The sequence below is a fragment of the Cygnus olor genome, chromosome 7 (assembly GCF_009769625.2).
Source record: "Cygnus olor isolate bCygOlo1 chromosome 7, bCygOlo1.pri.v2, whole genome shotgun sequence".
NCBI lineage: Eukaryota > Metazoa > Chordata > Aves > Anseriformes > Anatidae > Cygnus > Cygnus olor.
The window spans coordinates 33,422,104-33,653,142 of record NC_049175.1 but is presented as its reverse complement, the minus strand read 5'-3'; the positions used below and the strand labels follow the sequence as shown (position 1 = coordinate 33,653,142).

At 42.1% G+C, this 231,039-nt stretch overlaps 9 protein-coding genes across 15 annotated transcripts; 2 read left to right on the top strand and 7 right to left on the bottom strand.

Moving 5' to 3' along the window:
- Positions 1–11,140: 11,140 nt before the first annotated feature.
- On the bottom strand, positions 11,141–29,467 carry ACADSB (acyl-CoA dehydrogenase short/branched chain). Of its 3 annotated transcripts, XM_040563133.1 has the most exons (11): positions 29,373–29,467; positions 25,605–25,767; positions 24,633–24,733; positions 23,613–23,819; positions 22,978–23,148; positions 20,860–20,985; positions 20,381–20,473; positions 17,695–17,784; positions 16,020–16,157; positions 15,275–15,374; positions 11,141–14,598 (listed from the first exon to the last, which is right to left on the bottom strand). In XM_040563133.1, the coding sequence occupies exons 1-11, from the start codon at positions 29,412–29,414 to the stop codon at positions 14,528–14,530; spliced, it is 1,302 nt and encodes a 433-aa protein (XP_040419067.1). In that variant the 5' UTR covers positions 29,415–29,467; the 3' UTR covers positions 11,141–14,527. The 3 variants fall into 3 exon arrangements, with proteins under 3 accessions (XP_040419067.1, XP_040419068.1, XP_040419069.1); XM_040563134.1 differs by lacking the exons at positions 25,605–25,767; positions 29,373–29,467 and having other exon boundaries at positions 24,122–24,733; XM_040563135.1 differs by lacking the exons at positions 24,633–24,733; positions 25,605–25,767; positions 29,373–29,467 and adding an exon at positions 24,539–24,557.
- Positions 29,386–38,665, top strand: IKZF5 (IKAROS family zinc finger 5). Of its 3 annotated transcripts, none has more exons than XM_040563130.1 (7): positions 29,386–29,567; positions 30,751–30,816; positions 31,497–31,592; positions 31,888–32,051; positions 32,342–32,524; positions 35,431–35,532; positions 36,567–38,665. In XM_040563130.1, exons 4-7 carry the CDS (start codon positions 31,919–31,921, stop codon positions 37,508–37,510), a joined length of 1,362 nt encoding a protein of 453 aa, XP_040419064.1. In that variant the 5' UTR covers positions 29,386–29,567; positions 30,751–30,816; positions 31,497–31,592; positions 31,888–31,918; the 3' UTR covers positions 37,511–38,665. The 3 variants fall into 3 exon arrangements, with proteins under 3 accessions (XP_040419064.1, XP_040419066.1, XP_040419065.1); XM_040563131.1 differs by lacking the exon at positions 29,386–29,567 and adding an exon at positions 29,749–30,286; XM_040563132.1 differs by lacking the exon at positions 35,431–35,532 and having other exon boundaries at positions 29,392–29,567.
- A 4,233-nt stretch (positions 38,666–42,898) lies between these two features.
- PSTK (phosphoseryl-tRNA kinase) lies at positions 42,899–45,308 on the bottom strand. Its single transcript, XM_040563136.1, has 5 exons — positions 44,810–45,308; positions 44,397–44,625; positions 43,929–44,004; positions 43,374–43,467; positions 42,899–43,162 (listed from the first exon to the last, which is right to left on the bottom strand). Exons 1-5 carry the CDS (start codon positions 45,171–45,173, stop codon positions 42,957–42,959), a joined length of 969 nt encoding a protein of 322 aa, XP_040419070.1. The 5' UTR covers positions 45,174–45,308; the 3' UTR covers positions 42,899–42,956.
- A 1,464-nt stretch (positions 45,309–46,772) lies between these two features.
- Positions 46,773–63,580, bottom strand: LOC121073277 (disintegrin and metalloproteinase domain-containing protein 9-like). Its single transcript, XM_040564059.1, has 21 exons — positions 63,123–63,580; positions 60,643–60,762; positions 59,359–59,435; positions 58,756–58,834; positions 57,722–57,798; positions 56,651–56,873; positions 56,075–56,140; positions 55,917–55,988; positions 55,443–55,615; positions 54,935–55,019; positions 53,820–53,941; positions 52,770–52,941; positions 51,380–51,469; positions 50,640–50,835; positions 50,410–50,515; positions 49,995–50,169; positions 49,503–49,583; positions 48,761–48,866; positions 47,888–48,020; positions 47,437–47,497; positions 46,773–46,964 (listed from the first exon to the last, which is right to left on the bottom strand). The coding sequence occupies exons 1-21, from the start codon at positions 63,201–63,203 to the stop codon at positions 46,773–46,775; spliced, it is 2,487 nt and encodes an 828-aa protein (XP_040419993.1). The 5' UTR covers positions 63,204–63,580.
- Positions 63,581–64,797: 1,217 nt separating this feature from the next.
- On the top strand, positions 64,798–72,013 carry C7H10orf88 (chromosome 7 C10orf88 homolog). Its single transcript, XM_040563738.1, has 5 exons — positions 64,798–65,183; positions 65,934–66,006; positions 66,570–66,776; positions 67,094–67,557; positions 68,598–72,013. The coding sequence occupies exons 1-5, from the start codon at positions 64,813–64,815 to the stop codon at positions 68,824–68,826; spliced, it is 1,344 nt and encodes a 447-aa protein (XP_040419672.1). The 5' UTR covers positions 64,798–64,812; the 3' UTR covers positions 68,827–72,013.
- LOC121073276 (deleted in malignant brain tumors 1 protein-like) lies at positions 71,645–162,356 on the bottom strand. The gene is given in 59 exon segments (XM_040564058.1): positions 71,645–71,927; positions 72,243–72,628; positions 73,238–73,410; positions 74,220–74,440; positions 75,205–75,349; positions 76,119–76,333; positions 76,608–76,800; positions 82,145–82,338; positions 83,046–83,431; positions 83,643–83,775; positions 89,117–89,357; positions 90,395–90,730; positions 94,475–94,585; positions 95,305–95,382; positions 97,252–97,323; positions 97,481–97,494; positions 100,426–100,494; positions 103,513–103,586; positions 111,846–112,213; positions 112,912–112,935; positions 113,695–114,006; positions 114,984–115,007; positions 116,971–116,994; positions 118,970–119,281; positions 119,645–119,668; positions 120,282–120,683; positions 127,479–127,750; positions 128,349–128,737; positions 129,251–129,423; positions 129,667–129,871; positions 130,171–130,352; positions 131,434–131,745; positions 132,682–132,993; positions 134,965–135,002; positions 140,338–140,506; positions 141,185–141,462; positions 143,350–143,738; positions 144,320–144,492; positions 145,121–145,329; positions 145,536–145,689; positions 146,482–146,556; positions 146,817–147,167; positions 148,649–148,690; positions 148,820–149,185; positions 150,649–150,690; positions 150,820–151,131; positions 151,983–152,225; positions 152,649–152,690; positions 152,820–153,131; positions 154,215–154,529; positions 156,020–156,388; positions 156,941–156,982; positions 157,249–157,560; positions 158,488–158,535; positions 159,136–159,447; positions 160,055–160,096; positions 160,358–160,669; positions 161,597–161,644; positions 162,318–162,356. Coding segments are annotated over 59 exon segments (11,685 nt in total). The 5' UTR covers positions 162,349–162,356.
- Positions 83,653–86,990, bottom strand: LOC121073111 (hydroxysteroid dehydrogenase-like protein 2). Of its 2 annotated transcripts, none has more exons than XM_040563743.1 (8): positions 86,815–86,990; positions 86,231–86,263; positions 86,007–86,039; positions 85,827–85,859; positions 85,603–85,635; positions 85,423–85,455; positions 84,348–84,383; positions 83,653–83,818 (listed from the first exon to the last, which is right to left on the bottom strand). In XM_040563743.1, exons 1-7 carry the CDS (start codon positions 86,857–86,859, stop codon positions 84,354–84,356), a joined length of 240 nt encoding a protein of 79 aa, XP_040419677.1. In that variant the 5' UTR covers positions 86,860–86,990; the 3' UTR covers positions 83,653–83,818; positions 84,348–84,353. The 2 variants fall into 2 exon arrangements, with proteins under 2 accessions (XP_040419677.1, XP_040419676.1); XM_040563742.1 differs by lacking the exon at positions 86,815–86,990 and adding an exon at positions 86,411–86,586.
- Positions 162,357–172,940: 10,584 nt separating the features above from the next.
- On the bottom strand, positions 172,941–186,070 carry LOC121073110 (deleted in malignant brain tumors 1 protein-like). Of its 2 annotated transcripts, XM_040563740.1 has the most exons (13): positions 185,804–186,070; positions 184,164–184,237; positions 182,605–182,625; positions 180,243–180,278; positions 179,473–179,484; positions 178,734–179,039; positions 178,251–178,274; positions 177,420–177,461; positions 176,773–176,784; positions 176,034–176,339; positions 175,552–175,581; positions 175,118–175,161; positions 172,941–173,762 (listed from the first exon to the last, which is right to left on the bottom strand). In XM_040563740.1, the coding sequence occupies exons 2-11, from the start codon at positions 184,225–184,227 to the stop codon at positions 175,574–175,576; spliced, it is 831 nt and encodes a 276-aa protein (XP_040419674.1). In that variant the 5' UTR covers positions 184,228–184,237; positions 185,804–186,070; the 3' UTR covers positions 172,941–173,762; positions 175,118–175,161; positions 175,552–175,573. The 2 variants fall into 2 exon arrangements, with proteins under 2 accessions (XP_040419674.1, XP_040419675.1); XM_040563741.1 differs by lacking the exon at positions 180,243–180,278.
- A 10,050-nt stretch (positions 186,071–196,120) lies between these two features.
- Positions 196,121–227,218, bottom strand: HTRA1 (HtrA serine peptidase 1). Its single transcript, XM_040563985.1, has 9 exons — positions 226,673–227,218; positions 212,194–212,293; positions 211,660–211,864; positions 201,351–201,545; positions 200,618–200,650; positions 199,193–199,307; positions 199,011–199,068; positions 198,297–198,392; positions 196,121–196,839 (listed from the first exon to the last, which is right to left on the bottom strand). Exons 1-9 carry the CDS (start codon positions 227,145–227,147, stop codon positions 196,671–196,673), a joined length of 1,446 nt encoding a protein of 481 aa, XP_040419919.1. The 5' UTR covers positions 227,148–227,218; the 3' UTR covers positions 196,121–196,670.
- Between the last annotated feature and the right edge of the window lie 3,821 nt (positions 227,219–231,039).

The following is a 231,039-nucleotide window of genomic DNA, read 5'->3' as shown; positions in this document are numbered from 1 at the left end:
CGCTAACCGAGGATAAAATTTATAATTTAACTTGCATGATAGCAAGTCCTTACATGATTTCCCAGGAAATTTTTGATCAAGTGGACTTGTGTTTTATAAAGCATAAAGACCTGCCAGTATTCCTCAAATGATGGAGCTGAAATGTTATTGGGCTTTTGGGGTTTATTTTTCTGAGTGATATTCAGATTTTGGAAATGAAGAATATTCACTTCCTGGTAGCCTGAATTCCACTAGAGATACAACCCCCTGTCTCTTTGAGAATGATAAAAGAAGTCAGCCAAGGTATTGTATACCATCGTGCATTAAGAAAAACTCAGAGGTTTAAGGCCATCTGTATTTAAATCCAAGGACAGATGAGACATTTAAATTTTAGTAGCACTCAGTTATATACCTGACATAGAGAAATGGCTGCAATCCTTTTTATCAGGCTGGAGAATAGGCATTAAATGACAAAATATTAGTCAGGCCATAGATCCACGAAACCTATAAGTTCTGAAGCAGCTTCATTAAATCTGTTTTTTATCCGAGGGGAGAGAAGGGTCTGGTATAATGTTGCTGGTATTTGAGGCATTGGGCTTTTAAAGGATCACTGCCAGATACTTCATCCATCTGTCTATTTTCATATTTATTGTTTTACCAATCACTTTATTCATCCATCTGTTCATCTGTGTAAACCCATTTTTTTAAATTTTAATTTTTATTTATAGACTGACCTTAATAAACTCTCCTCAAGTACCGCGTGTTTATCACTGTCATGGATGAAAACGTTATTAATGACAGGAGGGCTGAACGGGGAAGACGACTGCCCTTTAAATTCCTTTTCAGCTGACTGGGCCGCAGCAACTCAGCTGGGTGGAGGTGGCTCGATCGATAAGGTCGGAGTTCAGTCACTGTTCCCATCTCCTCTATCATCCCCATCATTGCCAGCTAACGATGCCTGCAGGTGGAGCGGGGCCGTTTTCCACGTTTATGAATTGCCTCGCTCCATAGCGAAGGCTCTTCGGCCCCGTAGGAAAATCTGTGGGTAGCTCTGGATATTTATTTTGAAATGTATACAAGGAAGACACGGAAGTCAATAAAAGAAAAGAAGCCTGGGTGTGTTTATAGTAAATATTGTTGGCTGGTAGCGCGGCGCTGGCATAATCTGGGACCAAACCTGGCTCCCATGCGCTTCAGCTGTTCCAGTGGATCTCTCATTAAACATAAATAAGGGATGCTCCAGCCGCTAAACGCTTTTTTCATAACACAAAGGAATGAGAGGCAAGTTAGTTTGCAGCACATAATCACTTGCATTGTACTTTTGGTCCAATTACTTAAAGTAAGCTGCGGTAGCTGCCAGGAGCCCCGGGGCTGATAAGCGCAGTGCTGCATATCCCTGGGTACTTGCCTAAAACAGCCAGGGCTTTCATACCCACACCTGTTTCAGACAACAGTACAGTTTTTTTCTTTCTGTAGGTGCATAACCCATAATTCAGTTGACAAACTGGCATTTATTACTGCTAATAATGTACTTATTTAATTGCTAACAGCAACACGGGTGATTGCTACATTGAAAATATAAGGCAGTAAGGGTATCTTGAAGTACCTTAAAATTATACACTTATGGATTAAGACTGTTCCAAATTTATGATACATAATAGTCACGAGGTGGCTATAAATGCTTTATGAGTTCACTTAGTTGACATAAGCTCTAACCTTGCCTCAAAAATACATTTTTATTCTGCTGACTTAAAGCAGGCTTGACAAATACTCTCCAGGATAACTCAACCCTCGCTTTTTATCCTTGGCTGGCCTAGGTGCTGTTTGTGACAGAGGTTTGTCGTTAAAGATGTAGCTGTGAGGATGGGGACGTTCCTCTCACGGCTTCATTTCACCTCCAGCATCATTTGAAACCTTGGATTCCTGCCTTGGATTTTATTTTGACATCAGAGGTGTAAATCAAGTCATAAACATATTTAAACTAATGTTGTTGAAAATCTGTAATTCTGACAGCGAAATGAGCAACAAAAGTGCATATAATATTTTGTGACATGTAATTTTAACTTCATCTGGTATCTTTGCTTTTGAGACATTGTTACCTGCAGGATAAGGCAATAAAATAAGGATGTACAAGAATGTGTCAAATGTAGGGCTTCCCTAAATTACACTCTGAGGCACAGATTAATACATTTAATACATTCCAGTCATGAGTGAAGTACTTATAGCAGAACAACTGCTCCTTCAGTGATATCATTCACTGGAATGAACTACAGCTAACAGTGACAAGCTGGAAAAATGCCCCCACTTTTCAAACTGTACAAATGGCATTTGGACACAGTAACTCAAAACTGGACACTTCATTTCAAGTTTAAAGCTAGTGGTCCAGTCAAAAGCTATTACTCCATCTTCTTTATTTGTAGTCCATGCTTTTGTGCTCTTTAAGAATCAAATAAATACTGGTGTAATGGTTAGCAACTGCCAGTTCAACGAAAAATACTGCTAAATTCACCAATAAGTCTTTTTTCTACACACACAAATTTATGACATAAGAACTGAACCCATTCCTGTTACAGTGTCTGGATAGTTTTTTAATGTAGAGGGAGACTCACTTTAGTGATAAGAGTTTAAACCTGAACTACTTTTTCCTTCTTTCTGTGTCATACATCTAGGTGGAGAGGAGCGTGAAACAAACGGGCCGTGCGTGCGAGCAGAGGTGCGCTGAGCAGGCCCGGTCTCAGCCTCAGGAGGCCGGCAGAGGCACGGGCTCACTGGAGCTCTGCAGCCCCTTGCACTAGCTAATTTTTTTCATTTTCCACTTGCACTGAATGGATAGTGATCATTTAAAGCAAATGTAAGGTCTGCCCCCTCCTCCGCATTATGTTGAGACCTCAAGCGAGAGGGGAAGGGGACTGGGCCTGGCACCAGCTCACGAGACATCACCTCCCTGTCCCTTCTGCATGGAAAGGTCGCCTCCTGATCCTCTTCTGTCCACTGCCCTCATGCCCCTCTCCCTCAAAGGGGCATCCCAAACCTCCCCGTGCCCCACCACAAGCTACATAACACTTAAATCCCAGTTTGTGGTCACCACGGACAGCCTGCTGTCACGGGGACCCATGCAAAGGGAGGGCGCAGTGCCACCATTTGCCTGAGGAGGACTTTGTACAGAAACGCGAGATTGCCCCGGGGAATTGGGCTGTTTGCTCTTCATTCATCGTGGCACCACGGGCAGACTTCGGGCCTGGAGCTTGCGCATTCGTGCTTTGATCTGCCTATACAAAATAACCAATGCTGACAAATACAAGGCTGGAGCTCCTCCGCAGCCATCACCACACGCATTGTGCTCTGAGGGAAATGCCTCCCGAACCTCCACAATGCTACTGCAGCGGGGCTGTGAGGGAGGCCATATGTGAATTAATGCGTATTCCAGCCAATAGCTATGCAAAAAATATGCATTATTAGGCGCCACATCAAATTACCTGGAAGAACACTTATGTATCTGGGGGTTACCCCGGTAATTGTGTTAAAATTCTGAAGTTGGATGATGTGAGACAAAGGGAGATGATGTGATGAAGGGATAAATATTTATGCTGCCAAAGTACCACGTCTGTTCTCCAGGCAGCCTTTTTACTGCGTGCTGTCTTAAATGCTACAGTAAAACAAGAAACTAACACCCACTGCAGGGAACAACAATTAGTTTTGGAAAGGAAAAAAAGCTCACAGCCTCACACTTCTTCAGGAAAGTACACAAATACATTTCCCCAAATTCATGAGGTTACTTTCAACTTGACATTTGTTTCAGGGAGGACAAGGAACTAAACCACAAGTAATTCTGGATTTTCTAAATATATTGGTTTTGTTCTCCAGCTTCCCCAGCCAGTGACTATAATCATGTTCCTCTTTTTGCCATGGATATTTGCAGTTAGAAGACTAAAAAATGCAAGGCTGTTCTTAGGTTTCTTTTTCACCAGTGCAAGCTCTGCAGTGGTCCCATCATCAGAAAACCCAGGGTATCTGAAACACTCAAAAAAAGTGCATCTGGAAACAGAAATGATTTTCATTTCCACAGAAAGGATTTAATTTTTCTTTTATTCAGTTTCTTAAAGATGAGAGATGAACAAGATTTTTATGATGTTCTAAGTAATTTCATTTGGTGTCATAATTACATCTTGATTAATTCTATCCTCATGGAAAATTATGATTTTTTTTTTTTGTCTGCAGGGTGCATTTTAAAGATTTTGTATTAAGTGCAGATTTTAAAGATTTTGTATTATCAGCTTAGTGATATGGTTTAGTAGAGGACTTGTTAGTGTTAGGTTAGAGGTTGGACTAGGTGATCTTGGAGGTCTCTTCCAACCTAGATGATTCTGTGATTCTGCAAGTAATGCAAACTGGGAAGAACTGTGATAGTGACTGAGAAGGGATAAATGACAGGTATACCAGGGGTAGGATTGTCTCCCTGATGTCTGCATTGGCAAAAATGCCAAGACCCTGAAAGCTGCTATGCAGAAAGGTGTTGTGGGCTGCTAATACATACCAGACCTCTGCCATCTTACATCTTCCCCTTCTGGCACTCTATGCAACACATCCCCTTGGAGAGAAGCTCCTTACGGTTTGCTGCATGTTGGAGGAGACACCAGAGCTCAGCAGCCTCAGTCCTGCAATACTCAGTGGGACGCATGGCCCCACGTGGCACAACTCAACTTTTGAAACAGGCTGTAAGACTTGGGCACTTGTAGGTTTGGTAAAGTCATTTTACCCTGGCCAGTAACACCCCTATCTATCCTTAAAAAAAATAGTGTTCAATTCCTAAGCATGGCCACGTGTAAGTAGTTCTCCTGAGTCCTGCCATAGCCCCAAAGAGAAGTGTGAGAAGCCATGCAGGCTGCAGGAGGCAGCTTCTGCTTGCCCATGCAAATTGGCTGTAATGCAGCTCCAGCGGTGTTGAATTCCCCAGCACTGGCAAAGTCCGCCCGTACTGAGGGCACTCACAAACTTGTTCCTTGAAATTTCCACATGGTTTTCAACCCCTACTGATTTGAATGAGAGGCTGCAGGACCTTGCAGGATGAGTCCCAAGGAAGAAGAAGGGACTTGGATACTCATTCATTTGGATACTTGGAAAAATCCTCACAATTAATATTCATTTGAAAAATATAATTGGTATCACTTTTCCTTCCCCCCATCATTATCTCTTGCGAAATAGCTTCAGAGCGAGGAACCTATTATTGGCCACTGCACATCATTAATTTCAGAGTCATTTCTCTTGTGCTGCATCTCACGGTCCTGTGTTCCCCTGCATAATACAGTCATCCCAGCACAGGGAGCATCACCTATTTCAAGCAGACCAGAGTTACCCACTCTAAGAGAGCTCTAAAGCAGACGTTTCAGAACAGTGCAGGGGGTGGAGCTGCACACATCGGCCGTGCATGAAAATACACCACAGGTGAAGAGAAGATGCTTTATGGAACAGGACTGGAAGTGCAGGCAACAGCTGCAAAGCCTGGAGATTTCTCAGCAGTGTCTTAGAAATCTCTAAATTTCAAGCTCATAAACCAATCCTATTAAGATATAGCTCACTATGTTTTAAAACTACACAGAAGCTTCAACACCTCATATCTTTGATAGGCTTATGACAGAGAAAATGTTTAGTATTACCTGTTTCAGCACTGAGTGAGTGGATGAATGGACATCACTGTTCACTGACTGCACTGTCGACTTTGGCCACTGGAAGACTTCACATATGTTACTGTGTATGGCAGAGCTGACAGGGACAGAAAGGACACTGTTAAACCACCTTCCTCCGAAAACCTCAAACCCAGGCTAACTGAACCACTGCTTGTAGTGTGCATCACACAGAAGGGGGGCTTTGGATCCTGCCTGGCAGAGAAATGCACTGAACAGGCACCACCACCCATTACAGGCTGCAGGACCAATTCCTACACAACTAATCTGACTTTACTCACAGGAACAAAGCATTTTCACTACAGCAAGCAAGAGAATGCTTTTTTTTTTTTTTTTTTTTTTTTTACCACTACAGCGTTTCTGCTTACCAATTTTTCTTAAAAATATTTATCTAGACAAGGGTTTACATGAGTCCATACCTGATCCTAACCCATAGTGCTTTTAAGCAGAACTTCTTCTTTTATCCACATAACTGGGTTTTATATGCATCATGTACAATGGGAAACAGCTAAGAATCCAAGATCAATACAAATAAAAATGAAAAACAATACGATGTTCTAAATTACTATGACTGATTCCTTGTATTAGTAACACACACACAAAAAACAATTCAATCCATACTTGCAGGATTGTATCAGTGGCCAATTACTAATTCAAAATTTTACTGCTGTCTTGCTGGCTGTTCCATGGAATAATAGCAAATGTATTTCCAACTCTGATTTTGTCTCATTAAATACTGTTGTTTAGAGAATTCAATGAAATCATTCTCAGAAGAACTCAAGGTGCACACACATACAGGGAGGAAGCAGCCCTCAAATATGTCATTCTTGGAAAAACCAACACAGCCTTTAGGAGAGATGATGCTCCCACTGCAGCGCCTGTGCGGAATACATAGCACAGGGTAAACTGACAAAATAATTGGATTATGCACACACAATTCGGACTTTCAGTTACTGGGTGCTTTCTGGCTCCTGGTTTCCACAGAAAAGTCAGGTTTTTGTTCCTTATTCCTTAAGTCCTTGTACCGCTTATTTACATATGAAAAGGTAAGTTTATAAAAGAGCTTTCCTATTTTACTACATCTAATAGTTAATAATTTAAATCTGCAGCCATTATCATCATATAGATTGACACAAATGGCATATGGATCATTCTGGAGATGAGGGTTAGTTTCTTTTAAGAGAGAATTGTTTTAGTTTTTGCAGGAAATTAATCAGGGGAATGGGCTTTGTGGAGCATGGAGCAAATCTAATCTGTTCTTTGTTCAAATTTGCCTTGCTCCAATTCCTAGCAATTGTAGACAACATGCTCTTTTGTTCAGGAGCCACTTGTTACATGCATAATTAGAGACTGCAGTAGCTGTGTTTAAAGAAAAACTGTTTTCCAATGTAATGTGTGATCTTGATAATAGTATTTTCATCAAAGGTAGCAATTACATTCATTAAGCTGGGACTGGCAAGGCAGCAAGGAAATTAAGTGGAAGGTGAATAAAAAGCTCCCCATTTCTTTTTAAAATCTCTGTCTCTTTATAAGTTGAAATGCACCATGTTGAGCTGCAACTGGAAAATACATACTGAATATAAAAAAAAGAAAGAAAGAAAAAAATAAAGTCCTCCTTAACCTTTCTGAAGAATGATCCAGAAGATATCCTAGGGACACCTACTATAGATGCACTTTTCAAATTAAAGGGCTTTATTCTACATTAATTTCTTATGCAAGTTTTAAACGAGCTCAACATATGATTCAGGTCTTTAAAGGCTCCAGGGCTCTCTAGGATTAATTCACTGTTCTTTTCACACATAAATTAATTGTTTTGTGTTCTCAAAAACAGCAAACAGCACATAAATCAACCAGTTTAGGAGAGACACGAGGCTGGTACCTTTTGCAAATCACTGAAGTTCACTATTTACACTTCATTATTATAACGTAACTTTAAAATTAATACCATATGTCCTACTTTTACAGCTTTCCCTTTAAACAGATTGCTTGAATACATAACTCATTTTAGCAATTTGACTCCCTAAATGGCAGAAGTTGTGGCACTATTCTTCCAACTCTATCTTTTCCAGTTAATAATTCAATTACACATCACTAACGTATTTGCACACATTCCCACATAAAAATAGATACTTCCCCCCACCCCACCAGGCGTTTTGCCTTAATCCTTGTAAAAGTGAGATTTGCAGATGGAAAGAAGGGAAAAAGGTTTGCAGATGGAAAGAAGGGAAAATCTAAATCTGCAAGCCTCAAAGCCACAGCAGGGCTGTGCCCAGTCCACAGGCTCCCCCCAGACACTCTTGCTGAGCACTCACAGAGGAGTCTCATTTTTTTTTTTGGACTCCAAAACGTAATCCTGCTTTCTTCCAGGCTAAGCAGCAGGGTTAAGCAGGTACTTCCCCTCCTACCTTTGCCCTGTGCCAGCTCTACACTGCCCTACTCACCAGGCAGAGAAGTCACTGCTTCAGGTTAGGTCTGAGCCCTCCTCATGCATCCTGACAAAATACCCCCGATCAGGGATCTGGGCAAGCGCCCCAGCAAATGACATTTTCAGCAAGGGGGGAAGCGTAACTTACAAGCACTCGCAGCAGGACACGGTTAGAAGTAGACCACGGCAGGTACCGCGCTCCTGCCTGAACACGGGTGTCCCAGCACGCGCTCATCTCGAGGCAAGAGAGAAAAATTAGAGCCAGAACCTCGCTCCAAAAATAACTGCTTCTCCCTCTGCCCTTCCCAGAAATAGAATATGAAACCGCAGCATCTTGGCCAAATTGGAATTTGCATAGTTCTGCGAAGCATTTCCTTCAGTTAGGAATGATTTAATTATTCTTCACTTCCTCTTCTAGAAATCATTCCTGGATAATGATGTTAGCATACAGCAGATATGTTTCAGTCAAGAAATAGATGTAATTCAGTGCCAGAAGGCTTTTATAGCTAAAAAAAAAAAAAAAAAAAAAAAGGAATTTTGGACACTTCTAAATAGAAGTAAAAGTATAGAAAAGGTTAGCTATTTAATTGCAAGTCTGAGACACCGGAGCGTTGGGCGTTTTAACCCGGTGCTGTGTCAGCCCCTGAAGAATTAGGGGACAACCACAACACTCACGTGGCCTAGAGTCTTACATTTTAAATAATTATTAAATAATGACAAGCTATATTACCTCCAGAGAATTGTTTATCTCTGCAAATTGAATCACTGAAGCCAAAGCACGGTAGAGCTAAAATACTTCTGGTATAGAATGGAAGAGCTGTTACTGCACCTTACCTTGGACCTTAGAAATTGTGAATCCTCTATGATAGCTAAATACAGCTTACAACGAGCTGAATCTAGCTTTTATTATTCAAGCAACAAGCAAAATAACCTGCCATAGCAATGAATTGTACACCTTGCCTTCATTAAGTGGAGAAAATTATTTTCTTTTTAAAGCTTGATTGGACAGGTGCTGAAAAGACAAAAGAAATTTGGAATTTACGAAGGGAGCACAACAGTTTGTGTTTGAGAAAAATCATAGAACAGAACATAAGGAGTTTTTCTCTGAACATGGGGAAAACAAGACTATGAACGTAAGTACAGCCTTCATATCATATACCAATCTTCTAGTACATAATAGGGAGTCATAAAACATTTTCAAAGTTCAAAAAGTACCTGAGCTGAAAAAGTGCTTTGCCTCAATTCTTGTGGGAACAATTGGAGCAAATGCTGCATTTGGTGCGTAAACATCTTCCATCTCAGGAACAGAATGTCTAACATTTTCTTTCCTAAAACAAACAGCATTGGCTTTTGCACTAAAACACATTTGCTGCATACCAACTATATTTTCAGCAGCTCAACTAACAGAGCAAGTTCTACGGAGCTTTTCAGTATTTAACTGAACTTCCAGAATCTTAACTTTAATTTCTGAATTATTCCCGGATTCTTTTTTCTTCACTCAGTTTAACAGTCAGAACACAAAGCTATTCCGTATGAGACAAAATGCAAAAAAAACCCAGACCTTTGTGCCTGCACCTTTCTATCATTTCAAAGTTGGCTTTTTCTCTTTAGCTGGTGTTGGGTGCATGATGAGGTGACTCCATAAACAAAGTTGTATCAACCAATTTTTTTAATTTTAATTTTATTTTAGCAATGTGGATGTTGAGTTCATCGCTGTGTTTCAGGTTTTCCTGTTTCTATTATTTTTTTCCTTCAAAGCATGAGGTGTCCCTGCCTATGGCAGGGGGGTTGGAACTAGATGATCTTTAAGGTCCCTACCAACCCCGCATCACGTTTGATGAACTTATTTTTCTATGTGTTCAGAAGTCCTCATTGTATATATTAAATAAACTGAGTTCTGAAAGCACTGTGGTTTTGGCCATCAAGATACAGTTTTCCATCTGCGGAGTGCTTTTTCTTTAGGATCTTTAGTGAAGTCACCTTGAGGCTTTTTTTTTTTTTTAATATATAGTTCTCCAGTATTAGTCACTCTACACAAATGAGAAAGATGAGAAAAGTTTCAGAAGGATGTAAATCTAAATGATCTTGAAGGACAGAAGAATATACAAAAATGCTATTGCTGTCTGTTGAGATTGCACATCATCTTTATATTTAAATATAAATAAGAAAAAAGTTACAAAGTCAGAAAAAAATTACATTATACATTGCATGTTCTTTTGAACATTAATATACCGATATGAATCAACGTTTGAACACTGATCTATGAAACAAGCTATTACGAAACACAGCGGTTATTTCTAGTCACCCAACATGTTAGTGGTATTGCACACAAACAGAATATTTTTAGAGGATAATAAACCCAGATTTCAAAGCAGTTTAATCATGTGTCTAGTATCAGCTAATGAGAAATTCCCTCAATGCCACTAAGCTGGACTTTGTTAATTATAGTGACTGATCTGACAATCGCCATGTTTAACTGAAATATTTATTGTCATTCCTATTTGTCAGCCTAGAACTCTGGATGAGCTGTGCACTGATGTCTGAATGTCTTTGGCATGGACCCAGTGAACACTCAGAAGCGAACCGAGAAGACATTTGCTCTCTCTCACCTGTGTGCACAGCCAGGCATGCTACGTAGCTCTAGGCAGCCAAATCCAGATGAGTGAGACTTGCAGCTGTTCCCCTTCACCTAGACTGAGACTGTGGAGTTACACTTCAGAGAAGACAACTCTTAGCAAAATGCTCTGCAACTACTGTATTTCAATGTAACGAATTAAAAATCGTGAAAACTCTTCGGGAATTGTACAACGCATATTCATCTGCCCCGTCAGCTCATGCTTGATTTGTGCCTCCTCCAACAGTTTGCACAGTGATAACGTAACAGGTAAATATTTGTGAAATATTTGTGGCAGCTGTTAACCACTTTTACATAATTCTCGTACATCTATCACATTGGTACAGTGAATACGTTTTGGGGCTGAGAAAAAATGTTTCTTCAGTTTTCATGTATTCAATAAGCAAGCTCTAAAAAGACAGCTGCTTTTGAACCAGACTGTGTTTCAAAACTAGTTTATCGTGGCATGAAGAACTTGAAATGCGTCTCTCACCAAAAGATTTCCAAACAGAAAGGTAATAACACGTTAATTAGAAAATTCTTTACATAGCAAAAGGCTCCCGCTGAACAATTACTTTATATTTCACGTAATCCTTTTCTCACACAATCTTTACATGGGGAAAAGAAAATGTGAAAGAAAGAACAACAGCACAGAAAACATCATATAAAATGTTATATTTGAGTATTTTCCACGTAACAATTAAATCTTTCTGTGGAGAACTGCCTCAGATCTTTATCACAAGCCAGGATAATACTAAAAAAAACTGACAGAAGATACATTCAGTCTGTCCCAGTGAAAAAAATTCCAAATTAAAAGGACAGATTATTAGAGAACCATCAGCTGACACACAAGATTAGCATCGTATCTAGTCAAACATCAAATTCAGGCACTTTTTTATACATTCCTAACACTTTTTTTTTTCTTCCATTCAGGGAAGCCCAGATATCACATCTGCTTACTGAAGGTGTTGTTCCAAGGCAACAGACTAGACTGGCTGAGTTGACTAAGGGCACGTAAAGGGAAAACTCAAGATATACATACATATTGTGTATAAAGCAGCTTCAAGTCCTACACTCCCAACGTTCACAGTGCCAGCTCTGCAGCCCTACACCTACTAGTGTAGCCAACCACCATGAACAGTCCCATGCCCAACGGTGCCAAATGCAGAATTGCAGTTTATGACAATCCATAAATGCTTGTCCCAAACTCAACACTGGCTGGGGGACGTAGGCAGCATTTAGTAGCTCCTGGACAACGGAGCACATTCTATTACTAAACCAGAGCCTGTGCTAGTGCAGGAATGGAATTGGACTTGAAGCCATCAAACAAGTTAACCCTTCCCAGAGTCAGTCAATGGCCAGAGCACCCAATGCTTGATGCAGAGGTGTGCCCTTGCGTGCCCTTTTGAAGCAAGAGTGGAGTCTGGAAAGAAACTCGGCAGTTACAATTCATTTGTGCGCATATTCCTCCACAGAATTTTGTAAACAAAAATTAAATAAAATGCATACATTTCTTCCAAAAGGTATTGTGAATTGACAGATTGCAGCATATGGAACTGAGAGACGTGAAATATTCACAGCTGTAACATTAGTTAAAGCATTGACCTAAAAGCTGATGAGTAGCTGATGAAGCAGTCCCAGTTGTTTCCTGGAGTATGGCACCCAAGTTCAGACTGCTGGAAATCACATTATTTTGATTTTTTCAAGATTTTTTTCTCAAAAACCTGACACACTTCTACACAAACAGTCACTCCTTTTACATAACGCTGAATATCCAGCCCTTAGCAGTCCTTCAGAGAGCTCTGCAGTTTCCTCCATGAACGGTTTGCTTTTAGCACTATATTAAGTCAGTTAAGTATCGTCACCCACTTTGTAGCCTCACACAAAACTACAAAATCCAAGCCAAGATAGTGTTTCAAACTAGAAGACCTATTAAACAGTATGAATCAAAACCTGATCTCTGCTGATACTCATGTTAGCAAAGCAGGCTGAACTGCAGCAGCTAAGAACAGCCTCCCACTCCAGCACATCACATTGTATTAATCAATGTAACTCAAGCATTCGTAGTATGATTATGATCACTGTCAACTCACAGACTACAGTGAACAGAGTAACTGTAGTTAGACAATGTGGCATCTGTACTCTTAATTCTAGTCTAACAGTTGAAAGAAAGCCTGCAAACAACCTGAAATGTATTTTTGAAAATTATATAGCTAGAAGAATCTTTCAGAAATCAACTAGTCTACCCTCCTACTTGTGCATCTTTGAAAATCTCAAAATTGTTGATCAAACTCATATGGAAGATACTTTTTTTTATCTGGTATAATTACATTAATTCTTCACCTACCAACAGGCAAAGTATGTATGTGAGGGAAATCATTCACAAAAAAAGTAAACTTCCCTTTGAGGCTGACAGCCAATCCAAAAACTTTTTTAATGATGCTCTTTGTCCTTGCTTGTTTCTTTGTATAAGGCACTGCAGTCTGTCTTATCAAATCAGACTTATTAAGGGTCATCTTCACTAGTTTTGCCATAAAGTTCTCTAGGAGTTTGTGACTGTAACATTCCAAGCTCCAAAGCGACTCATCAGTGACTAACAAGATTTAAAAGTGAGATTCTTCTAAGTTGGACAAAACAGAGAAACAATCCTTTCCTCCCCAAACCACTTGAAACAAATTGCCAGTTACAGCAATTATAATTTTTGATACACTAAGCTTTCAGTCTCTTGATTCTTAGTTAATTAGTTCTCCAACACTGAAGAGGCTTCAGCAGTAAATAAAACATCTAATTTTAAAGTAAACAGAGAGGGACAAAAAAGCAAATACATCTCAAGAAAATTACTTCCCACTCTCTCAAAAGAAAAACATCTCTCTGCACGTAGAGAACCACTCATTTCCATGAGTGAATTTTCTTCACTGCAAATTAACAACACCCCCCACCCCAACCCTAAGGAAGGCTCTGAGGTTTAAAGTTTGTAACATACATTGAACACGGAAAGGTCCCTGTGAAGTAGTATCACAGTTTTCCTATTACCTAGCTTATATCTCCGCCTTTTTGCAGAACTACCAGAGCTTTTTTAGCCCCATTTCACAAAGATTTCAACTCAATCTTTTACAAAAGGATAACTATAAATAGTCTCTTTGATTAAAACCCTTAAGAGCTGAGAATGCTGGAAAGGGAGGTAGATATTATCCACTTTTCAGTGCTACAAACTGGGGGCTGGAAGGGCTTAATTACCAAGATATACTTAAGAACACACTAAGGGCTGCTATAAAAATTACTCAAGTTACAGCAGCACCATAGGCGTCACTCCACCAGAGAAAGAGAAAACCATCGCATTTACCTATTTTCAAACACCACTCCTGTAACCTATAAGGCATCAAGAACAAACAGAAGCTTCACACTACGCAACAGTTGTGCTGCACATGAAGAAACCTTTCTCTCAGGTGGCTTAACAGAACCTTTTACATCAGCCAAGCCAAGGATTTCTTTTGTTCTCACTTTGAAATCTCAAAGTTGAGACACGCTGTTTGTATAATCTAAAGCAACAAAATAATGTCAGCCAATGTATTAGCTTAGAAGTGTATCGGGAAGAAAGAAATACTTTTACCCATGATTTGGATTTGAACATGAAATTCATGATTTAGCATGATTTACACATTCAATATCCTAAAATGGGAATTCATGGTTTTCCTTATACTTTTGTCTGTGATGATATATTCTCATTTATGATACCATATTGATTTTTACAATTACAAATAAACCTGTAATTCACGATTAACGTTCAGTGAAATAATGTCTGTTAACAGTCAAGAAGTCCTTAAGTTTTCAGTACTCCTGGGCCAAGTTTTTTGCAATGGTGCTCAACTGGATATTTGAAGTTCCTTCATAGATCGTACCTGAAATCAGAAGAGAATAAATTAGAAGACTATAAAACTTTGGTGAATATCTGAAAAGAGATCAAGATATTATTCTAACAGACCAACTATGACATTTATAATTATGAAGTGAAGCTTTATTGAGCAAGTTCTAGAAGCAGAATTAATATTTGCATAAATGTTCATATCCTATTATCTGCAGTAATCAAAATACTTTTATTTTGGTACAACACAACAAGAAGAAAATTTCCTGAAAAGCAATTCCCAGATAACCACCAAAAAGTTAACTATTAACAAATGATATCAGCAATAAAGTCAAAGGGTCACATTGCTAGAAATGTCAAAGTGTTAGGTTCAGAAATTATACTGGTAAACACATCTTGAAAATAAAATTCTACATAAATTCAGATCATTAATTTAAAGATACTACCTTGATTTTTTTTCAAACTGGAATTTTCCTAATGAAACAAGACACAATGTGCTTCTGTATATTATTAATATCTAATTAAACACTGTAACTAGCCGTACAAGCACGGCTATTTATACCTAAAGTTTTACCTTGTCATATCTGAGCCTTTAGACCAGTGTTGGTTACAGTTCTCAAGGAAAAAAGTATCTTTAAAAAATAGCCAGTCATGCATGCCCAAGCTTTAATAATACTAATGCTACAAGAAATGCCTGTTAAGAAGCAACTCACCAATCTTGCAATCACGGTAGTATTTTTCTATTGGATAATTTTTTGTGTATCCAACACCACCCATCCATTCAATGCATTTACTAGTTGTCAGTGTTGCAACCTATGAAAATAGTTTCACTGTAACTTCTTGAAGGTGGTAGTAAATTTTATTCTCCGTAGCCATTTAAAGCAAACAAAATAGAAAATAAAACAGTAAACTAGAACAAGTGAGAAAATGACACTGATATATTTGTATTCATCATCATACAAATAACATCATTCTAAATCAGAAGACATCAAGAATTCACTAGCCATTATTGCAACAGTTCATATGCTACACTATAAGACAAGCAGAAACTAATGCAAAACAGTAATTACAGAGAGGCAGAAACAATCCAGTTCTGAATCTTGCTAAGTCTCACAATTGTGACCAGCAGAATTGAAACGGTCACAAATAAAGTCTCACCATGCCATTTCCATGGACACAAAAAGAGAATTCTGAGAGAATGAAATCTCTCAAGATGAGTAAAAATACTAATTCACTTTCTCTTTTAATGGTGCTCCTCATTTATTTTTTTTTATTTTGGCCACTGAAGAGAAAACTGCTCAAGTCCCTACTTTACTTTCTCTGAGAACAAGAAACAAGATAAAAGTACACCCACAGATTTCATAGCAAAATGTGAATTAAAAGTTGCACATTCAGTAACAGAAGAAACTTTCAAACAGCAGTGAAATAAGTTTATTGAATACAGAAACTGTAAATTACCTCTGCAGCATAATATTTGGCCATGCTTGCCTCCTTTATGAATGGCTTTCCTGTTTCTGCAAGACGGGCTGCATTGTAGGTCAACAGCCTTGCAGCCTCCAGCTGTGTGGCCACCTGAGCTATCTGATGTTGCATTCCCTGCAATAAGCATGCCACAAGTCAGACAGAACTAGCATCCAACTGGAATTTCTAGCAAGAATCACTTTTTCTACCACAAAGGAATATACGTACGCTCTAAAATTAAAAAAAAAAAAGTTTCAGATGGACTGGTAATTCCACGTGCCTCTGCATTTGTGACATCCATGTTGGGAAAACTCTGAGCCATCTTTTAGGAGTCCTTTTAGGAACTTCTCCTTCCCTCTTCTTGGATTCAGGAGTACTGGCTAACTTCTGCCCTGACTGGCTAGCCAGGAGGGTTCAACACGAACCTACTCGAACCCATGAGCACCAAGGAAAACTTCACCCAAACCTCAACATTCTCCTTGGCAACGCAGGGACAGGGGTCGGTCAAACCCATATATTTATTTTGCAGCTATCTAATGAGAACATTCATACATTAACATGTCTACTTCCCTGATGAAGCATAAATGAGACAGACTTGAAAAAGTACCTCTTAAATAAAGTGGAGAACGACAAAGGTGACAACTACTACTTCCCATGCCCTGTACCCATGAAACAAAAGTTAGGAACAGCAAAGAAAGAAGTATAGAGGACATGTCTGATGAGTAGATTCAAGGGGAAAGTAAAAGGTGATGGAACTCACCTCTAAATGGCAGGTATTACAGAAGAACAGGATTACTTAAAGTGACCCAAACATTACAATGATTGAAAATGGACATTTAGTAGTCTAACTTGCTCCTAAACATAATGAAATCTTTCATCGTATTAGAACATTAACACTGCTCCCTAAAAATTGCAAAAATATATAGGCAGGTCAAAATAACAAAATGATTTGGCAATTACAAATTCCATTTTCCATTCAAAAGACGCAGTTCCAATCATTTCCTAGACATCTGCGGGTACTTCCTAAAATTTGTATAAATTATGAGTAGTACTAATGTTCCTTCCCTTCAGCTGAAATGTAGGTTTCTTTTAACAAGAAAATTACTATAGTAATTACAATTATACATCTTCCTTATTAAACTATACATCATTTTTGCAACAAAGAATCTTTTTCATTTTAAGATACAGATATTATCACGGAAACTAAATGTCTTTGTATAACACAGGAAATATAATAATTCAATCAGTTTTCCTCATCTTTTTATACTTTCTAGTGTCTCCAGAAAAGGCCTTCTCCTACACCTCATGAAAGCGTATAAAAAGTGGAACACATTCTACACACTGTGAGATTAAAATCCGAAGAGAAACGAATTCCATGTGTATTATTTTCCAAAGCAATGAATTATTATAAAAAGAGTTACATTAATACTGTTTTGAAGTTTTTAATGATTTATACTCTACTTGCAAAAACACATAGCACTGAATTTATAGATTTTACATGGCAGATGAATGCTCATCTGAAATTCTTCTTCTGAAAAATTCTTCTCAAATATGAAGCAGAGAAATGACAGGTTGACCACAAATCAGGCAAATCAGATAACTCATTTTACCAACTACCATGATCACTACTACCCTCTTAGAGAAAACTTTCCATGAGTTCATTATCAAGTACCTGGAAATCGAATATGCTTTTCCCAAACTGGACTCTCTCCTTTGTGTAGGGAATTGTATGGTCAAAACACCCCTGTGCCAATCCTAACATCTGTAAAAAATAAGGCATATATTCAGTAAAAATTAGTTGACTGAATGCACCTTACGGAGATGAGAGTAGTTGTGCTTCTTCCAGTCAGGCAGTTCAGATCACCCGTGTAAAAACCCTAGTGTGCAGATGAAAAGTTTTCTTCCTTTCTTATTGAGGTGAGTCACCACAATAAGCCTATTCCATACTACTTCATTCTTGAATTAAACTTTCTTATTAAAGACAAAATATTTGTGAAAACACTACATTTTGAGCAAAAGTGTGGGGTCAAAAGTGGTTTTGCAAATAGTAAATGTTTTCAGAATAATTTCCCATTTTATAGAAAGTTCTAGATTGTGAGAATTAGCAGTTTATTTCAGAAGTAAAAAAAAAATAGTGCAATGGAGGGAAAAATACAGTTTTTTCCAGCATAGTCTAGGAAAAACAACTCAACAGAACAATTTTAGAAGACCCACTGTCTTTTCACATGCTCTGTTCACTCAGCAGCAAAGACATGAAAACACACTTGTTACCTTGGAGGATCATACCTGAGAAAACTACATAGTAAAATTTAAGAAGAACTAACTTCCATCTACCCTAGTTTTTGACTTGTTAGCCTAAAGAAACATCATGAAATCTGGAAAGTAAGCTCATTTAAAACTTTTTAAACAGACATTTTTGAAATTTTATTCCATTCCAAACAAGGCAGTAAAGAAAGGACCCTGCCTTTCACGTATCCTGGAATATGTAACTTTTAGTAAGTAATATCACTTTGTTTCATTGTATAACTAATATCTATCTGAATGCATTCTTTCTATCTAGTTTCTGTTCTAAGAAAAACAAAAAATAGGGAATTAGCTTAAGGGAAACATCAAACAAGGAAAAAAAAGGTAAATTAGTAGCATGAACAAATATTAAAAGAGCAAAGTAACAGAATATGGTAAAATTGGAATCTCACAAAGCTTAAAGTCAAGATGGGATACTTAAATATGGCAGTTAGCTCTCACATCAAGCGGCTCATGTCAAATTACTTTTAATGATGTCCAGTAGTGTATGGGTATTTTTGGACAGGTCCACATATGAAGCTGAAAGCCAATAGCCCCAAGAAGGTGAAAATGTGATCGTGACTGCCTTAAGACATTTAATCCTTTCTCAATTAAGGTTCTAGAAAAAAAAACACAATATATACGAAAAGGTGCACGTGGGAAAAGAACATCAGAAAATAACGCAGTATGCTGCTAATTAGCTGTACTGGCATACTTGTTGCCTTCTTATATAAACTTGTGTAGATGAACTAATTATATCAACTTCAGCACCTGTGACAATACATACAGCTATCTTGCACTAAAACTATCTGAAACCGTTTGCACAGCCATAATTACATTTTTATAAAATGCTCATTATTTTTTAAACCTATCACTACTGCAAAACTAATACTACAGGGCTTTAGGACTGCTGTTCTTGTCCATTCAAGTACATTTCTCATAATTAGAAGGTGCCAAAAAAGTAGTAACTAAGATATAACAACTACCCGACCTTAACTTTTAATTAGGTTATAAGTCTAACTTGGAGTAATTAAGAGAAAAAGACAGACCATGTATTTTACTGCCAGAACATCCATATTATTTATATCTCTGGGAACACGGAGGCCCACAGCTCTAGTTTTTAAATGCCATATCTAACAAAGCTTAATCACAGATAATTTTCAGAAATGATGAAAGAGCCAACCCATTCAGCAGTATAGTATACTATATATATATATATATACACACACACACACACACACTTGGAAGGTCTAAATTTCACAAGGACTGTCTGCAAGATAGAGCAAAAGGTAAGGGAGATTGGTAGTACAGATGCATCACAGCCTACACAGCATAACTACATCCACAGCAAAATACAAAGAAAAGACTACCTGTAAAAGTAAATTCAAAATATAAAAGCTTGTCATAGGCTATTTTAGTATAACGCTGAATCTGATTTCCACTGAAATCAGCATCACTCTGAGATCTAAACTGATTTTACAACAAAATGCAACATTTGGAAGTAACTCCAAAATCAGCAAATATTTTCTCTAAGATGCCATAAGGTATAATTTTCAAACACAACAATGAACTAGGACACTTCTGCTACAAAAGTTAATACTTATTTTAAAAATAAGTTGACTTTTAAAAGTAAGTTGTTGAGAAAACATCAGTTAGCATAAGGTCACATTTGGCAATCCCCTCCAATTACAGTTGGAAGCTTTAATTTTGTACATTTCACTATGTTAAATTTTCCAAAGAGCTAGCCTTCTTCAAAAAATAAATGTGTATAATGGGAGATAAAAATATTGATATATTTCAGTAGCAGTAAGTTAACCATCAAAGACAAACTAATTGCCATTTAATGTTTTCTAAATCTATTGCTTGTATCACCAACGGAGAATTTTATTATTTGCACTTGTTTCTGTATGTTACTGTAACTTAGACACAGGGACAGTGACATCTAGTGGCAATATAGTTTTTAATAAAGTATTTCCTAAACAGTTTATTCTTACTAACTATAAATACTTTGTAAGTTTCCATCCAAATTCAAAGTTATACACTGGCTGTATCCAGTATTAAGCAATGTTACCCACCTGTGCAGCAATACCTATTCTGCCGCCATTTAGCATTCCGATTGCATACTTATAGCCTTGTCCCACCTGTCCAAGGATGTTGGTCTCAGGAACCTAAAGAATAAAACCACTCAGTTATTCCTGTTCTATTCATCTTTGCAACTGCTAGAGGTGTTCACAGGTGAATTAGTGTACATTTTGTTTAATGTTCCCCATAAATGAAGGCATAAAACAAAGCAGACATTTGATTCCTAGAATATCTGATTAGAACATTCCCTGACACACGATTATAAACTGACAATTGAGAAAAACTATCACAATTTAGAACTGAATCCTCCTCAAGACTTTTGAGAAATAGGGAGCAAAAAGCCAAAGAAAGCCAAATGATGAAAGGGAGAAAAGGAAAAGAATTGGGAATTCATTTAACAGTCTTTCTGTACTTGTGATCAAGTTCAAGTCATATACAAATTATGCTTCAATAGCTAAACAGCTTACAATACCTTAACGTTTTCAAATGTTACTGGGCAAGTAGAAGATGCTCTGATTCCGAGCTTATCCTCCTTCTTCCCTACATGTAGTCCTTCTGTGTTGCGATCTACTATGAAGCATGTAATTCCCCTGTATCCCTAGGATGAATTAAAAATAATCAAAAACCGTTTTTTCTACTAGTACTAACAAGTATATATAAATACCAAATTCCAACACTGAAATTTTATACCTGCTTAATAATACATTAGTAAATAAAACACTGTCACCATCACCTGCTCCCTCTATATGTCTACTAATTGTGGTTTAATAAAGGCCAAAGTAAACCCTTCTATTCCACTTGGAAAACAGAATAGTCTTAGAAGTTCTCTTGAGAAGACACGAGACTAGTACGATGTCAGTGAAACAGGAAACTGTAGTGCCTGGCTGTTCTGGAAAACACTGGCAGAGCAAGATAGCGCTGTGCTGGAACATGTCACCAACAGTAGGCTGCAAGAACACAGAGGGTGTCTTTAGGCTCAAGTGGTCAAATGAATAATGGCTCCAAGCCCACCCGTCAGATTATTCTGTGGGATGCAAGACTTGACTTAAGTCCAATTACTTCAGCCATGCTTCCCATGAAAGACTACAAATATATGCTTCCTTTAAGGTTGTTCAAAGAGCACTCACTGATGAGACTGGTGTCACGAGGAACTGGGTCTGAATATTCAAAGTGCAGTATAATTGGAAGTACTGTGCAAGACCTGACCAGACACCCAGGATTGGTGGGTTCATTCACCTTACGATTCCAGTCTGCAGGACATGAATACCACTACCTTTTATTTTACAGAAGCAGTGGGACTATATTTTATAAAGTATTCTGAAATCATTATGATGGTCATAAAAAAACCCAGAAACTTAGAGTTAATAATTTGGTATTCAGATGATGATTTGGACAGGACACTAAATCATGCGTGTGACAATACACAGATCGTACAGCCAGTCTAAATTCTGGCATCTCTATGTACAGCATTTCCCCCTGTTGGAACCACAGGGCTCTCCCTTATGCAACATTCTACAAGGCCTAAAACAGAAGTGTGAGGTGCTCTGGGCCATGTTCTCATCTCTTCCTGTCCCTAACATCCACAGCATCTCCCCTTATAAGAAGGGGAACACAGTGAGGCAGGAAACAGCCTGCAGTTCTTATGGAAGAGTTGCATCTCATTAAAGTGGAGACTGCTCTTCAAATCTCCCCTTAATGACAGCCCATCTCACCAAAAAGGACCTGCTAGTGCAGAGTGTACGTGCCGGTACACAAATCTATGGTGGTCTGGTCTCTCATTTATACTGATGTCAACTGTTACTTAATCTTTGAACATCAATGATTTTTAATTTCCTTCTTGAATATTTAAATGTAAAAACAAACTTCTAACTTTAAGAAGAAAATGTATTATATATTCTTTAATTTTTTATTAGAGTTTTAAATTTTAATTTAAAAGATAAGTATCTTCAAATAATTATTTTAAGAAGGAGATACTGGAAGAAGGTCAAAAAATAAAGAAAAGTCCTAAAAATTTAGTTTTGTACGTGATTCTCTCTCTACTCTAGCGGTACAGCATATTTTAAAGTCTTCAGCTGATTTTTCTGAGTCTTTACTACCTATATCCAAATGGTTAAGTGACAAAACTTGAAACATGCATATTCAGGTATGTTTTTTTCTTTTTCCGTGCTTGTCTTGCTTTTTAACCTGATCATACTTTCCTACAATTGTATACTTGTCAATTACCAAGTGCATGTAGCCTAAGCTCTGCTTTGCCTTTTATGAACAGCAACTTGTCTGTTAGGTCAGAAGTGTCACAAACAATCTAAAACAATCTATCTGTTCTTCCATCACTCAGAATAATACCAATGCATGCTGTGCTCTTCATCTAAGCAATTATGATTCTGACATTTTTATTTTCCCTGGTGGGAGGAATTTATTAAATTGCTCAGCAAGTTCTTTATTTTTGTTGAGAAATATTTCAAAGGTTTGTTCTCAGCTAGGAAAAGGTACAAATAATATTAACCTTTAGCACCAAATTATTAATATAAAATCCATTGTATCATATATCATCAGCTGTCATTGAAAATGCAATTATTCTTTAGCAACTTACTGAGGCGGGATCTGTATTTGCCATCACAAAGAAAACTCCGGCATGTTCTGCTAAGCTAATCCACATCTTTGAGCCATTGATAATATAGTAGTCTCCCTTCTTTTCAGCACGAGTCTTCAAAGAAAAGGCATCACTGCCAGAACCAGCCTCCGACAGACAGAAACTGCCTATCTGTCAATTAAAGGGAAAAAATCATTTTACTCATTTTTGAATATGTAGGCACAACTTAGAAGGAGTTATGCAACAAAAATAGTTACCAGCAAGCACAAGCCTCTTAAATTCAAACATTTTAACCTACTGCCTCAAAGTAGATAAGTTTCAGATATGGAACTTAACAATACAAACACTGTGTAATTACATGCCTCATACTCAAGTGCTTTAAAGTTCTTTTCCACAGTAAATTAACTTCTAAGGAAACTAATAAGACCCTTTCCACTTTTACCTCTCAGCTCCTGATGACAGGATATATCTGTATCACCCCAGATCGCAGCTCTAACAAGCATCTCAAAGTTCACACACAAATATTATTTTCCAATGCTGCAGTCACCCCCTTTAGTTACTGAAAAAAAAACCACTAACACTATATAACTATTGAAAACAATATTATATTTTAGTAAAGCGTGACTTTGACTCACTGTATCTTTAGACACTCTGGGCAAGTAAGTTCTCTTTTGTTCTTCTGTTCCATATGTGGTAAACAATCTATTTGTTAGTGTATTTTGGAGTTCACATAGAAGAGCTACAGCTGGATCAACTTTGGCCAATTCTTCTACCACCAATATGACTGAAAAAAAGGAAGCTCCAGTTCCTCCATATTCTTCCCCAAGCTCAATACTCATCAGCTGAAAGGTAAAAGATGCAAACACGTCAGTCTTTCTCATTAGTTCTCACCAACAACTGGTTAGTCTAAGCTGACACTTAAGAGATTAAAATAAAAACCGCAGAATGTAAATATTTACAGATCCTTCCCCAAAGACCCAGATTCCTTCGATACCCTTAAAAAACTAACAGTTTATCACAGAAGTTGATAAACGACTTATGCAAGAAATAACAAACAAGTGCAGTACACAGGTCTATATACAGGTCTACATATACATCGCTGACTAATTTGATTGCATTCTGCAAAACAATGGCAATCTCTAACCTCATGTTGAATATTTAGAGTTGTCATTGTATAAAACGATGTTCTCATCACAGACAAGCTTTAGGTTTGATAGCAGGAAAGGCTACAAGGAATGATAAACAGGTTATCTGCAACACAAGCCCTTGAGGTTGCCCAAAATGGACACAGAGGACTCCTGATACCCTTTTCCAGCAACACTTATCAAAGTCATGCTGATTCTAGGATTCTACGCAATTTTGTTTATCCAAGGGGAAAAAAAAAAAAAAGAGGTGGGATAGAAAAGGAACTCAAGATGAAGAATGTGGTATGGGAGTGGTAAGATGGAAAGAATATCACAGTAAAAGATGGAGAGAGAGAATGTGGTAAAACAGAAGAAAAAGTTGCCCTGGTGTTGATAAATTCAAATTTTTCAACAATTCATCAGTTAATTTGACTTACATCTCTCAATCTAAAAATCTGAAAAGCGGACAGCTAGAAATCCCTATCAGCAGTGTCACTTTTTGATTAAAAGATTAAGTAAAAGTGTGCAGACCCCTTGTTCAAACAATCCCTTTATTACAGAGTCTTCCATTTTCGAATTCTCATCCATTTTTTGCACCAAAGGTGCAACTCGTTCCTGAGCAAATTTTTTCACTGTAATGAAAAGAAAGAAACTGTGTAAGTATTCTAACACTCAAGGATCAATATAACAGTCATATGGTATTTCTGAGAGGTTATGCATATATTCTCTGACTCTCCCAGCCAATTTAATAAAAGGACGAGAAGTTGCCCAAGTGAAACGAAGTAATGTGCCACAACGCTCAATTATCATTGCTTTCTGAACTCAGCCACAAGTATGTGAACTGAAACAAATACTTCCTATAGACTCAGAAACTTCAAAAACACCTCAGCAACACTAACATGACAGTAACTGACAGAAAAAAAAAAAAAGAAAAAACATTTCAAATACACCACTCATTTTGTTAGCTGTATCCTGTTCTTTATAAATTTAATCTGCAGTTTGGGAAGATGGTCTCAGGCTTTAAAACATATGGAGTGTACAAAATCCTGTAAATAAAACTGTTCCTGTTCAGCCTGAGCCTTTTATAAGCTCTCTCCCAGACGTGCAGGTTCTCGGTCTTTCACCTTTGCTCTGAGGACACCTCTTCTTCATGCAGGCCTGCCTACATTGCAGACACGCAGATCACATCTGTCACCATTCTGGGTATACCTGAAATCTCTGAAAACCAGCTGGAGCAGTTACCTGCAGCTGAACTAAGCGCTTGAGAAAGGACACGAGTCAATGTCAGGCAACTTCACTACTGTGATAGCAACAGCTTCAAACAGTTAATATTTATTTATGCAGAGTAAACTGCACTATGGTATGTGGAACTGTGCCATGGAAGCACGGAAAAAGAACTGAAAGAACGTTACATTCTTCTCTTGTGAACGAGAGCAGTTTTAAAATTAAGCAAAATCAGACAAACTTTCCCTTCTGAACTTTAACCCCACAGAAAATAGGTACCCATGTTTTTCAGCATTGTTTCCTCTTCAGTGAATGTCTGAAGTGGAGCATAGACAACTCCATCACTGGCTAGATTTGGCGCAAGTTCTGATTTGGAGGATCTAAAGACACACGGAGAAGCCCTCCAAGAAGCTGCCAAGTACGCTGGTATGTTTCTTTTCAGCTGTTGAAAACAAATACAGAACATCAGAACAGTTAATAGAATTTGTATCTGTATCTGTAGACTACTTTAATACTTTATATTTTAATACCAAAAATACTGTTTTACCCAGTGCATTTATTAAGTAACAGAATAGGAAATATAACTTACACTCAATTTACCTGGTATCTATTAATACAAAACAATTGTCTTTCTTGAAGTTTAACACGTTATTCTACAAAATATTCAAAACGTTAATCTTAGTCAATTTTAATTTTTGCAGCAAATAATCCTCACTGATAGTACTTATTTTTAAAGATGATAAAGTCTGCTGCAATATTCATAGTAATAAGCGTATATTTTGACAGAATTAATCTCTTCGTTTACATATATGATAAGAGTAAATGTAAAATAAGAATGTCTTTACAAAAGACCAGTCAACTTTAATAACAGATTTAATAAACTTTTTAAATAAACTTATTTATGTGATTTCTGATTAACCTCTCCCCTCTCAGGAACTTCTTTCCATTCACCCATGACATAGCAATCTCAAATGGCATCAAGAAGCAGTGGTTATCCACCCAAGAGAGCAGAGGCACTACACAGTGTTCTAGTGTATGGCGAATTGTATTAAGCACACATGGTAAAATCTTAGAAGCAATGAACAGAACAGATAGTGGCTTTAGGGAGCAAGCTACACATAGCAATTAAGTGGGTGGACACAGATAACGTGACAGAATTAGTTTTGCATTTTGGAGAGCTATAAATTACTTACTATTCAAATAATTACTCAAGTAGGTAACAGCATGCTTTAGAAAGGAGCCCATTATTTGGTTTGAAAGTTAATATACTTTCTAACAGTAAATTAAGTTCTTAGGATTTTTAAAAAGTTAATATAACAAATATGAGCCGGCTCAAAAAGTAACGGGCTAACAGTAACTACTCTGCCGCAAAACTTGTTTTGCAGTATTGAAAAAGAACAGCTCGACTGCCTGACCTCAAAAGAGGCAAGACAGAAAAAAGGCTTTGCTTTCATAGCTCCCCAAACCCAACTAACTCTGTTGCTAATGTCTTAAGATCAGATCTTGGCTTGAGATTTCTTTCACTATTGCTATGTCACTCTGAAGTGCAGGCATTCATTTCTTATCAAGACAACTGCTGACAGAAACCCCTAGCAGAGACACAGCTGTGCCATAAAAATAACATATATCTGAACATTCTCCTGCCAACATACATTTTTGCTGGCTTGCACTCTTAACCCCACAGCGAGCAGACTGACAGGCTGTGCTGTAAACAGGCTGCTACTTCGCTCACAGAACGCAGGACAAGTCTGCAATGCACATCGTGACAGTAGCATTCCTCAAAAAACAGCAGAAACTCTGCGGTCAGGAACTAAAACTTCTTTTGATCCTTCCAATAATTACTCTATTCCATGTTAGCTTTCAATACCTGTCACCTCGCTGGCTGAAGAACTGATGTAAAACAGATCTGTGGACTCCTTTTGTCTCAGAGACAAGATACCAGGTCTATTACAAGTAAGGAACTCAAACATTAGCACAACCAGTCATGTATGACAAAAAAAAAAAGTAAGAAGTTGTAATGGAGAAGACAGATATTGTTGTGAACATTCAATGTTCATTCGTATTTGACACCCCTAGTCAGATAAAACAAATACTGACTAGCGGCACTGATCCACAAATACCAAGTTTAAATGATCAGAAGTGTTAGATAGCTCTAACACTTTCAATTGAGGACTAAGTTACTGGAGTCACCATAAGTCTTCGGAGAAAACCAAAATAAGAGATGGTTAAACAGGGAAAAAATCCAAGCCAACCACGCTCTTGAAGCTGTCGGTGAGGAACTGGTTACACACAGAACATTCACCTATGGTAGGAACGCTCAAAACCTAGATGTGCAAGACTATTAAACATTCACCTGCCTAAGTCAGTGTTCTTGGTGAGGTCTACGAGGGAAAAAACATAAATATATACATATATATACACAGGCATTTAACACAATGAGCTTCCTGAATAGTTATAGGACTACAAATCACATATACTCCCTGCTTATAGAATGCTTCTTCCACTACTTTATTTCCAAGTACAAAGAAAAGAGCATTTTTCTTTCATGGTGGCATAACCAGTGACAAACCACTGAGAACGTTTCACCAATAGTGACAATGAGCTGCCAGGAAAAATGCACAGTGCCCTTTTAAGAATACAAAACTTTTTGAAAAGCTGCAAGTAGGTACGCTCATTATGCAATAAGCCAGTACTGTTGAAACAACTGGTAATGCTCTGGGCATCATGTGTACTTTCCTTTACTGCACTTGAAGCTGGGACGCAAAATTACCAACCACACAGGTGAACACATCACTGAACGCACGCAGAGCACTCTGCCCCATGGGAAGCACAGATTTCGTCATCCAGAGAAAAACTAACAGATTTTTCTCATATGCTTTCAGGAAAATGAGCAGCAGCTCAGCAAGGACAAGCATGAGTGTGCACAGCTATACTGGCTGAGGTGACCTGCCACACGCCTGGCTGGCACGTGGAAGCTTTGCAGGGTAAATAGCTCAGCGTTTGTTACAGGTTACAGCCTGTACTATGGCAGGGCTCCTCTTGGCAACAATGACAACGGTTTTGCAAAAGGTAGTGCATAAGGTAGACATTCCTTGAATTCACTTCCCCTGCCTGCCGCTTAGCAGAGAGACCATCTCCAGGCTTTCCCCCTCCTCATAAGCTTTCACTTTTGGCTCTTCCTCTCCAACTAACTCACTTGTCACACTGCAGACACAGTTTGATGAACATTTGTTGATGCCTCATAGAGACAGCACTAGACAATAAAAGGAATTACTCATAACAGGGTTACCTCAAAAAGTCTTAAAACCAGCAGGATGACCCTGAAATGAAACCTACACTGGCAACCCACCCATATTCCTGTGGGTCGCCACTCTGTGTATTTCACTCCTGAGTATCAGCACAGCGCAGAAGCAATTGGTTTCGATTTCAGTATTTAGATTTAAAAAAAATCAAACATCATTGTTTACAATTTTATTCTTAGAAATCATGCAGTCATATAGTATTACAAGTTCAGAGAGTTAATGTGCACATATGCTACTCAACTGCTTTGATACTGCTTCACTGCTTTTTCCTCCTTTTTTTTTTTCTGCAGGTAAGGCAATGATTTGTTCTCCTAGAAGATTCAGGCTGCCTTCCCTACTAAAAGCATATATTTGAAATGTGGTTCCTGGGCTGCTGATAAACCAAAAAAAAAAATCAATGTTATCTCAACTCCTACCTTCACCTCAGCTCTTTAAAAAATTAGCTTATCTGTTTCCCTTCAGTTTTACAATCTGAAACGAGATTTTAATGGCGGTGGACGTGGCAGCACCATTAAGACATAAATAAATGGAAGACCACACAGCAGTATATTTTTTCCTGAGCTCCCGTTCCCCTCCTCGATGACTCTTCCCCGCAGCAGGACCCCAGCCAGCCCCTTCCAGCAGGGCAGCCCCACCACGGGCACCGTGCCGCCGGTTTGTTTCCTCTCTTTCCACGGTCTCATCGCGCCCCCAGACGCTCTCCAGGAGGCCCCGGCCCGCCTCAGCCCCTCGCTGTGGGCTTCACCTTTGCGCCGCTCCTCAGCCACCAGCCCGCGGCCGCCGCCATCTTGTGGCACCGCCTCCCGCTGCCGACGCCGTCTCGCGAGGCTGCGGTGGGCAGCGGTGGGCAGGGCCGGGCCGGGCCGGGCCGGGCCGCGGGAGGCACAACAAAGATGGCGGCGGCCGGGGGCGCCGGAGGAGCGGGGCGGCGGTGGCAGTGGTGAGCGGCGCTGCGGGGCAGCCCCGGGGCCTCGCCCGCCCGCCCCTGACGGGCAGCGCCCGCCTCGGGCAGCTGGGGGTTATACCGGGGGGGAGCGGCACCCGTGGGCGGGCGGGTGGTGAGGGGATCGTTGGTGTGGCCGTGTCGCCTTCGCCGTCCCGAGGAGGTGTCCCCGTCCCCTCGGCGGCAGCTGGTCCCGGCGCTGCACCTGCGGGCGGCCAGCCCCGCTCCCCCTCCTGCTCCCTGAGAGGGTAGCGACGGGACGAGAGTCCTTCGGGTCCTTCGTCTGCGGTGCTCTACGTTTTAACGCGTTTTTACTGGAAAAGATGAGATTATGTCAGAGATACACCCCCCTCTATACCCCCCTTTCCATTACTTCCCCCCCGATTTCCTTAAAGCGGGATGCACAAGCATCCTCATAATCGCCCTACTTTATTCTCCAACAACCATAATTTCACAAGTAAGATCGAGGTTTCCCTGAATGCATCGCTGCTCATGGCTTTCCAGTATCCAAGTTGCTTTCTCCAGCTGAATTCTTTAGGCAAAATACTCACAAGAACGCCTTTCGTCGAAGCACGTCCTACAGCGCTTCTCCCACCACAAACCCAGCCCGCACCCGTGGTGCGTGGAGCAGCTGCACCTGTGCAGCCCGTCAATAGCCAGCGTTGTGTGCACCCCTTCAGCCTGGAGCAGGCAGAGCTGTGTGGAAAATGATCTTTGTAAGGAGAACCGAAAGAATGTCTGACGTTATCGGCCCCCATTCAAGGGCACGAAACGTGAGCTGTTCTGCTCAGGTTCTGATAATTAAAATTGCATTTACTAGCTTGCGGTAGTGACATAGCGAGTGGCTGACCTATTATTCTTCGCTGAAAAGGGGAATTGTAAGTTGTCTGCTTTAAAAAAAAAAAGTATCACAGAAGGTTCTTAAGTGCATGCAGATGTAGAGGTTTGTTGTCAAATTGTGGTAAATTGCCTACACTAAAATAGAAAGATGGATGTCTGCAAATTACGTTGGTGAGATAAAGGAGGATCCCCCAAAATGCTATTTGTTCTCAAACTGATTTCTTAACGTTATAACTTGCTAGAAGATGGCTTGGTCAGGACTCTACATTATAATACATTGTCCTGTAGTCCTCTTCCATAATTTTAATTCATGCCCTGATATCTTTTTGTTTTGTTGCAGGAGACACCAACAAATGGAACACAAATTGACTTAAGCCTACGTAAGGCTGGTGACACGGAAAAAAGGGTAGGCAAAATTCACCTGTAACAATGTGTTCAAAACTAGTGCAACAGTATTAATAACAATGATAGTTGAGGGTACTTGGGTATGATGTGAAAGAACACATTCATCTGGACACAAGAAGTGAACTAATGCTTGTAAATGACTTTGAAAGCACAGGAGAATGTGATTAAACATGATCTTGAACTCAGAACTCAGCTTTTATATGTCACCTTTGTTCTGAGTAGTAAGTATGAGAAGACAAAGTTATTCTTATTGGAAAAGTAGCACTGTAAGTGATTCTGATTATAATCTGCAGGAATAATAATAAAGCCTTTCTACAAGGCTTTTTTCTGGCTTTGCTAATCATGCAGTCACTTCCCAACATGAGACTGCATTACAGTTGCTATGACTGAATTCCCTGGCTCTGGGTTTTCTGGAGCCAGTTGTTCACCAGAGAAAACATTCAGACTATCAGTGAGATAAATGTGTCTTTCTGTGAGATAGATAGAGTGGATGGAGTCTTTGACATATTTTTACGGGAAACGTAGATGTTCTAATAAAATTTATAGCGGTAGAATGTTAGAACTTGTCTTCCAAAATATGTACATACATATGTATATATAGTCAAGTTTCGTTCTTAAAACCTGTGGCGGTTGGGAAGAATAATGAACTTATTTCCTTTATTTATTTTTTCTTCCTTTCAGGGAAATTGGGGAAGCTGTGCTCTGTGCTTTCTGTCTGACGTAACGGGAGTACATATTTGAGCATGCTTGCTACTTAGTAGGAGAACTAAAGTTCAGGTACAATCCATTTTAAAATACGAAAAAACAAGTCGAGCAATGTCTTGTTGACATTATGTCATTTTATCAAAATTTATATAGTCCTTATGTTACTGTTGCTGCAAATTATTTCCACACTAATACTTTTTAATGATCTTTAATGAGTTAAGAATTCTGAAAATCGTATTCTTGTGGTTGTCGATTTATACAATTAGGCACAATACATGATAAAAGTAATCCCTCACTTTAAAAGTTGGTTTTATGATTGCATTCAAATTAAATGAAACTCATGATTTGAAAATATTTTTCCTTCTAGGCACAAGAGGTTGTAAACTTAAAGAGTGAATATGGGTGAAAAGAAGCCAGAACCTTTGGACTTTGTAAAAGACTTTCAGGAATATCTTACACAGCAGACTCACCATGTAAATATGATTTCTGGATCAGTTAGTGGAGACAAGGAAGCAGAGACTCTTCAGGGAGGTAAGCTAATTTCAGTGCAATGATTTATTTATTTTTTTGAGAATGACTGCACTGTTTACATTCCAGATAATTATGCACACTACTGCAATTGTATGGAAGCACCTCTAGGAGTAGTTTTCACATCACAAAAGTTGTGTATGTACTTTTATCTTAATCAGGGCTTGCTCTCATAGTTCTGTATATCTGATGAGCAAGGGCATACAGAAGCAGCGATGTTTGGCATATTCTCACAGCACAATAGCTAGTATCCCAGTGATTCTCTATTGAAATCTCTGTTGCGTTATTCACAGCTGGGACCGAAGGTGATCAGAATGGTCTGGATCATCCTTCTGTTGAAGTTTCACTGGATGAAAACTCAGGAATGTTAGTGGATGGGTTTGAAAGGACATTTGATGGAAAATTAAAGTGTCGATACTGCAACTATGCCAGCAAAGGAACAGCACGGCTCATAGAGCATATCAGAATTCATACAGGTATGCAATATTCTACGGTACTTTGCTGTGAGACATGGTGGTATTAGCTCAATGTTATGATTTGCATTGTGAGCAGCTGGCATCATCAAGCAGCTTGACAGTTCTTAAAGTTATCCCAGAATTAGACCTACTTCTTTTTTTAATGCCCGCTTAGCTATATTGTTGCAGACTGCTGAATTTGAAGTAAGTATATTTGGGAGTAAAGTTCAGCATGAAAGCATCGATGCTTTTGAAGGGCCGTAATGGTAACTTCTAGTTTTTCCATGGTAATTAGAAGAGTTAGAAATGTATATGCTGCCACATGGGGACTGTTCTTTCTCCGTTGTTTAATTAGGAAAATATTCCTGTTTTGCACAATATTGTGGATGTGAGAGTACTAAATGTAGTAATATGAGTGAACTACTCAAGTGCGAGGTCATATCAAATAAGTCATTAAAGAGAGTAATAAAAAGGAGAAAACTACTTATGTGGCTCACTTAAGAGCATTTGCCACTGCTGAGTTTCTAAAACTGAAAAGCAAAGCTCACAATAAAGGTAAGAATACCCTAAAGTGTTTGTGAAGTTAGCTCTAACCTCTTGGCAATTGAGAGAAAATAAATGAAAGGGCTTTTTAAAGTCTGTCTTTGGTGCCTACATAGTATGTTGCACTGATATGAAAGACTTTATAGCTACTAATTACAGTAATAAGGGGCTGGGGATGAAGTCACATTCTGCAAAGAGTGGGAGTTTTCGGTCTGGTGTGTATATGGACAGTCCAGAACTTCCAACTCTCACTTCAACTGTCTTGTGTAGGAGACATCCTGGGAAACGCTTTGAAGGAAGCGTATTGTAGTATCTTGGATATAATCCTAAATCCTTTTAGGTACAGTTGTTGTTAGTCAGATGCTTGCTTTACTGTGAACCATTGTTTTTACACAGTAACTCCCAGGATGTACTTTTGGGAAGTCAGTGCTACTTGCATGGTCCTCAAAGTGTTGACCTGTTTTTACAGGGCGTAATGGGATAGAAGATGGCAAGCAACTAGAAATCAAGAGTTCTGAGGTTCAGACTCTGAAAATCTTTTAAGTTATTCTCTTGTGAATTTTTATTTCCAAATTCCCAGTGGAAATTTTGTGTCCTTCCAGTAGGGGATAAAATACTGTGGTTTGTTTACCTATATTTGACACAGTGTTAACGCAGGGCTTGCCACCCACCTGCAAAGCAGCAAGGTGTTTTGGAACTTTTTTTGGCAACAGTTTTTGATAAATCAGTTACAGCTTCACCTACCATTTGCCTCAGATGGTATGCGGACAATGAGAGATTTTTCTTTCAATGGCTTTACTCTGTGCAGTGCTATTTCTGGGCTTGTGCAACAAGGATCATGTAGTAGGAGCAACTGTAGCAGTTTAGGATGACAAATGGTATTTAAAGATGCAGAGGTAACATCAACTTTAAAATTTCATGTCTTTTCAGTAGCGTATAGCTATTGCCATCTAAAAGCTTGCATCTCTAAGTCCCTGGTCAGTTGTCAACATGAGCAGATGGACTGCTAGAGCTGTGATGGGAAACATAAATTGCTGCTAGAAGATGTTGGTATTGTATCGTGTGTTTGCTGATTCTGGAGGTGTCTTTAATGGCTTGATATGCATGGGGTTCCTCAAACGATGACTGAAATAACATGTTGTTACTTCACGTTAAATGTCATACGTCTTTGCTGTACCAAACAGCAAAAATGATGTTTTATTTTGTTAGGTATTAGAATATGGATAAAGCTACAGTGCCCGCATTCCTTCGTATACTCTAGGAAGTTGCCTACCTTTCTTATACTCTCAGATCTTGGGTGAACAGTTAATTTCTGTTCTCAAAATGCCTTCTTATCCTGCTGCTATTTTAGGGAGCAGAGGTCACTTAGTGGCTTGAGCTAGCAGAACAGTACCTGCTACGGATCGTGATCATGTCCGTACAGTTGTGGTATACAAAAGCAAGAAAGATTCCAATTAAAAATTGTGATGCTGAGAAACGTCCTCAGAAATTTTTGGCCCAGCGGTAATTATGCAGAAGCAAGCCTTCCTTTTATCAGGAAAGTCCTTTTTAGTGCGAAGCATAGTGTTTTGGGTTTGTGTCTTGGCTAACATCTCAAGCTGTAGTATATGATATTTGTTAGCATTATCATTATCAGCCAAACCTGAACTTTTGGATAGTAAGGACAAACAGCCTGTAAAACTAGCACTGCTTTGTAGGTTGTTTTTTGTTTCAAATAAAATGGTGGCTCTGAATCCAAGGTTTGGGAAACAGTGGAAGAGTGGAGCTTATGTGGGATGTCTGTTGTCTCAGTGCTCCTGCAAGCGTTGTCAGTATTGGAGAGCATATGTTTGACTCGTTTGATCAGCAAACCTTCACAAAGGCCCTAGGAAAAGACAGTTGACTTGAAGATACGCATTGCTCTCCTACAAAGTGATGGAGTATGAATGTATTTCAGTTTCAGAAAGCTAACTGGCAGTGAGAGAGGGATACAGGGGATATCAGCCTACTGTACATCAAAGAGCTTCTGCAATTTGGATGTATCTTTGTACGGTGAATGCTTTATGAACAGAACACTGGTACAAACATTTCCAGTACCTACTGAAATACCAGTGGCTTCCTGGTGCACTTCCCTCTGCCAGTCTGCTCAGTTTTATAATACAGACAAGAATCTCAGGTTGCCAGAGAGAACTTTTTCTGCATTCTTTATCCTTTGCCTTTTTAACAATATATGTGATATCCTTAATTTTAATACTGCACTGCATGGTGTCCTGATGGCAAGGCTGTTCTGCCGTTACTTTTAATGGCTCTTTCAGAAAGCCCCACTTTGTTTTGTTGTACACAGCCAGGGGACTCCAGAAAAAGGAAGGTTGTTCTTTGTTTTGTTTTGTTTGTTTCCACTTAAGGACAAGGAGATCCAAGACCTGAGTGTGGTTTTGCTCAGAAGCATGGTGAGGAAGCATGGCAAAGGGCTAAGACATGGATTGCATGGACTATGAAAGCTCAGAGTGAGTGAATCAGCATTATAATAGGGAAGTGGTAGCTGACCAGTAGCCTCAGAGCGATGTAAGTAAACAGATGATGCATCCTGGATAACATGCAAGTGCAGTGAGCTGTCTGCTAAAGCAATTATGGTGCAGGCACGATCACACAACCATTATTAAGTGTAACTTAGAGCAGAATTAAATTCACGCAGAGTCTTAACAGCAGTACGATTAGTAGTTCACCAGCTGTGTTGTATTAAGGGCTTGTGACATGGGATGCAAATCTTTTTCTGTGGAGTGAAGTAAGAACTTGTCCGTGTGAATGGGCTTTCTGAATAAAGGGGATTTCTTTTCATTACATCCTTGTCTGTACCAATCTTTACATGTGTATCTGAGTACATGTATATGCTTCTCAGAAAATCGTAGTTTCAGTTGGTACAGAGTAGCACAGAAATTGCTTTCTTGCCTCTTGAAGAGCCAATGATATACAAAAAAATAATCCTTTACTCACTACCCCTAGTTGTGATAACTCTTCAGCCACAGGATTCTTTTTGAAAATTCAGTTCTTGAGTGTATGCCTGTGTACATGGGTTATTTAGATAATAATTCCAGGATGTTTAAAAGTAGAAATGTTTGAAAGATAACAAAAGAATATCCTCCCTCATTGTTTAAACACAGTTACCAGTAAGAAAATCACAATACAGACATTACTGTAGCCTACTGCTTGTGTGCTTTAAAGGTGAGGTGGAGTTTAGATCTAGTGAGTGCACCACACAGACATCACTGCATTCAGTGCTCAGCATTGTTGCTGCAATTCCTCCTCAGGTTACCTGTTATGCTAGTTTTGCTCACAGTTTTTTGATGCTCTCTCACTTGGGAGAGGCAGACATGTCTAACTTCACTCCACTATTCCACCAAATACCCAGCTAAAGTCAAGACTAGCTGCAATTCTGAAGCTGCATTTGAACTATTTGATTAGCAGCTCCCAGTTAGCTACTTTCTGTTCCATGAAAAGCCTTTTTCAGTGAGATGCTGTAGTATCTATTTTAATTTTCCAGGTGAGAAGCCACACAGATGCCATTTGTGTCCCTTTGCATCAGCTTATGAACGCCATCTGGAAGCACACATGCGATCACATACCGGTGAAAAACCGTACAAGTGTGAGTTGTGTTCCTTCCGCTGCAGTGACAGAAGCAACTTATCTCACCACCGGAGGCGCAAACATAAAATGGTGCCTATCAAGGGTACAAGGTCTTCCCTAAGCAGCAAGAAAATGTGGGGGGTTTTGCAGAAGAAGACCAGCAACTTGGGGTACAGCAGAAGAGCATTAATTAATTTGAGCCCACCTTCCATGGTGGTTCAGAAACCGGACTACCTTAATGATTTTACTCATGAAATCCCAAATATCCAGACTGAAGCATATGAGAGCATGACAAAACCATCCCAGAGCAGCGGGTTGCCAAGAGATCCACAAGACCTTATGGTAGATAATCCTTTAAACCAGCTATCTACGCTAGCCGGACAGTTATCTAGTTTGCCACCTGAAAACCAAAATCCAGCCTCTCCTGATGTTGTTTCGTGTCAAGATGAAAAGCCTTTCATGATACAGCAGCCTACTGCACCTGCGGTCGTTTCGGCTGTGTCGGCAAGTATTCCTCAAAGTTCATCTCCAACCAGCCCAGACCCCCGGCCCGCACACAATCAGAGGAACTACAGCCCGGTGGCAGGGCCGAGCAGCGATCGCAGTGCCCACACCAGTACTCCCAGCATAAGCAACAGCCAACCAAGTACTCCAGCTCCCACCCTGCCGGTTCAGGACCCTCAGCTTCTGCATCACTGCCAGCACTGTGACATGTACTTTGCGGACAATATCCTTTATACTATTCACATGGGATGTCATGGATTTGAAAATCCTTTTCAGTGCAACATATGCGGGTGCAAGTGTAAAAATAAGTATGACTTTGCTTGCCATTTTGCAAGAGGACAACATAATCAACATTGAGAACATGCTTTCATTTATTTTTTTTTAACATATGACAATATATTTTTCATACTTGCTGAAGGAAAGCTTGCACGTTCCCCATAAGGAATCTTCACGTTAAACAATTGGAAAAAGGAGGCAAACTTATTTCTTTGTTGTCATAAAACTTGCCAGAGGAGTTTTGTATAACGTGGTTGTTATTTTATATGTAGCCTTTAAAAAAAAAAAGGAAAAAGCAAGTGAAGGTGTTATAAGAATTTGAATGCATTAAGATGTTTTGGTTGCTAAATTTAAGTTGCTTGCACTTAAAATCCCAATAAACATTCTACAGATGTAGAAGCAGAGCACATGTCCTGAAACATAGGATGCAATTACGAGATTATTTACTAGGCAAGATAAAATGTTAACCATTAACTATGAAGGGTGAATGCAATGACACATGTGGTTACTTTGGAGACATACTTATCCTCAAAAACTTAGCTACTATCAAGCTAAAATCACAAACAGAAGCAACTTTCACGTACAAATTCAATTGGATTTAAAAGTTAACTTTAATCTGATTAAGGTTAGTATGTTTTTACTTAGTATAGCCCAAGCTCTTCATGCTAGGGCTCAAACACTATTATTTTTAAGACACCTCACAAAACTAGAATATAAAGGTTATTGTGAATTAAACTCTGGTAGGAAGAAAAGTTAAGAGCCTGGCATTCACTAGTTGACTAAAGAAAAATTAAACATGACAACTTGTTTTAAACTACACTTACCAAAATTTTGTGTCCTTCTTTTTAAAAGGAGGTAATTCTTCACAGACAGTCATAATAGAGAGCTTGTAGAACTAATACAGATTCAGTGAGACTTTAACTGCCTTAAACTAATTTGTACACATATTTAAAATTTGCACAATTAGTCTTCTGTCTTGCTGATAGGAGTTCTAACAGAAACAAACAAGAGGTTTACAAATTAAAAGTAGTTTGTTCGGTTTTATCTTGGGCTAAGCTACAACTGGTAGGTTGCATATATGTTTGAAAGTTGTGGAATCTAGGTTGTTGTGAACTTCAGCTAACTTGGAAATCAGTTTGTCTTGTCCCCTCCCTAAATTTGTTACCCTTTTGGTGTGCTAGAAATCAGGGGAAGAGGTTGTGCATTGTTGTTTTTCTTTTCCTTTTTTTTTTTTTTTAAAACAGGTCATGTAGTAGGCAGGCAAAGGAATACTGGCTGGCTACGTTTGAAGTCATCGTGATTAATATTGTAGGTGGCAAATGGTCACTAAAGATGTACACAAAGTCCATTGCACATTTATTTTTTTTAATTCTGTACATCTTACTTTAGAAGCACCTAGGCTAATGGACAGGCACTTTAATATAAACCTAATAAAACATCCTACTAAAATTAATGAAAGCTTTTGATATGCTACGTAGGAATTTGTAATGTTTCAGAAAAGGGAAGAACTGTTACTTTTCCCATATTTAGACATGCACTTTTACCTTAGTTTGTCTTAGCTGACTCAAATTAAAGCTTCCCTGATATTCTCCTTTTACTATCAGCAAAATATGTCAGAAAATATAATTTGTTAAAAGTAGGAAGAAGATTTGATTAATGTTCTGGAAGTCAGAGGCTGCAATCTGAATAGCAAATGTTTGGCTTATTCAGATTTGTATTGTCATGGGAGCTAAAGCTCCAATGGAAGAACTTACAATGACTTCAGTGTAAGATCAATATGCAGGAAAAAAATGCTTCTGAAAATGTTGGCATGGGAAGTAATTTTCAGTTGAATGAATTAGAAATTCGGGAACTGAATACACTTCTCTACATCTTATTTATGTGCTGTTGAATTTTCCATCCTGAAATAACTAGTTGAAGGAACTGGATTCTTGTCCACACCTAGTTAAGGGGATTAGAAATACTCCGTTTCGGTGTTTCCAAGGCAGTGAAGGTTAAGGATAACACGCTGTCACTCCTAAAAATGTTTTGTTTTCTGGTTTGTGTAACTGAGAATATAATTTCCATTTTACATAATGACATTCTTTATAATCCCCTAATATCCCTTTGTTGCTTTGTACTTTTAAAATTTATTTTCAGAAGGAAAACAGCAATTCTGTACGCAGAAACTGATATGCAGAGGACCTGGAGTCATCTACTTGCATGTCTTTTTGCATTTTAAAGACTACAGTAAAGTTGGCTAAACTGAAATTTAGTTGGAATTTATTGCTCCCGTACAGATTTTGTAACAAGACCGTTCCAGTCAAAGAACAATATAGAAATGAGAGATCTTTTGATCATGTTTACACAATCGACAATCTAAATTTGGCTAAAATACAGCATTAGTACCCCAAACGTTGAAGAATGTTACAGTTAGTAATTTATAGAGGCCATTTTCCTTGCCTTTTGACAGATGGTGTAAACTTTTTTTCCTAGGTTTTAGCAGCTACAAGGAAGCTTCTCAAATTGTGTTGCTACAAGGAGTAACTTCCAATTCTGAATAACGCAGATTGCAACAGCTAAGTTGTCTTTGGTTCGTGGCTCCAGTCCTTGTCCCTCTCGATACCGGTAGGGAGATAAACTCCAATGTGCACAAACGTTGAGATTTCGTTCTTCTGTTCTTTATACCACTTCTGATCTATTAGGATTTTCATTGGCAGTGCCCCTAAATGTTACAGACTTTTCTTTTGGTGTAGGCTAATGACTTGGTGATTTAGAAAAAAATGATTTGTGAACCATAATTCCCCTGAAAGAAATTTTAGGTAGGAGAACAGTTAGGTCACTAATAGAAGGAGCTGCTAGCAAGAGGAAGCCTGCATGACATTATTGAAAAGGGGATCTCTGTTGAGGGGGAACATTTTCTTAATAATAGAACTCATTAGGGGAAAAAAAAAAAGGACCCCAAACCTTGCGAACTATTATGTAGCAGTATTTTAATACTGCTGACTTAATATCAGTTTCTACTTTGAATTTCCCTAGGAAAAGAGAACTATCTTGAACATCTAAAAACTGAACAATTACAAAAACATTTTTCCTCCTTTCGCTGTGCAAGCTCCCATTTGCGAGGGAGCGGCTCTTAGGCAGCAGCAGGCTTTAGTGTTCACTGCTTGATCCTCAACCAGATCTGTGGGGTGGATCCCCGTTACCTGCTTAGTCCTTCACAGAGAGTCAGCTTCTGGACTAGGATTCCTAGTTTTTCAACCTAATACTGTGTGTTCAGTTGTGCCAAACTACACCTATTTCCTTCCAACTACCGAGTAGGTTTGGAAGGTGTATTTTCATATTAGTTTTTCGTAATGCTGTACATACTATTTACTGTAATTTAAAGAGCAGAATTCGTACTGGAAATTTGTTTTAGGGTATTATGATCCTGACAATTCCCATGCACAGGTAGGCCTTATTCATTCAGAGTCAATGTCAGGATCTGTAGGATCAGGTCCTCAGCAGGACTTCCCACATCGAGTTCTCTGTGCTACACTGCATTAACTTAAAAAAATAAAAATAAAAAAATCCTTATAAGGTGGTGATTAACATCTTTACTTGTATTAACAGGGAAGTTTGGGAATGAGCTAAATTTTTTTCTGTAGTTTCACTCTTAAATTCTGTAGTTGCAAAACATTAACTTTGTGAGTTTTTTGTTTTTATTGTAATAGACTGTTTTATAGATTTGTTGACATTTTTAACATGCACTATTTATAGCACTCTTAATACAGATTTAGTATTTTGAGAAGGAATATTCCAATGAACACGCAAATATTAGATTGAATATCTTGGTAGATTATCTCAGTTAATACTCTTAAACCTCAGTTAATACTTCTACCAACTGTGAAGCAGCTAATAGGGAACAGTAATAGTTGTTTTTTCACAGATACAATGTTTAGATAAAGTTAATTTTGACATAAATTGTAGATCGGCATTTTTATATAAAATTTAAAGACGTGTTCCAACATTGTTTCCTAGCAAAATTATCTGTTGCTATTTGTTCTGTTACAGAATGTTTTGGGGTTTTGCTTGTTTGCTTTTTGTTTCTTTTTGACGAAGGGAATGTAATTTAGAAGTCTTCACTGGCAAGTTTTCTATTAATTTTAAGCTTCTTTGAAAATCTACAGCAAATGGATGTTCTGCTGCAGGAAAATCTATCCCCTGCTGAAGCATTTTTCATTGAGCAATCTTTGTGTATGTGCTTCTGAGTACCTGCTTTGTTAATATGTATTTCAATGTAAAGAGCATATTTTGTATGCAAAACTGAAACCTGTTAGAGTTGTATTTTACAATTTTATTGTGTAGTGAATGTTTTCAGAAGACAAGCTTAATTCTGAAATAACTTGACTATATCTAGTGCAGTTCATGTTGTGGAGCTTTGCTTTTGTAAGATAAGAATAAAATAACACTTTCTAATTAAGTTAGTGATTATGGTATAGTAATTCTTCTCAACAGCTGGAACTGGTGAACTGCTTGTGTGTGACTTAGGTCATCTAAGGTGTGGCAGTAAGCTTTTGAGTAAGCAAGGAACAGTACATTTATGTTTGTCTGCTTAACTGAAGATACTTGATTTTAGAACTGAACCAGGGCACTCTTGTTACTCTTCCCCTGTTCATCTTTCACATTTGTTCATCTTCCAAATACTTTGTTTCCTCATATTCTGATTTCCTTATTAGCAACAGTGCTTGCATGTCTGAAAGCACAATTTTCATCATGGTAAGGTAGTTGTCACTGTGCATGGAATTTATATGTATGTTATTCTTTGCGACTTTGAAGGCAGCACCAAATTTTAAGTTCCTTTGGACATCCAAGTTATTCCCACGTGCATGCATATGTGCACACAGTTCTCAGAATCTCAATTTAATGCATCTCAAATCTCTTGTTCTTTGTAGAGTTGCTGTCAGGGAAACAAGTAGAGAGCCCATGAGCCTGATCTAAAAATTGGACTTAAGAAACTGAAGCTTCATTGGAGCTTAGATGTCTACAAGCTGACATTGGAACTACAGTTCATTGTCAACCCACCTAATGCTTAAAATGCTGAACTTCATCTCACTTCTTGCTTTTATACCTTTCCAGGCACAAAAGAGCTGTGGAAATGCTCAGCTACCTGTTTTGAGAGCTGAGCAGGTTTCCATCCAAGCTGCTCTTCAAAACCACAGCCGGATGATGTTCTGAGAAAGCTGATCCAGCTTGAAGTTGGTCCTCTTTGAGGGAAGCTGGACTTGATGACTTCTTGGTGTTCCTCCCAGGCTAAACTTTTTGTGATTCTGTCAAATTTAAAACCTAAGGATGGCTTCTTGTTGGCTTGCCCTCTTAAGTCAAACACAGTGTGCTAGCTTGTTTCTGTTCTATAACATGGGGGTGGGAGTCATAGACGGCTTCCTTCTCTGGAGGCTTGAGCTCTCAGACATTTTCAGCAGTACTACTAAAGTAGTATTATGTTTTTAATGCTTTTTATTCTTAAAAGCAATCCAACACTGTCATTATTTTAAAATATACTCTGTCATTATTTTAAAATATATTTATTAACTACACTGGTTGCCTCACATTGGAATGAAGAAAATACACTTGTAGCAGGGTCAAAAGAGTGATTTTGTTGGCCAGTTTGATTATTCAGATGAGTTTCTTGCCGCAAATCTTCCAAAAATGCTGCTTTGAGTTTGTTGAGTTCTTCTGCCAGGCTCTTCATCTCACTTGGAAGCATGTTTTTATCTTAAAGAAAATGAAAGCCAACATCTTTATGTTAATTTTTAAAAATAAAATTTACAGACTTTGGCTCACATTCTACAAGTAACTTTGACAAGACTTCTGACGGATACTGCCTCAGTCACACCTGCAGGGCTGGAATTCCAGTTTACTCTGAGGGAATTCCACAGGTTTAGTCCTACATTGCCAGCTAGCACCTACAATGTACTTCACATACCTTTTGCCTCCTTCATTGTTTGAGAGATGACTCGTCGGCATGTCTGATCAGCTTGATGGACAGTACTAGCTGCACAGGCCACTCGATCAGCTTCCTAGCCAAAATGGCCAAGAAAGTGAGAACACATGCAAGCACATTAAGTTCATCTAGATTGTTACCAGCTTTTGAAATAGTCCCTCTTCAAAAGCAAGTAACGTGAACACTAACTCAGTGTCCTGCGCGGTGAGCATCTGCTCCTTTCAATTCTGAGGCAGAGTGCGACTGTCAGGCACATAAGTGACATTAAGAAGTGAACTTTATTTTCCTAAGTGTGACGTGTCAGCTCCAAAAGGCATTTTTGTTACTGCTGTAGAATATATAACACTACGCTTAAAAGTAGTTCAAACTTGATCTTAGAGGTCTTTTCCAACCTAAATGATCCTATGATTTCAAGTAGGATCAACTGCTATTGATCAATCTCAATTTTTGTCACCGTGGTGATCTGAGTACAAATCACGAATAAATTCATTCACTATCATCTGAAAGAGCTGTGACTTTTAAGACAAGTACTTCTACCTTCTGCTCAGTATTTTCCTCATTTTGCTTCACTGGATTTTCCAAAGCAGTGGCCAGCAAATTAATTATCTGTGCACTGAGAAAAAAAAATAGAGAAAAACATTGATCAAACAGTTTTGCTGAATATTTTTCTTTCGCTTTGTAATGATACCTCATGGCAGAAAAAATGCAAATTTTCAGTTAAATGTATGAGACAGTGAGATAATCTTAGATAGCAAGTTAGATGAAAAACATTTACAAGTAAAACCACAACCACAACCTCCAGTCTTAATGTTTCAGACAATGTACATGAATTCTCAACAACAGTTAGGAAACTGACTTTTGTGTTGATTCTACAATGAAGGATGGCTGCGAGTTCCCAACAACTGACTTGTGTCGTGTGTAACTTCCAAAGATTGCCACGTGGAGTGTTTTTAAAATATTGTTTAGATTCAGTAAAAAAAAACTGTTTGTGGAAAGAGAACTTACTAAAAACCCTTCATCAATGCCGCATCAGACTCTTCCTCTGAGGGGCATTCAGAACTTTTCAGAACCAGGCTGTTCTGCTCCCAGGCATATTTCTTGGGGTCCGGCAGTTCTATTCTTGTTGCCATCAGCCGTATCGTCTCGTCGGGGACTGGGTGGCTCCTCAGGCGATTCCTCTGCAAGCACTGTTCAAGCGGGCACTCCAGAAATAACTGGCAGAAGCTCAGGGAATCTATGAGAAGATAAAGGGAGAATTTTACCTTCACGGCTGTGCAAGAAGTAATTTCTGAGAGAAGAGCTCTGTGAGCGCCAGCGGTCTCATAACCCAACGACACAACCTTAGGACGCCGCAGCAAGCGAGGGCCGCTACAGCAGCCTGCCTTTTGCCCCAAAAGCCGACAACGAAGCGCGATTACACTTGCGAGCCAGCTGGTACACCTCGTATCGCATGCTCCGGTAGTAGAAGTTGTCATCCAGGACGATGCAGAGCGGCCCGGCGGCGGCCCCCGGCTCCAGCAGCCCCCGCTCGGCGCAGGCCGCCGGGGCCCTCAGGAGGCGCTCCAGGTGCCTCAGCACCTCCCGCCGCCGCCGCTTCCAGCCGGGCTCCGCCGGGCCGGGGGCCTCCTGCGGGATCAGCTCGTCGTAGACCAGCACGGCGCAGTCCCAGCCCTGGCGGGGCGGCAAGAGGCGGCGCAGGGCCCGGCTCAGCGTGGACTTGCCGGCGGCCGGCAGCCCGCACAGCAGGCACAGCACCACACGCCCGCCGCCCGACCGCTCCATCGGGCCCCGTACCCGCAGCCGGGAGCAGGAGCAGGGTTGGGTGTCCCCGGCCCTACCGGCGTCCTCTGGCGGCTCGGAGGACCGGGGAAGGAAATGGGAGGAGAAATGACGGTTTTAGGAGCGCCAGGGCATGGCAGGTGCCGCCGCTGCCGGCGAGGGGACAGCGGTGATTTTTTTCTTTTCGCGGTCGTAAATTCATCGTATTAACCACGCGGACACTGGTGATTTATGTTAAATTCTGTTGATGTAGCACCTAAACGATAGGGATGTTTTACACGGGATTCTGAGGAATTACAGAATCGCTGAAGGTTGAGGTTGGAAGGGACCTCCAGGGATCATCTTGGCCCACACCCCTGCTCAAGCAAGGTCACCCAGAGCATGTTACACAGGATGGCATCCAGGCGGGTTTTGAATATCTCCAAAGAACGAGACTCCACAACCTCTCTCTCTCTTAAGAAAATCTCCCTTCCCTGGAAGATGTGCCTTGCCAATGCAGATTTTTTGCCTGTAGTGGATTTGGGGTCCTTTTGACCATCTCCCCTGCGAAATGACCGACTAAAGGACTAGAAACACCTGTGCAAGATGATTCTGTAATTTATTCACCCATTGCTTGTTCATACTCCTAGAGTCTACATGCAAACATAGCACGTGATTTACCCTCCCATCATAAAGATGACTGGTCTGTATCCATAGCTTTGTTATTCCCAGTGACGTTTTCTCCTCCTTGTAGCAGCTTCTTTTCCAGGAGAGGTGGCTGTGGATCCCAGCGTGGATACAGCGACAGTGCAGGAAGGGCTCAGAGCAAGGTACAGAGTTGGCCCCAGGCCCTGCACGTGGGGCGCTCAGCAGGCACAGCATACGGCCTGGAGGATGGCCGGGAGGTAGACAAGCTGTAGGCTTCCCCAGAGGACAGCCTATGCTCTGACTTTCACGTCAGCATGTAACTAAAGGTGAATAAATTATGTCTGTTAAACGAATGAATCCACTTCTCTCTGGCCTGCAGGTAAGGCAACACTTCAGAGGAGTCCTGCTCTCCAACACTGTTATAGATTTAAACTAATAAGACTTGAACATTAGGCTTTTGATTTGGAAGAAAAAAAAAAAAAAAGGTGAGGTAGAAGAGGTACAAATATAGCCAGCAGCTCGTAGCAAAATAATGGAGGGTTAGAAAATCTGCGTTCAGGGTCTCTTTTTCTGTGTTCAGTGTCTCTTTTCTTTTTCATAAGGTGCAAGGTGAGGACTGGGGGATTCCAACCTTTAATTTGTTTCAGATCAGTTTCTGGTCAGAATTGGTGAGGATTCCCAAGAAACTTCTCAGACAGCTGATCTAGGCAGGACCACAGGTCGCTGAGGTCCTGAAGGCACTGCAGGAATCCGTGTTTGTACTGGCTGCCTGAAGTGTGGAAAACACATTTAGTGAAATATTTCATGACTTGAGACACCTGGTATTTGTAAACTGGTACTTCACCATTTTTAATCGTTTTGTAGCATTTATACATGTATTTCGCACACAGATACACACAAAATACTCTGGTAGCATTTACATGTCCCATTATGCTGGTTTCTATGGAAGCGGTAAAGCTGCACTTCTTCAAGCATTTAATCTATTTCATCTGATATGATGCTACATGAGAAATGCCCCAAAGCAGGACATGAGGCGTTAGGCATTTCACTTACATCGGTACAGGAGTGCATACATAGCAAACAAGAAATAAAGAAGAGTTTAAATTCTACAAACCTTGGACCGGGAAAATGTGATATGGTAAAAAAATCAGGATTTGATGTGGCAGACTAGAAAAGATATTGCAGAAAATCGGGTTAACAGGGAACACGTTTCAAAGTGTGGCTCATTAGTCAGTATAAAGCTAATCGTATTTCAGAGGTTATTTTCATTTCCTGTGACATTTCATACTCTCTCGCATATTGTGTTTCGATCATTTTCATTTTCTTTTACCAGAACAAGATCCACAGCCTGGCTAAGCAGCTTCTCTGGTACTTGGCTGCAGAATTCAGAGTTCAGTCTTGGCTGCTCTGCTGAGCAGCAGCCTGTTCCATCCCACACTACTCACAGCCTGTGTTGACAGGGCAGGCAATAAGGTCCATACCTACCCAAACAGAACTCTTGTCCAATTTAAATACTTGGAAATTCTGACGGGTTTAGTGTATCAAAACCCACAAAGCCATCAGTAACTACATTAGAGAATAGGCACTGTATAATTTGGATTACTCAGCATGAAGTAATACAAGTACGCGTCTCTCTTACCTGATTATTTCCTGTGCTATGAGCTGGTCCGTTATTTTGCTTTGGTTGCTGCACATTATCCCTGAAATGAAAACCACGTTGTCAGGAAAAACCCCATTTGACTTGACAACATTAAGTTGAGTGCTTATCAAGGGACAGGGCTCAAAGGTCTTGATTCTGGTTTTGACTCCACCCCTTCCTGGCCTTGGCAAATAATTTCAATATTCTGTGCCACTGTGCCCATGCGACACAATTATAAGTACCAATTAGGAAAGTGCAGTGAATATTGTGAAGAAATGCTTAAGAACTGACAACCTGAGCATCTGGATTAAACTACCCACATTTACTGTTAGCAGGGTAGTCTTTTTCTTTTGGGGGGGTTCTGATTCTTTGTATAAGGTCTCTAGCCTGCTAAATTTATTTGAAGCATGCTCCCAAGTATTGAAATATACATTTGTAATAAGTGCAATACCTGTGTTGTCTTCTACTTTTCCTGCAAAACTTTTTTTTTATTGCATCGCGCTTAATTACTGCTATTACAATCACAATCAATATGGGCAGCACAAGGAAGAAAAATATAAGCAGGCCATCCCGAAGTGATGTATCTAGAGAAAAACAATTGCAATCATGTAAGATACTCATCTTGCTTAACCTCATATTAAAGCATTTTCCCATTAAAAATCCCTTTCTGTTGTAAAAACTACAATCTTCAAATTATTATAAATCAAATTTAATAATTAGGATTTGGACATATGTAAGCACAAGTACTTCTTCCTGCTTTACCCACCCCACGTTGTATGATATACAGCCTTTTTCCTTTTAGTCAACAAATAGAAGTAAAACATTTTGCATGGTCTCTCAGTGTAAAGGCCAGAAAAATCTACTCCATTTTCCCTTTGCAGAATTTCGTGGCTCTTAGGTGAGCGAACTGCTAGTTGCTGCATGCACCTCCTTAATCCTTCTCATTACAGCGAGACCTTTTCCATACATAAAGGCTGCTAGTTTCATTCTCAAGCTGTAGTCCTTCTATATTACACCCTTTTTATCTGGTGTTCAGCACCTAACTAAATAATATCCAACTATTTAAAAATGTAGTAGCAATTCTACACAGTTAATGTTTTTTATCTCAGACAAAAAAAGAGATCAACTTCTCCCTTGGACCGACTTTTTTTATGTCTGCAGACTACACATCAGATGATAATGTTCATTCTCAAGTCATTCCATGATTAAGCAGCCCATGCAGTAGCAAAAAAGCTTTTGAAAAGAGACCGAAAAACACTCTGTATTAGTAGATTATTTTAATCAGACACTGGAGGCAGAATGAAAGACAGTTTCAGTGTCCTACCTATGTGAGCTGGCCCACTGTCAACACTGCCACCATAGCCTGGCTGGTTACAGAAGGGGGGCGCCCACCCTGAATGGCAATGGCAGTTCCCGTTGTTGTTACACACCTATAGTCCATATGAAACGGATTAGTCAAAGGAACTTCTTTTTGAAAGTGGCCGCTTTCGACCTCCAATATATATTTGGAGTTACACATTAAGAATTGCATGTGGAAACAAGAAATATTCCATAGTATTCCATAGAAATGTATTAAGTATAACCTCTCTCCCTCCAACCCCCAAACACGGAGTAATACTGATACCAATAGTTGATTCTCTGTAGAATTAATCTCTTCTTGTGATGTTGTTGTTATTTGCCTACACTAGGGTACCGTCCAAAGAAGAACTTCTTAGTTTTAAAACCTCTGGGCTCCTTTTTGATTTTTCACAGAGAAATATGTAAATCATGGATCCCTAGCCTGTCCTCAGAGGAATACTTTCCTTTTAAAGTTTGACAGTTCAGTAATATTCGAAGGTTCCCTAGGGAAATTTAGAAGAAATGTCTTTCAGTGTTAGTGCTAAGATGTTTACAGTATACTGGCAAAATGAATTGCAGATTAAAAAAAAGAAGAAAAAAAAGTGGATTTAACTTTTAATACATATCAGAATAAATCAAAGCCATCTGTCAAGTTATTGCTTTTATGGAGGGATTTTGCACCTATCTCTGTCTTCAAGAAATAGGGCATGAAAACACAATCTACTCACCCCATTATTGTTACACTTCTGCTTTACATCACAGCTGTAGCCCAGAAAACTTGCATCAACACACTCAAAATCCAAACAGGCCTGGAAAAAGTATTTAGTGTCTTTTACACACAAGACTTCCAAAAATCCCATCCATTTTACAAATATACTATACAAAAATATATGTTTACAAGTCTACTGTTCCTACTTAAATTTCGGGAAAAGGGTTGATAGAATTCTCAGTACTTCACAATTTTATAGCTCTATTTGTCTCAAAGTTTTCTAAATCTATGGATGCAGTTTGATGGAAATAATTTGAGTAACTCATAATGTAGCTCACTGATCTGTAGCATCACAGATTTTTAAAGAGCTAATTAATTGTGTGTGTATATCTGAAAAAGCAGATTTTTAATTATATTATGGCATATAAATAAGAGAATGTAATGCTTTTGAAAGTTAAGAACTTTCCACTTGGTGGAATATACTGTGTAATGCTGCTGTGATTCATCTTACCTTCTTTTCTCCGCAGGCTGTTCCATCATGAACTTGAGCAGGATCAGGGACATCTGATCCTAAGTCAAAATCAGAAGACCAGCATAAAACTCCAGACGCATTATTGACAACACTCCAAGCAGGAAGATTTTGAAGACTAACAGAAGTGCACTGGACCTTGCCACACAGACTATGCCTGTAGTGAACAAATGATACTCAGAGACAAGGTAAACAGGAAAAAAAAAAAACACACCACAATGTTAGTGCAAATACACCAACCAGTCAAACTTAGCTTGCCTTTCAAGCAAATATTGTTCTCTTAAACCTCATGTTTTACAAGTTCATAGCAGATACATTCTGTTGTAGAACATGACATCTAAGAGAAGAATTTTACATTTGATGTTTTAGGGGAGGCTTTTACTTGCTATTGACTTACTGAACAGGACACTTCTTGTACACTCCACCTTTCATTCCACAGTTTCCAAACCTGTCCCCTTTAATATTGGCTTTTTCAAAGCATAGATCAGGTGCTTTTCGTGCCCCTGTATGAAAAATAGTGCATCTTAGTAAGCCACCACACTGTCTTAAAAATATGAGAAAGAAAACAAAAACTATTAAATGTCTTGTAGAAGACTAAAGTCTTTTTACGTCAAATTACAAATGTACCTTTTCCATATATAGCTTCACATTGTGAATCAAAACTCTGGCATACTCCATAGTAGCAATATGCTTTCATGTCGTTGCATGGGTAACCATTCATGATATAAATGTCATCTGGACAGTAGGCATAGCTTCCATTGCAGTATTCAGGTAGATCACAGAAGTCCATCTTCGATCTGCATTCTGTTCCTGCCACTTTAAACTAGAACCAGAGAAGAATGCCACCTCACAATTTTGCAACAGCTGAAATTCAATCATGAACCAATGACAGATGGGAATCTTCTTTGATTTTAAAGAAGACAGAATATTTATTTTTTCATATCAGTATCTAATGAATATCTACAATTCTTGGTTTCATATGGTGTAGCTGCAAAGTTTTTGAGCTTAGCTTGCAGAGGACTAGGTTAGATCACACAAATACATGTACAAGCGCAAATTAAAATGTAGCCAATGATCATAGACACTGGAGAAGTTTGGTGTTGCATAATGGAGATCACTAAATCCCCTGATTAATCCTGCCTCCTGTGGACAACACGGGGATGATATTCTATTTCTAAGCTACCGTCCAAAAGTCATTAGTCACATATTCTCTACTTACGTGCTCTCTGCTGGTGAATGTAGTTTGATAATGTGGAAATAAGTCAAGAGATTTTATGATACCTTTTCGACACCACCACCCCCACCCCCGGCCCCCAAAATCCAACCTAATAATTAGCATCAATTTAGCCTAATAAAATATAGCCTACCTTGCAATTTTTGCAGCACAGTCCTTGAGCACATTGCGATCCAGATGTAAGTTTGCAGGTTGCAGCATCACAGCAAGGGTTAGTACATTCCTGAAGAACAGACATGAACAAGGGGACACAATGTTTTTACTTTGCTGTATAGCTAGGAAAGTACATGGTCAAACCAAGTGCATGGATGAACCAAATATTAAACACTTTCATACTCTCTTTCATATTCTGAGATTGACAGCCTTCTACTCCAACATAAACTAGCATACATTTTAGCTGCATTTTTTTAAAACAAGTCATCAGAAAAACATCTATTTTGATAGGTTGTGGACAGGAATACATGATATGCTTACACTCTAAATGGATACTAAAAGAAGCAGAACAGGACCAGATGATCTTGAAGGTCTTTTCCAACCTTAATGATTCTATGATTACAGGTTTTAAATAACGCTTCATACGTATCCCACCTCCACATGTTATTTTTCCACTATGTTAGCAGTCTGATGGAGAGAAATGTTGGTATCTTTTCATGACTTAGAAGAAGACCTGTACAATGGAGCCTGGGTTTCCTGACAGCCTTTTGATTTATTGCTGTCTTTTTTGAATCATAGAATCACAGAATCATTCAGACTGGAAAAGACCTCTAAGATCATCTAGTCTGGCCCTTAATCTAGCACTGTCAAATCCACCATCAAACCATGTCACTAAACTCTACTTCTACGTGTTTTTTGAAGACCTCCCGGATGGTGACTCGGCTACTTCCCTGGGCCTGTTCCAATACTTCTCAACCCTTTCAGTGAAGAATTTTTTCCTAATATCCAACCTAAACCTCCCCTGGCACAACTTGAGGCCATTTCCTTTTGTCCTATCACTTGTTGCTTGGGAGAAGAGACCGATCCCCACCTCACTGTAGCCTCCTTTAAGCTAACCGTACTGCGAGACACCTTTATTTTCCAAAGAAGGAGTCAATATATCCCATTCTTTGAGGGACATTGGCACAATGTAAATATGGCCAACAAAAGTGATGTTGTTGTGGTCTAAGTTTAAGAGTTACAGTTAGGAAACCTGTAAGTGCTATACAGACTAATAGCCTCATTTACATAACAGAAGTATCTATGTTGCTAATGTCAGCACGAAAAATGATGGCATTGCCACACGTTGTGCACTGAAATTTCTTTCTTAGGCATTGACTCAAAGTTCTGTGAAGTCCAGTAACCCTTAACTGAGTTCATAACTAAATAAAAATATGATTTTAGGCTTTTTCTAGAATTTTTACAGCTTGCAAAAATGTAAACTTATATGAAAAACTCCTCAGATACTAATGCAAATCAGGTGTAACAAAAGGACAGTATAATACAACAAATATAATATAATATACAAGTATCCAGCTGAATTTCTTTACCTGTGGTTTACCACAGTCACATTCTTCGTTGCTATCAACCACATTATTACCACAGACAGGTTCTTTGTAAACATTGCTTGTTTGGGGGGGATTTCTAAGGCAGTTTCCTCCTCCATTTAGAATAAAGTTCTCAAAATCATCAGCACTGCAGGTGCTGAAATTCCTGGATCCCCTGGAAAGCATAATATTATTTTTTATTATAAGCATTTTGCTTGCAAAAAGGCAATTCAGTTCAAACCATTAAAATATTGTTGATCAATAATAAATACCACATTTCATAACGTTAGGAGATCTTGAGATATTTCCTCTTTATTTTGTATTACAGTACTTCTGGAAATAAAAATATACGATATAAAACATAACTGCAAATACTTTAAGAAGCAAAAGAGACCATCAGATTAGACATTGTGATGTTCTATACAAAACAGGCCTTCGAAATTCCGTTGCTGTACTGAGTCCAAAAATGTCTGATTAAAATACACTTTCCAGAAGGACATTCACCTTAACTGGGATTCCCAAAAAACTCAGGAATGCATCTTCTCATACTAGTTTGGTCCAGTGTTCAGTTATGCTGATTTATTAATATAAATGCGGATAGATAAAATAATTTTATTATTATTATTAGATAAAGGGGAGCCAAAGAACAAATAAACTGAAACAAATGTAGGATGAGACATTTTGTTTAAACTAACATTTAAGAGAATCTATGCAAAGGGGGCATGTCTGCACAAACATGGTGAATATATGTAGAGGACTCTCAGCAGGGTAAAAAACCCAGCAGCAATACACTATCATTAAAATGAGCAATTAACAAAATCCTAGTAAGTTTTAATGAATGCTACAAAGAATGACTAGGTCACAAAACAGGTAACGCTTTAAATAATTTGAAATTATAAAAATCCTAAGTCAAAGAATTCAGCTCTGTCATTAAACTTTTAACTTTCCATTCACAAAAGTTCTTTAGGATTCATGGAAGTTTCTCAGCTTATCTATCCACTGCAGATTTAAAAAAAAAAAAAAAAGGTTTATTAAGATAAATGGAAATCTTACTTATCTGTGCTGTACATAATGTAGGATGCAGGACACCTTTCATCATCATGTTTCATTCCAAGGTTATGACCCAATTCATGTGCAACTACTGTAGCATGACGTAACAAATTGCTATGATCCAACTAATGAAGAGAATCTGTGTTAAAAATTATGAAACTAAAGAAATTACTATGTTTCTATCTACTGAGTTATCCAGGCCACAAGTTTCTTAGAGGCCATGCAGACAATATCAAATTGTATTGCAAAGCAAAAGCAGCAAGAACAGATAAGTTGTTTGTTTTCAGGTAGGGCCAAGTTCTGCCAGTCTTTCTAGGATCATACTCTGAATAGTAGCACAGTTAATCAGTCATGATATTGATTTTAGTGGAGTCTTCAAAGACAAACATACTATTAGAGAACAGAATCTGCTTCTAAGATTGTCCATTATGTTATGGCATCCCTATGGTAAAGAAAGGAACCTCAGGAAATACTGGATCTGTCCCCAAGGGTAAAGGAAACACTGGTTTCTGGCTAGTTTTGCCAAATTTACTTTATTTTTTTCTCCATTTACAGTTTCGTGGAGAATTCTGGACACTTGAAAATATGGTGCATTATGTTCAGCGTCTATCCATGTAAAGAGTGAAACAATGCACACATGTTGTAGTTGCATTCCCATCCTCAAAATACTGTGCTTATGAACCTTAACGTTATGAGGATGGACTTTTCTTATACAACCTTAAACTAGGTAAATTACATAAATGCGATTAAAAAGTGATTTCAGGACTAAATCAGACAAGTGGATTGTAACACGAAGAAGACCAAAATTGGGATATACATTTGTTTGTATGTAAGCATAAAAATACACACAAATCTTTACATAAGAAACCCTGTGGATGAAACCATTCCACTCCAAGCCTAGTCTCTAATACCTGAGTGGGTTCACAAAGTGCACATTATCTGTTAGGATGTTCTGAAGGTGTGCCTCTGTGGAATCAATGTCTAGCAATAGATACAACTCTGGGTTGCGTAAATGCACAGGGGAAAGCCTTCAATTGTCTCACTAGCAGCTCATCTATGATAGCAGCTCCTAATTTCTGTGCTAATTTCTTCTACTAACCACAACATTACATACTTACAGTGCTGATTGACCCTCCCTGGACCTGTGAGCAGACGGTACCTACAAAAGCCATTCCAATGGATCCACCATAAGAGTTTCTCCCTCTGCAACAAACGCAGTTCGAAGGTACTTTTGAAAGACGGGCTGAAAGATCACTTTCATGATCACTACTAAAAGACACTGATATGTCTGAAACAAATGCTGCAAAGCAAAATTTGGCCTTATTGAAGTCAAGAAGAAAGTTGTCACCATATCATGGTTTCACTGTAATTAATAATGAACATGGCAATAACATAGATTGAAAACAAGGATCAATCACCTAAGCCTGCTGTGCCAGTGCTTTTGAGTTGATTAACTATGAAGAATTCATTATAGTTTCTTCATCTTTTTTTTTTCAGGTTAAAACAGTTTGGAAGTTGAGTGAATTTTACTCGTTACATTTTCATTCATGTACAAAACCAAAATCACATGCATTAGCAACACCAGCAGTGTTGCAGGAGTGGCATTTCCTCCAAATGAAAACTTACATTATGAGATGACTAACATCATTTCTTGATCGTTTTAGAAGATCTTTCTGTCTCCAAGAAACGAATCTACCCAGTACGTCTCCAGCTGAACCATTCATTACCGATATGGGGTTTGTAACTGTCCATATCTCTAATCCAACCAAAACAATCTGGATGTTTAATGCTCTATACATCTGAAAAGAGAAAAAAAAAAAAAAGATAATTACTGTCCATCAGTCCAGTTCAACTGAATTATGAAAGATTTTTACCGCTACTGAGCCAAAGTCAGGGAGAACACAGATGTTTACGAACATCTGGGCTGCACCTCTACAAGACTTATGCATAGATTCATGACATGTCTTAAATGTTACAAATTGCTGTATAACTTCCAAATACAATTTCAGAACATAACAGTACAGATTTACTTTACTACCTTACTTTTGGAAACTACAATAAATTAGAAACTACCAAGTATAGGTGACTGAACTGACCTACCCCATCAACATAATTAATCAGCTCAACCGTTTCCTTTTGCACCACAGCAGGATCCGATTTCTTCAGCAAAAACTGTAAGATGCCATATGCAAAAGTCAGAGAAAAAAATAATAATTTAACAAAAAGTATTTATCCATTTCATTGGATGAAGTCATTACCCTGTTATTATCCACGACCATAAATAATTCCACATAGCTTTCCTGTGGCAGGACAGCTCGCTTCTTCTGCAAATTAAAAAGCACAATAAGTTAACATTATGAGTAATAAATTCAAGGCTTTTAAAATTATTCTTCTCATGATTTTCATTTAATGCTTTTATAAAGTAATGATACATTTTTTTAATGTGGCCTCAAATGTCAATTTGCTTTAGATTTCCAGATCAATATCTGTGTACAAGTAATCTGCTTTTGGTCAGACATCAAGACGCATGGGCCGAATGGCAGCTTTCACACACCCACAATGGTCTTGGGTTGAGCTCTGCTTTTCTGCTAAATAACTGCTTCAAGCTATGTTAAATTGGCATTGTGATATTCTTCTGTTTCAGGATTTCCTTAGCACAACTGCCACCAGCTTGGGGTCCATGAAAATGAGAGCAACAAGGTGGCCTGCTAAGCCAAAAGCACCTGCAATGATACCATGCCAAAGCAAGAGCTCTGTAGACCACTGACATCTGGAACAGACTGAGGAGATGGCTTGGACTGTAGCCCACAGGAGAGAAACAGAAATGCATTTACCCTCAAAAGTTTTTCCCCACTCGAGGTACTGTTTGATGAAAATGCATATTTCACAGACTGCTTCACAAACATCTTCATCTCACGATGAAGGCTGTCATTCTGCATACCACATCGGAAAGGGATATGCTCCATATCTTCTAACTGGTAAAACATGTGTTCAAATGTGCTGGATGAGTTGAGTGGCTCCATTCCATACCATTTGCCACCAATGTAGATAATTCCTCTAACAATCATAAAAGAATGGAAAATTATTTTTCCCTCATGGTTATAACTAGGTGAATGAACAACAGAGGAATACTTAAAAACCGTAACTCTTCATACCACTATGTTGACATAAATGATTATTTGAATTTGCACAAGTTTGCAGAACAGCCAAAATGACATCTCTGTTCTGCTTAGTGAAATCCAGTACTCCCTGAAATACCAGTAGTTTGATAATTTTATTCTTCATTTAAAGGAATGCCATGAAATGTCTTTATTTCTTGCGAGTGGCATCTCACTTTGATGCTAGACACATGAAAGTTATGTATGTGAACTTTGTTCCATTGCCTCTTCCTGCTTGTCAAAAAGATATCAAGCTGAACAAGGCTGCCAGGACTGACAAGTGTATCTAAATCCAGCTGAAGAGTCAAACTCATTGAAGGCAGAAAGCACTGACATGCTCCAGGCACATTCTGAGTATCTGCCTGATCTGCTGTGCATGCCATCTAATTTTGTCTACTTGTATAGATTAATACTGTCAGGGGAATACCTTAAAACTTTTATGCATTAATCTGGCCCCTTCATGTTTCTCAGATAAATGTAACTTTATTGTATTTGAAACACTTTCATTATTCTGAAAGCTAAATTCTAAATGCAGCCTATCAACAGTATCAGTCATGGGGGAGGGGAAGTATAAAACCTGTATAGAGTTTCAGCTTCATTAAGAGGCAAAATGTAAAAAACATTTGCAAGATAGGAGTGTGTTTTCTTTCCAGGTGTATAATGAATATCAGCAGTTTTGTTTGTTTGCTTGTTTTGATACTGGTGATACTGCACAATTTATTATCTTGAAGTAAAAAGCAAGAATACCTCAGGCCATCACACGTGCTAAGAGCAAGCATTGAGTCAGCCATTCCTTCAACAGTGCCATGATAATAACAGTGTGTCTGAAATGCAACAAAACCACATAATTAATAACAAAATAAGGTAGCTGCATTCAAATGCAAACTTATTTTGTTACCAACCTTATTATTATTAAAGCTGGCTTTTGCAAATTTAAAGCGTTCCCTTTTCTAAAATAATCCCAAAATTCTTGGAGTAAAATATTACTTGATGTGAGTAACTACAATAGCGTTTGGTCCCTTGGTTCTAGAAAACAACCAACTTTTTCATTTAACCCATCGCCATCTTTTAACAAGACCTTTGTATCTATATTGCTCATCCTGTTCTTAAACAGAATCCTCCCACAGGCTGATCTGAGAAGCTCTCCCATGCACAGAGCAGTCTCACTAAGCCAGCATGCAGTTACAAGTTGAAACTTAAATGTAAAAGCATTCTTGAGGCTTGCTCAAAACTATAGAGCTTTGATGCTGCCATTGTACCTTTAATTGTGTATTATGCAAAGGTGACCTGCTTGCGTAGCTCAAATTCAACCTTGGCATAATCACCCGGTGTCTCCTTTCACACCTTACAAAAGTGATGCTGTATAATCATAAAGAGTATGAGGACAAGGCCACTCCCTCATAAAACACAGAACCTGATGTTTTATATCTCAAGGAATTGTTAAACATAAATGCCACAAATATGAAAACTTGAAAATGCCTCTTTCCCAGCATGTATATTTTTCTTCTATATATGCACTTTATGTACATCACTTGCATTTTCCCCTCCACTACCCAAAATGTAAACAATTTTCACTCTTGTAGGATACAGACACAAAGACACTCAGAGTGAATGGTCGTGTACATTCACGTCTGCTTTGGAAACACATTTAGATGCATGTACACTCTTGTTGCCATCCTCAGCTCTAACGATTTGTTAATATGGCTTTCAGTTCATAAAAGTTGGTTTTCCTGATCTGAGGAAACTCTTATGCAAAAGGGGAATTTTATTATGTACAATACCTTGATTTTTGATTGTGTTGCCTCCAGTGTCCCATTTTTTCTGTACGTATATAGCATAAAATCTTTGCTAACAAGGTCTCTGGAAACAAAAATAAACTACTGCTCTTTTAAGAGTCTATAAAGCAAGAAATAAATCAAGAATCCTAGTAAGTATTACATTGTTAGCAGCATATTCATGCTACATTATCATTAAAATTCACAGACATGAAACAAAATATCTTAAAAATGAGCTGCACTATTTGGAAAATAAGTTATTTTGAAATATTTTAACTAAAACATACACAGATTATGACCTGAGCAGACTATGTCATAGGAGGGCCTGGATTATTATTGCCTCTGGAATGAGGAACAACAACAGATATTTTTTTCCAAATACGACAACACTAACAACCCTCCCCTCTCTGTCAATAAAGAGCTACTGCTGAACTTTCCGCAGGGACTTTCTGAAATCTACTGGTTGTGGTGCTAATATAAAAATAATGTAATTTCTGCAGTAGAAAAAAATATTAAAAATTTAAAAAATATTTTTAAAAATGTAAAAATACTTGTCTATGTGCAACAAAATTCCGAGATGGATCGATTACTCAGAACACTATCACATACTTATTTTTCTTCAGTGTTAGGAGGTATGTTCCATTTCTTGTTTTAATAGAGTAAGAAAGATTGTCATCTGAATGCTCCTGAAAACAGAACAAAAGTTATCACTTAACTATGTTATTTTCTACTTGGGCGTGTCAGTTCCATGTTTTCTTTGATAACAGAGGTCCAACTGCTATACAGCATTAAAGTATTTATCAGATTCACAAAACACGCATTCCTAATCCTCATGCTTTGTGTATTGCAAAGTTTCAGCAACACACTCTACATTCTTTCCTATGGAAAATTTAAATTCTATTGAGCTATAAATTTTCATATGGAAGACATAATGAAAAAGTACAAAAACTACACAAGAAATTAAGTATATCTGCCATTAGAGATTTGTACAGGGAATGTAAAAGATATGCAGTCTATAGAAAAATGAAAAACTAAAACTTATGGTATTAAAACAACAACAAAAAAGAAGAGTCAGTACACGTAAACCTAGGCAACCGTGATATAGTTTTATAGGCTCAGAAACAGATACTCCAGAGACACTAGTGAAGAGGAAGTAGACATAGCTTGGATGAAGGTTGGCCAGATTCAGGTCCCCAAGGAGGGCACAGCGAGGGCACAGTCCATGTATTTTTTTGCTAAACTATCACATAAAGTTTTATGACACTCCGTATGTAAATCATCTGTAGCCGGATGAACGACTCACAAATTCTTCCTTTGTTAATCAGTTTGCAGAAAGATGACTCATGGCATTTCATTATCAGTTATTTCAGTAATTAAACTCTGTATCTGGTGCAAAGGTAAATGATCTTAGAACCAAAGAATTAAGGCTCAGACCTTTCTCTCTTAACTCATTCATTTACCTGTATGACTTTATGGGACCTCTTGTACAAGGTGAGCATCTGCCCTTTAGCCAATACACGGCTGAAATCTTCTGGTTATTCAAAGACAAGGTGCGATGAGCAAAAGAACACATACAGCACAGACAGTAGTTCAACATCTAATCAGACTTGAAGGAAACAGAAATATTCTCCATGTTCTTACTTCTCTCTTACAAGGCTGTTAACAGGACTAGAAGTTTGAAAGGCTTTAACTTAGAGTTGCAGTTACAGCCCTTTGTGGAAACAAATTTACTCAAAACTACTTTAAAACACTTAAGAATCTGAAGAGAGAGCACATTTCTTCACAAAATAATCAATATATAACATACACAGTATGTGTGTGTGTGTGCATTATAGGACAAAATTTTGAAAAACAGCAATATCGGAAGAAAAAACACTGGACAGAAAAACAAACCTCATGAAAAAATGTGTGATGTTTCTCTTTGCCTGTCAGACGTTGAGGAATAATTACTTCAAACGTTGAAACTCTGGATGTCTCTTCAGAAGATACCCCTAAAAATAAAGTTTGAAATTTCTAAGGAACCAGAAAGAATAAGAAATATATTGTGGTGGAATCTGCACGGTGGTGATCACTGAAAAATAATTCTGCTCAGGTCGTAGATGAAGAAAGAGTAATTTCACCAGTTTGGAACCCAACTGCCCACGCTCAGTTTGGTAGGTTCTGTCTCTGCCAGAATTCTTGGATTATGTTGAGAAAGTCACAGAAATCAACATTTTCTTTCATGGCCAAAGTATGTGCCTTTATTCTCTGCAGAAAACCTATTTTGACTGTATTCAAGGTTAATGACTACACCGCCCCAAATCAACTGCTATAAAGTGCTAAAAAAAATAAAGCTTAAGTTTACTTAAACTGGGTGCCCAAAGCTAGATGGCAATCTTGACTTTAACTCTTGATCTTAGTTATTTACATTATAAACTGAGATAATGACACAAATTTTCGTCATTCCTTCATATAGACTTTATCAAAACAAGTTAGCTATTTTCAAAATAAATACATAAATAAATAACTTTCTCCACCAATATAGCAGTAACATCATAGAAAATCCCAAGAACAAGAAAATTAAAACAAAACAAAACAAAAAACACAAAACAACCCAACTCCTGTATTCAGTGCATATTTATATAAGTATGTGGTAGAATTAGTTTAGGAATGGTCCAACTGATGTAAAGAAGGAAACTTCTGCTTAAAGCTGGAGTCTTCCAGAGCACATAAAGAAAAGCTATCAAATTACTTAAACAATCTTAATTCTCACATATTCTAACCTTTTAACCTTTAACCTGTTAACTTTTTATGTTTGTCTATCATTTCTGAAACTCTTCTTTCTTCCATGACCTATACTTTTAACCTGAAGCAACACGGGAAATTTCAGTAACAGTCTTCTCTGTCCACCCATCTGTCCCCCTCCTAGTGATTTTCGAGGTGGCTGGCAAGTTAAAATTAACTGTGCAAGAGATTTTGACATCTCATAATCAGTTAAGTTTCTTCGAGTTTTGTGAAATCACCTCACTGGTGTCAGGAATGATGTGCTGATGCGTCAGTCGATAGCAGGGCTCTCTAGAAATGGTTGATGGATGTTTGTTCAGTCATGTTTCTCCTGCATTATTTGTAAAACATTTGGAACCTTTTACATTATATCAGAGTTATCTCCAGAACTGTTATCCTAACTAAGGAAGCTAAAGACAAGAAATCCGTTGAGTATCTGGTTTCAACTAAATGGTTTTACAGAAAACAACAATCTGCAGTGAATGTTTTTTTTGTTCTCTCTCTTTTTTTTTTTTTTTTTTTAATTAGGTGAGCTTGCATTCTTCTTTCTTTTTCTTGTCTGCTCATCAATCTGTTCACTTTGGTCAACAGAGACATAACCATTGCTTTTAAACAGGTTACAGAGTCAACAACAACATAACATGGGTTATAATAAACAAAGTAGCTTCCTACTTCTTAAATTGTTCTTTTATAAGGAAACTAAGAGATTTCTTCTCATTTTAGCAGTACAAAGTCAACCTCAGCTTCCCAGCATTCTGTGAAAGAATTTCATAACTCCAAAGAAGCCACAGAGCACTCATGAATCACCCATTCAAAGTGAGGAGGAGGATTCCTCAGTGTAATGATGATCTCTACCTATCAGATAACATCAGGATTTCTGAAAGCTGGGTTCAGGCAGCCTATGATCAACATTAAATACTGTCATTACAATCAAAACGTGGAAGTTGCTATTAGCAAACAGGTCTGCAAGTAACATTGGCACTCCATATTTACTTTTGACTTTTATTTTCATCAGAAATAACTTGATTAACTAAATCGTAAAATTTGTTTCGTGAGTTACGTGTAATGTGGAACTAACGGCGGAAATGTCCTAACAGTTTAAGTTTTGACACCTGAAAGCAGGAAAGCACTCACACAGTCACAAGAACATCACCTTCTAAGAAATATTTCAGGCATTACATCCAAGTCTAAAATATGAAGCGAAATCATAAATGTAAAGGAGTTAATGAGGAAATAAAACAAAACTGAAGGAAGTTCCCTCACATTACTGAAGATCTAAATCTTTTTCTCGAGTCTTTACTATTCATCAGTGACAGCAGCTACAATTGTCACAACCGTGTCCTGTATAGAAGATAATGTTTTCAAACACCTACTACATTATGGGGGAAACAAACAAACAAAAACAAACACAAAGAACTAAACTATAAAAATTTTCAAACTGCAGTGCTTTCTTTTTTTTTCCTTCCTAAACCAAAGTTTCTTGGTTAGAAGATCTGCTAACAGCCTAATGCCCAGGGAGAGCTGTGACTGGATTTGAGAGGTGTGCATATTGACCGTCAGGACCAGGCACTACAAGAGTTGGAGAAACTGTCTGAATACGTAACAAAAACTAAAAGCTTACCTTTTATCGAAAAAGAGTTTCCTGTTAAAGTTAGTCCAACGGTGAACAAAAATAGGCTGTGTTTTAGCATGACTAGATTTCCTGGAGAAAGCACTACGGTACCCGAGGAGGCACGGTGTACTTGGCTCTCAGCTGCTCGGCACGGGAGAACTAGAAGAACAAGAATGCTCTGCTCTGAAGGTAAACAATCGAAAAAGCACTCCGATACCTCACCTCTGCCAGGGAAACGGGAAGTAAAATTTCACCCATTAGGCTCGTGATAAAACTGGTTAGGCAGCTTAATGCAAATAAAAAAAGCAGCACACTCCGAAATACCGTTTGGAGACAGGCAGACAAATCGTGTGAGGACCAAACTGGTTTATTCCGAAAGATTTAAGCTGATACCACCTGAGATAAAGTTGGAGATTATATGAGATGAGGAACATAAAAACATTGCTACCAATGGATACGATAATTAGGATATTTATACTGGCCACCGTCAGATCAGTAAAATCTACTCTTTGAAATTTCATCTTGTTCTTTATTTTTCATTATTTTATCTTTACTTTAAAAATATCAAAAATGTAGTGCATATGAACACGTGGAAATCCCATAAACATATATCACACAAGGATTTTAGCTAGTCCCATCTGCATTAAAGATAATTTTCCTCACCCAAAATCTGTAATTTTGAGGACTTCATCGCTCTTCCAGGATCAGAATAATCTGAGGCATCATGCAGCCACATCATCATCCAAAGCAGAAAACAAATGCTTCTAAAGCTGGATGAATTTGCAATGCACTTCAGAAGTATCATGCACATTTAGAAACTCAAATAGGAGGCTAATACAACACAGTATTCAAGCTAAAGCACTTGTATTGATTAATTTTAATTAATTCATCTTAAATTAAAACAGAGCAAATCCATTGTTTTTCCAGTGGTGAATCACATAAAACAATGTCTTAAGTTAAAAAAAAAAAAAAGCAGAGATCCCAACAGTGTTTGCAATATTGTCTTGTGTAAAGCCTGTTCAAGTCCATCTTCCTATTTAACGCGGCTAATTAATTTGCTTCAGCCAAAGCACCAGGTGGACTGGGAGACCCCGATACTTGTGCTCCCAGGGTACATCCATACCGCAGCACCATGAGAAACTTCCCCCGACTCCAGAAGCCGGGACCCTACTGAAAATTAAATGAACCCAATCTTTTATTTATATTCTCTTCCTCCGTGACACACTACTAGCATGCGGCGCAGGAAACGGGGCTGCGGTACTCCAAACTTTCCCATTTTATCAGGTTCTGTACCACCGGCACGCTTTTAGGGTTTTTTATTTGTCCAGAAGAGCGGTTTCAGTTTGTTTGTTTGTTTGCTTGTTTATTTTTACTGACAGGGACCAAGGGCGCGCTTGCCCACGCGGAGCACCGAGACCCCCGGCGTCCACAACAGCGGGCTTTTGCTCGCCGCAGACCCCCGGGGGGCGAAAGGAGCCTGGAGCCGAGCCCCTCAACGTGGACCCCGCGTTCGAGCCCTGGGCTCGACGCCTGAGGGCGACCTGATGAGGGTCGCCCTGACAGCAGCCGCCGTCACGGCCGCCGTCTCACATACCACCCACCCACCCGCACATGCGCGCGGCCGCCGCCATGTTAGGGCGCCCTCCTCCCTCCGCCCCCGTGCCAGCGGGCTCCGTGGCGGCGGGGCGATGGCGAGCGGCTGCGGGGCGGCCGCTCCGCACCCCGGCGGCCCCGGGGAGCCTCCCGGCGTGGCGGCGGGGTGCTCGTGGCCCTGCTCGCCGCCGGGCGGGCTGGCCCGGGTGCTGTGCGTGCGGCGAGGCGGGGCAGCGGGGCCGTGCGGCGCTTCCCCCGGCGGCAGCGAGGCTGTGGTGGCGGAGCGGCGGGCGGGCGGCGGGGGCGAGACGGGCTGCGTGCTGCAGCTGGAGTGCCGGCCGCCCGGCGCCGAGGAGGTGGCCGCCGTCGGCGTGGTGAGCGAGGCCCGCAACATGGAGGTGTACGCGGGCGAGGAGTACTGCGGCACCGGCCGCGGCGAGAGCCTGGGCGCCGCGGTGCCGCAGGGGTGAGTGAGCTCCTGCCCCGCCGCCATCTTCTGGCTGCGGGCATCGCCCGCGCCTCCCCGGGGCGGCCCCGGCGGCTGCTGGGGGGCGAGGGGAGGGGTCGTGGTTTTGTGCCTCTGTAGCCACCGAAACGCTTCAGTCACTTACAAAGCGTTACTCGGAAGTGCTGTTGGGTGAGACCGCAACGAGGGTACGTGCTCCTTTTCTATCCCGTTTAACCTCCCTGGACAAAACATCTGCCTGTTCCTTTGAGCGGGCCTCTTGTAGCAGATCCTTGCCAGAAGATCTCGTCTCTCTGGTATGTAGGCACCCCAGGCTTCAAGAACAAGAGAGAAAAATAAAAAATACAGGATTTGTTTTCCCCTTCGATGTTGCCGTCCGTGTTTTGCCGGGGGAGTTAAAACAATGTCTTTTTTCTTTTGTTTTTAAGTCGTTACGTGGCACATCTGCTTAATTAGCTAAGTAAAAACAACCGACTCAGAGCCTCAGGGAAGATGTGTGAATAACGTACTGAACCTCAAAAGCTGCTCTAGCAGATAATGTACGTACACATACAAATCGCTTCTTATACACGTGTCTGATCGGATTCAATACAAGTTGAATATAAACATTAAAACTGCTGTACCACAGTAGAAACGTGTTTGAGCCAGTCTTGTTTCTTATCTGAATGTCTACTGGTATTGTGTATTTCAACTAAATTAAAAATAACTTTATGTTAGTGATGTCACAGCCAGCTTATTTTATTTTTGTAGTGAAACTGAAAAGGTTACTTTATACAAAAAGTATCTGAAATTGGAATGCCCAGCAGCCTCCTGTAGAATTAAGGTAGGGAGTTCAACATAATTATTTAATTTTCATTGTCTCTTTAGTCAATGAAGTGATTAAATTGCATTGCTCTTACTCAATTACAGTTATTTTTATGCAGTAATCAGTTCATATAAACACTTAAAATCAAGTACATGATGTCTTCATAGGTCTCTTAATTTTGAATCATGATAGTCTTTTTATGAAGACCTAATATATATGAGCAAGATATCCTATTAGAGAAAAAAATTCATAAAGCAGATAAATTATAGGTAAACTACAGTTGCTATATAATTAGAATTGTAAACTCTGCGTTACTATTACTGTATGCTAGTAACTCTGAGATGCAGGTCAATAACCATAGGAAAATCTGTGCAGCTACTGCTTAAGTACTTTGAAGATGAGGAGCTTTTTGATCTTTGGGTCGTGCAACCTCCTTCTGTTCCAGTCAAAAGTTTCCTAAGTGTAATGACAAGGAGAAATCAGCTTTATTTCCCCAGAAAAGAGCTCAGCATATTCATACAAAGAAAACATGATTTTTCCTTTTTCCCTAACCAATATACTTTTTTTCCTTCTTGTGATAGCTGCTCTCCATTGGTGAGAAACAAAGGGTACTCATCAGTAAAATAATTGTAGAAGTGAAAACAGTGTCTGCAAAACTAGCAACTGATTTTCCTTCACTAGGATCGAGCATAGATCTAGACAGAGTGCAAACTATAATGGAATCTATGGGATCTAAGTTGTCTCCTGGTGCTCAGCAACTCATGGACATGGTCCGATATCAGCAGAAAGTAAGTTATTGTGCTGTTCCACAAGCATGAGTAGTATCGACCTGTGACTTTGCCTTCCATAATGGTCAAGCATGTTCCAAACAGATTTGGTGAATAAGGTTTTTTACCTAGACTTCCTGCTGCTTTAATCGTGGTTTAACTATTTCCCTCTACTTTTCCCTAGGAATATAATTCACAAATACTTTTAAAGTAATTATATTATACTATTAGAATGCTGTAATTACTAGAGTTTTTAAGTATATACTAGTCGTTATGGTATAATTTTCAGTCTATTTTAATACTTAATATTTAAGTATATTGTTTTTTCTTGCCATCAGAACAGTTTACCTCTTGGAGACAAACTTAGTTGGATCTTTGGGAAAAATTCAGACTTTGGAGATGAGAATCCAGTAGATGGATTACACAGTGCAACTATTCAGATGTCACAGGATCAATCAGCCAGTGAACCTTTGTCTGTCAAAAACCCTTTAACAAGTGAAACAGTATGTGAAGACTCAAAAATAAATCTTGATCAGAACACACAGGTACCTGAAAGAGAGAATACTTCTGATTCTGGAGGACTTACTACCCAGCAAAATACAGTTGATTTCAGAAATGATCTTAAAGTCATGGGATCTTTGCTTATGCAGGAGCAAACAAACCAAAATGTAGCTAGTCCACAGGTGCTTCTTCCTTTTCTTCAAAACATCTGTAGTCAGGTTAATCATCTTCGGCTAAAAGATGGTGATAGGCATCTCAGTAAAAATACGGTGACTAAAGAGGAAGGCATTCAGGCTGTTGGGTAAGTTAAGTTTGATATGCCTAGTATAGTAGAAGTTTGTATTAGCAAGTTCAAAAAAAAAAAACACATAAGCATTTTATTGTCATTAACAGCAATAGTGAGTCTTAAAATCTGATTTTGAAGGCTGTGTGGTAATAAACATGACTACAGTTTTTCAGATGAGCTGCTTGAAGATAAGATTTTTCTAAAAGAAACCACAAAATCATTTGATTTGCTAAATTGTTTTCGTCTTCTTTCTGTATCTCTCCTTTTTCCTCCGTTTCACCTTTTATGGTTTAAAAAACGTGTGGTTGTTCTGTTCAGTTACATGCATTTAGTATGTCCTTCTCCTCTGTTCCTGCGTTTTCACTTCAACTGCTTCTGTCTCCTAAATTGTCATCCCTTCCTAGTTTTCCTGTTGTGCCATGATCTCTCTGCTGTGCTTGGTGTATCTTCATGCCATCAGCCTTTCCTATACCTCCTCACTTGTTTGCATTTACAGTGCAAACTTCATTCTAGCAGTGCAGCCAGTTTGATAGATACCCAAAGAACAGTAGAAGAAATGGTGAGAAGTAGGAGTGTTGCCTAGGAGGCAAAGTTCTAATAACGCCCGAAAATCTCCAGATCCTGGGAAAGTACAGTGTTTTTAATGAATACTGATGCAAAAATAAATAATGCATAGTGTATATAACTCTGGAAACACTTGGAAAGAATAAAGCCTGTCATGCTGATGCTGTTTGAACTTTGTTTATACTGTTGAGCTATATGGATTTTGTTACTTTTAACTGCACCTTCCCACGTATCACTGAGCTTTTTAAAAGTAAGGTAGAAAGATGGTGACTGTATATCCTCTTGTTTATTAAAAAATTCTCACATTTAAAACGTGGCAGACAGGAAAGATACTTTGCTTTTGCTTAAAAAAAAAAAAAAAAAACACCATCCAAAACTCATCGTCTACTAAATGAGATGTTAGACTTAAATGAAGTTCAAGTGCACAGATTGCTACTATGCCCCTTGTTAAGAAATAGGTTATACTGATTTTTAACTTGCTCTTTTTACAGAGTAGAACAGCAGCCTATTTGCTCCTATTTGGAAAAGATCATCTCAAAAAATATGGATCTGATGGAGAAAAAACTAATGGACTATATTGATCGCCAAATCCAGGCTCTTCAGACGCACATAGATAATAAAATGGTTCTGTTAATGGACTTGGTTCAGAACTCGAAGCAAAACAAAATTTCACAAGCACACTGTGATTCTAGTGAGGGGTTCTCTAATGGAGAAAGATAAATGTATATAGATATAGAACTACAATGTAAGTATTTTTAAGGGCAATTACTCTTTACAAAGCTAAGTATTTATGGAGTTATAACCGTAAAGAACCTCAGTGTTGTTAACTTGCATTATGTTACTGTAATTCTATCCACTATTGTACACAGTTCTTAGCTTTATGAAAGATCATAAGAACCTATGGTTTTCCTAAATAAGAATTTTGTGTGCCCTTTGTGGCTTATTTATTTAAAGAGCATTGCTAAAAGCCCTGTAAAACACAGTTTCCCAGTTTCAGTTTGAACAAGGGAGAGGAGTACTCTAAATAAATCGAGTTACAGCTTATCTCTTTACGTACACGTAATTAATTCAATTTTCTTCTGTCTTGTATGTAGTGTGTTACCCCTAGAAGGCAACATGGTTTCCTTGTGGCTTTGGTTTATTTTAATGGCACTCCTGTTGAAGTGGTTTATTACTCCAGCTGTGGAAGGAATGGCAGTACTTGTATCGCTTCATTTAAACTCTGCAAGAAATCAGGTGTAGAGAGGTAGAATCCCCAACCTGGGTTCTTTGAAAGCCCTCCTGGCTGTACAGGCACCAAAGTTAGGAATACAGGTTCCTTATGTGATGTCTAAAATGGGGATGTTAGGCTTTTTCCTTCATAAATGAATTGAGCCATGCAGGAACAACTGTAATAAATGTATACAGAACAGACTTGTATTTACCCATGTTTCACTATCTGAAGAGAGTACTTCATTCGTGGTCCTTCCCCAGGGGGACCTGCTATGCAAAACAGAATGTGCTGGGTTAGGATCTGCTGCGTTTCAGCAGTCTTAGGCCAAAGAATTAGTCTTATTGTGTCATGTTTACTGTAATCTCTTTGGATCAGATCTGCTGTCATTTGAGGAGGTACAAGTATGTCTCAAAGTCCCTCGTTATTGGAAGGTCGGTCTTCATGCTTCATTTTGGTAATTGCTCTTTGAAATCTGGGGTGCACCGTTTAACTTTGACTGTACAGGGACTTAACAGTGGACTCCTAAGTTGAACGTAGAAAGAGTGGTTGCATTTGGTGTCTTGAAATGCTTTGAGCAAAAGCTATAGATGGAGAAGCAAGTGTTGAGTGAACAAGCAGAGGCATGTAGTAGGCATGTACAATCCAGTCTCTTTAACTAGCTTACCTAAAATTTTCTACTCCAAGAAAACTGATGTATTTTGGAGACAATCAGCAACTCACAAAAGTAGATTGCAAAGACAGGACAACTTGTATAGAACAAATATCTCATAGTTGTCCCTCAACATAGCTCATGCCAAGTGCTGTTTCAAAGTGATTTGAAAATATAAAAATTTTTTTTTTTTTTGAAGGACCTAAATTCTCATACTTCAGAGGTATACATTTACTTCTAGAGTTATTTTTAGATGCTTTCTAAACAGTAACACCCTGATGTAGACACCAGCATTCTTTCAACTCAATTTAAGATACAGTCAAGGTTGAGGTGGTTCTCTTTTTATAATTAAAAAGGTTGAAGTGTTTCCAAGCATTGTTGCGTTCTGGGGCTGTTAGTTTATTGAGTTTGTTTGTTGGTTTCTTTTTTTCCCTCTCCCCTCTTTGAGTGACAAAATCTGAACAGAAGTTGACACAAATTCACAATATCCTGAAGTAGTTAATATGAACTGTGGAGTTTCTGGTAGCCATATGCTGGCTGGCGTTTGTAATGTTTTAGTATTGTAGCTACCACAATAATAACATTTGAAATCAGAGCCACAAATGAAAGAATGTAGAAGCTCTTTCGTTGCAGGTTTGAGGTTTCTTCAGCATCTGTTTTAGTGAGGGTTTCTGTGTAGAGAAAACAGAAAGTGGCATGTTTAAAGTTTTCTGAATACCATGTCATTTCAGTGAAGGCTCAGCATTTTTCAGATATTTTTTCTGAGGGGTTGACCATACTGATTTGCAAATTCTGAACTTGTACTGAAGAATTGTAAAATTTTATAATAAAATGACAATGCATAAGGGCATCACAATGTTAATAAATACTTTTGTATCACTGCAGTCAAGTTCTTGCCCATCAGTGTTATCATTATCTTCAGAAATGGATAGATGGGAGACGTTGAAGCAATGTTGGGCAAAAAAGGAACTTGTGATTCTAACCCTGTACCTTCTAAGAGTTGCCTAGATGGTCCTTGGTAAAGCTGATTATTTTTCTGGAAATCATGGAAGACACTATGAGAATTGATCTGTTTTATAATACTTTGAATGTGATCTGTTTGCACTTGAAACTTTTTCACTTTGTAAATGTGTCCAGTTTCTAGCATGTGGTTGCAAAATTTTTCGCTCATCGAAATAAATGGGAACATGTTTAAAGTGCTGCTAAAGTTGAGAGGTCAATAAATGTTTAATATATTAGTATTAAGAGCCTGACTAATAGTAAGTACTTTTATTTAGCAGCTGAAAGCATGTGGTACAACACACTTTTCTTGGGTGAAGGTTTGTGCCCAATAAAAGATGGAGCAAAAAATACAGTGGGAGTTGCAGTAAAGGCTTTTTAAAATAGCCGTCCTGTATTTTCCAGTCTGTTTCACTTTAGCTCTCAGTACTGAAATGTCTTGCCATTCATAACTTTTTTTCTGAATGTGTAGTAATTCTGCATATACTACTTCTGTAATTAGCAGTGCTTATTTTTCTGCATCGAAGATTTGAACTCAAAAGACTGTCATCAGTCTATCAGTTTGAAAAGTACTTCTGTGATTGACACTGTATCAGTTCTGCACTAGTAAAATTCACTTATTAGTAGAATGAAGGTAATGGATTTACACCAAGGAAGAGCTTAATCGGATCCTTAATTTATGTATCCCTCTTACCTGAGTGATCAGCAGCCCTGAGATCTCTCTTCAGGCGGATAGGACCCACTACAGTCTTGGCTTTCCAAGTGTATGAAGAAGCAGCTCGTTTCTGCCTGGAGATACAGCCTTCAGTACAGCGAGAGTTTGTGGTACTGTCACAAATCAAAATGTCACACTGGAGATAAACTGATGAAAAGCTCCGCAGGAACCTGAAGGCGTTAAATTTGAATCTTCCATAGTGCTCAATGGGTGGGTAGGTTACCACAGTGTCATCTTTATTACAGCTGCAACAGAATTTACAGATTTGTTAAGGAGGTCCGCATACAATAACCATTCTTGCTAAATAAATACTCAGCTGTAACCAGAGCATTTAACTAAGGCTATTTTTTTTAACATGGGCATACAGTGATGTTCCCCTCCCAGTGCAATGTGGTACACTTTTTTCCTGGCATGTAATGCCTTTAAATTTCTATGAAATATAGCTTCCAACCACAGTCTCCTAAAGATAAGTGGAGAAGAGATAAAAGAACTACATTTGATGTAGAGGTTATATTTTCTCACATAGTAGGAGATGGTTGTAAAGTAATTTAGGGTCTTACCCACTTCTGATTAAGTCGTATGTTACTGATCCAAAATCAGGTTGTGGAGATGCTACGCAGGTATCGACAAACACCAGAAGATCTGGGTCGGAGGAATGAAGACTGACTTGAGCAAAAAGAGTTTGGTTCAAATCTACGTAATAGGGGGACTGAAGCACAGGGCTGGAGAATGAATCTGAATCGTAGAACGACATGCTAACGTTGTATCTTCCCACAGAGGTCGTGTTCTTGATTAGATTATTTTCTGTTACGTAAATGACTTCTACTGTTGAGTTGTTCTCCATTATGCATTTTGCAACGATCTGTACGCTCTTCTTGCGCGTGATAATCTTGTCAGTTTCAGAGAGAGTTACGATGTTGGTGTAAGTGATACGATGACCTTCATCCTGTAAAAGGAACAGCATGAAATAGTTGCGATTATATGGGCACTGCAGTCAAAAGCAACTGTGTTAAGGTTAAGTTGCATGAAATGTTGCAACCAAAAAAAATAATCATCCCTTGTACCTGTGTGTCCCAAATGCTGAACCAACCCCAAAGCAGGTTAAGGAATACTGCATGGAGTGTGGGAAGTATCAAAGCTCCATTTCAGTCACCCTTATCTAAACGATGCTGTTAATGAGCTCTTAGGAACCTTGCCATCATTGGGCTTTTTCCATCTCCTTGTGACTTGTATCACTTGCATGGAATGTTGGAGTTACATTCCTAGCATTGTGTTACTTTTGATAATCTGGATGTAGAGGGAATGAAGTAAAATAAAAAGTCTGGAATGAATTTGTGTGGATTCTCCTGGGTTTCGTTTGAAAGGCTTGTGATCGTTAGATTCTAACAGAGCAAAATGTTTTCAGCTCCAAGGCTGGAAGCAAGCAATTAGATGAGCTATGTGGAAGTAAATCTGCTGTTAGCTTGTTCATGTACGATTCATAAACTGTTCTGACAAGCTCTTGTCATTCCCAAGCTATTGTTGTCTTATTTGCAGAACTTTTTTCCCCCTTTACCTTTTTAGTTGTTCCACAGCTGCTTAATGGGAAGGAGAAAATCACGGGATCAGTGGAAACTGGCTTGCAGGTTGGGTCGTTCAGCTGCAGGTGAGTTTCATTGTAGCCAAAGGAGTCCAGATAATCCTTGCTCACAACAATTTCCAGTCTGTCTGAAGAGCATGTAAGCGATGCTGCCATTGAAAGAGAAATTAAAATAAGTTATCACAAAATCTGCTGTGATCATTTCTCACCTGCTCTGGATCAAGACCTGTCCTTGAGCCTTTTGCATAGTTCTTGAGCTGTCAGAGCCTGAATCTGAAATGTCTCGTGCGTGTTTGAAGTAATACAAAATTTCATGCTTGACTCTCAAAAAATGTTAGGCAAGCAAAGCCATGTAAAACTCATGCTGAAAGTTTAATTGTAATCCCAGTAACATGGAATGAATTGCAGCCTTTATAAAAGGGAAAATGAATCAAAATGACAGTGCAGGATGGCGGGTGAGGAAATTGACGTCAAGGTTTTGGAGGCAGCCCTTCCCACCTCAGTTAATGGGAAGAAGGCTCTGCAGATGTACAGAACAAATAAGAAAAACCGTCCAGCTCAAGGGGAAAGGAAATTACAACACACTCAACCTCCATTTGACTGAGTACCTGGGGGAACAAACACATTTAAAGGAACCAGTCAGAAAAATTTATCTGTACATCTTTAGGAGGGTAACAATGCCTGTTGTGTCCAAACAACAACCCCTCAGGTTTTCAGTGGAGTTGGCCAGAAAAAGGACCAAAAAGACTGAAAAACAAGCTTTATTTTGCAGCTAGGTCAGGGAATAACTTATGTTCTATAAGTGAGACTAATGTGATTTGGTTTTTTTATATACTTGAAGAGAGTTAATGGCTACCACTATAAAGGCTTAAATCCTCAGTCACAACTGTCAGATTTTTTCTGTATTTTCTACGGAGGGGAAGACTCGTACGTGAAAGTGAGAAGCGAATACACCTACTGTCAGGCTCTGGGGGATCAGGCAGAATGCTGGTATACTGAGCGGAAAATCCTCTGTAGGAGTTGGCGTAGTCTGTAGACAACACAACTGTCATGCCGTTTGAAGAAGATTGAAAGGTGGGCCGAGAAATGCCACATACTTTTCCAATTAAGCCAGTGTTAGTGGTGAGGCCATCATAGACTGCCAGAAAGTCAAATTGGCAGTTTTGATCCAGTTCCAGGCTGTAGACAGAGAAAAAATGATGATAGGAAACATGAGTGTAGAGAACATTGCTCGTATTGGATAAAGGATTCAGTACGGATAGCAACTGACAAGTCCCAGTCAATTGAAATAGAAGAATGGAGAATAAAAGAACACACAAATCAATGTTATTAAAAACAAATAAAACATGGAAAACTCTTAGGCAAGAAATAATTAAGTGCATGATTCTACTCTCATTGAAATGGAAATTTTGCTAGTGCTCTCAACACAGTCAGCTACATTTATAGTATCAGAACTACAAATATTGATGGTAAATTACTTAATAAAAATAACCACACCTTCAAATATATTAAAGGAAAAAAATTGCATTAAAATAAAGAAGTGCTTTTAAAGTGTAGGTTTGACTCAAGTGGATCTCTGACGCCTCTTATGTGTATCACCAGAGGAAAAGGAAGGCTTTTGTCCTTTTTATGTCTGTTTTAAGCATGTTCCTTACGTAGCAAGCGCTTCATGCTGTTGGATTTAAATTCAGGCTAGCTTGTGGACACCTCATGGCTAGTCACCTGAAAAGCTTTCTGTGTTTCACTGACTGGCTCTGCAGTAGCTATAGAGCACTGTACAGTGATTTTGTACATGTTGCAATTACCTTATCATAAAGAGTCACCAAATCATATTGGTTTTACATGTCTACAGACGTTCTAAAAGCACTTCTGCTTGCTGTGTTTAAAGCAGTGCTTCTAAACAGAATTACAAAAGAACAGTTGAGTGTAGGGCGTTTACTCACAACAAATCCTTAAACTGTAAGTTTATCTTCGATTTTTTTGCAGTTTGTATGTGCCAGACGCAGTATGTGAATGGAGGGTAAGAGGATGGGTAGTTGGGACTGATAAGTGTCCCGTTGGGACCTGTTAAGCTTCCCCCACAACGTGCTGAAAAGAAGAGCAGACACATTGGTAACACAGCAGTATATATAACAATAAAAATAAATTCAAAACCTAAAGCTGTGTCACTAGCAGGAGCATTTCTCGAGGATTCCATTCATTTGGAAATGATTAAAGGTGCTAAATATAACTTTTCTATATATTTTAGGGACATTTTTTTTCAGCAGCAAAGTTAATTAAACGCTGGAGCAGCATAAACCATGATGTAGGAATTTCTCTCTCACATTGAAGTCTTTAAGAGTTTAATACCATGCCGCTCAGGTCAACTGGAGCAAAGGAAGTAACTAGTCACAAGCTAAGGCTTTTTCTTTCGTTCTTAAGAATAAGAATAGCTTGGACAAAAATGGGACACGTCGAATGAAGACCCTCACTGACTTCTGTGACAAGTCCTTGGTAGGAGTTACAAGACGGTCCTAGTCTTAGGGATCAAACAGGGCAAATGCTATGTCATATGTCATCTGCAAACTGAGGAAATTTAGTAGAAGTCTTTACGTAAAAGTGGAGTCCCATAATGCCTTCTTTGCAATCATTTTTTTCTGAGTAAATCTGCATTTTTTAGACTCTCCAGCAAATGTGCTATCGTTTTACTGCCTCCTTCCTTCTGCTGATTTTACCCAAACCATTCCCTAAGGGCTGAGTGATTAATTAAAAATTCTGTGAATAATCTCTAATTGCCATCCCAAACTTTGCTTTACTAATCATCCTTTAATAGTAAATTCAAATGGTATTTATTTTATTTCATTAAGTTCTGACTTACTTGTTTCCGGTGAAAAGAAGTAATAGAAGACAAAGAAGTTTCGTGCGAAAGCCACAGAGTTTGTTTTTATGAGAAAAGTTAAACTGTTTGAAGATGATTCAAACATTGGGACTGCATCAGTGTTGTTACATACTTGTCCAAGAAGAGGTGAATTAGAGGAAGGACCATCATATACATTAATACTTTCTGTTTCGCAGCTTGAAGAAGGAGCAAATCTTAAAAAAAAAAAAAAAAAAAAAAAACATGGTGAGAACTACCTCGCCTCATTGATAAATAAGCAGACTCTTTGCAGTCCACAACACAGATTCAGTAAAGCATTTTACTGAAGCAAATACAGAGAAATATTTGGAGGCAGCAATGTCTTAAGTTGAAATTATTAAGAAATTCAGCTTAGCCATACTAGTTTATTTCAATTTTATTATGCATTTTCAACATTTTTAAGTTCAAATTCATTGAAAACATACCAAAACATATGGAGGAAATACTTACTTAAAATAGGAGAAGATGAGCCTAATCGTTTGATTTTCATTTCTCTGAATTTGCCAGACACAGTTTGCATCTGAATTTAGGTCAATCTTTAAAGATTTGTTGGGGTCGGTGAGCGAGGTACCGCAGCGAGGCGCACCTGTGGAAGAAGAGCACCAACAAAGAGCTTGCAAGGCTGGCCCTCCTGCAGTAAGGTCTCATCCTGCTCCATGCCATGACCCCAGGACAGCCCACCATAGAGCAGGCCTGCAAAACATTCTACCATTTGGGTTTTTAGTTTCTACTGCACTGGTTTATGAAACTTGAAGAATCAAAGAACATTAGGAAGTACTTCTTATCCTTATTTTCATTAGTAGAAGAGACAAGGCAGTTAGGGAAACACAGGTGAAGCCAGTGGCAAAACTGGAAATTCCAAGTGACAGGGGACACCTCAGCAACTCCCTTCTGCAAGGCTGGTCACCACAAGAGCTTCAAACCTCCTGCCTTCCACCTACGCTCTTTTCCTGAGGATCACTGAATATATTTCTGAGTTTCAGCCCTTTACATCAAAGCACTCAGAGACCTGCACTGAGGGAATAAAAAAAAAAATTAAAAAAAAATCAGATTTGAGTTTCTGAAGGTCAATGTGTGAGACTACTGTGTATTTAGAGCTGCCTATAATTCTGACCTTCCATCTCTAAAATGATACTGCTAAACCGCAAAAGCTTCAGAGTACGGCAACAAAGATGAACAAAAATTTAAAATAATTTCCAGATAAAGAATAAGTAAATGGACTAAAGCAATTTAGGTCAGAAAAGAGAAAAAATGAGGAGGAAAGGAAGTGCTAGAGATCCATACATTCGTGGCAAGGGTTCTCTTCCAATACAAGAACTCAGTGGGCTGAAACAAAACCAATAACCTGTGATTTTGAAAGAAACAAAGGAACTGGCTCTTTGCACGTGGATCTTTGCTGTGGGGTGATGTGGATGTTAAAACATCAAAACAGCTCAAAACCATGAAAGAAAAATACCTTGATAACTGTTAAACACGAATATAGCACTCCCTGTCTGGTTCAGGACATCCTGACCCAAATTTGTTGGTGACAGGGAGAGCGTTACGGGGAGGTATTACTGCAGGCTTGTCTCCATAGTCTTGTCTGAGCATCCCCTCTGACTGTTACTGTGTTCAGGGTTCAGGGCTGGGTGAACGTGAAAATGAACAAACAAGCCGAGGTTGCTATATCTAACATTACTTAATGAATGTTAATTAGTTACGAAGTACTTACAGTAATGAGCATTGCATAGGAACCTTTGGAGAAAGATTATCATCCAGTCTGAGCTTAAGATTTCTTTTCTGCCTTAGCATTTTCTAAAAATAGTGGTCTCAAACAGCAAGAACTTCCTGTGCCATGCATGCAGTCCTAGATAGAGAGGTCAGACTTTCTGCTGAACTCCAGAGGGAAAAGAAAGGTTTAGGAGAGACCTTTCTGGTCATATATGAAACCTCCCAGCTGGAAGAGCATTACGAGGTCAGCTTTGCCCTGCCCTCACTCTACATCCCTCCGGATGGTTCCTGTAGCCTGGCACCACCAGAGCAGCTCTGTAGCAATACTTCATTACCCCACAGTCACTGCCCACCGTTACTTGGGTAAATTGCTGATCTAAGCACAGAATGGTGATCCCAAATTAAGCAACAAATGACTGTCTATTGCATCTGATTGAACACGGGGAAAAATGCCCCCAAACTCTTTTAAAAAGCAACAGTTTCCCCAAAAGTCAATTTAGTCCTGTTACTCCAATACAATATTAACTTACACATGCAAATTTCCATTCCAGAGTAAAATCTCTTCAAAGTCAAGTTCTTAAGTAAAAACATTGTCATAGGCAGTCATATATTGCAATCATTTTATTCTGATATTCTTATTTTTATACTTAGTGGCATATTAAAGTGTTTTGCAGCAGTACATTAAAATAAGCTGCACTTAAAGGTATGTTTTACATTTTCCCCTCCAGTTGCCTACAAAATAGCTTGTGCAGAAACTAATAAAGATTCACAGAAGAAGAAAAATGGTTTATTTTCATACCCATGAATTCTATTGAGTTGTCTTCAGCAAGAATTAGAGCAGCTAAGAGAGGCAGAAGGAAGAAGCGTCTGAGTGCCTGCATTTTGATGGCAGCTGGGGAGGTTAGGGATTTCTAACTTTTATACCTCCTGCTATTTCATAATCATCTTGTATTGCATGGTATCTCGAAGGGAGGTCTTAATCTCTCAATTACTGTTTCCTTTTAACAGATAGAAATGAGAAAGTAACAGGTGTGCCCATTTTTTTAATGTGTATTGCGTAGAAGTTTAACCGTGCTTTCATCACCTCAGCGTCTCATGGGTTCAAAGCATGGTTCTCTGTTGATTCACTGAGCCTCTGTTTGGGTGTGTTGACATCAGTCTGACCTGAACAGAAATGTTCTGAGGGGGACTGACAGACTGTCCCTTTGGCAACCAATGTGTCCAGCTCACAGCGTGGGGCAGAGGGAGCTCCGTGGTTCCCACCTCCATTTTGACACCCGTCCCTTCAGGTTGCACGGGCAGAGCATTCAGTGTCCCTGCTGAAGATTCCTCCGGTTATAAAGTGGGACTATCGTAGCGGAGTTGTCCTGAGTAATAATTTCCCATTGCTGAAGCATTCATGGGTGAACAAGACCGCGTTAATGTTACCCACAGATTTAAAAGAATAATATTGCACTGCAGCCACATTGTAATTAAAACTTTTACAGTCCCACAGCAGAAGACACAGAAAAGTCCCAAGAGCCCCAGTTCCTCTGAGCACGAGCCTAATGAATATCTGCTCCAATATATATACACTAATTAGTCTGCCTTTCTTGAAGGACCAAAGCTCCTTAAATATGGAGTATTTCCTACTGCAGCTGCAGATACCCCGTGTTTAAAGCTTCCACAGGCTGTGCTACTGCCAGTGCCACAGATGTGCCCTTCCCCTAGCCTTGTCCTTTGCCGTGGTACCCACGTGGTGTGGGAATAGCCAGGAAAAATGGGAGCCGAGCTGTGAGACTCTTTCCAATGCAGAGGGCTGGTGTCCCACAGCTGTGCAAACAGGGGTTCTTTCAAGTTTCCTAGTCAAGTCAAGTTGCGGTGCAGACCTTCTTGAAGCACATCCAGGCACTTCTCTTTTATAGCAACTAATCATTTGTATACAAACAAGTTTGTTTCTTTTCTACACAGATTGATATGGAATTATGACGCCTCTGTAATGATGCTACCTTTCTAGTCTCAGACGTACTTTATGTAAAACAATCCTGTCTATCTCCCTTTAAGGATTTTGAATGCAACCCTTTCTTCCTCAGGACAGAGTATTTATATTGTCTTTAAATGTGAGGCATTGAATACATGTATGAAGCCACTGCAATAGCATTTGAATTTCCTTTTGTTTCCAGAAATACTACATTTGCATTTACTCTGTATAGCCATTCATTTCTTAAACCCACACACATATGTGCAAGCAATTTTCAAATGCTAACATCCACTTTTTATGCATTTAATGTGTGAACTGGGGCAACCCCCAGCCAGTCATCGCTGTGTCCATCAGCACCAGGAAAAATACAAAATACATCCGTGGCTATGATGCTCTGGCAAGCTGGTAGGTATGGGTTGGTAGGCTAACTGCTGGAATTACTTGTGTACGAACGATGAGGAAATTCTCCTGCTCTGTGTTTGCTCTGGAGGGACTGGACCCCTGAGCCCTGTGGCTCTGGAGGGCTGAGCAGGGCTCTCATGCTTGCAGGGATGGCTCTGAGCACTGCAGCTCGTGCTCCAGATCTGAGCCTTCAAACCGTTTTTCAATCCCCTGTGTTCACATACCGTGTTCAGACAGTGTGATGTGCTCACATACCAGGTGATGCTGAAATATTAATGGCCCGCTTTGAGTTCCCTCTTCCACCTCAAAAGAAAATGGCTGGCAAAGTCCTTCAAAATGAGAACAGGATGACTGTATGGAAAGTATTTTAAAATAGCCGATCCTTAGAACAAATTAGTGTGCATTTTGGAACAAAGGAACAAGCATTCGGCTGTTGTGGATCTGTTATTTACAGGCACTTTCCCTCACTGCCTGCAGCTGAGATTTCCCTGCAATAGCAGGGAAAATGTGATTTCAAGCACTTTAAGTCATTACCTGTGAGAAGCAGAACGGCAGGGTTACAAGTGCAATGGATTTTGGTGTGAATTAAGTGCAATTAGGAAATACTCTGGCTCAGGACTGGAGTCCTGGCCATTTTTTTACAAAGGCATTACAGTCCCACAGGATTAGGGCTTTGGCTGTGAGCCCACATGGCACTACGCAGGCCAAGACAGGGGCTGAGCCACCAGGTCAGAGATCTGGTCAGAGCAGACTTGTTGAAAGACCTGCAGGAGTTTATTGTCTGTGAGCTGGCTACAGTATTCACAGAGAAGCTGAGTTTCAGAATGGTTGTAATCCCTTTTTTTTGGAAGGGCTGAAACACAAAAAGTTGCCCTTATATTTTTTATTTTTTTTGGTCTTGTATTTCACACTCTAAACAGTAGGCATCTTTATTCCCTACAGAGCATCTCATTATGAGTTTGGGTACTCTGTACATATTCACTGAGTATTGGCCTTGAAGATCCTTTTCACACTCCAAATTCACCAGATTATCAAAATTTAATCCATCTCTTTCCCTCAGTTGACTGCTGGGCTACTGGACAATCTGCAGTGAACTGTCAAGATATTTTTCTCTATTCTGAACTGAAAATTATAGTTTGCCCTTTTTTTTTTTTCTCACTAAGTCATTCCAAGTAGGACAATTTAACATACTGAATCACAGAAACACTTTTTTTTTGGCTCATAGTGATTTAATTTGAACAGATATTGAAAGAGAAAGGATGAAGCAAATGCTTGTAACGAAAAAAAATTAGATGTGCTATAGTTCTAGTCTCCAGTAATAAAAGCTAACATATGGAAGATTTTAATAGCTTATAGCTATTGTAGAGATTATATCTCAGGACATGTACAATATTTTTTCCAATTATTTCTGAATTCCTATTTACAATAATTGCGTAGACATTATTGGTTACAAGGGATTCTTATCTTGTGATTTATGTCTCTTCTTGAGCTCAGAAAGCAGCACTGCTGCTTACATCTGTAAGGCAGGTTAATCACTCCTGAATGCTAAGTATTTGAGCTATTCAGTACAATGGGGAGAACTGTAAGAACGGCAAGAGGGAAACAGCCTTGATGGGAAAAATCAGCCAGCTGATCCAATTACACTTTGTCACTGAGAGTTTTTACTGAAGTTTAGGCTTTTACAGATCTGGAATATAGATAAAAAAATCTGAAATTAAGAAACACAAGTACAGTTAAGATTACAATACCTTTAGATTTACACCCCCTATTAAAATTTGTTTTTAGAATTTATTAGCAGGTGTGAAACATACTGACCATGTATATAAGTGATCAACATGATATTATAATTAGAAGAAGCATTATTGGGGCTACTGTAATCTGGAGACCACAACAATGACATCTTCATCACTGTCACTTGTGCTTCTTTTGTCTCTCCTTATGCAGCCCTGGTAACATCGAGAGGAATAATTGTATCTGTTGCACACTGCCATTTTGCACTGTAGGTAAACGGATGTGTATCTGCCAATAAAGCTGGGGGCTCTGAATTTGAACTGGACAATCCTCCTGTCTGGTGAATAGTAGCTCCTAAAAGTTGGGTCTCTCACACACCTGAGAAAAGAAAAAAGGAAAAAAAAAACACCTTACAATTATCATACAAAAATTGTGACATAGTTACTATGTCATTTGTTTCATTATTTAGAAGCAATTTTCCTTCAGAACTTTTAAACTGTGAAGTTAATCACAGTTCACAGCCCAGAACTCCTGAACACACATGCAGTTATATGGAATTTATATATGTAACTTGTTATACAGTATGTAATGCTACATATGTAAATATCACACGTATGCAAACATATAAATGTAAAACATCTGATGAAATTTTAAATATGTGAGCCATAGCTACTGTGTAGCCCTATTACCTTTCCAAATTTATTTTTTATTTTAACCTTAAACTTTCTAAGAACTATAAAGAAATATACCCATATCCCAAATCAAACAAAACCACTTAAATTAGGAGGCTCATCCTTGTCTAAATTTCTAAATTTTTTATATAATTTGTGAAATACCTTCTGAAAATTTATACTGATTTCTCTCCCTTGCAGAATATAATAGTGAATTAAATGTAAAATGCCAGCTAAACAAAAGTGTCTATCCTAATAGCTAGTTCATTTAAAATCTAGCTGCTTCTTGCTAATGGATAACTCATAAGTCCTACAGAACTCTGGATTTGTGGTGTACCTATTTGTTATTGTCCTTATCAGGTCAATCACATGCAAGAAATTATTTGAAAATAGTTGTTGAGATATTTTCCTTACCCCCTTCTTATTATATCAGATGCCACAGTTGTAAAGTCATAAGGATTTGGAGAGACCACACACGTGTCTGTGAACAGCATCAGATTTGGCTCTGCGCTGTAGAGGGTAGCACGAACAAACAAATCCCGGTTTGGCAGAACGTAGTACGGTGGAGCCCTCACTACATTGGAAAAAGATGGTGAATCATAAAAGGCAAACTTGACAACAAATCGCCCAGATGGAGTTTGCTGGTACGGAGGCTCTATAATGCTGGGTACAGTTTCGAAACCAGGATTGCCGTATATTCTGCAGGCGAGGTTCAGCAGCGAGTTCCTATTTCTGCTGTAGAGGTTGCCAGACATGGATCCTTCCACTGTGTTGGAATAAGTGATGGCTCCACGTGTTATCTGTTAAAATATTAGTGAGTTTAGAGCTGCAAAGTAGTGCAGAACCCTTTTCTGAATGCCACTGGGAAGCTGGGGGAGCTGAGGGATAGCAGGGCCTGGCCATGAGGGCCCAGCTGCCCGATCTCGGCCCCATAGCTGAGGATAACTTTTGTTCATAAATAACTTTGACACCATCTTGGCATGTGCTAATTTCAAGGTCAGACGTGCTCACCAGCCTCCTTGTGCCACAGCCGTTGTACGGTATACGGAAGGTGACGTGGAAGTTGGTGATCACAGGCCTGCACCTGGGGTCTCGCAGGTGGACGCTCCCTGAAAGGTACCCTCGGGAGCTCAGGTAGGATCTCCTGATGATTGCCCGCATGTAATTAGGCAGACAGGTAAGGGTTACTAGAGGAGAAGAAATGTAATGTTAATAAACCATATTTTAGTATACAGTAAAACGCAGCATGCACTAAATACCAATGTGCTTCACAACTCTAAGTGCGGGCTTTGCTGACTAAGCTGGAGAAAACAGCTGAGTGGAGAGAAACTGAATTCCTCTCTTTCTTCACTGGTGCCATTGCTTATCACTCTCTCCTACAGCTAATCCTGAGGTCACACACGTCAGCACTTCTGCAGGATGGGGTGAGCTCGCCACGACAACCCCTGAGCTGCTGCTTTGCTCGTGAGGTCCCTGCAGGGCATGCTGCCACACCTGGCCGGCAGCCTGGCAGTCCATGGGCAGGTGTTTCAAATGTCTTTTTCCATAAATATTGCAGACGTAGGCCAGCTTGTCCCGCTTGGGCAAGCACCCGCTCTCCGCCTCAGACGCTGCCTGCCATAAACTGCCAGCCCTCTCCAGCTTGCATCTTGCCCAGCGTGCAGGGCACTGGTAAGGGAAAGGAATTACAAAGAGGAAGGAAGGAGAAGGCCCTACCTTGGCTTATAGGTGCTGGCCTTGATTGTGGAGGAGCTTTTAATGAAAAAAAAAAAAAAAAAAAGAAAATAAGTGAGAGTGAATGATGAAAATACGTGCTTGTATGTAATCAGTCAATATCCACTGTAATCAGCTGAATGCAGTCAGACTAGAAAATATTAATATCAACAGAGCTGAAGAACAGAGCTGTCATGGACAAAAAGCTCATATTAAGAAAAGCATACAGACTTGAATGATGACATATTACTAGCAATAACAGGAACAAGATTTAATTCTGCTTATTCATTTGTTTAGGCAGATGATTTCATGCTCAAATGAATGCTTTTTATCAGAAGTTCAGTTTTCTGTACGTCACTGGAAAAATAGAGTTCTTTTACTGATGCAGTCTTTTAGCAATGTGATGCTGATAGGCCAGACTTTAAAACAAGACCTTAGCCTGCCCTCTGAGCATTTGAGGCACAATATTTGCAATGTCTGAGCAGAACCTGAAATTCAACTTTCTTCAAAAGTTAAATCCCATTGTCAAAACCTTTATCTAAGGTTCAAAACAAATACCACTGAAAATATCAGAAATTCTCACTGACTTAGTTTCCAGTGGGGATGTAACTTTGGTGAGTGCACGAGGCTGACTTCCTAGGCATGAGATGGGAAGCAATGTTAACGCATTGTCAGACTGCAATTAGATAGCTGACTAAGCACTTAAACTGGAATAACACTGCACTACTTGTGCATTACAGTGGTAATGCCTGTGTCTACAGGAGCTGGAGGGACTGATAGAGTTGATGAGATTGCTACTGTGAGAAAAGAAAATATGAAAGTAAACATTGTCTGAATCCTAAATAAATTCATTATTGGCATGAGAAATAATAAATGTGTACCCACATGAGCTAGGCCAAGGATTCCTAACATTTTTTGCCTGAGGACACTCCATGGTCCCCAAGCACCATCCCTGTGCCTCAGTTTTCCTCCACCCGTTTGCAGTGCCTGGCCCTCAGCTCCAGGAGCTCTGTCCATGCTGCACGGCCAGGCAGCGCTGCTGCTCACCGGGCTGCTGTAAACAAGCACCAACAAGTACCTGGTGTTTCTGCTGCTGGGGACTTGGTCGGGACTGCCAAAGAGAAAGCAAAAGCCAGGCTTCAGCCATTTTTCCATTACTGCACGAGCAAAGCAAAGGCTGCTGCTGTGGAGGGAATCAGCAGCGTTCTGCCAGGCTTCAGCCTGGCACCAATTCCACACAGAATAAAGTGGTCAGTACCTGGTGCTGGAGGCGTGGTGGTTTCTGGAGGGGCTGGTGAGGCATGCAAGAGAGCACAAGTGCTGGTTAGGAGCTGCCATGGGCTGGACAGGCGGGGGGAACCCGCACCACAGTGGAGCCACAGGCTCCTGTTTGGAGGGTGGCTGCATGCAGCCCCAGGGGAGGCTGCTGCAGCCAGGGCATAGCCACGCTTGGCTGTAGGGTCTATGAGCAGGAGTAAATACCTGGTGATTCAGCCACAGTGGTCTCAGTTGGGGCTGCCAAAGAGAAAGCAAAAGCCAGGCTTCAGCCATTTTTCCATTACTGCACGAGCAAAGCAAAGGCTGCTGCTGTGGAGGGAACCAGCAGCGTTCTGCCAGGCTTCAGCCTGGCACCAATTCCACACAGAATAAAGTGGTCAGTACCTGGTGCTGGAGGCGTGGTGGTTTCTGGAGGGGCTGGTGAGGCATGCAAGAGAGCACAAGTGCTGGTTAGGAGCTGCCATGGGCTGAACAGGCGGGATGAACCCGCACCACAGTGGAGCCACAGGCTCCTGTTTGGAGGGTGGCTGCATGCAGCCCCAGGGGAGGCTGCTGCAGCCAGGGCACAGCCACGCTTGGCTGTAGGGTCTATGAGCAGGAGTAAATACCTGGTGATTCAGCCACAGTGGTCTCAGTTGGGGCTGCCAAAGAGAAAGCAAAAGCCAGGCTTCAGCCATTTTTCCATTACTGCACGAGCAAAGCAAAGGCTGCTGCTGTGGAGGGAACCAGCAGCGTTCTGCCAGGCTTCAGCCTGGCACCAATTCCACACAGAATAAAGTGGTCAGTACCTGGTGCTGGAGGCGTGGTGGTTTCTGGAGGGGCTGGTGAGGCATGCAAGAGAGCACAAGTGCTGGTTAGGAGCTGCCACGTGCTGGACAGGCAGGAGGAACCCGCACCACAGTGGAGCCACAGGCTCCTGTTTGGAGGGTGGCTGTGTACAGCCCCAGGGGAGGCTGCTGCAGCCAGGGCACAGCCACGCTTGGCTGTAGGGTCTATGAGCAGGAGTAAATACCTGGTGTTTCAGCCACAGTGGTCTCAGTTGGGGCTGCCAAAGAGAAAGCAAAAGCCAGGCTTCAGCCATTTTTCCATTACTGCACGAGCAAAGCAAAGGCTGCTGCTGTGGAGGGAATCAGCAGCGTTCTGCCAGGCTTCAGCCTGGCACCAATTCCACACAGAATAAAGTGGTCAGTACCTGGTGCTGGAGGCGTGGTGGTTTCTGGAGGGGCTGGTGAGGCATGCAAGAGAGCACAAGTGCTGGTTAGGAGCTGCCACGTGCTGGACAGGCAGGAGGAACCCGCACCACAGTGGAGCCACAGGCTCCTGTTTGGAGGGTGGCTGTGTACAGCCCCAGGGGAGGCTGCTGCAGCCAGGGCACAGCCACGCTTGGCTGTAGGGTCTATGAGCAGGAGTAAATACCTGGTGTTTCAGCCACAGTGGTCTCAGTTGGGGCTGCCAAAGAGAAAGCAAAAGCCAGGCTTTAGTAGTCTTTCAATTACTGTGTGAACAAAGCAAAAACTGTCCAACCAAAGCAAAATTAACATTAAGGTGCAGTTAGGCCTGGTTTAATCAGACACCCATTCCAGCTACATTATAACAATTTACAATATGCCGTAATTTGGCATTTGATTAACCCAGTTTGTGGCCTTTTCACCGCCCTTCAGGGCGGGTGAAAGTCACGTGTGGGGTGTGTGTACGTCCACAGATGCCAAAAAACTCGGTGTCGTGGGACACCTCTCCCTGCTCATCACAACCACTGCATCAGCATCAGGAGTTTGTGTGCCCATTCACCTGTGCGTCGTGAGCTTCTCGGGGCTAACGGTGTGTAAGAGCTCTCTGACCACCAAGCAGTGCTGTGCTCACGGGGAATCAGCACTCCACGATAGGAGAAATAATATTTGACTAAGCCTGAGGTGAATAAGCTAGCGGTGAAGTGCTCCATACCTGTTGTTCCGTGTGTGGTAAGCTCCACAGGGACTGTTGGGAGAGAAAATAAAAAACATCATAAAAATGAAAGGTAGATCAATGTTTTCAGTTAAAGGGCGAGACAAGCAGCAGTACAGTCAGGGCTCTCCCCCCAAACCATGACTCGGGTGATGGTTTCTGAAGCCCTGGAGAAGCCTGCAGGTTGGTGTTCCTGCCACCGTTTCTGCCACCCCACACTGCAGACCTTTGCCAGGAGGGGAGCAGTGATGCAGATCTGGTGGGGACAGGCAGTGTTTCTGTCCCAGCTCCTCACCCAGGCTGAAATGCGGTATGAAGTGCTGTTTGCAGGGGAGCAGCCCCACCACTGCAGTATCTGCCAGGGCCAAGAGCCTGGGAGGTGTGCCAGCCAGAACTGCTTTCAAATAAAATAAGTTACGTCTAGCTTGAGATGGTTAGTTAGGAAGCAGTAAAGCCTCTTGATACATCGAAGGAGAAATGATTTTCAGTGTGCAAACTACAGAGGGCTGAGCGGATTAGGAGTGTGGACTGAGAGTCTGAACTTGATTTCTCCTTCTTAAATTCTTCTATTGCTTGCAGCTTTTGTGCAGCACATCAGAGATTCATTGCAAGTGTTTCTCTGTAACCATCAGTTAAGAACACTGCATGGTAGCAGTAAAAGGGGAGAGGAGAAGACTTACCAAAAATAAAATCAGAATCAGAATATGTGCCCTTTCAGAGTGGTAGCAGAAGCCTTATTCACTTCTTCAGGACTGTAAGTCTTGAGGCCACTGTTATTCATTATATCACTGTAATGCAATACAACTTAGCCTAGCATGAACATCACTTCCCTAGAGGACCTCACTCTATCTTGGACATAAACATCACAGTCCAAAAAGATTCAATGGACTGCCAGCCTACACTGATGGCTAGTATCAGACACACCATGTTCATGTAGTGCCAGATCCTCCACCAAAACAATTTCCTTCTGCATCCTCAGCTAGCAGGACGTAAGCTCAGCGTGCACTCCGTTTTCTGCATAAGTTCACGTGATGCAGATACCATCTCTTTAAATGCAAGTACGAAATCGTGAAATAGGAGTGCATTCCCAGGAGAGAAAGAATGAGAAGAAGATATGTTTACAACACTGTAAGACTGACACAAGCAATTTAAGGCCCAAATAGTCTTTGTTCCAGAGATAAGTCCAGGTTGGACTGCTAACACCTACCTGTGGGCATCTCTGGAAAAAAACACATATAGCCCTGCTCTTCCCTTTCTGCTTGCCTGACCCTCCAGTAGAGAAACCCCTCATGGGAAGGAGAAGATGGCCCCAGGTCACTTGTAGCTTGGGGGTCCGGACTGACTCGTGCCCATGGGGCCACGGCCAGGGATGCCCATTTGCAGCTCCAGCCTTGCGCCAGGCTCCTCCTTTCATCCAAGCACGCTTTCATGCATGATTTAGGAAACTTGATTCACATTAAATAAAATGGAGAAGGTGTGTACCTGCACAGATAACACCCATATCTTCCTTGTGGAAGCAGTCGTGTGTGCCCAGCCCCCTGTGGGAGCACTACTCCAGGAAGGACTCGCTCCCTGTGCATTTCATGTTGTCCAGGAGAATATCTCCTGTGCCTTCCCCAAAAAAGGCGTTAATTTTGGCTGAGAGAGCATCACCACAGCCCATCTCTCTGCACACAACCTTGGCATTCCTTATGTCCCAGTCGTCATAGCAGACGGTTCCCCATCTCCCATTGTGAAAGATTTCAAGGCGCCCTGAGCACTCATTGTCTCCGTTCACCAGTCTCAGGGACATCTCTTGCAAAAGCAGAAGGAAATTCATGGTCATTCAGCAGCCTCATTCAGCAGATGCATTCACCACATAGTAAAAGCCAAGTAACTATATGCAATATGTCAGACATGAAAACTTTGAAAGATCTGCCTACAAAGAACTCACCAGCTGGGACAGGCTCTGTTGGGACTGTGGTAGTAACTGGCTCTGGAAAAGGAAACAGAAAAGTGAATTTTTGGTCTTGCTCTCGAGGATGTTTAATAATGTTCTTCAGTTACTATGTTAGACAAATGAAAGCAGTAGTAACATGGAACAACCCCTTCATCTCTGGGAGCATCATCACAAAAGGGAGATGAACAAACCCTTTTTTAAATGTCAGCTAAGACAGGGTCTGAGTGTTAATGGTTGCAGTTATCCTGCAGATATAATATTCAGTTGTGTGGGACACTTTAATTTAGGCGTTGGACATCCTCACACAAGAGACACACATTTTCCTGGGTTGTTTAACTCCATTTGAGGTCTTTACTGAAAAACTCTCTCTTTAATAAAATTATAGCGGGAGAAACATTTCAGAAATGGTTGCACTTCTGTTTTGTCAGAGCACGGCTAGAAATCAGACACTTGCACAGCTTGGACTCAACCTCTGCTAGAGGGAGGTAGGGTAGGACTGCCAAGGCCACTTGTTTTATAATAATATTAAAATAAATAGTGTCAGAGTATCTCTCTTGTAAAGTCCAGTAGACATATGGCCATTTTCTTGCCAGGAATTGAATAGCACAAATAGCAACCAGTTCTTTTGGAGAGATTTTACAGCAAATTCTTTATCTTTTCTTTCTCCTCACTCCTCTCACTTCCTCCCAGTGCCATTTCCCCAGATTCCCAGTACTCTTTCTGGGATCTCCAGCTGTGCATGTTTTCAGTCAGAACAGAATTGCTGGAAAACTGGGAACTGATTTGAAGGAATCCTAAAGGAAATTGCTAAGAATAACTTCCTGCTAAATACAAGAAGAGGAAATTTGATTTACTACTTGTCATCATTCATATGGGAAATCAGCACTGAAACATGCCCATGTACCTGCGCAAATGACGCCAGCATCTTCTTTCGGCTGACAGTTGTGTACAGCTATCCCCCTGTGAGAGCACTCCCACAGGCTGCCTTCGCCCCCTCTGCACTGCACTTCATCGAGGAGGATGTTCCCAGAGCCCTGCCCGAACTGGGCCTCGGCTACGGCCAGCAGAGCTTCCCCACAGCCCAGCTGCTGGCACACGACCTCGGCATCCCCCAGGTCCCAGCCGTCATCGCACACCGTGCCCCAGCTGCCGTTGTAATAGAGCTCAACGCGGCCCGAGCACCTGCTGTCGCCGTCTGCGAGTCGCAGGGACTGAGCTGAAGCATCTGCTGTGGAGGAAGAACACCGCACGTTGCTGCCATTTATCCTAGGCTGTGCCAAAGCCCATCTTCAGGCCAGCCAGCACCATGGTGAAGAAAGGAGCGGGTAGCACACAGAGTAGTCTGCTGCCACAGAGGATCCTCCCCTGAATCTCAGCTCTCCTTTAGGACTGATGTTATAAATTCTTGAACCCGTCTTTTGACTGGTTGATACTATATGCAATATCTGATGGGCATGGACAAAGTCCTCTTCCACAACATGCTGATCTCTGGGGGAAACGATCCTCATCCCTACAACTAGCAACAGAGGAGAAAAAGTTTCTACTTTTTCTTTACCATCTTTCTCACCTATATAGTAGTGCTGTCTAAACAATTAACACAACTGCCCAGAGCCAGCCCTTTCCTGAGATACCTTGCAACCTGAAGGCTATGTGTTTTTTTTTTTTTTTTTTTTTTTTAAATTTTTCCCCCCTTCTTCTTTAAATAATGCCTGATTCAGCTTCTTTTCACTCTGGCATAACAGATGGTTGGCACAGCATCATTTCCCAGGAATAGTAGCAGAGCTATTTCTACAGATCAGGCTCATTTCTGAGAGCTGGGTACTTATGGAATAACCCACACATTTATCTCACTTTCAGAGGGAAAGGCTTTTAGAGATCTGAAGTTCCAAATTAGTTTTATGGGTCTGGAGTGTATTTTTCTTTCAGAGAAAGAAATCAGAGACTCTGCCGACAACATAATTGAGTTCCTCTGAGTTTGTTGCCATCATAAACTGTACCAAGTATACACAGCTGTCTTACTTCTTGGTAGGTCTGTGATTACAAGGTTTTCATTTTGGGACATTTTGCTGTCACCTGGCAGTCATTTGTAACCAACTAATGCACATCCATTCAGAATGAGTGCCATGTTTCCAAAGACTCTCTTTGCCCTTAATTCCTTTTTGCTGACCATGATCAAAGCTCCTTCCATCTAAGTACCATGCTTATCATTTCCTTCTGCAAAAGTTGGCTGTAAAGAAATGTCAGCAGCAATATTCTTGGCTCGCTTCCCAAGATCAAGGTCTGAACTTCTATGAGACTGCCAAATACGATTTCAGGGATAAGAAAATAATTGAGACAAAAGATAACTAATTAATTTGTTGAACCAGGTGTTGAGTAGTCACTAGCGATAGTGAAAGGTGTTACATAAGTTTAAGAACTGGACTTCATTAGCTATCTAAGGCTAGGTGGGAGTAGTGAGAAAAAGGCAGATTAAAAAATATATATCCAGATCTTGACTTAGATTACAGGCAGTAATAAATTCGTTGTGATTCAGCTGATATTAAAAATAGCTTTACTGAGGGGGAGGCAACCTCTGAATTAGACTCAGTAAGTAAATGAAGTATTTCACTAATCTGAAATATGAATGTCAATCTGAAATAAAGAACTGATTAAGTAGCAGTCCCAAGAATTGTTAATGTATTCTTGTGGGTGTGTCTAGACAGATGAAAGGCAACTTTCTGCTTTCAACAAATGAATAAAAGAAAGCATTAGATATTTGCTTCTCTTCAAAGTCAGTGTTTTGTGCTTAGGTAAGTGTAAAACATAATCAAAAGAATTGGTAAGCACTTAGTTTCCCTGAGCCATTAACCCAAAGAGCAGTTTATCTATGGTTGGTACAAATAAAAGTAATGAGATTGTTAGTTACGGCTAAAGAGGAGCACTTTTTCACTTTAACCATTAAACACCTTCCTTGTTGCACAGAGTGTGCATACATAGGATGAAATTGTTTGCTCAAATGCATGGCTGAATAGACACAAGCAAAGCACTTAATAGTTAAAATTAGTAACGTAGGTATTCTTGGAAATCCATATATACACCCTGTATTAGGTTCGTTAAGCCTGTATTGTAGTCAACTGATCAGTCATTTAAGAAGAAATTCACATTCAACTTCTGAAAGCCAAGAAGATAAAAATAAATCCTGAGGGACCACATTCATTTCTCAGTTTCACTGGTGTGTGCTAAGAAGTGCAAACTTCTTTTCATTCATCTGGAATAGGTCCCAGTGTGAACATGTAAGGCAGGCAGCAAAATCTGGTCAAAGCTCTGTAAAATATTCTTTGAAGAAGGAAAGTTTTCTTTTCTATCCTTTTGAAATTGGAAAGACCGGCAGCAAAAAGTTACAGAAACACCGACTTAAATTTCTCCTTTGCTGTACTAAAGATTTGTCTGTTAATTTCTAAGACAATTAACATTTGTAGAAAATGGGGTGGATAGACCCTAGATCTTGAACATGAACTTATTGTTAAAATTAAGGTTGACGGGTGGAGCATTAAGCAGATTTGTACTACATTTCCTAGACCTGCTGCCACTGGTATTGAGTCACAGCTCTAATCTTTTGAGAACATAGATAAAGCTGTAGAAGAGAAGAAGCTCTATAAAAGGTTATAAAGAGAAGAATTATCAGTTGCCTCAGTAATTGTTTGTCATGTTATGCAGCATCTTGAGCTAACAGATGGTATGGGTGTTAAATAGCCAGCCACAGCTACAGGTAATGAAATCCTCAGCCATTACCACTGACACTTTGGAACAGGACAGATAGAGTGACAGAAGGAAAGGCAAGATTTGTGCGCTCTCTGGAGGACAAGATGAGAATTCAAAATCATCTTCATAAACTGAATAAATGTCAAAAATCAGCAAGTTGAACTTCAGCACAGACAGATGCAATGGACTGCTCATTGCAAAGAGAAAACCATGGCACAAAGGCAAAATCATCCTCTTAGCTGGCACAGGAGGGCCATGGAAAGACTGGAAGTTAGCAGTGTTGGCACTGCGGTGAGCTAGTCCAATCTCAGCTTGCTCTCAGAGTGATACACTGGGTCTACTTATCCTCCTCGGCACTAACAAGGCCTCAGCTGCTCATTTGGTGATTGTACATTTAAGAAAGATAGAGGTAATGGGGAGAACTTGGATTTAAGAAATATAATAGGCTTGAAAATCATGAGTTCTAAGTTTAAAGAGCCGAATTTAGTTTATATGGGAAGTGTCTTTCAATATTCAGAAGAGGACTCTAAAGAGGATTGCCATGAATTTCCCCCTGGAATCTGCAGAGAGCTAAAACAGCAACCGTAGGCACTACAGAAAATTCCTATCAACAAAAGAACATCAAATGTAGTGTTCTACACATTTTTCTTGTGTCTTGAATACATCTGTCAAGCCCAGAGGCAAAGTGTACACATTCATCTTCCCTGGTGGAGATTTACTTAGGAGTTTAAAGCCTATTGTTGCTATCAATTTCTTCTTCATCAGACGAGTAGGTAAAACAACACGTAGTGGGTAGAAAGGCCCCCCTCAGCTGATGGCTGATACAAAATGACCCTGTCTGGTGAAACCCTGGCTTTAAGGTTTGTAAAACTTAAGAAATTATTTCATAGACTCATTAAAACAGCTCATTCTTCAAAAGCTTGCAAAGCATCTTAAAAAAAAAACATATGCCAGAATAAGATTTGCCCCAACAAAAAGAATGGAGAAAAGGTGGGACATACACACACACCTTGCAGTGTGATCAGCATTTATATGGGGACCAAAGCCCCACATAAGTCAATTTCCCATCCCCAAGAGGGACCTCTAACAGATGCTGAGGAGGAGTATAAGAATGGGACAAGCAATCCTGGTTTGCACAGGACTGTCTCCTAGCTGCATCCTTTTGCATCTAGGAGACGTTTTTGCTCCTGAACCATGCAAGGCAGACAGCTTGTGTCTGCCTGTTCCTTACCCTCATTTGTTGTACAGTGTAATGCTGGAGTTGTGGCTGGCTCACTAGTCTCTGTGACTGGGGCAGATGTGATCAAGTCATCCAATTCTGTGGTAGAGTCATCAATTGAAGCTTTGAGGGAAAAAAAAAACAACAGTAGGAACTATGAACAACAGTGGCAAAATGCGAATATAAACCAGAAGTAATTTTTTAGTTAAAACAATCAGGATTTGTCAATTTTGTAGAAATGTGTGAAAGTACAAGAAGTTTTTTTTTTTCAGTGAACAAACTTGGAATTGTCCCTTGTACTTCAGTCTGAGTCCCTATATAGCATCACATAATACTATGATAAATAAATGTTCAAAGTTGGGATTTCTAAGCTTCTTGGCTACTGGAGAATGAAATAGCATGTTCTTATCCCTCTTTATGAAAACTTCAGTGCACATATTTTCCATGCAATATGTCTTTATCTGAGCTCACCTAGACTCAAAACTGATTTTGGTACTACACCATCCAACTATATACTTGCTTTTATAAGCTGAATTTACTCAGGATTTTTGGTATAGATACTGCCTCAGTCCCATCATTCACTGAAGTAGATGCACAGAAGGAATACATGGGTATATACATAGGGACCGTTAAAGAGTTGAGAAAATGCATTATTGGAGAGAAACATCAACCAGTGGTAGAAAATGGAGCTGATGTTTGGTGATATCATTTAGATTATGTCCTTGAAGTAAAAGTGAGTTGGACTGTAGCCTCTAACATATGGTCACATCTTAATCCAGCTGAAAAACCCCAATTAACAGAGTGTTTGTTTTAGATATAACTTGCAAAACGGCCATTCTTACCTTCAGAAACTGTGGTTGGGATTTCAGGGGCCAATGTGGTATTTCCCTCTGCAAGAACAGCAGGTGCAGAAGATGGATCTGAGGCCAAGAGCAAGTTGAGGAAAGAAAGAGAAGGAGAGAGAGGCAGCAATTAGGAGTGAACGCGTGGTCTGAAATCTTGATGAAAGTAAGTAGGTTTGGGCTTAGCAGAGAAGCGAGTCAATGCGTAGCCCTTTAGTTTTACTGAAAAGTCTTTCACCTTCATTTAACCTTTAACACTAAAGACAGAAGATACCTGTGTTATTTCTGACTGTGTTCATTTACTGCTAGAGGTGCAACAGTCATTTGGAAAGACGCAAAGTAGCCATTGTTAGGGAAATAAAGAATGAGATTTTTCTTGCATTTTGGGAGTGAGTGCTAGCAGACAAGTGCTCCTCACCTTCCTCGAGGGTTGTCAAGGTCACTGTAGCAGACAGTGTCTCCGTCCCTGTTGTATCTGGGCTGGGTGCAGAGGAGGAAGCTGCAGAGATGGGCAGGGGTGAGGGAATATGTTACTAGACAGAATCACCTGAAGGGGCTGCGAAGGAGGAATATGTGGGTGTTGAAGGGACTGTTAAATATAAGGAATTCATTACTGGAGCGAAACATCTATCAGTGACAGAAACTGGAGCTGATGTTTGGTGATATGATTTAGTTTATGTAATCTAATTTAAACAGAAACTTAAATTCTATTCTTAGATTTTATAGCATAGTGCCTGTTTTTACCTTCAGGAGCTGTGGAAGGGATTTCTGGAACTGAGGTATCACTGCCTACTGTAGGTGGGGTTGGTGCCGTTGATGCTTCTGTTGTGTTTTCGGAGGCTGTGACAGGAAGGAAGAAATGAGGAAAGGAGAGAAAGAGAGCATTAAGATAAGGCAGAATGGCTGAACTCAGCTGTTAATGAATTTAATTGGTTTCAGACTTTGTAGAAAGCGGAGTCCGTGTATTATCTGTCATCCAGATCCACACATGTGGCTCAGAAATGGGTCTTCATGTTAAAACTGGGCATTACAAGTGTCAGGAAAGTTTCAGACTTTTCTCACTGGGAGGGAGGAAAGCAAAAGGAGTGTGATAAGTAAAAATAGAAATGGGTGTTGTAACTTGGAAGTAACGTATATCAGTATATAGCTTCCCAGCACTGCAACATGGCATGTTTTATCTATTTCATTACGTAGTCCAAAATGTAAAATAACAAAGAGTATTTTGGCTTTCTGTAAGGAAATGTTCATTAAAACCATTTCTGTCTTATCTGACTGAAAGTCTTTCTCCCAAAGGTGTCACAGTCATTGGGGAGAAGAGGGAGAGTCCGTTCAGACCATTTTTTCTGCAGTTCCCTGCAGGGTGTCCCTGCATTGCAGAGCATCACCACAAGCAGGTAAGAGGCGTGGTGTAGTGGGGGGCTGGTGGCAGAGCCGGCTCTCGCCCCCAGCTCGCGGAGCTCAGCCTGCGACATCCTGTGCCACGTGTTGGGAGAGGGTGAATCTGGTAAGACCAAGCCTGGAGGCTTATAAACTGTTAAGAATCCAGATAAATATTGTTATAAATGGTGAGAAACACAGGCTAAATGGCTTTATCCCAAGTCATGCTTCTTAAATATGTATATATAAAAATCATTATTTCTTTCAGATTCTCTCATTTAAATTCTGCACTATTCAGCTTCGCTTGAAGTGAGATTTGCATGTAACATTTGCAGCTCCTTGTTGGAGTTGTGGTCTAAGTGCTAGTGGCAGTCTGCCCATGCTGCCAGAAAGCCAGCAGTTTGCACCAAGCAAACGGGATTCAGAGACAAGCATTGGTGGCACTGAGAAATGGTGATTTTGCAGTATTTCTTGGCATGTCCACTGATCTCCCCTTCAAACCAAAACTTACATCCAGATATTCATTCAGCATTTTTCTAACATGCTGCAGACTGTGAAAATGCCCGTTACCTTCCTTTGGTGTGGTCAGGGTTTCTGATGTCCTGTTTTCTTCTGCAATGGCAGTGGAAGCAAAGGAGGAACCTGTGCAAGCAAAGGAGGCTATCAGAAGGACGAGAAATTAAATGTCTGCCAGCAGCAATTAAAGGCAGGTGTGTGCTAAGAGGAATTAAGGACTCTAGATCTCAGGCTCGATAAAAAGCTGTGTTATCAGTGTGCTAAATAGCTGGAAAGGCAGAGGTCCAGCTAAGGGAGGTGAGTTCAAATGCTTGGCTGTGCTCCTTAATGGTTCTAGAGCTTTTATGAAACTTGGACACACAAAATCACAATGATCTGGACACTTCTGCTTTACAAAACTATACCTGTAGTATTTATAGCTACAAGCTCAGGGAAATTAATCATTAAATGCATATATTTCTGCTGTCTCCTGACAGTCTGATATTTTTTAAGTGAAGATGTTAAAGAGGGGTTGCTCCTTCCCAGCAGTTTAATTTGCATTGTGTACTGTGATTGTTTTACAGATTCATGTGGTCACATTTTCTTAATCCAGCTGAAAAACCCCAATTAACAGAGTGTTTGTTTTAGATATAACTTGCAAAATGGCCATTCTTACCTTCAGAAACTGTGGTTGGGATTTCAGGGGCCAATGTGGTATTTCCTTCTGCAAGAACAGCAGGTGCAGAAGATGGATCTGAGGCCAAGAGCAAGTTGAGGAAAGAAAGAGAAGGAGAGAGAGGCAGCAATTAGGAGTGAACGCGTGGTCTGAAATCTTGATGAAAGTAAGTAGGTTTGGGCTTAGCAGAGAAGCGAGTCAATGCGTAGCCCTTTAGTTTTACTGAAAAGTCTTTCACCTTCATTTAACCTTTAACACTAAAGACAGAAGATACCTGTGTTATTTCTGACTGTGTTCATTTACTGCTAGAGGTGCAACAGCCATTTGGAAAGATGCAAAGTAGCCATTGTTAGGGAAATAAAGAATTAGATGATTTTTACTTTTTTTTTTTTTTTTTTTTTCTTTTATAGCATTTTGGGAGTGAGTGCTAGCAGACAAGTGCTCCTCACCTTCCTCGAGGGTTGTCAAGGTCACTGTAGCAGACAGTGTCTCTGTCCCTGTTGTGTCTGGGCTGGGTGCAGAGGAGGAAGCTGCAGAGATGGGCAGGGGTAAGGGAATACGTTAGTAAATGGAATCACGACCAGGTAAAAGAACAGACATTTCAGGGATCAGTGAAATCATTAGGACTTTGGGCTTCATGGAGAGGGAAGTTATTTTACCAGATTTTGACTTCTGGTAATTGGTTTAGAAGAACATCTTCTAATTAGTAATTATAAATGAATGTAGTAGTAATTAAAAGTGAATTTGGGAGACTGATGGAACTGGTATACCTCTTGTCATGGTATGAGCCCACCTGATTTCCATTCCACCTTTTCACTAACTTCAGAACCTGGAAATATTAGGTGTAACTATTAAAAGAATTGAAGGTGAAGAAAATATCCAGATAAGAGTGCCTCAGATGATCCAATTGTACAGATCTCATCATACAGATATGCAGTCTTGATAATTATATTGTAGGTAGACTTAATCATGTACTTGTTTTCCCTCCAAACACATTTTCTTGTGAAAATGAAGATGGTGTTGGCCATTGGCTCCTCCAAGGCTACTTACATACAGAGTTAGATAATGAAATATTTTTACTGAATTCCAAGTGGTCCTCCTGTATACTTCTCAAATTGCATATTACCCCAAATTTTTGCAGGTGCCATTTACAGCTTGGGTTTTTCCCTTGCCTTTGTCAGTAGAAGTCAGCAGTTCTGTGGTAGAGGTTACGGTGCTGTCTGTGGCAAATGATGATGAACTTGTAGTTTGGGGATTCTCTGAGGATGTTGGAAGATAGAGGAAATAAATTATTAGAGAACTATGATAATGGTCATGAGAACTGAGACACTGGTGAAATAATTTAAATGTCAGGTTTTGTGTAGTAGTGGGCTAATGCACTAGACGTGGTAGTGTGATTGCTGTCAGTTAATAACAGTTCTAAATGAACTGCTGAGATATTTGCCAGTGGTACTGTTAAGGCAGATGTAGATGCTCAGAATATGCAGCAATAGATCAGTGCTACTACAATGTGGTTTTGTTGGTTCAGGCCTTGAGGAGACATTATTTAGGGAACAAGCCTTTCACTTCTGGGCTGCAAATGGTTGAGAACTGCATTTTAGTGACCACTTCTTTGTGCACTACAAAGTACATTAATGATTAACTCAACACTTAAAAAAAAACAACACACGAACAAACACAAAATTATGGGAAACATTAGCAGCACCTATATTTTAAGATTTCCTATTTCCATTATTTCAGGCACACAGTGGTGAAAAAAACAAGAGTCAAAAGCTTATAGCGGGAGTGCAAAGACTTGTTTTATATTTTCCCTAATTGTTAACAGATGAAAGGCAAATACAATTCCTAAGAGAAATCCAAACAACAGAAATAATTTTGGAATAGATGAATAACGAGTAATGAGGAAAAATTAGGAACATGCACCTTTCTAGGATACTGTCTGCCAAGGAACCCTAATCATATGATTTTTCAAGTTAAAAATTAGTCTCTGAGCATTTAGGGTTACTGTGAAGTGTGAATGGATTTATATCTCAAAAGCCCTGCCTTACCTGGTGGTGCAGTTGTGGAGGGTACTGCATCTGTGAACACAGAACAAAGCAAAAAATTGATATTTACTGTGGAGTTATTTATATTGCTTCAAAATAGGTTGTGTCTACCTATGCAATTGTTGATTTCAGCTATGTTTATGACAAAAATATTAAAACACTCTTTCAATGCAGACGTGTCTTGGTTCACATCTTCTGGATGTACTTCTACCTCCAGTTAACTGTTTGCCTGCCTTATTTTGGGAAGAGCCTACAATCAGATGCTGCCTAAAGTTGTCTTGGACTATTTTGTTCTCAGCATATTCATACTCAGTGCTTGCTGCTGCCAGTCTTTGTATTTTGTACAGAACATCCTTGTGTTCCTTGATTGCTTGATTCAGCCTAAGTACAAGGAGTCTCTGCACAGAGTTCAGCTCTGGTCTGTTTTCTGAATTCCATTCTGATGTCCCTCATTTTTACAGCCAACAGAAAAATCCAAAGATTTTGTTTAAGTGCAGATTTATATATATATATTTTTTACCTGAACAGATGACACTGACATCCTCATTGTGCCCACAGTCATTTTTGTTCCAGCCAGCATGCGGACAGTCCCAAAGGTAAGACTCAGTTCCTGTACACTGCACATCATCCAGGAGGATGTTTCCTTCACCAGGGCCAAGGTAAGACCATCCGTAGACAGAAACAGCTTGGCCACAACCAAGTTGTCTGCATACAACATTGGCACTGTTCATATTGAAGAAATCATCACAGACTGTCCCCCATTCGCCTTTATGGTAAACTTCAACCCTTCCGGCACATCGGTCCCCACCAGATGCCAGTCGCAATTGTTGCGGATCTTCTAGAATGAAAGCAAAAATTGGCAGGCAAACATCTCAATCTGTTTATTACAGAAAATGTAAACTTCTCACATCTGAGGTCGCACCCCCATCTCTGCAGGGATGGGCTGTGCAGTGCTTCTGTGTCCCCAGTTCCTGGGGCTTACTGGGGGACACATGCAGTGCACAAAGCAGGGTGGGGCAAGGAGCTGAACAGCAGAGCTCAGATCAGTGCTGTTAATTCAGCCCAATTCACTCAGCTCTGCTGCATGTGGGGGCTGATCTGTCATGTTAGGGTTTTGGCTGGGCTGGGGAAATAACCAGCTCTCCCCGAGCTGACTCATCTACACCCACAGGTGTGCCCGGTGTGTTCACGCTCTGGAGAATGTTTCACTCTCTTACCTTTGCGTCTAAACGTGTTTTTTATCCATTCTGAGAATTTGTTCCATGCTGAGTTTGGATCTCCACCTCCTGTGGACTGCCACCAGAAACCACTTGCTGTATCAGATAAGAAAGCACATTATTAGCATTGACATAACATAGTTCTAGATATGTTTTATGGTTTTCTGTGTTGACGCAGAGATGGATGGAGTAAGCATTGGTACGTGGTGTGTTTTCAAAGGAAAAACAATCCTGCAGTTCCTCCCTGTGCCCGGAAGGACATGCTCATTCTCTCATAGCTCAGTGGAAGATGATCGTAGAGGACCTTGTTTCATGGCAGCACAAGAGCAAAGTGACTCAACCCCACAAGTCCTCATGTACATCCTGCACCTCCAGCGAAGACATGGGCTTTTGGGAGCTGAGCTCTGCCAGATTTTACTGGGGCAGTAGAAAAAGTTACTCATCTTTGCCATGCTATTGCCATAATAACATGGGAGAGTGTGGAGCATTTGTCAGTGCAGACTGTGACAGTTGCTTTGGCCGACAGCCCAGCAAGTTAGCTTAAAGTGCTCTCTTTGCAAATGCCTGCTCAGGTGTGCTTGGAGAGCCCAGGCTTCATCTAACTCAGATACACTACACACTGCTCTAAGTATTTCAAAATGTAGGTTTGACTAAACCAAAGTGTGGCATTACATATTTGTAGGGCAGCTCTTCCATTTACAGTCTGCATATTTCTGGCTAGTTCTGCCAGGTGTAGAGAATAACAGGCATCTGTATACTCATAGGCAATCCTTTGCTTCCTCTTGTACAGTGAAAGTGCAAAGAGTAAGTGGTAGTCTTCCACTCTTCATTCCCACAAAGAAGCAGGAAAACTCTCGTAGGTCCCATGCCAAGGAAGAGAAACAGCTTAATGTTTCTCTAGATTCTGATGTGACCATGCAGAGATGTACACCAAGAACAGGACAGGGCATATGCTTTCTTTAAACCCCTTAAGAGTCATTCAGACACCACTGGACAAAATTGTCCTCCAAAAGAGGATACAAGCATTTGGGTTGGTCATGTGGTTTTTGATAATCTGTAGATGCAGTCACATAAATACATTTTAAAATCTGGCCCTACATATATTAACTTAAAGGAAAAATGATTAGGCTGCCAGAAGTCAAAGCAATGTTTTGAAATGGCAGCTGTTGTAATATCCTTGTTCATTCAGAATTAACAAGCTCTGAAGAGCTGTGCCTGATTCAATCACTAAAATCGGGAGAAATTTCATTTGGGCATTTTTTTTTTTTTTTTTTCAAACTGCATTTGGTTTTCAGCCACTCACTTTCACAGACTCTTACTCCTGTGAATAGATCAGTGATCCTAAAGTTTTGGGTTTGCAAGACAGGACCCTAAGTGACTTTTCCAGTCAAATTAATCCAGCCTACATCAGGTCAAACTGAAGACAAAAGTGAATTTATTGAAGAGAGATTAAAGGTTTGCTGAAGTGTTGGGATTTGACTACATTCTGAAAATGCAGCTTAGTCCTCTTTGATGCTGAGCTCACCTCTGGGCTGCCTTTCCTCTTGTTTTATAAATAATTCAATATAGCCAACCCCTGAATCTATGTTCTATGAAATTCTCTCTTATGATTGATAAGCCTTTATTCATGGTGTCCAAGCTGATTATTAAAGATCAAAGTATCTCATTCAAACTAGCAAGATTGTAAGGAAGGTTTGGGGTTATTTTTGTTTGAAGTTTGAAGGACAATGTCACTGCATCAATTCCAAGTCTCAGCAGAGACTTGCATTTGTAACGTATATTTCCACCTGCATCCGGCAGGCTGCTCTTTTTTTTTTTTCTTAATTTTATTTTACTCTCTTGGTCTACATTCTTAAATGTATAGTGTAGAATAATTTTAATTCAAAACTAGAGTATTTGAAGAAGAATGTTTGGAAAACAACTTCGCCTAGCAATTCCCCTCACAGAAGAAAAACAAAGAAAATGATCTTTAACATACCCAGTTTTAAAATCTAACCTATGAATTTGATCTGAATGTTAGAATTAGAAGACAAATTAAACCAACAAGTTCATGATATAAAGCGTGTCAGCAGTTTCTAAGGGGACCCTGTCACCACTTCCCAACAAGCCAGTCTGTATGAGTATTGAATTTTGTCTTTAACATTTCCCTGCAAGCACAAAAAATGTACTCACTGTACCTGGTTCACATAGGAGAGAAGCACTTAACAGAAGCATCCAAGTGAGACTCACTTGAAGGTCCATTTTCTTTGTGGTTGTCTGTTCTAAACCAGTGAAGATTCAGAATTTATACTAAAGGGGTTCTGGTCTACACCAAAGGTGTTTGCTGTGTAATTTGATCTCCCTGAAATTCCAGATCCATGCCAAGGAAGTGATTTACCAAGTATTTTCATTTCACAGGGTATATCCAGACATCCGGATAAGCAGATCCAGATCACACCGCTGTTCCGGACTGGCTACTGAAATCTTCCCACTCTACTGACACCATTGCAGCCGTGTACTGATGTGGTTTTTCCAGGAAGGAATGATTTGCTTTTGGAGATTAGGCTGTTTGGTAAGGACACTTAACTTTTTTTTTTTACCATCAGTTAAGACAGTTTCCAACATACAACTGTGCTAAAACAGATTAAATTGATGTGATAATTGTGTCAAAAGATCAGTATCCTAAAAAAGAAAGCCTCAACCAAATTATCTCTGTTTTGTAAGTATTATACCTCTAAAAAGGAGTTTCTACACTTTTTCGTATCTCTTTGTTTCCTCTTTAACATAGGATTAGATCCCTACAGTATGCTCTGGAACTGCAGTCAGTTCTTTCTCACTTGCAGCCTACAGAACAATGAATCAGCTGTAAGAGATATCGGCCAAGGCACGGTTGAAAGGGACAAACTGTTTTGGGGGTACATCAGCAGGGCAATTGCTGAAATACAGCAACCAAAGAGAGCAGGATAGGGCCAGAAAGTGTTATATTAAGCTAAAGCTGTGCAAGTCGAGGAATCTGTATGTAAAGGCATACAGAGAGGCACGACCAGCTGCCATGCCCTGCTCTGGGGAAGACCAGTAGAGTCCACTGACAATTGACTCCCTATTCTCCATCTACCAGTTTCATAGCTGGTGTATTTCTGACCAAATCAGTCTGAGATTTTCCCCTTCAAAGGATAAGCAAACATGCTGCCTGACAGTTCTCTGTGTTACATCCCTCATAAACTGACTGCACAGAGCTGAAGGAAGTGGAACCTTTGTGTGTTAGGACTTACGAGACACGGTTTTGGGTCTGTGAGACACTACACAAAAGAATTGAGGCACAAAATAATTTTCAGGTGAAAGGGAGAAACTACAAACAGGTTTTTATTCTACTAGTACGAAATATGAGATCATGGGATAAGAGGCAGAAGATATTGTAGTGCTAGTAGAAATACAAATTAGTAGAGGAGTTAAGTGAAAACATTAAAAAAAAATCATTGTGAAGAGGAAATATACACCAGGACTTGCTGCAGATAATCGTTTGCCATTTGATTTCATGCTAACTTTTCAGATTAGGTGGCTTGCATGGAAAAAGGGATTCCCACCTAGAAAGGCTATGCTACACAACTGGAAAAGATTTGCCTCTAGCAAAGCCGTGAATCCAGCAGAATCCCTCCAGCAACACAGTTTTCTCCCCTGGCACGAAGTGGTGGGGTCTATACCCTGTGGCTGCTGATACTCCAAAGGATGCCTTCAGCTCTGTCTTAGTGCTGGCAGGGAGAAGGTGGGTCTCACATAGAGAGAGGGAAAAAGCAAAGCTGGAGGTTCTTAGCTGATTTGAAAATGAACATCAATTGATTCCTTTGTTCTGTGAATGCTTTTCTTATTTCCTCAGCACACTATGATGTATTGTATCTATCTAGATGGCCATGTTCTTACTTTCCCACTACCTTCTTGAGCAAAACCAGTCATGTCAAGTATTTAAACTCCCAGTTCCATGTATGTGGATTATTTGAATTCTGCTGCCATTTCCTGAAGTGACTAAGTGGGTTTATGGTAGATCCTTATCGATATTTCTATCCAAATAGCTCTAAGCTGGACCTTAACAGTACAGTATATACCAGTTTTCTTTCCTAACATCAATTAAGCTATTTCATACAGACATTTCTCAGTCCTGAATGAAAAAGAAATTTCAGAAACATTCCAAAACTCCAGCTGAAATCTCATGAAGGTTTTATTCCCAAAACAAAGAGAAACAAATTCTTTATATCTTGTGATTTGACCCAAGTCTGGATGAAAAGATTTGGATCTGAACATTATCATATAGAAGACACAGAAGTCTAATACACACATGCTGTTTCAGCGCACTTCATATTCATCCCACAATAAACAAATTCAGTGCTTGGCTGATGCTAGACATTCAATAATCTTCTCCCTAGGAAATGCAGAGTCCTGTAGAAACAGCTAATGCTTCATTCTGGTGACTCAGGCCAGACAGTGTGGAGCCTAGTTAAGAGGACGGGAAGATATGGGGAACGCAGACTATTAGCTGTCTAGCCTGTGTTAGACACATGACTGAATTAAAATATCTCGACTATGAAGAAGCATCAAAATTTGCTTTTTCAGCATTCTTCAGAAAGGAATGCTGAAAGAAAGGTCACAAAGAAGCCACTGGTTCCAGCAGACATGCCCAGGCCACAAGACTCCGCATCCCTGCTCTTGCCCAGTGAAGCTGGATCTTACTGCAGGCTATTTTACACCGTATATAAGAAGTAATGGAGGCAGGTACAAATGCTAGCGAGGGCAGCAGATTTGTACAGCTAATCCATAGTTACAGGTGACAAGGAACAACCAGCCTCCACATTAAACACTGCAGCCCTTGTCACTGACATTGAAGGTGCCTTTAAACGGAAGTGGTAAGTCTTCAGTCCAAAGCTAAGCAAGCAAACTAATCCCGTGTGGCAGGAAGCAGCAGTGATGACAGTGGGGCTGACCTTTGTGGTCTCGGCATAGCAGTGCCGTTTCTGAGAAAATCTTCTTAAAGAAATCTATCAAAATTCACTCTGAAAACAAAGAGTATTTGTTTTCTGTGATATAGTGAAGTAGCTTTGTGCTGCAAGATGGGTGTTAAACTTTCCTGACAGTGCTGGAGCTTTGCTGCCCTGGCAAAACTACCCTTCCCTGTTCAAAGCTTTTTTCAGCTTTGTCAAACTACATCCAATTTTCATGGAAATCTGTAGTGTTAAAAACTCCAGAAGGATCTGGTGGACATAGTTTGAGGGGCTAAAAGCAATCAGAAAATATAAAGCTGTTCTGGAGTGTATTACCACTGGAGGGCAGTGAGGCACTGTCCTTAAGGAATGAGGAAGTTACTGGATAAGATAGATGGTCTAATGCACAGTACTTTTGTAGGGTCCATAAAGAGGTCTCAATTTTAGCAAATACCTTAAAAAGTAAGCAGACAACAAAATAAATTGTGCATGAGACAGCTACAAACAGCAGGACACTTTTTTCCATTCCTCAGATGTCTTCTGCCAATGTCAGAGTATATTTCTTGGCCAAATGGTGCTCAGGAGAACTGGCCCTCGTCAGGCATGCACCTAAATAGGTGGAGGCCTCAGGTACCTCTTCCCTTGCAGCTCTTTACACATTATCACTTATCGAGGCTGTAAACCATGACATTTGATAGCTCTCATAACTCATGTTTGCAAGGAATTTCTTTGAAATATCTTTGAAGGAATAAACTAGCACCGATTGAATTTCTCCTAGACATGTATTTCTTGTACAAATACTTATTTGTATTTCTTCTTCCCTGATAAAGAAAACACCAGTGTGTGAAGCCACAAAATGATGCACAGGTCTACTTTTGTTTTGGGTCATGTTAATAACCTTTTCAGTCAATCATCTGCTGTAGATTACTCACTAATGAAGTGTGGAACTGGAAGAATTTACTGAAATGCCCCGCAAGATTACCACTTGAAAGCTGCCATAATACTTGCCGTGTACTCATCCTTGACTTCAGTCAGCCTGACTTTAGTCAGCCTGGGGACTTGGGTGGTGTGTGAGGCCGTGGCCCGGTGTTGCTTCAGGACATATTTGAGGAAGACAGCATATTACAGATAAGTGTGCAGAGCTTGTTCATGGTTCACTGCACATTGCTCCGAGGAGGGGATGTAATGAAAGATTCTTGCTAACTGTAAATATACTTACTATGCTTTTGAGAACATTTCTTATGCAACAAATCCTGTTTTTCTGCTGAAACCATCACATTCCCAACAGGCTGTTTCATCAGTTCTACCGTCTGTTTCTAAAAGCAAAGAATTATGAACTTCCAAGGAACTTTTGAGACCTTCAATACACATATGTAAATAGAAGTTCCTTATTTTTCTGCATTGAGAAAAACCTTGAAATTAACATAAGAGTGATATAGTGTGTTCTAAGGGAGCATGCCCAAAACAACAGCAAAGAACACAGCAAGAGGTGATGATGATGATGAGGAGGAGGCACATGCTTGTCTGGAGGAGACAGGGCCCCAATACAGCCTGGGCAGAAGCTTTACGTGTCAGGGGCTTTTCAAGCTCTCTGCACCCGTGGTGGCTTTGAAAAGCTGCACAGATTCTCCTTGTTTGGGTCAACTCCTCTCCCCAGAAGCTTCCAAAACATGGGATGTTCCTTCTGTGAGGAGAAAGGTTTGGGGTTGGTTGGCTGGTTTGGTTTTCCAAACCAGTCCCTGATGCCATGACAGGGCCTGCTCTGCTGTGACAGACGAGAGGTTGTGCACTCCTCAGAAAAGAGTAATCACTCGTCATATCGTGCTGGCTTACTACCTATTGTAACCTTTTTTACCCCCTTTCAGCTGTATGTTTAACTGAAAATGTCTTTTGCACCTTTCATCCCATCAGGAACCAGATCATGTTGAGAATAAAGGACCTTCACTGAACTTCAACCCTAAATGTGCACATTATGTATGGCTATCCACTCTCAAATTGATGTTGTCCTCTGTACTAAGCAGTGTCTCTCACACCTCAGGGTTTACAGATTTTACTCATTTCTGACAAGTGAAATTTTCCTGGAATTCTGATGTCACTGAAACGATTTATGACCCTATAAATGCAAGGGGGGAAAGATGCAGTAGGAAAAGTAGCTAAGCAAGGGAACTAGAGACTGTCTTTTTTCTGCTTTTCTCAGCCTCAGTCCCTGAGTCTGCTTCCCTCAGAGGTAGCAGAAATTACCTGATAACAGCAGTCCTTACTCCTGTGTACACATCCATCTAGTGGACTGGGTGCGATAGGTGTGTGACAAAGGATGATGAAAAGGTGTTGTGCAGCTTTCTGTTATGATTTACGTCTGGAAATGCAATATTATGTTGAAGTTTCAAGACCCTGAGTATGTGCCTGCATGCTTGCTCCTAATGAGGCCCATGATATCATATTTTCATTGCTGCTGTTACCCATTCTGGCTGTATGAAGCTACCATATGGTAGTGTGTGGTATCCTAACATCTGTTGCTTAGCTATCCAGACACATTCTTGATTCTAATTAAAATGTATTTTCTTTCAATTCTTTCTTTTTTCATGCTTCCTCTCTTCCAGCCCTTCCACTAAAATCAACCTCAGCAGGTTCTGAAGTGCATTTTGCACACTGAAGAAAGTATAGAGAAAAGGGCAAAGCCAAGCTGAAATAAATCACGCCCCTGAAAATATAACCTTCAAAGGGGTTTCCCACATATAGTGAATATATTGGTAAAGCAAAGTGGAAACTTCACATGTGATGTCATCTTCTGTGCACGAAACTGAGTAATGAGTGCTGGGTACAGCTTCTGATTCTTGTAGACATACTCTCTTGGAATAAAGATGTCACCATCTAGTCTCTGGAAGCCCCAGTCCACCCCTGTGAGTCCTGTGAGGGAAAATCTTTGTCAGAGATGAAGGTTCTGCCAGTGTAAACGGGTATCAATTATTTTGGCTCTGCGTACAGTGCTACGGGTCATTTCATCCTGTTACCCAGATAATTTCACTGGCTAACAATCCATGTCAACATAGGTTGCTTACCTTGGCATGTGCTACGTTCTTGCAGCTTTTCCTGCTTTTGATGTTTACACGGACAATGGTATAATCTTAATTAAGACAATTTCTCAACTTCTTTCTCCATTTCAAAGCATACCCCTTTGATTTCAGCAGGTGCCATAGGTAGGGATCACATAAAGTATCACCAGTGCCTTTTGAACATTTGTTGCTACAAAAATGGAAGTGATCTTCTGGTGTATTGGGAGTGCCAGGGGGTGAGGTGTGACTGGGACTGCCTTTAAACTTCTTTTACTTAGGTTTTGATAGTGTGTAAAATCATTGCAATGAGGTACATGGATAGGAGACAGTCCAACCAAATCTTAAATATGTCAAAAGCTGGTTTACTCTAGAAATAAGACTCATTTATGAAAGCTACATTTCTATTGAGAGCTTTATTTCCTGAGAGTTTGGAGAGATCTGAATGATTTCTGAGGATTTGATTCATAGACACCTCTAAGTATGAATAATCAATACATCATTGATTAAAAAGCCGAACAGAGACAATGCAAAATCCAGCACATAAATGTCCAAACCCCAGCCCAATCAATTCCCAAATTAAAGTCATCAAAGCTCAAATCATGGAATAATTGAGGGAAAATTTGCACATGCTTCTGTGCAGGAAGCACTGGAGTTGTGCCTGCATAAAACTTAAGGATTTTTTATCCGCATTTTTATGCCCCATTAGAGCCCTGGTAAAGGATCGCAACAGGGCCCTCGGATGGCTCCTGCCCCAGCAACACCCAAGGGAGCAAAAAGAATGGGTTTTGCATTTTGATTTTCCTCAGGAAATTCATGTAACTTTCCTCTGGGTCTTGATTCATAAGATAGCTGTCGCTAAACATACCAGGTGCAGGTACAAAGCAGCATCAAATTTTGATACATATTTACTGGAGATAATAATGATAAATAGAACTGATGCTGCCCTAGCTTTGCTTTATTAGTTACTAATGAAAGATAATGAAATGAACTATTAACAAAATAGCAAAAATGAATTACTAGAAAAATAAATAATAAGAATTAATCAGTCTAACTACATCAGTTAATTAGGAAAGCTTTCTTTCCTGCATGAATCATCAGTGGCTGGGGTGTAAAAGTTAAAACTGGACATAAAAGAAAATTGTAGGTTGCTTTTGTCTGTACACTGATTTTTTTATTATTATTATTTTTAAATTTGTTTCCCACAAAGCAGTCAAGCACATGTAAAGCTATCCAAACAAAGTTGCAATAGATGTAGCACCTATTAAGTGACCAACAAGGAGTGCTTTGGGAGGACAAGTTGGAGGGACACCTTCTCCTGCCCCATCTGTCAAGGGGAACCACGTTGAGTGGTGGTTGGTTGTGAGAGGTTGGCAAGGGGTGACTGCTTTCCATGAGCACGATGTGGAAAAGCAGATATCCTGTCTAACTGTGGCATTTGGACAACAAATGCAGTCAGACTCTTGGTATGGAAAAAAAAGAAGGATGAGTAGTGATAATATCGTGCAATGAAAGCATTTATTACCAATTAATGATATCTTATAGTCACTTCATTTTATACATTTGCCTTAGGTATGTAAAGAGAATATATCTGATTATCCTCAGTCCATGTATTAGAGTGATTTGTGCTGATTCTCTGTCTCTGGAAATGTTTCTACTAGATCAGGTTGTAATCAGGCTTAGTTTGTGTTTATTTGAATGTCTGACTGTTTGCAAGCATGAGGAGAGAATTAAAGCACAAGAACTGTGCATTTCCAACAGAATGCATATAGGGTGAGATTACTGGAGGAAAGATTTATTGTTAGATGGATTATACAAATATATTGTTTTCTAAAGAGTGTTTTGTCATGAGTAAACAGCACCATTAGCTAAAGCAAAAAGTATATAAGGGTAACAGCGTTCAAACTCCACATCTCCAGAGGATCCTCAGTCCCAGCCCAGAACTGTTCTGGTTCCGTGGCTGAGGCCAGCAGCCTGTGGTGGATGGCAATGGAGCCATTTTTATCTCTTCAGATACAGGAATCAGAGGCATGGAGTGGTGGGAGAACAACACAAACAATACTTCTCTGAGGAGCTGTCCTCTCCAAGAGAGGAGACTGTTGTGGACATGTGTGTGCCAAGTAGATCTCTGCAACGGAGGAAGGTCGTCATCCTTTTCTGACTCCAGACTGAACAAATCTCCTGTGTCGACCAAGCTAACAAAGTTTGTCTCAAAGTTTTCTTATTGGGTACACCAATCCTAGTGGACTCTATAGAGCAGAAGGAGTAGAAACAGCTTATATTCTGCTGTGTGAACTAAAGGTTGAAAACACGAGTCACAGAACGGTCAGCCTTGGGAGTGTCAGGCAGGTAGCAGATGAAATCACTGAGACTTTGAGTTTGAAACAGATAAAAGTGATTGGAAAGAAGCTTTCCTCATTATTCTCATTTTCCTCATTATTCTGCATTGAGAAATCCAGTTCTCATGGAGACTGCAGATCTGTAAGTTGAAAGTGCCTGCTGAATTTCTTGTAGATGCCTCGGAAATTTACAAGCATTAAAGGTAATGTACATCTTATATCCACTCTGCTTATGCTGCACGCCCTGTAAGAATGACCAAAGAGAAAAATGATCAAATGATCTGGCAAATAGCTATGAGATTCGTATTTGTTAGGTCTCTATTAGTCCACAGAAGTGAAAAAAGAATTGATTTTGCAACATGGGCTCAACTGCTAATGATTTTTCAACTGTACTTCAAAATGTATCTTATGGGAAATTCTTGAAATGAATAAAACAAAGCAGAAAGTACCTGAGCAGACAACGCTGGCATCTTCATTGTGGCCACAGTTATGTCTTGACCAACCGTTGTGGGAGCATTCCCATAGGTAATATTCATTGCCTCTGCACTGTACATCATCCAGGAAAATAACTCCAGAGCCTTCCCCAAACTGGGCAGCTCCTGGTGCAGACATGGGCTCCCCACACCCAAGCTGTCTGCAAATGACCTGAGCATCATCGATATCCCAGAAATCGTCGCAGACTGTTCCCCATTGTCCTTTGTAAAAAATTTCAACACGCCCCTCACATCGATTGCCACCATTCTCCAGCCGCAGAGATGCTTCTAGCAAAGACAGAGCAGAAGTAAATTACACACAGCCTTAACTCTAACCTTACGCTTGTGCCAGGTGTGGGATTGTGTTACAAAATGGACAAGACTAGAGGAAAAGCTATTCTGCAGAATGGGGCTGTTCATGCAGCCTGATGTGTCTTTTGGAGCAGGCAAACCTCCCTCTGAGGCTGTTACGCTCGCACCATAATTAAACAAGGAGTTACAGAGACCAGATTTTTGTAAAAATGGTATAAGTGGCCATTTGCACTGTAGAAGGACAGTGAATCTTTGGAGCACCAGAATGAATTAAGGAAGCCTGAATTCCCCGAGAACAACTCCTAGAGAAGCTAAGCAGTCACACGTGACTGACACTTTGCTCTTCTGCCATGATGAATTTCTGAAAGTGTGTCCAAGATTTTCCCTCCTTGCATTGTGGTTTGTTGAATGTGAGGTACGCTTAGGGGAGTCTGATTTTCAATCAGTAACAAGTTATGCATTACACACCTTATACTGTTTTAAGGTGTTTTCCCAACTTTTGAGCCATCCATAATCATCTACAACTTCCGAAAAACTAAAGTATGGAATTTGTCCATCCTCCTCAAATAAATGTTATATTTTTCCCCAAGACTTTTCATCAAACAAAAGCAAAACATGTTAACAGTAAATACCCAGTTTTTAGGATGACCAGTTAACGAAACGATAAGACTTACCAGGAGTTCTGTCTCCCCTAGAAGCTGTGGATTAGGAATAAATATGAAAATTTTAATCTTCAGTTGTATTTTAGCAGAACAAAGACGAAACAGACTTTGCAACATCTGGGGAGAGTCTCTCTCTTATTATCTTATTATCTAATTTGTTCTAAAACTAAGTTATCTTTTTATAACCTATCTTAATCAAGGCAAACACTTCAACTTGCATTGAAAAGTCAGAGCAAGAGTTAATCCTTTAGGAATGACTTCTGAGTTTAAAAAACTAAACCAGTTAAAAATGATGTCCTGGAGAGGCATCCTGGGAAGGGTTCAATTTGAACATGCTCTGAAATCTGTGTATCTGTGCTGTACGTGCTGGTATCCAGTCGCTTCAGAATACTTATGGGAGAGCCATGCCCATGAAGCCCAAAGTGTGACGTGCCTACCAAGCCACCAAACACCTCCTCCTCCGGTACCCTGTGTGAGACATATTGTGCCCCCTTTCTGCCCTCCCATCAACGTCACTGACTGCCACCAGCATCTTCTGAGCATCCCGGACCAGAAGACACGCTGCCCTTCCTCTCACCAGTCCTCGCTCCCTGTAACCACCTCTGAAGCATGCAAAAGAGAACAGAGAGAGGCAGTCAGGCTCTCAATTTCTGCCTTCACCATGCTTTTCTTGTGTTTCACTCCTACAGCTCTGCTGGTTTTGTTGCTATAGCCCTTGCCTCAGGCTGATGATGAGGTTTGAGATTTACACAATTCACAGTTTTACTTACATAAATAAAAACATTCTAAATGTACCTGAGCAACGCACACCGGCATCTTCTTTGTGCCCGCAGTTATGTGTTGACCATCCTCTATGAGAGCATTCCCACAGGTAAGATTCACTTCCAAGACACTGCACGTCATCCAGGAGAATGTCCCCCGATCCTGGAGTGAAGTGGGCTTTTCCCAGTGCGGAGAGAGCTTCTCCACATCCCAGCTGCCTGCACACGACCTGTGCATCATTTAGGTCCCAGAAGTCATCACAGACCGTCCCCCAGCTTCCTTTGTAGTAGACTTCCACACGACCTTCACATCTGTTTCTACCATTTATCAGCCTCATGGACACTTCTGTGAAAGAGAAGAGAGAGGAGATAAGAATGCAGACTGCCAAGGTGATAAGTTATAATCCTGGAGTAGCTCTGGAGCTGGTTCAGTATGTTATGCTGGCTACTGGATTCTCTCCTGGCCTTTCCTCTCCAGGGAAGGTGAGGAAAACGTTGTTTATTTCCAGCACACCCAGTGTCATCGTGTGGCAGTTCGCAGTCACCTGCGGCTTCCTGGCTCATGCTTTGAGTCGAGACTTGGCAGGTGTTCACAGCTGCCTAAATAAGGTTTTCCTTCCCAGCTTAATAGAGGCTGTGAGATTAATATTAATGAAAGAAATGACCTATGTTAGCTAAACACTAGTGGGTATTTCTTTATCAATATATTCACAGCAAAACATTATACTCAGTAGAAGGAAAATCAAGGTTTTAAACATAGACATGGGGTGACCGAGAAACAAGGTTCATCAAGCCAAAGCAACACAGTGGGACTAAGACTTCCTAATAACTAAATTATCTCTTCTCCCTGAATTTTAATATCACTTAAAGGTTTCTGAGTTTTATTAGAACATGGAAAAAGTTTATCTTTTAAGAGTGTAATGTAGCTCCATCCAACAGATGGAATTATTGAAATACTGATTTATATAATACCTTTTATTTTAAAGGACCTTGGACTTAAAGCAACCTAGTCCAGTGAATCTTTTTCAGACTCAGAAAGTCCTATCATTTCTGTACTCTACAACAATCAGGTATACATTTCAACTTCAGTTATGAATTCTCTTTAAAGATTAAAAACCCATGGTTATCTTCATAAAAACTGTATAGATCAGTATTGCTACTTTCATTACGGTCAAAATACACTACATTTTAAGAAGCTATTTTCACACATAAACTACTGAATAAACTAAATGAGATTTGCATTTTTAATAATTAACAAGAAGTTGCTTTTGCTATAGAAAATTCCAGATAGAAATGATTGAATAAGTATGAAATTTAAATTACCAGGTATTTCAGTTCCTGTAGAAGCTGTGAGAGAAGGAAATAAAGAAAATGCACATTTTAGCCATTGGTGTTTATAAAATTAACTAAATTTGTAGAACACAATACTTCTTTACAAAGTCTACTTTTATTTCAGAAAGCATTCAACATCTAATTAATTAAGCTGTTTGCAATACGTGTGTTTGAAGATGATAAAAATGATAAGACATGAGATTATAAACTGACTTTCCTCACTAACAACTTGAAAATCAGTGGAGAACAGGATAAGACTTTGGAACTTTTGTTACTATTTGACAGATGTAGAAAAAGTTGTCAGGGTTACAACTGGGTGAGTACCTAAGACCACCAGAAGTCTAAGTACATCTTTCTTCAGAGGGATCTGACAGAGCCCTGGTTCCTTCTCCTCCTTGCTTCCTGCCCCCCAGACTGCAGAAGAGTCACAGCTCTAAACCTTTGGATTTGGTCCTGAGTATCTCACTCAAATAAATAGTCTGCAGACGTTCAATAGAAGCTTTGTCAAGGAAAGACGTGGGATTAGGACCTAAGCTCATGAGAAGTCTCCTGTGTGAAAGCCTGTTAGTGCTGTAAGGGCAGAATGTGCCTCGGGATTGGGTTTTGGTGCTCCTCTAGTCTGGTGGCAAGCTAATAGTATTGGTTAATACAGATTACAGAAGATTAAAATAATATGATGGTTGTACAAAAACACTGGATGCACTCTGAATGACACTGATTGAAATACTCTAAAAGTTTTCACAGCTTATCTGTGCAGAAGTTTGCAATAACAGATTTTGATCAAATAAGGAAAGAGGGAAATTCTCTGTGTAGGAAAGAGCCTTGTTACTTGCAACAGAACCAAAACTCTTCTGAGAAAAGGGTTTTCTACTTCAGGGGAGAAATTTTCAATGTGACAAAATTTAAAATTAAACTTAAAACCAAAACTTAGTTTTAAAGTTTAAACTTAAAAACAAAATTTAAATTAAATTAAAATTAAATTAGAGTATTTCTTATTGTGACTCTTTTTGATAAAGCAAATATATCACCGTGTACCTGAGCAAATGACGCTGGCATCGCGCCGGCTGTCACACTTCTTTCTATACCACCCCCTGTGAGAACACTGCCACAGGTAGTTCTCATCCCCTCTGCACTGCACATCATCCATGACAATATATCTCGGGCCGCGAGTAAAGGTGACATTTCCTGAAGATGATACAGCATGTCCACAAGCCTGCTGGTTACAGACAACGTCTGCATCATTTATATCCCAGGAATCCTCACAAATGGTCCCCCAGGTTCCTCTGTAAAGTATTTCAACACGCCCTTCACACTGGTTCCATCCATTCACCAACCTCACTGACAGCTCTTTGAAAGAAAAAAGAGAATTTCACTGAACCTGGGATATTTTTTTTTTTTTTTTTTTTTTTGCTAAGGAGGAGCTAAGGTGGAACACAGCAGGTTAAAGGACAGACAGGTTTCCATGCCATGCTAAATTTCACTAGTTAGCCATGCATATGCATTTTCAGCCTACCTAGAAACTCTTGCTTTTCAGAGTCCCTGGGGTAAAACCATGCTCCTTAAGCCACTACCTACCCTATCTGAAGACAGTGATGCTCCTGAATAGTTCAAGCTTTGCAACACAGGATCCACAGCACTGATGTTCTGAATAAACTGTAGTTTGTGAACTTTCATGTAACTCTGCATGTACAAAGCCATGCCTCATTTATCCAGACTTAACTTTTACGTGGATATAAGTTGGGCAAGTTCTTGACTTTATTCCATGTTTTACACTAACAGAACAAAAATGCTGAGCATCTGTTTGGTACCTGGGCTACAGTGTTGTATTATTTTAAAGGGAAGTCACTTCCAACATGAAGAGAGCAATGACCAGCCTTTCTGATTAGAAACCGTCAGTGTTTTCAGCCCTACACATTCAGTCCTAAAACATCAAAACCTGTCGATATTAAAGGTAATGACATGTATTTAAGAAGCTTACCTGTCACTTCAGATCCTATGGAAGCTGCAGATGAAAAAAACATAGTTCATTTTTAGGTGGAATTTTCAGTAACTGCAGTAATAACTGAATATATTGATGAAATATGACAAATTGCACTTTATGCTGAAAAAACAGTGATACACATAATAATGTTCCTTTTGTCAGTACTGTTACACAGGTCTATAACAGAAGGTAGACCTGTTCTGAAATATATTAGCTTATGACTGTAGGGGAAAATATGAATTATAAATTTATAAAGTTGTTAGTGATAAAAAAAAGTGTTATAAACGAGACAATGTAATCACTAGGGAAGAACCCCAAGGTAATCAAAATAAAACAGGGGTTTTGATTTGATGTGGTTGGAGTACTACAGAGGAAATGTTACTAACTGGTAGAAATATTCTGAGAATCTGAAGAAGTGATGGCCATTGTTTCTTTTTTAATAGTTGCTTGCTGGCTTTCAGAAGACTTAGGCTAATGAGGAAGCTCAGGTAGCAGCAGAGGAAAGAGAAAAGCTGAAGGTCTAAGCTATTCTCTGAAGTGCAGCTGTGAAACCTATGACAAGGCCAAGGGTTTCTTGTTAGGTGTAAGTTCAGGGTACTAATTTCCTTGTAGACCTGTAACTGACATACATTTCAGTGAAGTATGGGTTGTGTTATTAGTTAACCAGTAAAGGGTGAGGACAGGCTGTTCAGAGTTCAGATGATCGATGTCCAAGCAGGCGGTTACCCTCAGTGACCCTGTGGGCCACTGTTTGTACCACCGTGTCCTGGTTTCAGTTAGGACAGAGTTAATTTTCCTCCTAGTAGCTGGCAGGGTGCTATGTTTTGGATTAGAATGAGAAGAGCGCTGATAACATGCTGATGTTTTAATTGTTGTAGAGCAGTGCTTACACCAAGCCAAGGACTTTCCAGCCTCTCTCTGTCCTGCTAGCGAGCAGGCTAGGGATGCAGCAGGAGCTGGGAGGGGACAGACCCAGGACAGCTGACCCAAACTGGCCAAAGGGGTATTCCATACCATCTGACGTCATGCTGAACAATATATAGGGGTGGCTAGCCGGGGTGGAGGGGGGGCCGGCTGCTCGGGGATAGGCTGGGCATCAGTCAACGGGTGGTGAGCAATTGCATTGTGCATCACTTATTTCGTACACATTATTACTATTATTATTATTATTATTGTTTTAATTTTTTCCCTGTCTTAATAAACTGTCTTTATCTCAACTCACAGACTTCACTTTCCCGTTTCTCTCCCCCATCCCGGAGAGGGAGGGGGGAGGGTGAGCGAACGGCTGTGTGGTGTTTGACTGCCAGCCGGGCTAAACCACAACAACCGCTAACACAATGACACCTTTGTGTTAAAATTTGCAAAGATAAGCTGTGAGGGGTGGCTCAGACACCAGGCTGGACCTGTCCTCTGTGTCTGCTGTGACACTTCTCCCATGGGGTGGCTCCCTTTGCTGCATGCCGGTTATCAGTTAACCAGGCATCAAAAGAACCTCCACATCAGGGGGAGCAGGAAATAATATCAGGCGGTACACAGAAGCAGTTGCCTAAATGGTTTTACTGCCCCTGGTAACTCTGTTGGACAGTTAGCCCATTTTCACTGCAAGATCTAACCTAGACTAAAATACCTACGGGGCATACGTAGCAACTTTTCAACTTATTTAGCAGATTTTTTTAGTTCATCGGTGTAGAAATCATTAACAAGCACCGCTGCATAATAAGAAAAAACAATTATACTGGACAGCTGCAGGAGGTGAAAAAACAGCTTCAAACATGCAGGCCCTGCCCGGTTTGCTCGGGGCAGGCAGCAGTGCAGCGGGATGCCCACCCCGCACAGCTCAACCCTTTGGCTGGCCATGGCTCTGCACCAGGCAGGTGAGTGGAGGTTCTGGATGAGAGGAATAAATCAGCAGGTTTTTGAAATAGTGGGTTTTTTTTTATGCCTACATTCACCTTGGGGTCTGCCCAGCGAGGTAAAGCTGCTACATACAACGCACCTGAGCAAACGGCGCCGGCATCTTCCACATGCACGCAGTTGTGGACCGACCACCCTCTGCTGGGGCACTCCCAGAGGTAAGCCTCGTTCCCTTTGCACTGCACGTCGTCAAGAAGGATCTCCCCCGAGCCTTGACTGAAATTGGCGTTACCGGGGGCGGAAAGAGCCCTGCCACACCCCAGCTGGCTGCAGACGACCTGAGCATCCTTCAGGTCCCAGGAGTCATCACAGACGGTGCCCCAGCTGCCCTGGTAATGGACCTCAACACGGCCCTCGCATCGGTTCCTCCCATTCACGAGCCTCAGGGACAAATCTTTGGAAGGCCAAAAATGAGAGAGTTATTGATGAGGGATGCTCCCACATCACCAGGCTTTAAGTGGGCTGTTGTAAATTTGAGGCAACGGTAAGAACTCCTGGTAAGCAAAGTTAAGAGATTGACCAGAAATATTTATAATCTTCTTTTTTAATCTTTTTTTTTTTTTTTAATTCAAACTTGTGAAATTTGACCAATACATTAAAAACTTAAAGATACAGCATATTCCTAACACAAAAGATTGGGATTAATGTATGATATACTTGCAAATACTCCTCTTCATAAACTGTATACTTATACTAAATGACTATATTGTGTAATATGACTTTGTCAGTAAAATCAATTATACAAGATGAAAATTACCAGGAACTTCAGACATCAAAGAAGCTGAAAAAAAAAAAAAAAAGAAAGAACAGAGTGAGAAAGATTACTTTTTAACAACTTGTACTAAACAAAGTGAGCAGTAGTTCACCTACACTGCTAGGAAAAAAAAAAAAGGCAACACAAAACCAACCCTCAGTACATTGGGATTTTGTCTTTATAAGCTTTTTTTTTTTTAAATGTATAGTAGTATGTATTTTCACATACAGTAGCGTCTCTCATGAAAGACTGTTTTCCACATCACATATGGAAATTGCTAGTTATTTTGTCAATGATTCATAGGAATGACCAGTTGAATTCATCCTTTAGGTGGGAAGCAGTGGCAGTGGCCAGATGGAAAAGCCTCTGAATGGGGCGTAAAATAGGTTATACTCTATCAAAAAAGAAAACATAACCATTCTGCTTCTTAGAGCTTATTATTAAAAGATTTTGAATGTGAAAGCTAATGTGTAGGTTATAGTACTCTCTTAAGAAGTATTTGTTGGATCGCAGAGGGGATGTCCTGTAGAGCTTGACAATGATTTTGGTAGTTCAGTTCCCTTTCGCTAAGCACCAGGACCTCAGTCTGGCTCATACTTATAGCACGTTACTGACCACAGATGTCAATAAATCTAGTTACCTGCGCAGATGACACCGGCATCTTCCTGGTGAAAACAGTCATTGACGAACCACCCGTCGTGGGAGCACTGCCAGAGAAGAGCTTCATTCCCTTGGCACTGCACTTCGTCCAGGAGGATTTCTCCTGTGCCTTCACCAAAATGGGCTTCTCCCACGGCCGCAGTGGCTCTGCCACACCCGAGCTGACCGCACACCACGTCAGCATCTCTTCTGTCCCAGGAGTCGTCGCAAATCGTTCCCCAGACTCCGTTGTAAAACACTTCAACACGGCCCTGACATCTGTTCTGCCCATTCACCAGCCTCAGGGAGAATTCTTTGGGAGACAAAAGGAAATCAGACCAACCATTGGAGTGGCTGCTGTGCTTCCAGGGACACCTGCAGTCGCAGGCTATCAGAGGAAATGCTTCACAACAGCTTCCCAAGGAGCTCACCAGCAAGGGAAGCGTGCTCTATCCTCTTCGGCTCACCAGACTTGAGCTCCTATGGGTTCAGGACTGAATTTAAAACATCTTCCAAGGGTGAGGCACCTGATTGCCCCTACAGCAATTGCATTAAGTTAGCATTACACTAACACAAAGCCATCACCGTCTGGTGGGGACTCTGGTATGTCATATTGTGTTTCTTCTGACCACAATGAATTAAACAAGGAAGGCAGTGCTCAGAATAGCATAGCAGAGGGTCACTACCCTCAGTATTTCACTCTTGAAGGAAAATTTGAAGGGACGTGGTCCCTTAGGGATTATTTTTGCACTGGGTGAATGTAGATCACGCATGCAGCCTGCAGCTGAAGAGCTGCATGAAGACCACCGAGTTACCCCTTGCCTGTGAGTTGTTTTCAGATTATTACCTACATTTGTTATTAATAGTGCCAAAATGCACAGATACCCTCTGACAGACAAGCACCTTACTATAAGGAACATTTTTTTTTTCCTACAATACATTAAAATACAATACAATATATGGTTTCTACATCACACTAACGAAATCTTAAGAGTACCCGGTGGCATCATCGGTCCTTCAAGCCCGCTAAATACCCAAGATGTCTACCAGTTTGAGGAGGCTTTTCTGCAAGCTACAAATTTTGCCAGCATTGATTTTAGAGGAAAACACAAGCGATAGGGAGATAGGACTGAGCAGCACTGGGCACAGTACCTGACGCCTGCAGACCCCCTCCATGCAGCAGTAGCATCCATACAATGGTCAGTGCAGGTTTCATTTTAACTGCGCTCCTATAATGCTGATAGAACATTTCAGAATTTATAAATGTGTAGATATAAAGGGGTGTGTTCTGCAGCTTGATCAGCCTTATTATTTTTTTTTTTTTAAGTACGTTCATGATTTCATACAATGGAGATACTTTTAACTTTTAAAAACATCCTCTTGATTTTTTTTGGCAAGACTTTGTTTATAATAGCTTGATTTTTTGATTACCTTAATTATCATTTCAATCACTTCTCCTCTATGGAAACACTGGCCAAACCCTCCCCATATCAGACCCAATGGCAGCCGCTGGTTCAGGAGGAACCAGCTGCGTGCAGCCAGGGAGAAAATTACTGATACCAAGTGAAAAACAATAGCAGGTTTCTTTCACCTCTCAGTTTTTCCCCTGTCCTGAAGTGGATGCAGGTGTTTGTTGTTCTGTTGTGCTCCCTGTCCCCTCGCATCCACCAAAACCAGGTGGCCCCAGCTGGGTGGCTGTAACCTCATCGCAGCCCTGGGCACAACAGTGCCTGCAACTAAAAGCATCACTGGAGCAATGGATGGCCCTATCTGCTAGGAAAAAAAAAATGCTTTCTTTCCAAATGCAACGCCAGACACCCCTCCAGACTGTACAAGTTCTAGCCTGTGTTTTAAGATTAATCGGGCCTTTGAAAATTGTTAATTTTCAGTCTCGTACTAAAACGGAAGGCTGAGGGCTGAAATCTTCAGCCTTTGTACTTCCCAGCCTTAGGAAAGCATTTCACGTGATGCCTGGATTAATCCGTGCAGGCTTGGCAGAGAGAAGAGCACTTGTCTTCCTCAACAATACGTGCCTTAGAGACATCCAACAAACTCTTACGAAACAAAGACAACTTGTTTCATGCTGGCACAGCTCAGATCGAGAGTTTACTTTACATGCACAGGGTGCAGCTTCCAAACACAACACTGCCCAGGCTGTCCAGGAGCTCAAAGAGAAAGTGAAGCAACAGGTTTTTGGCTACCCTCCAGCATCTGGGGCTTTGTAGTCAGCTTTCTGAGCCCGGGGCTCCAGGATCCAGCATTTTGGAGAGGGTGGTTTTGCTACGTTGATATCGTCATGCTCTTTCCATGGGAGAACAGGGCCCTCACAGCAGCATAACTCAATTCTCATCAGGTCTCATGCAAAAAAGCTCTGCTCGTATCCAGACTGAACAATGAGAGGTGGTGATGAATGCCAAAGGTGAAGGCCTGGATGCTTTAAGTCAGGTTTTCTATGGATGGCCTGTTTCTACCCAATGCCTACATTAAAAAAGAACAAGCAGAAGTGATGAGGGAGATAAGGCAAGAAGCAACAAGACCTTGACAGGTGTTAGAAAGTTATTTGCACTGCTTTCAAGAAGGAAGAGGAGGGAAGCAAAAGAAGCACAAAGGGAAAAAACCATATAGGTCATCTACTAAAAGCATAAGGACTTCATAAGGACAACATAAGGACTGGGGAGCCTGGTGCTGCAGCTGTTTAAAAACCACATTTTATCTCTTCTGATTAGTGACTTACACACCCACGGAAAACTGCCTTAGTCTCAGCAGGTTTTCATGATGATGACTGAGGACAAAATGCAGCAGGTTTTCATGATGACAACTGAGGACAAAAAAAATCACAGCCCTCATACAGAAAGAGGAGGAAAGGGAGAAGCTATCTCTTGGAAACTACAGTTTCTGAAATTAGAAGAAAAAAAAAAAAGAAAGAAAAAAAAAGAAAAAAATACTACAGTCATGTCATTCAAACTCATTGTGTTCTTTAGTACAGTGGCAGTGCAATTCCTTTCTACTTTACAGCCTGTAACTAATTCATTTATTTGAGAAAGGAAAAAGCTGCTTGGATGAGTACTAATTGGTTCAGGGCAAAAGAGGTGATCCAAGGGTTATTCTAGCAAATGAAAACAAATGCCACTCCCAGTGACCCAGATGGGTTTCCTCAGCTAAGCACAACTTTGTAAAAAAATGTTTTTCATGTCAGAGTTCTTGAGCCTGAGATAGAAAGTCTCCCAAAATACACAAACTGCTATGAGAATTTCAGTATCTCCTTGTTTTTTTTTCCAGCTAGATTTAAACTGCCAAAACAAATACAAATTAAATTAAAAACAAACATGAAAAAAAGCAAGCTATCAAAATAAAGAAAAATAAATAGGGAAAATCAGCTCTCCTTGTAACACAAGACATTTAACAAAAATTGTGCAAAAACTTATGTTTGTGCTCAGAGATGCTTGTCATCAAAAGCCAGCAATTATTCTTATCTTGAACTCATCGCAGACAAAGGGCAGCAGCAGGCTCTCTAAAGAAATGTTTTTGCTGTTTCCCCTGAGTTTTTTAAGCATGGTGGGCGGGTCAGAAACCCAGCTGCAACCTCTCTCTGCCTGACCTCCAGCTCAGGGTAGATTCTGGTGCAACCTATGAAAAAAAGCTTGGTTGGTGAGTCTGATACAGTTATTTAAAACAATAATTGCCACTCAAGTGAAAGTGATCTCTGCAGTATATTCATTTAATGATTTAATTAGAACATGGTACACGTGTTCCACCTTGGGTATTAAAGAACACCTAAGTTGGAACTTTAAGCAGGTTAGCTGCTTAGTTCAGCCTGATGTCAACAAGTATTTGTGGGCTTTTGTTGCAAGGTATGGGAAGAAAGAAATGAAAACAAGAAAAGCCATGTTTCTTACTCATACCCTGCAAAAGCAAATTAGCTCTTTTTAGTTTCAATCTACAAAACATGGGGATTTATTATTAAAAACTGGAAAATGAATCTGTTGGCTATGGGATCCAGAAACAAAACAATGTTTATTTATACCCTATTATAAATATTTTTATAATATGTTCCTGGGAAGGAGGCCTACAGAGTTGAATTATCGGTCCATACTCCAAAATTAGAATAGAAGGATAAGCAGGACAGCAAAGCACAGGAAATTCAGCATGCAAACAAACAAACAAGAACTTTATTTCTAAGACCTGTTTTAACCCCAGTGCTGGTCAAATACATTGTATGATTTCACTGGGGACAGCACACTGGCAGGAACCCACACAGTCTGTAAAATGCCTTTTTTTTCCCCCCAAAAATTGCATATTTGAAAACAGTTTGCTTTGACTCCATCCTGTTTCCATGAAACACCTTCTCAAGTGCCACTTTGGGAGAGTTGAGGAATGTGCAGTTTCATCAGAGTTACAAGCAATTGTACCTTCATGCTGTGTATAGGCTAGTTTTAGTTCAGTAATTGTCCTCCCCCGACTCAGCTCACACTACATTGCTTGGCACTTTTAATGGATTTTAGCATGTCGTTTTTTATATTCTGGGTAAGTCCTGAGTAGCCAAACTCCTCACAACCACAAAGCAAAAAAAAAATAATGTGGGAAAAAAAAATAATAATAGTAATTTCATTGTGATAAGCAACCAAAAGTTTTAAAGAATGAACTAAATTCTTCCTTCTGGGAAGCAGATATAAGATTTCTTTTGATACTTATATGACATCTTGATGAGACCTGAAAAATCTCCTGATTGAGATTCGATCTCTTTAATGAGATTTACAGTTTTTGTCTGGTTTAGGATGTATCCAAAAACCCCTAAGTCAGTGTGAAGGCTTCCAATTGATTTGACAAGCCCTTGTATCAGATCATATGGTTCAGCCTTAAATATTGGAAACAGAACACCCTTAACAGCTCAGTGTCTTTTGAATTTGGATCTATTTAATCTAGAGAATTGGAAATGTAATGGGAAAACACCAGCAAAATGCACCTAAAGAGAAAGGTGACAAAATTACTTTGCATGGCCTGGAAGCACAGGGCAAGAACTAATGGGCTTGAACAGCAACAGTGAAAGTCAAGGGGAGGCATTTTGAAAAACCTTTTCAACAGTGATGCTCATTTCAATAGTGAGCCTTGGGCAGCACGAGGAGAGATTGCCTTGGTTGCAGTGCAAGTTTTGAAGTTTGGGTAGCATCTGCTGGGAAGATGTGGTGGTGATGAGGGTGCACCCTATACAGTTCAACTCCCTCAAAGTACCCTGTAACCACACACACAGAGGTACATCCAGTGCTTACACAGCACAGAGATACTGCCCACATCGTCACAGCACTATGTGGAAGTATTTCACGATACAACGGATGGGCAGAAAGCTGAATGCTGGAGGGAAAGCTTTCCCTCCAACAACATGAGGATACACACTGGCACAGTTGTTCCTCACAGGCACGCGGTGGGCTTTTTTCCACATACATACCAGTGAAGAGTGAGATAGGTATTTGCAAGACCCCAGGTTGCAGGTGGGCATGGGGGCTGCTTGGATGGGAGAGGATTCTCAGGGACTAGGTCAGCCACATGGTTTGGAGGGAACACAGGGGCAGGGGACATACCGATAGGTAGGTCCTTTGAAGTCCGCAGTGGGTCATGTAGTGCTTGTGTGTGACACTGGGGAGAGAGTAACACAGAACCGAAAGAGAAGGCATTTCTCCATCAGGCATCACCTATCTATTCTCTGGCTTCCCAAGGCCAGAAATTTTCTGTAAATTTGCATGTGCTCGGCAAATTTTCAATCCAACAGACCATGCTCCGACACAGCAAAGCATTCATTTGTATTTTAATCACAGAGATATTCATTCAAAACAAAAAATTGAATTATTGTTTTGTAAGCATTCCTTCATTTGATTTTAAATGACACTGCTCATATAACATACATCTTCAGCTTAAAAATCTCTGCATTTTATAAATAAGCACAGACCTATTATTGTTTCAATGAGAAATTTAGCATTAAAACAATGCTTAATATAATTGGAGGAGTACATAGCCACAATACAAAATGACATATTAAGATCAATATTGGTATTTCCTTTTCCAACATGGCCTATTACTTCCCCCCAAATTAATCTTCCTCCTTTTAATAAACCTTGAATTATTTATTAATGCCTCATTTGTATTTTTTCTTCAGCTTGCAAAATTTTAAAGGATTGGATAAACAGTCTTGTGAGGATGTGAAGAGATAATTAAGAGGAGAAAAATGATAAATGACCACACCAAACAATGTGTGTTAGTACAAATACTGAAATTATTTCTCAATCGTTTAAGAGGTGTTAGGATTATAAAGTTATTTTGAAGCATTGTTACAGGCTAGGATTCACCCGGGATAAGGACATCACAGCTTCTTACAAATGGCACGTATGTGACTGTCACTGGTGAAGCATCCTGGCGGCTCACAGTATGTGACTGTCCTGTAATCATTTAGCAGATGATGCTGACCTTTGATCTCACATTATCCACTGTAAAAGCAGTTTCTTCAGTGCAGGTCTCACATGAAAGCCAGCAAGAACAAAAACTATGATGGTCAGGGTGGCGACAGCAGCAGTAAGCGGCCCAAGCACATTCCCAGCCGCAGCAGGAACCGTGTGGGGAGGAGGCGCAGCAGAGTCCATCTCTGCGAGGGAAGGCAGAAGGGCTTGGTCTTGTGCCAAGGGCTCAGGCTCAAAGAGCGGCAGCGTTAAAAGGGGTGCTCCCTAGATCACAGCCAGAATTAAGCTAAGTTCTAATTTCATTGCTCTTTGAACAGGCTTTGTATTAGCAGGGATGACAACTTAACTATGCAGATGTCATTAGCAGAAGACAACTGAGGGAATTGAACATTTCTGAAGAAGCCTGGGATCTTGTTTCTCAGGAGTAGAGCTGGCAATCATGTTACACAATCAGATTGAGCAACTAGTTCAACAGTTATACCACTACATTGGGTTACATGCGCCCTCTGTTTTGGGGCCACCAAAGCTGTTACCATTATTCATGCATGCAGGTGAAAACAGTTTGCAAGGTGTTGAAAGAAGAAGGATGTCATACACATTTAAGTCAGCCAAACAATGCCTTCCTGTTTACAGTGGAGTTAGCATAAGCAGATTTCAGGGACAGATGTCAGAAACAAACAGAGCTATGGCATTTTTTCATGAAGACCTAAGTTGTCTCAGAGTAAATATGAGATAAATTTATTCGACTTCACCGGTATTCCTGCTCTGAGCACCCTCTTCTCGAAGTTTCAGAGGTCCGACAACAACATCCACTTTTTCCTGGGCAGAGCTTGCATCTCTCTTGAACCTACTCATGCAGCCCTGGTAGCAGCGGGAGGAGTAGTCCCCGAGCCTGCACACCACCAGCTGGCACCGCAGGTAGACTAATGAGTGGTGGTTAATGAACTCAAAAGCATTAAATTTGAACCGAGCAAAGTGGCTGTTGGGAGTGTAGTATGTGGCATAGGAAGAATCTCTTACACATCTGGAAAGAAATGAAGAAGAGAGTTAGTCACCATGGATTTACACATGTACATTCCTGAAAAAATGCAGTAGATTAAAACATAACCAGGTACTGAGAACTCAAAGGGATGAACGTGCAACTTTTAGAGTATTTCTAAACATAATTAAGTCCATGAAGAAGCTAGAGCAGTGCTACTCATTTTTCTCCAAGAAAAGGGCACTAAGTGGTGAAGAGGGGAGAATGGACCCTTTGCTGAATGTCTGGCAAAAAAAAAATGGGCCTGATGCTTGACCTGGTTCTGCATGTTTTACTAAAATGTTAATGCCTATGGTAGAATAGATTTCTGGTGCCAGTTTTCACCTCCTCATCTAACTCACTCTCACCACTTTGAGTTTTGCATATAGGACAAGGATGAAGTCAGTGAAACAAAATTTTAGTAAGGTTTAGGTGTTGTTTCTTATTTCCAGGCTCATATTGTAAAAATAAATAAATAAATAAAAACCTTTTAACTGTCTGTTGATAATGAGATCCAAACCAATTCATGTTTGCTCTATTCTCTTAAAATAAATGAAGAAAGGATATAACAGCTATGTATCTAACGACTTGAGAAAGCTCTTACCCATTCTTGATTATATCATAGGACAGAGTGTTAAAATCATGAGGATCAGGTGATGCCACACATGTGTCCACAAACAGCATCAGATTTGGGTCAGAGCTGTGAAGATAAGCTTGAAGGTACAAATTTTGGTTCAGGTCAATGTAGTATGGAGAGTCATGCACTGGCCGCAGGAATGATGAGGAATCATAAAATGTGATGTTCACAGAGTATCTTCCAAACTGATTTTCATTCATGTCTGCAGTATCCTCAGCAACATACATGATTTGTATCCACGTGTTTTGTAACATCTTGCAACTGAGGTGTAAGTGAAGATCCTTTTTCCTCTTGATTATATACTCAGAAGAGGTAACTTTGATCATGTTGGAATAGTTGATTGTATCATTGCTTTCCTGTTTAAGGTGTAATTTAAAATGAGGAATTGCATTTCTGTCACATACTATATTCTAAGCTTTGACATAGTAATATGCAATTAAAAATATAGTTTCATCTTAAACTCTTGGAGCTAAGAAGCTTGATGATGGTCTTTTCTGCTCACATGGAAATAAACTTGCTGATATAAAGTATTTAATTAAACGTAAATCAGTGGAGAAAAGCTCTGTTAAATTCAAGGCAGAGCCAACTCATTGCACTTCTGTACAGAACACTGATCATTTAATACACAATCATCCCAAACCTGCATGGCACTTAAACTCATGAGCTTCCTCCCTAGACTCTCATTTCTAGTAAGGATGGGGATTCCCTATGGCAAGGAAAGCTAAAGCATTAAAACCCCTGGGTCTCAATTCACTTCTTACCGCTGAGGACCACAATGGCTCTCTTGTGTCTCACTTCAAAGTGTGCCCTGAAATTCAGTTCACCCAGTTCAGTTCAGTTCAGTTCACCCAGTTCAGTTCAGTTCATACCTCTCGTATCGTCCCACAGCTGTTGTAGGGAACGTTGAACACCACCTCGTGCAGCGTGAGTGTTGGCTCACAGCGAGTGTCGTTCAGGGTGACCGTCTCTGCAGAGTAGCCTCGTGACTGGAGATAGTCCCTGCTAACCACCGCATGCATGTAGTCCGGCAAGCACGTAAGGGCTGGTAGAAGATGATAGGATATAACAGTTAAATCAGCAATTTGTTAATGATTGAAGGTTTTAATTGAACCAAATGTTGCTTTTTTCTTAATGTAGAAGGTAGTCTCTTCACATACCAACCCAGCATGCATCGCTTCCTTTCCCTTGCATCTTCAAATACACACACATATTTATTTTGCAAACAAAAACTATAAACAGGTTTGTCTGCTGAGAAGCAGAGTTTCTGTTCTGAAGGGTAACTCACCAATGTTGTGATCTGTTGGGATGGAGGAGTAGTGGGCCTGGAACCCTCTAAGTGTGTATCTAGAATCGCTGTGAAAGTGAATGCTCATTAGGTTTGAAGACGACGTGTATGTGAGGAAGGAACCAGCACAAATTCTCCCAAGAAGTGGAGAAGAGTGTGGAGGCCCATCATAGACTTCAATGTAGTCATACTGGCATCTGCTGTTCTGCAACCTGGGGAACAAACATCAGCACCTCGTCAACATGCTCCAGAAACTGATTTACCTGCCTAACACGTGATAAAATATTTCAGCACCTAAAGTTTTCACAGCAGATGCTTTATTCATTTTGCATGTAGTTGTGAGGAGAAAATACTTCACTAATCCAGTGTTTGTTCAAGCCTTGTAGCTGCTAGATGATATTGAAAATAACTTTAAATTTGTGAAGGTTGCCTATCTCAAATAAGTTTTCAAGCTTTTCAAGTAAGTTTTGACTTTGTTATTTGCCCAGGGAATCAATGTTCTACTTACGCAATATCTCTAAATGTGAGCATAACACGGAAATTATTCTCTACTTGTATTTCCCACACACAGTCAGCGTTGTTTGGATAATTTCCAGGGTAGTACGGACTCTGCAGCATCCCAGAGGAATTTGAAAGTAAGCCACCACAAAAATAAAGTGCTGCAGAAAGAAGTGGAAGAGAATTTACTTACAGTAACCTCTAAAATTGGTACTTTTGTTGTACATGGCTAATCTGCAGCTGCTGAAAAGCAGGTTTCCTGCTGTCTTCAGATCATCCTCAGTATGACCCAAATCAAAACAAATATTTGGTTTTGCTGTAGGTTTAATTTCATAGTGCATGCTGTCACATCTATGGTGTCAGATCACCATCTTCAGGCTGCTCTGGTGTCTCCTTTCTGCAGTTCTGGTTCTGGAAGGGGTTATGACAGTCAACATGGAAACACCTTCCTGTACAGACAGCGTCCCCTCAGACTGCAATAAGCACTCCAGGCAGCTGGGCAGAGTAGGAGATATTATATCTCTTGTTCCGCCTATGAGAGTGGCTGCAAAAAGCATTCATGTTCCTGCCAGCATGAGTGCATTCTTATGTTAAACAAACAGATAATCCTAACAGCTTCCTCATAGGAAGATGGGCATGGGTTCTGAATTTAGTTCCTACAGCACATGACATGCAAAGGAAACCCCTTCCCCACCACCACCATTTTATGTTCCTGCACAGCATCACATCCCAGTGCAGCACACCCCTGGATGGGCTCTTGGGCACATTCACATCCATACTGATTTCTGATGTGAGTGGTCAAGCTCTACATCTGAATTCTGCTTTCCAATGCAAAAATAGCAGCCTGGATATCATAACACCTCTAATAAAGGCAAAAATTACTGATTCCACACCACCTCACTGATAAACTACCTGCTAGTATAAATACAAATGGGGAACTTTTCAATTAAAACAGAATTGTTTTGGAAAATGGTTTACGAGCACTGTATAGAAATCATGACCTAAACAAAGCATACTTCACACAAGCAATTAATGTCAATAGAATAGCACTGTGCATGTACAAATAAAAAAGATTCAAAGAACCACAGGAGAGCATTACCTTCTGTAGGCGCAGGGGTGGTTGTGGCAGCTGTGAGAGTGGAGGAAGAAGAGCCACAAGTGAGATGTAATGCTCTGGAGAAGGGGCCCTGGGGCACAGTGTACCACAATGGGGATTCGGGGCTGGAGGGGACAGAAGGCCAGGAGCTCCACGTGGAGCCGCTTCCCTACCTTCACAGATGACACCGGCATCCTCGCTGTGGACGCAGTTGTGCACGCCCCAACCATTGTGCCCGCAGAGCAGCAGGGAGGCCTCGTTCCCGTGGCACCACACATTGTCCAGGAGGATGTGGCCGCTGCCAGTGCCGAAGCGAGCGCTGCCCGGGGCGGCCGTGGCGGGGCCGCAGCCCAGCTGGCGGCACACCACCTGCGCCTCACCCAGGTCCCAGAGGTCGTCGCACACCGTCCCCCAGCTGCGCCCGTCCCACACCTCCACGCGGCCCTCGCAGCCGTGCCGGCCGTCAGCCAGACGCAGGTGGGCACCTGGGACACAGCACAGTGAAGGCGGTCACTGCATGTCCTGCCTCCCCCACCCACCAGCCCGAACTACCATCTTGTTCCCATGCTCTGCTCACATCCTCCCTGCAGACCCTCCTGTGCCATCAGGTGTGGGAAGGGTGATCAGGGCTCGGTGAGTGACCCTGGGTGGGTTACCTGTTGTGCTTGTCGCTGGTGTGGAGGTGACCTCTGTCAACCAGACTGCTGTGGAGGGCACTGGCTCTGTGGAGGTCCCTTCTGGGAATACAGAGGTCGTTGTCAGTGCAGCAGTTGTCTCCAGCATAGGGGTCGACAAGGCGGTGCTTGTCTCCACTTGTGTGGTCTCTGGTGGTGTGGAGGTGATCTCTGACAACAAGGTTGTTGGCACTGAGGTGGTCATCCCTACCGTGGAGGATATTGGTGTTGTAGATGTCCTTTCTGTGAGTACAAAACAAAAACACGACCCACATGAGGACTGTGTTTGTGCAATAGGTATGTCTTTGTGTAAGCTGCGGACCCAGTTCCTAGGGAATGAAGTGAAGTTGGGAGAAATTACTTTTTTGGCATACTCTGTTTTGATAGGTCAATGGAGAGAATGGAGGAGGGTAACAGCCAGTTTAAAATTGTTCTTGAAAGTGTTATTTACAGATGGTGACACGGGGGAAAAGTACTGTTTGGCACCTGCTCCAAATCACAGACACCATTGGCCAGGTGAGGCTGGCAGCTCTGCTCTACAGGCTCCTCCTAGCTACAGATGCCAAGTAGAAAATAAATGTCACTTAAAATGTAAGGAACACAGCATGCATGCAGCAAACAGAGATATCACAGCAAGCTTTTTGTTATCTCGGGAGGAGGACATCTGCATATCCCTATGCTGACACTTGTATATTGGGTGCAATTTGTAGAAAAAGTATTTGGAAAACAAAAAAAAAGTGACAGCACCTGAACAGACAACACCAGCATCTTCGTGGTGGTTGCAGTTGTGTCTCCTCCATCCGCTGTGATTACAATGCCACAGGGCAGGCTCATTTCCCTGGCACCGCAGATCGTCCAGCAGGATGCTGCCTGAGCCTTGGCCAAAATAAGCACTGCCTGGAGCTGAGATGGCCCGGCCACATCCCAGCTGCCTGCACACAACCTGGGCATCGGAAAGGTCCCAGAGATCATCACACACAGTCCCCCACTGTTCTTCATAATAAAGCTCAACACGACCTTCGCATCTGTGCCTTCCATTCACCAGTCGGAGACCAGTTCCTTTGGGAAAGAGGGAATTGAGCACAGAGTCAGACAAATTAGATGGAAGTGAACTTAAGAAGTTCCATCCTCCTGCCCCAGGCTACCACCATTCCTAGGAGGTGTTTGTCTACCCTAGTATTAAACGCCTGTGAGGACAGAGATGATACAGGGAGAGACCCCACTTTTTTTTCTTCCTCTCTGCCAGATCTCCAAATCAGCTGCACATATTCCTATGATATTTCATGCAAGATTTCGACAGGAAACTTAGACAGATGGCTAAGCACAAACTGTTTCAGCAAGAAAGGAACATTTTTGATAGGAAAAACACAGCAGGAGAGGAAATGAAAGAAAATGAATTTCACTGTCAGAATGAAATGTAGGTAAAACTCTGTTAAGAAAAATAGCACTGAAATTTTTCACATAACAAAATACATGTAGTTTAGGAACATATATCATGTTTAGGTGTTTCCTTTTTTTACATTGCAATCTAAATGCTTTATGGTAAAGAACAAGGAGATGTAGCCATTTGCTTTGAATCCTATAGGAATTTAGGAAGTACAGCACAGTTTTCTGCCCCCAGCCTGTGTCTTACCAGAAGTGTGCATGTATAGCAATTCTGCATGATGTAGAGAGCCTTTGCTGACCTGGAGGCAAGGGGCAAAGGGAGAGCAAGGGGAGCAAGGGACAGCAAGATGCAGCTTGGACATCCAAGACCACTTTTTCCTAAACCTGTGCACATGGGACTGCTAAATAAATGCACATGGGGTGCTGTATAAAAATTACCAGGCAGGTAATTTGACATTGTACAGTACCGAAGTCTAAAATTAAGGACATCAGTGTGCTACTTTGTTTAAATGATGTCAAAATAAGACCAAATGAATCCTTCAGAAAAAGAACTAGAGAACTTTTGAGAAAACAATAGCCATTATTACCTTTTCTCCCTGGTTTATGCGATTTAATTGGGATTTGTCTTCCTGTAAAATTTTTTAAGAGAATTTTAAAAACCTAAGGTCCACACATCGCAAACAAATCCTGTAGTTTTTAAGAGTAATCTTACCAGAATAATTCTGCTAAGTGTTCAAAAGACTAGACAATGAACTCAATGGGATTATAAAAAGTTCATTAGGAATCCACTGGCTTTTACTTTCCTAAATACCTATAAAATTGTATTAGAGTTACAAATAAAGAAATGCTCAATAACCTTGGATGAGTACACCTGATATCTGCTGTTACAATGCATTCATTCAGATAAAACCCGTCTGCTTTTCAGTTTGATTTAGCTTTTTCATAATTTAGACATTCTGCATGAACTGTGTGAAAATATCAATTTTAAAGATTCATTTTTGGTGAAGAAGTTTATTAAAGACTTTACCTCCAAGTCTAAGTAAGTCACCATAAAAATGTCGGTGTAACTTAAGATCTACAGTATTTACACTTTGGAAATCAAAATATGCATGCTGCATATGTCATGCTTTGCATGTCTGCCAAATGGATATTTAGCTTGTTATTAAACTCTGAATAAGTCATCCAAAGCAAAAGAATTCTGTGGAGTTACCAGCTCCAGGATTCTTCACCGCGTCTGATTCATTGTCAAGACAGTATCCAAACCAAATATTTCCCTATTTGTATGCATTTAACTGCCAGTTCAAAGCAAGAAGCTACAAATCTGCCCCTTGACTTATATCGGAATTGTTTCTTCGAGTATTTACTTGAAGATGCACATTTTTAAACTATACTTGTAGGATTTTTGAGAATTGGAACAGCAAACCTGGAAAAAAAATTAACTTACTGTGCCCAGGGAACAGAGGCAGGGGCTGGGAAATGAAGCCAAAGCAGAGAGAAGGACTACAACAGCAAGAGTAGGATGGCAAGCAGAGGACAGATGAGGAAAACTGGATGAGGTGGATGATGGCAACATAAATTAACATAATGATGCTTAAATAGGTAGTTAGAAAAATTATCTGCAGTTATTCTAGGATTTACATTTACTTAGCTCAAAGCCATCTAAGTCACTTAGGAGATAGAAACTATCATGTAAGAAAAAAGACAATGACAAAAAGAAAGTTGAATGAAAATCATTTCATGTCTTTGATTATTTTTATCTGTCACTCATTTATCCACAGTGATAGATTATGAAAATTAACCTCTTATTATATTTCACTAAACTGTATGTCAAAGAAGATTCAAATAATGCAAGCAATATTTTATCCGTAGCATATGTACACGTACATATACTCTGGAATAATTATACATTTTAGTGAAAAACAAATTTGTTCTTCCATAATTCTTAGATCAAATTTCTGTAACTGGAAGAATCACTCATATGTAACATAGTCATAGACACAATTCTAGCAAGGATTCAAGACACTAAGACAAGAACTATCCCTCAATTAAATGTTTTAAATCATTCTTATCATTTACACTGATTAAGCACAGTTTCATTCTACTAAAACTGTTAATTTCTCATTTAATTTCACCTTTAATCTTTTGCCCAAACTGGTACCAGCATGAATGCCATTTCTATTTATGGAATCAACAGTCCTTATATTTTATTTTCTATGCCAGTTCTATCTATGGAATCAACAGTCTTTATATTTTATTTTCTGTGTGCCCTGGAACAAGTCTAAGTGCTTTACCTGATCTGGCCTCCAGAACTTCTGGGCCAAAAAAGAGTAGGCACATCAATATCATAATGGTACCCATCTTATCAAGAGTTGTTGATAGAAAGGATCATCAGAATTTATAGTCTATTTCTGAAGGGGAGTGGCTTTATCGATCTCTTTTTCTACAGGAGGACGATAAAATAATCACGGTACTATGATCTGAAACAAAAATATGTTTGATTTGTTATTCAATATTTTGTAACATCCTGGTTTCTGCATTAAGATAATATCTCAAGAGTAACATTTTCCACTGCCTGGAAGGAAATATTTATGCTACCATAGGTGTTACAATCATCTCATTGTACAAACAAAATGAGCTCTTATCCAAAGATACCTTTTTGGCTGATGAATCTCATATTTTTCTTCTATGGGGAGATTTCTTGGCAGGTCCACGGAAGGTAGTGGGAGCTTAAAATTGAAACGGGCTTCCTCCAGCAAAGTAGTTAGAGGGCTTCATAACTTGGTTCCAGCTAGTAAGACAACCTTCCTGGAGAGCCATGAACGTCTTACAGCTTTGGCATACTTCAAATATGGTAAGAAAACGCCACGTTCAAGCAAGACTGGGGGTCTCTGAACATAACCCATGAGAACAGTGGCTGTTGCTGAACGTAACATGATGACCAAGAGACACCTAATCAAGATAGTTTGGTCCTATCAAAATTGCTAGCTGCACCACAACGTCAATGCTTCTGCCATGGGCAATGGATCCAACAAGAGGGTTAAGGTAGCAGGTGGCTGCAGCCTCTTGGTGTCACTGGAAGGGAGCCACTGGCACTCTCTAGAACCCCTACAGAGGCAACATGGTGGAGGCATGGAGAAAGGAGAGGGGGCAATTAGTGGTCACGGGCTGAGCTACCAGTCCAGGACATGGGGAAAGAGAGTTGATGCAAGGAGAAACAGACCTCAGAGAGGCGTGAAACCTTGCTTGCTAGTTTACATGCTTGGGAACCTCATCCATAAGCAGAGAGGATCTCATGCCATAGTGTGCGATACATACTTTACCATACTATGTGGACAACTTGCTCCAGACAATTAGAAAGACTGAGCCAAGCTTTATAAGCAAATCTTTGAGACATTTGAAGACCCTTGCTGCTGAAGTGAACATGTGTAGCCCCAATATGAACCTATTCCTTTCTGACATTTTAAGTTCAAGTCAAAACTCATGCTCTGTTCACTGTGAAGCTTAGATGGCAAGAAACTGTCAAGAGAATCAGGATCAGCAGATAACTTTTTGTGAAAATTAGGCAGAAAAATCAGTGGATTCTATGCATATTTAGGTAAATTACGTAGGTTGCAACTTAAATCTGTTCTAAATTTTCCTCTTATCTTTTGAACCATTAAATGAAAAAAAATGATTCAGATCTAAGAATTTCTGTTAATATATTCCTTGTTTAATTTTGCACAGAGACAATTACTTCTCTGTTGTTCTTTGCAGAATGAATCCAACGCTTTTCCATAGCATAAAATAATGCTTATTTCTCACTCATGATTCTTTTGCCAGTGTGGCTACTTTCCTGTTTGATTGTGTTCTAACTATTTTAAAATAAAAGGCTGATGACCATCCTAAGATTGCAGAGCCAAAATATTGTTCTTCATCTTGATTCTTACTTCTACAGCCACCATGGCTTGGATGGCATTACCAGGAGTCAAAATCTGTGGCACAATTCTTGTCATATACAAATTTATTGCATCCAGGGGCAGTCATCAAGGAAGAAGACTGAAGTCCAGGAGCCCAACAGAATGACTGAGAAGATCTTTCCACAAAGGCCAGCGTTATTGGAATGGAAGAAGGAAGTGCAAAACACAAGAGGCCAAATATAATGTTGGAAGCCTTGAAAGCAAACATAAACGAAGGGTAAATATATTTCTTCTTTATCCAAACAACCACATTCGTACATCAATGAGGAAATGTACCCAAGACTTTGTATTCACTATTCATATTCTTCTGGTTTTGACAACTTGGCAAGAAGCAGAAAAAATACAGTATATTGGCTGACCAACCAAACACTGCAATCGGTGAAGCAAGAATAAGTGATGGATAGCAATTCTTCTCCAAACTCTTGTAATAACTGAAAAGGCAGGGGAGGAAGGGGAGCAGACAAATGATTCCCTGATGGTTCAAATGGAAAAAATACCCACGTAGCCGTCCAGGTAAAGGAACAACACAGATTACTTATTTACCAGTACATTCTTCACTAATTAATCCTTTGCTACAAATGTCAAAGATCTACATATTTCGAGAGATCTTAATTATCAAACCATCTGCACAGTAGGAATAGATAAACGTAGTGTTCATATTAAATTGAATTAATTAATGCAAATACCATACAAAGCATGTTTTCATCCTTCCCATTGGGTAGATAGGTCTCATAATAATGCATATTTTCTCTGTAGGACCTGTAGGACTTTTCTAGCAGCTTGAAATGTTTTTTCAGCACATTAGTCTGTGAAAGAAGATCCATTAAGCTTTGAAAACAGTTCTGCTGCCTATTTCTGCAGGAGACTTCTGCAGACATACTAACTTTTGTGAGGTTCAGATGAAAACCATTGAAAGAACATAGAATATTAATCAGCTTTCATTCATGACTACTCAAAAACCATCTACAATGGAATGAAGGTATCCACAGACTTCTGCACAAAGGAACAACAGTCTGAATGCTTGAGTTATGATCCAATGAGGTGGCTTAGTCTTATTTATTGGGTTTATTGATGGCCTCTTGGGCTCTTTTGCCTGTATCACATGAAAAATGTCATTACAAGTCCATTTGCATTTGTTTAATGGTGAGGAGGCAAGCAGATCAAAACCATCTACAGGTAAGAGTCAAATAAACTGGATTTACCACTAGAAAAGCTCCTGAATGTGGTAGGACAAGAGGTGGGAGGGAAGGTTCTTCGCAGAGGGGCCTTTCACCAAGCACATTTACTTTAGAACATGACCTTTTTTTTTCTCACCAATTCCAGTTTTCTTGAACTCTGCATTATCGACAATGTTTGTGGATTACAGAAGGTGAGGGGAGGTAAGGAGAATGATCCTGAGACACCAAATGGTTGAGTAGTTTAGCAGTGTTTTCTGCAGGAACATTTAATATGGAAACCACAGAACTTGGTACTTCTTCCTTGTATTCTGGTATAATTCTCATATATCCACATCTGGAAACCCTGGCACAGGAATAGCATGGGAAGACTCAGTTCTGAACAGTACAGGCATGTTACAGATGGGAGGCATCAACACCCTAGGCCTCGGATCTTTCTGCTAGTCTGATCACAAAGGTACTCTGGGACTGCGAAATAGAAAAAGTGCCATTAGGCTATGCCCTGAAAATGGTGGAGTAGCACAACTGCAGCTGCAAGGCCATAAAGAGAGCTTGTGCAGGAGAGAAAACAACATATTTGGGAAGAACAGAGGGGAAGGTCCTCTTCTAGCGAGGCAGAAAACTCCAAGACCAGGAAAGGGTCTGCTATGCTGAGCACCTCCAAGTCTGGGTAATCTCTAGGCTGCACAACAGGACTAGATGAAAGGTAATCCAGCTTCCTGGATTGCTCTGCCCTTCAAATGTAGCTGTAAGTAGAGGAGGGGAGGATGTTCCTCAGTCCTTGCTCCTCATGTGCAGGCAATAAAATTCCTTTCCATTCTCTGTGGGCAATGCCAGTCCCACCTTGTAAAGTCCCTTTTCCACAGCATGGAGGGGTGGGAAGATGCCTACCTTGGGTCACCTAGAAAAGGCAGTTTACAGGAAGAAATAATACAGGCTGAAATGATTATAATACAGGCTGAAATGAGCACTGAGCTGCCCACATCCTCCACGTCAGGACACGATGTAACGCTGGAGTATAGGTCACTACTTGGTCTCTGGCCCACCCCAAGCATAGTACATTATGTTGTTCCCAACAAATATTCCTCTTTCACAGCTCACAAGAAAATAAGAATGTCTAAAGAGGTGCATTTCTCAATCAAACACCAGTGACCTTTCCACCATAGTAAGTGAGTTCTTCCAAACAGGTTTTTCCTTTATTATCGTTTTTATTTTGTTTTCACGTGGGGATAGGAGACCAGTGACACTTCCTTATGGCAACTTACGTACACTCTCTCTTCCACCCACCACTACAGATTTAGAAATGCGTAAGAACGAGAGCACGTATCATTGCTTGGCAAATTCACTTTGTCAGAAATCATGTTCTTCAATCTGAAAATGTTTTAGCTGGGAGCTCAAACACATAGGAAAAGCATTTGCAAATACACAAAATATTGCTCTTAAAATGTTTTCTCTTTTGTTTTTATTAATTACACATTTACATAACAGGTTTGATCATATTCATCCTCTATACAAAGGCTCAGAAATGGTCTACATTTTCTCAGAGAAACACCTAAATGTGAAGAACCGTGTCCCTCAAAACAAGGAAGGTTGTACTGGAGCAATTTCTTATGTGCAAAGTGTGTATTTTTGCTTATGGCTGATTACAGAGATATTTTTACCCAAAATAAATATTTTTCTTGGATTACTCTCCAGAGTATCTCATATCAGTAAAACACTACCATATGCTTTATATGCATATAAGCACGGCAAAAGAAATCACTTCTTCCTTCTCAAGCCACCCAAATCAGTTTCCTGAGACAGACTTTCAAAGTAGGAGCTCAGCTGAGATGCGCTGAAATGTTCAAATTGCACCCTCCACCTGCAGATGTTTGGTCACCTCTCACATTATCTGGTACGGGGTGGGTTCCTGCAGTTTGCGCTTCAGAAGAAATCCTCCCACGGTGAGGATGGCAGCTGCCAGCACCACGGCGGTCACAGCCAGAGGAACATGAGAGCTAGCAGCAGGCGCTAAGCTCTCAGACTCCCCTCTCTCCTGGATATTAGAGGCCAGATCTGTGCACACGAGAGCAAATAAAGTGGCTTTGGCAAATAGAGTGGATTTGTTTACTGAGCTGGTTAATCTCAAAGTTAGTGAGGCAAAGAGAAATTGATATAAAATGTTGCAATGTGGATCTGATCAGAAAACAAATTGCTTTATCACACACTGTTTAACAAATGATCCTGTGGCCGTACCAAACAAGTAAAGATTACGGCAAGAAATTATAAAGGAACTAAGAATTTATAATGATTACACTTTAAGACCATAAGATGCTATTTCCTGACAGTAGAAACACCAGCTATAGGACACTGGAAAACATTTTCAAGGGGACCTATAGATTGTTCACTAATAAATAAGAGATATGCAAATCAGGCAGGGACAGCATTGAAAATCTAATACAGATCCTGCAGGTAGATGGGTTACATCTCATTTCTCTTCCAAAACTTAATCAATTGCCATTTGACACATGCAGAATAAATAGGTGATCTAAGATAAAAAGGAAATAGTCTGTAAACTTTATAAAACAATTTTATATCCATTATTTAAAAAATAAAATAAATCGCCCATAATAATTATAGCAGAGTTGTGAATAAACCAGCAAAGGCATATTTCAGAACTAGATTTCTGAACTGATATGTAAATGCACAGCAACATAGAGAGTCCTGCATTAAATACAAGTGGAAGTTATTTACCAATACCAGCATTTCTGTTCTCAGTGGGAGCCTCCTGAAGCTGAATAGGTCCAACAATAACACTCATTTTTTCCTGCGAAGATCCTGCATTCCTCTTGAACCTGTTAACACAGCCCTGATAGCAGCGGGAAGAATAGTCATTTTGCCTGCACACCACCAGCTCACACTGCAGGAAGGCTGACGGGTATCGTCCAACAAATGAAAATGCATTAAAGGTAAAACGACTGACACTTCTGTATGGTGAATAGTAAGAAGAGTAGGTAGGATCTTTGACACACCTAGAGAGAGATATGAAAGTAACAGATTAGTTGTCTTAACTAGAAACACTATTACACTATCTCTGTGCAATATGCTTCAGGTTCAGATATAAAACCACAAGGTAAGAGTATAAGGGAACTCAAAAGGATTTTTAACAAAAGTATGTTTTTAGCAAGAGAAAATAAAAGGCAAAAACATGTAACAGTGCCAGTGATTTCAATCAAAATATATACATTTCATAACTCAACAAAGTTCTTGTAAACATGAATAGCTGAAAAATAACTTGTAGTTCTGCTGTCTTCTGTGTTTAAGGTACAGGTGAGGACCTGTTCTGCATTTGCTAACAGGGTTACCTGCAGGTTGTTGCAGAAGCAGAAAGGGCCTATTTCTACCCTGGAAGAACAAAACTTATTCTGATACACATCATCATAGGCAAGCAATAGGCTCTCTAGTCCTTCGGTGTTTGTAGAGTACTGTGCTCAACACCTGTCCCAACTGTATCTTGCTCAACACTTGTTCCAACACTTGACAGATGTCAAATATTTCCACATTTCACAGAGCAAGTTGCTATGTTAACTTTCTTGTCATGGAGTTTCTCCTTCTATCAGTGACTAGCCTTTGCAATTACCCAAACTAGATCTTGGTCATTCCAGATAAATTTAACAACCGTGAAATGATGCACCCACAGCTGTTACCCCAGAATATTTCAAAGTTGTCATTAATTACTTTTTTATCTCCAAAAATATTTCACTGCTCGTTTGCCTAATAAAGACCTTACAGTCCTCACGGTTTATTTTAGACTGCAATGATATCCCAACACCCATATTTATAGATGGATATTATCGATTTAACATTCAGTCAATACATTTCCATTTGACACAGTTCTATAATACATGAATAAAAAATAACTGGAAAAAGATCAGAATCTATTTGCTCCATCTCCTGTGAGAGTGTCCTGCTCACAAAGCTTAATGAATACATATTTTTACAAAAAAGAAAAAAGAAAAATCAAAAGAAATCCCAACAAGAGGAAAACCTTTCTCAGATTCACATAACGTGTGAAAAGGAAGCCATTCACTTGGCAGGCAATAGACACTGGGACATTTAAGCCTGATACATGCTGTAACCTTCCAGCCTAGTGGTAGGTTACTACACTCCTACCTTGCTAAGGTTACCAATATCAACACCCTCCCAGGAGGCAGAAAGATTCAAATCCTACCTAGCACAGGAGGGAAATAAATTAGCATAGGCCTTTCCGTCCTAGAAGAAAATGGGACTCCAAGAGTCACACTTTTATGCTTCTATCTCCTTGTCTGTTTTGCGTTCCTTACAAGACACCACAACTGTTTTATCAAAAGTCACATTTTGTAGCAAATCAAGCAAAATGTCCTAGATGTTTGGAATAGCAAGAAAAGTCTAAGGAATTTGCTTTCTTTTTGAATAGACTATGTTGTGTTCTTGTTATCATTATCTAGTTATCATTAACAATATTTGAATAACATTGTTGCAAAACAGCATAATAGAAGGCTCCTGAGAACCTTCCAATACCTAAAGGGACCTACTGGAAAGCTGGGGAGGGACTTTTTGTCAGGGAATACAATTATAGGACAAGGGGTAATGGCTTTAAACTAAAAGAGGGTATATTTAGATCAGATATAAGGAGGAAATTCTTCACTCATCTATGTCAGAAACAAGTTTAGACCTCAGTGCTTTACTGCAAATTCTGAATAGAATTTCAATTGTCATATTTAATTTTATTCAGGCTTTGCCAGAAAGTCTTTCTTAGAAGTGCATTTGTATTGAGAATTGCAACCAATGTACACTGGCACTAAATTACCTCTTTCATAAGTGAAGCACTTTAAGAACTGTGTACACAGATTTAAAATAATTCCTAAGAAAGTTCTTACCCACTTCTGATTAATTCATATTTCAGTGTTGTAAAATTATTAGGATCAGGTGATGCCACGCATGTATCCACGAACAACACCAGATTTGTGTCAGAGCTGTAAAGAGAAGCTTGAAGGAACAAATTCTGATTCAGGTCAACATAGTAAGGAAAGTCATGCACTGGCCACAGGAACGATGAGGAATTGTAGAATGTCAGGTTCACATTGTATCTACTGTATTGGGTTTCAGTGACATTAACAACGTCATCAGCAATGTACATTACTTGCACCCAGGTGTTCTGGAGCATTTTGCAGTTAATGTGCAACTGAAGGTCCTTTTGCCTCTTGATGACGGAACCAGAAACAGATGCTTTTATCACATTGGAATAGGTGATCGTTTCATTGTCGCCCTGTTCAACACATTAGATAAGTGCAAAATTAATACATGTAGTCATGTTCACACTGTGTAGTATAAACTTCTGTATGTGCCAGGTCCTCGTATTATTCAGAAAGAACATGCCACAGAATCACATAATCACAGAATGGTTGAGGTTGGAAGGGACCTCTGGAGATCATCTAGTCCAACCCACCTGCTCAGGCAGGGTCACCTAAAGCACATTGCGCAGGATCACTCCACAACCTCTCTGGGCAACCTCTTTCAGTGCTCTGTCACCCTCACAGTGAAGATGTTTTTCCTCATACGTCATACACAAAAACACAAAGCATCCTGGATGGGATTGTTCACTCAACTCTATCCTACATTTTCTTCTCTAGAACATCACTCTGAAATAGATACAGAGACTACCTAATACTTGGGAAGGACAAGTAGGAATGTTTAACAGAGCTTAGCCTCCCAAAACACATGCTTCTTTTCTGTGTTTTGAATACCGTTGGACCACAATGCCCCTTGTGATTTTTGACAGTTTTCCAAATGTCTACTAAATTTCTATGCCCAGACCTGGAGACCTCTCAAGAATACATCGACACCCACCTGTCTACGTGTACCACAGCTGTTGTATGGAATGTTGAATATAACCTGAGTCGATGTAATTGTTGGTCTACAAGAAGAATCAGACAAGCTGGTGCTCCACGCTGAGTAGCCCTGTGACTGGAGATAGCTTCTCTCTATAACTGCATGCATGTATGTTGGCAAGCACACAAGGGCTAGTGAAGGAAATATGAATTATTAGTGAATTCAGGTAATTGATAATGCTTATATGTTAAAACTTCACCAAATGCAAAAGCTACTACCATTTAGGGGAGAGAATTCATAAACCAGAACACTTATTTTTACACTTTACACTTAGATATGAATAGTCTCTGACAAACCTCAGCAGCTCAAGATCCAGTTTTGCCTTCATTGTTAGATAAATGCTTAATGGAGCTGATATGGTGTAGGTAATAGCTCTGCTTGGAAAAGTTGGAGTAGGAAAATTCCAGATAGCCTTTCTAACCAATATTTCTATGATTCTACGAAAACTTGTCCACAAGGATAAAAAAAAAAAAAAAAAAGAAAGTGCAAGTAATGAGGTGATAAGAAGAAAGATAAGTTTAGACTGACCATCATAGAAAACATCTAAGGGCAACTAATTACATAATTGAAGGTCTTTTTTAAAGTAAAAAGCAATTATTGTCTGAAAGTGATCAGTCAATAACTAGTTATGAAATTCAAGAAGGAATATCATCTTTGTGGGAGTGGCTCAACAATGTTAACAAATACTTACCTGACAAATAAAATCAGGGTATAAAAGCCTTTTAGCAAAGAAAACATTATTAAGTGAAGGAAACTTACTGGTATTCTGATCTGCTGGAAAGGAGTGATATTCAGCATAAAACCCGCTACTTGAATATCTGGAGTCGCTGTGAAATCTGATGGTCATTAGGTTTGAGGATGATGTATAGGCAACGTTATACCCAGAACAAATTCTTCGAAGCAGAGGAGAAGTATTGGGTGGCCCATCATAGATCTCAATATAGTCATTCTGGCATCCACCTTGCAACCTGAGGAAGCAACATGAATATAGGGTAAACACATTCGGTAAACTTCAGTTTTCAAGTGCTGAACAATAAAATAAGATACTGCATTCACACAATTTCCAGATAATATTTAAAATTCCTTTATAAGTATTGGAAACACACTTGGGAACTGTGCTTTCCATTGAGATTTGGGCCCTATTTAGTGCCCAAGCAGCAAGAAATTTACTTACTGAATGCTTCTAAATGTGAGCATAATGCGGAAATTATTCATCACTTGTATTTCCCACAAACAATTTGCATTATCTGGATAATTTGAAGGATAAAAAGGACTCTGAATTGTTCCGGAGGATCTTGACAATAAGCCACCACAAAAATATTTTCTAGCTGAAAAAAAAAGAGATACAGATGTGATTCACATAGATTTGCCTATGAACAAATAAATATACATTTTATGTACCCAAGCCATAGCAACTGATGGTAAAGTCTCTAGAGAAACTGGATGGATATACTCTTCTAACTGAGACTACAAGGGTGATTTAATCAAAGAATTCTGACTCTTCTGTGCTACTTTGAAGTTGGTGGACTTAAGATATATATGTGTACAAGAGACAGAAAGAGACACTGGCCCAAATAATACAAGGTATAGAAAAGGTCAGAAGCAAAATCAACAGAGGCTGAAATCTATCCCCAGAAGAAACTGAGTCATAGAGGAGCAGTGTGTAGGATGAAAGAAGAAAAAATAATTAATTATATGGAATAAATTAAAGAATGTAATTACTACAATTCCAGTCTATGCATTAGTAACTAAAACAAATCAAAATATATGCAGAGGAAAATAGTGAAAAATGCAAACACACACAAAGTAATTAAAACTGGAGTAGGAACAGGGTTTGAGGTATTTATCCAACCACCAAACTGAGGTATTAAAAAGTGTAGTCCAAAATCACAAGGGAGGAATATTATCCCTGAAGAGATACATCTTGAGGAACAAAGCGCAATCTCTTGTGAAGCTTTCCACTCTCCATGCCTGCAGGCAAGGCACACAACAGCCCCAGGGGCAGCAGCATGCCCTGCCCTGGTGCGTGCAGCCTCCTGCCCATCCAAACCTGGCACAGGGCAGCATCAGACCACCAAGCTGCTTGGGCTGGTAACCAGTGCCGCCCAAGAAGAATGCACAGAGAGGAGCCATGGGAGATGCAGACGTACCTGGAGTTGTGGTGGGATATGGGCTCGTCGTGGAATTTATAGCTCCTGAGGAAGAAAGAGAAAGAAACAAGTGAGGGACTTTGGGAGGAAAGTGCATGACCAGGTTTGCTCCCGGCACTGGTGAATTTGCTGCTGCCCAGTCGCACTGGTGATGCAGAGCATGGGGGTCTCATCCAGCGTGGGGGATCCAGCGTGGGGACAGAGCAAAACAGAAACAGGAAATGTGGCTCTGAACCTTCTCCATAACAGGCAAAGTAAGGGCAATTTATGAAAGCACACCAGGATTGATGGAGGAAAACCAACACTACCTGAGCAGACAACACCTGCGTCTTCATGGTGGCCACAGTTGTGGGAGCCCCAGCCAGAGTTCCTGCACTCAAACAGGGAGGACTCATTCCCTGTGCACTGCACATCGTCCAGGTAAATACTGCCACTGCCTGGTCCAAAATAGGCATTTCCGAGTGCAGAAACAGCATAGCCACATCCCAGCTGCCTGCACACAACGTGGGCATCATTGAGGTCCCAGCTGTCGTCACACACCGTGCCCCAGCTCCCATAGTGGTTGATCTCTATGCGCCCCTCACACCGGTTCCCGCCATTCACCAAGCTCAGAGAGACACCTGGGAAAGCAGGGGACAAGGAAAACGTGGGAAAAGCTGCTGGCACACAGGCACCTTCCCTCACCATTGCATTTCATCACCACACCACTTTCAGGCCACCGGGATTGTCACCCTCCACTCTATTAGACTGTGCCTTTTATAGAATCAGAGAATCACAGAATGGTTTGGGTTGGCAGGGACCCTAAAGACCATCTTGTTACAACTCCCACACCATGGCCAGGGAAACCTTTCACCAGACCCCAAAGCCCCATCCAGCCTGGCCTTGAACACTTCCAGGGATGGGCCATCTCCAGCTTCTCCCGGCAACCTGTGTCAGGGCCTCACCACCCTCCGAGTGAAGAATTTCCTCCTTATATCTAAGCTAAATCTACCCTCTCGTAGTTTAAAGCCATTACCCCTTCTAACACCTCTTCTACCCCCTGACAAAGAGTCCCTCCCCAGCTTTTCTGCAGCACCCTTTAGGTAGTGGAAGGCCACTATAAGGCCTCCCTGGAGCCTTCTCTTCTTCAGGCTGAACAACCCCAACTCCCTCAGCCTGTCTTCACAGGAGAGATTCTCCAGCCCCTTGATCATCTTAGTGGCCCCTCTCTAGACTAGTTCTTATACTTCGATATCCTTCTTGCACTGGGGTCCCACAGCTGAACACAGGACTCCAGGTGGGGGTCTCAGGAGAGCAGAGCAGAGCAGAGGAGAATCCCCACCCTTGCCCTGATGGCTGTACTGCTGCTGGTGCAGCCTATGGTATGGTTGGCTTTCTGGGCTGCAGGCACACATTGCTGGCTCATGTTGAGCTTCTCATCCACCAGCAGCTCTTCTCCTCATGGCTGCTCTCAATCCGTGCCCCACCCAGCCTCTATTTGTGCTGGGTATTCCCTGATCCAGATACTTGGCCTTGTTGAACCCCTGGAGGTTCGCACAGGCTGACCTCTCAAGCCTGCCCAGTTCCATCTGGATGGCATCCTTTTCCTCCAAGGTGTTGACCACACGACATAGCTTGGTGACATCAGCAAATATGCTGAGGGTGCACTCAATTTCACTGTCCACTTTCCCTTGGATCGGCTCTCCCATCCTTCTATTCTGTGACTCTGGTGCTTCTTTAAAAGGGATCAGGGGGCGTTGGTGGATTCAAGCTCAACGCAAGCCAGCAATGGGCCCTGATCGCCAACAGGGCCAGCCCTGACGTGCGGTGCACACAGAACTGCTGAGCTAGCTGGTTGGAAGCAGTGCTTGCCCCACTCTACTCAGAACAGCTGCAGCTGTACCTCAAGTCTTGTGCACAGTTCTGGGCTCCACCACAGAAGAAGGATATAAAAAGATTGCAGCCATTCCAACGGGGGGCCACAACGGCCCCAGGGGCAGCACCATGCCCTGCCCCGGTGCGTGTGGCTACCAGCACCGCCCTCCTGCCCCTCCACAACGGGCACTGGGCAGCATCAGACCACCAAGCTGCTTGGGCTGCTAACCAGTGCCGCCCGAGAAGAATGCACAGAAAGGAGCCATGGGAGATGCAGACATACCTGGAGTTGTGGTGGGACTTGGGCTCGTCGTGGTTATTGCAGCTGTAGAGGGAGGAAGAGAGATGCAAGTGAGGGACTTTGAACAAGTGAGTTCCAAGCCTTCTCCACATCAGGCACATAGGGGCAATCTATGAAAGCGCGCTATGATTGATGGAGGAAAACCAACACTACCTGAGCAGACAACACCTGCGTCTTCATGGTGGCCACAGTTGTGGGAGCCCCAGCCAGAGTTCCTGCACTCAAACAGGGAGGACTCATTCCCTGTGCACTGCACATCGTCCAGGTAAATACTGCCACTGCCTGGTCCAAAATAGGCATTTCCGAGTGCAGAAACAGCATAGCCACATCCCAGCTGCCTGCACACAACGTGGGCATCATTGAGGTCCCAGCTGTCGTCACACACCGTGCCCCAGCTCCCATAGTGGTTGATCTCTATGCGCCCCTCACACCGGTTCCCGCCATTCACCAAGCTCAGAGAGACACCTGGGAAAGCAGGGGACAAGGAAAACGTGGGAAAAGCTGCTGGCACACAGGCACCTTCCCTCACCATTGCATTTCATCACCACACCACTTTCAGGCCACCGGGATCGTCACCCTCCACTCTATTAGACTGTGCCTTTTATAGAATCAGAGAATCACAGAATGGTTTGGGTTGGCAGGGACCCTAAAGACCATCTTGTTACAACTCCCACACCATGGCCAGGGAAACCTTTCACCAGACCCCAAAGCCCCATCCAGCCTGGCCTTGAACACTTCCAGGGATGGGCCATCTCCAGCTTCTCCCGGCAACCTGTGTCAGGGCCTCACCACCCTCCGAGTGAAGAATTTCCTCCTTATATCTAAGCTAAATCTACCCTCTCGTAGTTTAAAGCCATTACCCCTTCTAACACCTCTTCTACCCCCTGACAAAGAGTCCCTCCCCAGCTTTTCTGCAGCACCCTTTAGGTAGTGGAAGGCCACTATAAGGCCTCCCTGGAGCCTTCTCTTCTTCAGGCTGAACAACCCCAACTCCCTCAGCCTGTCTTCACAGGAGAGATTCTCCAGCCCCTTGATCATCTTAGTGGCCCCTCTCTAGACTAGTTCTTATACTTCGATATCCTTCTTGCACTGGGGTCCCACAGCTGAACACAGGACTCCAGGTGGGGGTCTCAGGAGAGCAGAGCAGAGCAGAGGAGAATCCCCACCCTTGCCCTGATGGCTGTACTGCTGCTGGTGCAGCCTATGGTATGGTTGGCTTTCTGGGCTGCAGGCACACATTGCTGGCTCATGTTGAGCTTCTCATCCACCAGCAGCTCTTCTCCTCATGGCTGCTCTCAATCCGTGCCCCACCCAGCCTCTATTTGTGTTGGGTATTCCCTGATCCAGATACTTGGCCTTGTTGAACCCCTGGAGGTTCGCACAGGCTGACCTCTCAAGCCTGCCCAGTTCCATCTGGATGGCATCCTTTTCCTCCAAGGTGTTGACCACACGACATAGCTTGGTGACATCAGCAAATATGCTGAGGGTGCACTCAATTTCACTGTCCACTTTCCCTTGGATCGGCTCTCCCATCCTTCTATTCTGTGACTCTGGTGCTTCTTTAAAAGGGATCAGGGGGCGTTGGTGGATTCAAGCTCAACGCAAGCCAGCAATGGGCCCTGATCGCCAACAGGGCCAGCCCTGACGTGCGGTGCACACAGAACTGCTGAGCTAGCTGGTTGGAAGCAGTGCTTGCCCCACTCTACTCAGAACAGCTGCAGCTGTACCTCAAGTCTTGTGCACAGTTCTGGGCTCCACCACAGAAGAAGGATATAAAAAGATTGCAGCCATTCCAACGGGGGGCCACAACGGCCCCAGGGGCAGCACCATGCCCTGCCCCGGTGCGTGTGGCTACCAGCACCGCCCTCCTGCCCCTCCACAACGGGCACTGGGCAGCATCAGACCACCAAGCTGCTTGGGCTGCTAACCAGTGCCGCCCGAGAAGAATGCACAGAAAGGAGCCATGGGAGATGCAGACATACCTGGAGTTGTGGTGGGACTTGGGCTCGTCGTGGTTATTGCAGCTGTAGAGGGAGGAAGAGAGATGCAAGTGAGGGACATTGAACAAGCGAGTTCCAAGCCTTCTCCACATCAGGCACATAGGGGCAATCTATGAAAGCGCGCTATGATTGATGGAGGAAAACCAACACTACCTGAGCAGACAACACCTGCGTCTTCATGGTGGCCACAGTTGTGGGAGCCCCAGCCAGAGTTCCTGCACTCAAACAGGGAGGACTCATTCCCTGTGCACTGCACATCGTCCAGGTAAATACTGCCACTGCCTTGTCCAAAATAGGCATTTCCGAGTGCAGAAACAGCATAGCCACATCCCAGCTGCCTGCACACAACGTGGGCATCATTGAGGTCCCAGCTGTCGTCACACACCGTGCCCCGGCTCCCATAGTGGTTGATCTCTATGCGCCCCTCACACCGGTTCCCGCCATTCACCAAGCTCAGAGAGACACCTGGGAAAGCAGGGGACAAGGAAAACGTGGGAAAAGCTGCTGGCACACAGGCACCTTCCCTCACCATTGCATTTCAACACCACACCACTTTCAGGCCACCGGGATTGTCACCCTCCACTCTATTAGACTGTGCCTTTTATAGAATCAGAGAATCACAGAATGGTTTGGGTTGGCAGGGACCCTAAAGACCATCTTGTTACAACTCCCACACCATGGCCAGAGAAACCTTTCACCAGACCCCAAAGCCCCATCCAGCCTGGCCTTGAACACTTCCAGGGATGGGCCATCCCCAGCTTCTCCCGGCAACCTGTGTCAGGGCCACACCACCCTCCGAGTGAAGAATTTCCTCCTTATATCTAAGCTAAATCTACCCTCTCGTAGTTTAAAGCCATTACCCCTTCTAACACCTCTTCTACCCCCTGACAAAGAGTCCCTCCCCAGCTTTTCTGCAGCACCCTTTAGGTAGTGGAAGGCCACTATAAGGCCTCCCTGGAGCCTTCTCTTCTTCAGGCTGAACAACCCCAACTCCCTCAGCCTGTCTTCACAGGAGAGATTCTCCAGCCCCTTGATCATCTTAGTGGCCCCTCTCTAGACTAGTTCTTATACTTCGATATCCTTCTTGCACTGGGGTCCCACAGCTGAACACAGGACTCCAGGTGGGGGTCTCAGGAGAGCAGAGCAGAGCAGAGGAGAATCCCCACCCTTGCCCTGATGGCTGTACTGCTGCTGGTGCAGCCTATGGTATGGTTGGCTTTCTGGGCTGCAGGCACACATTGCTGGCTCATGTTGAGCTTCTCATCCACCAGCAGCTCTTCTCCTCATGGCTGCTCTCAATCCGTGCCCCACCCAGCCTCTATTTGTGCTGGGTATTCCCTGATCCAGATACTTGGCCTTGTTGAACCCCTGGAGGTTTGCACAGGCTGACCTCTCAAGCCTGCCCAGTTCCATCTGGATGGCATCCTTTTCCTCCAAGGTGTTGACCACACGACATAGCTTGGTGACATCAGCAAATATGCTGAGGGTGCACTCAATTTCACTGTCCACTTTCCCTTGGATCGGCTCTCCCATCCTTCTATTCTGTGACTCTGGTGCTTCTTTAAAAGGGATCAGGGGGCGTTGGTGGATTCAAGCTCAACGCAAGCCAGCAATGGGCCCTGATCGCCAACAGGGCCAGCCCTGACGTGCGGTGCACACAGAACTGCTGAGCTAGCTGGTTGGAAGCAGTGCTTGCCCCACTCTACTCAGAACAGCTGCAGCTGTACCTCGAGTCCTGTGCACAGTTCTGGGCTCCACCACAGAAGAAGGATATAAAAAGATTGCAGCCATTCCAATGGAGGGCCACAACGGCCCCAGGGGCAGCACCATGCCCTGCCCTGGTGCGTGTCGCTACCAGCACCGCCCTCCTGCCCCTCCACAACGGGCACTGGGCAGCATCAGACCACCAAGCTGCTTGGGCTGCTAACCAGTGCCGCCCGAGAAGAATGCACAGAAAGGAGCCATGGGAGATGCAGACATACCTGGAGTTGTGGTGGGACTTGGGCTCGTCGTGGTTATTGCAGCTGTAGAGGGAGGAAGAGAGATGCAAGTGAGGGACTTTGAACAAGTGAGTTCCAAGCCTTCTCCACATCAGGCACATAGGGGCAATCTATGAAAGCGCGCTATGATTGATGGAGGAAAACCAACACTACCTGAGCAGACAACACCTGCGTCTTCACTGTGCCCACAGTTGTGGACGCCCCAGCCAGAGCTTCTGCACTCAAACAGGGAGGACTCACTCCCTGTGCACTGCACATCGTCCAGGTAAATACTGCCACTGCCTGGTCCAAAATAGGCACTTCCGAGTGCAGAAACAGCATAGCCACATCCCAGCTGCCTGCACACAACGTGGGCATCATTGAGGTCCCAGCTGTCGTCACACACCGTGCCCCGGCTCCCATTGCAGTAGATCTCTATGCGCCCCTCACACCGGTTCCTGCCATTCACCAAGCTCAGAGAGACACCTGGGAAAGCAGGGGACAAGGAAAACGTGGGAAAAGCTGCTGGCACACAGGCACCTTCCCTCACCATTGCATTTCTTCACCACACCACTTTCTGCAGAAGGACTCTTTACTTGGGTAGATAATGACAGGACAAGCGGGAATAGTTTTAAACTAAAAGAGGGGAGGTTTAGATTAGAGGTTAGAAGGAAATTCTTTTACTCAGAGGGTGGTGAGGCGCTGGAACAGGCTGCCCAGAGAGGTTGTGGATGTCCCATCCCTGGAGGTGTACCAGACCAGATTGGATGACACCCTGAGCAACCCCATTTAGTGGGTGGCATCCCTGCACATGGCAGGGGCTTGGAACTAGACGATTTTTGAGGTCCCTTCCACCCCAGGCCATTCGATGATATGATATGATTTCAGGCCACCAGGATCAACACCCTCCACGCTATTAGGCTCTGCCTTTCCCCTGGATCAGCTCTCCCATCCTTCTATTCTGTGACTCAGGTGCTTCTTTGAAAGGGATCGGGGGGCTTTGGTGGATTCAAGCTCAACGTGAGCCAGCAACGGGCCCTGGTCGCCAACAGGGCCAGCCCTGACGTGGGCTGCACATTGCACCGCTGAGCTAGCCGGTCGGAAGGAGTGCTTGCCCCACTCTACTCAGAACAGCTGCAGCTGTACCTCGAGTCCTGTGCACAGTTCTGGGCTCCACCACAGAAGAAGGATATAAAAAGATTGCAGCCATTCCAACGGGGGGCCACAACGGCCCCAGGGGCAGCACCATGCCCTGCCCCGGTGCGTGTGGCTACCAGCACCGCCCTCCTGCCCCTCCACAACGGGCACTGGGCAGCATCAGACCACCAAGCTGCTTGGGCTGCTAACCAGTGCCGCCCGAGAAGAATGCACAGAAAGGAGCCATGGGAGATGCAGACATACCTGGAGTTGTGGTGGGACTTGGGCTCGTCGTGGTTATTGCAGCTGTAGAGGGAGGAAGAGAGATGCAAGTGAGGGACTTTGAACAAGTGAGTTCCAAGCCTTCTCCACATCAGGCACATAGGGGCAATCTATGAAAGCGCGCTATGATTGATGGAGGAAAACCAACACTACCTGAGCAGACAACACCTGCGTCTTCACTGTGCCCACAATTGTGGACGCCCCAGCCAGAGCTTCTGCACTCAAACAGGGAGGACTCACTCCCTGTGCACTGCACATCGTCCAGGTAAATACTGCCACTGCCTTGTCCAAAATAGGCACTTCCGAGTGCAGAAACAGCATAGCCACATCCCAGCTGCCTGCACACAACGTGGGCATCATTGAGGTCCCAGCCATCGTCACACACCGTGCCCCGGCTCCCATTGCGGTAGATCTCTATGCGCCCCTCACACCGGTTCCCGCCATTCACCAAGCTCAGAGAGACACCTGGGAAAGCAGGGGACAAGGAAAACATGGGAAAAGCTGCTGGCACACAGGCACCTTCCCTTACCATTGCATTTCATCACCACACCACTTTCAGGCCACCGGGATCAACACCTTCCACTCTATTCGAATCAGAGAATCATTAAGGTTGGAAAAGCCCTCCAAGATCATCTGGTCCAACCATCCCCGTACTACCAATATGACCCTCCAAACCATGTCCCCAAGCACCATGTCCAACCTTTCTTTGAACACCCCCCAGGGACGGTGACGCCACCACCTCCCTGGGCAACCCGTCCCAACGCCTAACTGCACTTTCTGAGGAGAAATGTCTCCTCATTTCTAACCTGAATCTCCCTTCATGGAACCTGAGGCCATTCCCTCTAGTTCTATCACTAGATACCTGTGAGAAGAGGCCGACCCCCGCTCCCCACACCTTCCTTTTAGGGAGCTGTAGAGAGCAATAATGTCTCCCCTGAGCCTGTTCTCTCCAGACTAAACAACCCCAGTGCCTTCAGCTGCTCCCCATAGGACTTGTGTCCCAGGCCCTTCGCCAGCTTCGTAGCCCTTCTCTGGACACACTCCAGGGCCTCCATGTCCTTTTAGTGAGGGGCCCAAAGCTGAACACAGCACCATAGGTGTGGCCTCACCAGAGCAGAGCAACGGGGGACGATCACCTCCTTGCTCCTGCTGGCTGCACTATTCCTGACACAACCAGGATGCCGTTGGCCTTCTTGGCCACCTGGGCACACTGCCGGCTCATGTTCAGGCAATCACTGACCAACACCCCCAGGTCCTTTTTCACTGCATAGCTTTCCAGCCACTCTGCCCCAAGCCTGTAGCACTGCACGGGGTTGTTGTGACCAAAGTGCAGGATCTGACACTTAGCCATGTTGAACCTCATTCCCTGGGCTCAGCCCATTGATCCAACCTGACCAGGTGCCTCTGCAGGGACTTTCCATCCTGTAGAAGATCGACACTTCCACGCAACTTGGCGTCAACTTAAAATTTACTGAGGGGGCACTTAATTCTCCCATCCAAATAATCAGTTAAGATACTAGAGAGGATGGGCCCCAACACCAACCCTAAGGGAACACCACTCGTGATGAAGGTGCAGTGTGGACAGGGCACAGTGCAGCCCTGAGCTCTGATTTCTCCATGCCTGCAGAAAGGAGCCATGGGAGATGCAGACGTACCTGGAGTTGTGGTGGGACTTGGGCTCGTCGTGGTTATTGCAGCTGTAGAGGAAGGAAGAGAAAGAAGCGAGTGAGGGACTTTGGGAGGAAGGAGCATGACCAGGTTTGCTCCCGGCACTGGGGATGTCGCTGCTGCCCGGTCGTGTTGGTAATGCAGAGCGCGGGAGTCTCAGCATGGACATCAGGTGTGGGGACAGAGCAAAATAGAAATGGGAATAGTGGCTCTGAACCTTCTCCACAACAGGCAATGTAGGGGCAATCTATGAAAGCGCGCTATGATTGATGGAGGAAAACCAACACTACCTGAGCAGACAACACCTGCGTCTTCACTGTGCCCACAGTTGTGGACGCCCCAGCCAGAGCTTCTGCACTCAAACAGGGAGGACTCACTCCCTGTGCACTGCACATCGTCCAGGTAAATACTGCCACTGCCTTGTCCAAAATAAGCACTTCCGAATGCAGAAACAGCATAGCCACATCCCAGCTGCCTGCACACAACGTGGGCATCATTGAGGTCCCAGCTGTCATCACACACCGTGCCCCGGCTCCCATAGTGGTTGATCTCTATGCGCCCCTCACACCGGTTCCTGCCATTCACCAAGCTCAGAGAGACACCTGGGAAAGCAGGGGACAAGGAAAACGTGGGTAAAGCTGCTGGCAAACAGGCACCTGCCCCCACCGTTGCATTTCATCACCACAACACTTTCAGGCCACTGGGATCAGCACCCTCCACGCTATTAGGCTCTGCCTTTCCCCTGGCTCGACTCTCCCATCCTTCTATTCTGTGACTCTGGTGTTTCTTTAAAAGGGCTCAGGGGGCATTGCTGGTTGGAAGCTCAACGTGAGCCAGCAACGGGCCCTGGTCGCCAACAGGGCCAGCCCTGACGTGGGCTGCACACAGCACCGCTGAGCTAGCCGGTCGGAAGGAGTGCTTGCCCCACTCTACTCAGCACAGCTGCGGCTGCACCTCGAGTCCTGTGCGCAGTTCTGGGCTCCACGACGGAAACTGGATAAAAAGATATGGCAGCCATTCCAACGGGGGGCCACAACAGCCCCAGGGGCAGCACCATGCCCTGCCCTGGTGCGTGCAGCTACCACCACCATCCTCCTGCCCATCCAACCGGGCACTGGGCAGGGTCAGACCGCCAAGCTGCTTGGGCTGCTAGCCAGTGCCGCCCAAGAAGAATGCACAGAAAGGAGCCATGGGAGACGCAGACGTACCTGGAGTTGTGGTGGGATATGGGCTCGTCGTGGAATTTGCAGCTGCAGAGGAAGGAAGAGAAAGAAGCGAGTGAGGGACTTTGGGAGGAAGGAGCATGAACAGGTTTGCTCCCGGCACTGGTGAATTTGCTGCTGCCCAGTCGCACTGGTGATGCAGAGCATGGGGGTCTCATCCAGCGTGGGGGATCCAGCGTGGGGACAGAGCAAAACAGAAACAGGAAATGTGGCTCTGAACCTTCTCCACAACAGGCAAAGTAAGGGCGATTTATGAAAGCACACCAGGATTGATGGAGGAAAACCAACACTACCTGAGCAGACAACACCTGCGTCTTCACTGTGCCCACAGTTGTGGACGCCCCAGCCAGAGCTTCTGCACTCAAACAGGGAGGACTCATTCCCTGTGCACTGCACATCGTCCAGGTAAATACTGCCACTGCCTTGTCCAAAATAGGCACTTCCGAGTGCAGAAACAGCATAGCCGCATCCCAGCTGTCTGCACACAACTTGGGCATCATTGAGGTCCCAGCTGTCGTCACACACCGTGCCCCAGCTCCCATAGTGGTTGATCACTATGCGCCCCTCACACAGGTTCCTGCCATTCACCAAGCTCAGAGAGACACCTGGGAAAGCAGGGGACAAGGAAAACATGGGAAAAGCTGCTGGCAAACAGGCACCTGCCCCCACCGTTGCACTTCATCACCACAACACTTTCAGGCCACCAGGATCAACACGCTCCGCTCTATTAGGCTCTGCCTTTCCCCTGGATCAGCTCTCCCATCCTTCTATTCTGTGACTCTGGTGCTTCTTTGAAAGGGATCGGGGGGCTTTGGTGGATGCAAGCTCAACGTGAGCCAGCAACGGGCCCTGGTCGCCGACAGGGCCAGCCCTGACGTGGGCTGCACACAGCACCGCTGAGCTAGCTGGTCGGAAGGAGTGCTTGCCCCACTCTACTCAGCACAGCTGTGGCTGCACCTCGAGTCCTGTGCACAGTTCTGGGCTCCACCACAGAAGAAGGATATAAAAAGATTGCAGCCATTCCAATGGAGGGTCACAGGGATGGGGAAAGGCCTAGAGGGCTTGAAATTAGCAGGAGAGGCTGAGGCCATTTGGTTTGTTCAGCTTAGAGAAGAGGAGCCTGAGGGGTGAGCCCGCTGCTGCCTACACCTTCCTCTCGATGGGGAATGGAGAGGGAGGCACCGATCTCTTTCCTCCGGTGACAGGACACGAGGAAATGCCTGAAACCTGCCTCAGGGGAGGCTCAGGTTGGATGGTAGGAACAGCGTCTTCACTGAGAGGCAGGTCAGGCACTGCAGCAGGCTCCCTGGCAAGTGGTCATGGCCCCAGGCCTTTCAGTGCTGATGAAGCATTTCCACAATGCTCCTACGCACGTGCTGGAGATGGACTCGATGGCCCTTGCGAGTCCCTCCCAGCTCTGGATATTCTACGGGTCTGGGACTCCACGGAAGAGCCAAAGCCCACCCTGGCACTCAGCAACTGATGAAACCCAAAAGGAGCGCACAGAAAACACTGGAAAAATATAGATGTACCTGGAGGAACGGTTGGTTGGAAGCCAACTGTGGTTCTGTACGTCCGACCTGTTGAGGCAGGAAGAGGGAGAAGGAAGCAAGTGAGGGACTTCTGGATGAAGGAGCAATCTGGACAGGGCACGGTGCATCCCTGAGCTCTACGCTCTCCAGGCCTGCAGGCAAGGCACACGACAGCCCCAGGGGCAGCACCATGCCCTGCCCTGGTGCGTGCGACTACCACCACCACCCTCCTGCCTATCCAAACTGGGCACTGGGCAGCGTCAGACCACCAAGCTGCTTAGGCTGCTAACCAGTGCCACCTGAGAAGAATGCACAGAAAGGAGCCATGGGAGATGCAGACGTACCTGGAGTTGTGGTGGGATATGGGCTCGTCGTGGAATTTGCAGCTGCTGAGGGAAGAAAAGAAAAAAGAAAGTGAGGGACTTTGGGAGGAAGGAACATTAGCAGGTTTTGCTCCCAGCAATGGAGAATTTGCTGCTGCCTGGTTGCACTGGTGATGCAGAGCATGGGGCGCTCAACACAGGCATCCAGTGTGGGAACAGAGTCAAACAGAAACGGCAGGAGTGGCTCCGAACCATCTCCATGTCAGGCAAAGTAGGGGTATTTTATGAAATCGCTCTATGATTGATGGAGGAAAACCAACACTACCTGAGCAGACAACACCTGCGTCTTCATGGTGGCCACAGTTGTGGGAGCCCCAGCCAGAGTTCCTGCACTCAAACAGGGAGGACTCACTCCCTGTGCACTGCACATCGTCCAGGTAAATACTGCCACTGCCTGGTCCAAAATAGGCATTTCCGAGTGCAGAAACAGCATAGCCGCATCCCAGCTGCCTGCACACAACTTGAGCATCATTGAGGTCCCAGCTGTCGTCACACACCGTGCCCCAGCTCCCATAGTGGTTGATCTCTATGCGCCCCTCACACCGGTTCCTGCCATTCACCAAGCTCAGAGAGACACCTGGGAAAGCAGGGGACAAGGAAAACGTGGGTAAAGCTGCTGGCAAACAGGCACCTGCCCCCACCGTTGCATTTCATCACCACAACACTTTCAGGCCACTGGGATCAGCACCCTCCACGCTATTAGGCTCTGCCTTTCCCCTGGCTCGACTCTCCCATCCTTCTATTCTGTGACTCTGGTGTTTCTTTAAAAGGGCTCAGGGGGCATTGCTGGTTGGAAGCTCAACGTGAGCCAGCAACGGGCCCTGGTCGCCGACAGGGCCAGCCCTGACGTGGGCTGCACACAGCACCGCTGAGCTAGCCGGTCGGAAGGAGTGCTTGCCCCACTCTACTCAGCACAGCTGCGGCTGCACCTCGAGTCCTGTGCGCAGTTCTGGGCTCCACGACGGAAACTGGATAAAAAGATATGGCAGCCATTCCAACGGGGGGCCACAACAGCCCCAGGGGCAGCACCATGCCCTGCCCTGGTGCGTGCGACTACCACCACCACCCTCCTGCCCATCCAAACTGGGCACTGGGCAGCGTCAGACCGCCAAGCTGTTTGGGCTGCTAGCCAGTGCCGCCCAAGAAGAATGCACAGAAAGGAGCCATGGGAGATGCAGACGTACCTGGAGTTGTGGTGGGATATGGGCTCGTCGTGGTTATTGCAGCTGCAGAGGAAGGAAGAGAAAGAAGTGAGTGAGGGACTTTGGGAGGAAGGAGCATGACCAGGTTTGCTCCTGGCACTGGGGATGTCGCTGCTGCCCGGTCGCACCGGTGATGCAGAGCGTGGGGCTCTCAGCACGGGCATCCAGCGTGGGGACAGAGTCAAACAGAAACAGGAAATGTGGCTCTGAACCTTCTCCACAACAGGCAAAGTAAGGGCGATTTATGAAAGCACACCAGGATTGATGGAGGAAAACCAACACTACCTGAGCAGACAACACCTGCGTCTTCACTGTGCCCACAGTTGTGGACGCCCCAGCCAGAGCTTCTGCACTCAAACAGGGAGGACTCACTCCCTGTGCACTGCACATCGTCCAGGTAAATACTGCCACTGCCTGGTCCAAAATAGGCATTTCCGAGTGCAGAAACAGCATAGCCGCATCCCAGCTGCCTGCACACAACTTGGGCATCATTGAGGTCCCAGCTGTCGTCACACACCGTGCCCCAGCTCCCATAGTGGTAGAGCTCTATGCGCCCCTCACACCGGTTCCTGCCATTCACCAAGCTCAGAGAGACACCTGGGAAAGCAGGGGACAAGGAAAACGTGGGAAAAGCTGCTGGCAAACAGGGACCTGCCCCCACCGTTGCATTTCATCACCACAACACTTTCAGGCCACCAGGATCAACACGCTCCGCTCTATTAGGCTCTGCCTTTCCCCTGGATCAGCTCTCCCATCCTTCTATTCTGTGACTCTGGTGCTTCTTTGAAAGGGATCGGGGGGCTTTGGTGGATGCAAGCTCAACGTGAGCCAGCAACGGGCCCTGGTCGCTGACAGGGCCAGCCTTGACGTGGGCTGCACACAGCACCGCTGAGCTAGCTGGTCGGAAGGAGTGCTTGCCCCACTCTACTCAGCACAGCTGTGGCTGCACCTCGAGTCCTGTGCACAGTTCTGGGCTCCACCACAGAAGAAGGATATAAAAAGATTGCAGCCATTCCAATGGAGGGTCACAGGGATGGGGAAAGGCCTAGAGGGCTTGAAATTAGCAGGAGAGGCTGAGGCCATTTGGTTTGTTCAGCTTAGAGAAGAGGAGCCTGAGGGGTGAGCCCGCTGCTGCCTACACCTTCCTCTCGATGGGGAATGGAGAGGGAGGCACCGATCTCTTTCCTCCGGTGACAGGACACGAGGAAATGCCTGAAACCTGCCTCAGGGGAGGCGCAGGTTGGATGGTAGGAACAGCGTCTTCACTGAGAGGCAGGTCAGGCACTGCAGCAGGCTCCCTGGCAAGTGGTCATGGCCCCAGGCCTTTCAGTGCTGATGAAGCATTTCCACAATGCTCCTACGCACGTGCTGGAGATGGACTCGATGGCCCTTGCGAGTCCCTCCCAGCTCTGGATATTCTACGGGTCTGGGACTCCACGGAAGAGTCAAAGCCCACCCTGGCACTCAGCAACTGATGAAACCCAAAAGGAGCGCACAGAAAACACTGGAAAAATATAGATGTACCTGGAGGAACGGTTGGTTGGAAGCCAACTGTGGTTCTGTACGTCCGACCTGTTGAGGCAGGAAGAGGGAGAAGGAAGCAAGTGAGGGACTTCTGGATGAAGGAGCAATCTGGACAGGGCACGGTGCATCCCTGAGCTCTACGCTCTCCATGACTGGAGAAAGGAGCCATGGGAGATGCAGACGTACCTGGAGTTGTGGTTGGAGTTTCGCTCGTCATGTCTGTTTCAGGTGTTGCAGGAGGAAGAGAAAAAAGTAAGTGAGGTACTTTGGGAGGAAGGAGCATGACCAAGTTTGCTCCCAGCACTGGGCATGGCGCTGCTGACCAATCGCGCTGGCAATGCAGAGCATGGGGGTCTCAGCACGGGTATCCAGTGCGGGGACAGAGCAAAACAGAAACAGCAAAGGAACCATCTATATGTCTTGTAAACTAAGCTGAGTTTCTTGTTGGAAATGGCATGTTTAAAGAGTGGTTACAGTTGTCCACATAGGAGAGGGACAACCTCAAGTGAGGAATATTTTCCTTGAACATCCCTCATCTATAATGATACAGAGCAATCTCTCCTGGATCTCTGCACTCTCCATGCCTGCAGGCAAGGCATACAACAGCCCCAGGGGCAGCACCATGCACTAGCCTGATGCTTGTGGCTAACCTGCTTGGGCTGCTAGCCAGTGCCGCCCGAGGAGAATGCACAGAAAGGAGCCACGGGAGATGCAGACGTACCTGGAGTTGTGGTGGGATATAGGCTTGTCATGGAATTTGCAGCTGCAGAGGAAGGAAGAGAAAGAAGCAAGTGAGGGACTTCTGGATGAAGGAGCAATCCGGACAGGGCATGGTGCATCCCTGAGCTCTACGCTCTCCAGGCCTGCAGGCAAGGCACACGACAGCTCAAGGGGCAGCACCATGTCCTGCCCTGGTGCGTGCAGCTCCCAGAACCACCTCCTGCCCCCCCAAACCTGGCACTGGGCAGCGTCAGACCGCCAAGCTGCTTGGGCTGCTAACCAGTGCCGCCCGAGGAGAATGCAGAGAAAGGAGCCACGGGAGATGCAGATGTACCTGTAAATATCTTTGAGGTCAGAGACCTTCCTGAGGTAGTTGTACCTGTGGATTGAGGAAAAGCAATAATTAAGTGAGGGACTTTAGGAGGAAGTAGCATTACGAGTTTTGTTCACAGTTCTGGGTTATTCAGTGATGTGCTTTCACAGTTCCCAGACTGTGAGACATAACCTTGTATTTGGACACGGGAATCTTTCCAGAAGAGAGAATTTCTCCAGAATTCCTCCTTTTTCATTTTTATCTACTTCTTAGCTAGATACTTGTGTATTTGGTTGTACAATCTAATGCCTTGGATAGGGATTTAGTTGTACAATCTAATGTAGAAACTGACAGAAATACAATTTGTAAGCAATTTAAAGTAAATCAATAAAACTATGCAGATTACTTTTTCTAGGGCTACAAATTTCAGTTGAGACAATGGGTTTACAATGGGAAAACAAAACACCTAGACAAACTTTTTTTCTGAGACATACTCAATCCACGTAATGACTCTTACAACAGCACACTGATGCATCTTCTGACAAGACAGACAGGAGAGGTGTGAGGGAGATTTGCTGAAAACGTGTTTTAACAAAAGGGTCTGCTGTATATTTTGCCCACCAATATATTTTACATACTGGAAGGATGCAAAGGATGTTTTCTTATTCATAGCTGCAAAGAACAACAGATAGGTTTCAGCAAACAGACAGGTTTCCCTAGAAGGAGTATAACACTTTTTTTTTTTTTTTTTTGCCTATGTCTTAAAAGCACATGTGCCTGAATTAAAGCTGGGAAGTCCCTTTGTTAATGCAAACCATGATGCTGATAGGCATAACACTGCTCAGGAGGTGTCTGCTGAGAATGGCGAGTCCAAGATACCACCCTTGTGAAATATCAATAGTATTTAGAAAGTCCTCAGTGATACTAAATGTTGGTTTCTGAGAAAGCACAACCTACCTGAATACTGTCTCTGTTATGATTTGGTTGTGTAAATGTGCAAGGCTGGGTTTTTACAGTCTCCAGGTTTTCCATCTGTGTGCATGACCATCTCAATGGCATAACTGGGAGGAAAATGCATGCCCCTGGTACTACATGATGCCATGCATGATAGCAACTGTGTCTTACTATTGTGCTTCTATTAAGTTATATAAAGTTAAATAAGTATTGGGTGGTTCCATAAGCATCTAGAAGGTTAACTTTGAATTCTTTTAAAGCAAGTATACATTACAGCCAAGGAACTACATTTTTTCTTAATTTCATATTGAAGAACACAGATTTATGCAAAGTCTTTTATTAGTATTTTCAAGGTAGTTTTTTTTTTTTTTGATTTGGTTTAATCTACGCTACAAGACACTACTGTAAAAGTTGGAACGATGTTGATTTCATTGTACTAAATTTACTTAAATATAGATAATAGTTAATCACGGTGTTGAATGGATCATATTTTTAATAAGACAACATGATGCTATCAAATTGTAGTCCGTTTTAAATCCAATCTTTGCACAAAGTTGATAATATTAGCACATGAGTTACAAGTATGGAACCACTGAAGAAGCGTAAGACATCCCCTTTTCTCTACCTTTTTTTTGAAATACTGGTTTTAAAAATTTTAAGTGGTTTACCTGAGGTGGCATCCAGAAGTGCTGTACTTAGGAGGAAAAGCAAGATCTTGTTGGTACCCATCTTGCCAAGAGGTGCCAATAAAGCAGAGCATCAGAATTTATACTTCTACACCTGTGAAAGGGTGAGGCTCCCAAGGCCAGTCTGTCCAAACAATAGGTGATTATGAAACATAGTTTAACAGTCATGGTCCAAGTTATGTCTGATTTCTTATCCAATATTTTTATGACTACCTGATCTTTATAGAAAGATAACCTATGAAGAACAAAGTTTCCATTTCCTGTAAAATTTGTGCTGTCGTCACTAATACAAATTATCTTAACTATATATTTGACTTGTGTGCAGGCCCAGCATTACCTTTGGAACCAGACTGGTGAACCCATGTGTTTCTTTGCACCTACCATACCAATTTTATTTATTTGCTGCTTGTAGCTAATGGCTTAATTAAGCAGACTGTAATGCATTGCAAGGTGAGGCATCAAATTCATACCAGGCTTTCTGATGAATCCTTCAAGAAAGAATTCTGGTCTCATAAATGTTTATATTTCTGATGGTTTCCTCTTGAAATTACACGCTTGCTTCTCTGTTACTTGTCAACAAACAGCACATCATACATGTGATTGAGTCTGGTACCAAAAATAAATTAATGTCAGCTATTTGTTAAATACCTTAACTAAGCCTAACCAGGGACCTCTGTTGAGCTTGCTCTGGTTTAGCAATGTCTTCCCTCAATCTACCACTATGCTCCTTAGCTGAATTTGACAATAAAAAATCCTTTGAATCATGAAGTTTATCAAAAGAGAAAGAAATATGGGTTGAAGAAAAAACAAAAGTTGTGTTGAACTGGTTTCATTACTTGGTCTGTGTGAAGTCTTAATGCATTTTTAGAAAGCTTAGGGAACAACAGCCTGTCCTGCTAATTTGTTAGCTGGAGTCACTATATTGCACTTCTACTGTTTCTCCCCATGTGATGAGAAGAAATACAGGACAGCTAGAAACACGATATTTGTTGGTCTAATATTCTGTTCATTGCACTTCATCCAGGCTATACTTATCTGTCCATTTTGGCTATGATACAAACACCAATCAAACCACATAGCTGACATAATTCGTGATTCCTGATGGTATACTCCAACCTTCCTCTTGCAGCAAGGCACATCTTGGGTCTAGAGACAAAGGGAATAAGGAATTCTCTTTCTGAAAAGGTTAACAGCACTAGAATAGAGGAAGAAAAGACAAAAGACCAGGGTCCAGAAACAGAATCAGAAGTTGTCAAAGCAGTCACTGAGAAGAACAAACAAACTGGAGGACAATGGTATATACAACTGATTGTATTCATGTAATGAAGAAATGGGAGCATGAACGTTGCTATTCACAGTTCTGCTGTTCCTGACAAAAGGAAAAACAATACCATGTGCTCAGTGGAGTGATCACACATCGTGATTCGGAAGGGGCTGTGGGGTCATTTTCCTTCCTTTAAATTCTTGAAAAATAACATTTTTGTACAGGCCAAGGCACTCAACCAGCTGAAAAGCAGTTTTGCAGGCAAGGAACCTTGGGGTCCTGGTGAACAAATTGACCATGACCCCACAATGTGCCATTGCAGCAAAGATGGCCAATGGCACGCTGGTGCCGCATTCAGAAGCGCGTTGCCAGCAGCTGAGGGAGGTGATCTGTCGTCCCCTGTGCTCAGCACTGGTGAGCGTGCTGGTTTTGCTGGAGCTGTCTCTGATCTGACATGGGGCAGCTGCTGGGCTCTGCTCACAGAGGCCTCCCCCTGCAGCCCTTCTGCCACCAAAACCTTGCCACGTAAACCCAATACAGTGAGACCCACCTGGGGTTCTGGTTCCAGTTCTGGGTTACCCAGTACATGAGAGACATGGACATACCAGAGCAAGTCTAGAGGAGATATTCAGATGATTAAAGGTGTGGAGCATCTCTCATAGAAGGCAAGGCTGAGAGAGCCTCTGTTGAACCTGGAAAAGAAAAGGTTCAGAGGGATCTCATCAGTATGTATAAAGATCTGATGGGATGGAGTAAAGACAGAGCCAGACTCTTCTCAGTGGTGACAGGACGAGGCAATGGGCATGAAGTACAATAAAATCCATTTAAAAATTTTAAAAATGGAATTTCACTGTGAGGGTGACCAAGGACTGGCTCAGGTTGCCCAGCAAGGCCGTGGATTCCTCCATCCTTACAGATAGTCAAATCTGACTGGGCACAGTCCTGAGCAACCTGCTTTTGGTGGCTCCTCCTAGAGAAGGCAGGTGGTCCAGATGATCTCCAGAGGTGCCATTCAGCCTCAGCTGGTCTGTGGTACCATGAATAGAAAATTTATGGATGATGTCAAGGAAGTTCAAGAACAGAAGAGGACTAGATGTGCAGTGGTTGAATTTATCCACATTAATTAAATCTGCAAGCATAGCTCTTTATCACAAACTAGGCTTTCAGAGTTCTTGCCAGGCCTCACCGTATTCCAGCCTAACAGGAAATTTCTGACATTTCCAGTCAACATTTTTAAGTTAACTTAGGACCTGTATCTTCCGATTTAATAACAGGTACCTTTGGTTTACATCTGCTAGAATGCCAGCATCCTCTGTACAAAAAATCCCTTAGTACCTCTATTTTATACTGCACATACCAAAATCACAGCAGGAAGTCTCCTGTGAAATAACTCCTCACTCATTTAGTAGTTTCACAGTGATTACTTCCCAGCACCAATCCACTTACAACATGTCACTCAACTTTTATGCTACTTTACAGCATATTCAAACTGTTAAGCAGCAAACTCCTAGAGAAAGCTGAAATTAACCCACATAAATCATGTTGTCTAGAAGATTTTAACCATTCCAGCTCCTTTCAAGACCATGTTTCCATGTCTTGTTTTAACTAACCTACAGATTTTTCCCTTTGTTCTCAGAACATGACAACAATAGCTTACTTCTAAAGACTTTCAATGACTGTGAACTTTAAAAAACTCTTTAAAACTAATTATCTCACCACAACATGGTATCTTTGTCAAGGACATTCTCTTCATCCTATATACATGCCAGAACTTGTCATCTAAAAATTATCCTGTGATTAAACATAAAAATGCAAAGAAAAAGCTGAATTAAGCTACTTAAAAATAATACATTTTATTTGCAGGAAATATTATTGTGAAAAAAATTATGCACACTGTTTTTTTTTATCCATGTGGTATTTGAGGAAATTCAAAAGCTAATAGAGTAAGCATTCCTTTTTGTTACCTGTCATACTAAACTCCAGTCCCATGTCTCATCATATCTCTGTTTCAAGTATACAGATGTGGGGAGGAACACCTGTAGTTCTAAGCGGGAAAAAAAAAAAAAAAAAAAAAAAAAAAAACAGAACAGAAAAACAACACATTAAAATTACTTAATTCTTTTGACCCTAAAGAAGTCAACAGGACTAACAGTCTTGATTCCCAGAGATAAGTTTACAGTGATAGCCAGTGCTGGTTTTCATTATCAGCCCAGCTTAAGTAGGTGTTCCCCAAGATTTCCTAACTGGTAGCTTGCACAGCAGATATCTACATTGTGCTGCCCAGAGCTGTATCTCTCATTAATTTTATCTTGTTTCAGAGGTTAAAAAGCAGAAAAAAAAGCAAGGGTCATAATGGAAAAAACAGGATTACTGGGTTTTGATTTTCTCAGCTGAAGGACCCAAACGTTTAAAAGCTTTCAGACAAGCTCTGGAAGAAGAACAGGGGAGGTTCCCGTCCTTGCACATACTGAACTTCAGCAGGGCAACTGGATTTTTGCCAGGGTAACAAGCCCTACCACCTATAAAGACAGAAGTGTATTAGAAAATCCCACAAACAAACCAGAAAAGCTGGTTATCATGGATAATGGGAAGTTCAATAAAAAAAAAATGTCTCATGAGGTAAGGCTGAGCCAAAACATAAACTCCTTGCTAACACTTCTCTTCTTACAAAATCTGTGCAATTAGCATTTTTGGTAAGTGTTGACTGAAATATGAGGAGGTTGTTTACAGCTATTGCTAATCGATAAGCAGATCTCTTATGTTTATGCCACCAAAGCAGCAATAATGTCGCCTGCTGTGAAATTCTTGGTGATTTACAGACCTATGCCAACAGAAGAATGATTATTTAAATTTTCCACAGCTCTATTCTCATTACCATCTTTTCAAAATTGAACTTCTCCACAACATCCATCTCTTCCGAAGGAGAGCTTGTGCAATTCCTGACCTTGTTAACGGAGCCATGTAAGGTTAGGAAGATCACTTGCATGGCCAACACCTTGTCTTTCAGACTTCAGGAAAGATAATCAAACCTGGTGCTATGCTGATAAGGTGACTGGTACAGACTGTAGGAAGTTTAACATCTGGTAATACTTTTTTAACAATAGGATTTATTAATACATTCTATAATAAATCACTTATAAATCCTTTGCATGAGGAAGAATTAGCTACGTCCATTGCAGGAAATGGAACTGAAACTAAAAAATAGATTGACCCAAAGCACTTGTTCAGCTCTGGGGCATATCTGTCAATCACCAACAAAGATAAATACTTTAAATCAATATCTAGTTAAATAATTCTTGTTAGAAAACTAGATCTGTTCTGAACTTTGGTAAGTGTAATGAAGAAATGCAATGAAAAGTATTGTTAAGAAATATGATAGCTACAAACTGCATTTCTTTTGCAAGATTAACAACAATATAATTCTACTTTAAATGACAAATCAAAGTTGAGTGCCAAAATAACGTTTCCCTAAATGTTTGGTTTTACTTCTTGTGGCAGTTTGACTTAGGAATGTGTATTTTTAATAGTTAAAATCTGCACCAAAGGAAAAAAAAAATCAATCAATAAAAATTTTTCTCCATATCTCCAATCTAATACTTAGTCCAACATGACCCTGTTTTCTGAGCTGTAGCTGTTTCTTATTTTCCACTGTGTCAGGATAGCGTGCAAAGTGCAGTATGCTCAATTTCTTTTTTTTTTTTTTTACACCTAACTGCGCGGGTCATTTCTGCCAGTGCAGAAATGTGCTTTTTTAATATGGTAGGTGCCTCACATGTGATACTCTGTGAAGCAACAGGAGCATTGTACTTACTAAATTAAAGGTATAAATACACCTAACCTTTTCCTCTCCCCTGCCTCCCCATTACTATGCATTATATAAAAATTTGTAGACAGGGAAAGGAAGTTAACGCATTTCACCACTCCCCATGAAGTCAATTTTACACACATATTGCTGCATTATATGTTGCACTATATAATTACAGTTTAACTGGGAGCCAATGTAGGTCATTAACATTAAACATTAAAATTAGCAATGAAACTTTGCAGTTGTTTATGTGCATAACTTTTTTGCTATGAGTAGTCTCCTGAAAGTTTTGGAAATACTCAGCATAGTTAAATGTTTGCCTACCTCTCTGCAAAACCAGGCCTCCAAGACACTTCTCAAAATCCATTATGAAGGTATTTGCTGAAATGCTTATGGCTCAGGTGATGCCCTCATTTCATACTTTTCACAATGACTGAGGGTACCATACTTCAAGATCCTACACTGGAAAACTTCCAAAGGCCAAGCCAGTCTATGCAATGCCTTTCTACAAAGCCCAGCACAACTGCAGCATGACCATACCAATGTCAAGCAGTAGGTTTTGTTCTTTTGTATGAAGAGAAAACACAGGAGTCCTCTCAGGTAGTTAGAGCAAGCAACGGGATCTAATGGGCTTGTGCCTGTGCTTGGCATTACTTAAATAACAGCTAAGCATTAGTTTAAAGAAGAGAGTCTAGAAGCTGGCTGTAGAATAATGCAGGTCCAAGCACTGGCCAGCCGCAGTTCCTCATTTGAGTTACGCTCTGGCCCACATGCTCACAGCCTGATGATAAGACTTTAGCTTTCTAATCCAGTCACCTTGGACCTTGCAAGTACATCCTTGTTAGATAAGAATTTTGTATTGCTCTATTTTTCTAAAAAAAAATCAGAAGGGAGGGAAAGGTGATGTATACACCCTAAAATGAAGTGATTAAAATATCTTCTTATGGTTTTCATTGACTTTCAGTTTTATTAGATTGATTGCAAACTCAACAGATATGGTCCAAGAACAGTGAAGATCTATAGAATTGTTTAAAACAAATATCCTAAAAGGATTATACTTTGTGTTTGCAAGTTAGGCTTTGCAAGAATCTCATACATCTCATCCCCTGTAAGATCTATGTTTCTATCCTGATGATTTCATTGTGTCGCAACAGGCTTTGGTGTTGCCTGGTTCATGTGAATAAAATAATATAATAAATCTACTCTGTCTTGTCATAAGGATGCATGAATCATTCGTTAAAAAAGGAAAAATACAAGAGCCACTGACTTATTCCATTGTACACTTTGTAGCTGCCACCCCATTTTGTAGTTAAATTAGTGAAGTTTTGAACCAAGAACCTGAGCTAAGAATAGTAATAGTTCAAGTTTTCCTTGAAGTGACAAAAAGCTTTGAAAGAGAAATAAATATTAACACAAGCCTTTTCAAATAAGCATTAGCAGGGCATGTAAGAATGATTAAAAAAAGAATAGATGTTAGCTATTACCAACCATTATTTGTATTTACTAAGAGAGTTTTAACAACCATACCCTTCACCTAAAATTTGAGATTTGATATGTAGATGCACAAGACATTACTATGAGACTTAACACATAATTAAGAAATGGTGAGGAAAACTTCAGATCCTGGTGCAAATAAGTCAGTGTAAATATGGCTGTAGTGATGCTCTTATTTTTTTCCATTCATTCGACAGTATTTAATAAAGGAGGAAATTATGGGGGCAATTTGGTTTGTATTTTCACAAAACCAGGAATTTATTATAGCTCTCTAGCCACTCCATAATCTTTGGTCACAAGCATTAGGTACAAGTGAATCACCAAATTTTCATCCAGTCCAGTTCACAGTCTAAGTTCCACCTTTTCAATCTCCTTCTCCATCAGAAACCTTCCATGGAAAAAATTCCCCTGCAGCACGCAATTACTCTATTAGAGCAGTAAGTCAAAAGACATTGAATGCTGATCTAGGTATCTTCCTCAGGGAAGTTTTGAACATGTTCCAAAGCAGGAAGGCTGTAACAGAAGCTCAGTTTGTCCGTGTATATCTTCCTTCCCCAGATACACCTAAGCAGGTTAACCTTAGGAATAATAAAAGTCAGGGCTTTGCTCTCTTCACTTTCCTAAGTGTCTGAACGTTGCAATAAAGGTACCAAAGGTCTATCGACTCAAATGGGACTGCCCTAAGAGTAGCTGTTAAAGGCTGTTTCTATCTGCCTTGGCCACAGTCCAGAGCCAGCCTCAAACACACACAATGCAGTGATAAAAGACAAAAACACATGTTCCAGAGACATCAAATCAAAGCTGCCCAGCAACGAGGGCTCCAATGAGGTGCTCCTCATTGCCAACAGCATTGTGCTCTGCCTCTGCCACATCCCATTTTGTGCCAAAGTCTCTAGAGGCACAGTCCAGCTCACAAAGGCACCTGCAGGCAAGTAACAAGGAAGTACAGCACTTCCTAGAAGGGTCAGCTTCTCCAAAGATCTTCTCAGAAGCTGCCCCCTGGTGGGCTGGCAGAGGAGGATCTCCTGGTATCTCGGTCCAACACATATCATCCACAACATTTATTGCTGCTCAGGAAAACAGGAGGAGAAGACGCTTAACTGGCACTCTTGGACCAACACCCTGTTTGCCCTCTTGTGATGGCCAAGACGTTTGTTCCACACTGCATTCTGGGAAGGTCGTTAAGCCCCAGTAAGCTTCAGTGATGCTCATTTGTTGCACCTGCTAATTGTCTTTCCTTCCAGCAGATGAATCGCCACCGCTGCATAAGGCAGAGCTATGCTATTACCTAAAAAGTTATACTGATTTCATTTGACCTTATCTATTAACAAAGAAAAATAAACAAAGGACTTTCAAGTTGGTTTCCAGAATTGCTTTTGGTTGAGAGTGAAGTGCTAGGCTAGGCTGTAGCAATAATTATATCATTGTGGTAATAGTATATTAAGGATTTGTATGAGTTTTACAGATGTACCTGTGTTAGCCAGTAAGTCACACACATATGACATTATGCAGGGCTTATATCACAGAAGATCTGGGCCTGGGACAAATAAGGATCTAGACCAGGAAGACAAATAAGGTCTTCCTGGATTTTTCCAGAACCCAGGTATGTCATGTGCCTGTGTTTTTACAGAAGAATCCCATATATACACAACATGTGGCTTGGAAAAATTTCTTTATTTTAGCTCATCGAAACAGGAAAACTTTTGAGTTCAAATGAAAGACGGTTGCAGGAATTAAAACAGAAATACCACACTAGAAACACTGCCTTCCTCATTTTGTGATTACATATTTTATATTGGAAATCAGCCATAATTGAAAATAGCTCAAATCTACATTTTCTCAACAAGAAGGATCTTCCTGAAGAACTAGTCACAAAATATCCAGACATTATTCAGGAGGATCCATACGCAATTGGAAGAATCATTTCTTTCTCTTTTTTTTTTTTTTCAGTCACGTATGCTTGTCTAGGTATTTTAGCTGCATAGAACCTTCTCCATCTGAAATTTTGCATGGCATAATGAAATGTTTCATCTTCACCTCAGAAAATCTGAAGTGATAGAACATGATGTAAAAGAAATCTTATTAAAGTATAATAGCAATACTTGTAATCAAATATTTTGCTTACTAGCACTGACTGTAGTGGTAACAGAAAACATTACAGGGAAGTTGAAATAGTCCTAGCCTTGCCTGAAGGGTAAATTGAAATACACACATTGCATCACATTGCGATTTATTGTGGAGTTGCAATGTTACCTTTCAGAGGTACTTAGACAAGTCCCATTTCTGGTTATCATGCAGCACACATTGTGTGATGGACTCACAACTCCCCTGTGGAAAAGAAGGACTATTGATCTTAATTTACATCTGAGGAAACTGGAAACAAACTCTTGTTTGATGTGGAGCAAGAACTGGCCATGTGGGTTCCCCACAACCCAGGCTATATTTTTCACTGGCAGAGGCCAGATCTCCATCTTGAGAGGAGGAAGCTGATTCAAATGGAGTGTTAAGATTTGACAGCCTAATATTGTAGGTGGTAACTGACTAATTTGAAGGTTGTTACTGATCTGCAAACTTTCGCTGGTCTTCTGGCTTCAATCAGTGCTGAGTTATGTCAAGCCCATCTCTTCTCATGAGGTTATCTATCACCACAGAAGACCTTTAATCTTGAATTGTCGAGGAGATTTCTCAATGCAAGGACATTACTCAATCCATCAAATTACTCAACCAATGTTATCAGCTGCAGGTGTTTACCAAATCTCATGTGATCTGATACGGAATTGATTTCTTCGCTATACGTTTCAAAAGAAACCCAACAAGAGTGAAAACAGCAGCTGTCAGGGCCATGACAGCAGTAATAAATGTAGTATGAGAGATATCGATTGGAGCAGGAACTGAATTCACGTTCTCCAGGATGCCAAAAGAGTCCAGTTCTAGGAAGGATGAGAGGTTCTGGTTACATTTGATTCCTCATCTTGTTATTTCCAAAACATAAAAAATGGGGAGAAAAATGGCATTCTAGATGTCATTTAAATATTCATCTATTTCTTGCACTCTGATACATCCAAGATATATCAACCACTTCCCTGGGCAACATGTTCCAATGCTCAATCACCCTCTCCATGAAGAAATCCTTCCTAATATCCAACCTAAACCTCCACTGGTGCAACCTGAGGCCATTTCCTCACACCCTATCACTTGTCACCTAAGAAAAGAGATGGACACTCTCCTCACTGAAACCTCCTTTCAGGTCTCCCCTCAGCCTTCTGTCCTCCAGAATAAACAACACAATTCCCTCAGCTGCTCCTCATAAGGTTTGTTCTCTAGTCCCTTCATCAGCTTTGTTAGAGTCTGCACACGCTTGAGCAACTCAATATCCGTCTTGTAGTAAGGAGCCCAAAACTGAACACAGTATTTATAGATAGATCACTTGCATCCTAACAGATGAATCAAGATCTAAGAAAGTTTAGGAGGAAAATAAACATGGATTTCTAGGTTTTTTTTTCAGTCCAGGTTCAAGCTATTCAGAGAAAATATAAATGTGTAAATCTTTTGAATTACATTCCAAATACATCTAGAATAGATGTATTCTAAATTAGATCTTCAAGTTTTAATTTCAGCTTCTAGCAAATATGAAAAACCTTTGTCTCACTAATTGATCTAATATTAACTATGTGAACAAATAAACATTTGAAATATGGACTATCCTAAAACAATATACCAAAAACAATAACTCGTAAGAAGTTGCATAACTGTTGCTCAACTACAGACATATTTAACTACACTGGATGAGAACTCACCTGCACTATTATTTTGGAATAATCTGAGGTTTTGGGGAATAATCTAGTTGTTTCTTCATTATTAAATGAAGAAGAATATGCCCTAAAATTACGAGCAGTAACATTCTCCTCATTGACTACAGCCATGACCAAGCAGTCCCTCTGCCTACTCTCATCCACACACACCGCAAAACAAACTTGAGACGTTCCATCAGTGGCACTGCCTTTGATGCTGTGTATATGTTCCATCAGAACGTAAGGAAACAGTACTGTGAGGGTGACTGAGCAGTGGCACAGGTGGCCAAGAGAGATGTTGGAGTCTCCACTGTTGGAGATAGTCAAGAGGCCAAGGCATAGTCCTCAGAAACCAGCTATAGGCAAATTGCCTTAGCAAAGGGGGGTGGATAAGATGATCTTTAGAAGTCCCCTCCAACTACAACCATCCTATGAGTCCGTGACCCCGAGCAGAGGCAGGAGATAATCAGAGCATCCAAACCCTCCAAACGTACCTGAAGTTGAGGCAAAGTGGGAGTCGAGCTGGGGCTATCTGGCACTGCAGACAAAAGCAGCAGGTGAACGAGCAGCATTTTGACTAACAGCGATAACCCTTTGGGTGTCAACACCTCCCCAAAGGGGCTTCCAGAACAAAGAAACCAGAAACCCCCAGTCAGAGCTGTGACCAAGCTGGACTGAGTGAAATGGATACGGTCCCAACAGCCCCAGGACTTGCTCAAGGGCATGGCCACCAGGCTACACGGCGGACCAGCACACAATTTCTCTGCCACATTAAGCAGCTGTTACATCCCAAAGGATCACTGGCAATAGCAGTGCCTCCCTGAATATCAAGGAAGTTACCCAGTTTCTTTAACCGTAGCCCAAACCTGAAGCCAGGACACAGAGTACATCATTGATAACATGGATACAAACAGAAAATACTGCTTACCTTTCATTGGAGGCCCTGTTAGTCACGAGACTGAAAATAGAGAACATGACAGTGTGAGACACTCGCAATCCTGGGTTCACCCCACGGACACACACGCCAAACCTGCAGCACCGAGCCTTGCCACACCAAGACTGCAAAGGGCGCTGTGCGCCGAGGCACACGCTCCCCTACGAGCAAGGGCTGGAAGTTCACGGGGAACTACGGGTGAGCCTTGACGACAGAGCCCTGGGCCAAAACCAGTCCCCTCCTGGGACCCTGCCCTATGCAGAAGTAGTTGCCCAGCTCCCTTCTTACCCAAGCACAGCCTGCAAAAACAGCCCCTGGGATCCCCCTATATCACGCGCCCTTGCAGCAGGGACGTGGACACACGACAAGCTGCAGCCCTGCACAGCACACAGCAAGGGCTGGCCAGCTTTATCTAACCTCAGACAAACACCAGACCGGTCCCTTCAGGAAAACGCCACCACAGTGTAACATCCTACCTGAGCAGATGACAGAAGCAGCCCCGTGATGGCAGTCGGAGGACACGTAATTAAAAGGGCAAAATAGCAGAGAGGTTTCAGAGCCCTTGCAATCCACCTCGGTCCTCTGATACCACGGATATGATTCACTCAAGGGGAAATAGTCCATCACGCTGACAGGCGAGCCGCAGTCAAGCTGCCTGCACACAACCTGAGCATCGTCCATGTCCCACAACAAACCACACACTTTCACATTCATTCCAAAATAGTCGATTTCCACGTTGCCTGCACAGCGGTTTGGCCCGTCGGTCAGCCGCAGCTCCAGCACTTGGAAAGATGTGAGAAGCTGCATTAGGTGTGTGGGGCTCTGGTTCCAGGCAGAGACATTTGCCTCCTCGTGCACGAGAAAGCGGATGGTGCCTGTGGTCCAGAGGGGCCCACAGGTCCTTTTCCAGAAGCCCCAGATTGCACATGCCCCAGGACAGCCAAGGGGGGCCAGGACCCCACCGCTGGCCAAATGGGCCTGCGCACTCCAACTCCAGCTCTCAGATTCCCAACAGAGGAACCGGAGAGCGCAGGCTCTCTCCCGCCTGCACCCCAAGCACACCCACCCCCAAACCCCAGCGGGAGCTGCCCGCAGCACCACGTATGGCTGGCAGCCCCTTCCCAGGCTCCCCGCTGGTGGGTAACGAGGCTGGGGAAGCAGTGGGCATGTGCTTCCCAGCGCATGGGGCCACAGCACCCTGGCAGGCAGACTCACCATTGGCTATGGCTGCACATGGGGAGAAGCAGCAGCAGCAGGGAAAAAACAGAGAGAAGAACAAAATTAGGATGAACCCCTTGGGAGGTGTCAGCACACTTTGCTCTTTTCCGAGAGAGCCCAGGCAATCCCCTGTCAAAAGCACGAGTGGAAGAAGATCCCTTTCTTTCTGGCAGTGATGCACGCTGCCCGAGGGGTCCAAGAAGCACCAAAATCTTGGCAGAGCTGGGCATGATCTTTCCAAGCCCAGCCAGCTTCAGTCCCACCAAGTCCCCCACCAGAGCCTGTGCTCTGCCACCTCCAACCCTGCAGGCTGTCAGGCCTGTGCACCCACCAGGGCTCAGCTCTGGGTTGTCCCGCCGAGCTCTGCGGGGAATCTCCCCCAGCCTGGCAGGGAACTGGCCCTGGACACACCCCAGAGCCGTCTCAGTGTGGCCACCAGGCATGCCCCAGCTCGCTGCCTGCTCTGTGGCCCTGCTAAAGGCCCTCTGAATAACTACACGCTCGCACACACACCCAGCCCCAACAAACAGTGAGCACACGAGCTTCTTCATCGGACAAATTACTGTCCAACGACAAACAGGACTAGAGCAATGTAAAGCCATTGCTATCATTATAAAAAAATAAATCTGATACATGCTACTTACTTTCAGTGGGATGGATTCTTGTTGGTACAGGTGTACTTATTTCTTATTTTGGAGAAGGAGAAAACATACATGATACTCTATGAGTTACTTGAGAAGGCAAACATAATTCAAAACTTCCCCAAAATGCTGTCCCAGTCAGCACCCCCATTACCAGAAGCCTTCAGAAAAGGGAACAGCCCCTTTACACAGAAGCTCTGTGAAAGCCACACAGAAAAACTCCCTCCCGCATGTGTAGCAAGCCTGTCCTTTGCAGACGCACCTCAGAGACTTCCCTCCTGACCCACCCTCCTGGAGTGCAGGTCACTTCTGGCACCTGCAGAACCTCCCGTCACCACCAGCGGGAAGCACCAGCAGGAGCTACGCAGCCCCAGTCCCTCCAGATGTGCCTGACACCAAAGGTAGAGTGGGACTTAAGCTGGGGCTACCTGGTACTGCAGGCAGGAAGAAGAATGTGAACAAGGAACATTTTGACTAAGAGGAACAGCTCACTGGGAGTCAACACCTCCCCAAAAGGCCTCTGGGACACAGAAACCAGAAACCCCCAGTCAGCATTGTGACCAAGCTGGACTGAGTGAAATGGATACGGTCCCAACAGCCCCAGGACTTGCTCAAGGGCATGGCCACCAGGCTACACAGCAGAGCAGCACACAATTTCTCTGCCGCATTAAGCAGCTGTTACATCCCAAAGGATCACTGGCAATGGCCACATCTCTCTGAATACCAAGGAAGTTACCCGGTTTCTTTAACTGCAGCCCACACCTGAGTATTTTGCTCTGATGGACACAGAGCACCCCACCGATAACATGGATAAAAAGAGAAATCTCTGCTTACCATTTTGCACTTGGAGTCCTGAATCTGAAAGGAGAAAATCAGAAGGTGTGAGGCACTAGTAATTAGTAATCCTGGCTTCACCCCAGGGACACACACGCCAAACCTGCAGCACCAAGCCTTGCTGCACCAAGACTGCAAAGGGCGCTGTATGCTGAGGCACACGCTCCCCTTCAAACACGGGCTGGAAGCTCATGGGGAACTACGGGTGAGCCTTGATGACAGAGCCCTGGGCCAAAACCAGTCTCCTCCTGGGACCCTGCCCTATGCAGAAGCAGTCGCCCAGCTCCCTTCTTGCCCAAGCACAGCCTGCAAAAACAGCCCCTGAGATCCCCCTACATCACGCGCCCTTGCAGCAGGGACGTGGACACACGACAAGCTGCAGCCCTGCACAGCACACAGCAAGGGCTGGCCAGCTTTGTCTAACCTCAGACAAACACCAGACCGGTCCCTTCAGGAAAACGCCACCACAGTGTAACATCCTACCTGAGCAGATGACAGAAGCAGCCCCGTGATGGCAGTCGGAGGGTGAGTGCTCATAAGGGCAAAACAGCAGAGAGGTTTCAGAGCCCTTGCAATCCACCGCAGTCCAATGGTACCACGGATACGAATCGCTCGAGGGGAAATAGTCCATCACGCTGACAGGCAAGCCGCAGTCAAGCTGCCTGCACACAACCTGAGCATCGTCCATGTCCCACAGGAAACCACACACTTTCACATTCATTCCAAAATAGTCGATTTCCACGTTGCCTGCACAGCGGTTTGGCCCGTCGGTCAGCCGCAGCTCCAGCTCTTGGAAAGATGTGAGAAGCTGCATTAGGCGTGTGGGGCTCTGGTTCCAGGCAGAGACCTTTGCCTCCTCGTGCAAGAGAAAGCGGATGGTGCCTGTGGTCCAGAGGGGCCCACAGGTCCTTTTCCATGAGCCCCGGCTTCCACATGCCCCGGGACAGCCAAGGGGGGCCAGGACCCCACCACTGGCCAAGTGGGCCTGCGCTCTCCAACTCCAGCTCTCAGATTCCCAGCAGGGGGACCGGAGAGCGCAGGCTCCCCCCCGCCTGCACCCCGAGCACACCCGGCCCCGAACCCCAGTGGGAGCCGCCCGCAGCACCACATAGGGCCAGCAGCCCCTTCCCGGGCTCCCCGCTGGTGGGCGACAAGGCTGGGGCAGCAGCAGGCACGCACGTCTCGGCGCATGGGGCCACAGCGCCCTGGCAGGCAGACTCACCATCGGCTATGACTGCAGATGAGGTGAAGCAGCAGCAGTGGGGAAAAACAGAGAGAAGAACAAAATTAGGATGAATCCCTTGGGAGTTGTCAGCACACTTTGCTCTTTTCCGAGAGAGCCCAGACAATCCCCTGTCAAAAGGGATCCTGCAGGGGATGACCTGGCTCACCGCCGGCTCTGTGGCCCTGCACAAGTCCTGTGAGGAGCGGCTGAGGGCACTGGGGTTGTTTAGTCTGGAGAAGAGGAGGCTCAGGGGAGACCTTATTGCTCTCTACAACTCCCTGAAAGGAAGGTGTGGGGAGCTGGGGGTTGGCCCCTCTTCTCTCAGGTAACTAGTGATGGGACTGGAGGGAATGGCCTCAAGTTGCTCCAGGGGAGGCTCAGGTTGGAAATGGGGAGACATTTCTTCTCAGAAAGAGCAGTCAGGCATTGGGATGGGCTGCCCAGGGAGGTGGTGGCGTCACCGTCCCTGGGGATGTTCAAGGAAAGGTTGGACGTGGTGCTTAGGGACATGGTTTAGTGGGTGATAGTGGTGGTAGGGGTATGGTTGGACCAGATGATCTTGGAGGGCTTTTACAACCCTAATGATTCTATGATAAAGGCCCTCCAAATAACTACTCGCTCTCACACCCCCCCGACCCCCACAAACAGCAAGCACACGAGCTTCTTCATCGGACAAATTACTGCCCAACGACAAACAGGACTAGAAAAATCTAAAGCGATTGCTATCATTACAAAACAATAAAATAAATCTTATACATGCTACTTACTTTCAGTGAGCTTGATTGTTGTTGGAACAGGTGCATCTATTCACAATTTTGGAGAAGGAAAAAACAAACATGATACTCTATGGGTTGCTTGAGAAGGCAAATGTAATTGAAAACTTCCCCAAAATGCTACCCCAGAATCAGCACCCCATTACCAGAAGAAGCCCTCAGAAAGGGAACAGCCCCTTTACACAGAAACCAGCAACCCCCAGTTGGCACTGACACCTGTTTCACCAAGTGAAACAGTTATGGTCCCAACAGCCCCTGTTGATGGGGAAGCTGTATTTGTTATTTCTTCTAGAAAAGAAAGAAACATACGTGATACCCTATAGGGTGGTTGAGAAAGCAAATATAATTTGAAAGTTCTGTAATATATGGTCCCAGTCTCTAGCAACTTTTGTCTGAGAAACTTTAGCTCCAGAACATTTATTATTTTTCTTAATATATATTTTTGTAGACTTCAGGACTTCTTTTCCCCATTAATTATCAAATTTCTTTGTGAATCCATACAAATTTCTCATGTGCAACTGGCCTGGAGAGTTCCATATAATGTTAAGTGAAAGGATCTCTCTGAGATATCTGCTGTTTTTCACTTGATATAATCAGAAGTTGATAGCTCTGCTTCTTCTGTGGGAATAGCCTATGAACAATTCTCTTTCTCCACAGCAAGAACAAAAATACCTCCTTCCAACACCTTTTCTGATTTCATCCATATCTCACTGCTAACTGCAGCTGATGACATAAACTCTAGGTCAGCGCATCAGTCCCTGATAAGGGTTTTGCACAGTACACCTTATGGAAAATCCTCCAGGTGGCACCAACAGATTGAAGACATCCTGTGGGAAAAGAGACTGGCAGGCTAACAGGCTATCTCCTTCCAGTGTTTCCTTTAACATGACCTAGAGAGCTCAGCTGTTCTGAGGTAGGGCTTTATGGGGTTACTGAAACCCTGTGAGAGGGACGGCGTACAGACCACCAACATCATGACCATATAGACCTTCCTGCATCATGGCTGACAGCTCTCCAAACATCCCTGGAGAATTATGATTTTATTTTTTTTAAGAATCATTTCATTCAAATTAAGCTACAGTCTTAGATAATTCTATATCCTTGTTAAAGTGAACATGTATTTTATATACTGGAATATTTAGCAGTGTATTCCAGAAAGGCGTAGGCTTTTGCTGGCAACTGTTTAGAAACAACTCAGGGGTAACTGGGAAAGTCCTCCACGAAATGCAGTTCTCTAAGCACTAAAAATGTCTATGTACCTGTTGCTAATCAATGTAGAAATTTTTAAGCTTGGAAAACTCAAGCACTTAATAACTAAATACTAATTAATAAATAATTCAGTTTATTAAGTATTAAAATCTACATGGCTGGATACTATTATTATTACTCATCTCACTGGTATGCATACCAGTGAAAATCAACAAACATTTCCAAAAATGCATCTGGAATTAGACTCATCAAGCCAACACCAATAAACTCAGCAAGTACCCATTACAGAGTAAATTTTTATATTTTTGTGCATGATTTGCATATTAGATTAAAATTTCACCTTTAGAAAAGGCATAATTAACATAGAAATGTTTCAAAGCTTTAAAACAGGTGAGTGTGGCTCTTTAAAAATGGTTTCAAAACAAATATGTTTGTTTTAACGTTTGACTCATTTTAATAATTGTCATTTAATAATTGTCAATTTAATAATTACTTTAAGTTCCTGAAACAAAACTGATTGCCTTAATCATATTGTCACTACATTACTTTGTAAGAACTGCAGTTTTGAAAAAACTGAGCTGATGAGTCTGGTAAGATGACAGCACAGGAGAGCATGGAAGAATTAGGCTATAGGATCAGGTGACAGCAACAATCCTACAACCAAAATGAATTTCATAGCGGTAGTGAGGTCCTGCTCAGTCTGAGTACAAGTCACCAGAAACCAGTCTACAGACCTGTAGTCGGTGAAAATTTCTGTCTGTTCAAACTCTGGATAACTTTTCTCTAGACATTCAGATACCTTTGTACAGCCTCTGTTTTTCACGTGTCATTTATTATCTTAAGGTTTCAGACCAAACATTGATTTATTTAAGGTAACTATAGCAATTACTTGCATTCTTTCTTGGAGAAGGGCGATGTATATATACAGTTATATGCTGAAACTGAAGTGTATGCATACGCTGATTCCCATTTCATCATCTGGGAGCCCAGTCTGAAGGGCACTGAACACCTGCATATACTAGTAGGGTGGCTACATTTGCTACACCTGGGATAGCAAGGCTTTCAAATGTAAGCATCAGCTTGGAGAGAATATTTAGCAAGGTCAACTCTATCAACAATGTGCATTTTTATATTACTTTTAAGTTACCTGTCGTTGGAGGTATTGATGCTGGTGTCCAAACCGCAGATATTGTCATCGCAAGCAGCCAAAAAAAAGTTGAAAGAACAATACGTGAATTAAGGCAATTAATGTACACGGAAATTTTGCATGCACAGGATACCCTAGTGACACTGACAGGGGGATATGCTGATTTATAAGGATTAGGTCCAGCTACCATCAAGGATAAAAATCCTGCTCCATGGACAGCCTGATAGTTGGAAATATGCCTTCACTGACTAATACTGTGTACAAGACCTGTAACACTGGCCCTTAAACACACAGTTTACATGTTTAAAGTGATTACAGGATGTAAAGGAAGACCCTAACAGGGAGATATGTAATTTATCCAATGAGTGGGGAACTTTCTGAATTTCTCACCACACTGCTCCTCACACATGCAAGGCTTGAAATCTAAATGGATTGGATGGTAATAAAAGGATTAAACAGCAACTCAGCATTTCCGAGGTCAATATCAATATCCCAGTTCACTTTTCAGTGTCATTAAATGTGCCTCAAATATTTATGGAGGAATTAAGTAAAAACCTGAACCTGGAACCAGCACTGAATAACTATTTCATTCCACTGTGTAGAGGTGGGGGGGGTAACGCAGAAAGGGAAAATAAGTTTTTGCTTTCATTTCATCAGTCCAAGTCAAGTTAAAGACAGAACTTTTCATCTGAAAGAGGAAAGGATGGAAAAATAGCAGCTGTTGGAAAGGTTTTTGATCTGCTTCTGTTCCCTCCTCCTGCACAAAGAATGCAACAGCAGCTGCTTGAAGAGAAACAGCCTGTTTCTCACAGCACCATCCTGGCACTCTGCTGAGCCAGGGAAGCCTCACATGGAAAAGGAGGTGCAAGTGATTTTTGGACAACCATCCTTCCTCCCATGAGACCTGCTGATATTTATATTGATCCCCAAAGGATGAAAATGGCCGTGGAGATCACTGCCTCTGCAACCAAATCAAATCACATTAATAGCAGGAATTAGACTATAGCAAATTAGAATAACATACAATTACAGTAATTCCTATTATATTCTAATAATTGCAGTAATAATAAAAACAGGAACCTGTGCCACATGTTTTGTCTAGAGCACTGTTATTAAACACCACCACCAATGTGTGATTGATAACAATAAACTTAATCAAATACAAAATGAATGGTTCAAAGAGCACCTCACAACCTTTAAAATAAACATGCATTTCATCAAGAAAATGCATATTTATCTTTAAATTCATTACTCCAATACAAAGATTAAGAAATTTTTTATCACTGGCTTTACAATGTATTTATCTGAATTTCCTTTACTAGTCTCTTTAGAAAAAATGTGTGAGAAGACAAGTTGAAATTCATTAAGCAGTTTCAATAAAAAACTGTTAAAATAATGGACATAAGTATTGATTTCCTCACCTGACAGGTTTGATCTGCTCATAGTTTTCAACTGAGCTAAGCCATGCTACTAAATTTAATCCTCTTTTACTTTCAAATCCCAACATTAGCTTGATGTAAAATATAGCCATGAAGTTGATCAGAAGGGGGACTCTTTACCTGTATCCACCTGAATATGAAGACTCATCATTACCATCCAAGACAAGATCATGGTAGTAGCCATCTTGGAGCTCCTGATAAAAGAAGGAACCAGAATTTATAGACAGAGACTCTAAAGGGGTGTAGCAGCCCAACCTGTCCCCTCACTAAATCAATATCAAATACATTCCCTTGCTACTCTTACTTCCTTAACACATGACGATATGCTTGATTTGTTACCCAACTTTTTTATAGCTTCCTGGTTCTACAAGATGGCAACATCTGTCACCTTCCTCAGAGAAGGTAGGGATGAAAAGTGTTTGCAATAGCTGCAGTCTTTCCATCCAATTCCTCTGTCACTGATGTGATATATCCCTTTCTTGGTTTTGAATGGTATCTGGAATTTGGAACATATTTAAGAAAACAAATAAATAATGGGATCCAGTGGAACCCTATAATGGATTTTTATGAAGAGAAGCTGTTTTTCAGGTCATGGATGATTCTTCACTTGATCTGAGTACCCACTGAAGAAACTGCCTTTGTACAGCACTGCTAAGTTTGACAACGTTTGATCAGTATATAAAACTCCAGAAATGCAGAAGGATTTGGCCTGGAAGAGGCGTCTGGAGGTCCAAACCCCAAGTCAAAGCAGGGTTATCTTCAGTGGTCATCAAATGGCTCAGGGTCTTAGTTATTCTTTTCATAAAAAAATCTGCAGTTTTATCTAGAGAAAGCATTTGTTTATTTATTTATTTTACGTAGATAAAGATTGGACATGCTGGTTGTTTCTGTTGCTATTTCAGATAGGTTTGGTGTCACCACTGATCGGCAGACATATTACACCTCAAGAACTCAGAAACATGTTTCTCATGATTCATGAAACCCATAACATAAATGTCCAGGCACAGAACAGCCAACACCCAACCTGATATAGCAGAGAAGAGTCAGACGAACACCAAAAGGAGAAAGGAAGAACAAATGCCACAGCAGAAAGGAACAGAAAAAAAAGTTACTTTGTTAGACATGCAAACAGTCCATTGACTCTGTAAATATAAGCAGTTTCTTATCATGGTTTTGCAAGCCAGATGGAAGAAATAGTTATTTCAGAAGAACTGAGGGAATTAAGGGAGGTGGCTTGTTAAATAAGCTGGGACAGCTGTTGCATATACCTGAAGAGCTGGGAAAATAAATAAATATTTATTAAAAAAAAAGAAAAAGAAGAGAAAAAAAAAAAGCAAAACCAGATTAAAAACATTGAAAAGTCAACAAAAGTTGTTAATATTTGAATAGAGAAGGAGGACATGTGAGATAACTCCAAAGATTAAGCCTGAGGCAAGCTCAGAGTGGGGGGATTGGACTAGATGATCTTTCAAGGTCCCTTCCAATCCCTAACATTCTGTGATTCTGTGAGTGGCTGATCCACAAAAGCCTCAAGAGGCTGCAGTGGCAAGTGTCTAAAGAGACATCCTGCTTGGGGTCTGGCACTCACCACATGTAGAGAACAAGGTGGAAAAGCTCTTGGATCAAGCTAAGAAGAGGGAAATCACTTATCAGTCATTGTCAAGGGGAAAACAGATTCAACTTGGGAAAAATTAATTTAATTTATGGCCAATTAAAATTGATTTGAATAGTGAAAAACAAAAGACTAATTAAAACAACACCTGCTTCCTGCTCCTCCCCCTATTCGCCTGCTCTGGCATGGGGCTGTCCCTGTGGATACCTGCTGTGTGGATACCTGCTCCTGGCACCTCACCCTCCATCTTCTCTGATCTTTGTGTTTACAGGGCTGTTTCTCTCTTTTTTCCTCTCAGCCCTCAGTGCCAGGCAGTATTTTGCCCTTGCTTAAATTTGCTCTCCCAGAAGCACCTCCAGTGGGGCAGCCCCAGCTTCTTCTCCCAGAGGTATTGACCCTGCAGCCAACCACCTGCTGTCAACAGAAAAAAACACAGGTGCTTCCATTTAAGGAATATTTATTCATTTAAGGAATATCTGTCCTAACACCAAAATTTATTTATCCTTTTAAGATGTTACAAACATTTTCCCAGCATGCACAATCAAAACAATGACAGAATCTATCCTGTACTGGATTGCATTTGCTTTGTTTTTCTTTTTTTTTTTTTTTTTTGATTTGATTTTCTTGATTTAATGGAATGTAATTGAAGTAAAGGAATATAATTATATATTCAATAGTTAAGTATTTGCTTTATTACTTTAAACTATTATCAGTAATAAATCAAATATTTTATTAAACCAGTGTTTTCATATGCAATAGTCACTACATTCTATGACTATGATTCTGCATAGTCCCTGATACTGCAGAAAAAAAACCAAGAGCCAATACCAAAAGTAGTCCTCTGATATTGACCTGTATTTTGCACAAAGCTGCCTTTCTTCACGCCAGGTAGGACAGCATATAGGGTGGGGGGTTGTTTACTGACTCTTGGTTCATTTCCCCAGAACTGGAACTTGATGAACTCATCAGCTTCAGATCCACATTCACTTTCAAAGTCAACTTGAATGAAACAATGAAATGTTTGTCTTTTGGGTGGGAGAGAGGATACAAGCTGTTCAAGCTTTTTATTATTATTATTACTAGTTCCCACAAATTCATTTAAATTCAATTGATACTTGAATTTCTATTGCTTGTCATCCTGTTACAGCAGCAGTGATGTCCCTCACCTGGGACACAGCAAGGCACACAACAGTCACTTAGCCAAAGCTGAGTTAACCTCCATGGCACATGCCTTCTCCGGGTCCCTGTCTTCTCTCCCCTTCATTTGTTCACTCTCCTTGCACCTCTGTCCAAAGCTTTGTTTACATGAGTTTGCTCAAAGCTAATTTAATTGCTGGAATAGTTTCATTGCATAATGAAATTAGCACATGAAATAGTGAAAATTAAAAGATTCAGTCAACAACTGGCGCCAGCCGTGCAGCTTGGACATGGGAATACTGGCCTCCTTCCTTGTACAGAGGCCTCCTGGCAACCCCTCCGTTGTACTTGCTCCAGTAATGGTCATTTCTTAGTGACTATTTAGGAACAAATACATATGAGTGGCAGTGCTACATTTGACAATTTGTAAACAAGAGAAAAAAGTCCTGTCGCTGTCCCTAGAGAGCAGAGCTCAGCACCTGCCCCTCTGCTCCCCTCGTGAGGGAGCTGCAGGCCGCCATGAGGCCTCCCCTTGGCCTGCTCTGCTCTGGGCTGAACAAACCAAGGGACCTCAACTGATACTCATACATCTTGCCCTCTAGGCCCTTCACCATCTTTGTAGCCATTAACTGAACACTCTCCAATAGTTTTATGTCCTTCTTATGTTGTGATGCCCAAAGTACTTGAGGTGAGGGCGCACCAGCGCAGAGCAGGACAATCCCTCCCTTGCCCAGCTAGCCATGCCACGCCTGATGCACCCCAGGACACGGCTGGCCTTTTGGCTGTCACTGCACACTGCTGGCTCGTGTTCAGCTTGCTGTCGACTAGAACCCCCAGACCCCTTTCTATGGGGCTGCTCTCCAGCCTCTCATCCCCTAGTCTGTACGTCTTTCAAGTGTTTTTCAATATTTCCCAAAATAATCCTCTTTGTAATTTTACTAGACACTGAATTGAGACTGACAGGCAAGTAAATCTGCCTTGAATCTTGCCTGATGCTTGTTGAACAGACTTGGTCTAAAACCTGACAAAACAACAGAAGTTAGAAAAGGTTAGCAGCAGCTTGCAGAAGGAGGATGAGTCTGAAACAACCTTTTCTTATTGTTTCCTCCAGAGAAGGAAAACGATTAGTAGAATGATCCATTAAATCATAATCCCATAAAATTTCATTGAAAAATAAAAACTTTGTGGGAACACTATCAATATTTGCGTTTAAAAAAAAAAAAAAAAGTTAAACAGGATAGTGTTCCCATGAAGTTTCTTTCCCATTACATCAACAGTGCTAAAAAAGATTAATGCATAATTTTGCATATACAGAGTTTGGCCAGCTTCCTAGTACAGTCTTTAATTTAGGGTAACAGTTTAATGAATTCTGTTGGGCTGGGCTGGTCACAGCTAGTTCTGAACTTAACAGTTCCACCTCCTTCCCAATATGACTAGTAACTGCATCAAATACTTCTGCCATCCTGACAAAATAAGTAATTCCACAAACATCCAAAAAGGCAAAGGGCATTTCTACTAAAAAAGGAGAGAAAGACTGTCTATAAAGACATGTAAAAGGTGAGAAAGAAACCACACAAGTATGCTCAATAAGGAGAACAAATGTTTGACCAGCATGAACATATAACTGAATTCTTTCAGTTTTGTCCTGCTTCTCTCTTGCAATTTGCTTTCCAAAATACCACATAGTATAGCCAGGTGTCCTTCAGCCTATACTCAGTACAGTATTTGGAGGTAAAGCTGACTTCCAACACCAAATGGCAGAAATTCAGAAACCTAAGGCTATGCCTGGGGAATATCCTACTCATAGAGGCCCAAGCTCTTACCAAAGTCATGAATGACCAACAGCACCCAACAAAAAATACTGTTGTAATTTTGACTAAAGGGGTGTGCATGGACATTATAATTAATTCTTAGTTTTTAAAAAGGAGATTTACAAATAGATAAGTGTTTAACACCAGATGTTACATTCATGTGATGGTTATATGATGGTTAAAGATTTACCTGTAGTAACATCTGGATATCATGACATCCAGATTGTGTTAAAATAAATAAAACAACTACTTTATTTCCAGCAATAAAGCTTCTATTGCTTAATTTATGTTTAATTAAGCCTAGCACTTCTGTAATAAAGATAAAAAAGTACATATTGCTTTGTTTCATCATCAGTTTATCTGATGGTCAACAACTGAGTGGTATAACTACCGTATAGCATAAGTAGCTTTGATAATGTTTTACTGCCAAGATGATGTGAGCAATGAGAAACGAGACATGAAGGCCTCCCATTTCTCATGAAATCACACACAAAATAAAGTGTGCATAATCTAAAAAATGGATTACTAATTTACTATGGCAGTTGTATATAATTGTGAGCTGTATTACGCATTCATCCACTTATTTCTACATATCCACATTGCATCAAAACAATACTATTATATTTAATATAAACAAAGTAAGTCTATTTAAAGCAAGAGGTGTGGGCTTTTTTGTTTGTTTGTTTGTATGTCTGTTTTAATCCGGACGAAATATACAATGCAAGAAATATCTACTTAATGCATTTGCTTACTTTTCTTACCCTTCTTTTCTAAAACACCAATAATGCAAACCCACATGTATCTCCCTTGTAATATAGCAGAATTCAAAACATATCAGAAGTTACAGGCAAATCTCCTGGGATCTTTTCCCTTCACCTAGGGCTGCAGGGCTTCACGCCCTGGTTTGGGTGGTGCTAACAGTCAGCAGACACGGTGCCACAGATGCACAGGGTATGCGAACGCTGCAAGCCAGCACAGCAGCCCCTAGAGAGAGGAATCAGGTGCCTATGCTAGGCTGGAATTTCAAACACAGGTTGAAGCCAAGGTTAAAGAATAAATATGAACATCTGTGGCTTGGGATTTGTTCTTTTTCTGTTTGTTTCTCGAGGACAGAAACAGCGTTCAGCACAGTGCATTGGTGGACTAGCTTTTAATAAAAAAATATTCCTATGCTCTTCAGGCAATAAAGTAAACTGAGCAGAGGAAGTCCTTCCAGCTGGTGACAAGGTGCGTAATGGCCCTCGGTGCTTGCAGGAAATTGTTGCACAGGCTGGAACCAACCCAGCAGAGCTCGCTCTTCTGCACAGCGCTCCTCCTCGCTCTTGTGAAGTACTTTTCCTTCAAACAAACCAATCCAACCAACCAACTAACCAAACAAATGAACAAAACCCACCTTTAGCTGAGAAGAAATAAAACAAATAGATTGTAAGAAAGAAAGAAGATGTGCATCATAGCTTCAGTACATTATTATTCTTTATGGGCACGAACCAGAACAATGTTCCAACTGACTGGTTCTGTCCAGATATCAGGAAGCATTTTGTTTCTGTTTCTTTGGGACTACACCCACAGTTGCATTCAGCAATCCAAACCACGCTTTAGCTCTCAGCCTCCCCTGGCTGCAGCAGTACCCTTCTTTTCAAGCATGGCACTATATCCAACCTCCCTTTCTGATTCAGAGGCGAGGAAATATACTTCGACCTCCAGTTAATTACTGTGTTTTATTACAGGTTTGTTTTGCACCAAGTGACAGCCAGGGCTTGGTTTGTGTGATACTTGCCAGCTACTGAAAATCACGCCAGAACACTTGATTTCCCTGACTTGCAGTTTTTTCTATAAGAGCAAAGCTGTACAGGACTTTAAACCAGTCACAACATCCTGAAACTGTTTCCAATCCAGACCGTCATCTCTCCTTCCTTGCTGGACATGTGAATTTACCCCAGATGCAGACAGAATATACTCTTTCCTTGTCAGAGCTGCTCAGCCACTCAGAGTTGAAATCAGCTCTGCTGCTGAAAATAACTTCCAGCGCTTCTTCCTGAGCAGACACTCAGTACCCACTTCCATGCACATCTGCTTTTCCCCTCTTTTCTCCCCATCTTAAGCTTGAGCTTTCCCCCAGACTCAACTATGGTTTTGAGGTTTTGGCTTTTGGGGGCTTTGGGAAGCGGGGACAGCCTGGAAGACGCAGCAAGACCCCACGGCTACCACATGGTAACACAGCCTAAATCACAGCATCCGCAAAGGCGACAGACATGATGGGGACTGTGAACCATTACTGCCCATATTTCATCAGAAATAACACCTAACAGCGATAGTTTCCTCTGCAGAGATGTGATCTGCATCGTCATTACCAGTTCTACAGGAGGGGAAACAAGGGCTGTGTCTCTGCTGGAAGCAGCGGTACCCCTCAAACAGGAGACAGAAGGAATGCAGCAGCTCCACATCTGCTGTCAGCTGGAGAAACTCCACAGAGAAGCAAGCAGGACAATGGAAAACTTCACTTCTTGGGCGGGTGCTGCAAGGGAATCGCCAGCTGGCAAGGGCCCAAGTTGAAGGGATGCAAGACACGGACTCCTGATGGCTCTTGAACAGGAGACGTTTATTGCCCTATTATTCACTACTACATATACTTGCCCCGTAGCCCCACGCGCTGTCCACGTGCCCGAATCTGTCATACAATTGATTAGAGACCCTCAGACACGCGCCTCGAGCCAGCCAGCAATTGGCCACTGCCCAAAGCTCATCTTTAACGCTGCAGCCAATTTATCTCAACCTTGCTCAAGTTTTTGTTTCTACCGCTTGTTTCCTCATTATCTCTAATTCAGGGACGTGTGAAACAGTGCAAAGCCACCTGCGAATTCCTTTCCCACACCAAGTATACGAGGTTACCTTGGAGTTCAAAAACAGACAGGATGAGTTAGGCCTAAGTCACAGTGCCTAAACTCTGCGTGCTACGGGGCTTCAAATGAAAGTAAGGGAGCATGCACCAAAACCACAAAGTACAGGATCAAACCCACTGCAATGATAAGCCTGTTTACTATCAAAAAAAAAAAAAAAAGTAGTGGATGTGAACAAAAGCGATGCAAAGTTTGGAATGGAGAAGGAGAAGGGAGACTGGTCTGATTTTAATAGTAACACCGAGAAATTGCTTTAATTATTCAGGATAGGTAATTTTATGTATTTGTGCAAGAGTCTATAAAAGATCCAATCTGTACTCAGAAAAATTAACTGACCACCTTGGAGTAATTTAGGCTTTTCCATAACCACTCTTCATCTCAACTTGCTTTGAAAACATTTCTGTTTAGCACTGCCACTCTTTGGAAGCCGGACCATTTGAGCCTTGCACAATGAGCTGAGCAACAATAGGCACAGATAAACGAAGCAGCTGCCATTGCACTGTGCCCTAATCCCGTTACCACCTGAGGCAGACACGTTCCCTTTTTGATGCATCGATGGCTTTGTGCCTGTACCCATGGAAGACAGCAGTTCACACAAGCGGGAGTTTTCTGGCGGGTTCAATGAGCTCAGTTAATGCAACTGCTTGGGCTGTCCGAGACAGCCACCAGACGAGGCTCACTGGTGCTTGGGCAACAGGCTGCATCCCTCAGACATTCACACTACAAACTTCTGAAAATCACCGTGCCCTCCCTGCATAAACACTGAGAAGAGCAGGAATGAACAGAACAAATATTTAACTTTCTTCTCCAGCACATTATGCAGTATTTCCAACTTACTACAGTTAGTTATTTATGAAATTGAATAAATTTGACTGAAGTTCTTTAGTTCTGACCCCATTTTCTCTCGAATCACCTCTTAGTTATTATCCATTTCATTAGAGTTTATGGGGACAGATACTACTGTACCGTGACTACTAAACAAAACTATGAGTTTTGAAGGAAAACTTTCCAGAAAATGTGGATAGGTTAAACCAATTAGCTGCTTTGGTGGTTAAACATGGCCTACCCCGTGACCACCTTCTCTACTTTCTCTTTCTCTAGTTTCTTAGCTGAATTACATATGCACTGGTTTTATGTTAATTTTGTTCAGTAGAGAACACCCAACAAGTCAAGTTATCGCATGTCCACAGAGTCCCAGCACAAAGCGAAGGAATTCCTGACACCCACTGGGCCCAGCCCCGACTTGCTGGCATCTTGCACGTGAAAAAGGAGTCTGGGGCTGGGGTAGTTTGTCAGACATCTGTACAGCACAGCTGGACTCATGGCAGAGTGATACACAGCTCTACAGCACACATGCACCAAGAACATGAAATCAGCTAATAAGCTTTGTGCTGCAAATCTCTATAGTTGAGCATGACAATAAACTCCACATTATGCCCAATGTTACCAGTCCCTGCCCCTCCAGCTATAACTTTATCTGATGCTGGTCAAATTCTGTGGTCTGGTTGGCAAGTTGCCGAGCTGAGACTACAGCAAGACCCTCAGCTCTCTCTGCTGGCTGACTCCTTCCCATCTCTTCGGGATGTTTCTCCTCTCAGTACAAAGAGAGCCTCACAACAGCTTGTTGACATTTAACTTCAACGCCTGACTAAACGTCAGCCTAGGGTGAAATTCTGGTTTCCTTTTTCCGACAGCTATCAGCATTACTAATGGAAAGGCAGCTAGAGCAACGGGAGGGGGGATCTGAGTAAGGCATGCCAAGTCACATCCTTATTTTCTGGGTAGAAGAGGACACAGTGGCAAATAATACGGGATTGATCTCAAATATAATTCAATCAAGGAAATCCTTGCAACTTCAGACAAACATTTCTTGATTCTCACTCTGAGGATGAAGAGACTCCTGCTGTGACCTACAGTGCAAACAAACACTTGGTGGCACCAAACAACCACTGCTCTGGAGTGGTGACTGCTAACCAGCTGCTGGTCACCACTGCTCCTCCTCTGAGTCTTGGCAACTGCAGTTTTAATCAACTCTATAGTATTTTTCTGATATAAGAACAAGTGTATGATCTAATATCTGAGGGCCTGCTCATTGTAAGACACCTCTAGTAATACAGGAAGATGTAGTTTTAAAAACATTCTCAGCTTCCTGAATGACATAAATACAAAATAGGTATTCTGAAAAAATATCCTCTGGTATTGAAGCCACAGGACTTTACTGCTTGGTGTGTCAGCTACAAAAACCAGACAATTGTTAGTCATGATTTTTTTTTTTTTTTTTTTTTTTTTTTTTTTTTTTTACAGCTCTGGAGCCATTTCCCTCATGGAATAAGTGACTTAGCTTTTCAGAACGACATCCGAGAGCAGCCACATGTAGCAATCTACTCAGCATCAGATACGCAGGAGCTCCATTTTCCATTTCAGACATTCCACGTTACTGAAAATCACGCCAGAACACTTGATTTCCCTGATTTAGTGTCCAACACTTGCTAAAATTTCCAGGAATCTGATATTTATGCAAACTGTGCCAAAGCTATTCTGTACAAAGCCTTTTCAATTGCACTTTGGAAAGAACTTTGTTGAAGCAGAAAAGAATGAAAACCATTCCAACTCTATAACCCAACAATACACCCAAAATATATGCTAATTAGTGAAACACAAACTTCACTTCCTTGTCTCTGTGTATCAATAATCTTATTTTAAATACTTACAAAACATTTAGAGACAATTTTAAGAAAACATCTGGGTAGCTGTAAATATGGCTGAATACCAGCAGAGTAAATTCTGAACATATTTCAGGAGATGCATGGCTTTCTGGGTATCTCAGGCAAATAAATCAATTATATAAAAATAAATAAATAAATCAGAAAAGCGCTTTCAAATGTATGATGAAAAAAGACCAGCTGCATAAAAGATCATCTGGCATCCCACTAGGTGGAGCTATGGGCCCTGGGTACACAGGCGAGAAATCTGGTCAAGCATTTCATTAATCCCTGTGGCTCAGGAAACCCATTTATAGAATTTAAGCTCATTTGCCTCTTCCCTATTCTACGTGCAAGACTTAGCTGTTGTCCTGAGGCATTTCTGCCTTGCAACGGCATCTTTGTACAGCACAGGAGTAAAGATGTACTGTGCTAGTTGTTACTGCAAGGACATCATCAGGAAGCCAAAAGTAGCTAGGTAGAAACCAAGCTAAAAAAAAAAAATAGGAATTAAAACAAGGGGGGAACACAACAAGAAACACTAAGAACAAAGAGAGGCAACCAACTTTTTAAATTATGCAACCCTTTGTTTTGAAATAAAAAGGCAGATGAAACAACTTGTCTGAAACAATTTTCTGACTTCAGGGCTTTGGCTTCATTTTTTAATGGTTAGTAGAGTGAGGTGCAGGAGTGGAGAAGATACGTGAGATTTTTTAATTCATCTTTGCTCAGAGTTTTTTGTGACCACGCTGCACTACACAGGCCATGGATGGTCTGCAAAATATAGTACTACTTCAACAGGAGGCTGAAACAGTAATCAGCATCGGTAAAACGAACACTTAACGAAGCATATTAAAAAGCGGCTCTGCAAGATTATTCTACCTTATAACTTTCATGCTACAAAGTATTGTAGACCTTCAGCACTTGGCACCCTAGCATCTTGGCAGATTTTCAGAGGTGGTTTCCTACGGTGACAATATACTGTGCGAGTACCCCCAGGATCCAGGTAAGGATGGTCAGGTTCTGGCATCTGGGGATACGGGGGCTCCCTAAGATTGCACAAGCTGGCTGAAACAGAACTGAAACACGGCTGGTGGGAGACTGCCAGGGACCTGGATCTAGAGGATTTCTTGCTGTACTTGGGTGGAATACAACCCTTTGTTTAAAGATCATAGACTGCAGGCAACCCAATCGAAGAGTTTTAGTAAGTAGCAGTTTCCAAAAGAGCATGTTTAGGACTGACAGTCACTGAAACCTGTTGATTGACCTTGCATTTATTCTCTGAAATACGTGTTTCAACAGGGAAAGGAGAAGCTGCTTATCTTGTTGACTAATTATTATGTAATTTAATTTAGCTGATTGTTCACCTTGACAGTAGATTATCCCATTCACTCCTCAAGCTTTAAGGGCATCCATAAATATAAATATTAGTCTTCATGCTACAATAATGCCCAATATCCTACTCAAACCCAGGTCCTATCATATGCACACCAGCACTCAGATTATGAATAAAAGATCCTGTTTTAAAGAGCTTAAGTCCAGCCAGATCTGCAAAGGTTACAGATACCCGACGATCTGAGATATAACGGCATATGCTCCGTGATCCACGACGACCATTTCTGCAGTGGACAAACAGTATTTCAGGCAGTGGTAAGTCATAATTAAACAAAACGATAAGGAAAACATACTGACACATGGAAAACAGGCAGCACTGGATAGCCAATATGATAAATTTGAGCCAGCCAGGCTGAGAAAAGCAGATGCACAAGAGCGCAAATACAAGCACATAGTGAGAACCAAGTGTTTTGGTTTATGCTGATAAAAATGAGAACATCAGAACATACTTTCAGGCAGATGTGTTGTTCAAAGACAAAACATTCCATAAGGGGAAGCAAAATGAATCACTCACAAAAAGAAGTACTGTTGAATTCTTTTAATAACACTAGGAAAATATCATAGTATTAAAATCCTGCATGGGACTCTCTCTAAGGGTTATTTTGGTTGGGATTTCTGTGTTTATAAACCAAACTTTTTACCCAATTGTGTTTGTCTTTTAAATCAACTACTTCTTTAAAATGGTATTTCCAGTTAAAGCACAGCTAACCTATAAATACCTGAATACCACAACACACACTGTGTGTGTGGGGGTTGTTTAAATCTTAGCGGAAATAATGGTAAATCTATTCAACACAGGGAAGCAAATGTCGATTTGTTAAGCGGGGATGTAATAGCCAGTAAAGAATACATTGCATACATAATACAGAAGGAAAAATTATCATCTGGAATAAGTGAAATTACACAGATTTTTGCACCTTAAACCTATTAGAAGTTACTCTGTTGGCCAAAACTAATCCACTGAAGAAGCAGAATGTTGGTCAGAAGTCTAACGTTTCCTGTACCAGCACAGAGAGAATATAAGCAGTCCAATGCTGTTAAAAGAAAACATGAAATCCAGCTCATGTTTCTGGTTAGGGATCAATTTCTTCAGGAACTACTGTTAACATAACATCTTCGTTACCCCTGCGTACAACCATGTTCAAAGTACTGTCCTTTTTAATAATGTCACTGACATCACTGGCTGAAGTTATCGACTGTCCATTGATGCTTATAATCACATCATTGTCCTTCAGGCCACCACTGAAAAGACAAAGAAGCAATGAATTACTATAATTGCCGTTTTATCATCATCACAATATTCTAAAAAGATCACCGGATATTTCTGACTTCCCACCAGCTAGACAAAGACACAGCAGGCTCACAAAAAAAAAAAAAAAAAAAGTTTATGTAGCGGTGCAGATCTGCAGGTTTGACATGCCGTGCCATTCTCCATACACAGCCTGGCAGTCACTTCATCCTACCTTCGTATTTTAAACCTAAGAAGAACAACACATGCTGAGATCTAGCCCAGTCAATAGAAATGCATGGGTGTCCTTCTCCTCATCTGCCCGCTTATAGCACCCAGAAAGCCTCCTCCTAACCCGAGCACCAGACACAAACCAAAACCCCACCACCTCTGCGCACTGCAAGGCAAGAGACAGCAGAAGCGGGGCCGGCACAGCATGGCTCCTCTGCCTGGGGCTGTCGAGACTGTTACCGGGACTGGGAAACGGGGTGTTGAGGGATGCCATCGACCAGAATGTCTTGCCCAGTCTTGCACAACAATCTGGCTCCAAGTCATGGAAATATTAACCAAGAAACCAGATCAGACATGATTCAGCCCTTCAGCATAATCCTTTTTTACAAAACCACAGAGCAGTCATAGGCCTTTTCCACCCGCAGAAAATGCCTTACATGAGTGCCTCTTGCAAGCAGGATGCCTTGGCCAACGTTTTCAACCCACTAACAAATCTGGTTGCCTACTGAAGACATGACTTTCAGCATTCTCCTGAGAGAATCCATCCCAGATCATCCCAGTCTCTCACACCAGCAGCTTAACAGGCCTCTACTCTCAACTCAAATCCTGCATGTCTACCCAGCATGTCTACACAGGGTACATTGGAGAGAAAACCAGGAGAATGGGGACACCCATACATAGGGGGACTACGAGTCAGGGAGAAAGAGCTGCATTTTAATTGCCAGGCCTGCCTTTGGATGGCCATCCTCTCAGTCTCTCTCTCTACATGACGAAATACGCCAGATCCAAGCACCCGAAGTGCTGGGGCTGAGAGAGACACATCTTCACAAGGTAGAAGCGAAACTTCTCCCTTGCCCTCCTGCACCGGTGGCCTCCAGGGCCACGGGAGCATGCACAAGTGAGCCGCTCTAATTCAGCTCTGGCATTGGTACAGCAGAAGTCTTAGAAGCCATGGCTGAGAAAAGAGAAAATTGGGTTTTCACACCCACTGACTCCTTGCCCTTTCAACCGGGAACTCTGACAGAGCTCTGCTGCAATGCGCTGACATGTCTGCATTATTGCCGATTGGGGACCCAACTAAAACCACAAACTGATTTCAAGCTGACAACCTAATAGCTATCAGATGGTCACAATTCTGTTCATTTAACATAACCAAGATAGCTAGCTAAGCACAGAACATTCTCTATTGTTACCTCTTAAGCCAGTGGCAGTGGTTTTGAGAAAAATTACTCCAACTTACGCTTCAGCTGGTGTTTCTGGAATTACTTCAATAACATAGGCCCCAGAGACAACATCAGGAAAGTCTTTATGACGATCCTTCAGCTCTCTAGCTTTGCTGGAAAATGAAGAAACATCCATAAAAATATTTTGCCAAGATGGGGAAAAAAAACATGGATTTTCACTTGGTTAACTTACTTAACATTTACTAGCTGAGGTATTTTACACATGTTGATGTGACATCTCACAACACCTTTTAACCCTTAAACGTAATTCAAGAATTATTATACTTTTTGCATACATACAACTTTTTAATGACTATTTCTGGCAAAGACAATCATTTCAACAGATACGGAAGATCAACTGTGTTTCTTGAAGATATACTGTCCCATTTTCTCCTTGACCCTGGTGATAGCACAGAAAGATGGTAACAGCAGTAGTGGAGCCCCAGGACAAATTAACAATTGCTAAATATTCTCTTTTGAAGCCTAAAGGAAAACAAAAATCCAGGGAGTTGTTTAACAACACCTCATACAAGAGCCTGCAGGAGAGTTCAACCATGTAATGGACTCACACAAAAAAGACAGCAGAAATTAGGTGAAAGTTGTCACTGCACCTACAGTGAGGTACATGCCGCTGCCTCATTTTTCTGCTTGTTTCTGTAGGTTGTTAGATTGATCCGAATACATAAAGTGATCAGAGCTCAGTAAGGTAAAGAATTAGCACTTTTACTTACCTAGGTGTTAGAGACATCATTCGTATACCAATGTATTTCTTTTTGGTTATTGCTTTTCCTACAAAAAGGAAAACGGGTCTTTATCAATTGCTTTTATCAAAAAGTGAGTCTTAAGGGCTGTTAGCTTTCTGTTGTGTTACTATTTTCACATTTCTCTCTTTCACAGCAGTGAAGTACATTACCTTTAGCTTGTCTGTCATGGGATTCGGTCAGGAACTTTTTGATTTTATCAGATGGGATAGCAAACGAGATCCCAGCTGTAACTTTTAACGTGTTTATTCCAATGACTTCACCATCCTGGAGAAATAAGAAATTTTTATTAGCAAATGTAAAATGTCTTGAAGAGAAAAGGATGATTTCTTCCGAGCAATCAGAAGGAAAAATTCGCATAACACCTTTTGTAGCTGTTTTTCAATTTTCCTTTTAATGTAATTTCTCTGAATCACCTACTGATATAGACAGTATTGTACAATTTTGGAAAACAGATGTGAATATTCGTATTCACACCAGCAGAAGAGAAGTCAGAGTTTGGCAGCTGTCCAGCGTGCATCAGGTTAGCACCATGCTTTACTGTGAATTTCAGCCTGTTTCTTTCAGCAAGGGTGTCGGCAAAGCATGGCACTGAGTGTCAGTTGAGGTTCTGAGTAAATATTGGATAATGATAAATAGAAAAAAAAAAAACACTAAAGTTTTTCCCAGTAATGTGAGCTTCCCCTTCAACAGAAGTGCACAAGGAGAGCTGAGGGGTTTGCTGTTAGCAACGCCACTAGCCCTGTTTCTCTATATACTGAAATAAGTATGAATTTTAAAATAATTTTGTATTGAAAAGTTTCTGGATGGGAAGAGGTAGCAGCAGCTTCTGACCTATTCAACACAAAAACCACCCAACTTTTAAAAACATTTAAAAAGCAGGTTACTAGTGCTGAAGTTGTACTGCGAGCTGGGTTGAAAAAAAGTCACCAAATCCCCAAAGCAGAAACTTTGACAGGCGTTCTTCCCGTCTGAGCTGTCCCATGCTGAGGACAACTGCCTCTCCTCTGCCAGTCCCCAGCCGCGAGCTCTCACACAGCAGTCTGGTTTTGAAACCTGCCTCAGTTGTTCTCCCTTGGGCTTATCCACAGCTGCTGTTAAGGAAGCTCTTGACTACTTTCTACAGTATCAGTAAATAAAAGCCCTAATATGCTGGTAAATGTGTGGGGTTTTCTACCCTGTCAACGCAATTTGAAATAAAGGGGCGGACGTGTTTTGAACCATCAAACTGAGCTTCAGTATGCAAAAATACCCCACAGTTTTTAGCTGCATGGTACACTGAGTGCAAGAACCTCAAATTTAAAATGTGCTTTTTACTTTTTGCAAGGCACAAGCAAATTATTTGGAAATTACACTTGTTCAAAACTATGCAAACTATAAACACCTTAAATATTGAAATCCTAGTGTAGCTTGAGAATTGCCAACATAAACACAGACAAGTGATTAGTAAGAACCATGTGAATTTTGTGTAGTCAGCCAAATATCAAAAGCTCTGAATCACACTTTTGGTGTGCTTGTTTTTGTTTTTAAGCTAAAAAGTAACAAGCTTCACATTAAGCAAACCTAAAGAAACTTACCAGATTTACTAAGGGTCCTCCAGAGTTTCCATACTGAAAATAAATATGGCAAGAACATGTTTTAATATCTACTTTTTTTAATCCATGGTAAGCAAAACATTCAAGAAATTTTTGAAATGTTTCTGTACCAATTTTTCATTGTTTATTAAATACATGCAATAGAACACTTTTAAAATCCCTAACCATCACTTAACATTCCCCCTTTTAGCTGAGCTTTGCAAATACTTTGTCCTTCTTCTCTTGCCAAAATAACTTAAGAAATTTGAGTTTTTTCTTTGGTTTTAATAGTACCACACCAGCAACTTACAAGATTTTAATACAGCTCCAGGAGCCGTCAGTGAAGATCCCTTACAAGGCCAACAGTAGAAAAAAATAAACTATTGTTTTGCTTTAATGCAGAAACAAACTTGAATTCTTACAGTAAGCTTGGCTTGTTTTTAGAAAGAATGATGAATTTTGAAAAGATACTTATTCGCCAGAGAATACTGCCTCCTCCTTTGCAATCTGTAGAAGTTTTGAAGAGAAGGCAGACATTGTACTTGGTGTGGTCCCTTCGGGATTTTTTTTAATAACAATCAAGTACTGCTGCCCTGCAGATGTCCAGATTTGCATGGATAAAAGAAAAGTCAGCTCTGCTCACTGTTCTTAAGAACTATATTACTAGTGAAATTTTCAAAGCAACTATTCAAGAAATCTAAGAGGTCAGCAGGACAAGGCTCAAAGCAGGACATACATTGATGATGGCATCTGTCTGAATATAATCCATATCGGAGTTGCGGAGCCCCAGCTCCTTTCCTCCACGCTGCGTGGTACTAACAATCCCCGTTGTCACCGTGTTTTGAAGTGAAAATGGACTTCCAATTGCAACCACAAATTCTCCTGGCCTCAAGTCTCCAGACTGACCAAGTAGAAGTACTGGCAATTTACCCTACAAATGGAAAAGAAAAAAAGAAAAAAAATCAGATGTTGTTAAGACATTACTATTCAGGTAGAAAAAATTCTTCGCCACCAAGAATCATGAGTAAAGCAGAGGAAAAAAAGAGGCTTTTATCGCTTGGGAATTTGGCTTGCTCTTTTTATGTTGGATATTTCACGTGGCTATGTGCAGAAACAAACACCTGATCTAAAGAGTGCTATTTAGGCTGTAGGAGTGCTTTTTCCACAACAGGTACCCATTAAATCAAAAACAATGCAAGACCAAAGGAATATTTATGCATTGTTGTACAAAACAAACATTTGATGATACCAGGAATGAGTTGTTTCCAACGGTTTCTTGAAGTAATTAGACAACAGATGTTGATGTAAAAATAATAAATTGTTTAAGGGTGAACACTAAAGAGTCATGAAAGCAACAACCAAAGTGTATCAGACAAACATATGTGTAGTTTAAAGCATTTCATCTTCTTGTAAGACACAAGCTAATGTTTCATCTCATCTGTTCAATGGACTCTCTCTTCTAAACAACTAGAGTGCCTCCTACATACACTGGGTGTCTTCTTCTGAAGATGTTAGGATTTAAAGACTTTATAGTAGTTTTCTTTTATGACAGAAAGGGATAGTATTATACTTTCCTTTCAAGATTTTATCTCTAAACATGAACTATTACATTATTAAAGATCTTCCCACTGACACAGAAAACATTCCTAAATCCAGCAATTACAGCAATTAAAAAAAAAAAAAAAAAAGCAAAGGTTGGATCTAAACACCCTTGCCAATGCAATAGATCAAGGGAACTCGGCATTGTTTCTCCAAGACATCTGTAGAGAAGCTGCACTGGCTGCTGCTTAACAGATGGTTCACAGTAGACCAGAAACCCCCCCCCTCCAAGAGCAGCGATCAGAAAACGGCAGGGAAGTCCCCAGGGCCTCGTGCTCACATTTAATTAAGGGCATTCTGCAACAGACAGCATTTCAAAGAAATACTTTGTCTTTTTTTATCATCTGCTTGTAAAATATGCATTGGGCTTCATTTCTTTGCTTCACATCTTTAAAAGTCACTCTTTACCCTTTCAGCGACATTGCACATTTTTTAATTCTTTCAAGTTTGGCCTAAATGACCTTGATCCTTTTCAGGTATTTAACCATTGCACTAGACCACTTCCATTACTATCAACGGACTAGGACATGTATAATTTGAGGTTTCAACTTCAGCATTTTTCAGGATTAGAAAGGTACTGAACCCTAAATCAAACCAGATTCTCCTAAGACCTATCATTTGCTTGGTAGACTTAACTTACAGATAGGTTTCCTACACGATCACCTAACTTCAAAATTCTTTCCTTTGCTCAAGAAACGCAGCCCCAAAGAGAAAAAGGCATTAGTATAAACTTCCAAACTAGGCCAGCGATTCTAGATGCAGTGGATGCCCAAGCTATGGATTAACCAATTTTCAAATGGGTAACATACACTTTTAATAAACATGGGGGTACCTTTGGGGTGTTCTTGAGCTCCCTAAAATGAAGGTGAAAATTGGCTTAGTACCCTTCCTTGTAATTCACTCCTTCCTGGAAACACGTAAAGGTGCCTTTTTAGCCCATTCCTGTTCCAGAGCACACAAGTTACGTGCTACAGGCACATAATGGGATCATAAAGGTACACCGTGTGCTCACGTAGCAAAGACACAGGAAGTATTTAGTATGCCCTGATTATATGTACATATTCCCAAGTTAGTGATAACTTTGCTTTAAAAGTTAACAAAAGCTGAATCACTTCTAAATTTTGGAAAAAAGTGAAAATACTACAAGTGTTTAAATTGGAAATCAAGAGCTAGCTCTTCAGCTGTCTTTTTTCATCAGCACCTCAAAAGCATGTAGCAGTGATTCACCCCTTGGGACAAAAATCCACTAATCTAAACTAAACCAAATGCATGTTGCTTTGTATTTTTCACCTACAGTTTTATTTCAAGTGTCCTAAGAGATGCACAATGTCCACAAGTTAAAAAAAAAAGAAGACACCAGTTGTGTCACTATATGCTGATGATGATACAGAAGTTACTGCTCTAATATTTTACAAGCCTGGTTGTGAGTATCCTTTATCCAACTTCGCTACAATCACACCAACAAAATTTTACTGAGATGAACATGTTGTTTCAATAAAACTCATTGCCAAATCCCAGACAGGATCAGATACTCTGTGGAAACTTCATCTTTTGGTCTCAAGACTGCAAGAAAATAATTAACCAACTGCTTGTTAAACAGAATCAGTTGGAAGAGCAACGGAATAGGCAATATGGGAAAGAAAAAAAAACATTTCCCTTTCTAATTATCTTTCAAGGAGAGCTTTCCCAAGCAGCAATGCCCTACTATTAAGTAATAATTATCTGTATCACTATCAGTGCCACAGCCATGGATAAACCCATCTAAAGCTGTGGTTTGATTCTGAGAGGGATCTAAGGGCTATACCAAGCTTCCCCATCTTGTCCACAACACAGCGAACGAGCAGCAACATCCCAGGTCAGCTCCTACATCAGACCTGACTCCAAGGCTCCCCTCCAGTACAGCAGGACAGAGGCAGCTACGCTTAGCTGTGCTGGGAAGCACGCACCGTATGCAGCAAACGGCTCCATATGGGTATTGTTTGGACAGAGGGAGCACCCTGGCCCTTCCTCGTCTCCAGATGCTATTAAGCTTACATAGCACGTGTTTTCAAGATGCCGTTGATCAAGCAGCGCATCTCTTTCTGGCACAGCTTTTTCTTGTTTCACAAAGGATAAAAAAAGGGCAAAAAGTGTCTTTTATTTATATGCCAGTGCACTGAAAACACATACTTTATAGAGAAAGAGGACACTTAATAAATAAATGAAATGGATGAGAGACTGAAAAAAAGAAAAAAAATCTTTCATTAATAGAGACATAAGATCGGTCCCATACAAAGTTAAGATTTATACAATGTTCCTGAGTTACAAAAACAGTCACGAAGCCAAAATCGCATTTGGCAGCAGAAAGAAAAAACATGGAACAACCTCTGACTAATATAATTATTTCTGACTGTGCTGAGTTTTCAAGCCTGTGCCTATACTAGCCAGGCTTCAGTTGAGAGCCTAGCACTGTATGGATTGGCGTGGGTCATCTGTGTGATTCACCACGCCTTCTGGAAAGAGGCTAACCTCTTGTTTGCTAGCAACAAAAATCTGCAAAAATTGCCTTGCTCTGCATGAAAATTAGCTTTCTATGCAGTATGCTTCTAGAAGAGACACAGCCTTAATGCAAAAATACACTATCTCAAAATAACTACAAGCGCAGTTATTTGCTGTATTGTGTTCACCAAGGCAATGAATTTTTACCCGTTGTGTAGCCCCTCCAGGTGTCTTTGCACACCCCAAAACAAGGAGGATGCTCAGCACGCTTCACGAGGAGCTACAGGGCCCAGGAGTCTATGAGGTAAAGGAAAGGCAGGGGGGTTCACATAGCTTTGGAAACACTTCCTTATAGTGTACCTGCACCACGCTGCAAACTTAACACCGTTGCATGTAAATATTCAGAACTAAACTTTCAATTATTAAATATATATATATATATATATAAATATATATATATATATATATAAATATATAAACAAGTATTTATTTACTCTGGGGGCAGGGGAGGGGTTGGAAGTGAAATTAGTGCAAATCCAGGAAACTGCCTGGGTACCAAACGGTGAGTGAGTACGTCCTCCTGCAGCCCTGCCAGGGGCCCTGCTGGTGCCCTCACTCGCCTCCACCTCGAGCCCTGGGCTAGTTCTAGGGCTGGTTCAAGTGCCTGGGTGCCGGACTCTTCATACCCCTGCTTAAATGGACACTCTTCAATTCTCACACAACATCTGATGGGGTCTCAAGGGTGACGTAGCTACTGCTACAACTTGTGATCCTCTTCGGTTAAGTACAGATTTGCCACAGCGGTTAATTAAACTCCCGGGCAAGCTAGCATGCCTTGCAGTGCGATGAACAGAGAGGCAGAAACACCCAGCGCCTAAATCCAGCTTTCCCAGTGACTCACTGCATGACCTTGGGCGACACATAACTTCTTTTCTTTCCCTCCATTTTTCATTTGATTAACCCTCGGGCTTCTGCCGGGATCAGCGTTGGCTGAGCGAGACAAATCTGCAAGCACCCAGAAATAGGACCAAACATGCAAAACCATAAGTGGCACATGACTCACTGTTTACACCCAGCCGGAGAGGGAGCCATTAATTAGCGTTAATATTTTAAGCCTTTCTCATCCCGAAGTGCTCCACACATTTTAATATAGGGATTTGACTCAGGCCCTGGGTAAACAGAACTCCCACAAAACAGCGAGCCGCGCGCCGCCACGGGAGGTGGTTTATCCAGCAACAAAACGCAGCTATCAGTGGGTGGGAGGCAGCAGCTCGGCACAGGAGGCCGGGACATGCATGGAAGAGGCCAGGACATGCATGGAAGAGGCCGGGACATGCATGGAAGAGGCCGGGACATGCACGGAGAAGGCCGGGACACGCACGGAGAAGGCACACACATTCAGCAAGAGGCCAGATGTTCGCCTGGTACACATTATTAGCCACATAACTCGAGTCGGGCAGAGGACCATAAGCAGTAGGTGTTTCGGTTGGAAGCTTTTCATCCGTGAAATACATGAATCTGCCTCTAAGTTGGCACAGAAAGAAAGTAAATCCCCTCTCTGCATGATCATCCCCTTAGCTCGTGGCAGGAAGACCATGAATGTGCAGAAAACGGTTTGCAGTTCAATAAGCCGATGGAGACAAATGTTCTGAGCTCAATTTGTGTTAAAAACTGACAGATTGCCTTCATGCTTTTTATTTTTAGGTCGAAAAGAAACAGATGTTTGTATGGTACACTAATTCAGCTGTACGTAACTCTGGCAAAACATGCAACTTCCCTGGGAATTGCATTTCTGTTCTCATTAATGGAACTATTTAACTTTCAGAATATGTTATAGCGAAAAAACAAACACAGGCCATGAGCATATAAAAATGTAGAGTGTCATCTACAATCTAGAAACTGCTTGACAAAATGCCAAAGAAAATGAAAAACCAAACTGAAAGCATTACAAGTCTCTGAAAGTATTTCATCTATAGTTAGAAAAACAAAACCAAGTCTCCTTATCTAAATATAGAGCATGGGAAGCTTGTAGAAAAAAAAAATGAAAAAAAAAGAGAGGCAAAGCATAGTTTTGCTATGTCACTGGAATTTCAATTACCTGGAGAGATGCTGCTGTTCTCCCTTAAAATAAAGTGTAGCAGGAGAAAAGCTACGTTCGTCCAGCCATGCTTGCAGATGCAGTTAGCTGCGCTGCATGCACGGCTGTTTTCAATGTGCACGGAAGGAAGCAGTGTAGCACATCATGAATATGGTAACATTTTCTGTACTTAAGACAGAAACTGGAATACTAACACACAAAAAACTCCTGTAGAGGCGAGAGAGGGGCATGGGGCAGGACGAGGGCTGCAATGCTGGAAAGCAGCAAAGCCCCAGAAGCAAGCACTTCGCCGTATGGAGCGCAGGAGCAGAGTATTGTCCCCGTGCTGCTGCCCACCCTGAGGAGCACCAAGGAGCTAGCATCCAAGCTTTTCACGTGCTAGCTCATTTCCATGGCTCCTGAAGACTTCTGGAAGCAATAAGAGGGCTTCCTGATGGGAGACTCAAGAGGAAGCAATGCAATATCCAGCGACAGATTTCAAAGTCAAAAGGCATTTGAGAAAAGCCACTTACATCTGGAATTCAAGTAGCTTGGTTTTACAAAATGTGGGCTTTTAAAATATTGATACATAAACAGGAAAGTCTGCTTTCCAGCTTCCTCCAGTTTGTACACACAGGGAAAGAAGCAAATCCCCTCTGACCACAAGGACACAGACGCTGCATTGCCTCACGAAACCGCTGAAGGAATGAGGGCAGGTCTTGTTGATTTAAAAGCGTCAAACCAAGTGGTTATTAGTAAGATGCTGGAAAGAAACATAAGCGAAATAGCCACAAATTAGAGGTCAGTCCCAAACTCATTAATGCTTTATCACTTAGGTGCCAAATTCTTTCTAAGATACCAAAAGAAAAATACCTGGTCACGCTGAGGAAGGAAAACCTCCAGACCTCAGCACATTTCCGTGACACAGGGGCTGTGTCAGAGTCGGTGGCAAGTGCCTCACAGCTGGTTTTGAAGTGTGCAGGTAGAAGACACACCTCAAAACAAAGTAATTCACAGTGCTTCCTCCTGCACCTGCTGCCAAACCATCAGCACCTGCTACAGGGATCAATCATCCCTGCAGGCAGAGGCAAATTTTGAGGGGTGAAGTGGGTCTCCAAACAAAAGCCACCTCCACTTTCCCCTGTGGATGTGGATGTGGGTGAGGGCACGGGTCACATAAACCTCCCTCCTTTAACCCCGACACTGTACATCAGACCACCCTAAAGTTTTGCCTCCTCCTCTGGTGTTTATGGTTTTCAGCAGCCGTATCACACGTCGTTCCCATTTAGCGACATGGCAGTTATTTGTCTTAAGATGAATTTCATAATCAAGCTCTGCTAGCTCTAAAGCATCTGTTTGCTTTGGAGTGTTGTGCAACACTTTTCATGGGTTTTATGCTCCTTGCAGTATCCCATGTGCCGCACAGGATGGATTATTTCACTAGTCTCTGCCTATGCTGCCAAAGTCCTCATTTTTCTAGGGAAGTTTTATAAATTTGGGAGTTTGTATCCAAATTGTCTGCAACTGTGCAGTTTCTTTCTATTATTGCTGTTTCCTCAATGCTGCTCACATTTGAAAGGACATTCCTCCCTGCTGTAGAGTTACATTGCCTTCAAGTTTAACACAGCTGACCCCAACCTCGCTTCCTACTTTTAACACTTCAGCAAACTGCTGTGTTTCACCATGGACACAAGAAATAGTTTCTCTCTTTTATAGATTGTGAAAATGAACCTACTTTAGAATTAGAAGAACAATCCTAAGATCTCTGTTCCTCATTGACTTCACTATGTTTTTCAATGAGAAGAATTTAATCAGGGAAACTTCCTCCTTACTGGTGCCCCAATCGTCTTTTAATTTCCTATTCTACTCAGAAAAACCAAAGTAGTTCTAGTACTGTTTTGGCCAGATGTTCACAGCTTAAAGAAAAACAGAGTGCATGCTGCTGCAAAATTTTAACGGTTTTAGGAATACCAGCTGACAGCCTAGACTCATACTTCAAGCCCAGCTCTGTTCCTAACCACAGAGGCATTCTTCATCCTTTGAATCCTGCCTTAACATGCTACAGAAAAATAGGAAAAAAATTTTACATCTTTGATGGCACCTTCACATAATTTATTCAAAAAAGAAAGACTTTGTCTCTTACTTCAGAAAAAGCGTTAGGGGTGGTTTTCATGTCCTATCTAGATTTTTAAGGGGTTATTTGTACCACCTTCTTTAGTCATCAAATAAATCTGAGCTTCCAACAGATTATCCTGAGATGCAACAGGCAGGGGGAAGGGAGGAACAATACAGAAGGTAGAGTTGTACAACTGATAGGAAACTTACCAAGGGTACAGCAGACTACGGATATAACCTTGCATTGTCTAATTTAGAGCAGAGACATGGTATTTGATCTCCTGCTACCCAGATGGATGTGCTAAGTTGACATCATACGAGGAAGGCAGCGGGGGCCCGCTCACTTCCTTATGCAAGAGTCCAGCCTCCAGGTATCAAGACACTTCCCAACATTCATTAGTTCATTAAAATCAACGCTTTTTCTCACAGAAAATGTTAAAGTGCTGATCCCTCCTTCCCCCAAAAAAGAAATATCTAGGTGATTTAGCTCATGATGGCTCTAAGACAGAAAACATTCCCTGCCTTAAAGAATTCGCAAGTATGCATGAGTGAATTAGGCTGCAATGCTCATAATCTGAAGCATGCACTATGTTGGCCAGCTTCAGAAGTCAGAGCATCAAGCCAAAAACACCATCTTGTGTCTTGAGCTAGCAAGCTGTATACAGAGAACTACGAATTTTTGAAGATTTTCTTTTTCTTTTTTTTTTTAAGGGAAAAAAAAAGATAAAAGCCACTGCTTGTCAGATCAAAAATCATCTATTCATTTCTGTTCCATGACTGAACAACATAGGAGGATAATAACCTGGAACGATAAACACTTGTAAAATGACCGTTCGTTGGTGTGCCATTTGCAAAGCAGGGCCACAGTTATGTTCAAATATTAAACTGATGGAATAAGACTGTGACTATCACTTAATTACATAGCTGCAATTTTTTAGGTTATTTTTTTAAAGATGAGTCTATCATCTTGCAACAACTAGAATCACCAATTCAAAAGTCCTGCTTAGCAGTGGTTTCCACCATAGGCAACTAATCTGGTTGCATTCTGTTTTTTCCAAGCTGCTTCCAGTCTTCCAGATTCTCCCTTCCCGCAAGCAGCTGATGGAGCTGCAAAAGTGGGAATAGGAGAGCAGAAGAGCCAGGCTCTTCTTGAGACCATGCCCACAAAGAGTCTGCAGAAGCCTCCCTGGGTCCTTAAGTGCTCACTGTTTGCACAAGTGAGGTCTGTTATGTTTTGGGGTTTATTTTGTTGTTTTGTTTTGAATGTGCTCAGACTCTTCCATTAGGCATTCTAGTGCCAGGGAAATGTTGGAGCAATTTCTTTAGAGTATCAGATAACACAAAACTCTGTCAGTTGTCTTCTGATGGCCTCAAAACAATCTGTTGCATCAGTTCAATGTCTCTCCTCTCTCTCTAACTTAGCAGCTTCTTTCTCTGAAGTTTACTTTCCTATCACCGTTTAAGCCCTTTTCTTCTCACCACTCCTTTCTGTTTTCCTTTAATATTGTGCTTCCAATTTTAAATCACTTCTCCAGCTGCCCCTCCCATCCCTGCCATATCCCACTCAGCCTAAAACTGTCAATTCTCATCCTGGGGATCTTTCCCCTTGCTTTGTCAATGTTTTCAACCTGCTGATCTGCTTTTGCTTATTTCACTATAAAAATAAGGAAATAAACACTTGGTAAATATTTAAATAGGTTGCCTTAGGAAAACAGGAAAAAAAAATATATATATATTTCGCCATGCTGCTGTTACACAGCTTTTAAATAAGAAAAATAAGACAGAGCCTTTAAATTACAAAAGTAGCAAGGGAGCAGCAGGAGTACTTCATCTCTTGGGTCATCCAAGAGTTCTGCATCAGACGTCCGAGTTAGTCATGAACTCTGGAACAAACACTTCTGACCTCGCTGGGGAATAGGTCTGAACTAAAACAACCCTGCAAGATCTACACATTTTTGAGTCACGTGTTTCACATGGCATATTATTGCCCACTAAATTTGGAGGTTATTAACTAAGTCTAAACAAGGGAAACCAATATGAGCAGAACCTCAAGCAATCACATGCATCTAATTTCATCTACAGCATGCAGGAGTATTTCAACACAGTATTCCACTTGCAGTACACATGTGCAGAACAACATGACGATATTTCTACTGTTGCTGAGAGCCACAAACCTGATATGGCTGAAGACTATTGCTGGGGAGTTGCGTTCTGTTTTGTTCTGAAAGCCACCTGCAGTGGAAGAGCACCTTTCCAAGCTGGCTTTAAACTGAATGTTCAAGATACTTCCTAGGATATTTTCCCATTTCAGTGTCTACATCTATGCGGTACAGTCCTTCAGACGCACAAACTTATCTCCTAAAAGCAATTTGGCAACTTCATTATAGGCACATGAGAAAGACTAGTACCTCTCTCTACCAAGCGCAAGGAAACAACCCCCCCCCAAAAAAAAAAAATTCCTCTCAGAGCAAGAGAGTTACATTAGCCAAAGCATGTGTAGATCAACCAGTAAACTACATTGTTGGTTTTTATTTTGAGGATGCACACAAAAGTGATAGGTGCTTGCTTGCATTACACAGAGAGGTCAGAAGATAAACCACTAGCAATCACAAACTTGGCTTTTAAAAAATGCACATCCACCCTATTAGCTTTGAGGCTGGTTAAAACTCACACTGCTGAACTATTGTTCTCTCCTTTAAATATCAAAATCAGCAATAGCTTTTAGAAAAGTATGTTAAGAGGAATAAAATGTCTCTTGCTCACTGTCCTCACTCACCTGAGCATCTATTTTAATTAGTGCAATGTCAGCTTTTTCATCAACATCTTTAATTTTAGCTTCATATGTTTCACCGTTCTTCAGTTCCACCTTCACTCTGTTTTTGTTGGTGACTACATGGGCGTTTGTCACTATCAGTCCGTCTTCTGAGACGATGAACCCTGAGCCACTGGCAACAGGAATCTCCCTCTTCGAATAAGGAAGTCTAAAAGACACGGGAAATAAATATTTTTCTCTGCAAAAGGTTGCAAATCACATATCATTCCAAATAATACAAAGCCAAAAAGAATGTGGTGGTTTTTATGCTTTTGAATATCTGCTATTACTTGCTGTCGTTAACAAGATAATGTACATGCATTAGTTTAATTTTTACTTATTTATTTTGCCAGGACTCTTAAATTATCTTTAATTCTTACACATGCCATATCTATCAGCTCAGAAACCTCTGTGCTCTTCCATATCATTAATTAACATTTCTGGCACAAAGTCAGCTGTTTTCAGGAATACAAAGTCAAAACTGGGCATCTTGTTTACTTGCGAAATAATTCAATGTGAACGACAGCAGGAGCTATCTTCTCCACCACATCTGCAATAAAGTTGTATTTATGCCGCAGGCTATTAGGATGTTCTTGGCCTGAAATAGAAACAGAAAACATGTCATGAGTTCTTCAAGCGACAGGAGGAGGACCATTGCAAAACACCTGAATTAAAAACCCTGTGTGGGTGTTTTTCCCCTCTTTGTATGTCACCAACCCCTTGCCCCGCAGGATCCCCTCTGGCTTTTCGCACAGAAGGGACAGCAAGCCTTGTTATGACAGCAGAAGGGCCCGTGCACACCTCTCATTTCAATCACGCATGACTGGGCCGCAAATCTGCCATGGAAGCGGCAGTGGGGCTGCAACACCGGCTGCGTTCGGCCTTCCCCCGGTTCGGCACGTGGACAACAAGGCCCTAACCCCTGCCTGAGCCTCGAGATGGGAAAGCTAAGCACAGGTCCGAGGGCTGTGTGGCCTCTCCTGATGCCACCTCAACACGCCTCGGACGCCAGGCCTCCACCAGGCAAGCACCACAGGGCCGCCCGCCAGCCATGGGCTGCGGGGCAGCGGGGCCCATGGACTTTGGAGTTACAGAACCGCCCCCGGAGCTGTAAAAATAGATACGGGCACAAAAACAATGGGACCGCAAAGCTTTGCATTCCTGGGCAGTATTGTAACACAAAAGCGCGTGGCCACTGAGTATTCAAGAGGGGTCACTGGGATTTCCAAAAGCAACTGGATCCCAAACTCCTATTGTAGCCGACAGAAAACCTGTCTGCACCATCGGATGGCTAAAAATCTCTGGAAAAAACACACAATTCTGACACAGCTTCCCATTCTCGCAGGTCAGGGATACAACTTTTTTTAAACGGGGAGCAACTAAGTAATCTGTCCCTCCAAGGAGTTATTTCATATTTCCCTAGAGGGAAGAACCCCCTCTTTTCACCAGTACTCTCATTTTATCTGACACATCTTGCATTACAAAGGCACAAACAAAATCGGTGATTGACTTCCTAGATGAGTACTACGTGCTGTGCTGCTTCATCCCTCCCTGCCCTTTGGGTTTTCAATCCACGGATTAAAGCAGTAAGCAGTTTGTGGATGCTGCAGGTGCCTGGGACAGTGTAACAGAAGGATTTATTTGCAGAGCTGTAGGGCACGTGGGACTCCTCTGAAATAATCCCGCTTTCCATAGCTGGATGACCCACATTATCTGTTAAAACCAGACTGGAAAAATCTGAAATTGTTTATGTATGTGATGAAGACAAAAGCCCACTACAGGAGTTTTATAGGAATGGTGTGGAACAAGTCACTGCTGCTGTTACCAGATACTGGCTTGATTCAGGGGTGAAAACTGGGTTTCAGATGGTTTAGTAACACCAGCTGGTATGTTCTCCCCTTAGGAGATGGGAGGATGCTCAGCCCTGCCACCACCTGACCGTTCACAAATCTGTTTTCTTCCCATTTGTACCCTGTGAAGCACTTCAAGTGCTTTGAAATGCCATCAGTCATGAACAGTAGCAGCAGCAGTAACCACATAATCCACTATGCAGTTTCAGATCACGGTTTGGACACATTAATCTGCTTTACGACACAAGAACATCGATCAGGAAAGTAGTGCTTTCACCTACTGCTTTCCTCAAAAGTACTCTGTGCTTTGTCAGACTTGTGCTTAAACTATTACCCTTGGACTTGAATATCAGAAAGGCATAAAGGTGTCCTGATTAACAGACGTCTCATCCAAAGGATTTGTGTTCTCTTTATTAGAAACACCCAGCATTACACAAACCACATCATCGCTATACGTAAAGCTGGCAACTACAATGGGCATGTTTTGGAAAACTGGTAGGAGGAAGAACCACACTGAGAATGCATTTGGAAGTATTCACTCACATGGAATAGGAGCTTGGACAGATTATCAGATTGGATTAACGTGACATTGGGATAAAACACCACGGGGCATGACCGTATCCATCAATACGCTTTTTGATCACTGCTTCTAAAATGATTTTGTCTAAGTTACAGTGCTGCAGACATTTAAAGGTCACATCCTGCCCTTGAAAAAGAGAGCTGCCACAGATGAGGGAAACTGCACAGGGAACACAGGTTTTTTATGTCTTCAGTCTTTTTTTTTTTTGCATTCGGCTATTCAAGAAGAGAAAGGATGCCTAAGCTGTACATGGTGAGACTACTAATACTTCATCTCAGAGAGCTGCCTTCACTTTGAGTCTGCAGCTACGAATGCCAAGATTTCAGAAGCGAGGCTTTTCTGCATATAAACCAGATTGTGCAGTCCCAAACTAAGCTGCACAGTTAAAAGGTCAAAATTTCACACTGTGAAAAAGTTAGATAATAAATACTGATTCATGGCATACTGACCTAAAAAGCTTACCACGCCTGTCCTTTGCTTATGTATTAGGAATTCTTGCATTGTGTAACACAGTTTTGCAACAGCTCTTGAACGACTGCCCACTTAAATGGAAAACATACCTTTTTGAAGCAAATAAACAAGAAGTCAAAGTGCTGTTCACATGAATTCATTGATGAACACTAGCAGAAAAAAAAATCCCTAGCAACTGGTCTTTAGCATCGTATAAAACAGAATTTAAAGGCAATAGTAAAAGAATTAGCATGATGAAAATTTCTTCTAAAACTGAGAAAAAGTAGCATGGGGGGAAAAACAGACAAAAAAAAGGGACACGTGTATGCATCCTCTTTGACCGTTAGGTACACACATTAAGCTCACCATAGCTAATTGCTCTTTGGGATTAATGAGCAATGCACGTGGGAGCTGAGAGGTGTGTTTATCTTTCCTCCGAGCCACAGCCACCAATTTTATCTCAGATTCGAAACACCAGTAGGCACAGGCTACCGAGGTTTTCATGACATGGTTTTCACTATTTAATCCCGTGTCTCTGTATTCCAATACATAAAATCACCATGCCCATCCTGACTTACAGGGAACCTGACAAGCAGGTGGATAGCTCTTTAATTCCATATTTAAATCGTAGATTTTTTGGTTTAAAACTGCTTCTTTGGTATAACTGATGTTGAATCCATGTGAATATTTCTACCCAGTTTTCTGGCTTTTTTTCATTTTTTTTTTTTAACCACACCCTTCTGGAGTTTTGTTCCTAGTAGATTCATTTTATTACTTTGTGGGTTTGTTTGTTTGTTTATTTGTTTTGAAACACTGAGAGGTGGGCTTGAATGAAGCTCCAGTTCCTAAATACCTTCAGGCTTCGATGTTCAGATCTCTGCAGACTGTTCTCTATTTATATGCTGTGATTATTTGCGTTTTGTAATGTTTTTATTGAACTATTGCACAATGCCCTAAATGCCCATGAGCATGGTTAAGAAACTTTCATTAATGTCATTAATAAGATGATTCTTGTGAATTCAGTTAATGACCAAAAACTGACTTAAAAACATAAATAGGTTACGGCATGAAAAATTCCCAAGGCAACAAAATTTTCAAGGACTTCAAAGGTGTGCTGGCTCTCAGCCCTTGAATGAAAGGGAAAATCTCTGCCAACTGACATTAATGGTGCTAATATCAGTAAACAAACTGCTGAAAGGAAAGGCTGAACACCAAGTCATGGAAAAAAGCACAAGATGCTGTAAACAACCAAAATAATTTGGTTTCAGAAAGAGGAGCCAAAAGAGCATACTAAGATTTAGGTTTTGATTAGGTCATGACTCACAGTGGCATTGATGCTTTAATGTTTACATCTCCCACGTGCTGCTTTTGGTAATATTTTGAGCTAAACTGAAAGGATGCTTTGGAGATAGAAATCTCCTGGAAGTAACCTCTCCCCTTCAGTTGTGAGAACTGCACCCGCTCACACAGGCAGGTCCACATCTCATGAGAACAGCTCTTCGTATCAAGTTGTAGGCACAGAAACAGATCCTCCCATCCACTTTTCCTGAGCTTTTCCCCTCTCAAACAAGAGGATTCTGCTCTCATCCATCCAGGACCAGCATGCTGCCCATCCTCCCCTGCTTGCTGACAGCCAAGGGGATTCTCCATGCGACCCCTGATGCATACCTAGCAGATGTGAGAGGGATAATGTTTTGCACTGAGACGCAACACACCTACCTGGTGAGCAGCCACCAGCAAGTCTCTCCCTCCCCACCTCCCTGGAGGTGACCACACCAGACAGCCTCGTGTCCTGTCTAAGTCAAAAAGCCCAGATTCAGTCTGGAACGGAGCCTTCGACTTCTTTAAAAACAGCATGAACACTTCATTCCCGTTAAGATTAAAAAAAAAAAAGAAAAAAAACTTTGCATAAAACAAAAATCAGCTAGATAGCTGCAATCATCGATATACATATTTTAAAACCTGTTACAGAAGATGCTCACGTACAAATTGCAGGGAGGGCCATCTCCGGGTTCATCCCTAAAGGCACTTCATTTTGGACAAGGGCAACACCCCCTCCTCTCAGGGGAACCAAATTAACATCTACTTTGGACTGCAGCTGAACTGGGGGGCCGCTTCTCCCCCCTCCCGCTCCTCAGACCCAAGGGTACCAGCCCAAGGGCCGGGATCCCACAGCCTGCTAACATCAGCCCAGAAGAAAACGGGACCCAGACGGGATCCAGAGTCAAGCTCTCCTCTCCCGTAGGCTCCGTGACGATCAGATCAGGACTGATTTCTGCCCCTGCCCAGTCACACAGGGTACGACGAGCAGAGCCACTGCAGCTTATGGGCTAGCTAAATGTATTAAGCAGCTCCAGGTCGCTGAAAATAGATGACTGCTTCTTCCTGCACTGGCTGCTTGCTTAGCACTGTGTCCACACGCCCCAGGTACGGATGCACGCTGGGGTCTGAAAGAAAAGCTTGGGTTTCCCTGCGGCTGCCAGGCTCCTGCAGCACGAAGCCAGCAGGGCTTAGGTGCTCACAGAACCTCTGGGCTGGCAGAATCGGCGACTACTAACACAAACCACAAGACCGTAAAGTTTTCCTTGGAGGACTTCCACCCTCCCAAATGAAACTCCGACCGCGGCTGTTTGTACAAACCCCCATTCATGTCATATAGGAAAGCGGCAAACCTCTGACGCTGCTGTGGAAACAAAAACTGGAGCAAATGTGCTTAGCTCACGCTGAAAACGGTGCTATCAGCAAGCTCCGCTGGAGAGACACAAGGAAAAAGTGATGCATGGGAATCTGCTGCCACTTTTTTTCTTTTTTTTTTTTTTTAAACATAAAACTGCAAGCCTAAATATTCCACCTCCTATTCAAGGATATATTGTGTAAGAAACCAGAAAAGGATATTATGCAAGAAAAACACTAAGAAGAGAAGACAACGTTCTACATGTTGCAGACGATTTGCTCAGGAACTGTTCTGAGATCAGCGGAGGGAATTTTGAGAGGTCTAAACCGCAGTACCGTGCTAATAAAACCACCATTACATCAGTATTTTTCCTGTATAATCAAAGGAGAAAGTAAAGAAATGTCACTGATTTCTGAGAAGATAGTCTGTATTACTGTGACATCCCTAACAACAAAAATATTTACATAGCACTAAATAACGGAGAGATTCCAAGTGTCTTATTCTGCCAAATAGTAAACTGAATAAACCTGGTAGTCATTTAACATATTTGCTGCAGCAAGAACCACTGCAAGACTGAAATGAGGATTTTAAATGAAATTGACTTTATTTCACCTTTGCAAGTTTGCATTCATGCCAAAAAGCAATTTTCATCTCCACAATATTTAGATGATCGATTCATTCTTGGCAACCTTTCACAAGGACTGTGTCACATGTGTCAAAAATCTTGCAAGTAACAGGCTTCAAACTTTGTATTCTCCCTGCTAATACGAAAGCCAGAAACCCTTATTTCTGAGTGCTGATTTTTAATGTATATGTGAAAAAGGTGCAAGTTAAACAAAACAGGGAATCTATACAATGTTCATAGAAGAAACCAGCTCTCAACAACAAGAGCATACAACAGTTTCCAGACCAGAGTGCAGTTGTTCATATAAAACAGCATTTTTGAGGACAAAAATGAAGGTAAGTCACACATTTTAATTGCTATCCTCAAGAACAAGAACTGACTTTGATGATTTTCAGGCAAGAGAGTGTGAAAGAACAAGTGAACCCCACCAGCAACCATCAGCAGAGGGTCTGCAGAGAGCACTGCTCCAGTCTCCTCAGCCCAGCTTCTTTCTCAGTGAGAACCAGACCTCTTCAGCATCCATTTCCAGTGTGCTTCAAGTTTGTCTTTCCACTGGAAATGGTAAAATGTCAATGACCTAAGGTAATACGCCCACAGCTTTCTTGTAGGAAATCCGTATATAACTTCAGATATAAAACTTAAAGTTTTAGCCAGACAGGGACTTTTCCTACCCTTTGGCTAAAAGGCAGAATAATATATAAATCCAGGAGAAATCTGTGTTGCAAATCAGCCACTGAATTGCTAGATAGATATCAAATAGTTGGGACGTTTTGCAGGAGGAGTAATAGCCAGGCTGCGTGCATCTAAGCTGCTTTCCTCAGTCTCTGTGCAACTTGCAAAACGGTAATTTAAATCCTCCGTGTCTTAGGTTTATCTTTAAAGTGGGCATAACCCCTATTTTATCCTACAGGGATAGTCACGGACTTCAGCAACACTTGCAGAGCCTCACAGGGAGGAAATATGTATATAAAAACCTCCCCCAAATGCCAGAAATTCTTCTATAAACCATGCATGCTGCCCGGTCCCTGAAAGAAAAAAAAAAAAAAAAAAACCTCTCACAGTTACAACAGCAGAAATACGAGAGCAAAAGCAATAGGCTCCCGAGCTGATGAGGATAAAAAGCAGGGGGAAGGCGTCCAGAGAGGATCCAGCTCCATCCAACACAACAGGAAACTGCGATTTCTTCTGTAAACACCGGCGGCGAGGTGGGAGCAAGCCCAGCTCCTGCGCAAACAGCCCGCAGGGAACACGCCGTTCCCTGAGCTCGCCGGGCAGCAACATGGCCATATTAATACAACGCGGAGCCCGGGCTCATCGGCGATGACAAATTAGCAGCGGGACGGTGACAGCGAGGCGCTGGGTGGGCATGGTGCTCTGCTGGGGACGGCAGGCACCGCGCACCCGGCCCTGCCTCGCACAGAAAGCTCGGGGAGGGCACAGCACCGGAGAGAAAGACTAAGAAAAGGGGGAAAAAAAGTAAAAAAGAAGAGCAATTCAGGGCACGGGCAGAGTGCTGGACTCGAAAACATCGTTAATGGTAGTGCTGGCCGAGCTGGAAACACTAAGAAACGTAAGTCAGGTAGTTATGGAAAAGAGTCTGCCTTATTTCCTGCAGACAGATTAAAAGAATATTTCAGGCGACAGGTTAACGCAGACGTGGTATTCTCTTCTCTGCCGAATGCTGAAAATACAGCAGATGAGTCAGGAATAATTCCTCCACTCCTTTTTCCAGCCCAGCTCCCAGTTTATGTCCCTCCCTGCTCGGGTCGTCACCCGGCTCCGCTTCCCAGCTGCAGGCATCGCAGGCGGAGAAGGGAGAAGGGGCAAGAAGTCCACTGAAAAGTCAATTAGGTAACAACGATGTGGTAATCCCGACACCCCACTTGTAACCAGCAGCTGTCTGATCTCAAAAAATTCCTCTTAACATTATAAAAACATTAAAGTCTCATTTTAAGTATGTGAGAATTTTTCGTGCTGAGTGTCTAGAAGACAGAGTTATAAGAGAGATTTAGTTTCAGCTTCTAGGAACCCTGGTATGAAGACACCAGAGTATAAAAAGTTCTTGTTTTTGTTGGTTTTAGTTCGTTTATTTTAAGTGTTTTTTCTCTAATGAGAAACCTTAAAAAAAAAACTCTTTAGATGCAACTTCTCCAGCCAGAGGGACTGGTTTCACCACTTGGACTCGGACTCCTCCTGTGGTGACAACAGAGAAGGATCAAATCTATAGAAGAAACCTCAAAACTGTAATAAAATGTACATGGCCCATAGCCTGGGGCTTCATAATTGTACAACACATAAATCCAGCATAACTCAAAGGCCACAAAATATCTACGCAGGGAACAAGTCCCCCCGTCTCTGTCAGTATTTTCTACGCGTGTCTATGGAGTCATTCTAGGAGCATCCACATTTGTTTTAATGCAGCATCAGCAAACGGGGAGTGGTTGGGAAATGAAACTGGATTCATGCAGATTGTGCTCCTACCACCCTATTCAGATATTTACAGAAAGGAGGCGGCACTGAAAATTTCTCAGGTTATTGGTAAGTGGCTCCTGCTTGCCCACTTGACTGCCTTCAGACGGAGGTCTACATACAGATCTGACACCCAGTGTGCAGACATGCCAAGCTGTGTGCATGTTGTCCAGGAAAAGGGAACGAATCATCCCTTCACCAACACAAATGTTGAAGTGTGGGAGTCCTGGGGGCTTGCATTTACTTTTGGGGAGGGATGGTGGGGGGGGAGCTGTTTGGGTTTCTTGTCCCTGACGGTGCACGCTCCACCCACGCCTTGCCTTCTCCAACATTACTTTCTGCAGAAGCAGATTGACAGATCATCAATGCTGTTTGCAAAAGTTTGCCAAAACTGCAGTCTGCAAGTTTAAGAAATAAAGTAATGGAAAATAAAAGTAATGGAAAATGGAGCAGCTATGCTGGCCAGGGGCAGAAAAATGAGCAGGGACTCGAAAGTTTGGTTTGCGCTCAGCTCTGCTACTGGCTTAGGTGGTGACCCTGAGCAAAGCCCTTTATCTTCTTCTGCCCCAGATTTGCTATCTGTAAGAGGGGGTGGCAACATCGGCCTCTCCAAATTGTTGTGAGATCCCTTAATGCTCTGCTATATAAACCCTTTTGAATTTCAGACCATCAGATAACTTCTAGGCATGGTTAGTAGATACACGATGCACTATTTCATCCATTGGCTATTTGTCGGTAAAAACACGCAAATCCAATTGCTGCCAGAAACACGGAGCGATTTTTAATTCTTACCACTGTCACTCTGTATCATCCCTATTCCTGCAAAACTGGATGCAGGAAACACTCACCTTGCCAAAAAAAAAAAAAAATGCTCCTGGAACTTCACAAGATCAGGGAAACAGGAGATGGAACAAGAAACTGATGGAATTTGACAGGATAAAATGACGGCAAGCCAAGGGCTTCCCAAGTCACCAAACTTTAAAGTAACACCATCAGCGACCTGTGCCCTTTTTTGGAAGTTTAAGATATTATAAGTCTCCTGTTACAGACATGAAGGGAACATCTTCAGTCAGCGTAAATGAATGCATTATTTTATAGTTTATTAGTGCAGGGAAGCTGAGACTTGCCTTTTAGAAACGTTCTCTTTGAGGCGGGCGAGCCAGCCTGGGAATCACAGTGGCCTCTATCCAGAAGACAAAATCGAGTTTTCCTTTTTTCCCCTACATCCCGAACACAGTCTCCAAAATAGTATTATATGTAGACTTGGGCCCAGTTATGAGTAATGTGGGACACACGACACTGCCAGGCATCCTGGAGGCCCCAGCAATTTATGGGAGCAGGGAATTACTTTATTTACCACAAAAGCTAAGTTCTGCAGTACCCCGGTTTCTATTTGTAACGTCGCTTTCTTTCACTCCAAGCACACACAAACTCACATTTGAAAAATATTTTCCAGCTTCTCCTATTTCTTGGACAGCAGATTCTTTCCTTCAACCGCTCGGGATACACTGCCTCCGTCCCATCCAGGCTCTGTTTAACACGACTCCTCCTGCTTACTCATGGCTTTGAGCGCTCCTGCTCAGTCCACAGGTACCTTCAAATTTCAAAGCCCAGAAGATGAAAGCACTGAACCTTCCCTTGTTCCAAAATCTGTGTTTACTAACTTCACTGTTTGAAGTCTAAAGACTAACGAATTACTCCCCAGGAAGGAAATCTAGACATGGAGCGAGGAAAGGTGAGCGTCTTCAGACAAACCACTTCTTACAGTCCCCTCCTCTCAGAGCTGAATACTTGGCTTTGGAAAAGTTTTTAAGCCCACGCTGGGGAATTGGTTCTCTTCTGGAAATATGTTGCTATTTATTTCCACTGCACTTGGCTCCTTTTCCCTCCCTCTCTCCCGTTCTCCCCCTGCCACAAGAGACAGGGGAGGCAGAAGACGACTTCACGTCCCTCAGTTACTGTGCCTGGGTGGTCTGAAGGAGGCTGAAGAAGTCCGTGGTGCTGGAGCGCCTTTGTGCATCCTGTTCCTTTCCACTCCATCCTCCTGGGTCACTTTTACAGGCTCCACACGTGCCGAGCAACCTGCAAAGCTCTGAACATTTCTTCAGCACGCTAACCGTGGCGTGGCTGTTATGATCTTTAGGGAAACAGCTGAAAGCCTGGTTCACAAAAACAAGATCAACTTTCCTCTTGATAAATCTCTGGCTTATTTCCTGACCTTCCCAGATTTCTCAGCCGAGTTTCTCTTCCTGCCCTGATTATTCATTCCTGCAAGGCGTACCACTGCCAGACCACTTAGCTCTGTGAGTATTGCAGGCAGGCAAAGTTAGGCAGTTCCATCTACTGCTCTTTCCCATTGTTTGCTGCATCAATCTCATTCTTCATATATATATTTTTTCAAAGGGCTGAGAGCTAATGACAAATGGTTTATTGACCGCTGAGGTCATTTTCTTCTGCCAGATAATTATACAGAGGCACTTGGATGCAATTCAGCCTGGTGCGTTTCAGAACAGTCAGCTACTTTGCAAGAAACTGAGTTTGAGTGATGGATTTTTTTCTCTTCCCATCATCTCTGGAGCTACAACATGATAACGTGATGACAAGAAATAGCAAAACTCACATCTGCCTTCCTGGAACTGAGGGTTACCCCCAAACTCACCTCTTGCTTCCCCCAGTGCAAGGAGCAAATGATCTGCTCAACCTAAAGCAGAAGAGCATGCATCGAACTGAACGCGGCATCGTGGTGTGAGCACTTCTGTGACAGAGCAGCGTGACCGCCCTGTGACAGGCACTGGCATCCCGAGGGCTGCTGAGGTTACTGGGATACTACACAAGTCTAATAAAAATATGAAAGCCTAAAAATCTGCCTCAGAAAGGGTCAGAGGAAAGTTAGGAACTGAGAGCATCCGTGAGGATCTTCGTTCCTCTTACTCTGATTAAAGGTCAGAAGATGATCTGGGCCCATTTGTGTTTTACGGGGCAGCTGCCCAGAGCACAGCATGGAAAGAACAGCACGCCGCCCTAAGGCGCTGGGAGAGGCCAGGAGGGGAAGGAAAACCGGCTGAAGGGTGTGCTGAAGGTCCTCAGCCTACTCCCCTCGGTCAGCAGGGACTCGAGAGCACCACAAACATATTTGCAGAAGAAAAAGAAAATATCCTCCAACACGATGAACATCAGCACGCAAAACACTGAGGTCTCGTTCGCTGACCTCATTCCTGGGAGCGGGACAACATTTATTTACGTGGCCGTGGCTTCTGCTCAGAGGACGTTCACCTTCTTTTGGTGACATTTTATTTTCACGTGTGCTGAGCCAGGCCCTGCGCGGGCCCTCTACCTGCGTGTGCTTTGACAGGCCTGATCGCTCTCTGCCAGCGCCGCTCGCCCTTGACGGGAAGCGAAGGTGTCTTTTTGTTAAGCTTGAGACTACATTTTGTCCCAGCCACAGCTCAGCAGTCCTGCCCGGCCTGCTGCACAAAGCGCACGCAGCCTGCCAGGGCTGCTGGGGCTCGTTTGGCAAGCGTTTTCGGTACGAGCAGCAGGGCCACGTCCTCCGCCAGAGGCAGAGGGAATGTCTGCCTGGGTCTGAAGCCGCTGCAGAGGCTGTCCACTGCCACTGGGCAGACAGGACGGGGATGGGATGGGGACAGGGCCCACGCCAGCGGGACGGGTACCGCCGGTTACGCTGCCCCAGCAATGCGGCGGGAGGGAAGGAGGAAGGACAGAGGCACACACGCCTCCCCAGACGTGGACACAGGCCCTAATGAAAGGGTCAGCAGCCGCCGCACAGCCCCAGCGGCACGTAACCCTGCCCGCCGCCTGCCCAGGAGCATTTGGGCCCTGCTCCCATCCCAAGCATTCACCACACGGAGGCCAGGCCTGTGTCAGTCCCGGCTGGATGCTGCAGCCTGGCCCTCACCAGTTCATGGGATTTCTCCAGCCGCGGCTCATTTCGCCCTTTTTGTGTCTCCATGTGCCTGGCTGCAGAGCGAGCTGCCGGCCCACCCTGCACCCAGAGCCCACCCGCTCAGCACCTCAGTGCCACCACCACCACCCCCTCACCACAGCTTAAGTCCAAGGCCGGTGAAATTTTCTTCGAGCTTTTTAAGGCTCAAAATCCCTATTTTGCAAAGGAAAGCACCTCTCTAATGCACACAGACCCAGAGCAACGCCTCCCCAGCCTCTCCTCGTGCTCTCCAGAACATGCCCTGTATTTGGACATAGGCACTGAGAATCACTAAGGGCAAAGAGAGGGGACTGTCACAGGTTGGAAGTGAAAAAGACAACAGTTTTATTTCATGTAACACACAATTTGTACTTGTCCAACTACTAAAGCGGTGGGAAGCTTGCTTTCTCTACGTCCCCATTCTCTTGCTTCCCTTGGGTCACTGCACTGTATTCACTAGATTATTTATGAAGATACGTTACTGTGAACACATAAAAACATGTTATCAAGGATAATCCATCTGCAGGTAGAAAAAGCACTCTTGAAAATGAACTCAAAATAAAATAAAAAAATTAACAACTGTAAGGAGCCACATATTAGGCAATGGCTCTTCAAAGCAGCCGTTCATCTGCCTCCAGGGAATGCAGCTTTACAGCCTGCTCTCCATTTCTCTTTATTTTGGAGGTTTTCAGCCAACTCTCCATTTCTCTTTATTTTAGGTCCTTTGCATATGAAAAAAGCTCTGTGTGCAGCACTGTCTGCTGTGTACTAGGGATAACCACGTGCTACTCTCTCATGGTTTGCTCTCTAGCACCTTCCTTTTGTCCCTGCTGATACAGAAAAGCAGCCCAGCTCCAACCAGAGGTGCATGGGGACAAAACGAAAGGCTGAATGCACCCTGGTGGTCCTGCAAGAGCTCCTCTGCCAAGCAGAGCTCTGCACCGGCCCAATTCGCCCGACAAGCCCTCTGCACAGCTTACAGCAGATGCACATCGCTCTCCAGCTCAAACGCTGCGAGCATTCAGCGGAAAAGGCTGTAAGGCAACAATATTGGCTTCACGAATTGAGAGCTGGAAAGAAAAAATAAATCACAAGGCATTATATTATGTTGCAGATCAGGAAACTGTAGTGTGAAAGCTTTGATTGTCTCCGTCACTAAATGCCAGCAATGTTCCACAGAACACAAGGCAGCTTTTAAACCAGGGGGAAAACAGGGGTACAAAAAGGGACTGTACTGATACAAGAGTTTGATCTCTGAGGCAGGATCGGCGTTCCGCCCAAGCTCAGCACAAAGCTGCTATACGACAGGATATTCTTCTGCTGGAGAGGTGAGGGCTAAATACGGAGAAAAGATTACAGCTGTTTGTAAAGAAAGAAGTGCAGAAATGGTGCAGCCTGCATCCAGAGGATCAGTCCTCACTGAAACAGCACATACTAAAAGACGACTACCACTTCAGAAATAAAGCCTTACTGCATGCTGCTTTTACATGTTACCCTCTGAATGTGTCGAGTGGCTTGAAACAAATGCAAAGCCTTAGCTTAAACGATTTAAGCCAATGAGGGCTTGCAAGAAGACACATTGCAAGGATCATCCCGTGCTTATCGACCAGCGGTTCGCCCCCTTAACCGATGCTACTGCGCAGTGCACTCAGCTGTGTCCAGTTCAACTACAATAACAACTAAATAACCATAAAGCCCAAGCAAAAGCACTCAACTTCTTACTATTTGTTATACTGTTACTCCTCAGTGGCCACTCCTGTCCTCCAAAAGCACTGGAAGCCAGCCTCCTGTGCTGTCACTGGTTTCCTCCTTCCTAGCAAACCCATTACTAATAAGCAGAGCGCATCTGCTAAGTTGGGCCAGGGCAGCCGGCTCTGCTCTGCTGTCACGGACACGTTGCGATCAGATTTTAACAGCTTCTGCGCTCCTGGTTTTGTTCCCCGTGGCGTTACTTCACGATGAAGTGCCTGGATGGGAGCGCGCTCCAGCATTTTGCCGAAGCGCGCTGAAGGCGCACAGACCAGGATCCTCGCCACGCCGACCTCCCAAGTCCTGCAAGTAACTCCCCCGGCTGGAGCCCAGCATCCTCGAGCATCCCTTTATTTTGGGGTGGGTGGGTGGGAGGGGAGGTTTAAAGCTGGACACGGCATCCTCTCCCCCCAATGCGTGGAAGACTACAAATACATATTCTCGCCCTAATTTCTCGCTGGAGCCGAGCTCCAGCGGCGAGCCCCAAAGCCAGTCCCTTCCCGGCAGGCTGGTGCCGCCCGGTGCGAGCCCCATCCTGGGGCAGCGGGGGGCACCTTGGGGGCCCAGTCCCGACCCAGGGGCACCACCCGAGACCCCTCCGGCCGCCGGGCACCGTCCTCCCCGCGCTCCCCCTTACCCTGCCCGCAGGCTCCGCGCTGGATGGCGATGACGGGCGGCTGGCGGAGCGCCTCAGCCCGGCGGCTGGCGGCCCGCAGCTGGCAGGGGCTGCCGTAGGTGAGCCCGTCGCTGCCGCACACGGGCTCGCTGCTGGAGCACACGCAGCGCCCGGCGGCCGCCCGCTTGCGGACGGTGCCCGAGGCGGGCACGCCGACCGCCACGACGCAGCGCAGCCCCTCTCCGCACGGCGGGCTGCCGCCGCCGCCGCCAAGGGGGGCTCCGGGCCCGCCGCAGGGCTCGCCCTCCTCCGCGCCGCACACCCGGCAGCAGCCGCAGGCGTCGGGCACGGCGCCGCCGGGGCAGGAGGCGGGCAGCGGCGGGCAGCGCGACCGCTCGCAGCGCTCCGGGCAGGCGGCGGCGGGGGACGGCGGCGGGGCCGAGGCGGCGGCGGGCAGCAGCGCCGCCAGCACCAGGCTCCAGGCCCACAGCGGCATCGCGGCGGAGGGAGGAGGAGGAGGAGGAGGAGGAAGAGGAGGGAAGGAGGGAGGCGGCGGCGGGGAAGGAGGCAGCGGGACGGCGGCGGAGCGGCGGCGGCCGCCTTTAAGCGGCGGGGCGGGGGCGGCGCGGCCGGCGGGGCGGGGCGGACACGGGGGGAGACCCAGCCGCAACATCCCCCGGCGGGGTTTTTTTTTCGGTTTTTAGTGTTATTGTTGTTTATTTACTTTATTTATTTACTTTATCCTATTTATTTATTTTATTCTATTTACTTTAGGCTGTTTATTTACTTTATTCTATTTACTTTGTTTGCTTTATCCTATTTATTTGCTTTTTAATTTTATTATTCATTTTCATTTAAGATTTTTTCTCCCCACACACCCAGCCCACAGAGAATCCCAGAACCATTAAGGTTGGAAAAGCCCTCCGAGATCCTCTGGTCCAACCACCCCCTACCACCAATGTCACCACTGAGCCGTGTCCCCAAGCACCACGTCCAACCCCTCCTTGAACACCCCCAGGGACGGTGACGCCACCACCTCCCTGGGCAACCCGTCCCAACGCCTGACTGCTCTTTCTGAGAAGAAATGTCTCCTTGTTTCCAGCCTGAACCTCCCCTGGCACAACTTGAGGCCATTCCCTCTAGTCCTATCACTAGTTACCTGTGGGAACAGGCCGACCCCCAGCTCCCCACACCTTCCTTTCAGGTGGCTGTAGACAGCAATAAGGTCTCCGCTGAGCCACTGGAAAGCGAGCACAGCCCCATTGTTAACTAGGTGTTGATTGACCTTTTGAACAGGCTACCAATATGTCTAAGTGTGTCTTTATCAGGTACCCGCCAACCAAGGACCTAAGGAACTTCACCAACCCTTAGGCCAAATGAAACGCTATTGAACTGAGCTGCTGCCAGTAAATGCACAGTGCCAGCAATGGCATTAGTACAGAAAAATACAATGGCTTTTCTCCTGCAAACAGTGGAGCAACCAGCCACCTACGCCAGCGGAAGACACCATACCAAGTTCCAGGGAAAAAATCTTAACAAACTGACCACAAAAAGCACTAATGTACTTACTGGGATGCTTGGTTATCTAAAGGCAGAAAAGCACATCGACTCCAACATCCCCAGTCAAATCCCCTTACGGTTGCTGTTTTCCAGTAACTCCTATGCTGCGCAACAAGAGAGATTTCAGAATTGTTTGGTTTCAGAAGTGACCAAAATTGTCATCTGGAACAGTATGCAGCAAAACTTCCTCACTTGGGTTATTAGAATTGTTACGATGTTTAAAAAGTCTAAAGAAATTTCAAAAATACTTACAAATATTTTAAATGTATGCATATATGTGTGTGTATATATATATATATATATTAGATATTTTGGTAAAATGTTCCCAACTTATTATTTATATATCCCTTGCTTATCAGCTACTTTTGATAAACTTCAGTTTTTGAAATAAAAACAAGACTTTAAGGGAAGATGAACAGTTACCAGCACAAAAACATTGGCAATACAAGTTGAGAAAAGGCTGCATAAGCATGATCAAGACACTCAGCAAAGCCCAAGCAGGGAATTCCTATGGGCTGTCCCCACCCAGAAAGGCCATCTGCTTTCCTATCACATTGCTTCTGTCAGAGAACTTATAAGAGCTCTTTCAAGCCGCAGCAGCCTTACCTTGGCAGGTAGGAAAAAACTTTGCACAGCGTGAAAGCTCCTTGTCCCGCCATCCTCTCTGCCTGGACGCTCGTACCCCTCCAGCTCAACACCCCTGGGCAGGAACAGACCCCAGAGCACTTCAGCCAGCACCTGGCTGACAGAAACACACTCCAAATAATTATAACTTAGTAAGTCAATGCCCCAGTTCAAAACCCAAACAAAGCGAATGCCTCCTTACCTCAGGTGAGGGTAAATTGGTCAATGAAAGCATGAAGTGTTCGCTTAACTCTTCAGCTTAGAAAGTTTACAAATCTTAACCCATATATTTAACTACTTCAAGAACTACTGCAAGTGTGAAGTGTTCTTGCACAGGAGTTTGAAACACCAGCTGTGTCTATTTCTTTTCCATGATGTATGACTTTTCTCCACAGTTTGTGCCAGCGCTATCAGTTTCAAGCTCTTTTACAGACCATAATACACTAGCCGATATTTTTCCTTACATTAATAGCACAGAAATATGAAGTACCTTTGTCGATGGGGAGCCAGGGAAGGGTTAAACACTGCACCAAAGGAACCAGAATCTGTCACAAAGTCCTGTGTGGAAAGCGTGAACTAGCAGTTTGCCTTCAAATAAGTGGGCCAGTACTGATGACTTTCAGCTCTCAAGCTTTTATTTTTATTTTTAAACCAGGGAAGGATGCGTACTGAGTATTAAAAACCTAGGTTTTATTATGTGAGTTTTACAGGCTTCACATGGATGCACACAGAACTGAAAGCAAACACCTCCCTTTCCAGAATAAGGGAGATACAACTATAGGGGTTTAATATCTTAGCTAACTGACAAATTTCTTAATTACCCATCTGCATCCACCACCTGAAAGGCCCTATACACCTAGAAGTTGTTTCTCCCCCTTATCGTAACATTTTCTTACAAAACAGCTTTCCAAAGCCAGGAGACATCTACCAATACTGAGAGGTGCTTACACCTGGGAGACTTGCAAGTAAAATGTTTCAACTCCTGCTTTTCAAATGGAACTCAATGGCAGGAGACTCCACCCCGAGAGACCAAATGCCATGAGATCCTCTAAAGGAGCACAAGCTTTGATCCTGCTGATAGGGATCCCCAATTTGCCCCGACATCCCAGCCCAGCCCTCGTGGATCTCCTGCCCCACAGCAAAGCCAGTCCTGCAGGTGACAGTAAGCCTTATCTCACCTATTATGAAAGCAAGTTTTCCTCAACGCCCATAAAGATACTCCCGTGATAACCAAACGCACCATTTACTGACTTTGAAAGCTCGGTTTTGGGAAGAGCAAAGCTCCTCAGGGCAGAGCTGCTACCTGGGGGCAGCCTGTAGGAAGGAGGGAACACAAGGCAGCAGCACTGCAGCAGGATTCCTACACTGCTCCTGCAAGGGGGGCAAGGAAGTGGCTTTGGAGTCAGCATCTGGGAACAAGGGAAAGGGTGGGAAGGAAGAAGAGGTTAAGGGATGAGAAAGTCCACGTGGCAGGGGTTAAGGCTACAGCAGGACAGAAGGGTCCCAGCCAGGACTCTACAGACGCGCTGTTACCACTGCCTATCTGCTACAGACACGACTTGGGCTTCCTGATGGCTCAGTTAGCAGGAAAATGGTGGCCTTGGGAATGCAGTGCGACAGAGTGGTTTAAATTCTTAAAAGATGGGTTCACCTTGCATAGAGATATGCAGAATGACAGTGCTGTTAGATGTTTTAAATGCAAAGCCCTAAATTAAAATGTCAAAGGTGCCACTTTGAAAGGAAATACGCTACTGCTACACCATTAATTACCTTTACAAATGAGCAATAGTTCCTTTTTTCCCTTTTCCCTTCCCCCCAGAAAGTCTGCACAGAAAATCTGAAGTAAAAAACCAAGCTGGACATGTAGACCATGATTTGGTTACGGAGCTGGACTCGCACTTCACTTTTCCAGAGAGCAGCCTTCATTGCTTCAGTGGAACACCCCAGGCGAGCTCCAGCAGCTCCCTGGCTCAGGGCATCAATGGTTGCATAGATTGTGCTCCAAGATACAGATGGAAATTAAAACATTCAGCACATCTGAAAAACTGAAAACTATCCGTAACGCAGAGCAATTAAGACGATCTTTTAAATTTTGTTTATGCTTTTAATCTAAAAATTCCCCAAGTTCCCTTTCTTTCATCCCTCTCCTCATCCTCAAATGAAAAATAGTTGATCTGGCTAAGAACAGTAATATTTGTCCCACA

Coding starts and splice junctions, on each gene's coding strand:
- ACADSB (XM_040563133.1), bottom strand. CDS start 29,414: ATGGCGGCGGCCGCGGGCTGGTGGCTGAGGAGCGGCGCAAAG. Junction 23,820..24,632: donor AGGGATTGTTTGAACAAGGG/GTCTGCACACTT, acceptor TTTACCTTTCAG/CTGATGAGTATTGAGCTTGG. Junction 14,599..15,274: donor CTACCGTGATTGCAAGATTG/GTGAGTTGCTTC, acceptor TTCTGATTTCAG/GTACGATCTATGAAGGAACT.
- IKZF5 (XM_040563130.1), top strand. CDS start 31,919: ATGGGTGAAAAGAAGCCAGAACCTTTGGACTTTGTAAAAGACTTTCAG. Junction 32,052..32,341: donor AGCAGAGACTCTTCAGGGAG/GTAAGCTAATTT, acceptor CGTTATTCACAG/CTGGGACCGAAGGTGATCAG. Junction 32,525..35,430: donor GCATATCAGAATTCATACAG/GTATGCAATATT, acceptor TTTCCACTTAAG/GACAAGGAGATCCAAGACCT.
- PSTK (XM_040563136.1), bottom strand. CDS start 45,173: ATGGAGCGGTCGGGCGGCGGGCGTGTGGTGCTGTGCCTGCTGTGCGGG. Junction 44,005..44,396: donor GCATTGATGAAGGGTTTTTA/GTAAGTTCTCTT, acceptor TTTTTTTCTCAG/TGCACAGATAATTAATTTGC. Junction 43,468..43,928: donor AGGAAAATACTGAGCAGAAG/GTAGAAGTACTT, acceptor CATTTTGGCTAG/GAAGCTGATCGAGTGGCCTG.
- LOC121073277 (XM_040564059.1), bottom strand. CDS start 63,203: ATGCTAAAACACAGCCTATTTTTGTTCACCGTTGGACTAACTTTAACA. Junction 57,799..58,755: donor CAACACAATCAAAAATCAAG/GTATTGTACATA, acceptor GTTGCATTTCAG/ACACACTGTTATTATCATGG. Junction 46,965..47,436: donor ATAGCACAGGAAATAATCAG/GTAAGAGAGACG, acceptor TATCTTTTCTAG/TCTGCCACATCAAATCCTGA.
- C7H10orf88 (XM_040563738.1), top strand. CDS start 64,813: ATGGCGAGCGGCTGCGGGGCGGCCGCTCCGCACCCCGGCGGCCCCGGG. Junction 66,777..67,093: donor TGGTCCGATATCAGCAGAAA/GTAAGTTATTGT, acceptor TCTTGCCATCAG/AACAGTTTACCTCTTGGAGA. Junction 67,558..68,597: donor GAAGGCATTCAGGCTGTTGG/GTAAGTTAAGTT, acceptor CTCTTTTTACAG/AGTAGAACAGCAGCCTATTT.
- LOC121073111 (XM_040563743.1), bottom strand. CDS start 86,859: ATGCCTCACCAGCCCCTCCAGAAACCACCACGCCTCCAGCACCAG. Junction 86,040..86,230: donor CACTGTGGCTGAATCACCAG/GTATTTACTCCT, acceptor ATGCCTCACCAG/CCCCTCCAGAAACCACCACG. Junction 85,636..85,826: donor CACTGTGGCTGAATCACCAG/GTATTTACTCCT, acceptor ATGCCTCACCAG/CCCCTCCAGAAACCACCACG.
- LOC121073110 (XM_040563740.1), bottom strand. CDS start 184,227: ATGGCTACTACCATGATCTTGTCTTGGATGGTAATGATGAGTCTTCAT. Junction 180,279..182,604: donor ATCAATACCTCCAACGACAG/GTAACTTAAAAG, acceptor AATTGTGAATAG/ATGCACCTGTTCCAACAACA. Junction 178,275..178,733: donor TGCTTCTGTCATCTGCTCAG/GTAGGATGTTAC, acceptor TTCTCCTTTCAG/ATTCAGGACTCCAAGTGCAA.
- HTRA1 (XM_040563985.1), bottom strand. CDS start 227,147: ATGCCGCTGTGGGCCTGGAGCCTGGTGCTGGCGGCGCTGCTGCCCGCC. Junction 211,865..212,193: donor CACATTGAATTATTTCGCAA/GTAAACAAGATG, acceptor CGTGTCTTTTAG/ACTTCCTTATTCGAAGAGGG. Junction 200,651..201,350: donor AGACAGATGCCATCATCAAT/GTATGTCCTGCT, acceptor ATTTATTTTCAG/TATGGAAACTCTGGAGGACC.